At 51.2% G+C, this 287,703-nt stretch overlaps 1 protein-coding gene across 4 annotated transcripts; it reads right to left on the bottom strand.

The window, feature by feature from the left end:
* Positions 1–88,080: 88,080 nt before the first annotated feature.
* Positions 88,081–243,058, bottom strand: NECTIN1 (nectin cell adhesion molecule 1). Of its 4 annotated transcripts, none has more exons than XM_074936761.1 (10): positions 242,149–243,057; positions 179,407–179,757; positions 178,481–178,783; positions 177,881–177,998; positions 170,102–170,253; positions 120,694–120,841; positions 115,676–115,763; positions 115,049–115,159; positions 106,759–106,868; positions 92,051–92,233 (listed from the first exon to the last, which is right to left on the bottom strand). In XM_074936761.1, the coding sequence occupies exons 1-10, from the start codon at positions 242,228–242,230 to the stop codon at positions 92,185–92,187; spliced, it is 1,512 nt and encodes a 503-aa protein (XP_074792862.1). In that variant the 5' UTR covers positions 242,231–243,057; the 3' UTR covers positions 92,051–92,184. The 4 variants fall into 4 exon arrangements, with proteins under 4 accessions (XP_074792859.1, XP_074792862.1, XP_074792863.1 ...); XM_074936762.1 differs by having other exon boundaries at positions 92,098–92,233; positions 106,685–106,868; positions 242,149–243,056; XM_074936758.1 differs by lacking the exon at positions 106,759–106,868 and having other exon boundaries at positions 88,081–92,233; positions 242,149–243,058.
* Between the last annotated feature and the right edge of the window lie 44,645 nt (positions 243,059–287,703).

Genomic DNA, 287,703 nt, shown 5'->3' with positions numbered 1-287,703 from the left:
TCCCACCTCTTGTCTGTCTAGACTGTGAGCCCTTTGGAGCAGGGACTGTACCCTTACTCTTTGCCTGTACAGTGTCTGTCACAGTGGGTCCCTGATCTTGACTGGGGCATGTATGCACTATTGTAATACAAACAACTAGTAATAATGTACAAAGATAACAGCATCATCCTCTTCTGCCTCCCGGGGAAGCGGTAAGGATGAACTAGTTAATATCTGCACCATTCTTTGACTGCACAATAGTGCTATATAAATGCTAAAGACCCTGGGTCCCCTTAGACTCTATTAGATATCAGCTCTAAGACACTTGATGAGACATCGGTTGCTTTTTGTGCTGCAATATGCTGTCATTTTATTTGTAAATACATTTAATTTCCTGGTTACTAATTGTTGATAATCAGTTATGAATTATTATATCTGTATTGTTCTTTGTCAGGTTTTCATCCTTATGAATACTGTTTTCTATTTATACATGAGCATGTTTTATCAGGGTTTTTTGTATTTAAGAAAATAAATACAAATAGTTAGCAATAATAAAAATCAATAAATGAGCTTTCCCTTGTAGCAGCCGGCAGATAAGGGCCACTTTCCCCTCTATTAGCCTGTCTGCTAGAGAATAGCAATCTACTACTGCAGGAAGCTGATGGAGTTACTGCTTTGGGTCACGTGGCAGCGGTTTGTGCTGGCAACTCATACAGGGGGGTTGTTACCAGAACTATTTTTTTTCCAGTGGAAAATTTCTAAAAAAAAAAAAAAAAAAGAATTTGGGACAGCAAGGGAAGATAGAGCCTGCATCTGCACTGCCAGATTCTATCCCCCCCGGTTGCTGTGTATGGGTCTGCCGTTGTCCTCTGTTAGGGTTGTGACCCCATCACTTGTGCCTGGAGAGAAGTGAGTCCTGGATTCTGAGCAGCACCTCCCTGCGGAGGAAGCAGAGACAAGTTCTCGAGATGGGGGTGAAGAACAGGCCAATGAGACGGACTCATGTGGGACTATGTCTAAAAGGGCGAAGACGCTGATAGCCCCTGAGATGCTGGCCGGGGCGGCGGATGGGAGCTGTATGCCCCAAGAAGGAAGCACTGGGTGGGAGCTCCCAGCACAGAACTGTCTTCCTCTGGCATGGTGAGTCCATAAGCCCCCAATCCTGCATACTCCAGGGGAGGATGTTAGGTCCCAGCCTGGGGCTGCGCTACCTGGTGCTTTGGGGAAAATCGATACGGCAGCGGCTCCCACTAAACCTCTTTCCTTCAGGAATGGGAAGAATGTTACAAAAGCAGCTGAAAGTGGCACCAGGCCATGAAATCTCACTGGGATGAGGAGAGAAGATGGAGATGGGGGAAGCTGCGTGTAGAGTTTCTGGGGTTGTATAAAATCCACATTTTATATTTGAGTACTATGAAGGCCTCCTCAGAACCACACAGCCACTGAGCCACCTTTAAGTGGAGGCTGGGGGAGAGATGCTAGATAACCCTTAGGGAACCTGGCCCTGATGATACCCCTTTGCACACACTCAGTCAGAAGGCTAGGGCACAGATGCCTTGGGATTACTGTTGTACCCTAAGCACTGATCATGTGGACTTTGCTGCTCAAGACACCAATAAAAAGCTAGTCCATGCCCCTGGGGGCTTACCATCTAAAGGAGAGACACAGAGAAGGAATGATGGACCAGGACTGGGCTACCTACAACAGGCACCCTGCTAAGCTAGCTGAATGATGCCCATCAGTGTGGTTGAACCCCTGTTGAAATTCCGGCCTGTTGCTCCTTGCCCTGCTCCCTTGTTCATGCATGTTCAGGCAAGTGGGTTTTTCGAAGTGGCCACTGATGTGTGAGACGGGGGCCTCTGTTTGCAGAGGCACCTACGAGCAGGGACACACATATCCAAATAGCGAAGAGTTCGTGAGCATCCCACAGGCTGGGACACGTGCAGCCCACGCCACCCTGCCAGTCATTCCTGAATGACACAAACTCCTGGGACTCGGGCTTACTCCCCAGAAAACCACAAGCAGAGCAACGGCAAGAAATGCTAATTCATTTGCTGTAAATAATTCAGCCAACTCCAGTGCAGACGCTGACACTTTTTGTTGTTGTCCCTAGGGAACATCCAGGTAGTACACACGCAGTCACCGCTGTACGCTCGTTTCAGTGGGAAACTGGGGCTGGGGGGGAGATTCCTCTAGGAGATCATGGGGGGATACAGAGACCTCATCAGCCCCAGTTCTTCTCTTTAAATCTATCTAGCCATCTTTCTTTCTTACACACTCCTTTCTGTTTGGTCCTCATCACCCTAGTATTCCAGGGTTTCAGATTGACGTCGACCCTTTATGAACTCTCTCTTTAAATGGGAAACAGAGACTGGGAATTTTGCTTTAATAAGCCTCATTCTGAAATGTAAAGCGTATTTACGTTGTTTGCATCCTATGGAGGGGAAACACATGGCTCTGATTTGTGAGTGGCTCCCAACGTGCTGCCCATTTTCCCAGGGCGGTGCATAAATAACAGGATTTATTCAAAGGAACCCTTTCTCCTATTTACATTTATATTGAATAATTTAAAACACCTTCCCCATTTCCATAAATTATTCCCCCTAGGATGGGGAACTTGCCTGTGTCGAAGGGATCTGCTTCTGGGGGGAATGTCTAATTACCTTAACACATGCAACTACATTAAAGTGAGGGCTGACCCCAGGGAGGGGGCAGCTGTGCTGACAGGGGGAGAGGGGGATGCAGGGTTTGGGGATGCTGCGTGGCAGCTGTGAGTGGTGGGACCTGGCAGGTGTGGCAGGTGGAGCCCGAGTGTAAGGTGAAAAAAAGGGCAGAGCAGGATGGGATGTGCGGGGGGCTCAGTCCTGCATCAAAGGGAGACCACGGGGGACCTGATCCTGCATTGCGAGGAGGATGCGAGAGCCTGATCCTGCACCAAGAGAGCACAAAGCACGTTAATGAGAGCGCCGCTGCACAGCTGCCCCAGTGCTCATGTCCAGGGTGAGGCCGGAGAAGGGAACGCAGAGGTGAGCATCTCCCTAAAGTGAAGAGGAACCTGTATAAGACCACGTCTCCTCAGCCCTGCTCCTGGTCCCTCTTTTACCCAGGGCTCTTGTCAGCAAGGGACTGGGTGCACAAGGGGTTTGGGACTTGCTCCCGCTCAGTGCACCGCTCAGTCCACTCATGCTCACGCTGAGACTCAACTCACATTGCCGCTGCAGTGTCTCAACCTGTGCTTCCTGCTGGGCCCCCGGCCAGGGCATCCCGGTTCCAGGGCTAAGAGGGTTGCCCACGGCCAGGCAGTGAGCTAGGGACAGAACTGGGTGGTACCGCAGAGCTCACTCCCTATGCCCGGGGAGCTCCATTGCTCCTGAACTTGAAAAGGGCCTTGGCAAGTGGGCATTCCTGCTCTGAGTGTCAAGGGAAGGCGCCAAGCACATTTTCAACCCCAGCAGGAAGAGAAGAAAATAATCAGCCCATCTTGGGGCTTTCCATCAGGAACTGAACTCCTCCTCCATCCCTTCCTCTGCTCTAGGCTCCATCCGCAGGACACATCACAAACACACTGGAGTAGCCTGGACGTCTCCCGCTGGGTGGCTCCATCCCTTACTGGAGGTTGCAGCAGTTTGGAGTAATTAGCAAAGGGGAATAACAGCCCTTTGTAAACAGATGTCTGCCACCGTGGCTTCCCCTGACATCAGCAGCTTCTTGCTTGGAGAGTCATTCTGGGATGGTGGCCTGGATTTTAATTTTCTTAGAAGCTCACTTACTGAAAGAAGGCAGGAGGGCTGTGGGTCCATCCCCACAGACAGCAGAGGATGCGAACCAACTGTGAAGGGAAGGAGGAAAACTGCAGCGTTGTGGTTCTTGGGAGTTGAGTTATGACCTGATGGGGGCCCGGACCCTCCAGCACTGAAAGCAGCTGACTTATGGGTCACTGTCTGCAGGGAGAAATTTAGCAGAAGGGAAAAAGAATCACAGGGAATTTGCAAGCTAGTGCCCCTCCTCCTCTCAATGATTTTCTCTTCTATTTTCATACTTTCCCACATAGGTCTGAGTGACTCCTGATGGCTCTCACAGAGGTGGTTCCCTAGGGAATGGCAAAGACATGGGGGAAGTATAAGAGGCAAAGAGGATACAGAAGTGATGGGGCCTGGGTGGAAGGTGATGGGTTGATAGCACTTGAGACTGAAGCCCTCTGTTCATCTACAGAGTAGGTAAAGCACCAGCTGATTACGCCCATGTATCACTCCATTGTGCCATGTCCTTGACCCTTATGGAAGTTTAGTCACCATGGCCCACTGAGTCCTTGACTGCTCTGGTGAGACTGCCAAGGAAGTTGCCAGTTCATGCCAGCTGTCATGGAGGGTTCTGAGCTGTGGATCCTAGTCCACTAGGAACTGCATGAGACCCACCACACTCATTTCACACAGGACCCCAAATAGCCACCAGCTGGTTACAACCCTCAGTTGCTACCAGCCTGAGTTAGGTTTGGAACACTGACATGGCAGTGAAAGACTTTTTCTGCCTCATTACTTATCCCTGGAGTCACCCAATCCCCAGATCTCAGGAACGTTAACCTCTCGCTGGCTTTTAAGGGGTACCCAATGGACGCTTCAGCCCAAACCCTCTGTTTCAGCACATGTAGCCCCTGGAATACAGAGAACAATGCACCAGCAGAGAGATCTCATGCATTTGGGACTACCGGCCAGGGCAATGATTAACTGATCAGCTAAGGGATAGCAGCACAGACTCTTCTTGATCACATGGCCTTCTTTAAGTCCACTGAAGTCCAAGTTGCTCTCCGAGGGCCCGATTCAGGCTGCCTGGTTGCTCCTGGCCACCACCCAGGAAAACTTGAGGGCAAAAGTGGAGAAGAAATTATTTCCTCTGATTCTGGATCCCCACTCCCCACAAACCTTCAGATGCTACTTGGCAGGCAGAGGAGCATCATGCAGTGGGGCATCCCAGCCCAGCCACTTGCATGCTGTATGCTAGTGACAGCAATGTGTGACTCCTCCTCTGGGATGGGTGATCTGCATGGGGAGGAGGTGTGGGCCCCGGGAGGCCAGAATAGAGGGGCGCCCAGTCACTCTGCTTTGACAGCATTGTTATTTGTTATTGGCAGTAGCGGAGTGCCTAGGAGCCACGGTCATGGCCCAGGACCCCATTGTGCTGGGTGCCATACAACCCAGAACAAAAAAGACAGTCCCTGCCCCAGAGACCTCACAACCTAGGTAGGAGACAAGAGACAGCATATGGCTACAGACAGACGGATGTGGGAGCAAAAGGAATCATGATAGGCAGTGGTCACAACACACCAGTGGCCTAACCATGGTCAAGTCTTTTGTTGGCATCTTGGCAAAAGAGAGGATAAGGACTCAAGGAATGGCAGCTAGGGGGTGGATGAGGCCCTATAAGTGTTATCTTGGTGTTATAGACACTTATGCTTGGGGGCATTTTCCCTGCAGAGATCCCGTACATAAACATACATGTCCAGCTCTTCAGCTGATGTAAATTGGTTTTGCTGATCGGTATCAACCGAGGATCTGGCCCGCTGGGCTGGTTCTGCTTTCACACTTGTGTAAACTAGGAGTAATTTCAGGTGAAGTCAAAGGGCCTAGCTGACTCCTGAGTAACTCCAGTTTTAAGGCTGTGTAACTCCACTGGGCACTGGAATAGCCCAGCACAAACCTGGAGCAGAACTGGAGTAAGCTCATGGTAATTCAGGCCCAGTGGAATAAGCCTTTAATTGAGAGTGAAATAAAGCCACCTGCATATAATACCTCCCTAGAAAATTCCTCTTTAAAGTAATCTCCCTTTTCCTGGCCACTACTAAAATTTCAGGCTTAGAAATTAATTATCATTTTAATGTTGCCATTTATTTTACTGCTGGCTGTACAGGGAGACTAAATCCAGCTTGAAAATAAATTGTGATTACGGTGTCCACACTTCAAAAGCTTGTGATGTTGCCTCTGTATTCATGAAATATTATTGACTACTTCTATTGAATTTGGCAAAAGCCACCCCCCCTCACTGTGCTGAAGCAGAGCTCTTCGAAATTAAACAGGAGTTCAACTCCTGGCATTTTGCAAATGGCTACATCAGAAAGAGAATGATGAACGTCCTTTCATTACTTACCTAGAATAGCTATTTGCCATTCCCCCAGCTTAGTGTCATTTATTTCTCTGGGATCTAATTCTCAGCAGATGCCTCTGGTAGTGTTTTATGTTTGAGGGTCCAGATACCCATTTAATTAACTCCATAATTGTATGGTAACTGCTGGTCCTCTGATTGCACAGTAAGCATCGGATAGATTAAGACAGTAATTTCTTGGTTATTTCTGTCTTCCCAACTAGTGGTCTCTTAGGGCCAGATCTCGAGGTCCTGTATTCAGTTTCTACTCAGGCAAAGCTCCCACTCAAGTCAATAAGAGCTTGGTGCATAAGGACAGTCAGAAATACCTGAGTAAGGGCCTTAGGATTTGACCCACTGACTTTATTAGTAGTAATAGAGTCCCCATTGTGCTGGGTGCTGTAGAAACACAAAGACAAAGGATGAGAGGGGAAACCGAGGGGAAGTGCCTTGCCCAGGGGCACACAGCAGGTAAGTAGAGAGCTGGGGAGAGAACACAGATCTCCTGAGTGCTCCTCTCTATTGTTGTGTCTCACTTAAACCTTGGGGCTCAACTGACACCTAGATTTTATGCTGTCCCTCTGCACAGGAGTGTAGTTGAACCCTGAGGAGTTTGTGGCGATGCTGAATTCCCCAGGCTGTTACTTCGTACAGGGGTTTGCCATGTCGCTATGGGGCTGTTCTGTGTTGATAGCTATGTCTCCTTAGTCTCCCTTGCACCACGTGGGAGGAGACAGCGTGGAATTTATAGGGAAAAGGGTGGTGGACCAGACAGAGGAAAAGGCGGCTATGTAGCAACATCCCTCCCCCTCACAGCTGCAGCTCCATGGGGACAGCACGTGAGCTCAGTTCCATCTGTCTGAATGGGGCCATGGGGTCAGGAAGCAGCTGCTCAACTCCCCATGTTCCCCTGACTGATCTGCACGATACACAGATCTAGGGGCCTGATGTCCAGGCAGCCCTTCGCTGTCCAATTCCTTATTGAAGGTGGCAGCACCTCTGGAGGATGCAGAGCAGAGTTCAGAGTGCAGCTCCTGCCTTCATCTTTCATGCGCTTGCCCCTTAGTCACTCTCAGTGGTGGAGGTGGGTGTACCGGCCACACTGGGAAAGAGAGATGGATATTGCTTGGAGCTGCCTTAGGGAATTGTGTTAATAGGGCTGGAGGGAGAGAACTTGGCAGAAGTTAGGAGAAAACCCTGCAGCAAAATTAGGATGAGAGAAAGAAACAACTCTCCTGGCCCCAGTTTTACCACTTTATTTGCCTCTCAATCTCTCTCCTGCTCCTGTAACTCAGTGCTCACTAGTATCCTGGATGAGATTAGCTCTCTTTGAAGCCATTCTTCTATCTGTGCAAGCAGCTTTCCCAGGAGCATTTGAAGCACAGGTCCATAGGCAAGATCAGCAGTGAAGGATCTCTGGTTGCAACTGCACCATACAATGGATAAGACCCCATATAGCCATGTAGTGTGATGATTTCAGGTTTATTAACTCAAGCTTTCTTAAACATATTAAAGCTTGTGCACAGATGCAACAGCCATTCCATTACTCAGGGTGGATTCTATAATATTAGCTCTGAAGCAACTTAATAGCATTTTCAGAGGAGCAAGAATTTACAGTGCGTCATGCTCCCCCCTTCATTTGGACTGATGTGTCATGACTTTGTATTCTCCCCTTCCCTGTATGGATGCATATGTGACCTAAACTGCCTACTGTCCCTGCAGAAGGTATGAATCTGAAATTCTCAAAGCCTTAGTGACAATGCAACACAACAAGGCCCATTGAAGTCAATGGGAGTCTTCCCACTGAGTGAATGGGCATTGGATCAGGCCTTAAACAAGAAGACATTCTAAGTGACTTTAAAAAGCCCAAACAAGTAGTAGACAATCAGTGATCTAGAAAGTAGAGTGAATCAGTGACAACTGGTCTTGGCAGGGATCAACTGAACCTAGAACAAACATGCAAGTGTGAAAATGCCTCAGTGCATGACTCAAAGCTGAGATCATCTTGCATCTTTCCATTGGTTCTTCAGCTGCTAGAACATCTGGGGAACATATGGCGCTGAAGGCACTTGTCACGATGCTTCTTGCATTGGAAATTTGATTTGGGTACCCAGAACAAGTCTTCATTCCAGATACATTTTCTGAAGACCCAAATTGTGATATCCCTCAAAGCACTGCATAGGGGCCCATTAGGGAGTTTGTGTTTGAACATTTGAAGCAATTATTCATGTTCATCTAGCTCCAAATAGCTACCAAACACCATGTGTTTTTCCTCAGTGTTAATAAAAGCCTAAATGATTCTTCATTAAGAAGCCTATTAAGAAGCCTGCAGTTTCCTCAAAGCTCATTAGAGGATATTCTCACCATTAAATTATCACACTGGAGTTTTACAGAAGATGGAGGAAAGATGCCCTATTGTGATTAATTCATGATAGATTTTCTCTCCCTTCCATACAGTCTGTTCCCCAGACTCAGTTTTGCTAATTTCCCAACCTCTACATTCCTTTAAGTGCAGCTCTGATCCTTCAACTTCTCTCTGCAGGGAGGGCTTTCCCAGAGCGGTGACACAGTGAGTCTGCAATGTCTTTGCAGTGGTTCCCACCAGTTTTTGACGTGCAGCTGGACCGCCGCACATCTTTCTCGGAGGGAGATCATTGCTCCATTTAAAGTTTCCAAGCCTTCAGTGCAGGGCACATTTCTGATGAGGACAATGAGAAGGCTAACAAATCTGGAACGGAGCCCATTTGATGGCACCCATCTTATGAAGAAGGCGGCCCAGCTTCAGCAGCGCATCCCTTCACTAGAGCTGTCCCTGGTGCTGAATCATGGAGTTGATGCTGAATGGAGGAGCTGCCCTTTGAGATGAATGGTGTCTCTCTCCCAAGACAAGAGAAAGCCCTCAACAATGTTATTTACACTACCCACAAAACAGCAACCTCCTCTAAACCAGTATCCAGGCTCTGCTAGCAAGCCCTGGGGTTTTTTTCTGCTGTAATTCCCTACATACCAAAGGCTTAGGAAAGGGAGCAGCCTCACCAGGCAAAAACCTGAAGCAGAAAGGGCAAAGCAGGCCAGAGGGCAGAATCTCCTAAATGAGGAGGTCATTTTGTGTCATCCTCCTGATCCCAGGAACAAATCACATGATTGGGGGATTACAGTCATGTGGGAAAACTGGCTGTTTTAAAACAACAGAGCTGCTCTAATCTCCCACCAAGTATTAAAATCTCATTTTATGGTACATTATACAATTGGCCTTTTGAACAAAGGCCATAAATGAAGTTTATGGCATCCTGAAGTCAAATCTGGGGAAAGAACGAGAGATAATCTGTTTGGCTGGAGAGGATGGAGCAGGAAGGGCCAGCGCAGCACAATTATTTACATCCATTCAGAGTCACAGGGAAATTAAATGCATTAACTGAGCTGCCAGGCCCTCCTCAGAATGGGGCTTTAAATGATATTGATGCGGTGCTAATAGGTGTGTCGTTTGTCTTGTGCATATTGCCGTTCAGCACTCGGAAGCAGCCCATGGGCAGGAGCTTTAGAAATATTTTGTCTCTTCAGTAAGATCCATTTCTGTGGACTTGGAGCATCAAACCCTGAAAAACAAATTCCAGTCCCATGAGCCACCCAGTTGGGTTAGGGCCCCCAGGGCCCCAAAGTCCATTTAACCAAGGTACCCAGTTCTTGGGAGCCTAGTCAAAAAAACCCCAAAACTTCCCAGGCAGGATTTATTATTATTCTTGTTATTAGGGTAGGATCTAGTGGCTCAAACTGAGATCAGGGCCCCCTCGGTGCTAGCACATAGTAAGAGACAACCCCTGCCATAAAGTGCTTTCAGTCTATATAGACAAGGCAGACAAAGGGCAGGAAGTGAAATGGAGACACAGGGAAAGGAAGTGACTAGCAGCAGGGCAGCAGCAGAACTGGGAATAGAACGCAGATCTCCTGAGTCCAAATCCGGTGCCTTTCGCACTTGATCATGTTGCTTTGTTTTAAACTAAGAAGACACAGAGGCTCCCATTAGCCTGGTTTCATAGCCTTGGGAAAGTCAACTAGCCAGGCCAGATCCCAGCTAGCGTAAATCGATGTAACTCCACTGATACCTGTGAGCTCTCAGGGGCGGTCTAGGCATACTTAATGTAGCCTCAGCATGGGAACTGGGGGGCTGGACTAGCTGACCTCTTGAGGTCTCTTCTAGCCCTAACTTCCCATGATTTCTATAGTAATAGAGTTACCCTGATTTACACCAGCTGAAGATCTGGCTCACCATATCCCCTATGGAGGCCCAAGTTTTTCCTCAGATTTTACTCACAGCCTGGCCCAGCTTTCATGAAATCAGTGGGAGTTTCAGCAGGGTGAGGAGCAAGTGAAATCTGAGGAATGACTACAAGGTCTGGCCCATGGTCAGTTTTTAAACAGAGTCTGAAAATTGCCCTGCTTCAAGTAGGAGAGAAAGAAATTCTCCCCTCCCCCTGAGATGACAGTTCACTCCTTCCAGGTCTCCTCCCACCAAAGGCCTGCCATCTCAGCACTCCAGGGCACCTCCTTGTTGGACCAAGGCTTGAAATCTGTAGAGATAATAGCTGCCTTACTCAGGAAAAACTCCCAGTGGGACAGATCTCAAGATGAGCTGATCCCTTCCAGTCCTATTGACTTTGGTGGGCTTGGAGGTGCTTAAAACCTCTCGGGAATTGGCCCATTGTCTTCAACGAAGGCTTTGCCCAAGTAAGAACTGAGAAAGGATTTGACTCCTAGTGTCCACCCAGGCCCAGTGCTGCTCTCCTGCCAGTCCCTGTGCTGAGGGCACGCGGCTGTGTTCTTCCCGCTGCTCAGAAAGAGGAAGTTCACCCTGCTCTTGCCAATCCCCAGACAGGGTTGAAACACCGAACCTCACACCTTTTACCACGCTGCCTTGTGCTTGCATGCACACCGAGCTGTAGCTAGGGACAGACAGTGGATTGAAACTAACCCACAAAGCATTCAGTGATCAAAGACATGTAACCATATCTCCAAGGATCATGTGTCTCATTTCTAAAGCACAAGCAGGGTCCAGGCCAGCCAAAAAACTTCTGTAAACATTTAGAGAGTTATTATAAGCAAGGCCAGCCTTTGGGTTTCAGGAGCCCCAAAGTGAGGCTGGATTAGCATCCCCTTTGGGGCCAGGTATGAGAGTGTATAGCAGGGATTTGGACTAACCAAATGAGAGCTGTAGGATTTCACTTCAGAAGAAAGAGGCCAACACAAGGGCCTCTCTCCTTACCAGAGGCTTAATTAATTATTGTTTGCAAGGCACATAGAGAACCGCAGAAGAAAAGGGCTACATACTTGCAGAGCATCATCCTCATTGTTATTAGCAAGCCGGGATGTGCAAACACACTTACTTCTGTGAGTGCCCATTGGGGCTGATGTTCCCAGACTCATTGGGGCCACTTGTCTACCTCAAGTGCCCTCAAAGCTGGCTCTGAGCAGGTCCTTTGCCTCCTCGCTTTCTTCTCTTGTTTGCCAAACCTGATTGTCTGAGTTTCTCACAAATAATACTAGCAATAAAAAAAGCTCCTGCCACATATGTGATTGAAGCCCACGTCCCATCCACAAATGAAAATGACATGGGCCCTTATAGATTTCCGATTCTGGGTAGCAGAGTGTGATGCAGCTATATGAAGAGCAGCTGATGCATCATGCCTGAATGCAGAGAATCTAATCTATCATCTAATTTTAGTATCTCCAAGGTGCCTGTCATTTCAGTGTCCATCCACCTCTTCCTTTCTAAAGGCCAGATTCCATTCTCAGTTATAGTGGTACAGTCCCATTGATGGCCAGGGAGTTGTTCTGGTGGAACCCGGCGAAGAATTTACCCTGAAGTGAATGAGTGTCTCTTCCATTTCATTTCCTCCTTCTATATTGAGCTCTAGCCCACAACAATCAGCGGGAGGGCCCCTTTCCTCAGGGAAAGGTGACATGTATGCTGGGACGCGAGGAAATACACCATGAATGGGGAAGTGCCTCCAGGATGCTGATCAAGGGGGAAATGAAGGAGAGAGACCTGCTTTGAGGTTGGGATTCTGAGTCAAAAAAACCCAAACTCCTTCCCCAGCTGCTGTTTCTCAGGGGCTGGAGATAACTTTCAGAGGAAGAACTACTGAGGAGTCCTAGCCAGGGATCACTGCTTTCCAGTCAGACAGAGAGTGCCACCTTTCCAAAATTGGGTGCCTAGCTTTAGACAGTCAAGGCTGAATTTTTTGGCCATAACGTTTAATGTAGAGGGTGTCAGGGGCCCCTGCGCCAGAGACAATGCACCTCTGAGGCTGGATGGATCAGCGAGTGAAGGCATCTCTTAGATGTTGCACCTGGAGACTCAACATCAAGGAGTTTTGGTGCATCTTCTTTGAAGGATGGGCAGGATGTTACTTTGCTGTGACTCGACGAGCACTGGCCCTGTTGGTCTGTGGCAACCTGTCTTTTAATACTGCTGTTGCATTTCTAATGATGCCTGGTCTTGGGAAGGGCTTGATGATGGGTGGATGTGATTGATGGGATCAGATGTCATGAGCAAACTGTTACTGTGATGGATATTTGAATGTTGGGACCCTGCATACGGGGGTTTGTGTAAAGAGGAACTTCAGTGAATCAGCCAGCAACCAGGGTGGATTTGCAGCTTAATTAACTGACTCTGCTCAGCTGGTGCCCTGTTGCCCCCTTGCAGATTTAAAGAGGTGAGTCACCAGCTGAAGCAGAGTTTAGGGTGGCATTGAGTACAGGGACAGACTGCCAGGATGAGCGAGTGAGCTTCAGCTCATCTGTGCACCCCAAGCCTGCTCTGTAAGAGCTCCCTGCTACATTCAAACAAGCACGCATGCACACGTGTGAACACAGGCTCACATGCACACACATGTGCATGCACACATGTATCTCTATACATACGTGTGCACATATGTGTCCCTGCACATTTTGCTCAGAGTCAATCTTCATGATCATTCCTCTCCTCACCAAAGGACCCCATTTATCACTAGAGGGCAAGTGGGGAGTTCGGTCGCTTTGTCCATTCAGTTCTAAAGCCAAGGCAGCCCCTAACCTAGAACCATAGGATCCCCCCTTACTGAGCTGACAGGGGAACCCAGTCTTTCTTCATTCACTTTTAGGCTTCCTCTATGCCAGGGCGCCCCCTGATCTACCTACAATGTATCCCCGTTCATTGGGCGAGAAGATTGTTCCTCTCCGTTCATTCAGTTCTGTACTGTTCCCGGTCTGATGCACCCGAGCCCTGCCCTGAAAAAACCCTTTCACTCATGAATAACAGTTCCCTTTTATGGGCAGTGCATTATGTTTTAATCTCCATCATAATCAGACATTTAAATCAAGAGCGCCTGGGATTATCTGCTGCCATTTTTGGAGGAAAATGTGCCGAGTTTAAAGGCATTAAATGATCTTTATTCATTCCATTCAGGGATGATGATCTTAGCACAGGCTTAGAAGAGGAACACTCCTTCTTATATCTGTTGCCTTGATCTGGCAGGCCATTTTTGGGTCTGGCTCAGAACATTTCCAGAGTTTTGGGGGAGTTTGTATCTGAGGTGTAGCTTGGGGGCCATTTCTACCTGATTTCAAATGGGTGACACCCTGGCAACGTGAATGGAGTTACACCAGGCCTGGATTTGGCCCTACAGAAGCTGAGAACACCCTACCACAGTATTCCTCCCTATTGTTCCCTTTCTCTGTCACTGTTAGCAACCCCCTTCCTCCTGGCCTCGCAGGCCTGTAACGTGGGCATCGCCTTTGACTGCTTCTTCTCTCTAGATCAGTGGTTCTATACCTATTTGCCCTGTGGGCCGCACATGCAGCTTTCTCTGTGTTATGTGGGCCGCATCCACACAATGTATATACAACCTGTAGGGCCTGGTGGCCGCAGCTGTGTGCCAATTGGGCCGCAAGTGACCCCTGAGTTGAGAACCACTGCTCTAGATCCTCACACTCCAGTCACACTCCAGTCTAATCCTACAGCTGCTGCTTCCTCCATAACATTTCCAAGCCCTGGCTTCTTCTCTCTGTCTGCACCACTCACAACTCTCATCCGCACTCTTCTCATTTCCTGCCTTGTCTAACGTGCCCAGCACAATGGAGCTCTGATCCTGATTGGGGTCACTGAGTGCCATTGCCATACAAATGGTAATACATGAAAATAATAATAATTAACCAGGGCTCAAAGGCTCAGGTTTATGCCTGCTCTGAAATATCATCTCCCTCTTAGTCCCTTATTGCATTCCCCCAAAGTAATCTCCTTCCAGAGCCAAGGCTGCAGGGGCAGATTCTCGGTTGATCCAGTTCCACTGAAATCAGTGGGTCACATCCTCAGCTGGTGTCAATCAACATAGCTCCATTGAACTCAGTGGTGTAAATCAGCCCAGACGCCAGCCGACCTAGGCTGATTCGCACCAGCTGAGGATCTGTCCTTGGAGGAACAGCTTTCTCTGGCTGTCTTGGGAAACACTCAAGCAGTTAATACAAGAGGAACGCAGGTCTGGAGAGCAGACAGGAGCCAGCGGAGCGACGTGGGCATGTGCTGTGTGTTTTCTCTCCTTCCCCTTGCCAAGATTACTGTTTTTGTGCTCTGTGGTTTGAAAGCGGACATTGCTGATACCAGCACTGTCTCTTATCATGAAGCTGCTGCAAAAATTGCTTTCAAATTGTTTTACAATTGGGTTTTTCTCGCAAGCCTCCTGATTGAGCAAGACAAACTCAAGATGGGAAACGAGTTTGGGGTGGGAACGGGAGAGGGAGCCTGGAGGACAAGAGACTTGCTGGGGGGGGGAGGTGGAGGGAGAACGTGGGACTGTTCACAACACAAGCCCACGTGAATTGAAATAGAAGAAGTTGGTTCCATAGCCTTATCAGGGGTGAAAATCACCAGGTTGCGGAGGGCTAGCATGTGGCCTGTGCAGCACTTGTGAGCTTTCTGGGGCAGGGAGCATCTTTTTATACAGCGCCTAGCACCATGGGGTCCTGGGCGATGGCTGGGGCTCCTAAGTGCTACTGCAATATAACTAATAAGGAATAATCATTCCTTAAGCCCTCTGGTTGAAATTCTGGCCCCATTGTAGTCAACAGGAGTTCTATCCTTGATTCCACTGGAGCCAGGATTTCTCCCTACGGAATCAAAGGGAGAATTGCCAGACACTGTAAAAGGAGCCATCTTAGACACTAGGGACACTAGGGCTAGTGTGGCTTCCTTCTCAGGGCTTTTTACTTGCAAGGCTACACAAATAAAATAATCCCCACGCCAACAACTCTGACAGCAGCCACTTTGTTGAAGTAACTTTGTAATGAATCCCAGCCCTTCTCCCAACAGCTGCCCTTGCGGTAATATCTTGAAGTAGGAGCAGAATACAATAACTCAGCTTTTAACAAACTCATAAACTCATCTTGGGGGAGGTAAACCAATTTCTGAGCCAGTTGAGGCGCTGAGATTTCGCAGAGTGGCACAAAGCTTGAGTGGATTGCGAGATTGCTCTTGAGCTGGTGAATTAGTCCCCTTTTTCTCTGCTGCTGATAGGGAAAATACTATTAACTCTTTGGCGGCTATGGGCTCTCTCTCTGTCTCTCTCTCTCTCACACACTTTCCGGCTCACACAAACAAGCTGATGCATGCACATGCCCCTCCGCTTCTCCCCCGACACGGCAGTCGGTCTGAATACCCAGGTGCCCTGGGACTGTAGGTTTGAATCCCAGTAGCTTTAGCTCGGCCTCCCTTCCACCTGAGGTAGGGCAACGCCCTGAGGCCAGACTGCAGCCGCACCGCTACAATGCTGTAGCGATGCCAGCATAAACCCATGGAGTAGAGGCAGCCTACAGAGACGGACGGATTTTTTTCCATAGCTGCAGGAACTCCACCTCCCCGAGCAATGGTAGCTAGGTTGATGGAAGCATTCCTCCACCAGCCTCGCTGTGTTTACACCAGGGGGGTTGGTCAGCTAGCTACGGTGCTCACAGCTGTGGATTTTTCACACCTCTAAGTGCCATCGAGTAGAACCTCAGAGCTATGAACACCTCGGGAATGGAGTTTGTTCATTACTCAGAATAAAACATTATGGTTCTTTCAAAAGTTTACCATTGAACAGTGACTTAATACAGCTTTGAAACTTTGCTATGCAGAAGAAAAATGCTGCTATCCCTTTATTTTTTTAGTAGTTGATGTTTAACACAGCACTGTACTGTATTTGCTTTTTGGGTTTTTTTCTGGTCTCTGCTGCTGCCTGGTTGCATACTTCTGGTTCCACATGAAGTGCGTGGTTGACTGGTCAGTTTGTGACTCTGGTGTTCATAACTCTAGGGTTCTACTGTAGCTCTGTCAACCTAGGTTTTAAATGTGGACCAAGCCTGAGTCCCACGTACGTCATTTACTTTACATGTGGCTTTTTTTGGAAAGGCCTTAAAACACAAGGTCCTGTCTGCTTTGTGAAAATAGTAAAGAACCCAAGGCATGGTTTATGAGTCAGGGCCAAATTCAACCTGGACTTATGCCCCCTGCAACCACATTGCTTTCAACTGATTAGCAGTAGAATATGGCCCTGAATATTTGTGCTTAGCCAAAATTTCCCCATCCCTCCTGTTGCACTGTCTGCTGTATGCATGGCTGCTGCCTTCCACCCCAGAGGTTGCTGCATTTCCATGAGGCTGTACATGTACAAAGTGTAAAGTACTTTGCCAGATAAATACCAGCTGTTGTTATGCTCACATACCTCCTCGGCATTCACTCACAGGCAGCCTGGGAAATACCAGCCTCAGGAAGCAATTCATTTCCTTTAGCTTGTTATTTTTGGGAAGCTCACTCTGAAAACCTTTAGTGCAGCATTTAATGAGAGCAGTAAGGTGGGGCAAGCCAATGGGGTGAGAGGCTGACCACTTGTTGTGGTGTATCGAAGACAGTGTTGGAATTGCAAGCTGTCACTTTAAAAGCAAGGGGATCTGTAGCAAAGCACGGGGTTGGAGTCTGTCTGAAAAGAGCCATAAGGCAAGGTGGGGTGAGTTCTGCCTCCCTGCCTTTGGGAACAGCCTGTTTTGCTTGTCTCTTGTGTGTTTCGACTTCCAAGAAATAAAGTCATGTTATTTTGCAACCTTCCAGCACGAGTATTTCTGGTTTTCTCTAATTTCTCCATGGCTATGCTCTGAAATGTAAAACTTGCAACTCCACAGAGTTCTGATGCTAAGCAGCCCACAGGAAGGAGAAAGGCCCTTGTTGTGTCAGAGGGTTGGGTATGGCTACGAAGACCTAAGGCCACCTTCACCTGTAGCGAAGAGGGGATCTGAGGACTGCTTCCTATATGTCTGTCTGCGGGAAGGTAGTTTAATTGTTAAATACAAGCTCTCTGGGCCTGAACAAGGAGAACCCAGAAAGGAAACAAGTCAGGGCTCTCCAGGGGATTGGGGCCATCTCTTGCATTGCTCCAGGACAGACACCTATCTGCTACCTGGAAATGAAGAGAACGGGCAGCTTTGGTCACTTTTAGTTTCGTGCTGCCACGGCCTGGGAGGAAAATAGCTTCCTAGTTTATCAAGCCCAAACCTGAGCTATAAGTAAAGGTTTTGATGCCCAGAGGTAGGTGCCAAGCTTTCCTACATATGCTGAAACGTGGGTTAGCCAGCTGGGACATCCAGGTACAGGGCCAGATGCTCAGCTGACATGAACTGCAGTCTCTTCGCTGACTTCACTAGAGCTCAGCTGACCTAACCAGCTGAGGCTGCATCCGTCAGCAGCCCCCATCCCTTAGAGGATTCCAGAGGCTGCCTCTGAGGAGCTGAAAGAGGATTTTCATGCACAGATTATTATCCATGTGTCTTCTCAAACAGGAAAAAGCCACGCTTCCACCCCCCTTGCTGTCAGACAGGTGATCACTGTAACCATTCCCTATCACCCCGATGGGAAAAAACTGCCCAAGCAAGTCACATAGGCACCGCAACCCCTCCCCCTTCCCCCCCCCCCGGAGCCAGCTGAGTGGGGACTAGGTTGCTATAGCAACATCATAGTATAAGTGACCCCCCCCGCTTCTGCAACTACACACCACCGCAGAAAAGAAACATGTGGCGTCTTCACAACGGTGCTGGGCTCACTCGGTTTATCCAGTTGTCAAAGATAACAGGAAACAGGAGACACAGCGCTGAATGCTAAAGTGCTACGAGGGGCAGGCTGGCTGCTAACTCTCCAAACTGCCTGTGATGCCAGCAGGGATCTGACTCAGGGGAACACGTCGCGGGTTGCAGCCAGGTCTAGAGCTCCACGGACCACACAGCTCCTGCCCCTCCAGACAGAATCCCCTTTGGAGCTCCAAGGCAGGACTGGTGGGGTGGCCCTGATGCTGGCCCAGGCATGATGGCCACGTTCAGCACATGCCATCCCAGGGGGCACCAGCAGTGTTCCTTGCTCCCATCGCTGAGGGTTACCCAGGTCCTGCCCACCGTGGGGGGCTGTGAGACCAAAGGCTGGCTCATTCACAGAGAAGAGTCTCTCCTGAGGGTGGCACAGCAGCAGCATGCCCTGCCCACTGACTGGGGAGCTGGCACCCGGTGTAGTGCATTCAACATGACCAGGGCCCTGAATGGGATTGTGATCCCGAGCAGAATTGTGCACCAGCAACCACCAGGCCATCGATCTTCAGGCCCAGCCAACAGTATGAAGGAGATTAGCAGAGAGTGCCCTTTTCTCTCCCTTATCTAATCTGTCCTGCCCTGCAGCTGGGGATGGGACAGAGCTATCCTGCTGTAGCTTCTTGTCTTCCTGTAGCATCGCTCCATTCACTGCAATGGCAATAGCTTGACCAAGATCACTCAGCTAACAGGGCAAGGACTACAATGCGGCGACTGCGTTTGGCTCCTTGGCTGCAGTTTGGGAGCAACAAGATGCTCGGACCTTTCTTATTTATTGTTCGTAGTATGACACCAACTCGGTGCCCCAGCTGAGGTCAGGGCGCCACTGCACAAGGTGTTGTGCGGAGACATAGCAAGAGACGATCCTTGTCCCAGAGAGCTCACAAATAGACAAGCTCAGTAAAGGGCAGGAGGGGAAACAGAGGCACAGAGAGATACAGTCAAGCAGCTGGTTAGTGGCAGAGCTGGGATCAGTACCCAGGTCTCCTGACTCCCAGTCCAGTGCCATGCCCTATCTATCTGCACGGACTTAACGAAAACCTGACGCCATTGATGCTTTATGCCCACTCTAAAATCATATTGCAGACATAGAGGAATCTCTCATTTTGAATGACACATGGTCAATGGTTTTCTTTATTAACAGCCTAGCAGGAGCCCAGGGCTGACCTTTCACACTGACAATAATACCTAAATTATACATCCAATTACATTACTCGCTTTCATCCAAGGACCTCAAAACATGTTACAAAAGTGAGTCAAGTTTTATTATCATCATTCAATGGATGGGGAAAAATAAGGCACCAAGAAGTGAAATGATTTTGCCCAAGGTCACCCAGTGAATCAGAGACAGAGCCTAGACCAGAGGGGCAGGACAAAGTTGATAGGAAACCAGAACTCTGTCTAGGGTTGGCTACCTCCGGGATGGACGTTGTATTAAACGCTGATAGATAGATTGGATTAGACCTCCCAGGTCCCTTTGACAGCAGCTTCTCCAAAACAGCTGAGCCGCATTCCATCTCCCAAATTGTGCATGATTCCCTTAAAAAAGAAAAGGGCCCGCATCCCCCCACAGGCAAGAGCTATTCTAGCTGCTTCTGCTACTTCCTCAAGTACTGCAGAGACTGCTGGGTACACCCAGCCACATTCTCACTGGCAGTTTGTCTTTACAGAAACAAATGCCCATCCACTGTGTAATTAACCCAGTTAACTGAGACACTGATCCATGCTAACTCCGTGAAACCATCTTATTATCTGCGGCGCTAATTAGCCAGGGAAAAACAGACGCTGGTTTTGCAGACTATCCGTGTAAAGGGGGAGTGAGAGGAAACCCTTCAAAGCTGATTGCTTTTTTTTTGCCTTTTTTCCCTTTTCACTCTAAAATGAGAGATGAAAAAAGTGAGATGTGGATGCAAAAAAATAAAAGCTCTTTTTGAAGGACTCAGTCAGAGCGGGGCAGGTCTGGAAGCAGACGCAATGCACAGCCATGGGAGACTGTTGCAGAAGCAGGTTGCCCCTCTTAAATTGTCTTTAGAGTGCAATTGAAATACTGCACATCAGAGGGGAAGGAATGCTGGATTTGCACTGGAAATAAGGAGAGGAAAAGCTTACCAAAGAATGACAAGTGACTCTGTGTGTGTGTCTGTGTGTCGAAAGTAAAGCCTGTTACTACTGGAGGAAACTCAATCTGTAGTTTTACTGTGGCATTTAGTATTCGGAGCGAAGTCCAATTTGCTCATTGTGCTGATGGCATATGAAAGGCAGGATGGAGTTTTACTGCAGAGCAGTTGACCTAGCTCCCGAGATATTACTGATACACAGCTGTTTTTCAGCGTTTCAAAACACTGGAGTCATTATGTGGAGCTGTCTGCTAAGAGAAGCAATTAGGCTTCAGAGCGTTATGAATGCCGGTTCCAAAACGTAGACACAGGGGACAGATCCATCTCAGTCCCAGCCAGAAGGGAGCGCTACAGGGAATATAAATTACTTAGGACACACTAGTTCCCATCCCAGCCAGCAAGGAGCACAGCCGGGAATGTAATGGGGACCATAATATGTCCCAACCAGAAGGGGTCCTGGTGACCAACTGAACCCAAAGGGACGTACACAGGAATGAGGAATAGCAGGAGGAATACAAAAAAACATCTTCTATCCATCACTAGGTCACTGCAGAGAATGGGACAGAGGTGGAGTGAAGAGGATTGAGAGCAGTCGCTGCCCCAGCCCATGGGGTGCAATTGAAGAAGGTTGCACAGGGAAGGGGATATCCAGGGAATCTTTTTTTTTATTCCAGCCAGAAGGAGGCACTGCAGAACTCGCCCCAGTGGGAACAAACAGGAGACAGGCGAGCCTCTGTCCTGGATGGTAGGGATTGGAGACAAGGAAGAGGGGCAGGACAATCTGAGGCTACGTCTACACTATGAGTTGGGATGTGATGCTCAGCCTGCATAGAGCACCTCAAAAAAGGGGGGTTTGGGCTTCAGAGCCCAAGCGCAAGCCTGAGCCCGAACAGCTCCGCAGCTCTTTGTAGCACCATAGCCTGAGCCCTGTGAGCCTGCGGACTCAGGCTCGGAGACTTGCTGCCGCTGGATCCTCCTTGCCGTGTAGACGCACCCCTTCGCTCTCATCCGAGCTAGCGCACGAAAACCTGTAGCGTAGCCAGAGTAGCGTGGGCAGCCGCGAGGCACCCGGCGCAGCTAGCCCCCGCCGCCACCCACTGCTCCCTGCACTACTGTGACCACATTGCTGGTTTTAGCGTGCTGTCTCGACGAGAGCTAGTGTGAGTCTGTCTACACAAGCTGGGAACCACTTCCCTAGCTCACAGGGTAGACATAGCCTGAGTGGGAGAGCAGCTTTCCACTGGAAGAATGGAAGAAGAGACAGATGATGGTGTGGCTGGCTGGATCTTGGTAAAAGCAGGGACAGCATGGGGCATCAGCAGTGCAGATATGCCCCGTGAGTGCCCACTGCTGACAGTGAGAGAGGAAGTCAGTCTCCATGACCCCATTCAGTCCTCAGCCTCTCTGCAGCTGAGATCAGGGAATCAAAAGCGGTGGAAGCTTTTGTGATCCTGCCTAGCGGGATCGAGAGTGGAGCAGCCGTGCTTATTTTATGTGACTTACTCAACAGCCATCAGATGGTAACAACTCTTTGGACATGGGCTTGATCTACAGGTGAAAGGCACCCGGCCAAGTACTGACCACAGCTGACCATCAGGGGTGCTGGAACAATTTGTAGCGTGGGGGTGCTGATTGTGCTCTCATCCAGGTGGGCAGACGGAGGAAACATGTGGACGATTTGACTCTGACGTGGTATCAAAGACTCACACAGTGCAGCAAAGGATGAGATTCACCTCTGTGCAAAGGCTTATGCACCCCTTAAGCCCTCAAAGTAGCACGTAAGTGGTGAATCCACCTCGTGGTGGCTCTTTTGCACTTAGGGCATTTCACCCCACATGTCTTCTTGCTTTGTGAGTACTGGCCTTGTCACACTCCAGAGAGATAAATGCCATGGAGGAATTTCTCTCCGGTCGGGACTGTCTTAAAGTAACTGGAACTTCTTCTGCAACAGCAGACGCCAGGGAAGGGGGGATGCCTCTGTGCTGGCAGCTGTACTGTAATTATGCGGAGAGTCCATATCACCGATTACGTGTGTTCTGCTTGTATGGCACAAGGCTGGTGGCTTGTTTAACAATTCACATAGCATTGTTCTCACAGCAGCCAGAACACCACAAAATTGATATTGTTCTTACATGGGCGGCAGAGATAAGATGCGTGTTTAGTACAATGTCAGGGCCATGATACCATCACTGCATGGGGAAATTAAAAAACCTTGATGTGGAAGCAAAGTCCCGACCCTCCCCAACACAGCATGGATGTTCCCCATGGGGCCAGCGAGGAGGACAGCAATTGATGAGGTTGCACGCTTCGCTTCTAGCAAGCCAGACCCTTGGGACTCAGCTGGGAGGTGATAGCTTTTAGAACAGAGGTGGCACTGAATGAAAACACTGGCATGGAATCCCTCCAAACTTTGTGGAAGTTTAGGTCTGTATCTAGGCCTGTCTCTGGTCTATTATCAGTTCAGCCCCAATGCACCCAGAGCCCCAGACCATTCCCTTTCTTCAAGGTGAGAAGAAAATCCTTTCTGGCTCTTTGCATCCCAGATCCTTGAGATACACCATCTTGGGGATGGTGGGGGAAAACATGAATGGCTTAAGCTGGGAACTGCATGGTGTGTGTGTGTGTGTGTGTGTGTATGTGTGAGAGAGAGAGAGAGAGAGAGAGAAATGGAGTGTGTGGGAAGCGTGTATGTGAGTATATATTGTGTGATGTGTCTATAACAGCTGTCTATGGAGGTCACAGTTGTGTGTCTCTCTATGGGGGATGGCTGGTGTGTCCCTCACTGGGGGTGTGTAATCTGTATCATGCTCTCCCTATACACTTGACCACTAACTCCCTTTCTGATGGCTGGGGCTGCTTTTCCTTTCCAGCAGAGAGAGGGGGTCCATTTTGTGCATCAGCATCTCATTGTCAGGAGGAACAGAAGGGCTGCCACTTTATACACATGTATCCATCAGAGACAGATGGTCCCAAGAGACCCATAGGCTCAATGTGGGAAGTATTAATGCAGATTTAATTAAACTTACTTTCCTGGCTATGTGGGCCTTGGGGAGACAGAATGTTGAGAAGCAAAACAACATTTTCGGAACCTGTATTTTCCCCTTTTCTTTTTTTTTTTTTTTACTTTTATGGCTGTGGCTGTGGGTAGAGCTGGGTGGTAGAGATTTTTACATCCTAGGAACATTTCTGAGATTTCAAAAATAAAAACTCTCCATCCCAAGTCAGGACAAAAAGTCCAAATCTCAAATTTTTTTGCAAACTGAAAATTGTAAAAACCAAAAAATCCGGTTTAGGTCAATCTAAATGTTTTGCTTCAATTATTTTCGAATGTTTTGGTTTTGTCTTTTTTATTAGTCGTCGTATTACTATAATTAGCTTTCATTTCTAAACATAAATGTATTTCAAACCAGAAAACGGGAATTTTTCATTTTGAAAATGTTGCAAGGACATCTTTCAATAATTCCTAAATTCCCCCTCGCCAAAAAAAAGTGTGTGGTGAGTTGAGGAATTCGTCAAAGGCAGGGACTGAGAGACGTGAGAGCAGGAGCCACGTGAGCCAAGGACCATGGGAGGTGGGAATGGGACCATGTAAGGAAGGAGCCGGAGCCACATGTGGTGGGAGCCTTGAGGGGCAGGGGCCACTTGAGGTGGGGGCGGAAGCTGCATGAGATAGGAGGGGGAACCACACGAGGCAGGGATTGTGTGAGGTAGGAGTGGGAGCCACGTGAGGCAGGGACCATGTAAGGTGAGAGTGGGAACCACGTGAGGCAGTGAGCGGAAGCCAGGTCAGGTGTGAGCAGAAGCTGCATGACGTGGGACCTGGAGCTGCGCAAGGCAGGGACTGCATAAGGTGGGGACAGGAGCTATGTGAGTCTGCATGAGGTCAGAGTGGGGGCCATGTGAGATGGAGCAGAAGCCCCTAGTGTGGGCCAGGAGCCGTGGGACATTTAAGTGACTTCATTCTCCTCCCTAGGATTCTATCTGATTTTCTTCCCAATAAAAACACTCTTAAAGGACTCCCTGACCATCAGAAAGAAGGAGCCAAACTCATTTCTGGGGAGTTCCATTGGCAATCAGCCAACCAGCGACAGGATTGGTGCTGCTTTTGCAAAACCGCTTTGGTTGGGTTTTGTTTTCCTACAAGCCCAAACGAGGCATGTCTGTGACGCAACTCCTCTTTCCCCAGGGAGAAAGCACAGCCAGGACTGGGCGGCAGGAGATCTGCTTTTTCTTCCCAGCTCTGACGTTGATTATATTGCCCTAATGTGCGGGAGGATTGCGAGGCTAAATTCATGGTTGTAACACACTTTGGGATCCTTGCAAGGAAAGTGCTGCAGAAGGATCAAGGATCGTTCATTTGAACTCCACAAAGACCAGGTCAGTGCCTCAGTTGTGACTCATCTCTCTGAGATGCTCAGGCCCCTCACTCCTAGGGTACCCCCAGCCCTCCCTTAATGAACGCTGATAATGAGCAAAGCAAACCCGTAACCCTGGACTATGAGCAATTAATCAGGCAACCAGAGAAGCCTGCACTGCATCCATCTTATCCGAGTCAGGGCGCAATCTGCCGCAGAGGTAGAAATGTGCCAAGAAACAAAACAACAAGAAAAGAAGGCAAAGGTCAGGCAACAAAGTTATACAGGAGCCTGGGAGTGCGGGAGGAAAGGTCTCTGAGGCCTGTCTGGATTCCTGCTGATTGATGATGGAATAACGAGAAAGAGATGGGACAGAGAGACAAGGAATGTGCAATTAACTTTCCTGACAGCACCCCCTGATTATTGGGGACATGTGTCGGATAAGACTCCTGATAAGCACTCCAAGGGGGAGAAGAAGAGAGGCCCAGAGACTGCAACAGTTTTGTGGGGGAGAAAAGGGGCTGCCAGTCATGGGGCTGATAAAGAGAGAGCTGCACCTGGCAGCAGATGATTGCAGCTGCTGCGAGTCATGAGGCCTGTGTGGGACCCCCCGGGGGCTGAAGACCAGGCTGTGGAGCTTGCAGATTCACTCACCCAGCCATCAGTCTAAGGAGGCAGAGGGAACCGAGGCCAGCCAGCCAGCCAGTCCCATGCCAGCCGGACCTGGACATGAAGAGAGGGGAGGGCCCACAGAGGGATGCTCCCTCTCCAGGCTGGGACAGTTGAGGTTCAGTGCCCCAGGCTGCAGGAGGTCTGTTTCGGTGAAAGGCCAGCAGGTGGGCAGGTAGCTGCCCCAGACTGCAGCAGGTGAGGGAGAGAAGGTTGAGACAGCCCTTGCAGATTGCAGTGAAGCAGGGAGAATGTGACATCACTCACGGATGATCTCCCCAGGGGTAGCCCTGGTAGGCCCCACAAGCAGCAGTGGTTGTCTCTACGTGGCCAGGAGGACATGGGGCACCTGAGGACTTCCTCCCCCCACTTTGTATCTAGGACCCTGGACCTCCTCTGCAGTCACTGTGTAAACGCACAAACAGGGCTCAGCTCAACCCTGCGTGGGTTTGAGGTGCTGCACTCTGCAGTGCACACCCCTCACCAGGAGGTCCCAGCTGGGTTACAGCCCACAGCTTCTCCTGGCTTAGCGACAGGCCTGGGTCACAATGGTCAGACCTAGAGCCAGGCTGCCCCACAGTCCTGTCCTGGGTGGTTCCATTTCAGGCCTGTCTCTGGCACTGCTCCTGGGCAACTCTCAGGAGAGCGTTTTAGCTCTGACCCTACCCCACTCACTTTCCCCACATCCCAGGAGGAACCACTCCCTGGAGTATTTTCATTGCCAACGATTGAATGGGATAACGCTTAGCTAGAATGATAAAAGCACGTTAATTATCCAGTAAGAAAACTGCCCCCGCCCCTCTTTGCCTGCCAGTGGCTATATATTCATCTTTTGTTAGTTTGTTTTATTTGGAGCTGAATAAATTGGAAAAGCCAGAGTGATTCATGTACTGTGGATTGTGCATTGATCCAGCACACTTCCCTCCTTAAAGTCCCAATCAGTCACGCCGATCAATTGTGCATTCTGGCCTTGCCCACTGCTCTTGCTGTTTGCAGAAGAGGAGACGCAGCCTGGAAGCACGTCTGCACAGATCTCAGCTAGTCCCCATCTCCAGGGTGTTTTGCATCCCACATCCCCGGGAGCCAGCTGTTCATACACTGACTCAGAGCCTGCAGCTTTACCAATGGCAGTTGCTCTGATTGGATAGCTATATACTCCCTACAAAGTCCTGTCCGAAGCATAAGTAAAATACAGGGATGCTTCCTCCACTTTGGCTGTTCTAAAGTCCTGGCTGGGAAGGTGGAAGGGGTCAGCTTCCTGGACTGGAAATGCTGCCGGCACTTGTGACTTGAAGCCCCACAGGGCTTGATGCTCAACTGAGGTCATCTCAGATGGCCCAGAAGACATCATCCAACGGGCATGATGGCTCAGTATCTGGGTCCTTTATAGGGAATCTCTGGCTCATGATCTGTCCATTCTCGGGCGTCTATGGCAGCCATCATGGAGGTATCTGAGTGCCTCCCAAATTTTATTGATGAATTTATCCTCACAACCCCTCTGGGCGTATGAACTTCATTTTATAGATTATTTGTATGATGGTAGTGTCTAGAAACCCCAACTCAGAGTGGGGCCCCATTGTGTGGACAGAGTGAGAGGCAGTCCCTGCCCCAAAGAGCTTACAATCTAAATAGACAAGGCAGATCAAAAAAGTACTGCTGTCCCCATTTTACAGATGGGTCTCCGAGACACACAGAGATTAAGTGACTCGCCCAAGGTCACACAGGGAATCTGTGGCAGAGCCAGGAATTGGACCCAGGTCTCCTGAGTCCCAAGCCAGTGCCTTAACCACAACCAAGAGGGGTAAAGGAAGATCCCAGCAGCACTGTGAGTTTGTGTTGATGTGGGATAGGTGGGGAGCAATGAAGGCAAAGTGATGCACGGTGAAGGGGGGTGGGTTAGTGCTGGACCTGGCAGGTTGGATGGAGCTCACCAGCTGCCCCGTGCCTGTTGGAAAGCTCTCTAAGAATAGCTGAGCAGCCAAACACAGGGGTAATTTGCAGCTCTAATAGCTTCTCGGGCGCACTGCAGCATGGTAATGGGGGCTAGGGCTCAGGCTGGTTGGATGCAATCTGACTTCCATCGAGAGACTCCAGACTTGCCCACTGGGAGCCGGAATTAAAGTATGAAGATTTGCAAATGGGAAGCGATGAGAACCTGACAGCAGAGGGGAGGGAGGCAGGTGGGCAGCACAGATATAGCTCACCCGGAGCCCTAGGGGGTGAGATGGGTTCAGATCGAAGCCCATCAGGGTCTGGGACTTGTGCAGCCAGCACTGTAACACGGATCCCTACAACAACTCTAGTGGAGGAGCCTGGCACTGGTAGCACTGGGAATTCCCCACAGCCAGCCCACCTGCGTCATTCTTTACAGTGCCCCCTGCTGGGAGAGGCTGGGACTGAACAGCTAGTGCTCCTGCCCCATTCCCTGTAAAATCCCTGGCTGGATGAAGTAGTGCTCTAAGCACCTGTGCTGTCTCTCACAGCTAGCACTCTGCCACTATCCCCGCAGAAATCCTGGCCCCACTCCTGTCTTGTTTAGCAGCGAGGGGCATCCAGGGCTCATGTGAGATCTGGCAGGAGCCATCTGAGCAGAGTAAAATGGAGCCTGTCTGGAGGATGGCAGCGAATCCTGGGGCAGCTCAGAACACAGTCAGTGCTGATTGCATCCCGCTGTCCTGCCATCTTCATACCATCTCGGACAGGCATGAACGCTCCGGGGGTGGTAGAATGGAATGTGACATGGGCTGCTGCAGAAATATTTCCTCCTACCTGGGAAAAGAAGGGCTTTCCCCATCACTGCTGGACATAGTCATCACAATAACACTGTGCCATAGAATAGCGCCTTATAGCAGAGCTCCCAAAGCACTTTAACAAGGTGGGCCAGCACGTTGTCCTTATGGGGGAAACAGACACTGAATTAACAAAAGGGGGAATTAATTCACCCCAGGCCAACAATTAGTTATTGACAGAGCCGAGAATATCCAGGTATCCCCATGCCCACTTCCCTGCTCTAACCACTAGACTCCAGTGTTTCCCAGGGCAGGGTAACAGAACACAGGAGCCCTGATATCTCGTCTCCTACTCTAACCACACCACATGACTACCCACCCCTCCCACAACCCTGCATTAAATCCAGGAGTCCTGACTCCCAGTGCCTTTCTTGAACCATAACTATCATTGCATCCTTTTGTATGTTGGGTACCAAGGTGACAGACAGGTTTAACACAAACATGGTGTGGATATTAACTTTATACATGCAGACACAAGTATCATACAGACATCCTTTTTTATTCCTTTACGTTTTGTGCTGGCCGCGATGCCCTCAAGAGAGGCATGCCTTGTTTCCCGGCAATGATACTTAGACATGCTTCAGCTTCATACAAAGTATATGATTTCTGGACACTCCATGGAAAATAGCAGGCTGCAGTGGGCCATCACAATTCCAGCTCACTTTACATATGAGAGCTCCTTGAGAGAAGGGATTACAAGTCTCTTCAAGCCAATCCATTTGCCAGGTACCTATTGCAGCTGAAGAGATAGCTTATTCCAGCTCCTTGGGGCTGCAGCTAGTTAATGCAGTAAGTTCAGTTCACATGGGCTTGGGGAAGCGTCTTCTGCCACTAGCTCACTGTATGGCCTTGGGCGAATCCCCTTGCATCTCAGTGCCTCAGTTTCCCCATGGGCCAGGGCCCAGTCCTAGTCCCAGTGGGAGCATTGTCAATTATTCCAAGGGGAGCCCTATAGTGGCGATGATACAACTGTTACCGAACCCAAGGTTGCATGGTATCCACATTCCACAATTTATTACAAACTCCAACCCCAGGCCCGGATTTAGCAACGGGCTCTCCCAAGATCACAAATCTTCTGGCCTGCGATTTGGCACCTTGGAGTGTCATGCGGCTCTGAGCATGTGTCTTCCAGAGGTGGGTCGTTCTTTTTATTGGCCATGTTAGCTACACAGTCACAAAGGGGGACTGGTACACTTTCCCTGTCAGGCTGATAACATCCTCGTGCAGCCGCAGAAGTGCTAACACATTCTGCCTGCCAACTTCAAGGCGATCGGAGCATCTGACAGACAGCAGCTTCCCTATGTGTTAAACATTAATAGCTTTCCAGCTTTGCCTCTACATTTCCTGTTACTGGGGACCTGAGCTGCCTCTCTGGAGATGTCAGTCCAGGACGGAACAATTACTTCACGGGCTCAGTGCTTCTGAAGAAGGCTGATGGCTTCAGTCCGGAAAAGGAATGGATTGCCTGAGAGTGGTAAAGGAAATAGCAGGGCATCAAGGGATTTCAGCAAGATGTTGTCACAAGGATGGGAGCAGAGTGTGGCACCAACTGCGCAGCTGGGATGTGGAATGAGTTTCTGCAGAAGAATGTCATTAACTCAAAGTCCTGACCAGTCAGGGTCACTGATGATCCTATGGCATTTGGTGCAAAAGTTGAGGTCTTAACCCTGGTGTCACTGTCAGATTCCAACTCCAATAATTCCATTCGGCCACCTCTGAAGTGGCTACAAAATTCTTCTTTGCTTTCTCACTTGTTATATAGTGTTACTGTGTACAGCCAAGTCCTTGCTGCGTTCCACTCCAGAGGTGGATGCTTATCATTGGTGGATGAATGATGGGTGTAAATACAGCAGCACGCTGCAAAGCTGCAACATTTTTGGGAGAAGGGGGCAAAACGTTTCACAATTTTGGCTTGTGGAAACTTGTGCTTGCAAAATGTGGCTGTGTCATGGGATTTAGCCAACAGGTTTGGGGTTGTTGTTGGTTTTTTGCATCAAAAAATACAAAACAGCAAATGTTCATTTTTGCATTTGCAACTTCTCCCACACCTGAATATGAGCCAAATGTGACTTGTAAGCTCACCTAGGCTTGAATGACATTTCACCATTCTAGGTTTGAAAACAGACTCATTTTCTAGCTGTGATGCCAATAAAGTATGAATCTTTTCATGAAAACGTGCCAAGACCCAGTTTCATATCAAACTGTGAAACCAAATCTGGGGTGCTCCTTGTGAAAATGTCACTCACCTTTAATAAATATATAGACCAGAAGCTCAGCAGGTGTCAAGTGATGGAGCTTCATTGAAATCAGTGGGGATATGGTGATTGACATCAGTTTAGGACCTGCCCCATAGCAGGTGAAGGACTTTATTATCACTTTGAGAGAAAGCTGTCATGACTTTCTCACACCTTGAAGGTTCCCAGCATAATAGGCCCCAGGAATAATTCAGCAGAAGTTCAGTATTACCTACTGAAAAAAGGATTCCTTTCCAAACATCATTTGCCTGTGTGTGCAGTTGTGCATCTCTCTTTCTCTGTTTCTGCAGACTACAAAACTGAACACACTTGTCCCATAGAGAGATGGATCTAAGATTGAGTCCTGGTGTGGAGCCATTTTTGAGAACCCCAAATTTCATGGAGGGTTGTCTGGCCTGTTTTCTTTGGCCTTTCTTTAGTCCCACCAGACTCATTATGTGGAAGCTCCACTCCTCTGCCTGAGGTTCAGATATGTCAGGACCGGGGGTGAGGTGGGAATTGCTGGAGAGCTCATAGAACAAGACAAGGACCAGACCAAAGGCCACAGTGGAGTGAGACATGAGACTTGTCTGTCTGAACTGCTAGCTCCTTGGTTTGTGGGCATCCCTGATGCTGGCAAAGGGACCACCACTTGATGGGAATTGCATTTAGAGTCACTTGGATGAGTTTTGCATCTCTCAGTGCAGCCTGGCTCTGAATGCCCCATCCCCAAACTCCCAAATCCCCCAATGCAACACCCACAGAAGGATTTTAGCAGAACATTTTACAGCTCACTGTAATTCTGCTCATGATGCCATGACATCCAGGCTCCCCAGTAGAGGTTATTAGATGTTGAATGTGTAAGTAACCGAGGCTGCCAGCTCCCTGACTGATTCAGCCTCGGGCTATTCGGGGAGACGTGAAAGACACGTCTCCTATTGGAACAATTTCTGCTGCTCCGTCACACAAGTGAAGTGAAGTGGTGCAGATGGGCATAATCAGAGCCTCCTGCTCCCAGAAGGCAGCGTCAGGAGCGGCCTGGTGCAGAGAGCACTGCGCACCTCAAACAGATCTTTGGGTTTTCAACGTGATTTTAGCACCGGTGAAAAGTGCCAGACTGACAGACCAAGATTCTGTCTATCCACAGCCCAGGCAGCAGCTGAGCAAACTTCCCTCACACTGATTCACCCATGGGCCCTGCTCACACTGCCTACAAAGGGGCCAGTTCATGCTAACTGGGATGTGGACACTTGTCCGTTGAGGCACTGAATGGAGACCTACTCATCAGGATTGGGGCCCTGCTGTGCCAGGCGCTGCACAAACGGATGTGGGGCATCACCCCAGCTCCCAAAAGCTTCCAGATTTAGTGGAAGTCCAGGGAGTTGTTCAATTCCCAGCAGCTTTCACAGCCAAGGGGATTACAATTCTCATTCACCCCCTGCCGAGCGGTCACATCACAAACCACTCACCTGAAGGCAGGGCACAGTAATAGAAACCAGGCCTGTGAAAATGTGTATTGTGCCTGGCTGTACCAGTGATCTTCCTGCACATACTAGGTCGAGCCATCATCTCAGTAGGTTGCAATTTACCCAGAGATACCTGGAGCGCTAAGCCGCCCTGCTAGTGCATTTTATCTGGTTGTACCTGGATCATTCAATAACGCAGCAGGTGGCATCTAATTGGGACCATCAGCAGCACAGTAGCTGCATTGTGCCTGCAACATTCAGCGGCAAGACGGGTGCCTCCCACCTGAATACATCTGGAGCATTCCGCATTAGCGGGGCCTTGGAGAAACAGACCGACACTCTTTTCACAGGGCACGCCAGCCCTTCTCCCCACTGCTTGGAGAGGAGCACTCGCTGGCCGCTCATCTGTCCCCGAGCCCCATCGCTCCTTCACAGGCATCTGCACTTTCTGTCTTCGCTTGAAGGCTGCGTCCATAAATACTTGTGCATCGTGGCTCTAAGCTCCACTGAGGCTCTCGGGGATTATGTGACCTAATGGCTACATCAATTTGCTTTCTAATAGTCATGTTATTAATACTGCGAGTGCTCAGAGTTGCAGATAAATCCTAGTGCTATAAACCCACTTTTATATTTCACACCACATAGTCCTTTTCACTTGGCACACTCCACTGGCACAAAGCACCCGCCTAGCTAGGGGCATGTATTATTATCAACTCAGCCCCTAATTGAATTCATTAGAAACGAGCCCTGTTGCTTTAATCTTTAGATGAAGTTTTCCCTCTTGTTACAGTGCACATGAAAGTCCTTATTAATTCCTCACTAGGTTGTTTATCTGGCCAGACGATCAGGGAGATGGACAGTCTGGGTTAATAATGCAAAAAATCCCTTGGGTTGTTTTTCTGTCGCTAACAGTGACAGATTTGAGGCAGCTGCTTTGGGCTCTGTCAGTGGGGGAAAGAGGGCTGGATGGCGTGGGTTACTCTGGGCTATGGACCTCCTCTCAGCAGAATGGCAGCTAGAAGCCATGGGGAGGCTGGCGGTGGAGGCCGTTCTGGGATGTGGCTGGCTGAAGGGCCAAAGATGTGACCACCACTGTCACAGCTGCAAAGAGACTGACCTTGGAGATTTTGGGGACATCTCAGTTTGACTTTGGGGGCCTGGGTACGTACTGCAAGAGAGGGGGTTCTGGGTCCCGTGTGTGAGAGGTCGTGTGATCGAGCATCTCGAGAGCTCGGCGGTGAGCTGAGAGGTTCAATTCCTAGCTCTGGCATTACCTCCCTGTGTGACCTAGGGCAAGTGGCTTCTCATCTGGGCCTTGGTTTCCCTGTTTGTGCGGTGGGCACAATGATGCTGTTGCAAGGTGCTTAAATCAGCCAATGAACAGCACCACGGTAGGCAGCGCTGATTCTGACGTGGCTGCCCCAAGTCCAGGCAGGGACCCAGATCATTTAAACACGAACAAGCCCCTTTCGTGACTGCACACAAGGGTCTCATTACTTCACTTGTTAGACCCATTCCTCCTCCCCAATTAACCCAGCATATACTACCACTGCTAACAACATCCCCACCGTACTCCAACCCGATAGAAAGTAACTCAACAAGAGATGGGAGCAGAGGGGGAAGGAAATATGGTTACATATTCATCAGCTCATTAATATTCATGTGGACTGTAAACCAGATTAATTTCCATGCACCATTTCTCCTGCGATTCCTTCCTCCCATATTTTATGTAACAAGAAAAAAGAACCCAAATACTTTTTGTCGTTATCTTTAGCTTCATTTAAATGGAACACAAGCCATTTGTCATTTAAATAGGAATTCTTCCTTCTGTGCAGAAAGTATCTTTTCCCTGCATCATGACTATCACGGACCCCTGCCTGTTGGCAGACCTCAGAAGGCACCATCACTGCCATTTGCAAATCCAGTCTGCTTTCCCTTCCAGCTTTCCACAGCAATGTTGTGGGTGAATCAGAATGGTTCATCTGTGTTTCATAGGCCCTGTACTGCTAAAATGGAGATTCTCCTTTAGCTTAAGTGGCAGGGGTATGGGCTTTGGGAGCAGGAGGATGAGTGTTCTGGAGTGGAGTTACTGTGCTGACTGGGTGAGGGGGTGTTTCTTGGAAAGCCCAATAGCAGTCTGCACAAGATGTGGCTCCTCCCAGATGGGAGTAGCTCAGAGAGAAAGAGCGTGTGGTCGCATGCGTAAGTGCGTCTGGGCTTCCTTCCTGTTTTGTACTGGAGAAGCCAGGGGGCTTTCTCTGTGCTCTCTTCCAAGAGCATCTTGGTCTCCCCTGTTCTCTGCTCAGGACACAGAGCAGCCTAGCTTCCTGAGGACTAAAATGCACTGGTCTAACCCTAAAGGCATTGGGCTCAATATCGGGGTGGCTTGTGCTAACCCACTAGGGCCTGTGCTGTGAGCAGAGCGGTACTCAGCATTATTATGGGCATTACTGTAGTGTCCAGAGGTCCTGATTAAGATTGGCCCCCCCCACGGTGCTAGGTGCTATACAGACACATCCCGAGAGACAATTGCTGCCCCAAAGAGCTTCCACTGTGCATGAACAAGACAAAGGGTGGGAAAGCACAACTGAAGTGGCTGCCCAAGGTCACTAGCAGAGCCAGCAAGAGAAACTGTCTCCTGACTCCCCTTCCAGTGCCTTATCCATTAGGTCACAGATTTGCTATTCTGGAGACACAACCTCTTGTGTTTGGGACACACTTTGGCCAGCTCCTTGAGCAAATCTTCCACTGTCACTATGAGAGACAGTCAAATTCATTTTGGAAACTAGTTGTCACTGTAAATTAACATTTTAAAAACTCTGTAGTTTACATTTCCACTTATAAAACCTCCTGTTAGGATTATTTGATAATGCAAATTTTCATCTATTGCCTTAATAGGCCTTTCAGATTTGGGGTGGGTATGAATTTCAATTTTTTTTCTTCTGGTAATAGGATCTACTGAATATATGACAGATTTGTCAGTGGAATTTCAACAAATAATATTAAATGAACTTTAAATGCCATTTATGTTGTCAATTTTTAATTTCAAAAGTGTCACCCTGTTGCATTTTGGGATATGTAAATTAAACAGTTCACCTACTAAATTTTATGGCAGCCTAACGTGTCTAGAATGCTTTCGTCTGATATTTCTGCTTATTTAATTCCTGCAATATAAGGCAAAAATTAGCTGTTCATATTTGTTATATTTGCTTGATAATGGATAGATTCCTTTCGTTAATGGAATGATTTAGAATTATGCAAAGCAAGGTACAAACTGTATTGGCCGGTGACGCTGAAGTACCCAGATTGGAAAAAACAACTGAGCAAGAGAAATGGAAAGATGCTACTGTGCCAAAGCATGTGAAAAGAGACTTTAAACACCTGCATTTTTCAGTCTCTTCAATGAGACGTGAAAGAGCGTCTCTGGCCACTCACGGCCTTTCTGCATCGATGGTAGTGGAGGGTTGTTAATGTTCACGTGGGTGTGTAGGCTAAATTACAACTCAGTGATTTACACTCCTCTGACTTATACTTTCCAATAGTAATAATACTTTGCATTTGTTTAACAGCTTCCAGTCTTGTTTGCGGTGCTTAAGGGCCCCGTTGTGCTAGGTGCTGCACACGCACAGTCTGAGACCATCCCTGTCCCCAAGAGCTTGCAGTTGTCATAGGCAAGACTAAAAAAAGAGGATTGTTATCCTCCTTTGACAGATGGGGAGGTGATGCCCAGGGGGGTTAAGTGATGTGCCCAAGGTCACACAAAATGTCTGTGGTAGAGTCAAGAATTAAACCCAGATCCTCCTGACTCTCAGTCCAGTGCCTTAAATTCATTTGTGCTCTTTCCCCGTCTGAAGATCTCATAAGAATGGCCAGACTGGGTCAGACCAATGGTCCAGGTAGCTCAGTATCCTGTTTGCCAAGAGTGGCTGGTGCCAGATGCTTCAGAGGGAATGAACAGAACAGGGCAACTATTGAGTGAGCCATCCCCTGTTGTCTAGTCACAGCTTCTGGCCGTCAGATTTTTAGGGACACCCGGAGCACGGGGTTGTGTCTGTGACCACCTTGGCTAAGAGCCATTGATGGACTTACCCTCCTGGAATTTACCTAGTTCTATATTGAACCCAGTTATAATTTTGGCCTTCACAACATCCCCTGGCAATGAGTTCCACAGGCTGACTGTGTGCTGTGTGAAGAATTATTTCCTTATGTTCGTTGTAAACCCACTGCCTATGAATTTCATTGGATGACCCCTGGTTCTTGTGTTATGTGAAGGGGTAAATAACACTTCTCTAGTCACTTTCTCCACACCAGTCATGATTTCCTAGACTGCTATCATATCTGTTTGGCTTCCCAGATGTACAGGATAGCTTAGTGGCAATTGTGGTAGGGGTTCAGAACAGTGGTTCAACGAAAGCATCAGGTCTGCAGTGTCTAGGAAATCAGCACTGCAATAAAAATGTAGTTTTTGGTGGCTGCAGCTTTTATTTGAGGGACCTAAGAGCTGCCTCAAATTCCCCTGCCTCCCACATAGGGAGGACATCTGTCCTGTGAACCTCTGCCCCACACGGTCAGAGGTCTATTCTCCCAGAATTCTCCTCTAGCTCGCTCCAAGAGGAAGCTGCTGCCTGGAGTCCCCCTACCGCACTGTAGAAGTGTCTGCCCCAGAGTTCCCGCTGTCCCGGGGAGCGCATCAGTGGGGATGGAAGGACGCCATTCCTCCGCCTGGGTGCACCCCTGGCTCCTGTTGCTTGCGTACAGTCAAGACAAGGATCAGAGGATACGCTTTCCCTGCCTGGGCATACCCTGTGCTTCCATCCAGGCCGCGCTCTGAGCCACATGCCTCTAATGAAAGAATCCTCATGATAAAGTGCTTATCACTTCATCAGAGAAAATTAATCTCCACCAAGGAGAGCTGCATCTTTCATGAAGCCATTCAAGTGAGAGACCCTCTCTCGCAGCCCCTCGCTTCTCCCTTCCTCCTCCTCTGCCGCAGTGGGATCCCCGGGGATCTGCCAAGCAAAGCTTCAGGTGCATCTCCATTAATTACCATAAGCTGGTTAACCACAGGGTAATGATAAATTCCTCTCATTTGTTACTGGCCAGTGATTACGGCAGCGAAAGGAGTGGGGGTCAGGGGGTCATCAATTTCCTATCGCAAGGAGATGGCAGATCATCCGACTGAGCCTGTCTGCCTGGTGCTTGCTTCTTCTCCCCCATGCCAGTCCCCCCAGGGCCCTTTCTCTCCCAGATAATGACCTGTGCTAGAGTCGATTTGTTCAGGCAGGGGCCTGAGTGGCTCTTGCAGGCTTTGGTTGTAGAAGTCACTATTGGTCTTTTTCAGGGGATGTCACTGCAGCTGGAGCTGCCACCTGAGACATTTGGGGCTTCCTAGATTCAGGGCCTGCACTTTGGAGTTGGACAATGTCATTGCCGCAGTGGGGCGGGAGGTATATCACAGGATCTTGCTCCCTCTAGAGGATAAGAGACCAGCTTCTAGTTCATCTTCAGGGAGCTCGTCTGTGGGTCATGTAACCTAGGCCTATAATATTGGAGATGAAGGAGCGAAGCTTGATACTGGGGATGAGGCACGCTGCAGTTCCCAAAGCTACAGCAGCCTCCCTTGCACACTAATACATATGCAAAGTTCAGCTGTTACACATGCACAACATGCCCGCAGGTTACATCCTTTATGTGCCGACAAGCTGACATGCATGTGACATGCAGCACTCTCAAGCACCAATGCTCTGAAGCATGCAGGGTGCTAGCTATGGATGCGTGTGTGCACGCACACGTAGGGTTTATGTGCATGACCCTGCCTGGTGTGCACACATTTATGTGTATACACACAGCTCTAGCATTGCATGTATGCCCCCACTCACGAGGTTTACATGCCTGTACACATACATGTGATGTGCATACATGTCACACCCATCACATGCATGCAAACACAGAGTATATGACACCCACATTTGCCCACACATATGCAGCGCCCCATACAGAGGCACGGTCTGAGTCCAGGCTGCAGCCTTCCACTGGAGTTCTTGTTTCGCCATGAACATAGCCCTGTTGCCACTGGGTAAATAACTCCCACCGGATTGTTTTGCTAAACTGGCTTCATGACCCATGCCAAAGTGCTCAAACACAAGAAATTATCATCGTGTTAATTGCAATTCTCTTGTTATGCAAAGTCATCAGCGGACTAATGTCCCATGTTATTACCAGATATTGCAAACAGCTCAGTTCAAACAGAAAGCAGGATGTGTGCAGTTACCCGCAAGACCGACTTAGCTAGGAGTGATGGCGACATATTTCTAGGGCTTACTGGCAAGAGGGGTCAATTTTACGGGCTACATTGGAGGGCAGGCAACTCAATCTTTAGTGCTTCAGTTAAAGAGATGGCTGCTGCAACAGGCTGACATATCGAGTGCTTGGAGCAGATCAAGATGCATTTCTGGCTCTTCCACTTGCTGTGTGTGACTTTGAGGCAGTCCGTGCCTCAGTTTCCTGCTTTCGAAGGTGCTCTGAAAGTGCAAAGCAGGATTATTAATGATTGTTCTTGGGAATAAGTGTTGGTTTCTGGTTAACCTTCCTTGAGCATGGAATGCCATTTGGGGGGTGAGGGCATTTGCACAGGATGCATTCAGGAACAATTGATAGAGGGTGTTCAAAAATACATGCTTTGGGGTTTGGGTTTTGACTCCTGTAAACTGCTTTTGCTGTTCTGCTACGCTGCTCTCTGATGCCCATGGCTGGGAGAAGGAAGCGGGAGCCAAACAGGTTTCCATGACCTCCCGAAGATCACATTCTAGGTGTTTGCTCCCATTCATTCTAAGTGAATTTTGAGCTTTTGAAAGGAACCAACACAAAGGAACCAAGTTTAGTTGACCCATAGACCATCTACGCTCCTGGTTAGAGGCAGAGCAAGCATCCCTCTCATGCCTAATCTAAAGCATCCAGAGCATTTGGACCTGGGTGTCGCTGCTGAGATTGTGAAGAAGCAGGCCAACTATTACCAGGGTCATTGGGGGGAGGGGATTAAAGACACAGTTGCTTCTTCACTGGCATCATCAACTCTATTCACAGAAGCAACCAAGCAACGGGTCCTGATTTCTCATCTGAAGCAGAAACTCTGGAACCCACTGTCCATGTGCACTGCTCTGTTCCTTTTCTGTGACCCAGAGCCACAGGGCCTGGTGCCGTTTGCCAGGATGGCTCGTTGCCAAGCCATTTGGTGGCAGTGACGTGTTGCCCTGTATTTCTGGAGCAAGTTGAGCGGTTTTGCTCCTTCACCAGCACTTGCTGCCTGGTGTCTTTCTCCTTGGTAGATCCCTTGTCCGCTGAAACTGAGTTTGGATTTGAAAATTGTTCTTGGGTATCAGAGTCTATGGCTTTCCTGAGCCTTCCAAGACCTTTGCAAGAAGGTTGGGGGCAATTAGAGCAATGACTGAGCTATCCCGTTTCCACCTTGCATTGGTGCAGCCATGGGGCCAATTAGTGTTCATTGGGTTTCTGAAGTCAATACGAATTGTATGAGCTGAGAATCTGCCCCATCTGCTCCATGCTCCCTTGTTAAGTTTTCACAGTCTTGTTGCTTCAGGTTACACCCCTTGAGTCACCAGCCTGGTCAGGCACCCTCCAATGGCTTTGCTATCTCACATTGAGCTGACCATGGGGATTTCACTGCTTTCCCCCCAAGCTGTTCCTCTTGGCATTGCTGGTCGGCTGGCCACTTGGGGTCACCTGCTTTTTCCCCAGCAGCAAACTAATCCATCACCTGGATACTTTTTGGCAAGAGCCACAAATGAAAAAAAAACCCAGCTTGGGCAGAGGAAGAGCAGGATGTGCTGTGAGCATGATCAATTCACAGGATCCAGGGCGAATGAGCAGAGGGCGGGAATGTGCTTTGAGTGCAGGAAACCAAATATTGGAATGCTCTGCCCTGCAGGCCCCAGGTCTCACTCCATCATACACAACACAAGCTCGATTGGCCTTGCAACATTTACACTCACAGCTGCTTTCTGAACACCAGGAAAGAGATTCACTCTTTGAAAGGGCTTGGCTTGCATTAGGGCAAAGAAACTTGGGGGCATGCAATGGGCCTCATCTGAAACTGGACATGCCCAAACGATGGATGGGATTGAGTCTGAATTGGGATCCAGAGCTGAATTTTGCAGCTGGTCTCTGTTTCTGCAGTGGGCTGAACCAAGACCCTCAGCATGGAACGCTTCCAAACTTTGGTAGATCCAGAGTCTAGACCTGACTGTCTTGGGGATCAGGGCCCCAAGCAGAGCTCCTCCTAATCACTGTGGACTACCAGTCACCCCACAGATGTGTACAGTAGATTGGCAGCATTGCTATGAAAGCCTTCCCTCGGACGCTAAGCAGCGGGGAGGTGGGGGGTGAGCACAGAGGAGAAACTGGCCCGTTTACCCTCCTAGAGCTCTGGTTGGAAATCCCACCCCAGCCTTGATAACCTGTGCCAAGCGCTCCTGGGAACGAGGGGTGGTTGGGAGTGGATGTACTGTGTGCACTTTGTGTCCTGGGGGGGGGTGCAGGACAGTGAGAGAGAGCTGGACAGCCACTGAGAGTCAGAGCTCTGAGCTGGGGAGCAGACCCAGGGAGTAGCCAGAACATGTGCCCTGGGAGCCTGCATCAGGCAGCATGTGAGGATTGGTCGGAGGCCACAGGAAAGAGATGCCTCGATCTGTGACGGAGGGACTGATGCTGGCACTGGGACTGTTTGCTGCTGATAAAGCTAAGGGTCCCTTACTGATTACGGTGTTGGAGTGATTTCTGGGTAAGCTTGTGTCTCCCTAAGGGCGGGAGGAGGGGGCTGCACCCCAAGGCAAGGCGGGGAGTCTGGCACCCCCCTATCCCATCCCCCTTTTCCTCATGTAGGGTTTAGTGATCAGGAGAGCACAGGGGCTTGGCAGAGGACTGGAGGCATGTCACGTGACCTGCCAGCTGACTTCCTGGGTTTGCATTCCAAAGGCACGGAGGCCCCCTGTGCTCACTACTTACTCTCGGGACCCTCCATCCAGTCCTGTAAGGTGCCGAGTGTCTGAGCCACTCCAGACGAAGGGGACTCCAGGGGTCCTCAGCATTTCACGGGACTGGGCCCAACCTGAGGACACCCGGTGTCCAGGGCTGTCTGCCCTGCACCAGCTCACTCTCACACAGTGAGATCCAAAGGGAGATAAAAGAGCCAGAGAGCACTAATCCCGTGTATGCAATCAGTGAGAAGAGACACCAGCCATGGCCAGGAGCTGCAGACTGCAGGATGTATTTTGATGTATAGTATTGCTCGTTGTGATGTCTCTGCAGTTCACTGGCAGCCCAGGTTGTTAGCGAGATACCTAAATGCTTGACAAAGATACCCTTCCTCTACCCAGGTTTCCTTCAGGGTGCAATAGCACGAGCGAAAAGGTTCAGGCCTCCCGGTTTATCAATCATCCCTTAATTAAACAGCCTGCTCTGATCTCCCACTTTGCTGTTGACTCTGACTCAGGGCTTTGTTCTCTTTATGGACAGCAGATTTTTCTATTTCTTTTTAATAGCACCAGAGAAATCCCTTTCTTCTTTCCCTGCCCCCTCCACAGAGCTGCTGGGTTTCTTTGAAGCTGCTGGCAAAGGTTTCCAATTTCTCAGGCTTGCATTTCCCTTCCTGAGCAATCAAGGCACAGAGAGGCTAATGGCACTGGGAACCCATTGTGTCTCAATGGCTATGGAGTTCTCCAGGCTGCATTTGTCACTCACGGGCAATGGGCAAATCAGGAGTGGCTCAAGGATGTGACACCAGGCAAAGTCAGAGGGTAAACTGTCCTGAGAATCCCGGATCCAATTCATCATTGTCCTGCAGCAGCTTTCCATCAGCTCAGCTGGCATAGGGCAGGTGTAAACACCCCCTGGAAGATCCTACCAGCACAGGGGGCCTTTGCAATGACCTGTGGCTCAGGCCAGGGTCACTGTTTTCAGGGGGTAGCATAACCTCCTTCGCTGCAGATGCATTTGTTAATTAAGGGCACTTTTGCAAACCCCCTGAGATCCAACTACTGGGCTTGAAATGAAGGTGCAATGACACTCCTGGCTGTGCCTGTCCGTGGGGATTGAACTCAGGGCCTGTGGATCTAATATGTGACCCAGCCACCAGCCAGGGATGAAACCCCACGCTGGGTTAGTGTAGGTTACACTGGCAACTCTTGCTACAGAGCTGCTTGTATCTGGTACCCCATATTGGAGACTGGTCTATAGTCTAGGTCACGGGTAAAGCTGACTTGTCATGGTTGGGAATATGGAAGACCTCGGCTGTTCAATTCACAGCAGGGGATGAGCCCTGCCATAAAGCATAGGGGTGCCCAGCCCTGGAGGCTAAAGTTTACTTGTCTCTGATGGTTTGTTCCAGGCAAGTCTTTCGTTGAGGGACCCAAGCTGTTGAGCGGGCACTGGATCCCTAGGCCCAGGCAGAGCAGGAGGCCGATATAAGCAGGTAATGCCCAAGGGAGCAGTGTGACACAGCCCATTAGGCTGTGGAAAAGGAATGAGGAGAGCTGGGCTCTGTTTCTGCATTGGCCACTGGCACTCTCTGCACCCCCCGGCGTGAGATCTTTGGACGAGAAGGGCAAGGCACCATTGTTACCCTCTTGCTACTGGAGAGGTGGGATTGAGCCAAACCCTCTTCTTCGCTCCCTATTACCTGCAATCGATGGGGGCTGGGAACTTTTACCAACCCCCCTCCAAGCCCCATCCCCACTTCTCTGTTGAATAAAACATCCTCTTGGTCAAGTCATCTCCCATGGGTGAATGGCGGGGGTGGGAAGGCTCTAGACATCTGCGGGGCCTGCTCCAATCCGTCATGAAAGATTGCTGCTGGAAGCACTACGGCAAACCATATTTCACATTTGTTATATTTATAAACATCCCCCTCCCTTTTCTCTTCTCTCTTCTCAGACAGGCAGGCACTCAGAAAGCCTTTAGCGCCTCAGCGATAAGTATTGGATAAAATATCACTTGGGATACAGTGTCAAATGCATCACGCAGTAATCGCCAACAAAGTGGACGGGCCAACCCAATGAGATCCATTTTTCTATCAATCTTCCGGAGCAGGGAAGCTCACCTTGACTCGTAGCTCTTCTCTGCAGCCTGAAAGGCGGCGGAAGAAAGATGATTACCTTCCCTTCTCTGCACCGCCCGCCACCTGACCACACTTCCACCTTCAGCTTTTCCCTCTCCCCTCCCGCCCCATTTGTTCTGAAGCTGCCGCAGAGGCAGCCTGTTTGTGGGAGCCGTCGATTTTCTATTCAAAACGTTGTGGCACTGTCATTTTCTGCACTTCCATAATTAGGGGACTTTTAAGCAAACTACCCTGTGGATGATTACAGCCGGATTCAATTTCTGTTACTTTGATCACCAAAGGATGAGGACGCTGCTGGAATATTTGCTGATGTGCTGTGCTTCAAGAAAAGCTCCTCCAGCTGCCTCCTCTCTCTTCCCCCCACCTCGCTGCTTTCTGGCTCCACTCCGCAGGGCTGCACCCTCAGCTCAGGGGGCACCAAATGAACCCCAAAGACACTTTTCTGTGCTAGGAGGCAGCATTGTCTAATGGTTAGCTAGAAACTGGGAGATAGGATTTATGGGGTTTGTTCCCAACTCTGTGACTCAGGGCCAGTCTGTGTGTCATATTCCCCATCCATAACATGGGGGAATAATAGCTGCTCATATTTGTCAAGTGTGAGAAGGAGCTATCAATGCAGAGGATTAGCCGGATTTCTTGGTGCTGCAAAACTGGTTTGGAAACCTTGAGAACTAGGTTTCTTGGGTGTTATCAGTTCTTCCTACTGCTGGGTGGGTTAGAAACACCTACCCCTATTGCCAATGTTAAAACTCCCATTAAGTTTAATGCGGCCAGGATTTCATCCCAAGAGAACAGCCCAATTACAGCCGATATTTCTAGCCAGGCTGGGCTCTCTCCAAATGCAGGGGCAGCAGAGGAAAAGGCAAAGGATGGGCTGGGGGCAACGTGAAGCACATGGTTCTGAACCTCAGAAAGTGCCCGGTGCAGCTTTGGGGCAAAGGTTTGGTTCTGATTCTAGCCACACAAATTCACATCTCCCTACTTGAATCCAGATCAGCTCCTCTTTCCTCCTCCCACCCGGTCTGCGGACTCTAGAGACACAAGGACCCAAAGCCCAGTTTGGGTTTCATGGTGTTTTGTGGATTCTTTCTATGCCCTGGGGGATATTTGAACGGGTTCACATCAAAGCTGGGAGGGGGAAAACTTCTTCTAATCAAAACCAACTAGCAAGTGAAATTTGCCAGGTTTTAGGGTTGTTTGCTGCCTGAAACTTTGACCTTGGGGACCAGCTTCACTGTGGAGTTTGTGGGTCTCAGATCTGGAGTGGGGACTGGGGCTGAGAGATGGTTTGGATAGAAACCCTAGGATATTGGATGATTTGAGGGCTTTCTTTCCCATGAACTCTGCAAACCAAATCAAGGAAGTATAATAAACAGGCGACTTGGAAACCTCAGACCTGAACACATTGTCCTACAAGCGTGGGAATCCTGATCAAGGTCAGGCCACCAGCAGAGGACTTTGTGGGGACTTCCATCCAGGCTCCAAGTAGATATGACTTTGTTAATATAAACCTGTCACACATTCAGGACTGACTGGCAATCTGCACTCAGAAGAGACCCAGGACTCAACAAGTAGATTAGGGGGCTGTAAGTCAGGACTTAGGTGTGTTGGCAAATCTCCAGGGCTGGGCGGGGGGATCGGTACTGGAACAACTGAGGTGCTACAGCTCAAAATGGCTGTGGGGGAAATGCATTTGGGGGCTACCGTACTATACCTGGCTCTATCCGGAGCCAGCAGAGAGAAGCTCAGTTCTTTTTTTGTACAGGTATAGCTGTTCTCAGTAGGAAATCATACTTAAGGAGGTTCTGTCTTGGTGTTCCCAAATGTGTGCATGACAGGCTGTCAGTTCCAGTATATTAATAGACTATTAATGCATCCAACTTTCCTGAGCAGCATGTATGGGTTTCCCATAGATTAATTAGGCCATATTTCAGGATAATTACAGCTGTATATTTCTGCACTAATTAAGTGGCTTTAAGACAAACCCACAATGTGGCTCACTGAATCATAATTAAACTTCCTCTGCCTCCTGCTATACACCATGGAACTAATACCCATAAAAGACCCCGGCACTGCTCCTCACCGGCAACAAATTAAAGCTCATGGAGGAATCTGATGGAAAGTATCATTTTTATAGAATCGTGTGTACAAATTATTCAAAATGAATATTACATGAGTCATCAAAATGATTCAACTTTCGCTTCTTTATTTATATATATCTTCTCCAATGAACTTTCACCTGATGGGAGGGGGAATGACTCGTCCATGGAATATTCACATACAACAGTGCACTTGATGCTTTCCTTCCCTAAAGCCAGCACGAGAACTAGGGACCACTTCAATCCTGCACGAGCACTGAGGGCAAAATTTACCGCTAGCTTCATGGTTCCTTCAAAGTCTACACAGATTGTAAGCTCTTTGGAGCAATGATCATCTTTCTGTTCTGTATTTGTGCAGCACCTGGCCCAGTGGGGTCCTGGTTCATGCCTGGGGCTCCTAAGCACTACCTCTATCCAAATAATAAACAATAATATCAGTCTCCCTTACGTCTTATTTTGAGGTGCCTCTGCATGAGAGTAAATTTCGCTCTGGATGCATTTTGCTGATCTGATGGCCTTGCCAGGTGATATCGCCACTGTTTAATGTGAAACGACCAACCTGGAAATAAATATTTTGACGAGTATTGGTTTGCATTTGCAAACCAACTGGCTTTGGTTGCATTTGCACCCATTTGGAGTTAGCTTTCAGCAAATACTCGAGTGGATGAATTAGTGGTAGGTGCCCCAGTGATGGGCACTCTAGAAATAAAAGACAGATAGATAGATTTTACTGGGAATAATGAATTTGACTGCAGAACATTCACGGAAAGCAAATATCCGGGTCAAGTTCTAAGAGTTAGGCTCATCCAATCAGGGAACAGAAACAATACCATGTGACCTACATGTCCAATCAGACAGCTCTAATTCTGAGCATTGGCATTTCACAACTAATCGCTTGTGAACAAGCTGCAAACCAAGGTAAAATCCTCATCTCATTAAAATCAATAGCAAAGCTCCCGTTGACTTCCGTGGGGCCGGGATTGTACTGAGAGAGTCATTCTGCCACTTTTCAAATAATGAATAGATTTCAAAAAACCTCATCTTTTAGTGGGGAATTCGTGGACTGAAGTGGAGGCGAATGGCTCTACGGTCTGCACATTGGATACTGTGGTGTGGATTTACAATCTATGTCCTGTGCAAATGCCCCCACTTGTGCCAGTTACCTTCACCGGGGTTCAGCACTTATTTGCAAGCACAGTCTGCCCTGTAGTTAGGACAGCATTTGGGTTTTTTCAGAAGGGCGTGTCACAAGGTGACTTGGTCCCTTTAAAGGGGGGACCTGGTCTACCTCCAGGATAATTGATCAGGGAAATTTGGCCTGCAAAAAGGGTTTTAATGAACAGCTGGCACACTCGGAGAAAGGCGCGGTCAGCTGGGAAGGAGAGGAACTTCAAAGGGAGACGATAGGACAGTAAGAGGGGAGACACAGGAAAGAGGTAGTCTGGAGTTTCCTCCCTCAGGGAAAGAACTCATGAGGAGCTACTGGAGGGAGCTTGTACCATGGGACTGGCTCAGTGAAGGGAGAGGGCAGGGGTGAAGGATACTCCTGAAGCTGGCCTGGGAGAAGGCCAACCCTCCCTCCCAAGACAGGCCTGGGGACGGACCAGGGCTAAGGACCTAGGCCTGGAGAGAATCAGCCTGGGGAAGAGACACCAGGGAAGAAGCCCTGAAGCTTGGCAGCTCAGCAGGAGCTGGGTCTCCAATGAGAAAGCCCTGCAGAGCCCTGGAGCGGGAGGAGAGTCTGCCCAGGACTGAACCCAGGAAGGGTGGAAGAGTTAGGGTTCCTTTGTCTTTAGAATGGACTTTGGATACCCCAGAAGGGGTGAGGCTGTCATGTGACCTGCCAGCGGTTGAGCCCCCACCCCAGACCCTGGAAGTCCCAAGGCAGAGAGTGAAGCAGAGTGGCTGCAATGGTGGGTCTCACCACGAGGGATGCTCCAAGACAGAAAGTCTTGCACAGGGCGAGGTTCATTTGTGCTCTGCATTGCCCCCGGAGATGGGGTCAGAAACACGGCGTGAACATGAGGGGTTAGAGAGCTGCCAATTCCTTGGCTTTTTTTACTTTTCCCAAGGAGAAAGAAAGCACGAACAGTATTTCAGTCTAGGATCTGCTGAGCCAGGCCTTCGTTCTGATGAAGACATTGCAGATGCATCAGTGTGTGTGGGAGGCTTCTAGCCATGAGAACATGAAGACTCCTCAGGAGAGATTAAACCTGCCTGGATTAGGCAGCATGGAAACCTCGTCCTGCTGTAGTCACCGGAGTTGAAGGCAGCCCTAGAACAGCAAGCAGGGAGAAGACGAAGGAGTGCGTCAATCTTGGAAGAGTTCCATCTACTTCTCCCTTCTCTGTTTGCCTCTCTCTCTGGCTGAGGCTTTTTTGCACTTCTTAATTTGTGAGCCATCAGTAAATGCGCCCACTGTCAAAAGCAGCAACTGGGACTAGCAGGAGACTCCAGATAGATGGTTTGTTGCTGCTCTGGGATGGCTTTTGTACTATGTTAACATTTTAAATGACGCAGCTCTGGGGAAGTGTGCTGGATCGACAGCCCTGCAGATGCAAGACCTGGACCCCTCCCCAGCCTGGGGACAGCCTGGCCATCTTGCACCTGCCCTAAGGCAGAGGAAGCATCTCTGCAGAGAGGGTCAATTCGGTCCTTGGCCTGCTGAGATGGCTGAGCGAGGATGGCTAGTTCGTATCGATTGTGGTGGGTGGATTTCTTTCTTTGATGCAGTCACCCAACTGGGCCAAGAATCGCCAAATGCATTGCACACACTAGCCTGCGAGCAGCGTGAATTGTCCAAAGGTAATCACACAATATCCTACCTGAGACACGAGGTAATAAATCAGGGAGGGGGAAGAATCACACTCAGGGCTGCTGCCCCTCATGCTAAGAGCCACAGGCTCTCTCCACCCTTAAGCCCAGCAGGAGCAGAGGGGAAAGACAGCTCTGGAGCTACACTCTGTTAAACAGAACCAGGACAGGGGCTGCAGTGTCAGGAACCTGGTGCCCAGTGCTGTAATTCTGGCAATTGCTGCTTAGCTGAGCTTTTAACACCCACAGGTTTCTTTGGAGCTTTGTTCTGCTGTTCATTTCTGTCATCTGCCTGTGGGAACCTTCCTGACCTCAGCCAGCGAGGGAGCCCTGAATGCTAGATCCACTCATTTGACTTGCTCCCTTCTCGCCATTCTGGAGGCAGCGCTGAGCAGATACTGGAGATCGCTAACGGATGTCTGCAGCTGGAGGCTTTCTTGGCTGGAAGAGCCGCCAGAAAATGGGCTCTTCTGGTAGGAGAGGGTGTGAGTGCGAGTGCGTGCCTATGTTTGTAGGGTTTTTTGCGAGTGTCTATGTTTCATGGCTGGAAATGCAATGCCAAGAGCCCTTTGACAGTTCTGATTTCCCGTCCGTGTGGAATTCAGAAGCAGCAAGATTTTTAGAAATGTGAGGCTGTAAAATTGGGTGAAAGGTTGGGGAAATTTCCAGCTGGCTCACCCAGCCCTCATTACCACCCAGCTGTTTGGCACTGCATGTCTCTTACCAGCTTGACAGGAGAAAGCTCTTGGCTGGGGGTAGGTGGTGGAGGGTGGGGTGGATCTAGCATGACTCTGAGAGTGGGCAGAAGGCAGGATAAGGCTTGGCTCACCACCATGTCCCATGACTGCCACTTATTTGGTTCCACTCAGAGGAATAAAATTAGGGTGCATTCAAGCAATCCAGACTGGGCCACTACAAGACATTCAGGCGGAGTCTTTTAATGCTGCCTAGGAGATTTGGGTGCCCAGTTCCCATTAAAATGCATGGACGCGGCCTCCCTCTCTACTTCCCTACCTGGAATCTTGGGTAGGGTTGCTACATGCTGTTAACATGGCATCAGGTGGGGTTGAAACTCCAGGGCTGGATGAAACGTGTGGTTGTGTCCCTACGTGGTTTGCAAACTGCCCTGGACTGGAAGGCACTGTATAAAATGTCAGCCATCATCATTGATCGCTTCTTGATGTTGCCACTGACTGTTATGTGGCAGACACTGCAGTCTATAACAAGCTTCTGTCACTGTAAAGGTGTTCCTGTCCATTTGTAGTGGAGCTGGAGAGATGCTAGTTTTTAAGGTGCTAGTTATTCCAACTGCTGGGGTTTTGCAGATGCAGCCAGAGATACCCGTGAGTTTGGGGCAGGGCAGATGCAAAGGGGCTGTGATTTTAAATACAGGGAGTTTTGTGGGTATATGGAAGGAGCTGGGATCTGGGGTTGTGAGAAGGGTGTATAAGGGGAGGAACCTCAGAACTTTGTGTGTAGCGGGAGGGGCCATTTAAAGGGTCAGGGGATCTTGTTCTAAAGTCATCTCTTAGTGCTTTGTGGTGTGTGTGTGTGAAGAGAAAATCTGCTATTTACATTTGTGCTCCTGGTTGGAGCGGCAGTCCATGACTAGAGCAGTACAATTAACTGATTTTTCAGTTCACTGCCAAACCTCCAAAATCAGAAAAATAAAATTCAGTTTGGACCCAAAACAAAAAAAATTATTTGAATATTTTGTTGAAGGGAAAAAAAAAGTTCATTTCAGTTTGAACAAAATGTTTTGTTTGACCTGAAAAAAAAACATTTAATTTTGATTTCAAATTATGTAATAGTTGAACAAAAATTGAAGGAAAATTTGAAACAAAGTTGGGTCAGCAAAAACATTGAGCTTTTTTCAGAATTTTTTTTTTTTTGGACCAAAGCAATTCAGCGGAAATTCATGATACATTTCAGAAGACCCAAATCTGCATTTTTTGACAAACAAAAGTTTCAGTTTAAAAATGTCACCCCTTTCCCCCCAGGACCCTTTTGCCAGGCGTGGTCAGGGAGGGTATGACTCAGCTTCAGACTGTTTTTCGGGGAGAAGCGGTTAATTCTTCCAGCAGCCTCCTCAGACTTGTATCAGCCAAGGGAGAAGAGGTGAAAGGTCAAGGATAATCAACGCCCCATGTAGTCCCAGATTCATGAGGAAGGGGGAGCCTTTCCTGGGGCTGCTGTCTGTGTCCAGGAGGGGCGATTGGTAGAGAAAGCCGTGAAGGTAAATTAGGTAGGAGTCATAGCTGGAACAGTTGGGGGAGGTGAAGACAGTGTCCACAGAGAACTTATTCCCCTCTCACTCCAGAAGGAGATGTTACCCTAAGGAAGGGTTGGAATAACACGAGGATTCCCAAATCCATGGGCACTGAAACATCTCCTGTTCCAGGATAGGAAAGGAAACCTCCAGGTCAAGGATGGGCCCCATGAATTGAAGTCAAACACTGAAGAACTTGGGGACCATGACTTCCCTCCAGGACTGGGGATCTGTAAGGTGCTGCTTTGCACCCAGCCCACGACAGACCCACCACCACATCCAGAGTCACTTTTCAGGTAAGTTAATTTTCCAAAACACTGTCTATGTATTTCTGTGTGAGAGAGATTGTACCAATTCTCCAGCACACCTATGGCTACAGCTACCAGGGACGACCCCTTTTAGGGTGACCATACGTCCCGTTTTGGCCGGGACAGTCCCTTTGTTAAGCCCTGTCCCAGTTGTCCCGACTTTTTTGACAGAAGTGGGCATGTGCCCCTTTTGCTCCATTAGTCGGCAAGAGCAAACAGGACACATGCCCACTTTTGTCAAAAAAGTTGGGTACGGTGTGGAGGAACGTGGCTGGGGGGGGGGCGGGAGAGCTACAATGCCAGCCCCTTGGAGGGGGGAGACAGGGCTTGTGCGGGGAACCTGTAGGGTTCCAGTGACCCCAGCCTCATGTGGGCGGCAGGCAGGGGGCTCGGGCCAGCCCCATGTGGGGGAAAAGCTCAGGCCAGCCCTGCGCGGTGTCCCATTTTCCTTTGGGAAATATGGTTACCCTACCCCTTTTGCCTTTCAGGCCTGCTGCAGGGTTCTTCCTTGGTTCTTCTAGCTGAGCACTGCTTCCTAGGCTTTCTCCCTGGGCGCCATGTTCCCTCCAGCAGGTTCCCCTCTCCCTGGGGACCTCTGGCAGCTTTTCCCAGGGGAATGTCCTGAGGCTGCTGCTCCCGGAACATTCCATCCTTAATGACAAGCTGGCTCTTTGTAGCCACACCCTCTTAATTGGCCCAACTGGGAACACCTGCTCTAGTACAGGGGAGCTGATCCTGCCTCCCTTCAAGGGTCCAGCCACCCTGTGACAAGGTCCCTACTCACTGGAAACTGCTCTGTTCCAGAGGCATGGGGATAAGCTGCGGGGCTGTCCATGCCGAGGCCTCGCTGGGCTATTCCTCCTTCGGGGAGAGACATCAGATGGCGACAGCAAGTAGGAGCCACTTGGTTTTCTCTGGCAATAAATTGGGCTGGTAATAGATTAAACGCAGGAGCCGAGGATTTGTTCTAGCAGAAATGCTATCGCCCGGGGTGGTTTTAATAAAATGATAATCAAATAAAGAGCGAACTACAATAAATTAATGTCTTTCACCGGGGAGGCGGGCACAACTGTCCTTTTAAAGCTGCCACCGATGTTGTAATCAGTGAAGAGAGAGGGTGAAGGAAAAAGAAAAGGAAGGGGGGAGAAAAAGCATTTAACCCTGCTTGTTAGACATGTGAATCCCGCGTCTAATTTCCGACGGACTTACACCATGTGCGAGCACTGATAAGGCCCTGTGTGAAATTGACAGCTCGGTCTGAGCCGTCTATCTGCCATAAACCATTTCTTTATTGTGCAGATAAAGAGCTAGCCTGGCTGAGCATGACTGTATGATTAAACTGTTCATCTGAGGGAGGATAGGTGAAGAAAGAGACACATTCCTATTAAAGCCGCTATTAACTAATGAGGGAGAAGGGAATACACTATGTGTTTTTATATATACACAGACTTAATAACCTGTTTTCAGGCTGCTTTGAGAGAGAGGAGCAGGGGCAGGGGTGGGAAGGATATGGTGCATGATTTGGTTTGGGGTGTTGCTGGAGGAGACCTGTCCTGGCCAGGTCGGAGCAGCAATTGTTGTGTGAGAGCTTGGTTAACTGTTTGAGAGGTGGCATATGTGTAAGAGAGAGTCCAAGTGTGTGCCTGTGTCAAAGCCTTGGGTGTGTACACATGTGCGAGGAAGGTGTGTGTGGATTTGGCTATGTATGAGTTGTGTTTTTGTGTCATCGCAGGGATATGTATATGTGCATATAGGAGTGTGTCTGTGTGTGGGGAAGATGTATGGGCAGTGGATAACAGCCTACGACAGCTACCAGCCGGTGGAGTTGGTCCTTTAGCTCAGGTGTTAAAGACCCAGGTTTTTAGTGTTGAAAGGTGTTGATGACCTTTGCAGGTTGCCTTTATACTTGCATGAGTGTTTATCCCCATCTATGTATTTCTGTGTGTGAGAGAGTGTGCCTGTGTATACATTTGGATGGTTGGACACAGTTTTGCAAGGGTGGTCATGTGCGGCTGTACATGTGTTTGCATGTAGGTAGGTATGGGTGTATTTTTGAGAGTGTGAGTGCCCACAGGGACTGGGTGCCTTTTTCTGTTCAGGTTTCAGAGTAACAGCCGTGTTAGTCTGTATTCGCAAAAAGAAAAGGAGGACTTGTGGCACCTTAGAGACAAACCAATTTATTTGAGCATAAGCTTTCGTGAGCTACAGCATCCAATGAAGTGAGCTGTAGCTCACGAAAGCTTGTGCTCAAATAAATTGGTTCATCTCTAAGGTGCCACAAGTCCTCTTTTTCTTTTTCTGTTCAGTTTCCCTTGCCAAGGTCTAACCAGGGTCATTTGGTGAGCGCTAGAATCCAGGAATAAGCTTGAGGCTTGAGTTCTTCCTACCCTAAGTTGTAATGTAGGGAGGTCTGAGAAATGCCCTCAGCTTCAAACTCCTGCCACTGGTGGGGGGCTGGATGAAGTGACCGCCTGAGGTCCCTGCCAACCCTACAATTCTATGCTTCTGTTCTGACTTGAATCTATACAAGGTCCCCATAATCACTGTGCTCCTGCAAATTGCCCACCTCTCCAGGATATCACCCCTGATACCCCCCCACCCCCACACACACAGCTGAAGCAGAGCTTCTCCAGACTCAGCATTCGCTCCAGATTCCCTGAAACCCACTGTTGGGTCTAGATGAGCGCCCCAGGAATTCATCCTCCCATTCACCAGGCCTTCCTGGGAGCTATGGAATGTCCTCTCCATGCCTGTCTGCAGAGGTTTAACAGGTTGGTATTTCCTCCAGGAGGGTTGCTTCTCAGTGTGTGGGATAATGGGCTCCATGCAGGGATTGTCAGACAGAGGTATTCTTCTCCTCACCGCTAATGGAAGCTGATGAGTTGGGTAGAGCATGAGCAGCCTGGAGGATTTTTAAAGCGTTAGAGTGGAGTAGCCCTGTTAAATCAGGCCAGATGGTCACATTAGCTCTGTACGGGAGCTATGAGGCTCCCTGTCCATCACCCGCTCGCCGGCCTGGCCCAGTCTCCCAGTTTTTCTCTGCAAGCCTTTGACAGCTGCTCTTGGGGAAATAGAGAAACGCAGCCCGCCCCTCCTTTTCATTATCAATAAACGCGCGCTCATTGTCTTCTAAAGCAATTTCATAGCCGGTGCACAAACACGGAGCCATCAAAGGAGCCTTTCACCGGGCTGCTGCGAGAGACAATGGGAAGCAGATACACCTTCATCCACAAAGAGCCGCATTTCCATTTCGATAACAAATGTCTCTGCCCCCGCGTCGTACACCCTGTGCCTTGTTGTGTGTGTGTGTGTTTCTTTCCCCCTCCCCTGCCGAGGAGAGGAACCCACCAAGCAGAATGGTGCACACAATAGCATTTACCCTTCCCTCTTCCTGCCAGGCGCCGCGCTGACAGATCTGATAGGCCCGGGCACTGCCGCTTACTTTTCATCCTAAATAGGGGAGAAAAACAGGCTTTATTTCCCTCCCTATCCGTTATCTCCTTCTTGCTTGTTCTCATTACAATGCACCCTCCAGGACAGAGATGTGGGAGCTGCCAAAGGACCCGCTGTGCCTTTTGTCTTTCCCCCAGGCACTTGCAGCTCCCACTGACTTCAGCTTCTCTTGGCTTCTGCCGGCGCTGAACTTTGGCCCAGCGAGCTTGTTCTTTCAAAGAAGAAACAGGTGCTCAGATACTGCAGCGATGATAGCTATATAAGTGCCTTGACAGACAGACAGAGAGGTATGTAGGGCAGTTATTAGATGGAGCTGCCTTTTCTAAATCTCTTTTGTGTGTTTCCTTTCTGGTAATATCCTACTAACCCTGGGCGCTCCACATCAGTAGATCTCAAAGCAGATTGTAAAGGTGAGGGAGACCTTATGATCCTCATTTCACAGAAGGGGAAACTGAGGCACGGAGATGTGAAGATGGCCTGATTTTCAGAGGGGCTACACGTCGGTCAATGGGAGTTGTGCAAGCTCAGCACCTCTAAACATCAGGCCCCACAAATGTCACCTTGTTAGGAATGTAGGGAATGGCAGACTGCATCAGACCAGGAAGCTATCTAGGCCAGTGTCCTGTCACTGGAAGTGGCCACTAGCAGGTGCATCAGAGGAAGGACAAGGTCTCTGCAATAGGCAGATAAGGGATAACTTTCCTCCTCCCCCATTAGTTAGAGTTTGGCTTGGGCCGTGTAGCAGGAGGATTTATATCCCTTCCAAAAGTTCTTGTTTAATGTATTTGTTTAATATCTACTGTGATAACTCTGCATGGGTTCATTAGCTATATTAATGTCTGATCCTTTTGGGATCTCGTTAAGCTCTTGGCCTCAGTGATAGCTTGTGGCAGTGAGTTCCACAGGCCAACCACACACTGGTTAGCACACTGAGCCCATTTGATCTGGAGTCCGAGAGACACAATGGGAATGGGGCTGTTTTGCACAGCGTCACTTTCCGGAGAGCCACTGCAAGCTCCAAAAGGAAAAAATCACATGGAAGAACCTCCCTGGTTGGTTGGCAGCTTCTCTGGCTGTCAGAACGGCAACAGGGGCCGCAGAACAATGTGCTGACGTTCCATTGTGAGCTGTTCCCAGCTGAGCCCTTCTGAAAGGAAAATGCACTGGAGCATGAGTCCAAGGGGTGTGGGGGGCCCAGTTTGCAACTGTCAGGTTTGCTCGCATGCCCCTTGCATCACAGAGACTGGCTATGATAGCCGTCGCCTCAGCCCCTCTGGCTGGGGTCACAGAGTGGGAGGTGGAAATGGAGAGCCCCCCCCATCCTGTCCCTCTGGTCCCCTCTCTCCCTCTCCTTAGATGGAGGCCTGATGGCACCTGTGCTCTCACAGCCGATGGTTTGTGACAACAGCAGCGAGAAAGGAAAGTACGATCGGCCCATTCTTGTAGCTGCAGAGGGATCATGGGGAACTCAGCTTCGCCTGTCACTGAATGACCTACTGCCCAGTAAAGTGTCAAAGGAATACTTTAACCCCCATCAGCCTTTCTTCATGAGGGGAACCCATGGGAGCTTGGGAGCCAGGGATGCTGACCCCCCAGTATCAGAGTCATCACAGGAGCTGTACAGCAGAAAGACAGAAGGAAGGAAGCAGAGAGTCAGACAAGCAAGCTGAGCTTTCGATGCCATTTTAACACAAGCTGGTCATGGCAGCGCTAGGTTATCTCCTGCAGGCCCCGTACTGGGAGGGAACCCTGCATCCAGAGTTCAACCAATGTCCTCAGCTCCCCAGGCTGGGAGAGGGGATAAACCGAGCAAGATCTTTTATTTCCTCATGGCTGGTGAATATCTGGGGGGAAGGGAGTCGGGAGTTATGGCCCTATGAGCAGTTACCCCGCTCCATGCAGAATGTTCCCAAGAGCACATCACCTTGGGCTCACCTCGCCGGTAACACAATTGTGCCCTCCTGAGACCTCCTTGACACAGGGGCAGGACATCCCCCCCACTTCTCCAAGAAGTAATGGAGAGGACCACACACATGTCCCCACTGCTGGTCCCCAAGAGACTGATGGGCTCTGCCCCACGCAGCTTGTTTACAACCATTATCTCTGCTGCTGACACCTCTCTTTCTGTCAAAGTTTCCAGCCTCAGCAGAGGTGCCATTCCCTTATCCGTTTCAGCTGGAGAGGATCAACAGATGGCTCCTTTCACTGCAGCACCCCTCAGTGACACAACGTAGTTCAGAGAGAGAATCGGGGAGGATAGTGGAGGGGAAGATGAAAGAAAGCAAGCAAGAAAGCATAGGATGGAAGGAATGAGAGATACAGGATTAGGAGCGTTTGGAGGAGAAAAGGGAACATTCAGAAGGAAAGGGATGGGGGTTAGAAGGCAGAAGGGAATGAAGGAATAAAGTAGGATGAAGGAGTAGAGGAGACTTGAGAGAGGGGAAGGATGAAGGGGCTTGGCACATGACAGACTGTGCATCAGGAATCCAAGATCAAAATGCCAACTAAATTAGGGTGTTGTAGGTCACTGAACAGAAATTTCACAATGACTGAGTCACTAACAAAGGTTAAAATGTGGAACAAAGGCAAATAACAACAAAATCCGGAGTCAGTGACCATAAACTCGGTGCAGAAAAGAGGGTGACGCAGAGAAGTCTGGAAAGCAGAAGAAATCATTGTCTGCAATCAGTGTTCAGTGGGCCAGATTGAAAACGAAATGTACTTTCCTGCGCCGGCGTCCCAAATGCAAAGACAGAAGAGAAGTTGTTTTGACAATGTCTTCCGATAAAATTAATACACTGAAAGCAGTCAATGGAAAGGAGAAAGCAACATCAGGCCAGGAACAGATACAAACCAAGATGGGATATGCAATGCTGGTGCTAAGGAGAATCGGACACAAATTTTTCAGGGAAACATTTTTTTCATTGGAAAATGCTGATTTCTCAAAACCAGACCTGTGGGGAAGGTCACTTTCGAGCAAATTTCTGTTTGGAAACATTGTTCGGAAGAAACGGTTTGAAATTGTCAGCGTGCCCCCTTTTGGCCCTGTCTAAGCAGAAAATTCAAGTTTGTTTCATGGTGAAACAAATTTTCATTTTGAAGTTTAGGGTCATATAGTAAAAAAAAATTAAAAATTAAAAATGGTCAAAATTAAAAATAAAAATAAAATCTATATGACCTGAAATTAAAAAGAAACAAATGCCAACACAAACCATCTCAATGGACCCCAACTGAATTCTTCTTCAGCTTGTTGGCTTGTGGGCAATTTTGAAATTTTGACTTTTCATCTTGATTCGGGGCAGGAAAAATGTCCAAAATTTCTAAAATCACTCTCCTTACAGTGTGTATGATAACACCCATTTTTTCATGTTCTGTGTGTATATAAATCTCCTCACTGTATTTTCCACTGAATGCATCCGATGAAGTGAGCTATAGCTCACGAAAGCTTATGCTCAAATAAATTGGTTAGTCTCTAAGGTGCCACAAGTCCTCCTTTTCTTTTTGTAAAATTTTCCTGGGATTGGAAAACCATTTCTCCCTTGTCCTTCCCTTTGCTCTGGTGCTGAGCACCATCTGTTCCCATTGAAATCAGCAGCAGCCTGGGACATTCAGCATCTCTCAAGAACACACAGGATCAGACTCTATGGGCTTGAGCCTTTCTTACTGTTATCATTGAGTCTGGTGCAAAGTACATGCAGAGCATTATCATTCTGACCAGACAGTATTTTACACCCATTCGGTGTTCCAGATAATGACAACATCAGATGCAGGTAAGGGAAAGCAGGGACTGGTTCTCCATCATTTATTTGGCTTCTTAGATGGGATCTGAGATTTCAGACACCTGCAAAATCCAGGGGTGTTTTGTCCATTTGGTTCAGGCCCCATCTCCTATGAGACCTGACACCATAGCAGGGAATTCAGCCAATAGAGAAACTTAGTTGGAAGGATGAGAGTTGGGAGAAGAGCTTCCAAGCCTGGGTTTGCTGTGCAGGCTGCCGATGAAGGTAAAGCTGTTTATTCATAAGCCAGGTGGAGCTCAGGCTGCCGCAGAACAAATATAATCTCCCCTGTCTCCATTTGGGGTCTCTGCCCAACTTCCAAACACCCCCCTTAGTGTAAATGAAGCTCTGGTGTCAGTCTAGGTACATGCTCGGTCCCCATTACATGGTGATTCTGGGTCCTTCTAGGGTCACATCTTCTAAAGGCCAGTTAAGGATGGATCTGACCTGAGCCCCCAGTAACATGGGGGCCATTACAGTACTTTAATTCCACTTAAGCCCTTCAGAACAGCCCTGCAGCAGGACTAGGATCCTGCAGGTCCCACAGGACTCACAGCCATAATAGCTCCTTTGATGGAGCTCAAAATAATCTGCACTTTTAATTCATTAAATCGGGTGTTTCTATTCCCAGTTTATAGAGTGGGAAACTGAGGCACGGGACAGTGACAAGACTAGCCCAAACTCACATGGCAGAGCTAAGAACAGAGCCCAGGTGTCAGTCTTAGGCTTCAGGCACCCTTTTTTGCCACAGTGAACATCCTCTAGATGCCCTTTTGGTAGCTATGGCAGCAAATTTGATACCTCCAGTCTACATGGCCAGTTCAATGCCACTCACGCTGAGGAGGTCAGCAACATCCATCCTGGCTATGCCCCTTCGCGCTGGAGAATGGGGTCAGCATTTCTGCATTAGCTGGATTCCTCAGTCGCTTACCAGCTCTTTGGACCTGATTTTTGTCTCCCTGCTGCTGCTGTGACTCAGGTATGACACCTCTGAGAGGCAGGATGGCTCAGTGGTTACAGCATTAGTTTAGCATTTGGGAGACCTGGGATAAATGCCCAGCTCTGCCACCAATATCCTTTGTGGCCATGGGCCAGTCACTTAATCTCTCTCAGTTCAGTCTCCAAGCTCATTTGTTTTCCTTGAACCCTCTGCAGTGGTGGCCAACAAATGAGAAAATTAGTCTCCCAAGTTTGGGAGCATCTGCCATCGTGGTTCAGATCAGCCCAGGAATACAAAGTGCATGTCTGGATTGAGGTCTGAATTGCTCCCGGGTTCAATGGGCCAGTTGGCCCAGATATGCAGGTTTCAAGCTCATCTCTAGATCTAATAGGTCGTGCTTCCATCAGATGAAAGGCTGGTCTTGAGGTTAAGGGCCTAGGACTCAGGAGATCTAGGCCCAATTCCTGCCTGTGCCCTAGGCTCCCTGGGGCAAGTCACCTAATTTCTCTGGCCTCAATGCCCATCTCTGAACTGGTGAGGGTGATACCGCTCCCTTTGTCTTGTCTAGTCAGGCTCTGAGGTCATCAGGACAGGGCCTGTGTGTAGGCAGCACCCAGCACAATGGGGTCTCCAGTGCTACCATCATACAGAGAATATATTGTTCCTAAGAAGAAGTCATTTGTCAAAGGAGCTTAACTTTTTCTCTCCTGGCCTGGCAGAAGGATGGGGATTGCCCAGGAGAGGCAGTGAGTTCAACACTGAGCGTCCGTGTCTGGAAAAGTGCAGTTTTTCCAGGTAATCCAGGGGGCCTGGCATTCCAGCCCCCTACCTTCACACGAGCTAAACCAGCACTCAGGCAGGCGGTATTGGGCTCACTCTAGTGCCGTGGGGACCGGGGTTGAGCGATTGCAGCCCAGGAGCCCAACCCGGCCTCCTCCCCAAACTACCAATCCTATCCATATGAATTATTATTATGAACTATCCATTATTAACAAGGGAGCCTGGGGGTTCATAGAGGCTTTTATAGAGCTGCAAATCCTGGCTGCTCCAGCAGAGAGAGAGATTTACCTAGCACATGTCCTGTGGAGTTGTTTGCAGAGGTTTCCATGGGATTACCATCAAAGGAAGATGGAGGAGTCTGCAGGTACGAGTTCCTCAGGAAGAACACAAGAGCCCACCTTTAATCTCTAAGACCCTCTGTGCTTCCATTTGGCTTGTCAGTGGTTTCTTTTCTCCCTAGTGGAGACAGGTGGCAGGGTGAGGAGAGAGGCAGCTTTGAGAGCATTAACAGCTTTGTTTTGTCCTGGCTCTTTCTACTCATAAAGGAGAGGAAGGAACTGACAGGGTGAAATACCCTACAGCCATCAAGGCCCAGTTCCGGAACAGATGTGCTGGAACACTGGCTTTTGCCTCCTACTTCTGTACAGAGGAGCCACGGGGGTCAATAACCAGCGATTGAGGCTGCGGAGACTCTTTTCTTATTCGGGAGCATATTGGGTCCCACCATTACGCAAGAGTTCAGGGAGTGCTGCATACAAACGCACACACACACACGCATGCCCACACACATACAGTGGCATGGCCACATGCTCACTGTTGCAAACACACTGACCTTGAGGAAGGATGGTCTGGTGGCTAGAGCAATGGACTAGAAGTGAGGGATCTTGAGAATCTCCTCCCACCTCAGACGGAGAGCAATATCTAGTGGCTAGTGCTCTATTCTCTGTCACTGATCTATGTGGCCTTGGGCAAATTGCTTTACTTTCCCATGCCTCAGTTTCCCTATGTGGCAGGTGTGGGGTGCACTGCTGGCCAGGTAGGTTGGGCAGCTGAGCTATACGGTGGCAGGTTGCCTTTGCTGACTCTGTAGGATGGGCAGGTGAGATATTGGCCAGTAGGTTATCTGGGTGAGCAAGCACTTGCTCTAGGCTGGCAGGCAGGAGTGGCTAGGCCAGGCAGATTTCACTGGTCAATATGCATGATGAGAGAATGGGGGCAGGGAAGGAAGGAAGGAAGAAAGGAAAGACACAGCACACTATATACTTGTGATAAACAGACCCTCACCCTCAGGCGTGAGATGAAGCCTGCTCTGTCTAATGCAACAGTTATTATTCCAAACCACACATGAAAGGTAATTTTGAAATTGCACTTTCCATTGCCACCTCGGCTGCCGCAATCAAAGCTGCAGAAATCGACAAGGCGGATAGCTACAAGAGGTGTCTAAAAATAAGGCAGGTCAAATGGGAAAGCAAACGAGCAGAGATGACAAGGGACAGACAGCCCCAGTACACACACCATGCTGAGGAGACAGTGTTCTGACACTGTGAGGGAAGCAGGGGGATGTATATTTGCTTGGTCTCCCGGGCCTCGAGTCTGGGGAGCTACTTGAGGACTATTTCCCACATGTCTTTATCGTCTCATCATCTGAGGGATGGATAGGTATATTCAAATCCTAAATAAGAGGCAGGAGCAAATTAGTCTTTCTTCTTCAGTGAGAGAACCGTTTCTGGATCCTGCTAATCCTGCCTTGATCATCTGAGCACCATAAAACACTAGACAGTTCCCTCTGCACAAATGTCAACATTTATTAAATCCTTAGCATGAACAACTGGATTTCTTCTTCTTCTTCTTCCCCACTCCTCCCCTTAACCCTATTTTACAGTGACCTGATGAGAAGAGACAGTTTAAAAGCCACGGCTCGATTATTATTAGATGGAGAACCTGGAAATTCTTTGGGCAGAGGCAGAGACCTGGAATAGACCAACCCCACCAGCGCATGCTAAAATCACAGGCTTTTCTATTCAGGGTGTGCTTCTGAGCCTATCCATGGGTCTGTTCCTTTTCTTTACAATGTGTATCACTGCCAGGCACAGTTATACCACTGCGAGCCCTGGCCTTTGCAACAATAACTCTCCTGCCCCATGCTATTTATCTGTCTATCCTCCTAGATCTTAATTTACTGATCTATGTATCTATCTATCTATCCATCTATCTATCCATCCCCATTCACACCCTCTATCCATCCACCTCTTTCTGCATATCATCTCTCTCCCCATACATTCTCTCGATCACAAGGCATGCTATGTGTCTGTGTGTGTTTCTCTCTTATGCCTGCTGCCGGCAGCACTGCCTTTGTACCCTGCTGTACAGTGCAAATACAGTACAACTCCCACAGTGTAGCTCTGACTCAGCAAGCAGTTCTGTGGTAAATATGTATTTTTTAAAATGCTGCCTATGTGCCTGGGTTCTCCCCAGACGGGACAGGGAAAGTCAGGAGATTAGGTTCCTCGGCCAGTTGTTTCCATACGGAGCACATCTGGATTTTCCTCTGAAAGCCATTCCGCCTAGCAGGCACACAACTGAGCAGATAGTCCAATATCTGAACATCTTGAAATGGGTGAGCAGGGAAGGGTTTAACCAAGATCCTATCAAAGCCAGAGTCAGAGAAACACTCAGGCCTGCATCTCATGAACTGGAGTTAGGTGAGTGTGAAGATGAGTTAAGGGCGACTGGATATTTGCTCTGTACTGAAGGAGATAGACTGAAGCTAAACTTTAAGCAGGGAAGGGGAGGGGAAAAAAGTGTTTTTATGTGGAGCTGGGAATAAAAGCGAACATGGACGAAAGGAAGGCTAGCTCTATTGATGGACCCACAGGCACTCTTCTTCCCATCTTGATAGGAGGCTTGAGCTGGCCCGGTCTATACAAGTCGGAAAGGTGCTGCAGAGGCTGTTGGCTAGACCACCTTGATCATGTGAAGCCAGTACAACGACTTGTTGGTACCAGACAAATGGGGCCCTACAAACCCAAGACTCTCCCTAGCGTTTTACCAGTGCTGGGTGGTTAGACTCAAGTGCATCTCAACTGGTGCCATTGTCACCTGCGTTCTCTCCCAGTTTGCACTGGGAGCCACAAGCATTGCAGTTGTCCAGGTTCAGCTTGTCCTCCTGACCCCACGCCACGATGCAGAGCCACCCATTTAAAAATTACCCAAGAGTCACAGCTCTCAGAAACCTGAGCACTGTGGGAAAGATACTTAAAGAAGTCCCAGAATGCACCAGTCCAGCCACGTTTGTAAGGTGCACTGGGTGCTGATGAGAAACAGCACTGCTGTGTGGCTGTGCAGAACGATTACAAGCAAAGGAGACAGCTCCAGCCATTGGCTGGAATCCAGGCTCCATGGCACTAGGTAATGTATAGACTCAGTAAGGGATAGTCCCTGCCCCGAAGAGCGCACAGTCTGAATAGACGAGTCAGCTATTATCTCCATGTAACAGATGGAGAATCAAGGCACAGGGAGACTAAGTGACATGTCCAAGGTCACACAGGAAATCTGTGGCAGAGCGTGAATAGAACTCCTGGGTCCTTAGCTTTAACCACAAAACCCTCCTTCCTCATCTCCTGCAGCACCTGTCCCTGCAACAGACACTCTGCTGTGTGCGGATGCAGTCGCTGTGACCCCAGGCCAAGCATCTTGTAGACACAGTGCTGGGTGTGTGAAAGGGAGCCGGCTGGCGAGAGATTTGGCCAGATGGCATGCGAGATTAGAGGAATTTGGTTTTCTGAATGCAACAGAAACCTGGATGATCTAATATTGCTCCAGATGTGTGATCCACAGGGTGGGTTGGTTTGTTTGTTTTTTGCCAGGGACAGAGCCACGGTTGACTCCTTCCTGGAAAGAATTCTCTTTGCTTGGGGGCGGGGGGGGGGTACGTGAGGAGGCATAGCATGCAGCTGGTTTGCCACTCGTCACTGGGCTTGTGCTACAACTCACTGGAGAAACTTCCCACAGAGCTCTCCCGCCCCTGCAGCATGGCCCCATTTGGGCTGCGAAGATTAAATCAATGCCTCGATTACAGGGATTATTATTGTAAGTAGGTTAAACCACCATTAACAATGCCAGCTACCCGAAGCAAAAATGCTTCTGCTGGGAGACTGGCAATGAAAGCCAGATATTCCCCCTGCCCTCCGCACTGTGACAAACTCTGTGACCTTAGGCAGATGTCCCTTGGCTCATTTCTCAAACAGACTAAAGAGCCTTATAAATAACTACTATTATTCAAAGACTTCCTATCTCTCGCTCACTCTGGGCCAGGTTCTGATGCCTCTGCTCATGGTGACCAGCAGCATACTGTGTGAGTGTTAAATCCATGGAAATATTCACAGAGTAAGGGTGACACAATCTGGTCCTCCCTCTACAGCAGAGGTGGGCAAACTACGGCCCGCGGGACCGTCCTGCCCGGCCCCTGAGCTCCGGGCTGGGGAGGCTAGCCCCCGGCCCCTCCCCTGCTGTCCTCCCTCCCCTGCAGCTACACCGTCAAGCGCCCACCCACCTCCCAGGCTTTCCAATAAGCCTGTCCTGCCTCTCTGAGTGGCATGGTAAGGGTGCGGGGGGGGGGGGAGAGGGGTTGGATAAGGGGCAGGAGGTACCAGGGGCAGTCAGGGGACAGGGGGCTGTTGGATGGGGTGGAGGTTCACAGACAGGGAGCGGGAGGGAGGTCCCGGGGGGTCCCAGGAAGGAGGGGACAGGGAGTAGGGGGGATTGGATGGGGGTGGGGTCCTGGGGGGGGCAGTTAGGGAAGGGGGTCCGGGGAGGGGGTGGTCAGGGGACAAGGAGTGGGGGGAGGTTGGATGGGTCGGGGGGCCTGTCAGGGGGCGGGGGTGTGGATAGGGGTCGGGGCAGTCAGAGGACAGGGAGAAGGGGGGGTTGGATAGGGGGTGGGGTCCCAGGGGGGCGGTTAGGAGCGGGGGGTCCCAGGATGGGGCGGTCAGGGGACAAGGAGCAGGGGGGGTTGGATGGGTCTGGGATTCTGAGGGAGGCAGTCAGGGGCAGGAAGAGGGAGGGGGCGGATAGGGGATGGGGGCCAGGCTGTTTGTGGAGGCACAGCCTTCCCTACCTGGTCCTCCATACCCTTTTGCAACCCCAATGTGGCCCTCAGGCCAAAAAGTTTGCCCACCCTTGATCTACAGAGAGTAAGACATCTGCAGTCAGGCAGGTTTATAATGCGTCACAACATAGCTAATTGGAACTTTATGGTGACAGCTGGGACAGAACTGCTTCCAAAGCCCTGAGCTAACCTGCCACTAGACCTGAAGGAGAATCACCATTAGGGAGTATCAGTATAGGTCCTATGACACCCTGATGAGCAGTTCTGACTCCATCCAGTAGAGCGGATAGCTCACTGTAATACAGTTACATATAATAAGATGGCCCACAGAGATTAGGCCCCCAGATGCAGATTAGGTTTGTGCTGGGTGCAAACTGGAGGCTGGATCAAAATGTGGAGGCAGGTTCATATTCAATGGAGCTGAAATCTCATGAGCAGTTCTCATGTGATCTTGTCCCATCCCAGGGCAGACATTTTGTGAGATCAGCTGTTCCTGAAAGACTGTCCATCACCTCATGCAGAAATCTCTTGGCTTCTCTGCTGAGATTTGGGCCACATCAGAACGAGAGCCAGAAACAGCCCATTTTTGGTTTGGGGTCCAACCCCAAAACAAGACGACAGAGATGGTTTTAGGTCCGGGGAACTAACTCTAAACAATGCCCAAAATTGCAGTGGGTTCTGATTTTGGCCTCCCTCTCTGATAACATCCCCCGAGGATAGACCGACCCTGCCCACTGCAGGAGCAGAGGACTGGGGGTGTACACGTGAACTGTATAAGCAGGAGAGAGACGTGGCGTGCAAGGGAGCCCAATTATCCACTAATGAGATACTACTGTGTGGCTGTGAGATACTGCAGCCACATGCAGTATCTTTGGGGGAACATATTGTGTTAAGTCAGTGTGTGTATCGCTGTGGACCAGGGGGTTGGAAGAATGACTGTGTTCAGCTCCATGGGAGAGGGTTGTCACAGCTCTGGATTAAGGTGAGTCACTCAGGTTGTAAACACCTCTGGAGAGGTACCAGCCTCAGGGGAGGCTTGCAGGTACCAGTTCAGTAGGGCTGTGGGGGCTCAGCACTTGTGAAATCCGGGGCTCTAGCTCTTTCTCTTTTTCACTCCCAGGACCTGCCTGTGCTCACCCCTGTGCAGGAGTGTACCAGTGAGTGTCCCAGTGTACTTGCACTCCCTTGCTGAGCACGGGCAGAGTCTTTCAGGATCAAGGGCTCTGTGCGTTCATGCGTGCATGCGTGTGTGTTCAGGAAACTGAAGCAAAAAAAACCAGAATCAGTGGAGTGTTGTCAACAGTGATTGAGCACAAAAATCTATATCCGAGCGGGACTGCAGCCAGACCTGTTAGCTACTTACATAGAAACATAGAATGTCAGGGTTGGAAGGGACCTCAGGAGGTCATCTAGTCCAACCCCCTGCTCAAAGCAGGACCAATCCCCAATATTTGCCCCGATCACTAAATGGCCCCCTCAGGGATTGAACTCACAACCCTGGGTTTAGCAGTCCAATGCTCAAACCACTGAGCTATCCCTCCCCCCATTGGGTGAGACAATCCAAATCATGGTCCGGAACGCTTGCTGTGATCCGTCCTGACAGGTATTGTTCAGCGGATGTTGTTGAGTGATGCTACTGGGATCGGCACGGGGTTGGGTCCGGTTTCTGTCCCTGCCATCTCAAAATGGCCATTGTTCTCAGGGCCTGCACGCCTTCCAGAGAGGAAGCCTCTGGACAATAGGATGCTTTGGAGGTGGCTAATTAAAAAAGGCAGCTCAAAAGGAGAAGCTTGTTTCATTCATCCTCTTCCAAGACTGTCTTGATTAAGAGGGCTCAAAATAATCCACTGCTGCAGAGGCTGCTAGAGAAAGGGGACCCACCCCTTAGAGGGACCCTACACCCATCTATTGCAGCCCCGACAGGCCTAACACAGGTGGAAATGGGTTTCTCTTTTTGCAATGCACCCCTTTCGGCCCCAGCATGCAGCTGGCTGCTTGCCGGCTTCGTTCTGGCCCGGCCGCTGGAGTCAGAGCGCCTGGATATCCCCATCAAAGCCCTTCTGACATGAAACAGAATCTGTGCATGCAGCAAGGTACCTGGGCGAGCCGCTGCCCGCGCTGTACCACAGCTCAGGCTAAGCTGGGAGAATTAGCTGTGGTTCGATAAGACCTGTTCTGTGTTAATACGTTACTGAGCTGGAAGGCTAATTATGCCCATCTACATCCTTGCACGTTAATGCTGACATGCAGCTCCAGCGAGCCTCATCTGCCATTGCCCCCCCCCCCTTCGGAGCAGAGGCCCTATGTAGCGTTTGAATCAGAGCTGCAGTGCTGAGGCACCTCGCGCTCAAGTGGGGGGGAAGGGGATGGGTTCTTGGTGGGAAGATTTATCCCGGAAAGGTGTTAAGGGTCTGGTGTCCTGGGCAGGGGCAAAAGGCGGTGGGAGGATGTTGAGCTTGAGGCTACGTCTCTGCGGCTGGTTTATGGTGGGTTTCACCCTAACTAGCTGTTTGCACATGAAAATGTTTCATGTGATTAGGCAGGTAACGGCCCCGTAGAGCTGCACGTCTATATTTTACGCAGTAAATGGAAGCCCTGAAGCCAATCTCCCTGACACACACTTCTGATTTACACCCTGAGCCAGGCAGATAATTACATTTCAGTTTGATATATAAAAGGCAGCATGGGAAGCTTATGAAGAATTAGCACAGCTTTCTGCAATACCTGCTAAGTCAGAAGCGTCTGGTTAATCATTATTTTGCAGCAATCAAACAAACATTGACATAAAGAGGGACTAACCAGCCTGATCTCTGGAGGAAACACGGCTTGGCAGGAGAGCTCATGCCAATCTGAGGAGTTCAGGGGAGGACACTCGCTACTTGATCTCGGTTTCCATTTCCTAAGAAGCCTGCGTCACTCGTTTAAAAAAAAATCTGCTAAACTTCTGAGACACGTAGGTGGCCAAGAAATTTGGAGGTGGGTCAGAGGGGCTGGCGAGTTACTGGGAGAGGATCAGGGGCCTGGACAAGTGGATTCACTTGGGAGGAAGATCTAGATGCAGTCAGAAGGTGAGGAAGGGCCAGAATCCCCCTGGGGAAATTCAACAAGTGAGACTATGTTGATGGGGGATTTTGTGCTGGGAGGAAGACTATGCTGATGGGTCTTGGCCCTGTTCCCCCGTTAAGCCCCCCACTAGGAGGACCACTGCTTTCTTGAGTTCAGTCATTGGTGCCTGCCCCCTCCTTTGCCATCCCTACTGTTATCTGGGATGAAGGAGGATTTCTGTACCAGTCAGTCATAACAGAGGCACATTTTGGAGAAGGCCAAGGTGAAAGAGTCATGGAGCCCGTAAACCCTGCCTGAGCCCAGGGGCCTGGGTAGATCTCCACATCAGAGAGCAGGTCCATGGCTGGAGAGAGGTGAGAACATTCAAAGTCAAAGCTGGATTCTCCTTGTTCTCCTGCCCAACGGGTAGCTGTGGGGGCAGGCTAGAATTCATTGGTGGAGCGAATCCAAGCGAGGAGTGAATTTAAGTACAGAGGAGAGTGGTCTGCCCAGCTAGGTCTGGGTCCATTAGCAAAGCTGGGAAATCCCAAGGACTGAACAAGCACCTGAGCAAAATCAGGCCCTGTGAGCCTAGGAGCTCCAGGTCCATCCAAGCAGAGAAGAGAATCAGGGAGGCGCAGTGCATTACATTGACCATTGCTGACTGTCTCGGGCTAGGGGGAGGATACAGAGCACTTCATCTCCTAGTGGTTCGTAGCCCTTCAGCCTTGGCAGCCGCTGCAATTCATCACTTAAAGCAAAGGAATATGTATTAGAAACGACAGGCAGATTACACTCCGGGTACAGCCGGGCCTTCTTCAATTGGGTCTGGAATTGGTTTGAGGCTGCAGGGGACCTTGACAGTGATAGATAGTTGGTGCAGCGGACATTGCTGCCTTGCACTCTTGTCCTGGCAAGCGGAGGGGGCTTTTCATTATCATCATTTTATTAACCTCTCGGTGACAAGAGACCTCCGCTGTCATGTTGCATTTTGAGTCCCGGAAACCTGGATTGAGTGGCCAGCATGAGCAGATGGCTCCTCTAGGCTGTTTCCCCTTTCGGGGGAGCCTCCAGGGCGGCAGGGGAAACTGGTGGGAAATAAGAGATGTAGGAAGAGACAGCAGCCCCCAGGGAGATGGTGGGAGAGGTTGAATAAGGAAAGCACCAGTTGATAGTAGAAGCTGAACTGCTGCTGGGCCTGCTGCTGAATTGAGTTCACCTCCTCCAGCGCCCTCTAAGAAGAATGCCACATCAGCTCCCACAAGCCACAGGAGTGCGTCCCATCTGGCCCTGTGCCCCAGGGATGGTGTATCAAGGCATGGGCGGGGCTTATGCACAAGGGGGAGGGGCCTACACATAAGGAGGTGTGGTGACTGGATGAGCGTGTGTCTCAGGGGACAGCGGTGCTGAGAGAGAGGTGTGGGGGGGGAAAAGCTGAGTGCGTGTTGGGGGGTTGAGTGGGGTGAGGGTGGGAGTGAAGAGGACGTGGCAGCGTATATCTGAGATATAGGGAAAGAGATGTGGAGGTGGAGAGAAGCTGGGTGTTGGGGGGAAGCGTGGAAGGTGTGTGTATGTTAGAGTGAGTAAATGAAGGCAAGATGCCAGTGTGGCCATGAGACTACAAGTGTTTTAGGGGCACTCACACAGAGTGCATGCACTGGAGTGTGGATGTTATAAGTACACACACACACACACACACACACACACACTTAGCTTGTTTTTCTATCTTTCTGAAACAGGCTTTAAGGGCTTAGTGTTGCAATAGCTGACTGGAGTTGCAGCTGAGTTTTGGTCACCATTGAACGAGTGTTAAAGTCTCAGCGCGGTTATTTTAAAATAAAGTAAGAATAATAATGATTTATTTGCGTATACTGACCACGCGCTTTGGTCTAATGCATCTCCATCAGAATTGTTAGCCTGATCAACCAGACACCTCTGTGTGGAACATCAGGGCAAATAACATGTCAGGTCTGCGGGGCACCGACAGAAACGCACAAAGGGTTGGGACTGGAGCAGCAGGGCCTGCTCCAGGTCTTGACTGAGGTTCGCCCTCAGAGCTGTGCATGGGAGCCGAAGGTGAGAAGCTAGGACTGGAGCTGCCTGGAAGCGGCAGTTCTGAATTGCAGACTATTGGCACAGGGAAGGGAAGCTTACCCATCAGCCGCCTGTGCTCTGCCTGCCTCTCCCAACATTGACTGGCCTCTTACGTTCCTGAGAAATGGCAAAATAATCAGCATGATTTTAAAAAAAAAATTAATTACTTTTCACAAACTTTTCTGGGCATCGCTTGGACTTTGCCTCTTTAAAAGTCTCTGAGCCCCGTGAAAGTCAGCTCCGCACAATGCACTTTACATACTAATGGCATCTAATTCCCTGTCCGATAAAAGCAGAAGGGAAGATAAAACGGCCTGCAGGCAAATAGGATTAATCGGGTGTCAGAGGTGCCTAATTAGAAAGAATGATGGACTGGAATGCAATGCACAGGAGGCAGGAGGCAGGCCAAGCTGTTCCTAACAGTATCTTCTGTGTATTTAGATGCTTCCACTGTACCCAATGCAAATGCCTGAACATCAACAAGTCACCTCTCTCCTGCTCTGTCCCTTCACCTGGAGAGTTCTGAAGCTTGGTGTGCCTAGCACCATTTGTCATGGTGACAGGGAGAAGATGTAATCCATCCAGCTGCTGGTTGCATCCTGAAAAATCAATGCATCAAAGATCTGCCTTTCTTTCCTTCTCTATTTTCTTCCATTCTTTCTAACCTCTTATTCTTATTCAGGGAAACCTGACTGCCACCTCTGAACACCTGGGACTGAGCCTGCCAACGTTCCCCATCTTTCCTTATCTCCGAGTCCCCATGGCAGCCTATGCAGAGACATCACGTTGAACTAACTCTCTGGTCTCCTTCAGGGGCTGAGAGTTGGCATCACCATTAGACTTTCTCCATTATTGATTGGCCTCATATTTAAGGAAGGCTCCTTGGGTGGCAGGGGGAGGGGAGAGACAGCTTGCCTTGGTGGACTAGTGATAGGAGGAAGAAGCACTCACATATAGGTTACTAGTCCCAGTCTGGACCAGCTCAGTCATGGCTGAAAGTCACAATGGATGATGGCTACTTTGGTGGCTTCTACTGAAATAGGTCTGGGACCCTCAGCTAAGGAGAGGTGTGTACTTGACACAAACCAGTGCCTCCTTTTTGACACTCTTAGTCAAGAGGCAAATGACTGAGTGGGTCTAGGGAACTAGCTCCTGGTCGATATTGAGACATATTGGTTGGGGACAGCTTGGGGGTAGCTTGTGCTGTGGATTAAGAGGATTCCCGGTGATCCATCCAGCACCTTTCACCAGTGTCTACTTCTCTTAAGTATACCTGGTCCCTTTTTAACACCTGTAGAATATATGTGTGACTTTTGTGCAAGCCCTGTGTGACGCAGGACAACACAGGTGCCACATGTGAAATACCGGCGCCCCAAATGAGCACACAGCCCACTTCTCTGTGTGGGTGTGTGGTGTGTGTTGCATTGGAGGTTTCCATGAAGTAAGGGGCTGGAGAGGATTTTGTTATTATAAGGTGGGGTTTCCAATCTCCTGCCCTACTTGGGACCTACGAGCACAAGAATGGGACTAATTTCATTTCACCGAAAGCATTCAGTGAATCCCTTTCACCATGCAAAATCCATTGCATCCTTCTCATTAATCCCCCCAAGTACAGATACTTACTCCAGGCCTAATCCTCCTCTGCTATTGTGTCTCTCCACTGCAGCCTCTCTTCATCAGCTTAACAAATTCCTGCCATTTCAACAGAGGATCCAAAGCTGAACACGCTGGGCATTAGAGTGAACCCAAATCTCAGGGGCTGCTATGCCTTCTTCCCAGGCAGCCTCAGTCCCAGGGCCAGGCAGGGCCGAGGTCTGTGGCAGGATGGGAGGACGAGGTCTGTGACATGAAAAAATTGCTTCCCCGTGAGCATGTGTCAGGTAAGACAAAACACATTGCGCTGAGGCCAAATTAAAATTGATCTTGGCTTTGTTTGGTTTTTAGCCTGGGGTGGACTCTAGTTCAGGTTGGGAGACTATCTCCGGCTTTGAAGGTGGCAATAATGTCCTTGAATCCAATTAAGGACCTTGCCAAAGGGTTTTGTTTGTGAGGCTCTGCCTGTCGCTGCTGGCGGAACCCCATACGCCAATTTGAAACAGGCCCTCTCTGCCCATGGTTACTGAAGACCAAAGTAAGCACTGGGCTGACAACGTACCGCCCTCTGCAGCTTTCTCTGAGCCCTTTTCAATTCTTTAGAATGACAACAGTTGCAAGAAGAAAAGGAGTACTTGTGGCACCTTAGAGACTAACCAATTTATTTGAGCATAAGTTTTCATGAGCTACAGCTCACTTAAATTGGTTAGTCTCTAAGGTGCCACAAGTACTCCTTTTCTTTTTGCGAATACAGACTAACGCGGCTGTTACTCTGAAACCTAACAATTGCAAGGGAGAGTTGCACTTCCTCCAAAGACTTTGTTTCAAATTCTGATACTTTCCCCCCAGTTAGTTTCTCTTTCCTTCTCGTTAGAGCAGCTGGGTCTGGGAGTTAGGACTTCTGGTTTCTATTCCTGAGTCTAGGAGACGGTGCCGTCAAGTGCTTAGAGCAGGTGAGTGGAAGTCAGGACTCCTGGGTTCTAATTCCCATTTCTGCCACTGACTCAAGGTGAGAATTCAGCATCAAATCCCTGAACCTTTCTGTCCATCCATCTGTAAAATGGGGAAATAATATTTGCTTTGTGATCTCCAAACGAAAGGCTGAAGGACTGGTATATTGATATTCCTCTCTCCAACAAATTGCATGGTGTTTTGTTTTCACCCATGTATTTGAAAAAAAAAGAGTCTGACAACTATTTCCTAAATTTACCCCATGAAATAATTTTGGGTCCATACTGGACCCGACCATTGCTCTCCACATCCAGTGTCCTATTTGCAGAGGCAAATATCTGGTGCGTTAGGGGATCAATAAGTTCATACCCTGAAGCTTGAAATTTGATGACCATTCTCTCAACATGAACACTCCCAATATTAGCAGTGCTTGTATAATGTACCTAGCCCCTACAAGATTTAATTTGATGACTTGTAAATTCCAGGGGCTCATATTGATCAGAGGGTTTCCATTTTTAAGTCACATTTCCCATGTAAATGTTTCATTTGCTCCTGAAATGACTTTGATCTACACTGAATTTTTTTTAATCTCGTTTTATTGTATTAGGCGCTCGTAATCCTGTTTTATGTCCTGGTGTCTCTTCAATAGGCCAAACCCCTTGTACACATTTGTTTTGCAGCATGGCATTTACACAGTGCTATGGCTCCACAAGGGTTCTTCTGAAAGACAGATTCGCAGTGGAAATTAAACACAAAAGATTAAATGCTCTTGGGGAGCTACGAGTGGCTGCATGGCTTTATTTAATTTTTAAGACTATTTGGATGAACACAGCATTTTCCCCCCTTTGATTCTGTCTTTAGAAAACTCCTCAGAGCGGCCTCCAGGCAGATGCAAATATATTTATCTTTATTATAAAAGGGAGGAGGGGAAAAAAAAAAAGCAAAACCAAACCAACAACAAATCCCCTGATGTTAGCACCAGCGCAAATGTCAGAGACAAGAGGACTGTTTCTCATTCACAAAAATGTAATCGAAGTGTGCTGGCACATCAAATACGCCAGGAAGCTGCGTTCTCGGCAGAAGCTGGAAGTGCTCACCCTCCCGTAAGCACCCAGCCTGGAGCAATGTCCTTTTCAGAATGCAGCGGCATATGTATAACTGGTGATGCCCATAAAATATTGTGGAGCTGACTTGAAATGGATGGCAGACATGCATGGCTGTGCGTGAGGGGTGTGTTTCTAGGGACTGATTGCATAAGCAGGAAGAGATGTGTGTGTGTGTGTGGAAAGGCATACAGTAGATTAGGAGAATATGTGTTGGAGGAGATGTGTATAGTGGGCAAGGTGTGTGTGCATGTGTTTGTGTGTATAGCAGTGTGCTGTAAACAAACAGTTCCCGTCTTAATCCGCAATAGAACACGTAGGCCCTGAGACCATATCCAAACTAATCCTTCCTGGGATCTGGCTTTACCGGTGCCTCCAGAACAATAACACATTACAAAAGCCTGGCCTACCATCCCTCCCTTGGCTGTGCCTAGGGCTTTCCTGCAGGACTCCTTCTGTCCTAGCCCCCTAATTCCCTCTCAGGAGAGGGCCACTCACACCTCCCTTGTATCCAGGCTGGATTTAATGAAGCACAACTCATCAGCCAGACTGCCACAGCTCTAACCCCTGCTGACTGGGTGGTCAACAGACGATCCCCCTCTCCCTGTTACATATGCATGTAAAGGTGTATGCGTGGATGCTGGGAAGGGGGGAAGGTGTGTTTTAAACCCCCCCCCCCACAATCCAATGCTTCTGAGCACTTTATTAAAATGCAAACCACAAAGCTGGTTTAGGAGACATAAGACACAGGCTCAGCATGATCAAACCTGCCTCAGTGTAACACTTCAATCTTTCCTTCCTACAGATCTTTCAAAACAAGGTGCAGCTAACAAGACAATCATGTCCTGAGACAGCTAAAGCAGCCACCAGCGCAGTCTGTGAATAAAGCGTTTGACACTGACTGTAACATTTAAAGAGAAATCTCTCTCCAATCCACTAGCACTAGCCACTGGCAGTGAAATCTTAATGGAAGTCTCCTGGTTCATTCCTGTCATTACAACTTGCTTGTTTCCACTGTGTATGTGTCTACGGCTTCCAGAGTTATGGATGTTATTAAGTTTGGATATTTTTATGGACTCACCCACTTACAGTGTACAAGCAAAATAACCCTTTGTTCTAATTTAGTTTTTTTCTTTCCCTACATCCCATCAAGCAATTGCTAATAAAGGACCAAATAAATGCATTCAGATTGAGCCATAATGGAGAGAAATGCAGTGTCCAATGAACGGATCATTTGCACCCCAAGACTGTAAAGATGAATTACGGTGACACCCCTTAAAAGTCCTTTTAGTTTAAAATATTTCTCCTCGGGAAGAAACAAAAAAAAAAAAGCGCAGCATATGGATTTCACCAGGAAGGATCTGAACATGCACGAAACAGAACTGTCACAGCCAAAATTGCTTCATATATCATAGACCAACACCAGGCAGATAATGGCAAACCAGTTCTGATCAGGGAGTGATTATTATTGCTGATTCCAAGTGTGATGCACAGAGCAGACAGGCTTACAGCTTGATTTTCTTAAATTGGGCTGACCTTGCAGCGTTGAGATTCACAATGGGTTTGCGTTGACCGGTAAAATAAGGTGCCAACATGATGGAGAAGTTATAAAAGAAGTCAATCATCTCTCTTCTCTCTCTTGCTTTTCTTTTTCAAATGAGAGTGTCTCTTTTCATGTCTTTGTTGAAGGTGTGCATGGTAGCAACCTGTCTTCCTGTCTGCTACTGTCGGCTTTCAAATCACCCCAAAATTACCCTGCCCCAATGGAAATGTGTGGTCAGATGAGTTATCAGAACTCAGGCATTGGCAGAAATGGGAAGTGGAGTGGGGGAATTATGACTGGATCATTTATTTTAATGCCAGTCTGTTCTTCCCTGGATAATCTGATGTGATATTCAAACGTCAGCAGTTTTCTGTAATGTGCCTTTTTTTTAATTTGTTTCGCTAATGCAGGAAGAAAAGTTATTAATACAGAATCCAAAAGCAGCCTGATGCAAATGACTCAGGAGCGGCATGAGCCGGGGGGTGGAGGGGATGAATTACTGAATGCTGCGCCAGGCTGGTTAGTGCTGTCTGCACTGGGCGGGAGCCCGTCACGTGTGAGAATCTGATGACGATTTCCATACTGACACAGGAAAGAAAGAGCAATGTAATCAAATAAGAGAGCACCTGGTCTTGGGGAAACAACCACTCAGCAGGGACTCAGAAGATCTGGATTGAAGTCCTGGCTTTGGCATAAACTCCCTGTGTGACCTGGCCGGGATGCTGGGACAATTTGAATAATGGGGGTGCTGAGAGCCATTGAACCAAACTGTAAACTCTGCATATGATGGAAACCACTTCAAGTCAGGGGATGCCGCAGCACCCCTAGTTCCAGCACCCATGTCTTGGGCAAGTTATTTAATGCGTCTGTCTCAATATCCTGTCTGTACAGTGGGGTAATAATTCTTCCTTTCTTCCAACTTTTGTCGCTTGTAAACTCTTTAAGGTGGGACGGCCTCCCACTATGTACAGTACCTGCCACTAGGAGGCCACTAGATGTTATTTTAATACAAATTAACAACAAATGCTATGGCTGGAGATTGCCAAACTCTGAACATTACAACAACATGTTGACATTTCAAACTGGTGGTGCCGGCAGAGACAGGATACTGAGCTAGATGGACCACTGGTCTGATCTCGTCTGGAGATTACTATGTGCCTATGACAAGCATCTCATTCTTAAAGAACAAGGTCCTGTCCTGGAAGAGCTGACATCCCAAAGGTAAAGTAAGTTTCAAGGCAGCGCAGCCTGATGGAACGTGATTCCACTCTACCCACCGACACACCCAACGTTTATCTTTGGGATGCTTTGCAAAGAGCAAAAATCAGATTTCAACCTTCTTTGGGAGTTCATGTGCAAGCAGCACGTGATACTGATGGGCTGCCACTGTATCTCTTTGCATCCCTGTGGAATATAGCTGCATTCAGGACCTGATCCTCCACCCACCTCAGGGTAAATCCAGAGTTGCTCAGTTGAAGTCCATGCATGGGTGTAAATGAGGGGGGAACAAGGCCCAGTGTGATCTGTGGTGGTGGCTTGGATTCTAGCCAGTAGTTCATGGATGCGCTCTAATTCGGTATCTCTGCCGAAGATGCAAAGTGAGGCAATCTTACACATGCAGTGTAGTGATATCACAGGGCCGAAAAACAGCAGCTCCCTGCGGGGAGGGATGGCCAGTGTAAGCACCTCAGGCCCGATCCCCGCTCTGTCTCCAAGCAGGAATGAAAGGTTGTAGAGATAATTATATTTTGTCCCTGGTGCTGATGGACAACTCCTTCCCAGACTATGCTTTATCCTGGGCAACAAATGGTGCTGATGGACAGCTCTCAGCCTGCTAGGCAGTCGGCTACAGCAACAGTGCTCTCTGCATCCTCTTCTTGGGGGTGGAGAGGTGAGGTCCTAAGCTGAGCTGGCCTGGACAGTTCTTCATAGCAGCACTGTGGTCCCCAGAGTGCATTGTGTAGGAAGTCTGGCAGTGGGGTAGATATTCCCATGGAGGTATGAATGCAGCATGTATCCGGACAGTGCCTAGGAGCTGAAACTTTTAGGAACAAGAGCTAAGGACTTGCATTAAGAGCTAAGGTGGCCTGGCTGTTGGACGGGCCATGGAATTCTCTTCCATGAGAAATTCGAGGGTTTCCAGAGAGAGAGAGAGTCGGGTGTATTTGACCCATCACAGTCTAAGAAGAAGACATTTAACTTTAATCATGGCTATTAAAAGTTTAGCTAATTGCTGGAAAGGGCAGGAAGGAGAAATTCTGACAGATACTGTGGACTCTGAGGCCAGGAAAGTGCCATTGACACACAGGATAGACAAAGGAGACATTACTAAGGAAGAGTGAGCAGTGGAAAGGTTTATTTTGCCTTTAAAAGCAAACCCCGGTAACTCCACACACACTCTTCTCCATCAGTCTGGGTTCAGCCAGTGTATCCTGTCTCTACTTCTTAGCCATGGGTCAGTGAGCCTTGCATATTGAAATCAATACAATCTTTCTTTTTAAGTTTCACAGTGCTAACGTAAAACCAGTAGGTTCCTGTTTTCCTGCATTCTTAGAGCAAGGAGATATTATGTCAAGAAGTTCAGGAACACTACCTTCTATCAAAATCCTCTCAGGGAAGGAATTGGATCTGTAATTATCTTCCCAAACACTGGATATCATCACTGCCAATGAATCAAGACTTCCTTCATTTTTGGTGGAGGGACAAACTGGTTTCACATCAGCGGCCTGCTTCCATCCCTGCTTACACATGTTCTGTTGCAGTTTAACAACACTACCTTCAATGGCAGGATCTCAGACTTACCCCAGTGTGAGCAAGAGGAAAATGAGACCCCTTAGACCAGGCTTTCACATGATCACAAGGCCATATTTTCCAGGACTCAGCACCCTCAAGGGGGTCAATGTTCTCAAAAGGTCTCCGATCCCATTGAAATGGCCAGATTTTCTAACATGCTCAGCACACACCAGATCTGGTCAGATTTTCCAAAACTGGTCTCAGTGGGAGCTGAGCCATTCTGAAAATCCGGCAGGTGCTGAGCACCATTGTAAATCTTGGCCTATGTGTCAGCCTTGCTCTTGTTCATCTCACCTGCCGATCAGCCACGCGGATGATTTGGAAGAAGGCTCGCTCGTTTCAACCCTGTGTGCTGCAGAACAGAGGGATCACAGGGTAATGGGGTTTTGAACTTTTCAGCACTTGTGTGGATCTAGCCTGCAGTCAGAAGTGAATGACCAGAAAGTCGTTAGCAGATGCAATATAATTTGATGACATCCATTAAATAAGTTGATGGACTCAGCCTGGTTGCGAGCGGGCAAGTATCCATGTTAGGAAAACACCGGCACAACCAGTGCTAACAGGAAGTCTCCTCAGAGAAGTTAAGGGCTGAATGGACTAAGACGGTTGAACTAAGGAAGGTCCCTTAAGCTCAGGGTCATGTTACACGGTACGCTATCATTCCCCTTGCTAATTTTGTACTCATATACGGAGAACTTCAGTCTCCACTGCTTTTAATCTGACATTCCTTTCGCACACATTAAAAAAAAAGGCAACAAAATGGAATCAACTCTTTATAATGGTTCAAGGTTTTTTGAGACACCAGTTCGCTGGGGCCGAGCAAGCAACTCACCGAGACTCTTGAGGGGGAAGTGCAAGCGAGTGAGCAAAATAATCCTGGGCACATGCATTCTTTGTCGCAGAGACAAGTCAAATTGTACTTCCCAAGCCTTCAAGCACTGAAGAGAATTCATGTTCCTCTGTGATTGTTCATGTGAATCCCGGCTCCTCATGAAGACGTTCTGTGTCATTCATATAAATTTGTTTCGCGTATGCTTTTTCCTTGTGAAGCACAAAAAGAGACACAACCACCAAGATCTGTCACAATTTGTTATTGAGTTTGTAATAAGTAATTGTGGGAATGATTATAATATTGCCAACTGGATTTCAGTTGTCCCCACACACGCAGATAGGCAAGCTAAAATAAGCAGTGACAGGGAAATGTTCTTGTTTGCACACAGATACTTTAATAACTAGCAATTTCAGGATGGGAAAAGTAGGAGAAAAAATCAGTTGAAGGACAAAAAAGCCACACATATTAAACTCAGTGGGGAAGTTAACTCTAATGATGGCAGTACTGTGGATTTGGAGTGGGACCTGGTGAATTACAAAAGGGATCCAATGTGTTAAAAAGAGTACATCTGCTCTAGCCCCATTACCCCCCCCACACACACACTTTGCATGTCTTTTAACACAACCATGAAATCACATTAATTTCTCTAATGTGTGCAGTGCCATAAGTTACTTTTTAATCACTGTGATCAAAATATTGCTTAAAATTGAAGGCAGCTGCATTTGTTTCTGTCGGATATCATAATTGCAATTGTAAATTGGGAAATGTAATGTTTCCTGGTGCTGCAGTGAGTAATAGCTCTGAAATCATTATCGATAGGTAGATATAAATAAACCAGGAGATCTATAAAAATAAGCAAAAGCAAGTTAAAAGGGTAATTTGCAGATCAAACAGGAATAGTGGAATGGGAATGCAGAAAAATATTTCACTGCACAGTCAAAGTGTTCTTTAAATGTATTTGCACCATTACACAAAAAGGTAGGTAACAGAAAATTGCTCTACTAGAAAAATCGGAGTGGGGAATTAATGGGCAGGATGTATTTGCTGAGAATGTTGTTTTGTTTCTGTATTCACAGAAGAGAATGCAGTACCTCCCAACAAGAAGTTCAAGGGCTCAAACTGCTGCCCAACAGCCAAATAAGGCCACCAGAATCCTCCTGAGAACATTTGCCCTTTGGCTTGCCCTCTCCATGGATCTGATCTTGCAAAGTGTTTCTGGACACCTCAATCTCCCACTGCTCAGCACCTTGTCAGGTGGGATCTGCAGAGGGTGATAAGGAGAAAGCTGATCAGCCTCAGGTTTCTTTTGTTGGGGGGCAAAAACAAGCAGCAAGGTTTTTATTTAAAATACCAGGGAAGGTTTGAGTGAAAGGTGAGATGGTAGGATGAATGTGTGTGCCAGATTTCTGGTCCCCACTCCCAGTCCTTTGGGCTGAATCTCCAGCTGGCATAGAACTGGAATAGCCATCTCTATTCTACCTCTTCCTGGCACTGCTTGGGTACATTGCATGTTCAGATCACCTTGCACGCTGGCAGTCCCTGGGTGCATAGAGGGATGGCATAAGTGAGACAGTCTAGCCCTTTGATCGAACAAAATTTCCTCCCAAATGTAGCATGAAATTCTGAACTCAGGTACGCTGGTATCAATCCAGAGTAACTCCACATAAAACAATGTAGTTGTTCCAGATTTGCACTAGTAGATGCGTATTCTGGCTCTTAGTTCGAGGATAACTACAGAAATAATTTAAAAAAGCCCTGATTGTACCAATCCTAGATACCACCCATTCATGTGTCCTGTAAAGGAAATGGGGGGGGGGGCGGGAATTAATGATGATTTACATGACAGTTTTGTAGGTGTTTTCTGTTTTTCAAGACCCAGGAACTGGAAAATGACGAACATCATGCCAGCATTTATCAGTAGACCATGAGATACAGCAGGAAATTACAGTCCAGCCCATTTAACATCAATACGTGGGGAAGGGTATTAGAAACAATTTTGTGGGATTTAGAAAGTGAACACTGTGAAAGGAATCATTTAATTGGGGATGCCAACATGGACTTATCAGGACGTGATCATCTGCTCAGCTACCTCATTCTGGAGCTTCAATGCTGCTGCCACATTATTATTTCTTGAGTTCCACAGTGGAGATTGTTAACTAAGGCCATAAGGCCTGGGGCTGAGAGTGACAGAGGTGGATGGGTAGATAGATACCTGCCTGGGAAACAGGAAAGTGGCCAGCATTTTGACAATATACTGGAACATCTCCTGGTGGGAAGAAGCTACCAACGGAGCAGGTGACCCGGTGGCTTGTATTCATAATGTGAGCAAAAGGTTAGGATGCAGAGATCACACATGACATTGAAGTTAGCTGCTGGGGATAAAGTCAGAGTCCCAAAGAAACAGTGAGGAACAACTGAGGCCGAGATCCTCCAAGCCATCTACAGAAATGGGCACCCTGAATTAATGGGCCATAGACCTTCAAACCCACTGGGTAGCTTTGGAAACCCCAGTTTAAATATGTGGAACTGCTTTAAACGACTAGTTCGGATGATGGGGGAAAAGGGAAGACAAGCTCAGAAAATGAACAGCTGTGAATATTTCAAATGCTAAAACTGCCAAGAGGGAGGAGAAATATATAGATTCATGAGGGGGAAGGCTATAAGGAAGGATAATGGGATGAAATTAAATAGTAAATTCCATCTGAAGATTGTATACACCCTCTCCCCCAACTGAACTATCTTCCACCTTCTCTCCCCAGGCAGAGGGTCCCTGTTTTAAACTCTGGGGTCACTAATCCTCAGCTGGCGTAAAGTGGAGTCAATGGAGTTACATGGATTGATACCAGCTGAGGATCTTTCCCTAGGACAGCATACAATCCATTAACCACACATGTCAAGCTGTGGAGTGTTCTCCCAAGGGAAGCAACACAAGTCCAGTCATTGAGAGCATTCAGAATTAACCCAGGTAAAGGACCAGTGACTGTACTTCAGGGAGTGATCCTGCATTGGCCCCCAAGGGATACACTAGACAGGACTTACCAGTCTCTAATTTCTGTGATTCTATGGTCTGATTCACGGGGGAGGGTGTGAGAGAAGATGTGGCCTCCATAAGAGAGGGCAGCATCAAACGAAGAGACCCAGGTCTCTGTGAGGGCCAGGAGCTGGAGGGAGCGAGATAGAAAGAGGTCAAGGGGTAGCTGTGATCATTTTGGTGATGCCATGTGCATTCCAGAGACAGCAGGAGAAAGGGATGGGGATAGGCGTGAGGTTAGGGATGGTGGCACAAGGGATGGTGTGGGAGGTGAAGAGGATCGGGCCAGCCTCATCATGCTAATGAAATGCTTAGCTTACGCACTCCCTCTGGCCTCCTTCTGCTAAGCCAGGGTAGCTTGGTGGGTGCAGAACAGCATCTCATTTATGCAGGATCAGGGTCTCCTGTGCTGCTGGCCCTTTGTACCTTGCATGCAGCACTGCATTTTGGGGCTGGGCAGGACGTAATTCTGTGTGGCAGCTAAATACATCCCCATTTTCCCAGCACCAGGGAACATAAGACACACTGACCCTTCCCTCCCACCCATTCAGAGTGCTCCTCTGCCTCTTGGACAGGCAGAGATGCAGAGCTCTTGGAAGATGGAGAGACCTCTGGCACCCGATCCCGCCCTGCTCTGGCCTAGCAGGCCCCATGACTGTCTCCATGACAGGGCCTATGTGTGGAAGTCATGACAGGTGATGTGACCCCATGCTGCAGAGCCTTTGCGCCGATCTCCACAATCCACAGCCCGAGACAGCTTAGACAAGAACGCCTACATCTATTAATTCTTCCATCGGACTCTAATGGCCCTGCTTCTCCTGTCCAACATCACTCAGCGTGACTCCCTAATTACTGTAATTAGGGAGCGCAAGGGAAACCTGTGTGGTGCTCAGGAGGCGCCACGCTCAGGAAATGGATTCTCGCCATGGGCCACATCCATTAACAGGTCAGCACGCCTGTCTCTTCCATCTCCTGGTACAGACAGCGCTCTGACACCCCCAAACCCGGGAGGCGTGGCTGAGAGGCCTCAGACAGGCATATCGGCTGTGATGGACAGTTGCTGCCTCTCAGCTTCCAGCCATCACTTGCTTTCAAAACAAAGTTCTGCCCCCAATGAAGGCCACTCTCTGTAACTGTAGTGGGGTGGACAACGTTGGCACGGCATGTAAAGGGAGCTCTCTGTATGCAAGGCAGCTCAGTGGGACCATGGAGGAGCAGAAGCTCCAGGAGTCCATGCTATCCAGTGACCTGCTTGGCCTCGGTCCCCTCACCCAAATACCCATCACAACTCTTCCACTGAATAACAGGATTGGGACAGTGCCCATGCAGGAGACAATTAGACTCAGTGGTCAATGGATCCACCACACTTAGAGAAGGGGCTTATTACCCCAGTTCCACACATGGAGGGACAGAGAGATGGAGTGAATTGCCCCAGGTCATGCAGGGAGTCTGAGGCAGAGCCAGATCCTCTGAGTGCCAGTCTCATGCCTAAACCTCAAGTCCATGTTTCCACTATTATATTTTTATGGCCTGTCCAATTCAGGCAAACCCATCCTAGCCAGAAGCCCATCTGCACACACTTCCCTCATGGGATTAACATGACAATCACCTACAATCTTCCCTGCAACATAACACATCTCACTACAAGCCTGTAGCAGCATCCATCTCCCTCACCCTTTGGAGGTTCACAGCAGCAGATCCTTCCAGGCACAGCATCTGCCAGGAGCCTTGCAAAGACAAGAATCGACTTGGTTTGCACTTCAGTAGGTGCATGGCCCTGGGAACGTTCACATGAGCACTATACCTGACCCATCCCATTGCACCAGCGAAGTAGCTAATGCTCTGGCTCTGAGTTAATGAACCATAAATTCCAGCTTAATGAGTTTTATACTGAGGAGAATCATTAATGTAATTAGTACTGATGTGAAAATGATGTTGCTCGAGCCTGAATGAGGAGGGAGTATTTTTGGGGTGGGGGGGCTGGAGGAAGCGTTGTCTTCTCCGGCAGCATTTCAGGGATTCTATTCACCACGAGGAAGATGGCTCTGTATGTTCGTCGCAGATTTAACCTTGGCTCCCATCCTCCAAAAAGAATATAGAGAGTGGGAACACAATGATAGAAAAGCAAAAGAGATCAGCCACCTCTGTTTGCCAGCTGAGATGTGGAATCTTTAATGTAGCACACTTTACCACTCTGTCCTTTAATTTGGAGCCCTTTTTTCTGATCCCTACACATAGCATGGTATCGTCTGGGCTCCTCTGTGCCTATTTTTTGCTCCTGCATGAAAAGCTTTCTCTAAAGGCAGCTGTTTCAGAGAGAAAATAACAGATCTTTGGCTTAAAAAAAATCTATCTATATATGAAATAAAGGGACCAGCAGGATATGCTCTGTGCTAGGATAAGGCTAATCAGAGCTTGGTAAGTGTTTGAGATGGAGGTTTGGAAAGGCACTCTAAGTGCTGACCCTGCTTGCAGATCTGATGGCAGAAAAGAAATAAGATGAACTGGAATGAATGGGGCTCCCATCACCTTTGTACAAGCAGCCGTCTTTACCCGCCCCCACTCGCCCCCAGTTGCCACAAGGCTCAGGGTCTGCAAAGTGTCTCTGCTGAACCTTGGTGTTCCTGGGGGTTTTAAACTCAGACGGTGTTTAAGGGACGGTGCCAAGGGTATTCTGTGTTATAGTGTTACACAGCAGCTGTTTTCAGTGGCTCTTCTCCTTCATTTAAAGTGAATGCATCTAGTGATAGGTGCCGGACTGGAGCTCTGCAGGAGGAGCTATCAGTCAGCTCTCTCCGTCCTGCCCTGGAGTCACTCACTACCTGTAGGGGTGAGAGGGTTATTCATATTCCAGGTCCATCCCATCCTTGGTCTCTCTGCTGAGACACTCATCAAGGGAAACTCCTTGGGCCCATGCCGTTCTCTGCCATGTCCTGCTAGCCGCTGGGCTGAGGCCCTAGCAACTCATCTCATGCAATCCAACAGACGGCCACATGACGGCAGCCTAGGGTGAATTTTCACCAGTGGCCTAGAAGTGACGGGCTCTTTTGTATCATCCCCACCTCAAGCCTTTTGCTGTCTCCATCCCTGGGTGAATTGTTTCAAAGGACCAAGGTCTTTTTATTTATTTTTTTTAAGAGACTCTCTAACCCCGGGCAATGTAGCTGTCCCATTAAAATAGGCCCTGGAGAGTTTTCATTTGCAGAGCTAGTGACTTGTGCTAAGAATTCCCTAGCTGCGTGTTGGTCAGACCCATTTGGTAGTGCACATTCTAACAGTGTGCTAATTCCACGGTTAGCTGGGCCGGTCTAGTTCAGGCACCGTAACATGTGGACAGATGCTTAGACCCTTCCTTGAGATGCAGGGCTACCCTACTGAGCCATCTGGCTGTCAGGATCTTCACACCTTGCCTGCAGATTCAGGGTAATTGCTGCTAAGTTGCAATGGTAGGTATTTCTTGTTAACGCCAACCAGATATTTGAGAGAGGTTGGACAGTCTAACTCATAGGAAGAGGGAACTCAGGCTTGGCCTGGAGGAGGTCCTGCTGAGAAATCCTAGCTGAAGCCAAGCTCGGGGAGAAAGCTTAGGCTGAAGTATGTTTGGTTGCTGTTATTACTATAACTATTGACATTACACTAGTGCCCAGGGGCCCCCAGTTAAAGATCAGACCTCTGTTGTGCCAGGTAGCTGGGGAAGTCCTATGGCCTGTGTCATATGGGGGGTCAAACTAGATGATTGCAATGGTCCCTTCTGGCCTGGGAATCTGTGAATCTGGGAGTCACTACACAAACAAGCAAAACACGGGCAGCTCCTGTACCTCAGTGCTCACAATCTAGGGATATGGTGGGATGTAGCAGGAGGATGAAGGGAAGGGGGTGGAGGAAGTGGGAACACCATGCACAAAGTTGCAATCTCAGCTGTTATTTGAATGAGTGATAAAGCCAATCCCCAGGCAGGGGGAAGTTTATACATGCTGGACAGAGTCCAGACTCTATTAAGAACATAGGAATGTCCCTACTGGGTCAGACCAAAGGTCCATCTCGCCCAGTATCCTGTCTTCCGACAGTGGCCAATGCCAGGTGCCCCAGAGGGAATGAACAGAACAGGGAATCATCAAGTGATCCATCCCCTGTTGCCCATTCCCAGCTTCTGGCAAACAGAGGCTAGGAATACCATCCCTGCCCATCCTGGCTAATAGCCATTGATGGCCCTGTTCAGAGCAGGGCTGAGTCTCTGCTGCTCACAGGCATGGTACACCTTTACACACTCCCAGAAAGACTCCAAGCAGAAGAGCAGAGCATGCAGTCCCATTTGGTCACAGCCACCCACCCTGCGACAATGAAGAGAGGGTTTGGCTGAACTGCCATTCAACTTGCTCTGCATTTCCACTCCTGGATTCATAGGTTATAAGGTCCAAAAAGACCAGTGTGGTCATCTGCTTCGTCCTCCGGCATAACCCCAGCCACAGGGCTTCCCTGAGTTCATTCCTGTTTGTACGAGAGCAGAGCTGTTACTCTGGCTTTGCCCGCAGTACATGCCATACCACCCTAACTCATGCTGGTTCCCAAGGAGCGGGAACACAGGGGATGAGACTTGGCTACGTGCCCTGGAAAGGAACTGGACAACCTGTGGTGTTGCAAGTCTGCAAAGAGACCGGTTACTGGCAGGAGTTATTGTAATGTCCCTGAAGGCTGCCCGTCAGAGGAATTTAATCTGACTGCGGACAATGGGCCCACCACATTCAGGAGCCCATTTCATCCCATCCACAGGGTTATTGTAACCAGATATTGGACTTCAAAGGAAAATATCTAGAACCGTGTCTTCTCTGCACCTCTGTCCTCCCTCCAATGCATTCTTTCTTGCTTGCTTTCTTTTTAATGGGGAATTCTACTGTGATGCCAGTTCCCCACACACATCAGGCACTTGCTGGTTTCATATTAATCAGGGAAAGTCCCCCCACCAGTTGGTGTAGGTCATGTGCTCATGGCAGGGCCAGGGGATGTTCGGAGTGATCGTATCACTGGTAAGGGAATGGATCCTGGAAATCAGTGCTTTTCTGCTCGCTTCGCCATGATGCATGGGTGCATGTAATGACACAGAAGCAGAGATGGAACAGTCCCCCCCCCCTTTCCCAGCCTCCTGGATGGGGGCTCCAGCTTTCTCCCGATGTTCTCCAGGCAGCATGTCAGAACCAGACAGGGGCAGCCACGCAGAGCCCGGTGTGCTACATTCATCATCCCAAATAGCCCTGCTTCAGTGAACAAAGCCGCACAGCCACTCATTCACCCAGTGCACCTATTTGGTCCCTGGGGCAAGCGATACAAGTCCTCCTGCCTCAGAGACTCACAAAAAAGCTGGGGCTACAATGTGGCCAACTTGGTGGACCTTTCAGTTGGCCCTTCGGTGAGCAGGCTCCAGCTCAGAGGAGGGCAAGGAGACCTTGAGGGAGGCTCCCACAAAGAAAGAGAAACAGGGAAGACAAATGGGACAGAGGTGGCACCTTCTCACCACACCTTCCTCCTAGAAGGGACTTGAACATAATAGCTCCCAGTCCTGTACAGAGATCTGTGCGGTGGTGTGATAAATAAAGGGGCAGGGAGCATCTCCCTTTGATGGACACCCAGCCAGCCAGTTAGCTGTAAAATCCCTGTTGGTATCTGTTCTCTGCTTGCTTTACCTGTAAAGGGTTAAAAAAGTCCCCCAGGTAAAGAAAAGGACACCTGACCGAAAGAGCCAATGGGAAGGCTAGAACTTTTTAAAATTGGGAAGGAAGCTTTCCCTTTGTGTCTGTGGTTGCTCTTTCTGGGGTGAAGAGATGGGGCAGCAGGAACGTAAGAAAATTAGAAATATTTAGAAAGATGTGATTAGGTTTATTTCTGTTTATTTTTTAAGGCTTTTGGACTCCTCTGTGCTAACCCCAGCTGCTTTTGTTTGCTTGTAACCTTTAAGCTGAACCCCCAAGAGGCTATTCTGGGTGTTTAATTTTTGGAATTGCTCTTTTAAAATCTAGCAAAAGCCTACGTTCCAGATGTATTTTCTTCCTTTTTGTTTTTAGTAAAATTTACCTTTTTTAAGAGCAGGATTTGGATTGGTTTCAGAGTAGCAGTGTCCTAAGAGGTTTGTGCATATGCTGTTTGATTAGCTGGTGGCAACAGCTAATTTCCTTTGTTTTCTTCTCAGCTCTTCCCCAGAAGATACCCCACAGGGAGGAATTCCCAAGTGCTCCTTCCTGGGTTCAAGGGGGTTTTTGCATTTGGGTGGGGGCAGCGTTTACCAAGCCAAGGTCAGAGAAAAGCTGTAACCATGGGAGTTTAATACAAGCCTGGAGTGGCCAGTATTGATTTTTAGAATCCTTGCGGGCCATGCCCCCTTCTGCACTCGAAGTGCCAGAGTGGGGAATCAGCCCTGACAACGGGGGTGTGTGTGTAGAGGTGGGGAAGGGCTAAAGTGTAAAGCTTTAATTGTGCAGTGAATGAGGTGTGGTCAGAGGGCTGAGACCAAACACCCAACACCAGTTTCACAGTAAAGAGACCAGGGAAGCTGCTTGAACTCTTACATCACTTTTATTTAAGCTCTGTGGTCAGTCTGGTCCTCCAGAACAGCTCCATCAACCATCAGCCATCCCCGCAGCAGGTCTGGCATTTCACCCCCCCGGACAGGAGACACGGCTTCACGTCTCGCATGAGGTAAGACACAGAAATAAAACACCGAAATCATCCACCCACCCGCCTGCCACTGGGACATGGGGGCTGCTGCCTCCCTCTCTCTCTCTCTGTATTCGCATTCAGCCACCTTTCCTGTTCAATCCAAGCAACCTCCCTTTACCTTCCCCACTAAGGATGGCACTGCTGCAGGAACAGGTCCTTTGTCTAAGCAGCCTATGCCAAGGTGTGGGCTTATCCTAGCTGGAGAGAGACACCACTGTCTGACATTGCTGAAGCTGGACCACTGCCTCTGAAAGGTCAAGACTTGGGCACGGGAGGAAAAGAAGTATGATCCCTTTGCTTTGGGGCCAGGGAAGATAGAAGATCTATGGGACAATTTATTTGAACCCATGAATACAGAGGAGCAAAATGAGGGCCTGGATCAGAACCATCCATGGATTTGGCTTTGTGGAGCCAAAATCCAATCAAGCCAACCTCCCCCTCCATCTCCCGATAGGTTTTTACGCATCTCCACATGGGGGTCGTGAAGGAATCTGGCAATACCACCAGACCTTCTGCTGCAGCACAGACAGAAGGGCCTCCTTTGTTTAGTGTGTTAAGAATAGGGGAGAAGGTAGAAAAGGCAGAGAGAGATCAAATGTTCCTACGTTTAAAACATTCACTGGATAAATCAGGCAGCTGGTTTCAGAGGCTGAATTTCTGTCTCGCTCTTTCTTTCTGGGGAGCTTAGAAATCCTTTCGCTTTGCTGAAAAGCAAAGATCTCTGTGTCTCCTCTTTATGGACAGCTCGAGTTCAAATTTGTCCAAGGCAACTGGACTTTCTTTGAGCTGCCATGCGACACTACAGTCTGCCTACACGTTGTCCCCTCACCCATCATAGTACCGTCCTCCCCCAAAGACTGCAGGAGAAATCTCTAGCTACAGAGATGTCCGCTGCCCCCCTCCCCTCCCACATACAGTCCTTTCATGTAATATAATTCTTATGCACCTCAAGAGTTGACCATGTTGCTTTTGTTCTGCCTCTCATCTATGTGCCCAGATCTGGGGTGAACGTGGAAACAGGCTTCCCACTTTAATTCCTGCTAGCCTGGAGATGCCCCCTTTCTTTAGGAAGGGAGTCGGAGGGAATGTCCCTTGCCCATGTGTTCTTGTAGCTCAGCGGTGTGAGGTTGCATCTCTCTCCAGGACGCAAAGACCCCAGGGGTTTTCTGCCACCACATCTCCTTCTCTAATGGGTGGACTAAAGGCAGATTGGTAGAGGAGGCCAAAGTACATTCCCATTGCCAGCATGGGCAGCAGGGAACTGGACAGTGATGGCAGTAGGTCTTAGTTCAGAGCAAACCCAGCTCCGTGGCTGCCAAACATTACCACATGGCACGTTAAGAGGAAAGAGCGAGCGAGAGAGAGAGAGAGAGAGAGAGGTCTAGCATTTGAGTGGAGGCAAGTGGCACTTTGAGCTCGTTCGTGAAGGGAAGTGAATTGGCCAGCTCTCTGGGCAGAGGAGGCCGATCAAGGAAGTGTGAACCCAAACAGGGCCAAAGGATCCAAACCAGCAAAGATGGAAGGGAAGGGATTTCAAAGGCCCTGTGTCTATAATTAGGGGGCCCATTGGCCCTTCTGACAATGGGAGAGTTCCATGCGCTAGGTGCTACCATGTGCTGCCCCGCCTGCTCCGTGGGCCAGCTAGAGGGGCTGCATGCTTTGGGATGGTGGTAGGCCTGGAAGAGCTGGTGCCCTCTTCCCTGATCTCTAGAGGCAGCCAACCTGGTCAGCACAAAGCAACAAAGCCATTCAGTCCAACAGAACCCACCCCAACCCCAACCGGCTCTTCCATTTCCCTCTGCAGGGGGGAATGATGTCATCGCTACAGGCGGCCATGCTGTTTTCCCAAAACAGGATGTGGCGATGTGCACAGGCAAAGGGCGGAGCTAGGTTTTATGGGGCAGTCCCAGGAGGCGTGGGCAGAGCCTGGTTCCCTCATGGCACATTATTTCCTAATGGAAGCAATCTCTCTCTCTCTCTCTCTATCTACATATTGTAGCCTGCAGGAAATATATGAGGTAGTGCGGACACAGACGTGCTTCTGTGTGAGTCAGGGAGTTGGGGGACAAGCAGGATGAGCTCAGAGACAAACCTCTGGGGTGGGAGCAAAGAAAGTACATAGAGCGACCTTTGCCTTTAGAATCAAATATACAAAAATAAAAGTGACCCAGTCTATTTGCGAAGGCAGGAGCTGGGCTGACAGTGTCTGATGTGTTATTCCCCCAATGGGGCATCTTTAATACTGTGGTGGTTTCCTTTGCATTTGTGCAAGGAGCATTGGATACTGGTTTGGTGTTGGAGAACCAGGCAGATAGCTGGGGGTGCCTGACTCACATGTCCTTGTGGATCAGCAGTGCGAGGTTGTGTATGTCTCCAGGATGCAAAAGATCCATCCCAAAATTAAGAAAAATAAGAGTCTGTTAACTGAAGACACGTCCCCTTGTGCATAACTGTCCATTCTGTGTCTCTCCCATGCTGTACCTGGGTGGAAAAGGTTAGAAATATCCCTGAAGCCAACTATTCTCCAAGACTTTATTCCTCTTGTTCCTCTTCTTCTTCTTTTCTTTTTTTCTAATACAAGTGAACAAGGAGGTGACGTGGAGATGAATTCTCTTATCTAAAACACTTGGTGGTTGCAGGAACTTACACTTTCATGTACACACACACACACGCACACACTCCAAATATCAAAAAATTCACAGTCCAAAACTAAGACGATTTAAAAAAAGTTAAAAGGCCAGATTCTGTGTTGGCTTTTATCCTTCATTAAGAGCAAGAAGATTACCTGAAATTCTGATTTGTTTTCTATATTCTGCCTGAGTTCACTTTAAGATTCCAATCAACAGGTGTACAGACGGACCTGGGGTGAGCTTTAGACTTTTGGAAAAGAAAATTATGGCGTGTATATCTACGTATTTTTCCTAATTAGAGATTTTTTTTCTTTTGGTTTCAGGTTACATGATAGAAAGTTCTAGGAAGATGTTCTAGAATCCATTGTCTTTCCTGTGCCCAAATTCTGTTCCTACACCCTCTGGGTTGGGAAGAGTCAATGCAAGAAGTTGGGAGTGGGGAAAAATACAACATCTCTTCTGCTCTGGGGCTGGTTCTGAGCCTTTTTCATTCCAAACGTCCCATCGTTACATTTGGTTCAGAAATCTTTACCCTTTGCTCTTTGAACAGGGCTCCCGGTCCCAAACGGTATTTTCAAACGAGAGAGTTGCAGACTCAGACCCGGGCCCTGGCTGGGAAGTTTCAATGTAGTACAGAGATCATTTTGTTTGGAAGTAAAAGTAGAGTTGGGAATTTTAGACACAGTGTAACAAGGTTTGTGAAGGAATCCGCTCCAGGATCCTCTTGTGTAAATGGTGTAAAAATTGACACTACGGAACACAGACACTTGAGTGGGTCTGGGACATTCCATCCAACAGAGGGCAGTGGTACACCCACCCAGCCACCCACTGACACACACACGCATGCACATAGCCAGCTTGCTACTGGAGGGTGGTGGGGCCAAAATTAGAAAAAAGATGCAGTCAGTGTATGACACACAGATGAAGGTAGAGAGTTCCCTTGAGCGCTAATGAGCAGGTGGATACTTAACCGAATCGTGTCAATTACAATTGCACCAAAATTTAAAAACAGAAAAACCCAAACAAAATTCTCAATGGCTAGGGAGAAATCAAAGGCCTTGGTTAATACGTGAAAGGTCGGGAGATGTGAAGAACTGGCTTCTTTGCTTTTGCTTGACTGTGTGCTGTTGTTTTAAACATACTGTTCCTTAGGACAGATGTATGGCGCCCGGGAACCTGGTGGTGGGCAGCAAAAGGAGATATCGGCACGGTGAGGATACAGATCTTCTGGGAGATACGATAAGGGGTTATAGACACGGGGTATTTTCTCCAGATATTGATCTTCAGGTGAGCAACAGCAGGTCAGGTGATCACTCGCATCCGGTATCTCTGAGTGACACTTTCCAAAGTTCTGGGAGAAGAGACAAAGTCAGTGAATAGAATCTTGGAGCCAGACTGCAGTAACAGGCACAGGTACCTAACTCCCTGTGAGATACCCTCAATTAATTAATAGCGGCAGGGAAAATAATGGAGCTCTGTTGGCTCCCCCCCCCCCCCCCCCCAAAAAAAAAACAACAAGCTATTCACATTTCATCCTGGGCCATTTTGGCAATGAGAAATGTCTGCCTCACCCACATATATGCCCATTTTCCCCATGAAAATTTACATACTTTGTTCCCAGTCCTGCAAATCGTTTCCCAAGGGCTTAATTTTACACAGGTGAGTTTCAATGGGATGATTCACATGTGTAATATTTACCTTTGGAAGGAAATGCATAAGAAGGGGCATGATAAAAGCAGATAATAAAGACTGGTGTAGAGAAGGGAGATGGAGAGCTTCTGTTCTCCCTGTCTCATAACACAAAAACCAGGGATGGTCAATGAAATTAAAAGGTGGCAAAATTCAAACCTGATCAAAGGAAATCTTTTTTTCATGCAGTGCATAATCAGACTGACACACCCTACCACAGGATGTCATTGAGGTCTAGAGCTTAGTAACACTGAAAAAAGGAGTGTACATTTGTGCAGACAACAAAAATAGCCGGAATTAAAACAGTTAATGCTAACAAAAATTTTGGGACCAATATTAGATCTCATGCTCCAGGGCTTAAACCAATCTACTCCTATAAGGATTTAGGAGAAGACCTAGTGTGCGGCACAGATTGTCTCAGATCTACCTAATGCAGGGTTCTTATACACCTTCCTCTGGTGCATCTAGTGCTAGTTATTGTCAGAGGCTGGATACTGGGCTAGATGGGCTTGGAATCTAATCCAGTCTGGTTATGCCTATGTTCCTTTGTAAAGTGTGTTTGCAGGATCAGGCCTTGGAGGGTGAAATGGTTTATTGTCCAAACAAACCTGCATACCCTTATGCACGTGCTTAACTTTATGCACTGGAGCAGTTCCATTGAAATCACCGGGACTACTCACGTGAGTAACACTAATTGTGTATGTCGGGGTTTGCAGGATTGGGGCTACAGTGTTGAGAACTGAAATGTCCAATTTGGAAAAATATCGTGGATTTGGCTCGGACACAAGACCATTTCCTTCAAGATGGGAAAACAGACACAATCTTTCCTCCATAAAATGATCCATTTCTTCCGGGGGTGGAGGGAGGGAGAAGAATGCAGTGCTGCTCAGATATTTTGCAAAATCTGGTTCTTTTCTGCAAGCCCTGAACAAAATGCAAATGCCTTGAATTCCAAGGAGCTTGAGCTATTGTTGTGATTGCTTTGCCCAGTTGTTAATAACAAATGATAATCAAATGTCACTTGTTCTAGTGCAAAATCGCCAAGATCTTTCTTTGGTGGGTTTTCTGCAAAACAAAAGGGATGATTGGAAAGAACATCCACTGATGCTCAGCTCCCTCCCTTCTGTTCATGTGTGTGTGTCAGGGGGACGGACAGACCCAGCTTGCTCAGTGCCCCAGGGAAATGCAAAGTCTTCACTTGCCCTCCCTCGGTACTGGCAGTGGATTGTATCCCTTCCTGCTCACACATTTCTCTATTATTTTGAAACCCTGCAAGCTGATCTTGGTGAAGGACCTAGTCGGGACATCTCTCTACATTCCAGGCATCATTACAACAACCTGGGCACGTCATAAGCAACTGCTTTCAGCTCCCGCTTCCTGTTGTTTGGCCTCAGCACATTTAAAAGGTTACTTGACAGCTCTTTTTCCTATTAGGCAAAGACTGGCTTATCTGCTACATTTGGGGCTCAAGAGGCCCTACTCCTGCTTTGGTCTTCCCTCCAAGGGTTAGCTCCCTGGGGATAGTGTTCTTCCTGGCTAAGTGATTTGCTGAAAGGCACTCAAGAGAGTGGATGTGCCAGTTTTGATGTGTCACACACCAAAAACCGAGGGCTTTCTTTCTCTCGAACACACCACCATGCATTGAAAAACAACATGGTCAAATCTTGAACTATCCAATCTCTGTTGTTCCATAGCCTCATTTAGTTAGTAGATTGTCAATGGGGGGCAGGGGTTGTCTAAGGGGTCCTGCTCCCTGATTGGGGCCCCCACTGCTACTACAACACAAATTAGATATAGAGTTAAGCCCTTTACTTGTCTGAAGCCTCTTTTATCCAAATTCATTGTTCCCTGTTCTATTGAGGTTTGGAGTACAACAGAGCATTATCAGCTGGGGGAGGGTCCCTGTGTGGTTCTGATCCTAGGAAGGCAGATCAAATATTGAGCACCCTGGCCCGTGTTCTCTTAAAGCTGTTGCAAAATGGATGCACTTATCTGTAGCACCAGACAGGGAGCCATTCACTGGTAGGCACACCTGTATCCACGAAGCATGCATATCACACACCCATTCATGCAAAGGCTGGCTCATCCTCCTCCCTTTTCCCCAATCCCATTTCAGTTTAGGCAGGGGAAATCAGGACAAGGTAATGAGAGGGGAAGAGAGATCAATGTTGCTTACACTATTGGCAGATTATCTCCAAGGGGTTTTCCACCTTGTTTTAGGCTGAGCTGCTAAGGGCGGGAGCGGGTCAAGGAAGCAGCCCAGGCCAGCCTACCAATTATGATCCTTTGGGTTTTCAAGCATCCTCAATTATCTTTTTGACAGTCCTCTGCCTGTCTGGTGAACCAGTAGGATCTATAACCCATAGCAACCAGAACACAACACTCCCATGAAATAATGCAGCATCGTAGATTAAAGGAACATTCTCCTCTCCAGGAAGAAAACAGCCTGCGATCATTTTTTATGCATGGGCTTTGCTTTTGGCCTGACTGAAATGCAACTTTTTCCTGGCCCCCTCCCTTGCCACAGGTTGGAAGTCCCCCAAATGGTTCCATTTGGTGCTAGGATTTGGGTCCTCAAGAGGAAAAGCCTGAAGGAACAGAAAGAGCCCCTCAGCCCTCTCTCTGCCAGCTCCCGGATAAATATTTCACCAGGCTGCTTTAAAAAAATAATATATATATCCAGAAAACAAAATGTCGCTAATGATTTATTGATGGCTCTACAAAGCTGAACTAATGCACGAGGCAGCAAATAATCTGGAGAGCTGCATGTTCTCCAGGCAATTTCAGGGGCCAGGGAGTGGCAGGAAAGGGGGTGGGTGCTGGTGGGGAGCTTCTGGGAGTAATGGGCTGTAATTAAGGGATGGAAGATTATGCTGAACATCAGGAAAACCAGTCAGCCTGTGCAATAGCCTCCCCTGCAGAAGGAGAGGAATCCTGTTGCTTGAGACATTTAAAGCACTAGGGAATGCGCTGTAGGGAACGATCCTGTTTTTGTCAGGAGATGGCTAGGATCATATAATCAAGCCTTAATTGCTACAAGTCCATTCAGGTTTGCTACACAAAGTGCCCCTGAGCTTCAGTGGACCCCCTGTAGCCCCACACGGTCTGGCAGTCAGCCCCACGGAAGTTGTGGTGCCCTTTCTGTGGCGGTGTCAGTCACTATTGAAAGACTAGAACCCCAGGCCTACAGGACAGGGACATTCACACCCAGCCCAGGGCTCAGCATCTGTACCACCAAGGCAAACAGGGGTGCAGCAGGTCTCTACACAAAGGTGGTTGTTCTCACACAGATCTCAAGCATTCACACAGCAGGGACTGAGAGCAGCTGCCAGGGGAGAACTATTGCTAATCAAATAAGCAATTCTTCAGCTTATACAGAACATGTTCCTATCTCAAGCTAGCTTCCTCACCTACCTATAACTGCTCAGGACTCAGAACCCAACCTATCCATCTCCCACTACATAAAGGAAGAGCAGGCCTTGTCTCCTCCCTCTTTATAGCCAGGGTCATTAATCAGTCTTTGCACTTGCTGCTGAGCACCCTTGATCAGCCTTACCTGGAAGGCACTTGCTTCCATGCCTGCCAGCTGACCCAATATGTTTTTTTGAAGCAGAACTCCCTCTCTGAGCAAGGATATTAACCCCTTCCCAGCCAAGAAGCGGTCAGGGTTTGCCCACCTTACCAGAATGTGGATGTTTGTAGCAAGGGAGTCCACCTCCCAGTGCGTGGGCAGGTGTGCAGTGGCAGACCCAACCCTGGAACTATGGGCAAGGAGGTCTATAATATTAATCCTATCCGGAGTTGTGCATCATGTGTGCCCCAGGGGTTTGTGCTGGAGTAGGGTGCAAGGCTCCGTGCAAATGAGTATGTCAGAACTGGGCATACAAAGGGATTCATTAGCATGCTGGGTGACAGGCATAGTGCAAAGGAGTGGCTTACCCTAGCACAGCAGAGACATTAGAAACCTGCTTCCTTAACTGGGTCTTATGTGGATGGAGCTGAGCTAGAGCCAGTTTGGGAGATGCAGGAAGACACTGGAACACAACACAGCTGAGCATTGCGCCCGGAGAAACACAGGGGAGCTGATGGGGATACACCCCAAAATGCTAATAACCTGGGGAAGGATCCCAAGGACCAATGAGGGTCTGATTTAGGGAACCTGAACCATGCTGAAAGGCCAGGGCTGTGGCCTCAGTAATTGGCTAGTACAAGGCCACCAAAACTATTGTGATGGAGCCCAGAGCAGGGATCCTGAGACGTAGCCCATGGCTAGGGCCCTGAGTTATAGTGGGAAATCTTTATGGATCTGCTGCAAAGACCCTTGGAAAACCATGGAGGTGGGCCTAAATCAACCCCATGAAAACTGGGGGCTTCCTACTGCAGATTGAAATGTGCTGGCTATTGCCCATCACTAGAAATACCAATACTTAATAGGGCTGCAAGAGATGACCAGGTTACAGGGCTTGTTCCTCCACTACCGGGCTCATTGGGCCCAATTCGCCATTGCCCTGCAGCTTGCAATGTCATTTATCCTGGTGTGAGATGCTCCCAGGCTGAGCTGTGCATTGCACGTGGTGCCGTGGGCACTCAGGCAGCATTGTGTGCTGTTGCACCAGGGCATTGTGCACAGGTGTAGGTGATCACCCAAGGCCCAGGGCAAGAGAAGATCAGCCACTTTGTGGCAGCCTCTCCACCTGAGCAAGGTGGGTGCAAGAACACTGCCACCCTGCCTTGGTAGCACCGTGCACTGGTACTGAATGACCACAGCAGGGCAGACGAGATTTTGGAGCTTAGGGAGGAAAAGCATTCCCTGTGCCCTCGCACCTTCCTTAAGCCTGTGAGTGCAGAAGCCAAGCCTGCTCCCCACTTTGCTCACTTTCAAGTAGCAGGAAGGAAGGGGATTGCACACACCCTGTGTTTATTAACAGCTCTGACAGCCAGTGCCCTTTGAATCTCTCCCTTGTCCCTCTGTGACTTTTCTGCAACCTTATTTACCTCCAACAAAGTTTGAAATGAAATTATGGCTAATTAAATTTAGCTACTACATGAATTTCCCCTCCCCCCACCTCTTGTGTCTGCTCTCCCTGCCTTCACCTCTGATGCAATTCCATATAACACTCATGTTAGCTGGGATATTTGTTTTAAATCATTTTAAAGAAACTGATTAAGTAGGGTGTCAAAAAGCCATCCATTTCAAACAGCCCGGTGGATTATTATTAAACTGTCTTTGTTTGATTAACATGCTCTAATTCAGTTTCTCAGTGACTCTAGTTCAACCATCTCCCCCCCCCCCCGCCCCACTTTGGAGCGCTTCTTGCTTCTGAAAGTCACTCCTTAAGCATAGTTATTAGTGCTGTGAATTGTTTTCCCCTTGTGACCTGGTAATCACCAATAAATCTGCTCATCCATAGGCAGGAATGAATTCTAACCAGGGTGAGGGAGGGGATGGGAGAGGAAAAGATATTGGCCAAGATCTTGATGTTTTGTTAACTTCATTTCCGTGAAAATCAGAAGCAGGAAAGACAGAATTACAAGGGGGGAATATCTGGAAAGGGCTCCATGCCATCTGGCCTTACCCAAAACATTATCACTAACTGCCTTGGAACACTCCCCGGCAGTAGGATTTGAACACAGGACCTTCTGCACTATTAACTACTATTGGAGCTAATGGACTAGCTGCATTAGCCCGAGGCTGTTATCCTCTATGGGGCCAACCATGACTAGACAAAGGGACAGATGCAATAAATATCCTTTGCGAGAATGTTAGCGGCTTCCCCTTTGCTGGCAGCTACTCTAGACCATCTGAGGTTGACGAGAGTTCAGGTCTACTTTTCTAACAATCTCCTCATAAGGTATGAGCAGGATTTGAACCCCAGGATCTGCAGACAATTGAAACTGAAGCAGCCGCTCCACTAACCCATAGCAGGAGAGGACTGTTGCCCTGTAGTGGACAAGCCACTAGCAAGGGCTGCTACACACACTGTGTTGTATCCTTACCCATAAGAATTACTGAAAGCACTGGGAAACTCAAAGTACTGGTGTCTAGTATCAGTTTCCCCACTGAGTTTATAAACTGACTCCTCAGCACTTTTATAGCCCTTTTCATCTTCAAAGTGCTGCACAGACTTTAGCTAATTCTCACAGCGCTGCTGCTCATTTGACGCCTTATCTATCACAGAGCAACTTGATTGCTCACCACACCGGGTATATCGTGAGTAATAGCTGTAAGGATCAGGGAGAGGGGCTGGGATCGAGGGAACTGGGCTCTCATGAGCAATTGATTCTCTCCAGGCAGAGACTTTGGGCTCTTGGCTCCAGACCCAGAGGGTGGATCTGAGGTTTGGTTAGGAGGGGCCAAGACCCACAAGGAGAAGCACACACAAATTATTCATGCAGGAAGCTTAACGCTGCAGGATTCCTTGCCGAGGCTTGGTCTACACTTAAAATCCTACAGCCAGCAGTTCTGCTGCCGGAGCGCTGCGGCGTAGCCCCTCGTTACAGAGATGGGAGGGGTTCTCCCACCCGCGTAGGTAATCCACCCCCCCGGGGGTGGTAGCTAGGTGGATAGAAGAATTCTTCCCTTCACTGAGCACGGTGTACATGGGGAGCTGGTCAGCATAGCTATGTCTCTTGGGATGTGTGTTTGGATTTGTCACACCCCTGAATGATGAAGCTAGGCCAATGTCAGTTTTCAGCCTAGACCAGCCCTAACTCTCGCACAGGTATTCATCACCCATTGCTGCAGTACCTGACTGCCTCCCGTGCCCTAATGGATTGGGCGTCAGGGCAGGGCTATTAACCCCACTCAAAAGGTGGTGAACGAGGCCCAGATTTCAGCAGGAGTTAGGCAACTAATTACCTTAAAAAACCGGGGCCTAAGTCACTTGCCCAAGGTCACTGTTGCTGCTGAGAGTCTGGATTTCTGGTGTACAACATTTCTGAACGTAAAGGCAAGGGGGACCCCAAAAGGGTGCAGAGCGCAGGTAATTCTGGGAAACGAAAGGCCTGTGCTGAATAGGGGCAGGGGTTTGGGGTTTGATGGTGCTGAAGTATCATGATCCATTTGAATGCATCCAAACAGCAGGAGTGGCTAGTGCACTGGTTGGGGACTCAGGAGACCAGGATTCCTAACTCTGCCACTGGCCTGCTGGGTGACCTTGGGCAAGTTACTGTGCAGCTCCGTGCCTCAGTTTCCGCACCTGTAGAATAGGACTAGTGGTAATTGGTAAAGCACTTTGAGATCTACTGGTGAAAAGCACCATCAAAGCTAGATATTATTATTAAAACAGAACTGGAAAACTGGCTTCTACTGTTCTTGGATGCAGCCTGGCTCTGTGGATTCAAATCCAACCCCTTTAACCATGAAGGGGTTCACATGTGAGGTTCTGGTTCTGGCACATCTCTGGGCCTGCTGGTACTTGGACAGCAGGGCTGGGAGTCTGCCTCCTGGTTTAATTTCCTCCAGACACATCGGGGTCTTGGAATCTGTCTCATGATCTGAACCATCCACACAACAGAGACGGGACGGGAAATTCTCAACGTGCAGGAGAATTTTTTTTTTTAATAAAAGCATCAAAAGTGAACCCTCCAGCCTATGCTGTGTCTGAGTGGGGAGATTTTGCTGCAGTGAGATTACACTTTCAAAGCACCATATGACCGGCTTTATTTTTGCTTCAGAGAAACCAGGAGGCTTTCCAAATTTGGATTTGGCGGATTACTGTCCTTGCGCTGGCAATAAAATCCCCCACCCCGGGAAGAAAAGGCAAGACCTCCCAAGATGGATTAGGGAATGCTTGCCTTGTTTATAGCTCTGAGAACAGCCTCCTGTTGCAGTGCAAGAATCCTCTGGGAAAGGGTGGGTAGATCTCTGCTTTCAAACCTCTCACCTTTTCCTGGGCTCCCTGCAGAGTGTAACTATAACACGCCAGGCCTTGCAAGCGTGGGGGTCAGAGTTAGGAGCACAGTTCAGCAGAGGGGAAGAAGGGCAGGGGTCTGCAGTGGAATCTCTCACTAGTTTGCCCTCTGCCTGCCAGCCCCTCATGAAGGGGAAATTATGCTTAGCCTGCAGCTGCCTTTCGGAAGCTGCAAAGGGTGGATAGTATCAGAGGGTGAAAATTCAGCTCTGCTCATTTCACCGGGGATGGGTTTGGCCCCCTGAACTATGCAGCATGGATCTCGCCTGCCCCTCCAATAGGGCTCTCGAGCCTGTAGGAAGAACAGGTTTGGATCAGGTGCTGTAGGAATGGCTGACAAAGGGCATGCTGGAATGAGATGCCATGTCCAGCATGGCATGCTAGTGTGGGAGCTAGGAGCCAGCAGGGAGGAATACACTGAGGCCAGCCACCCGGCACGGAGACATGGCTCTGCCTGGAGGTGAGCTGAAGGGGCTGAGGCTCATGTCCCCATGGGGGTCTGTGTCAAAGTGCAAACTCCAGCCTGGTGAGGAGCACGTCAGAGATGTGAAGCCCAGCAGGTCACAGGGATCCTGGTGAGCCCACACGACGCGCAGTGTGCCAGTGACTGTCGGAGGGAAGCAGGGTCTGGTGTGGAGCACCACACAGGAGGGAACGCAGGACCCAGTGTGGGCCATGTGGGAGTGGGATACGGGGTGGAGGCACCTCAGAGGGAGAGAGACATGCAATATTACTGGGCCAGCCTAGAGCATATCACGCCCAGATCTCTGCCACTGTGAGACCAACGGCCCAGCAGGGAACGTGCCACAGCAAGGGAGGCTGGTTCTGATTAAAGGCAACTTCTCTGTTGCCTGTTGGTGCCAGCCCCTAAGAAATCCCAGGCAGTGGAGCCCTCTGCATGTTAGCCTGGGTGGTTGCTGTATAACCTGCTGGGACCCAGTCTATCCCTACAGCACCAGGGCAGGGCTGGATTCAGGAGGCCCAGCCCACCTTCCATCCCAGTAATGGTAGCTGAGGGGCCTGGGGTGGGACACGGAGCCTTCCGGCTGGCCGTCGAGAACTCAGCCTGGGTTGGTAGGGAAGGCTGTCTGGTGCCCTGCGTGGGATGAGTTGGCTTGCCTCAGCCCAGAGGGTGGGTGGTCCAAGCCCATCACTCCAGTGGCACTAATCAGCCTCCTTCTCCATCTCAGCGGGGAAGCCGAGGTGACTGGACCATGGAGTCGGCACTCCACCCTGCCCCGAGGGGAGGGCTGGGTTGGCGTGGTGTGTGTGGGGTGGCTGGTTGGGCTGTGACCTGTGCTCTCCTTGTCTGTTGGATAGAGGCACCCGGTGTCTGTGGCTGATGACCCAGCACCGCCCGCCTGCGCCAAACTGACAGCGGAACCAAAAGGATAAAAAAAAAACCACCCAGAAACTTACTGTCCGCTTTCGCTCGTTACGTCTACGAAGACCTTGATCCTCATTCTGCGCGCAGGACACGGGCGAGACACCGCAAGAGAGAGAGGTTACCGTCCACTCTGGGCAAGGCCAGCGGCAGGCACTTACCTACCGGCTACAGTGGGCTCTACAGGGCTCCTTCCAGCACAGGGAAACAAGGGGGGTCTATGGGAGGGTGGCAGGCGGACCAGACCCATCCAACTCACTCACACAGTCACTCCGGCCGCTGCAGAGACCCTCACCCCAGAGTGTCCCCTCTCCATGGTGACTCTGACCCCAGGGGCTCCTGTCCCTGGGACGCCCTCACCCCAGACTGTCCTCTCCCCACAGGGACTCACCCCACAGAATCTCCTGCCTCTGCGGGGACCCAGACTGTCGTGTTCTGCAGTGACCGGAGCAGGGGACCAGCCTGGTGGCTGAGACGTACCAGGGCTGGAATGAATCCGAATCCTTGTGGCATTTTCCAGCAGACCTTTGTAAAGCTACTTCCCTTCCTTAACGTCCCTCACCCTACACCAGCTTCTTCCCCTTCCCTGGGTGCATCCCCTCCCTTCCCCCCCGCCCCCCTGCTCCTGCCACCTCTGCCTGGAGGGTGGGAAGGCATGTCCCCACTCCAGTCCCAAAGCCTGAGGGTGCCCCCTGCCCCACGGGCTGTGCTCCATCCACCAATACCGGGTGTCTGAGTTCAATGCATTCCCTCGCTGCAACAGGAGCTGTCACTTTGCTTCCCTCAGGCAGACCCTGCCTCATCCCTGCCTGCGCCCTTCAGTTGCTCAGCCCAGCAGCCCCCTCCCTTCCCTGGCTGCCTTGGGCCTCAGAGACCTGGTCCTTCTGCTTGGAGGCTGGGGCTTTCCATCTCCTCTGGGAGCCTGAGCTTGCCCCCTTTGAGTGATGCCACAATGTGTGAAGTGCAGGGGGAGGCTGCAGTCACCTGAGACACACACGTAGGCCGGGCACAGGGACCTCACAGCTTGGGAGAGAGCTGCCAACATCCTTCCCCTGACAAACAGTCCTCGAGCTGCTCGGCCAGGCTGAAAGGCTCCGTCAGCCAAGACTGAGTGCCAAGGGGTGCCCGCCACAGAGCATAGCTGCCGTGCTATGATGACAGGGCCACGCCGGCCACTGTAGGGACTAAGTCAGGAGAATGGGAGATGGTCGCACCTCCCTGGGGCTCGCTGTGGCTCATGCAAAGAGGATGGTTGTGAGGGGGCCCCTCCGACCCCACACAGCAGGGAGGGAGTGGGCTGGCGAGTGGAGGCTGCACAAGAGGGAGGTGTTACCCGAGGCACACAAGGTTACCACGCTCTAAGCCAGGCTCCCATCCCTCCTGCTGAAGGCGGAGAGCCGCGGCTGGGCCTCGGGCACAGGAATCCGAAGGTGGGCAGTTGCAGGGGGGTTACGTTCACTCCGTTCCCAAGACCCCTGGTGGGACATGGACAGTCGCTTGGCCACTCACAGCCGCTCCCTCCCCCTGTGATAAAGGGTCCTGATAATGGGGCCTGCAGTTCTTAGCTGTTCTCCTCCCCAAAGCGCCGTGCAGCCAGTTTCCCTGCCCCTCGATGCCAGCTGTCCAGGCTGTCCCACCTCTGTGCTGCTCCAGCCCCTTTGCCCCTTTCCGGTGAGCTGCCCTCACTGCCCTATTGTCTGCCTTAAGAGGACCCTGTGGACACCTTGTTACCTTCCCTAGCTGCCCTACCCCTCAATGCTGGCTGTCCTGGCTGCTTTGCCTTGGACACCAAGTATTCCAGGCTATCTCAATCCTCCCTGCCAGCAGCTCCCCATCTCTTCCCCATCACTCAGGGGCATTTGCATATTGAAGAGTTATCTGTGCCATACACAGCCCTGAACGAGCCACATGGATAATAGCTCATTATTACACAGGTCCAATTAGCTAATTTATCAGCTGCCTCCCAGCTCTTCCTATGGCTCCAGCTCCTACACGGCCAAGCTGACTCTGCCCACACCACCCACTAACCACGCTGCTCCAGGCTGAAGTGTGTGGTGATTTTTTGGGGTGGGGTTGGAAGCAGAAGTGGAGGGCGGGGTTCAGGTTCTGAGCCCCCTGGCCAGCAAGGTTCAGTCCCCCAGTGGTTGCGGGGAGGAAAGGAAGAGGTAGTGCCCCCTTTTGCTCTTGATCTGATTGTCCAGCCATGGAGTTGATGGCCTCCAGATTTCTCTGCTGTCTGGAAAGATGGAGTGACCCACCGCAGATGGGGATAAAGATGAAGGGGACCTGAGAGATCCTGGGGACTCTTCCTCCCCCACTGCCTGCCTCAAATTGTCACCATCAGCGGGAGATGTCCAGCCCATTTCCTGAACTAAGCTAGATGTAATGGGACCTAGATCCAAGCAACCCTGCTTTGGGGATCTGTAAATCCAAACTGTGGCTTGCCAAGTTCTGCCCCTCTGCTAACGATGAGAGGCTGGGACGAGGGATCTGGACATTGAGGGAGTCCTGATCCAAACTTCCTGTCTCAGGCTCCACTGTCTAATGGCTGAATTGGAACACTGGACCCTCCTGGGCCTTAGTGTCCGTTGGATGGTACTCCGATTCCAGATCAGAACTCAGCATCCAGCCTCACTGTCTGCTGCCCTACAGGGGGTTGAGCCTTCCCAGCAAAGGAAAAGCATTCCCTGTGCAATCCAGCTGCTGAGGGACCATTGGAGCTGGGGCTTTCTAACGGAAACCAGGGCACCTTCCGCACCCACAGAAATTCCCCATGCCTCGTTCCACAAAGAAAACCCCAAAGCACAGCCATAAAGAGCTCTGCAGCCAAGACGTTGGATGAATTGACTCTCAAGTCAAATTTAAGCCCCCGTGTAATTCCATTGCATTGACACAGCTGCACCCAGGATGACCCTGGCCCTAGGTATCGCTCTCTGCAACTCCCCATGCCAGTGTCCGAGCTTCAAACATCCATGCAGCCACTGGAGCCCTTTGGATGGGGTCCCAGGAAGCTCTTTCATTTGATTGGTAGAGGGAAGTTCCTTTGGTATCACAGGATTCTGGAGATGGCCCTGAGCCACCTAATTAGGCTCCATCTTTTAAATCCCCCAAAGCGTGGCGGGTGTTTGGAGCTGGGGTTTTTGGCTGGGGATGCCCACAATCTCCAGAAGGCACCCTCTTCCCTGGGCCCAGACCTGGTCCCTGGCATCAGAGACTGCAGCTGAGGGGAGTTTGTGACGCAGACGAAGCAGAGAAACACAAGAGCAGAGACAGCAGCTTGTGAACTATTGACAAAGGGCTGGAAGGGAGAATGACAGGGTGTCTCGCCCGGGCTGGTTAACGAACAGCAGAGACCTGTTATATTACAGGATAAACCACTCCCTGTGAGCCAGGGCCAGGGGTTATAGAAAATATAAACTCACATGCCTGGGCGAGGTGCAGGAGGAGACTAGAAATGGTGGATTGGCTGCAGTGTGGGGAGGGCATCTCCACGTTATTGCAACCAGAAGAGAGACACACACACACAAAGCCACCCTCACCCTGTTTCTCATACACACACACACTTTCACAAACACACTCCAACTTTCACACATACTCTTGTTCACACACACACACACAAACTCATCTTCTGTCTCTGACACAAACACACACGCTCACTCTGACGGACCAACTTTCTCCGACACACAAACATGGGAGCGATGGGCAGTGGGCGAGCGGCGGTGGCCCTGGTGAGTGGATTTTCTCACCCCCTGGCTGCGGGAGGCCACAGGCGGAGAGGGGAGGGCAGACCATTAAACAAGAACACCACTCTTGCTCTTCCAATCCCCTGCCTGGGGACATTTCCACTTGGCAAATGTCCTGGCTGAGTGTCAGCAGGAGCATCCTACTGACAGGACACATTCCCTCTCATCTCCCATGCTCCGCAGAGCTGAGCATTGCTGCAGAGCGGGGCTGCCTTCCCAGCCACGCGGAGCAGGTGGCCATCATCTGCGTGACCCAGCTGCCTCTGGTGTTCTGTCTTCTCAGATGGGTGCCCCTTGGCAAGAGCACTTCCCTCTCTCAGCCAAACTACCTGCCCTGACCCACTCTCTTTCTCTTTCATCTAGCTTTCTAGCCCAGCATTTCCAGGGCACTGATCCTTCCGGTCCCCAAGCCTCTCCCCCCACCCTGCTTCTCACTTCTCTTGTTTTCTCCAGTCCTTTCTCATTCACTCTTGCTAGTTCCTTCCCCTCTCCCTCTGCACGGTGTAACAAGAGTTCCTCTCACCCACCTTGCCTTGTATTGCACGTTCCTCTACACAGACCCGAGGAGCTGCCCACAAGCATGGGGGAAGCTCTTGAAAAACTTCTCTCAACAGGTCCCGGGGCATTCGGCCTCCTCTTCGGCACATCTCCCCATGGCCACTTCGCTTCTGGCTACCCAGGCGATTCCAACCGAAATCCAAACCAAGAGCCCCACCCCACTCCCATCCGCACCACTCACTTCACACTATGCCACCTTTACAGGGGAAAACCAACCAGAAACAGACATTATCCAACCCGCCCTGCCCCCAACCTCTCCACACAGCACGAAGCAAAAGGACGGGCGCCTCATGCCGCTGCAGGCCGCATGCAGGGGAGGCTACAGCGTTCTGGCTTTCAGGTCACTCTGGCCGGGCCCCGCGGGGACTGGAGGGAGCATGCAGCACCATGGAGACACGGGTGGGGGCGGGAGGTTAATATGCAACGGGAACCATTCCACGAGGGAGGGAAGTGACAGGAGGAGGGGGGAGCACAGATTTCACCAGGAGCACAGAAAGGAGAGTGCGTTTATGTACCTTGAGGCCAGAATCTTAGGGGAAAGGCCTAGAGTGGCATGCGCTAGCGTAAGTTAGGCTGGATGGTTGCATACTCGACTAGGTCTCCGCCAGCTTGGATGGAGCTCCGGGGGCTGGGTGACGAGGCCAGAGCGGATGTGTCCAGCTCTGCATAGTGGACATCACAGTCCTTGGTGCCCGAATTCTGGAGATGAGAGAGCAGTGAGGTGTGAAAACACAGAGGGGACAGCAGAGTGCAGTGACAGGGAGGAGTGAAAAACACGAGGAAGGAGAGAGAGAGAGAGAGAGAGAGAGAGTGTGAGTGTGCAAAGAGGGGGTGGGGGTGGGGGTGTCATGGTAGGGAGGTCATGCCAAGAGGGATGAGAAAGGGCAAAAGAGACAGGGGTGTTAAAAGAAAGGGGGAGAGAAGGAAAGTGCGAGAGGGAAGAGAAGAAAGACAAGAACAGCGAAAGGGGGAGAAAAGATAAGAAAGGGGAAAAATGAACAATCATTACAACTAAAATCACCCGTCAGAGCCAGGATCCGAATGGCATTTCTCCCCATTCATTAGCCGAGCTGGGCAATTAACCTGTCTGAGCGGACACGCCCCCCCGCCCCCCAAGTGTCTTCTCCAACCTGGCTGAACAGGGGCTGCTTTCCCACTTCCAGCAGCTACTCCCCCCTATGGACAGCTCCATCTTTGGGAAATTGGGGCGGACATCCTGGGCCCACTGAAGTCAATGGGAAAGCTCCCCTTGATTTCAATGGGGCCAGACTTTCTCCCCCTGGGAGGGTGAACTGAATTTAACCCCCATATAATGGCAGTGCTGTCCAGTTCCATGCCCCCTCCAGGAGCCAGCAATCTCACTGCAGAGGGCCTGCGCAGGGTGAGGGGGGAACATAACCCAGAATCAGGGATAATGCTTGTATTTTTGGCCCCAGGAGAACAGATGCAGGTGTGGATGGGTGGGAATGGTGGTCAGATCCCTTGTGATATCCACAGGACATTGGCAGGAGGTCCCCTGCGGACTTCTGAGACCCTCTGGTTGAGTTACCCGTCACCAGTAAAATATTGCACATGGAGCTCTCAAGGTCACAGCTTGGTGCCCAAAGGGCAAGAAAACACCCTTTCCATACGGAGGACACTGGGGTTGGGTGCAGGTCCGTCCGTGTGCCTATTCCTCCTCCTTGTGTGTTGCTCTCTCTTGCTAGAGCACTAGCTAGGTGGCTAGTTCTTGGGGCAGGGAACACCTCTGTGATGTGTCTGCCAAGCACCCAGCCCATCTGTAGGTGCTCAGCAATAAGGAATCTTGCATGGACAGCATGATACATACCTGGCCTCCTCTGCAGGCTTCCCTCTGGGGACCTCCAAGTGCCTCTACAAACAGTCATGAGCGAACCTCCTGGGAGGTTTGTTTTAGAGTGGGGAAACTGAGGCACAGAGCCGGGCAGTGACTTGCCCAAGTTCACACACAGAATCAATGCCAGACTGGGAACAGAATGCAGCTCTCCTGACTCCCAGCTCTAAGGAGCACCACAAACATCCTCTGTAGACAGCATTTCAGGGGCAGCCTCTGGTCCCACCCACACAAGGTGCCTGTGTTCACCAAACAGGAAGCATGTTTGCTACGGCTCACCGGAGGGCAGGTGGGATGCTTCCAGACATGGGAGCCTCTTCTCGCTTCCCCTCCCTGAGCTACTGCATCCCATGCAAATTAGGTAAAAGGTGTTTAATTTGAAAACGTTCCCCGCTCTGCTTCTGAACGGTTTTCAGCCATTTACCAGCTGTGGCAGGGCCATTTCCGGAGGTTTATGGCTCTGTGATGAGCTGTTTTAAGCAGCTGTTGCTGCACAGGGTGATTGGTTGAGTCATCATCTCTTGACTGTCTTGCTGTACCATCTGCCTTGCTGTAACTCTGGGGGCAGAGCCCCTCCACCCAACAGCGTGGTGGGAAATGAAAAGCAAACAACGGTGGTTCTTCCGGTATCATATTCCCCATGGGTGCCCAGATAGGCTGGTCTTGTGAGGGGAACCAACAGACTTCAGGGTGCATTCTGTGTTGCACGGCAAGAGAGGGAGAGCGGACGGGCTAGCAACAGAAAACCCAGTGTACAGCCAGGAGTTCACAAATGTTGGGGGCTGGGGGTGGGGGGGTTGTGTGTAAACGCACGCACAGCATATGGAAGTGCAGGGCTTGTGTGTGTGTAGGTGCACAGCGTAGTGGTGTATGTGAGGGCTTGTGAATGTATCTGCGTGACATCAGGGGTTGGTGTACGTGGCAATGGTGGAATCAAGCCCCTCCGTCTGACAGAGACCTGAGTGGTCTGCGTCTTCATTACCTGCTGCAGACAAGTGTGCAACTTGTAGTGCCAATGAAATCTCACTGACCGGGACCGAGAGGGCATGTGGAGAGAGTGTGTAGGGGCCAGGGGGCTGGAATAGAAGAGTTTACTGAACTTCAGTTCAATTCTGAATATTGCTGGTCCCAATCCAAAACCCAGACCCGAAGGACCATGATCTGGTTCCAGCCTTTGCATCTTGGACCCTTTCTCTAGTCCTGGAGAGGGGTGACCCAAGGCCTGAGGGCCCCATCCTTCCATTGTCCACATTGCTGCCCCATAGCCAGCACAATCCCACACTCTGCGGATGGGGTCTGTGTCTTTGCAGAGTCTCGTGAGTCTCTGCCACTCACTGGTTCACGCCTGCTCCCTGCTGCTTGTTTAGAACAAAAATGTATTCTAATATCAATAATGTGACTTGTACACAAGCTCTAATGCCGACACCCTGGTAATTCCCTGTCAGCCAAACGAATGACACGGCTGCCTGGACTAATGAACCTTTTCCCTCTACACCTGCAAACGTGTAACCACTCCCCGCACACATGCCTCACGCCTGAGCTTCCACACACACACACTCACACCCACCGTGCCATTAGCTCACTACACACCCCCATGCAACACAGACACACACAGCACCTACACTCACATGTATGTACCCCTTTGCACACGTATACACACACACACACACGACACCGACGTTTACACACACGTTCTTGTGCATGCATAGGCTCTCTGGCAAGGCCACACACACACACACTGGCAGACCCAGTCACACTCATGCACACATGAGAGAGGGGCCAGCGCTGCAAGCTTTCGAGACAGATCTGGATATTGAAATCTGCAGAGTGGGGGGTGTATTTAGATCCAGGAATTTGGTGCTGGCTCCTCACAGTTATGCGCACAAACATGCTCCCTTCTCCACACATGCACAGACAACACACATGATGATACAGTGAAAACCAGACACAGCACAAGCCTGGCAGGTCTTCCAGACACTGCACCTTTCTCTGGCCTGAGATTCCTGGAAGAGAAAACAGCTGAGCCCATGGGTACTGGCCTAGTGCAAAGGTCAGAGGGGGAACACTTACTGGACGTGCATACCCCCAACTTCTGAGCCCTCATCTCCACTGGGAGGGGCAGGGGGAGCTGGGTCATTTGGTACCTGCCTGCCTGCACGCATAAGGTGCTGTGTTTGTTGGGGGCCCATAGACTTGGCTACATGAGCCTGCCCTAGGCCTGGGCCAAGCCCCAGAGACACCAGCCTCTCACTGCTGTGAACACCACAAATAACCTCCCCCAAAGGAAAAGCGGGGCAGAGGGGAGGGACATTTCACCCATGTGGCTGGGGGGCCCTGGGGCACTGCAGATTTGTGGGGCGGGTGGGACAAGGAGGAGACAGTGTGGCAGAAGCTAAAATGTCCTCCTCTTGGGGTGCAGGAAGCACAGACACCCCCAGGGAAACACCCAGCTAATCAAGAAGCAGCCAAACCTGCCTGTCCCTCTGCACACCTGGCGGGTATGTGAAGGTGGAGGTGTCTGTGTGGCCTGGGGCATCGGCGAGGACGGGACTGCTCCTCTTGCTGGAGTCGAGGAGGAGGAGGAGGGGGCTAGGGTGAGCAGTGAGAAATGATCATGGGAATTTAGGGGTGTCTGCGGTTGTTGTTCGCCACCATGCTGGGCTCAGTTCCCAGGGCTGCTCTTGTTCTCTTCCCCTCCCTCCATCCTACTCTCTTTCCCCTTCTCGCTAGTCTTCTCTTCCTTTTTTCACCCATTCTCTCTCGTCTGCCACCCTTCTCTGGCAGCCCTCTCTTCCCCCAGCCCTCCCCGTCTCTCTAATCCCTATCCGACTCTCTTTCTCTCCAACTGTGCGAAATCATCACCCTGAGGCAGAAGTTTTCATGCATCCCTGCGATGAATCTACTTTATCCCAAATTACGAGCCATCACACAATTCATCGAATGTATGAAGAGCCCGCCCCAGCGAAACGCAGCGTGCCTGGCTCTCTAATCCCTTCCCCCACCCGTCTCTACGCAGACAAAGTGCCAGCAGAATAGGAACATCCTCCGAGGGGTCCCAAAGCCCGTTACAAACTATCTATACGCAGGAAATGCTTCAGCATGCAGCTGCTTCTGGGGTAGAACACCCTGCAAATCAGAGTAAGGCAGGAAGAGACGAAGTGCAACCAACAAGGGAATTTAGGGGGCAGCTGTAATTCGCCACCCTGGAACTGGCCGGGGCACTGACCCGACCACTCTTGATGTGAAAAGGGATCTACCATAGCTTCCCCCCTCATCTCCAGCAGCACGGTTCCCCAAAGCAGCATGCCAGAGCCTTGGTGCCAACACAATCTCCTGCAACCACCACAGCTGCTCCTTAGAGGTCTCCCATCCCAGTCCTGGCTTAATCTGACCTTTCTTACCAGCTGCCTCTCACCCTTATCTAGTTCTAATGCAGCACTCCGCAGCCTTTTCCATGCCAAGGCCTCCCCCTAGCCTGCCACCCTCCTCCCATCTAGCCGGGATGAACTCCGGCTCCTCCTCCCATTTAGCAATATGGGAGGGGCAGAGGGATTGCTAACACCTGTTTGCAACCTCCTCCTGCTCCGAGGCCCCCATTGTCATGAGGGCTGCTCTCCTGCAGCACCCCTCCTCTTCGGATCTCTTTGCCGGCATTAAATCTCAGGCCCAGGCCCCTGCCCCCGGCCCCCCAGCTGATGAGATCACACTGTGCCCAGCTGACCCTGAACAATCTGAGGACGATGCTTCCCTGTAGCCAAACTCTCAGCCACACCCCTCCGGCTGCCCAGTGAGCTGCTCCCACCAGCGGGGGGGGCTGTGGGAGCTAGTGGTGACCAGGCCACAGACTGGACCCCGGGTCTGGAAAGGGTTTGCGAAGGCCGGCAGAGCTTGCAATAGGCTGGGTGCTGTAAGCATGGGCAGGAGGCCGTCTCTGTGGGTTTATGGAGCCCAGAACGATTCCCCCAGCAGGGCCCATGGGAAGGAGCGGGGGGAAGAGCTGGGCCCGGACGTGCAGCGCGATGCACCCCTGTCCCCGTCGCCGCCCCGCAGCCAGCGTGCGCCCTTGGCGGATCCCAGCAGGCCTGGCAGGAAACGTGCAAACTCCTCCTGCTGACCTTCAGCAGCCTCCATAGCCCCTCCGCCTGCTCAAAGGGCCTGGAGATTGGCAGGGGATGGAATGGAGCCGACTGGGAGCAGCACCCCTGCCCACCCCTGGGCAGCCAGCCAAAGGGGTGTTACCAACAGCTGGAAAACGGGCAGCTGGGGGCACCGGAGGCGGGGATGATCTCTAGGGCGTGGGGGAGGCAGGAACAAAGCCAAAACCTTATGAACATTTTCTCTGTGTGTTTGGGGGGCAGAGAGGGGGGTCAGGGCCCTGGGCCAGGCAGTGAGAGACCCAGTCCCTGCTCTGTTTGATTCCAAGCAGAGGTTTTCCTCCAAAATTATTCCGTCCAGCATTACCTATTGATAGTGCTTAGCAAGCAGCCTGTGGGTGAGTCGGCATATGGCAGGGGAGGGGTCCTGTGTGCCTGGGAACGGACGGGGGGCGGAGGCACCTGAACAGAACCGGATTCAGGACTGAAAGGGGCCGGACTGGAACCCCCCCGACCAGAGCCCTATGATTTCTGCAAGGACAGTCCAGCAGGGTCAGGGGATGCTCCCCACACACTGCCCCCTACAGGCCTCCGTCCTGCCCTGGAGGGACCCCCTCTGGGGGAAAAGGGAAGTTTGGTTTTCATGACCCGTCCCAGTCTCAGTGCTCCAAACGGTGGTGAGTTTTTGGGACATGTGTCTGCTCCAAGCTGGACTGAGATTGCCAAACCAGGTTCCCATGGTTACTACATGGCCACCAGCTGGGCCCATCTTCCCATCACTAGCCCGGCCACTGATGGCTTTCTTTAATTAACCAACCTCTTGTTATTTACCAAAGCAAACTAACTCCTTCCCCATAATTATGGGGGAGATTCTGCTCTCAGATCCCATCCTCAGAGCACAGCCTAGCTCTGGGATCCTGCTCTCCCCACAAAACACATCTGGAAATTGGCAACCAATTGGGGAGACCAGGAAATTGGTCATCCCCCTCCCCTCCCCTCCCCCCACCCCCCGCCGGCAGGTCTCAGCAGAGAATATTTCCCTTAGGGATATATGCCCCCTGCAGCTGCAGTGAAGTCCCCGGGATCTCACCAGTGGAACCAAGAGCAGAGTTTGGTCTTTAGGGTTAGCTTTTGCATCACAGCTGCTCTTACTGTCTTGCTGGTTGACATTTCTCCGGATGAAGGTGCTTTGGTCTGATTGTCCTCGCCCTTATTCTGGAGATTCTCACTGGAGACACACTGGTATAAAAGCAACATGAGGGAGAAATCCTGCTCCCTACATCCATGCTAATTATTATAGGTCCTTTACTCTGCACTTTTCATCCCAAAGCACTTCATATAGAGCGAGCACTGGTGAAATGCAGCCACCTCTGGGGTGGACAGCAGCAAGCAGAGCACAATACATTGCTCAAGAAGAAATTTTGGCCAAGGATGCCAGAGCAAAACCCTCTGTTGATGAAAACTGCCTTGTACCCGTTCTGAGCAGTCAGGCCCTTGACTTAAAGTCTCATTGAAGAGATTCCCCTATGCATGGTAACTAATTTATCACCCTCGGAGGAGCAAAGGTCAGTCAACACTGCAGGGATCTAAACCTGCAGTTCCAGGGAGTCTAGCTGTACCAAGGCTGATGCGTAGCCCATGAGTCACCCCCTTGCAGGAAGGCGGACAGCTATCATGCATCGCTATCTAACCTATTCTAGATCTGCATCAGCCTTCCCTACACTCCTGCTACATTCCCTCCCTGTCTCCCTGACCCCTAGTCCCCCTGCTGCTGCTGCCTTGCATTAGCAGCTCCCTGTTTCAAGCTGAACAAATCCACACAAAACACAGGGTTTTAAAGAAGTGTCCTCAATTTAAAGTCAAACTCCAGCAAGCTCTGCCCTGCAGATAATTGATTTCCCAGGCTCCTCCTCTGCGTACATTCTGCTCTCTCAGGGTCACTTCACGGCAGCCTCCCCTCCAGCTTAACAGTCTCTTATGGGACTGGCTGCAGAAGGTGAGGACCCAGCAGGGAGCACCGGCTGGGTCACAGGCCCCAATGACTTGCTGAAAACCCAGAACCCTACTCTAGAATAGATCCCAGCACCTCCTGCCTCCGTCCACCTCCCTTTCCAATGCAGATTCACAACTTGCCTCTTCCACCTTCTGCAAAAAGGCCTGAATCTTTGCTGGGAACAATGCAGAGGTCAATTAGCAGTCAGGTTGCACGCAGTACCCCGAGCCAGTCAGCCCTGAGCCCCAGAATAAATGTGCCTCAAAAAAGAAATGTAGGCCTGCAGCTGCATTCTCTCCCACACGCTGCTAGTAGGCTGTTAAGGACCCCCAAGCCCCCCTGGGGAGATGAGGATCCCAAGAGGCACGCAGCACAGGGCAGGCCCAGTCAGGAGAGGATGGACCAGGATCCACAAGCAGATCCTCACCCCTTCCAGCCACACGATGGTATGATCTCAGGGAAGGGTTTATGAGTAGGGGACCCTGTGACTCTGATTTGGCCAGGGTGAAGCTGTCTTGGGACTGGTGGGTCAGGGAGTGGGGGTGTTTGACTCAGCCACGCCCATTTCAGTCCTAATTCCCACCCCATATGCTGCTGGTTGTGTCTTGGAGAGGAGCCCATGGGATGTCCCATGCACCCACAGTTATGGAAAGCCAGGGGGGTTACACAGTGGAAGAGGAAAGGGCAGAGTCCTGCCAGGTTAGGGTCAGTGGTGGTGGGGCGAGGAGGCCTAGAACTGGATGTACATGGAGACTGTGGTCTCGCATCTCAGTCCAGGAGAGGGCTCTCCTTTCCTCCAACAGCTCGAGAGAGCAGGCTGCCTCGCCCACCCCAGCAGACGGAGGAGTGACCGAATCCCTTATTGGGAGTTCCTGTGCAGAAAATGGGGGGCAAGGGCCAGGTCAGGTCAGAGGCAGTGCGGGCACCACGCCCTCCTTACCAGCTTGTCAGAGTACGGAGAGGGCTCGCTGGCTGCCATGTCGTAGTACGGCGTCTGCAGAGGGAGCTTCTGGATCTCTTCCTCCTGCTTCATGTTGTCTAGGTGGACGACCTGGAATTGGGAAGACAGGTCAAGAGGGCATTCTCACCCTTCCTGCCACCCATCTGGGGAGCAGCACCTGTCCCAGGGGATCGGGCAAGGTGAACAGAGTCACCATGAGACCTCCCTTGCAGGGTCCCTCTCTCCAGCTCTCTCTCTGCCCCGTTCCTTGTCTCACCATGGTTAGGCATTACACTTCAAAGGCTGGGAGTTCACCAAGGCACTGATCCTTCTGAGAAGAACCCTGTCTGACCAGAACCTGTCCATGCCCAACCTAGAACCTGTCCGTGCCCAGAAGGGTGCAGGTTGGGTCCAATCTGCAGTCCCCAAGGCTGCCAAGATCCTGGACAGAGAGGATAATCCCAAACCACTGCCCTCCTCCCACCAAACCTGCTTCATGGGGCATTCCCAAAGGCTGGCTGGAGCTTGCACTCTGTGCCTCCAGAGGCCTGGCACCCTCAATTCTGGCTGAAGGCCTGTCTCCCATGCTGGCAAAGGAAGTGGGTGTGCTAGGTTGGGGGTAGGTACCTGGATGTCTTCTGCCGTCAGGTGGCTTTTCATCTCCTGTTTCCTCTTTGGTGGCGGGACAGGTTTGTGGGACGGAGGCAGATCAATTCTGCAGGGAGAAAAGCAGCCGTTGGTTCGACTGTGGGGTCAGGGAATCTGCTCGATCCCGCATGCACCACTCTCAATGGCAAAACTCCCTTTGGCTTCAGTGGGTGCAGATGCGGATCAAGTAGCTTGGGCATTATTGGGGGGGCGGGGAGGGCTTTCCTTCTGGGTTCCTGGCTTTCATCTCCATGAAGCTCACTTCCCCAAGGGAGCCCGTGTGTCAGGGCTGACCAGCCCCTGGAGGTTGCTTCACCCACTCTGCAATTTAGCCATAGAAATGTTCATAGTCCCAGAATAAGGGATCAGTCAGAGCTCGCAGGTGCAAGGAGCACTCACCTCTCCCTCCTCTCTCAGAGAACTGCATCCCCCTTCTCCCCCCCATGCCTGTTGCCTTTTCACTACAGTTCTGGCCCAGACCTTAAATCCCTTGGGGCAGGGACCCTGGGACAGATTCCACTCTCTTTTCTGCCTGTGTAAATCTGGAGTAACCCCAATGACTCCACACATTCCCTTTGCCCTTCCCCCCCACCCCCAACTTCTTTCCTCTTGGTCACTGGACCCACAGCTGAGTCTTCTCTGAAGTTAGCTCGTGAGCTTTGCAGGGAGGGACAGTCCATGTGTCTGTACAGCACCTAGAACAGGAAGGCCTCGATCCTGACTGGGGCATCTAGGCACTACTGTGAGATGGCTAGATCCAGCGATTCAGCTTTCCACTGAACTGTCAACATAATTAAATGGGCTGCTTCTAATATTTCACCTACCCTCCTTGGATTCTTTTGTCCACACTACATTTCTAATTTCAGGTCAATCTCTGCCTCAGATTGTGGCCCCCAGGCTGGTGCGGGTAAACCCACTTCAGAGCCGGCACCAAATCATCCCAACAGGGACTATTTGACTTGTTGCTTTGGATTCCAGGAAGCAGCTTGTGGTGAGCACTGCCAATCAAGAGGAAGCCAATGGTCTGTCTGGTCTGGTAGCTGGTCTCTGAGTGGCCACTGTTGGATATATCAGGCTTTGGCAAAAAATCTTCATATTGCATACACTGTGCAATTTATTCCTGATCCCAAATGGGGGGGATCAGCTTTTGCCCTGGAGCATGAGGATTGACAGCCTTTGTAATCTCCATCCTAGGGACTGTCTCTGCAGATTCTGCTCATATGCATACACGTGTCTAATCCTTTTACAAATCTTATTAAATTCTGCCACTCTAATTAGTGGGCTGCCCCCTCCCTTTTCTCTCCATACTTGTTTGTTCTCCTTGTAAACTTCAGCAGATGCAGGGGGTAGTTTTCTGCAAACTCCAGTGGATTCCAAGCCCAGAGCAGGGCTCGGGACGGGGATGCAGGGTGGAAAATGGGGGTTGCGGACTGCAGCAAGGATGCCCAGTGACTTCAGTGGGCTTTGGATCAAGCTCCTAGATGGTTCTATGCAAAGTGGGGCACCACACAGTGATGGATGGCATGAAGAGTGGGGAGGAGATGTCTCTATTATCTCGGGCTCCAGGAGAAGGCCTGACCCCAGGGTCAGGGCATTCAGCCTGCTCCATTGTATGACTCTTCTCAACTAAAGTAGCTCTTCTTCTGCCTTTGTGGAGGGCCATTGTGGGAAACCAACTGTCTGAAAATGGCTCTTTTGCAGGCCTGATGCTGTCCACGCAATTGCACCCCACATGGTTATTATTGTCTCAACTCCTGCTTTTCACTCCGCTGTCTCTCTCTGCACACTCCCGTCATCCTCCAGTGCCTTCTCTCAAACAGAATTAAATGGAGCAAAAAATTTTTTCTGGGACGTAACAACAATGTGGTGGGGGCGGTGGGGAGATCCATTTATCCTTCAGCTCTTTGGTGCTTTCCCTTTGCAAATGGGAAGGGGGTGATTTGAGGGTGATAGGCGGGGCATTTGCTCTCTGAAAGGATACAGCAGCAAGGAGGATGCTGTTCCCTGACAGGATGCATGAGAAGAACTTCTCCAAAGGGGGTGGGGGTGGAATTGTTTGTGCGGCACACACTGGAGCAACCACTCTGCTCCAAGACCTCTGCTCTGAGCCTCAGGGGACATAGCTGGGCAATGGACCCTCACTGAGCAGCAGCCGGTGGGATCCAGTGAGTTGTTCCCTTCTCCAGCATCAGAGGGATGCGGGATGCCAGGCTAGCACATTGTGGTAATACCCAGACTGTAATGAACTGCCTGGTATGAATGTATGACCACTGCCCTCTTCAAAATCAGAGCAGCCTGCCTGTGTGTCATAGACCCCATACTGCTGGTAGCTAATGGAGAGTCACATTTAGCTCAAGGAGCTGGGGCCACATCTCTGGTACAGGGGGAGATGAGATGCCCTGTTGGGAATCTGACTGGCCATGTAGTTTAGGGGCAACCACCAATTCCTAGGTGGCTACAGACTTCTTGTGATCAGAGTGTGCTAAGAAGGGGCACAGGGAGAGTAGAATGGGGAACAAAATGGTGTTTGAAAGCAAAGATGAGCCCAAACCCAGACACGCTCCTGCCCCCCCAGATTTTGAAAGTAGTTAGTGGGACCTGAGCCTGGACTCAGACCCGATTCTTGCCAACAACCTGAGCACCCAGGGGAGGATGGGGCCAGGGCTGAATTGCAGGCTGAGGTCCCAGCAATGTGACTTGAAACCATCCCAATAGTCAGGGAGCCAGAGAGAGCTGCCACAGGAGAAGAGCCTGGGGTGGGGGTGAATAGGGGGAGCCTGCACTGAGGAGGCTGAAAGGGGATCCACGCTGGAGGAGCCCAGCTGTGCATCAGGATCATACTTCAAACCCGTGCACACTCTATTGTGAGTCACCTCTTGTTCTGGTGCCTTGTTCACTGGAGCTTGGGGGAATACCACTGCCTCAGTGTCTTGCCCTAATCTGAGTCCTGGGGAGGGGGATCAGGGAGTAAGAAAGGGCAGGAGTAGAAATGGGAGGGGGCCAGGCTAGGAAGCTGCAGGGAGACCACATGCGGGGTGTCCAGAGAAGTGGGGAGATCAGGAGAGCAGGAGGGGAGTGAAGAGGCAGAGAAAGCAGGTTGGCTTGTCTGCTTTTCTACCCCAGAATCTCTCAGTGACACAATCAAAGGAGAAACTTTCCCTCCTCCAAACTTTCTAACAACTGAAAAAGGATCCACAACAAACTCTGCTGTGAGTGGGAGCCAGAAGCTGGGAACCAGGAGCTGTCCCTGCATGTTGCCAGAGCATTGGAGGTGGGGAGGGGAGTCAGGTATTTTTATAAATGGGCCTGAAAGCTCCCACGTGTGAGATGCAGGGGAGAGACACTTGCTAGGATCCACTCTGGGAAAGGACCATGCTTGGGGCTGGTAATGGCTTGGTCCTGTTAGGAGGGGGAGCTACAGCCCTGAGCGATAAGGCAGAGAGGAGCAAAGATGATTTATCATTCAGGGAGAACCAGCCGGCAGGAAGAAGGGAGAGAAACACACACAATGAAAGAGAATAATTCACTCCTCTGCCCAGGAGCCCTGGACCATGCCCAGGGGCTGCCCAGGGTACACTCAGCATGGGGCACTCCCTCCAACCAGGCCAGCCACCACAGGGCTGGGAGCAGGATCCTTTTGGCATGTCCCCTGCCTCCTGCCCACTGTTCCCTCTAAGCTGTGTGCATGTGCGCGTGCACACAGACCCGAAACCCTGCGCACACGGTGAAACACCGCGCCCACAAACATTTGCACGGAAGCACAAAAATTTGCACAGAAGACATTTTTTGCACGCACGGCCTGTCAAAAATTTGCACGGAAGAAAATTAGAGGGAACATTGCTCCTGCCCTGTTTTTGGGATAGTTCAGCACCATGGACAGCGGGCACTCCATCAATTCCCAAGGGCTGTGGCAGAGGAGAGGGGCCAAGCGTCTCCAAACCCAAGGGTGGGGCTGGGTGGTGGATCTCTGAGCTCCTGCTCCATCAACAGGTAGAGGCTAAAGGGGCTGCTCGGCTGAGAAGCAGGCGAGACAATGCCCCCTGCACCCAGGCTGGCACAAGCAAACTGGCATTTGTGCCTTCCAGGCGGGCCTCCCTGTAGCGAAATGGGCAGTGGTGCAGTTTTTGCAGGTTCCCCTGTCGTGCCTCCTCTTTAAACATCTGCCCCCAAATACACACAGCTGGGGTGACAAGGTGGTAGAGAAGCCAGGGGAAGCAATGTGGGACTGTGAGCTCAGTCTCCAGGGAGTAGGGCCCTAGGCAGCACTTGGGAATCCTGGTTCAATCTCTAGTGTGCAAGCCCTGGCGGTCTCTCAACCAGCAGGCACCCCTGATCAGTAGCCAATGGGCCACTGATCCGACCCGCCCGCCCCCATCACCAAAGATTTATTTACCTCATTCTCTGTGGGGTTCAGGCAGCACTTACTGCAACCCCCCACCTTTTGCTTGTGATTTTGGAAAAATCTCAAAACAGGACAATTTGCTTTGGCAAAGCTAAAAAGAGGCCCAGTTTTGTCCAACCCCCGCTGCGGGTGTCCCACCCCTCCATGTGCCTGGTGTCGGTGTGTATGTTTGTGCCAGTCAGGAGCAGCCCTCACCTTTTGCTCTTTGGAGACCGGGATCCCGCACACGGGTTCATACCCTGCTCTCCCTAGTGCGTGCCATCCCGTGTCACCGAACCTCGGACAAAGGCATCATGGCTGGCACTCTCTGCGGAGGAGTGGAAATGTCGTGGCTGTTGCAGGTTCGGATACGGGGGCATTGGCCAAGTGACCTGCTTGAGGGCTCTGGCCAGGAATCCGAGAGGACGTTGCTGTTTAGGATTGAGGGGTCTCAGAAGAGCTCTCAGGGGAGGGATCTAGCAGGGAGAGCCACAGCTCAGGCTTGGGGAGCAGGAGTGGAGCTGCAGGGAAGGAGGTGGGGTGGGGCCAGTCCAGGACTGGAATGCTGGAGCCCAGGGTTGAGGTGTAGCCGGGAGCAAACGCAGAGGCTACTCACAGGTCATTGTCGGTCTCCGTGCGGCTCTTCTGCTGTCGCCTGTAGATGATGAACACAGTGACGGCCACGCCGATGATGAGAGCCGCAGCAATTACGCCCCCCAGGATCCCGATAATGCCCCCTGGGGGTCCCTGCGGCAGCGGCTTATCTGGAACAAACACAGAGACGAAGTGCATTAGCATCTGGAGCCTGGGGAGCAATGGTGCCAGGCGTAGCACTCAGCAGAGCAGAGGCCCAATGTACTGCAGATCCTGTGGCTCCCAGAGAGAGATCAGCCCCCACACTGCACACACTCCTTGATCTCCCTGTCCCATCCCTCCCCCTGCAAGGCAGACCCTTCTACCCCATGATGGACCTTGTCTCTTCCAGGTCTCCAGAGACCTGGTTTTCTATTGACTGACACTGCTCCATCTTGGCCCCTTCTGACCATTTGGGTCCATGGATTCCACGATCATAGGGCCCTGCCTCGAGAAGCGCCAGACGCCTCCTTCGCTGGCCTCCCGTGGAGTGAAAAAGGCTCCTCGCCACTCATCAGCCCCTTGCCGAGTACCGTGATCCTCCCCACCGAGGGCCTCCCTGCTCTCAGCATTGCTGACCCCACTCTCCCATCTCTCCCCGCCCCATGGCCTGGACCTCCACTGGGACCCACCTCCCCATAACCAGGTCTGTCCTAAGGATTGCAGCCAGAACTGACAGCAGGGGGAAACCTATGGGGCACTGGGGGTGGGGGCCTCGTCATCCCAGAGTCCTAGTGCTCAGATACTACAATGCTGAGCAGTAGTGCCAAACCCCAGCATTCCCCGCTCCTAGTGGCTAGAGATCCCCCAAGCACAGGTCCCCCAGGCGCCCACCAAAAACTCCTCGCTGTCCACCAGGGCATTGGCTACGTTCCTGAGGGTTAACCCTTCAGCTGCAGGTACTTTGCCAGCTGGCTGAACTCACAGGAGGACAAGTTTAGTATCAGAGGTTAATCCCAGGGAAGCAGTGACTGACTGGGGGCAGAGCAGGGTGTGTGTGTGTGTCAGGGTCCTGCATCCATGGGGCACAGATATCCTGGCTGTCGGATGGGGCATATACCCCCTGCCCTGGCTCCCATTGGCCCTGGAGCTGAAGAGCTCCATGATTTGGAGTCGACCTCAACGCAACTAACATGGACCTCATTCAAAGGAAACCGATCCCGTGGGCTTGATGGGAAAGAGCTTTGAAATGTACGATAAAAGGATTTAATTTGCTCTACCTTCCAACCTAATTAAACTTGAAAACTAGCTAATTGGTACTTTGTACTTACAGCTCCGGCAGTGATGAAAGTGGAAGATAATTGGAATGGAGGAAGGAAAAAATCCAGGGGAGGGGGAAAAAGGGGCCTGCTGGAGCCTGGTCCCCTGGGGAAGGGATGCAGCTCATAGCAGAGCATATGCCTTCCTTGGAAATGGGGTGGAGACCTGCCCAGTGGTGTGTGCGTCTCATTACAAGGGCAGTGGCCCTGGTGGATGCACCATGTAGTCATCTCCTCCCTGCAGAGGTGCAAAGTGTGATCTGATTTATATCCTCAGCACCTGAGCCTGTCACATGCATGAGACATGGGCCAATAATGCCAGCCCTGTCTATGGGGTGGGACCCAGGGCAATCACCCCAAGGACACACAGAAAGTTTGTGGCAGAACAGAGAACTGAACCCGGATTTTCTAAATCCTAAATGACTGGCCTAACCCCAAGGACAACCTTCCGCTAGCTGGGATGTTAACACTATCAGCTCTGCAGAGCCTTCCAGCCCCAAAGCCCTTGTGGCTTACTCACAGCTTGAGAGCATTCAGATTCTGCCTGTCTCACATAAGGGAAGACGCTCTGTGCTAGTCAGTGGAATTCCCCCAGTAGGGCAGATGGAATAATAATGGTATATTGTATATGCTGTGGGCTCCAGGGGCTCCAGCAGCAGGGAGCCCGGGGCTCTTTAAAGCGCCAGCCTGGGGAAGCCAGTCAGGTCCGGCATGGCGTACTGGCTCTTGCCGGTATGCCATACCAGACCGGCTTACTTTCACCTCTGCCCTCCACTGATGAATAGCAGCTACCTCTGCAGTGGAAGAGACCAGCTACTTAACAGCCCCCGGGAACAATGCAGTTTAGGACAGGAAGTGAAGCAGAATGTTGTGCCCTGTTGAAATTGCAGGGAGAATGTAACTTCTCACATTGGACGATATCTGTATCACTGGAATTAACATACTTAGACTTGGATGGGTTTGATTTTTAGTGGCAAACGTCGATTTCACGGCATATACACAAACTGACAAAAATATTTCCATCAATAACATTTGAAATTGACAGATAGGCAAAGTAAGGAAAATGCTGCTTGAGGAATTTGTTAGAGTTTGATTTGAGGCTATTTACTTTGCTTAGTTTGGCAAGCGATGTTAACAATTTGTGTTTTAGTGGTTATAAAGCTTTAACTTGTTGAAATCAGCATCTACTGACCTTTGCTGCTTTCTGACCCCTGCCCATAATTTAGTCCAACTGTGAAAATTTAAGTGGATAAAACTAAAAAAAAAAATGCTTATAAATAGACATTGCTGTTATCTGTCAAATTCTGCCACACCTAAACACATCCATTCCAGGGGCTCTTCAATGGCCACGTGTAGTCAGCACCTTGGATTCATATCCCCTCCACAAGAAAATCTATCCAACACACTCCCTACATGGAGCACTTGGGTTCAGTGCTGACTCGGATGGAAAAGCCTCCCCATTGATTAGTCACCCCCATGCTCTGGGTACTCCGCCAGCTGCTTAGCTGTGAGGTTGACACCCTGCCATCCCATGCCCAAAGACCCATCCCATTGCTAGCGCAAAGCCAACTCTGACAGATCTCTGAAAGCAACACATCTGCGTGAATCCCACTCCCAGACTGCTGCACTAAGGAGCAAACGGGGTCTGCATGGGATTCACAGAGACGTTCCCTCTCCCCAGTTACTGCCAGCGATCAGTCCCTGTGGCACACGGCAAAGAACCGACACACTTATCACATCAGTGCAAAGGGTTCTGAATGCCAGCACGAGACATCACAGCAAGCACAGAAAAGGCTCAGCAAGCCAACATGCTACCCCACCCTCAATTTCCCTGCTGTTCTTCCATCCCTTTACATGCTTTGATGCTAACCTGGGCCTTTATCCTACCTGGCAAGGCACCCCCGCATCTCCATCAGCTGGCATCTCACCTGGCCTCCCCAGGCCCCTCTTTAAAAACTCTGAGCCAGGCCGCGGGATACTGCAGTCATTACAAGGCAAAGGCCCGGCTCTCATCCTCCTGAGCGGTGTCACTTCAGCTCCTCTCCCACCCTCGCTTTCCCTCTCCATACACCACCTTACCCCATAAATAACATTTCTGCCTTGAGACAGCTCACTTACTGCCATGCTCAAACAGACAGCTGACGCAATGGGATATGATCTCCAGGACTGCATTAGAGATTGTGGCAGGGACAACGATTGTAAAGAATCTTCCAGTCACTTCGGCTGGGGCATATCCATGATGAATTGGCCCCAAATGGCTCTCTTGATGTCAGGTAGCGAGCGGGGAACATCAGCTTCCTGCTACAGCTGTAAATCAGGCTCTTTGTATGGAAAGGGCTTGCGGGGGGTGGGGAATAAATAAATAAATAGAGCCAAGTGAATGTCCTGGAGCCAGCACAGGAGTTCATGACAACGGAGGGGGTCAGGGAGTTTTGGAGAGGGGGCGATGCAGCCCTCAAATTTGCAGGGGAGAGAGAGAGAGGACAATGAGAAAAGAAAGCCAGAGGAAGAGGACAGGGAACGACAGTGGGATGAAGGAAATGCAGGAGCTCCAGGATGAGGGGGATAGTAATGAATAGCTCCACCCCTCAGGCCCTTTCTCCCATAAGGGTGAACCTCGTCCGGGCAGGAGACAGAGCTGCCTTGGGAGCAGGTTCCAGACAGCAGAACGAACTCCCCCAGGATCGTCAGACCTCACCCCCACCCTTCACACCCAGTGCCAGGTGCACTGCTCCCACCCACCTCTTCTGACAAAAGCACAGAACTGCGTGGGCATTTACAAATCTCAGCAGCAACCCTACCAAAACACACCAGTCCACCGCACACGCAGAGGGGTGGATGGCCAAGAACATGCAGCACGTGACAGACATCAGTCTTGTCGCTGAATGCATGGCTGGGAGGGGATTGGATTTGATGGGGGCCGGATCAGAACCAGCACAGACTAGACCAGGAAGGAAAGAACGAAGGGAGTAGGTGAGTGGGAGATGCAGGCTTGGCTAGACAGGCCAAGAGGGGAAAGGACAGGAAAAAGAAGGATAAAGAGAGGGAGGCTGTCTCCTATTTCCCCCTTCCCTGTTTTCTCTTTCATCTGCTTCTCTCTCTCCACATCTTCAGCCTTTCACTTTCCTGCTCTCCCCTTCTCTGCCTCTGAGCGGCCGTGGCTTAGCACAAGGTGGCCCTTCCCGTGTTTGGTCCCTGCCCTTATCAATCTCACTTTGAAGAAGCTGCTCGCTTGGGGGCATCTTAATGAACCCGCTGAGTGTTGTAGTCCATCTGCCTGCCGGACTGTCTGTCTAACTGCATTAGCTGGGCTGAGTGAGGCAGGGATCTCAAAGGCAGCCCAAGCTCCTCCTCTCCCTTGTAAGAACTGGGGTACTGTGGGTTAGGGCTCAGAAGCACAGCATGGTATGGAGGGCCCAGGAGTGGACTTGCAGAGGCCGTGGGTTAATATTGGGGTTCACTGGGAAAGCTGTGGGGGTCCAGGGCTGGTCAGGGTTGCAATGCATGGGCAGGGGAGGGGGGGTGAAAATCAGCCTTGGACCGAGAAGAACTTTTGAAAATTAAGAATGCAAAACCCCTTGCTCCGTGTCACACTAGAATTGCTTAAAACTCCCCCCAAAGTTTGCGTGAAGCATTTGGCAGTGAGGCAAGTAATGGGAAGCCCGATGGGGCTAAACAAACAGCTCAGCCTTATCTGAGTGGCTAAAGGCTGCTGGGAGCTCTTCGTTCCTGCTGGAGACTGAATTAATGTGAACAATTAGAATTAAGGATGAAAGGAAAAGAAAAAAAAAGTTTTTGGTGCCATTTGCCTCCTTTAGTTTATTCTTGTATTCCATTCTTCCCCAGCCCCCTGCTCCCTCCTGGAGCTGGGAACACAGTGAGGAGCCACCTAACCCCCAGCCCTCCTTGCAAGTGGATTAAAATAGCTATGTATTAATAATGAATCCATTGCACTCGCACTGTTGTGTATGTCTGGGGTTCTTAAAGCTCTTCCCCAATACAGGTAAGTATTATTATCCCCATTTCACAGATGGGGAAAGCAACACACTAAAAGATGCAACTTTCCACTCGCTGGCAGATCCAGGAATAGAACCCAGGAGTTCTGGCTCCCATGTGGCTCTTTGGAGCTGTGGACCATGAGGCCTTCAGCTGTAGGTCGTGATTCCACAAATCAAAAAGGAAAGAGATAAAGGACTGAAAGGTTGGAGACCATTGGTTCCCAGTCAGTTCACTCTGGCATCAGGATCCTAATGAACCAAACAAAACACACCGTGAAATTAGGAACCCTAACAGTCCAATCAGAACCCCAAGGCGGATCAGGAATCTGGAATGAACCAATCACAAAATTTGATGAGATGGGGAACTCTAGAGAACCAAACCAAAAACTACATGAGATCAAGACTCTAGTTAACGAATCAGAATACTTGGTGAGAGCAGGACTTCTAACAAACCAATCATAACCCTGAATGCGGTCATGACTCTGTATGGAGCCAATCGGAGCTGTGAGTGAGATGATGATGCAGCACCAAAGCAAACCAAAACACTTAATGAGATCAAGACCTTCTGTAATTAACCAGTCATGATGCTCAATTAGCTCATGTCCACCAATCTTACTCAGTTGACCTTTCACTAAGAATGCGCACAATCTCCAGTGGACAGAGAGAATCCCCTTTAGACGGACAAATTGAAGGGGATGTCATGTGAGGGCTCCTGTCCTCAGCACAGCCCCCCGCCAGCCACGAAACACACCCAAGTACAAAAAAACCATAGGGCTGATGTCTCCATTTACAGCGACAGAGGCCTGGCTCAGATTTATGGCCCTGTCTGTGTGAGCAGCCATGGTATCATTTCCAACCACAAGCTCAAACTGAACAAGCCACCCGCACGTATCGTGCCCCCTGGGTTAAATAATGCAAGTGAGACGTAAATAGTAAATATTAGCAGGGGGAGAGTGAGGGCTTTGGAGGGTGGACAGAGAGGTTCCCAGGTGTGATCTGGAAAGAGGTGAGAAGCTGTAGAGACCCAGACAGTGGCAGATTAGCCAATGGGTCAATGGGCCCGTGCCCAGGGGTCCCAGCCAACTGGGGGGCCCTGGAAAAATGGGCACCCCTACGCCCTGACCCTGCTCCGTGGCAGAAACACCGGGGAGGGGGAAAGCCCCAGTGCCCAGGCCCCTGCTGCGACTCCAGGACTGGAGGAGCTCTAGGTCTCAGGGCTGGAGAAGCTCTCACTCCCTGCTGCAGCCCCTGGGCTGTGGACAGGGGACAGAGCTTCTCCGGTCTTGGGGCTGCAATGTGGGGGAGAGAAAGGAGCAAACGGGTTGCAGGCCGCAGTGGGGTGGTGGTGGTGTGGGGCAGGACTGTGGATGGCCCAGGGGCGGGGCCGCAGGGGGAAGGTGCAAAATTGTAGGGGGTGTAGCAGTGGGTGTAGCAGGGTTGCAGGAGGAAGGAGCGGAACAGGGGCAGGAATGCTGGCGGAGGGGATGGGGAGAGGACCCGCTCACTTGCTCTGGTCCAGGGACCCAGGAAACCTTAATCCACCTCTGGACACACAGGCGGGTGTTCCAGAGCTCAGAAGCTGCAGAGGAGAAGGCTCTCCCACCTACAGTCAGGGGATTGCAGAAGGCTGGTATTAAATGGGCAGAGGGAGGGAGGGAGAAGAAAGGGACAAGATTTATGAAGTTGGCTGGAGCAAGTCTAAGCTGGGGATAAGCCCTGATCTTAGCCACCAGGGCACTGGTTTGAGGAGCCAGGGGTGACATTCTGCGCTATGGCAGCGAGGTAGATCTCTGTTGGTCTCAGCAGGATTGTTTCAGATTTGCAGCAGGGTAAGCCGGGGGGGGGGGCGGGGGGAATTTGCTCCAAGTGGAGCCATTTCGAATGGCACTTGAATTGACCGGGAGCCAGCGGTGGCATTAGGAGGGCAGTGCTGGCGTGCTGTGGAGTTCTGCGGGTGCCGGGCTCTGGAGGGCTGAGACACGGGGAGGCGGTCGGGAAGGGGGCTGCAGTAACTCACCACAAGAGGAGAGGAAGGTGTGAGTGAGGATTCAAAGGCGGCACAGCTAAGGAACTGGCAAGTCCAGGTAAAAATAGGTCTTGAGCTTGCTTTTAAACTCATATGGTGGGACTGGCTAATTTGGGGCTCTTACCTCCATAGCCCAGAAGCACAGCGCCAGCCCAGAGCATGGCAGGGTCTAGCTCTTGTTCGCAAAGGGTTAGCAGAAGGCTATGCCTAAGGAGAGGCGATGGAGACGGGGAGTTTGGCTAAGCAGGCAGGGCCAAGGCTGGGGAAAAGGCTGGGTTGTGAAAATGAATCCGAGGCTATACAGGGATCCAGAGCACCCACGGGAGAAGAGGAAGGATGGAGAATGCTGGAATGATGGACCCTCCTTACCGCCCTGCCCAAGTTAACCAGCAGGGAGGTGAGAGAACTCGCCAGTGGGCAGGGCATCAGGAAGGGACAAGCACCGTCCATCTGCACTGTACACAAGCCAGCAAGAGCTGAGGTTCTACGCTGCATCTGCAAGACGGGCAGTGGGCCAGATGCTCAGCTGGCACAAACCCTAGCTAGCCTAGCTCCACTGATTTGCCCACTGGCACCTTGCTGGGTCAGTGGTTCAGGGCCGAGTCACGCCAGGGTGCCTGCTGCTGAACAACCAATGCCCTTCCTGCAGCCTGTGGGTCTGCCCTCCCCTGCCTTGCACGGTCAGCGTGAGCCACAGTGCTCTCCCGCCCTTTGCACTGGTGTAAATGACGGCGCACGGCGCCGGGCAATGGCGAACGAGACCCAGAGAGCCTCTCCTTAACTGGCTGACCGGGCCCTGTCTTGCTTCGCTCCCAACCAGAGCTCAGGGCTGCTGGCAAGAATGCGTGCGAAGGCATTTCACAGCGCAGAGAATCAGCCACCAGGCTGCCACAAATCAGTGCTCCAGGCCCAGTCCCAAGCCTGCCGCACAGAGTTAACCCCACAGTGCCCAGCACGTGTTCAGAACCCTACAGGGCCGCCCAGCTCTGACGCTTGTGCAAACAGCGGGGGGACGGAACCACGGAGCGAGGGGCAGCTCTGAGAAATCTCTGAATGCAGGAGTGGCTGACGGGATGCTGCAGGGCTTTCTGAGCCAGAGAAGTCTCTGGACCCAATTCTCTGGGGCCTTGCAGCTCAGGTCATCTTGTGTGCAAAGGTGGTGGTGGTGGGTGGGGTGAAATGCTCCAGCCACGGGAATGAGTAGAGATTCCTGATCCCATATCCGTTTATACCCCTTTGGCCCAGGTATAAATGACTCCGCTGGGTGCAGGGTATGGGGACAAGCAGGCCCTATATTTCCTCAAATGAAGAGGGGGAAGGGAGCGAAAGGGTTAATAACCTGCAGAGCTGGGGATACGGCCAGAACAGAGACGAGGCAGAGCTGTTATTCCTGCGACGGGCTCGGAGGAACTATATAAATAAGGAGGAAATTTAAAAGCAAGCCCAGGCTACTCGATGAGGCTGCTTGTTTATGTAACTGTCACTTCCACAGCTGCCAGCCTCACGGAGGGGGTACAGCCATCACTGTGCAGGAGGCCGCTCCCAGCTCGGCCTGTGTTGTTGGTCTGCCGCGCTACGCCCCACCCGAGGCATTCAGCAGAAATCCTCATCTCACCCCGAGCCCAACCACTCTGTGCAACAGAGACGCATGGACACCCCCCCTACATCCAGCCCCGTGAGCATGCTTGGAGTACTGGGACCACGCTGCTCAGGTTCACAACGGACAGGTACAGGGAGCTATTTTCCAGGGTTTGCTGTGGTCACTGCCCCAGCGCGAGCCCCAGCCTGGCCTTATTTGGTGCAATTTGGTCACTGAATCAGAGCAATCCCCTACCAGCCAGCACCCGGGGGCTGATCAAGTCCCAGAGGAAAGCATGGCCTGGCACCCAGCCCACAGGGTACCGATTGCATTTCCCTTCCGCAGCCGCATGCCCTCCCAGCCTGTTTGCCTTGCTCTGTGTTCACTAGCCCCAACCAGCACTGTGAAAACAACTCAAGAGGGCAGTGGAGAGCCGGGAACATGGCGAACGGGGGGCAGACCTCTCCCCTGGGCTCCTGCTTTGAAGAGAAAACCCATCTGCCAATGGATACGCCCAGGTGTTTGATATTAGCTGAGATTTCATGCACATTCTATCCTGGGCAATTGCTTTGCCATCCAGCTCAGGTAATGGCAGGAGGTACCAGTGGAAACTCATCTCTGGCCGTTAATGACCTTCCTCCCCCTCTTCCCCGGCATAGGAGTCATCAGTGGTTAAGTAGCTGCTGGACTGTGAGAGTCTCATCTCCTCTGGAATGCAGTTTGACCCATGGCGACCTCCTATTGCAATTCCTCTTTGAGTCTCCTCCAGCAGCCGCTAATAAGGATGGAGTTTAAGGCTGGGTAATCGCAAGGGGAGCAGAAAGTTAACCCAGCAAGGCCTGGTGGAAACCCCAATTGATCTTTGGAGAACAACTTTGGCAGGGAGAGATCACCAAGCACTTTGCAAAAAAAGCCCCTCCTGTAGGGGTGGCTTTGCCCGTGCTAGAAAAAGCAGCCACTTCTGGTGGGGAGTACAGCAGCTGTTTGACAGCGCAAGTCAACACCAGGCAACAGTCCAGGGTGGGAAACAAAGAGCTCTTTATGCATTTTAAAGTGCAAGGGGGATTTAGCAAGGAAGCCCGGGCTAGATCCTCTGCTGGTGGAAACTGGCATGATTCCATTGCTTTCAGTGCAGCTAGGCCGACCTACCCCAGTGCAGCCCCCTTCAATTAGACTGGATTGCCCTCACTGGACTTGCAGCACGCACTCGCACACACACACACACACACACACACACTCTCACGTACGTCAATCACAACACAATGCAGAGAGGCCTGAATCACAACATTTGGATCTAGCTCCAGATTTCAAACTCTCCATGTTTGTGGGTGTTTGGCTCTGGGGCTTCTGCTTGGGTCCATCTCTCCACACAACCATCCGTCACACAATGCCCCAAGAAAGCCTTGTGGCAACCCAACCACTCCCCTGGAGAACCACATGGCGCCTCTGCAGCCAGACAGTACAAAGGCCAGACCAGAAACGTTTTCATTTGCTCCAGATCCCAGTCCTTGAGGTGGCAGCAGCAGCAGGGTTCGTGCTGGCATGGGGGATGTAGATATTGCTGCCAGGGACAAAGGCTGCAGCTTCACTTGGTCACCGTTGTGTGTAGCTGGCATCCCCAGCCCCCAGAGCTCACAAGCAGGGCATTTCTTTGCCAAGCCAATAAATGCATACCTGCAGGGTCAGCCCAGGTGCAAGGAGCAGACAAGGCCTCCAGGAGACTTCTGCTGCTCCACCGTGGTCCTATTTGTTCAGCAAAGAGAGTGGGCTGGGACCTAGCCAAGGCTTGGCTGTGCCTGGGGAGTGCACAGGTATTTTGGGGTGTGGCTGGGGTCATCCTAGGCTTGGGTGGTGCCTGAGGGGGACCATGCTCAGGTGTGGCCAGGGTAGATAGACTCTGGGGATTAAGCTAGGGGTTTGCAAGGCTACGTTGGAGTGAATCCATGTGTCAGGTTAGGGTCGGCCAGGGAGCTACTCAGTGGGTCCAAGGCTGAGATTAGGGAGCTATGGGAAGTTCGCTAAAATGTACCCCGGTGGTCAGTCCACAGGTCTGGGCCCCCCACTCCCCCATCAGCCTCCTGCACACTGGGACTTGGCCAGACAAACCGCTCCATCCCAGAGAGTGACTTTCCGAGGGGTGAGAGACACGAGATGAAAAATGGAGACAGGCCTGGTATAAACCTGACAGTTAGTACCACAAGCCCCAGTGACGCCCCCAGCCCAGCTCTGGGAAAGAGGGGAGCAGACGTAGCCCCTCTTCTCTCTGCTCCAGTGTATCCATCCACTTCCAGTGCTCACCTCATTGGAGCATTTATACCGGCTCCTGCAATCCCACCTATTGCTCATTGGCCAGAGGCTGCTGCTTCCCAAGCAAGGCCAGCACCACAGAGCGTCCCCAGTGCAGCTCTGGGCAGGATGGGGCCTGGCGATGTCGCATGTTCCCCCCTCCCTCCTACTTCTTAATTTTGGTTCTCCTTCATTTCCTCCCAGCTTAGCAGAGAAATGAACAACCAAATCCCTTTGCTAATTTATTTTTTTCCTTCTGCACATTTTCGAGGAGGCGATGGCACTTGAAATTGCCTCTCCTGGAACTAAGGGGCCAGATCCTGACCTCCATTACACCAGTGTAAATCCAGAGGAACTCTAGGGATTTCAGTGCTCTTACTCCAGATTTATGTCATCGCAAGTGAGAGCAGAACCCAGCCCCCTAATCCGTCTCTAGCCGTTGATACTCTGTGGATCCCCAGGAGAGTGCATTAGGGTCGTGCTATTAGAGGCAGCCACCAAATGAATTTGGAGAGATCGGGGTGCCACTGCTCCTGCTTAAACTCTTATCATTTGTCTTAATAGAGTTAATTTGCTTAACAACCTTCCAGCTGCACTCCTGGGGACATCTCACTCTCCACTCAGCCTGGGCCCAATCCATCCCATCCGCTTCCCCACCGTTCCACGAGGGATGAGTCTGGCTCAGTGTCACTGGGAAGGAGACAGACCCTTGCCTGTGTTTGTCTGAAGACCCCATCCTCCTCTCGCTGGCATCAGTGACCTTCAGAGAGTTAGCCATGATGTAAGGGAGCAGAATCAGGCTCCAGGCAGTGCTTTAGGTTTGTACAGCACCTGACATAATAGGGTCCTGGTCCAGCAGCATTGAAAAACAGGCTTCCAAAGAGACTGGGAGATACTTCGCTTACCAGCCATTGCTGCAGCTGCTCTCTGCTGCATGCTCCTCTCCCGGATAAGCCTCACTGCTTCCCCACCAGTGCTCCATCTCCAGCAGCTTCCCAGACACCCAGGAGACCCTCCAGAGCCCAGACAAAAGAATCACTGGGCTGGAAGGGATCTCGAGAAGTCAATTAGTTCAACCCCCTGTGCTGAGCCAAGGCCAAGTAAACCTAGATCATCCCCGACAGGTGATTGTCTAAGCTGTTCTTAAAAAGCCTCCCATGATGGGGATTCCACAACCTCCTTTGGAAGCCTAGTCCAGAGCTTAACTCCCCTTAGAGTCTGACAGATTTTCCTAATATCTAACGTAAATCTCCCTTGCTGCAGATTAAGCCCATTACTTCTGGTCCTATCTTCAGTGGATACGGAGAAAAATTGATCACTGTCTTCTTTATAGCAGCCCTGAACATATTTGAAGACTGTTATCAGGTTCCACCGCTGTGTCTTCTTTTCTCAAGATGAAACATGCTCATGTTTGTTAAAATCTTGACTCACAGGTCAGGTTTTCTAAACCTTTTCTCCTGTGTGTTGCTCTCCTCTGGACGCTCTCCAGTTTTTTCTGATGTCTGGCACCCAGAACTGGACACAGAACTCCAGCTGAGGGCTCGCGACAACCGAGCAGAGCAAGACAATTACCATCTATGTCTTACATACAACACTCCTATTAATACACCCCAGAATGATATTAGCCTTTTTGCAACTGCATCACAATGTTGACTCATGTTCAATTTGTGATCCACTATAACCCCCAGAGCCTTTTCAGCAGTATTACTGCCTAGCCAGCTATTCCCCATTTTCTAGCTGTGCATTTAATTTTTCCTTCCTAAGTGAAGCACTTTGCACTTGTATTTACTAAATTTCATCTTGTTGAATTGAGACCAATTCTCCAATTTGTCAAGGTTGTTTTGAATTCCAATCCTGTTATCCAAAATGCTTGCCATCCCTCCCAGCTTGGTGTCACTTGCAAAATTTTGTAAGCATTCTCTCCACTCCATTATCCATGTCATTAATGGAAATATTGAATTGTACCAAACCCAGGACTGATGTGTGTGGGACCTCACTAGAAACACCCTCCCAATCTGACAGCAAACCATTGATAACTACTCTTTGAGGACTAACTTACTAAAAATCAAGTTGTATCACATCTATCACTCCCCCCGCCCCCCCATTCACAAGGCTAGTAACCTAAACTCAAAGAAGGAAATGAAGTTGCTTTGGCATTATTTGTTCTTCACAAATCCATGCTGGCTATGCCTTATAAACCTGTTATCCTCTAGGTTCTTATACATTGATAGTTTAATAATTTGATCCAGTACCTTTCCAGGTATCAAACTTAGGCTGTTCAGACTCCTCTCTGTTCCCTTTTTAAAGACAACTATTATGTTTGCCCTTCTCTAGTCTTCTGGGACCTCACCTGTTCTCCATGAGTTCGTGAAGATAATTGCTAATGCATCTGAGGTTGCTTCAGCTACACCTTTAAGTACCCTAGGGTGAACTTCATCAGGTCCTGCTGACTGGAATACAACTAACTTATCTAACTATTCTTTAACTGGTTCTTTCCCTGCATTAGCTTGCATTCCTTCCCCCTTGTTGTTAGTATTAACTGTGTTAAGTATCTGGTCACTATTAACCTTTTTAGTGAAGACTGAAGCAAAAAAGGCATTAGACACCTCAACCTCCTTCCCCACTGGGTAGAGAACCCACACTCTCCTTTGTCTTTTTCTTGCTCCGAATGTATTTAAAGAACCTCTTCTTACTGCCTTTTATGGCCCTGGTGAGATGTAACTCATTTTGGGCCTTAGCCTGTCTGATTTTGTTCCTACTTGCTTGCACTGTTCTTTTGTGTTCCTCCTTAGAACAGCCTTATCACGTCATCCCAGCAATCTCTGGGAGCGGGGCTGGGATCCACCAGCCATCCTGGAAAGGGATTACATTTCTCCTCCCCCCCAGGAGTGTGGGTTGGCATCAGACGCTGCGTGTTGCAGGAAATCTCTAGTAAAGTTACTTCCAGGATCCTAGCGCTCTGGATGCTTCGGAGCGCCTTGGAATAAGAACAAAGCTGTGAGATATCCACATGGCCCTGGCCTAGATTCTGGTGTTACTGCCTTTCTTATTGCTTGTCATGTGCGCTGCTCCTGATCAATGGCTCTGAGGTTAAGAGCCACTTCCTCTAACCTCTGGAAGCATCCGAGCTCATGAACAGCAATGGCAGCTGCAATGTTTTCCTAGGCTTCCCCTGATACGACCCCTTCCAAAGGGGTGCTTTGGTTGGGCTCTAGACCTCCAAACGCTCTGCCCTCCTTGCAAGGAAAAAGAACCATACCATGCACTCCCCTACCTTCCGTCTGAGGATCTTTGCAACACCCTTGGGGAACAGTCATTGCTATTGCCACCAGTGAGTCAATGAACCCTGCTGTAACTTCATATGCCAGAGGTAGATTTGGCCCACTATCACTATTTTACCAATGGGAAACTGAGGCACAGAGAGGCAGAATGATTTGTAGAAGGTCAATGGTAGAACCAGAAATAGAACCCAGGAGTCCTAACGCCTAGGCCACTGACAATTACTACGAGACAACGATTCCCTTCCAGAATGGGGAACAGAACACAGGCATGTGCAAGGTCATGCCGCACAGGGGACGCCATTTTGTAGAGCACGTATTTCTGCATGTGGCCCAAGGAAGTGCTCCGTAACTAGCTTCTGGCCCTCAACACTGGAAAGGTTGGATTGTCTTAAGTGAGAGGTGACTTGAAGGTATAAGTGCCATAATGGGAAGAAAAGACGGGGTCCTACAAGGCTCTTTTATCTTGCAGAGAAAAGCAGAAGAAGAACCAGTGGCCACAAGTTAAGCTAGATAAATTCAAGTTAGAAACTAGGCACACATTTTTAACAGTGAGGGTGATTAATCACAGGAACAAACCACCAAGTTTCTCCCTCTTTTGATGTCTTCTGATCCAAAAGGGCAGATATCCTTCAGCCAAACACAAGTTCTGCTTTAGTCAAACACGTGTCATTGGGCTTAGTACAGGGGTAACTGTAATGGCCTGTGCTTACAGGAGATCAGACTAGATGATCTAATTGTCCCTTCTGGCCTTAAACTCTATGACTCTAGTCCTCTGGGATAACTACCAGGCCAGGGAAGAGAACCCAGGAGTCCTGATTTCCAACCCCTGTGCTCTAACCACTAATCAACATTCCCCTTCCCAGAGCCAAGGCCAGAAACCAGGGGTAATTCCCTCAAAGCTCCGCTCTACCCATTAGACGACTCTCCCCCCACAGTCAATATCATTCCCCTCCCCACTGCATGTGGATGCTAAGGGAAGAAGCCTTGGCATTCTCTGTCTTTGGGAAAGCTGCCAAGTATGCAGCATCCCAGAGACGGGAGAGACCCCAGAAGACTCTATGGAGAGACCAGAAAGCGTAGCATTGCTCGGCGCATGTTCCCTGCAGCTTTGTGAGCCTGGGGAGCGCTTCCTCCCAGGGAGCTGGACTCCACTCACTCTCCCAGCCTCGTCTGCTCTGTTGCTCAGGTAACACTTTAAAGGCAGGTCCTCGGTGCAGTTTTTAGGCCAGATATAATTGGGAAGCTGTCGTGAGGAGCTATAAAACCTCAGTTAATATGCTGGAACTATCTAGTTAAATGCCAATTATAAAACCCTATAAGCTTCTCAACTCAAATATATTAATAACATAATTAAACATTTATTGCTTATGCAAATTAAAAATTAAGTTAATCGGACAGCAAGGAAACCCCAGGAAGTGACCATTTAACGAACTAATTTCTATTTAATTATCATTCCGCCCCGTTACAAAAGCCCCCCATGCCATTATTTTGGTCTGGTTTCTAATGCTGATTTGAGTGATTCAGACTCCGCTCCGCTCCAGCTGTTGGGATCAGTCTGACTGACCTACCTCTCCGGGGCCACTTGCACAGCTGGCAGCATCTGGATGGGACCCACCCACTTCCCGCTTCCCCCCTCAGTGCCCTTCGCTGGGTGTGGCGCTACCAGAATTTAGACCTCACATCCCACCTGTCTCAGTCTAATTATTGTGTAACTAGGCTCTATGGGCCTGCTTCTCTGCTGAGCACCCATGACTCCAGAGGAAGCCTCTGGGACCTGCGGGTTCTCAGCTCCTTTGAGCATCGGCCATGGGTTTATATGCGGAGGAGGCAAAATACGCTCAGACTTTAGGGGGGACTGATGGGAACTTTGCAGCTCAGGCCCATCTGTAGCCAGAACAAGGGCTGCATACAGAGACAGGAAGCAGGTGGGCAGTGAACTCCCCCCCCCCATGCCTTTCAGAGGAAGGTCCCTCCTGTCTGGCTGTCACCCCCATAGGAGGTTGGGGAATCTGTCCCTGCCAGTCTCTAAATGGCCAAGTCCAATCAACCCTCTGCATTTCAAGGGAACGAAAAGTCATTTGGAAAAGGGAGGGGGGACAGGGAGTCCCAGGAAGCACCAGCGGCCAGCTGAGAAGCAATTTGTGCTGCATTCCATCCCCTGAGCCCTAATGGGAACCAGACACTTCAGGGGAAGAGATTTGCGACTGGAACCAAAGGCTGATTTTTACCTCTGGAAGGGCAAGTGGGAGGGGGCTCGAGCTCTCAAGCCAGAGATGGATTCTCTTCACACTGAGGCGGCAGCGTGGCATGTATCCTGTGCCAATCTCCTGCGCCCTGCATGGCAGCCCTGGGTGCTGGATGGCCCCTGGAGCTGGGGTGCTCGCCTTCGCCTCTGGAGATCCAGGTTGAAGGCACTCGGGGCCTGGGAGTGTTGGGTTCAGTCTAGACCTGACTGGGGATTTGTCCATAGAATGCAAACCTCTCACACAGGTCAGAAGAGGTTTGAGGAAGTAGGGGTGCTACTTGCCAGGGCCCAGAGGCATTGGTTGGGGCTCAGGACTGGAACAGCAGGGGGTGCTAGTGGCAGGGTTGAGGGGCATCAGTAGAGTTGCATGGCAGCCCTGGCCTCTAGGCATCCCTCACTTTTTTGAACCCAGGTAGATTGACAAACAGAAGGGAAGAAAGAAAGACCCTTCGGTGAGGAGGCCAGAGAAAGGGATTCAGAGCTAACCCAAGTGACACTATCGGGAGGACAGAAAGGTGGATGGGGTACCAAGAGCATGCCAGGGGTGGAATGCCCATGATCCTCAAAGCGATTTAGGCACCTAACACCCACTGATCTGGGCCAACACTTCTCCGAAGCTCAAATTTCCCCTCTGCAAAGTGAGTGGATGGGCGCTCTCCAAGCTGCCGGGAGCATTCCTAGGCTTAGCTGCTGAATGTTTGTATGGCAGGTTAAGCTCCTGGGGTGAAAGGTGGCATGTCAGAGCAGCGTGCTGCGATTATCATTACTACAGCAAGGTAGCTGAAGATACATTGTAGAAGCCAGCAGCTGGAGAGCGGGACAAAGCCTGGTGGTGGGAAATGAAGTGTTCTAAGTCCCCGGGGATGGAGCAATTCCTCAGGAGAGCAAAGCCTGTGGGGCCAGAGCTGGGTGGAGAGACACCCCTCCTTCCCCTTGACAGGCGATCAGTTAAACCTGACAGGTGTGAAGTTGGCAATTTTCTTTTCAAAACTGCCAGATAAACAGGCTGGCAGGAATCAGAGGAGATGGAGAGGAACAGAGAGATAAGGCGAAATGGAAACATAAAAGATGGGAAAGTCAAGCACATTGCACAGAGAGGCCAGTCATGGTTCAGAGGCGGAGAGGAAAGGAGCGAGAGTATTAACATCATTGCGTGTGCAGTCCCATGCTGCCAGCCAAATGCGCAGCAACAGAGCTAGGAAGGGGCTTGACTCACAGGCAGCTCCCCAGGGGGGTCCCCCGGGCCCTTGTCAATTGCACAGGAGGAGGCAAATTTGGATGCTACAGCTTGACATTTCCTCAGGAGGTTTACCTGGCACTGAACAGTCCCTCCCGGGCTGGTGGGCACAGGTCAGAGCCATGGTTTCATGGGGTGTGTGGGAGATGCCTATTTTGCACCCATGACATTGACAGGCTCTTGTTTTTCACCCCCAAATTCTGCACTGAGTAGATGCGATAAAAGCCTGATCCAAAGCCCATGAAATCAGGGAAGAGTCACCCACTGATTTCAGTGGGATTTGGATCAGGCCCTGCGATTGCAAACTCTCTGGGGCACAGAACATGCCTCACTCTGCATTTGCATAGCTTGTCAGTGCTATGTGGAAGTGGAATCCAAACTTAGCACATTCTGCACAGCCGCATCAGCTAAATGTCTTGAGCTAAAGGTGCAACCACATTAGTTGGTAGCAGTAGTAAGTTATTACCCTTTAGTAGACAGGTCACTAGAGAGTGGTGTGACATGCTGCACATTGGTGTATTACACTTGCAAAGCATCACGGATAATTATGGTGCTGTGTATGTGATTTTTCATACCTAATAAGTATTGCTCATCTGATTTGTGCACACTGATACACGTACAAATGCTTGGTTTGTGAGTGCAATGTGTGCAAAGTTTGCCAGAGACCTTTGGATGCCTGGCTTGTGAACATTTGGGCCCATGTGCTGTCTGTAATGTGACAGCATGGGTTCTGATGGGGTTTGTTTTTTCTTGTAGTGGGTCATTAAATGCTTCACGGCAATGAGAGCCGCTGCATGCTGGGACCGTGTGCTAGCTTCCCCTCTCCCCCCAACAAATACACACACTTTCTCCTGGCTCATCATAAACGTCACTAACGAAGGGAATTCCAGCCTGTGCAGGCCTCCTCAAGGAGCCACACTACCTCACAGTCTCAGTGCAGGGGCCCCTAGGCTGGATGGCATTTGCATAAAGCAATTTCCTATAACAAATACTTTCATACAAATCAAACTCTGCTTTGCAGATAATCTGAGAACGGAAAAAAAGTTAAATTCATCAAATCCATTTTTCACTACAAATAATTCACCCATTTCTGTTCTAGACTGATATTGGTCTCCCTTGACTCTGGATTAGCACTACAAGACTGATTGACCTGGTCTGACTGCATTTTCCCTGTTCTGATTTGACTCTGGACTAATTCTGGATTGTCTCTTCTCCTGACACGGGCCTACCTCTAGGGTGACCCTATTCTGGATTGATTAGATTACCACTGGATTCACTTTAGTCTGGATTGATTCTGGATGAGCTCTGGATCAACCCTGTTCTGGACAAGCTCTGGACTTGATGCTGGGCTAGCTCTTCCTGAAAATTTTAAACCTACATAGTGGTATTTTCGCTGGAAAAAATCCCAAAGCCTTTCACAAATGCACATGCAGACAAGATGCCCAAAGAATCACTTTTCTCCCCTCTGACAGGGGACTGCTAAGAAGGAACACAGCAGCTGTTCAGCAGCACAGAACAGAATGGGAAAACAAGGGGAATCCTGCATTGGGTGGAAACTGCCCCGGGAATGTAGGGAGGCAAAACTCAATCACCCACCCAGGAATTTGTAGCTCAACATCTGACTCTTTCCAGCTTCACCACAGGATCTTTAACCATAGCAAGGGTCAAGCTGACATGGCCGTGGAGTACCTCTGCATTGATCCTGTCTAAATCTGAGCTGACTGTGATCTTTTTAGAGCATCCCTCACCATAAGATCTAAGCATCAGTCTAGCCCTGGGTTTACGCTGATCTAGATGGACTCTCTGCCAGTGGAATCAATCTCCAGCCTTTACTTTGCCTGAGTGCACTCTCCTATAGGCATGGCTAAAGTCCTGGTAACTCTTCCAACCCTAGCTTTGCTGAGGCTGCAGCACCCATGGATCCTGGGGGATCTACTTGATACTGAGGGTCGTCCAAGAGGTGAGGGTTAGGAACATCATGGAGGAGAACTCCCTCCCCAGAGCTCCGATGCGTCAAAACGGCAGGCAGGTTCTCTGCTTGCACTGAGCAGAATTCCACACTTGCTAGGCAGCCCATCCGGGCCAAATTCAACGTGGGGGAAAAGGCAGGCAATGCCATCAAAGCCAACAGGGCTGGACGTGCTTACACCAGCTGTGAGTCTGTCTCATTCCCTTCAACGGGGTCGTGCGCTGAAGCTGGCCAGGCAAAGCTAAAGCAGAGGCAACTTTGACAGGGCCAGATTCTCCCCTCCCTGACCCCACTGTGACAGGGCTGTAAATCTACTGACTTCAGTGGGGTGACGCCTGATTTACTCCGACGGGAGGCTCATACCGCAGACAGGCCCCATCCACAGGGCTGTCCTGGTCGTGCTGGGGATACCATCCACCTAGACCTTCAGGGCTGTTGCTCCAGGCCTAAAATTAGAGCAGAGATAAACATGCAAGCTCCCAGCCACAGCAGCTCCCACACTCAGGCCAGCCTCTCCCAGCTGCTCCAGCACTCGCTTCGCTCCGTGGAGCAGTTCCAGGCCGCCTGCCTTCGCCCGGCTGCTGCAGAAGACAGAGACCTCTTAAGGAAGCACTGATGAAAGGAAACAGAACTTTGCTAGTGCTGGGCTTGGCAGCGCTGGCAGGAGGACAGGCTGTGCCTGGCAATGGCTAGGGAAGCTGAGCTGAGCAGAGAGCGGGGAGTGGCAAGGAGCCCTCTGCAGGTGCAGTGAGCTCTGCAAGGCCTTTGCACGCAGCACTGAGTGCTTTTGATGGGCTGATGCCAGGGAAGCTTCTTTAATGGGCAGGGACTATACACGCAGCACAAGGCACGCAGTACAGGAACGAGAGGCAGGCTTAGCTTCCTCCCCGGCCATCTGCTGCTGCACTGATGGATTCGCTACCTCGACCCGGTGGGATCACTCTTTCCAGATGGGGGAATTCACGCTGCATGGCCATCCAGCTCTGGGCTCCCCAACCACGGGGCCATCAGTGCCACCCTGACCTTGCCCTGCAGGGATCACCCTGTCCCAGATGGCAGGGAGCACTCAGCCTGCGTGGACATTTGGCTCCCAGCAGCACAGAACTCATGCAGCTTGGCCTAGAGCAGGGGTAGGCAACCTATGGCACGCATGCCAAAGGCGGCACGGAGCTGATTTTCAGTGGCACTCACACTGCCCGGGTCCTGGCCACCAGCCCAGGGGGGCTCTGCATTTTAATTTAATTTTAAATGATGCTTCTTAAACATTTTAAAAACCTTATTTACTTTACATACAACAACAGTTTAGTTATCTATTATAGACTTATAGAAAGCGACCTTCTAAAAACGTTAAAATGTATCACTGGCACGCGAAGCCTGAAATTAGAGTGAATAAATGAAGGCTTGACAGACCACTTCTGAAAGGTTGCCGACCCCTGGCCTAGAGGAACCATCCCAGGGGAGGGAGAATTGATCGTTCATTCCAATTCCTCTCTCAGCTCCACTGAGGTAAATCTGGAGTGACTCTATGGCCTCCAGATTTACACCAAGATCAGAATCCGTCCCTTGGCTTCTGCAGCCAGATCTAGCCTCCTTCACATCAGCTTGTTCGCTGGCTCCTCGCCCACACTCTTGCCCACCAGCCGGGCTCTGAATGTAGCCCTCGCCACCAGCTGTGCCAGCCTATAGGTTGCAAAGATGTAGCTTTAGAAATAGAGCCAAGCTGCCCCACCTGCCTGCCATCTTTCCCCAGGCTGTGCGCACACACAGACACACAAAACCGGGATTCCACTCACCACCGTGTTTTTATTTTGTTCCAGAGAAACAAAACACTTAGGGCACCAGGAGGGAGCTCCGGCTTCTATCATGCTCAGTTCCCTGGAACCCAAGCGGAGAAGCAGCCCCGCGTTATGGGCTTTATCCATCATCGCTCAACTGTAAGCCATGGCCTGGGAAATGAGGGCAGCAGTTCCCTAGCGCGGTCGCTGCAGGACCATGCAAAAGAGCAGCAGGCCCACACCCTCTATCCCTGCCTTCTTTCCTGCTCACAGCCCACTGTGTGCTCCCTTATCTCCCACTGAACTTAGCTGGCTTTGCTGAACCAGCTGTTAGGAATCCACTTATATATGCCAATGCCCCTGTACATCAGTGTATTGGTTTCTGTTGGTGCTGTTGACTTGCATGATTGCAACTGAAGTGATGCTGCTTTGCAGACATCTGCTGTTCCCAGGTGAGGGAAGGTCAGAGGAGAAGAGCTGCCAGACAATGGAATAAAGATATGGGCACTCGATTTGGGTGCTGGCACTGCCCCATGGCCTGCCTGCAGCCCTTGGGCCGCTTGCTGACCTTTTCCTTCCCATGCACTTTTGCAAGATCACCGTAGGCCAAATCAGTCCAGACAGACAGATTTCCCTAGCTGCCCCCAACTCGCTTGGAGGTGATCTGAACCAACAGGACCCCGACTGGCATTCAGAAGCACACATCGCTGCTCCTGCCACTGGGAGGGGAACCTATCAGTGCATGGGCAGCTGGGAGATTATAGTTATTCTTTAACCCTCTCTGGAGCTGGCCTCTGATGCTGGAGGGCCCCTTTCTCCTGTGCCAGCCCCAGTGGGGTGCCTTGGATGGTCACTGGCAGCACAATACATGCTGGCCCTTCCCAGCCCTGATCCGGAGGGGTCGCTGTCACCCTTACATGTGAGCCATCAATCAGAATTTAATTGCCACCGAAACCCTGATTAGTCTCAAGCCACTAAGATTCCCCGCTCCCAGGGGCATTCATATCCCAGCTGAGCCAGTGGCTCACCCAACTAGGGGCTCAGGGACTGCCTTCTGGATATTAACGCCTGGTCCCCGAGAAGCAGCCAGGGAAGGGGAGGGTGGGGCAGGACTGAATTTGCTGCACAAATACTGCTTGGGATTCTTTTGGCTCATCCCTCCCCTAAGGCCTCCCAGATTAACATCTCCCTCCAAATTCCTGCAGGTCCTAAAGGAGAGCATCTTTCCAACCTCCACCCCCCGACCCGAAAGATCCCCCCAGGGTTTTACTCTGAGCCCCATGCAGAGGGGAAGGGCTCAGTCCCTGCACTGTCCCTGGGCCATAAAGCTGCAGCTGCCGATGATACACATACCTTCATACTGAGTCCCAGCCCCTGGGTTCAGGGGGCTCCTGGGAGTGTGGGATGCCCCACGCTCAGCAAGCTACAGAGCATGCTAGAGACCAGCGACGGGCCAAGGTGAGTTCCCAGTCTGTGTGAGAGACTGATCCTGCAGGACAAAATTAATCCCTGGGTTATGTTGACCATCTTGACGAAGTCAATGGAATGGCCTGTGCTTGTTCTGGGGCCGGTCCCCATATCTATACACCATCACCCAGGACTTCTCAGCCTTTGCCGTACTGCAACCCTCTCTTCCATATAACCCTCCCGCCCCTGCTGACCCCCCGTCCCATATGCAATATGAGAAGGGCAGGGTGGTCACAACCCTCTGACTTGTGTGTGTGACCTCCAGGTTGAGAGCCCCTGGGCTAGACTAGAGCTGAGGCTAAAGAGAGGCAGCTATCTTGGAGTACGAAGGGTTAAATCCAACACTGCCCATTGCTTTAAGGGAAACCCCAGCTCTAGGTCAAGCCGTCTGGGGAAGAAACGAGACAACCCCCCAGTCAGGCCAGTGCTTTGCAAACTGCATTCCTAGTTCTGATGTAACCTCCCCATAGGCCCTGTTACACTGAGACCAGACGGGTGCCAGCTGCCAGCGTGCTTCATTGAAGATGGGTAACGAACTGTGTGAGCTGAGCTGTGTGATGCAGACTAACTCTTTCAGCCACCCACCCACCCAACCACCCAACCCAGCTTGTCTGTAGAACAATTCCGTACTACAACGCTAATCGGCTGAGTTGAGATCTGGATCCGGCTGAGTTCAGATTTGGATCAGGATCCCACTCCCAGTCTCTCTGGGGTGCTGGGACCCCGAGTTTTGGTTCAAGTTCATCTCTCGTTAAGCAACGCTATGCAGTCAGAAAAGAAAGCAAACGCCGCCTTCCACCCATGGAGGAACCTGTGCTGGGACTCTGCTCCTGAGAACCAGTAGCCAGAACAGTGTGTTCCTTGTCCCACTGTGGTCAGGGCTTTTGAGCAAAGCTGTCCAGTGCAATATAGGGAGATCACTATGAGCCAGGCACTACATGCACTAGAATCAATTGCGAGACTCCCATTGGTTTCCCCACACGCTTACTGAGCTCTCTAATAGGGTTCCGCTCTATGGGTATCAACGGTAAAACTCCCATTGACTTCAGTGGACGTAAGAACAAATCTGCTCTATTTGATCTATTATCTATTGTATCTCGCTCTCTAGCTAAATCTCTCTCTCTCTCCAAAGACAGGAGGCTCTGCGTGAGCAGAGGAACAAGGACTCCCTGGCAAGCTGTTTGTAGGCGGACAGACAGACAATGGATGGCAAAGATTGGGTTTTTCCCTATGTAGAGATCAATCAATAGGCCTGTAGAGATGTAGCCTCCAGGGTCTTCTCTAGCAAGGCACCCTTTCCTGCCTGCAGTGCATTGATCTCTCCAAGCTTGTCCTGTGACAGTCATGGGTTCTGGGCTGGCTTCTTCCCCTTTGGATTGCAAGCAGTCCCGTTTGAAAGCACCGCATATCACGGAAAAGATCATGGCAAGTGGAAAGGCGCCGCTTCCCCTGATTTTGTTGCACCCGGCCACACGTTGCAGCGAGACACCTTCGCAGTCGAAAAGGAAATGCGCTGCTTCTTTTAAAATTCTTTATTTATAAAAAAGTACATTTCTTTCCACAGCTGACCCACTACTTTATTTTATACAAGTAAAAGGGAGGGTGAAGCAACACCCCCCCCCAATCAGAACCATGAAAACGCCCCCCCCACCAAAAATTATTACAAAGGATGGAAAACAAAACAAAAAATCATAAAAGCAAATTCAGTCCATTACATTATTATTATTTTTTTACAAAAGCACTGACAACACAGATTACAAAAAAATGCAAGGTTTTTTTTTTTTTTTTAGGGTTGTTTTTTAATTCCACAATGATAATTACAGCAAGGAAAAAAAAAAGTCACTGGAGTCTGGAAAGAAAAGAAAGAGCGAGCCAGATCAGCTGCAGCAGCTCTCCATGGACGCCCATTTACACCAGCTGAGAATCTGGCCCCCTCTATTCATTACATTTACATTCACCCTCACGTAGGTCACATATGGAATGCCGCGCTGTGCGAATGTATATGGAACAAGCCCCTTCTGCAGGGCCTGGTCTTGCCACCTTTGCTCATGAATGGAATTCAGCCCCATGCCGAGGACCAGCCCAAAGCATTGCAGCCCAGATCCTCAGCCCAATGGCAGTTCGGTGCCTAAATACCATTGAGGATCTGGGCCGCCTCCTCTTACTTCCTACTTAAACCCTGTTTTAAGGGATAACATGGCACCGGGACTGGTGCTGGCTCTTTGGCACGGTGGTGAATCTCAGACTGTGCCATCGCCTTCAACGGGGCTCGTTCAGGTGAGTAACGGCTGCAAGGTTGGCCCTTTGTAGAGTGGTGGGCGAGTTCCAGGAATGACGGTCAGAGGCAGGATTTGGATCGGAGCAAGTTGACAGCCTCATCCTCTCCTGCCCCACCCACCCCCGTGCCCCTCCCCCTCACATTCCCTGCCTCTCCTGGTGGAAGGGGGTGCTCTGCAGGGAAACGCATTCGTACGCAAAGCGAGTCACTCTAATTCGCTACGGATCATGTCAAAACAGAAAAAGAAAGTCACAAACTGGGGGAGGGGTAAAGTGCTATCGTAAGCCACGTAGGATACGGAGAGGCTTCAGTGCACACAGTGCTGACAGCGTTCCCCAGAGCGCCTCCTGCTGGGAGAGGCTGGGACTGGGATAGCCACGAGAGCCGCACAGTCAATGTTCCTGGAGCATTCCCCACCGCCCCTCCTGCTGGTCTACTCTTCCAAACACCCACCATTTCGCCAGCATTTCCAACAGCTGTCGGTTTGGGCTGGGATTGCAGAAACTCTCCATTTCTCTACCGGCCAGTGTTTCCGCAGCATTTCCTGCTGCTTGGCCTGGAGAAGCTCTAAGCATCTCTCCAGTCAGCACTTCCACAACACGCCCTGCACTGCCTCCTCTTGGGGAAAAAAAACTGGGACCGGAGTAGGTCCCAGCCCCCACTTCTTCACAACAAACTCCTAGTAGAGCTTTGTTTGGGTAGCCCTGCTGGCATGCTACAAACGTGTCCACCTACACAACTCAGTGGAGACCGCACCCCCTTTCTCTCAGCCCTCCTCCTCCAGCAGATCGACTGGCAAGCTGAGACTGTGAGACTCACTGCATGTGTGTGAGAGAATGAAGGAGCCAGTGGCTCCCATCTCTATTTGCTATACTGACTCTCTCTCTCCCCCTCAGCGATCTGTGCTGAACAGTCGTTGAGTTTCTTTCGACGATGAGCCAGGAAAGGCTCCTCTGTCCCTGCCGTCTCTGCAATCAATTCAGCTCTAACATTTGGATTTTTGTTTGTGTTTGTTTGTTTCCTAAAGAAAACTTCAGATGGAGTTTTGTTTTTTTGTTTTTTCTGACTTGAATAAAAATGATTTACACAAACACAGGAACAAACCACCAAACAATCTTGTAATTAAATCAGGGAAAATAACATCACTGGGGTGAATTGTGATGGATAATCCCAGACATAGACCCCAGCAGGAAAACAGCTGGGGTGTTTTCATACAAATAATACAGACTCAACTTAGTTTGCAGGAGGAGACATGTCTGCCTGTGCACAGCTCCCTGTGGGAGGGAAAGAGAAGCTGGCATATAGCTCAGACCAAATTCACCTTAATTTCCCCAATGGGCCATCTCTGGACCGGGGAGTAGGACCCTGTAGCCATATAATGAGGCCTTTCTTTACCAGGCAGGTCACCCTTCCATCCTGCTGTCCTCACCTTCTCATTGTGATACTGGGTCCTAGAGGCTTTGTTTCTCCCCACTTGCCTCTTTCCCTATGGCAACTGCATGGAGAATAATTCCTGGGCTACCATGTCAGGGTCGGGCTGCTTGTCTGCAACCTCCGTGCCCATATCCTTGCCTGGCACTAACAATCCCTTCTCCCCGTGGACCTTCCAGGGACTACTGCTTACACAGGGCTGGCTAGGGCTGCACAGATATCTTCAGCAAGCTCTAGGATTTCCCTGTGGGCACAGATGTGCGCAATATGACTTGCAAGGATCTGGGTTCTATGCACATACCCAAAAGGTCCCTTCCAGTATACTTCTTCCCCTGTGCTCCCTAGGCGGGCTTCTTCTCTGTGCTCTGCTCTTAGGGGCAGGGTGGCTCTGACTCATGGAGCTACCTGTGCCAGCAGCCAATGCCATGGAGAAGTGGCTCCAGCGGATGGGAAACCATACAAAATCAGTGCCACATGCAAACTCCTGAGCAAGGCCTCCTGTTCCCCCTTTTGGTTAATGGGCTCCCCCTCCCTCTGCGCTAGTGCATAACAGTCTGCCCTGGGGGTAAGCCAAAGAGGTTGTGGATGGAAGGGGAAGGAGGAGCACACATGAAGGCAAGCTGTAGGGAAGGGGCAGAGCGGAGCTACCCGTCTCCTGCCTCCAAGGAAATCTGTGCTCTTTTGCCTGGTTAACAGAGAGGAAGGCTAGAAAGGGGACTGTATCGGAGAATTAAACCCTAGCTCTGCAAACGGCCCCCTAGGAACTCATTCCCCACGGCCACAAGGGCAGCTAGCCCTGGATCTCCCACTGGAAATTAGACCCCCTCCCTTAGTAATACTCCGCGGTGGAGGCCACCCCAATGTATCTTCCTAGCCTTCCCCAGGGGTAGAAAGCCTGGGTTCACAGCATGAAAGTGCCACGTCTCAGGAAGGTGAGAGGCCTTGGCCGGGATCAGCAAAGCTGTCTAGGGGATTTGGACACTCAGCTCCCATTAAAAGGAATGGGAGTTGGGCAACTGAATCTCACTGGCACTTTGAAAAGTTCACAGACTGATCGACTTTAAGGACCATCGTGATCATCTAACCAGACCTCCTGCATATCACAGGCCACAGAACCTCGCCCACCCACTGCTGTAATAGACCCCTAATCTCTGGCTGAGTCACTGAAGTCTTCAAATCGTGATTTAAAGACTTCAAGTTACAGAGACTCCACCCTAGCTGACTCTAGTTCAAACCTGCAAGTGACCCATGCCTCCCCCCCCCCCCACACACACACTGCAGAGGAAGGCGAAACCTGTCCCCCCTCCCCCAGGGTCTCTGCCAATCTTCCCTGGCTCAGCCTCTGTGTGCCACAAGGGGCAGATCTCCAAGAGCAAAGCATGGAAGCAAGGGGCGGCGTGTCTGTCCAAACCAAAAGCCAGACCTGGGACCACCAGCATGGGCCTGAGCCATGTGATTTGTGCACTTGCAGCTCTCCGGCCTAAACTAGTGCAAGGCCATTGACTTCAGCACCTGGCTCACGGGGCAAGTGACAGACTGAGGGTCAGAACGACAGAGGGCTGACTGTCCCACCAGCCCTCGTTCCTTGGAGTGAGGCGTACCCGCGCCATGACCACCATCACCCCTCAGGGAATGGGGACCGCTCACTGCCATTGCCCAGCAGCTGGGCCTGGTGCCAATGGGGGCACGCGCTGTCGAACAGGAGTCACAAGCCAACAGCCCGACACTTCTTTTACAGCAGCGCGACAGTGATCAGAATCTGGGCCCTTATTGAAGACAGCGAGGCCCAAAGTGGTTAAGTGACTTCCCGGTGGCAGAGCTATGCAGGGATTCCCCATCCCTTGACTCAGGGCCCTGAACACCAGGGCAGGCTTCCTCTCTAATTGCACCTGCTGGTTAGCGCAGGTCACAGAATTGAAGGCCAGAAGGGACCATCGTGATCATCTAGTCTGGCCTCCTGCACATGGCAGGTCACAGAACCTCACCCAGCCACTCCTGTAACAGACCCCTAAGCTCTGGTGTGTCTCGCGGGCAGGCCAACCTCGCTGGGCTGTGAGGCTCGAGTCGCTGGGGTGGGGAAGGAGTACCAGTTCTAAACCATTAGCTCCCATGCAGCCCTGGGACACAGAACGAACAGCGTCCTCAGTTTAGCCCTCTACACATCTCCCCTTCACAACCTTCCTGCCGCGACAGCCCCTTCGACCTAATTAGGTGGGACACTGTCCGCCCCGCCCCCTGCGAGCAGAAGGGCTGGACTCCCAGGGACGGGACTCCCAGGGTCAAGCAGCAGCAGAAGGGCTGGACTCCCAGGGTCTCGTTATTGTATCTCAGCGGCTCTCAGACAAATTGTCAATCCATAATTTTTCATGAGGCATCTTATTCCTCGCTATAGATTAACGGCGAATCGTTTAGGCTCACTAATTAAGGCCCCATGAGGGACGCTTGTCCAATTAACTGACCCCATAAATGGTCACCCTTCCAGTAACGAGAGCCAGAAGCATCCTTCTTCTGAGAAGAAGGGGGACGGAGCTAGGCGCCCTTGGTTTTTCCATGGCCGTAGGGCCCAGGCCTGCCCCTGGTGATGCGCTGTGGGGACAGAGGAAGCCAGCGGGGTGCCTGGGACCACCTCACGCTGTGGAATGAGCAGCTTTGAGGTGTAGCTCCCAAACCAGATGTGCTGGTGGCAAGGGGAGGTGGGCCCCGCTTGGTTCAGAGGTGAGGAGTGCAGCTAGCCAAGCAGACAGGGCCCTGTTTGGGGGTGGCATTGGATATATTTTTCCCCCTCGTCTTTTCTACTGGCCCTGGTGTAGTCAGAGAGACAGCAGATCTAACACAACCCAATGGCTGGAAGTTGAAGCTAGACAAATTCAGACTGGGTGTAAGGCATAGACATTGAATAGTGAGAGTAATTAGCCATGGAAACAATTTACCCAGGTTCACAGTGGAGTCTCCATCACTGGCCATGTTTTTCGAAAAGATCTGCTCTGGGAATTCTTTAGGGGCAGGTCTCTGGCCTGTGTTACACAGGAGGTCAGACTCGATCCCAGTGGTCCCTGCTGGTCTTGGGATCTAGGAATCACACCCTGCGGGGGGCGTGTGGGTGAATGAGCCATTAACCCCTGGGGAGGTGATGTTACCAATGACGATGGTGTCTCCCCTCAGCCCTCGCTCCCCCATGGTCACCTGCCTGTCTATGATCTATCACATTTACTTCCCGATCCGCGCCCTGAGCCAGCCTGCTGTGTCTGCCCAAGGCTGTAAGCTTGCTCCTCGTTACACTGGATTGCTATGTGTCTGTCTCCCTAGCTCTAAAGAGCCCTTGATTTGCCTACAGATGCGAGAGTCTCACACAAACACACACTCTGGATCATTAACGAGAGGGCAGGATTCCCATCTAAGTGTGCAAATGGGAGCTCCCTGCTTCACACCACACCTTACCTCACCTCCCGCCTGCGAGTGTGCAAACAAGACACCCTCTTACATCTGGTCAGTTCACATTTACACACAAGTCTAAAAAAGGGTGCATGCGCTGGTGTGGTGACTTAATTTGCTTTCACACATGAGTGTGCAAATGGAAATTTGGGCACATCTCCTCACTTCACATTTGCACGCCACGCGCAAAGGGAACATGCCATCCCATCACCTAGTCATTTGGAAACAGGGGATGTATCACTTTCAAATACAGGCAAACAAACCATCACAAAGAGGAATCAAATCCTGCTTCCCTGGCTCTGGCTCCATGCACCCTACTGAACCTCCTGCTGAGAATCTGTATCCATGTTCCCCCTGGCGATAAACATCGATCTCCTCAGCTGGACAAGGAGATCTAGATAGCCAGGAAAACTGATCAGGAAGGGAGGGAGGGATGGAAACAGGATGACTGGGGATTCACTGCATCAGAGATTCTGCAAACAGCGTGTATTGCTGATAAGCAACACATGAGAATGAGCTGGGATTACCCTGAGGCAACTCTGCGGGATTCAGCAGTAAGAGAATTTGCCAGACCTTGGATTGGGGGCGCCTGCTGGTTTGGGTTGTTAATCCAGGACACAAGGGCTGCTCAACTGGGCCTGGGGATTTTGCATGAAGTTCTGGCTCACCCATGTGGGCGGGTACATTCAGAGGTGGGCCCGAACTGCCAAATTCACACCTGGAGCTGGAGTTTGGATGTCCCAGAGTTTGAGGTTAGCATGGGCCTGGGATTTTGGTTTGGCCCTTTTTGGAGTCAGATCTGGCTCCAGAAGCCCCTATGTTTGGGATTGGGAACTTGGCTAGGGCCCATCTCTACTGTACGATGCACCGTACAGTACGGAACCACCAGACCACCCGAGGTGACAGCAAGGTTGCAGGAGGGTAAGTGACTGACTGAGATTCACCAGGAGTATAAAGTTACTTCCTCTGCTCTGTCTTTATCCCGGGCCCCCTAAGTGTCCGCCATGTGCTGGGAGTCTCATATCACGGTGGTGCGCCTTCATCCAATATGTGCTGCTATCCCTAGGCAGGACCGGGTGAGGCCTTGACTCCCTTTGGGTTTGCAGGTTTACAACAGCCCCTTTAATCGGTACCTAATCAGAGGGATGCTGGGGATTTCATTTCCTTCAATGGGGCATTTGCTCAGTAGTACGAAAAAAGAAATCCGAGATCCCCAAATCCCTATGTTGAAGTGAGGGTAGAATTCAGTCTCCCTGGGTATGGATTCACCTGTCAGCGATGGATGGGCACCCTAAAGTTTAGTGGCTTCTCTGAACCCCTGGATCTGTGGAGACAGTCTCTCCTGAGATCTCTAGGACATCCTGCTTTCGATGGGGACAGAAGCACCCCAAGAACAGCCACTCTTGTGGTGTTTCCCCCAAGAAGCCCAGAAACCACCAGGAAAAGCTGGAACAATTACAATAGAGTTCTCTGATTTCCCATCTCCCATAGCAGTAATGAAATATATCAGTTGAGGGAATGGTCTGGGTCAAGTCCGACTGTACCTGACTCAAGCCAGAAACCGTGGAGCTGGTTTTGGAACAGAGTCTGGCTGAAGCTGGATGTGGGATTTTGGTCTGGATTATTATAAAGGGTCCAAGTCTGCTGCCCAGTTGTATGGCAGGGCCACCGTCAACGTCTATGGCATGAAACCCGTATATGGCACTGGGAGAGAATTAAACCCATTATAATATGCCTCTGAAACCGGTGATTTCTTTTTCAAAAGAAGATTCATTTAGCCATTTGATAAAGGAACAAAAAAACCAAACACCTAGTGAATCCTGCCTTGGTGGAAAGTCCGTGTCAGACCGACAGCCCTGGAGACTGAAATCTTAGCCACAGAACAGCAGGGGTAGCAGCAATCCAAGCTTCCCTCCAACTTCCCCATAGCATCTCAACGTGGGGGAGAGGAGATCAGCACACACGGCTCAATCAGCCTCCCAAGGGGCAATTTGGTGCAGGCTATCAGTGGCCATAAGGGCAGGGATCATTATGACGGAGACGTGGCTGGCAATGCTCTCACAAAGGGGAAGGATGTAAACTGATGACTGCTAAGAGCTAGCAGTCTAAATACAAAGAGCCTGGCCTGATGCCCATTGAAGACAACACAAAGGCCCCCCATTGATTCTGAATGGCGCTGGAGTTCCCCTAAAGAAACCGTCCACTTGGCTGGGTGGCACCATCCCCATCGGCAGCACAGGGCACAGAGGCACAGGGGTGTTTCATGGAACCCTCCCCATCACTGTGGCATGGAGGAATGTGCAGAGGACAGGCGCGTATCGGAAACAGGGTGAAATTAACTCCTCCTTGGCTAAAACTAAAAATCCCTCACGTCTTTAAACAGGACACCCCAGCAGTGACCAGCAGCATCACCACGGCCAGGGTTCCCCCCCGCCCCTTTCTCTTTTCCTTTTCTTTTTGTTGGTTTGTTTTTAAATACTGTAAAGGGATAATAAATGGGAGGCAGAAAATGGCAGCTCCATTTCCCTGGGCCAATAACAGCCCCGTGCGCCTTGGATTTTGCTTAGTTTCCTTTGATTCTAATTTGTTTATGACATGCTTAACACTGAGACTCGCTTGTCACAGGCGCATTGTGGGTAATGGAAACACCACAAAAACAAACAAACAAAAAAAATTCATCTGATATGGCATCTAGGTCTTCATTGCTTTGTGCTTTTCCCCTCCTTGGTCCTCCTGTTTTTTTGCCCTCCCATGGACTCCCCCCACCCCCAAATAAGACAACATACAAACATATTCCAGTGTTTCAGGGGGCATGGAGTGGGAGGGATCTTTGGGGAAGGGCGATTAGAGACACTAAGACACAAACAGGGCATATTATACAAGGATGGGCAGTAGTAGTTAAAGCAAATAGTAACACCTAAGCCACTGATCAGTACAAACACCACAGAAGGGGACAAAGTCATTGGGAGAAATTAAAAAAACAAACCAACCAACCAAAACAACCTCCCCCCAAAAAACGATCCAAAAGCAAAGCTACCAGCCCCTCCCTCCCCTCCCCCGTTGCCTCCGAGTGAGTGGCAGGCGTCTCAAGTCTCTGTCGAGCTCCCTTGGGCCGGGCAGCAGTGGACGTGCATGGATGTGAGTGTGCGCGTGCGATGCATGTGCGAACAGCCCTCGGCCGGGGTCTGGAGGGCAGGGGGGGAGCGCGTGAGTGGGGGTCTGGGGAGGGGGTGAGCTACACGTACCACTCTTTTTTGGAAATAAAAGATCCGTCGTTCTGGGAGACCATGTTCTCAGCCAGGTCCAGCTGCTCGGGGTCGTACTGGAAGCCGAGTGTCCTTTCGCCGTAGGGCTCCGTGTGGGCCCCGGTTTCGTCCACCGTGAAGTAAGGCCGCTTGGCGTCGTCCTCATACTTGTTGGCGAGGCCCAACTTGCGCTCGCCTCCGGCGTCGTCCTCTTCGTCCTCGTAGCTGCTGCCCCCGAGCGGGCCCGGCTTCTTCTCGTCGTCCGAGTCGTCGGGGTACTGCAGGTTCTGGGCCATGGGGGGGTGGTGCTGCGGGACGCCGGCCTTGCTGTACCCGTTGCCGTACACGTGCTTCTTGGTGCTGTAGTCGCCCTTGAAGGTGTGACGCCGGCGCCGGAGCACCACAAAGAGCACCACGGCCACCACCAGGACCAGCGAGACTCCGCCCACCACGCCCCCAATCACGGCCGTGGGGATGTTCGGCTGCGTCACTGATTTGCGGTCATCGTTGGGAGGCGGGGTGGAGGGGAATTCTGGGTAGGAAAAGACAGATGGAAGGGGGAACAGTGTCAATCCATGTGCAATCGCACCCTCGCTCCGGGCTTGCATTTCAATCGGTTATTGTTTGGAAGATGAGGGTAAGGAACAAGGAAGGGAAAAATCGGGGAAGGGGAGGAGCTTACGTATGGCGGCCACGACACGGGGTTAGCGCTCAGGTTCTAGGTGTTAGTGACAGGCGGACCGCGCACCATTGCAAGCTTTCCAGGTCAAGCCACCACCACCAGCAGCATGCAGGAGCCCCGCACGCGACAGACCTCAGCCCACTTCACCGGCGGCGTCTAAACCCAGCTTTCCAAAAGCGGGGCCCGGATTCAGGCTGCCTCTGTGCTTCGACTGCCCACCTGGAGACGCCTTGAGCATGATTTTCGGGATGGGCTGAGCACCCACGGCTCCTGGTGACTGAAACTCCGGGTGCTCAGTGCTCCTCAAGAATCAAGCCTGAGGTGTGTCCAGTCAGGCAACTGAAAACAGACGCAGACAAACCAGGGAGGCTGCTTTGCAAAAGTTTGGCCATAGAAATTCGCACTGCACTGGAACAGACCAGTGGGCCATCTACTGGTTTTGGATCAGACCAATGACCCATCCAACCTGATATCCCTCCTCCCTGCTGTATCAAATGCAGCCCATCCAGCCCTCTGTCTCAGACACCTCTCAACATTGTCTGATGCTTCAGAGGAAGATGGAAAACCCGATGATGCATCTGTGTAATTCAACTCCATCCAATGGAGCCATCTCCTGCCTGACCCCAGCTGCTGATCGGTTTACACCCTGAAGCATGAGGATAGATAACCTCTATTGTTTTATTCTGGCCGGTACAGCGGCACTGCAGTTGCTAATCCTGTTCACACAGAGATCCTGGCCTAGTTCAAGAAAAAGAAAATTGAAACAAAGTTATTTTCCTTTTCACCTTGTTTATTTTATATATTTTATGTTACCACAGACAGCGGTTTGGGGCCAAGAGAGCAAGACGAGCTGCTAGGCCCCTAGGCTCAATAAAAGCCCCTAACAAAAAGCTAGCCCTCCTCCTCAGTGGAATGCCAGTTCCATGGGTGCCTGCATGGTAGTGCCATAGTAAAGCTGGGTCTGCATCCTTCCTTCCCCAACCTCTGTCACTGGGCCAGCAGCCATCTGCCTGGAACGTGCCTGTGTCCTCGGCAGAGGGTCTGGAATGCCCTCGGTGTGGGTGGTGCACTGGCAGGGTTAATGCTCACCTGGAAATTCTGGGCACTTTGCCAAGGGCAGCCCCTTAGGCCCAATCCTGCAAGGGGCTGGTCATGCTCCACCTCTTGTGGAGCCAATGGGAGTCGGAGGTACTTAGCATCATGCAGGATTGGGCCCTCAATGCGAAGGGGAATGCCGGGCTGGGCCAGCTTTCCCCAACGGTCCTGGCTGCGCCTTGGCAGTGATGCTGCATCAGAGCGGCCTGTCCTCCTGTGGACTCGGTACTGTGTGCCTACTCTCTGCTCCAGGGCTCACAAGAGCGGGAGGGAGGGAGGGAGGGTCATCTGATGCCCTTTTATAGAGCCTCCAATCCAAGGAACTCGTTAATCAAATGAATTACTAACTAGAGCTAATTACTAACAAGACTTCCAAACCTGCTGCTTCACTGCAGGTCAGTATCATTATCCCCAGCCCCGTCTGAGAGATGGGGAAACTGAGGCACACAGCGGCGGACTGGACTTGCCCAAGAAGGGCAGTAGCAAAGCAGCGAATAGAACCCAGGTGTCCTGACTCCCAGCTCCCTGCTCTAGCCATTGTCTAGTAGTGCCTTCAAAACAACACTACCCTAGGGGCCGCTCCAGATAGAGGAGAGAAAGAGAGTGAGCGTGCAGGGGAGTAGCCCCTCGTCTCTCCTGGCACTGCCAGGCTCAGAACACATCCAGGAATGTCGCATCAGGAAAGGACACGCATGCACCAGCCAGCCGTCTGGAAACACGTCAAGATACATTCCTTCCATGCGAACACTCACAACACGGGGCCAGATCTTGCTCTTGGGGAGCTGGGGAAAATCCAGAGCAACTTTATGGACTTCAGCGGCATTGTTCTGGATTTACACCAGCCATGCCGAGAGCTGAATCCAGCCCCACTGACCTTCCGAGGAAAGAAGCAAAACATTATACCACTGTTCCCGCAGCAGAGCATTGCTGGTGCACGCTCCCAAGGCTGCTGCTCCCCCTCCCAGCACTGCATCGTTCCCCTCCACACTCAGCAGCATTGCCCTTGCTCTCAGGCCCGCTGGCTTCCACGCTCTCTCCTCGCCAGCCTGTCTGACCCCTCCAGTTCTAAGCATCTCCCACTATGAGGCGACCAGGCCATACATTGGAGCAGCCCCCTCCCCTCAAGGGGGGCCTTGCCTTGCCTCCCCAGCATGGAGATTTGACTCCACCAGGCCCTGGGGCTGCTCCTCACTGCTGAATAGCTCTGCAGCTGCCTCCCCATCTTCTGCTGCATGCAGCTGCCAATCAAACACCAAACTCCCCTCTGGAATAGAAGCCAGGACTACGGGCAGACAGACAACCAGCAGAAAGATGGGCGATTTCCACCACTGAATGGTTGCAAAGCAAAAACAAATAAAAGGCAATGCCTCCCCCCGCCCCCGACACCAATCACGATGAGCTTGTGGATCTCATGGCCACAAGAGGCCAAGCGCTAAGCAGGAGTGCAAAGGAGGATTAGACATTTATGAGTGATTGTAGGAAACATCAAACAAACTAGAGTTTGGGAAGAGACAGGAATCCTGATGCTTCAGGGCTTAACCCAACCTCAAGCTCAGAAGGAAACTTTCCCCGGGGACAGGTTATCCTAGAAGTGTAGCATTTTTTCCTCTGAAGCAGCTGGTGACAGGAGACTGGGCTGGACGGAGCACCAGTCTGATCCAGTGCAGCTATTCCATGTACCATGGTTGCCTAGTCCCTCATTTCAAACCCTCCCCATCCTCGGATATAGAGGTTTTGTTTGTGCTGTTGAACAAGAGACATTTAAAATCTCCATCCTTCCCTCAAAAATTGCTCCTCTTTTGCATTGTCCTGGATCGACAGTGCCGACTCCTTTGCATTAGGAGTGTTATTAGTGGAAGGCAATGAAACTGATCGTAGCAGAGGGTTTTGCAGCGAGACGTGCCAGCCAGAATGGGACAGGTGCACGCAGCTGGGGGCGATTTGCTCCTTCCAGTGCAAGACAGAGGAAAAACGGACAAGCTACATTAAAAGGCGGCCAGTTTAGAAGGCCTCTGTGTGTGTGTGTGTGTGTGTGTGTGTGTGTGTCCAGAAAAGCCAGTCAGACGAAACTAAAAACCTCTCTTGTCTCAACTGCTAAAAATGTGACATCTATCCCTAATGGAAACTGGATAATGCTAGCTGCTGATGGCTCAGCCTCTCTCTCTCACACGCACACACGCTCAGCCGTCCCACTTCTAGCCTCTGCCGTGGCCCCATTGAGCTGGGGGGGCCAGTCCCTGGGAGTAAGCCCAACACTGGTGAATCTTGAGGGGGTACAAAGCTGGTGTGATTCTCTACACCAGCCTTTTCTCCCCTCACAGCTTCTGGCACATGGGTGTAGCTGGAATGCTGCTGATCTCGGACCGTTCCCAGAGGCAGGGATGGCTCCTTAGGGGGCTACTATAGCTGAGTATAAGACCCAGCTGCTCTAGCTGATGCTAGTTGACCAGACTGGTTGCCAGCCAATGCCAGAACCTGGGGGCTTGATCTTTCCCCCCAAGCCCTAAACTCAGCTTGGCTGCAGTTCAGAATTGGTGCCTCTCTCCTGCTCAGAGATGTCATAAGGTCTTTTCAGGCCCAAGCAGTTCGTGGAAAACGGGAGCTCAGTTCTCCCCCTGGAGCTGCCCATGGAAGTCAGCTGGGGACTGGTACGACATGAGGAGGTAGGGAAGTCTCTGGGGTTGTACAGATTCCTCCCTCCTCTTGGCTCCAGGGGGTAAATCCAAAGGGAGAGGCCGTGGTTCTGTGTCGAGCAGGGAAGGGGAGTTTGGCTCCTGTCTCCTCGCCAACGGTCTTGTTAGCCCCATGATTCAAAGGCAGGAAATGGGATGATTCTCCTTAAACCCCCCACCCCAAGCCGCAAGATCTCCTGATGTTCGGTTCCTCTTCTCCCATCCCCAGATGTCACGTTTCATCAACCCCCCTCCCCACCCCAATGCTTTGGACAGGAAAACTAACTTGTCAAAGTGTCGAATTTCACACCTTGCGTATGGAGGAAATGATTTCACTCAAACTGAAGCCCTGTCCCCCGCCCCCCAAAGCCAGTTCTAATGCAAAACCAGGAACGACTGCAAATCAGCAGGGAAAGGGGGCTCCTGCACCCTGGGCAGCACTGAAATTTCACCTGCCGCTTGTCAGCCAGGGAGAGCGAGAGAGATGGGGAGGATATGGAGAAGGGAAGGGACAGAGAGAAAGAGAGGAGAGAAGGGGGATTGCAGAATGGCAGGGCGATCAAGAGAAGGAAACACAGAGACACAGCAGAGAGGGGGCCAGGGCTCATTGGGAAGCCAAGAATGAGGCCGTTCCCGGCACTGCCACTGGGTGGCGGAAGAGACCACTTCTGTCCTCCAGCGGATTGGAGGGGAGCAGGGCTAGTGACCTGTTCCCTGCAATCATTGCAGCATCTCTCTCTCTCTCTCTCTCTCATTTGCACCCCTCCCACCATGGTTCGCTGCACAAGAGAGAAGTGAATCCCCACGGATCCCAGGAGCGACCCAGCAGCCCCTACTCTTGCCAAGCAGGGCGACTGGGGGTTCCCAGGGACAGCTGCCCCAAACATGGCCTCTTGCACCCCTTAGTGCCTTCGCTCAGCAGAGACCTGCAAACTCACGGCTGTCCCCAGCTGGTGGTAGCAGCATGGTGGCGCCGTAGCAGGCGGTACCCCACACTGCCCATCACCACCACCCTCTGGGTGCGCCCCCACGTGCCCGGCAGGGTGAGACCAAGGGGAGAGTAAGGCTGGCAGGGCCCTGGCCCTGGCCCAGCAGATGAAGGAGAGATGTGGCAGGGTGAGATGAAAGGCCTGGTCTTTATTTCCACATCAGGGCTGTGCCTTGCGGGCAGATCTAGAGCACAGAGATCCCTTGGATCACCCATTCCCTGTCAGGGGCTTGGAGCACTTTTCAAAAGGCTGGGAAAGGGGATTATCCCCACTGACAGACGGGGAAACTGAGGCACAGAGCAGGGATGTGGCAAGCCGACAGGCAGAGTCAGGAACAGAACTGCCAAGTGCCGACTCTCAGGCCCTGCCATGACCCTAGACCTTGCTCCTCGCTGCCCGCTTTCCTCCTACCAGTTCCTGCCTTGCCAAACGGGCTCAGGACTGAAGGGAGGGGGCTGGGCAGGGCAGCTTGGCCGCAGACTTCTTTAGACCTACTCCATTTGCACTCCCAGCACCAAGTCTCTTCCAACAGCAGCGGGGTTAAGGCGTCAGCCAGCCCACCTCAGCCTTCATTCCTACCCAGAGCAGGGCTCTTTCCTGGTAAGCCAACTCCTCTCCCTCTCCTCTCCAAGAGCCACGCTGCCCAGCCACACCCTGCTTTATCACCAAGCGCTCAGTGCAAACAATCCCCTGCCCCCTCATCCCACCGGGGCTGCTGCACCTGCCTGCTGTCAGCGTTGCCTGTAATCATGTGGGAGCTGGGCTCACACAGTGGCGGTTACCTGGGCGTTTCTTGGGCACGCCTGGCAGCAGCTGGGAGAGCGAGGCTGGGAGTTAGGCATCAGCCCCAGCATCTCGTCTCCCTCCTCTGCCCCACCGTTCAACTCTGAAGCTAACTAATGACTTAGGATGGGCCGGATCCTCTGCGGGAGTTACTTGGCGTGGATCCGTTGCCGTTGATAGATCTGTTGCGGGTAATGGAGCGACGCTGATTCACACCAGCTGAGGATCTGGCTCTGAGTACTGGCTGTTGAACAATCCTGAGTTCCACAGGCAGGATGAAACGGACCAAATGACAGCCCTGGGTGCTTGTGGAATCCTATGGCCTGTCTCTCCCCCCCGGTGCCCATGAGGGTCCTGGAAACTGACACAATCCCACTGCCCGGAGCTGAGCATGCTGGGCCCCATGTGAAAAATCCATTAGGAAGCGTCTGGAGAGCATTAAAGCTACTGTGGAAAGGGGAGCAGCGGAGAAATGGGAGATGGGGGGAGGGATAGGTTGAGCTTTTACTACAGTGTAACACATTCTTCCTCCCCCTTCCTCCCCCCAGCCCCAGTAAAACAGAGAGCGCTGTATGCGTAGGAATTAAAGGAGCAATACTATCTCCCCACTCTCCCCCTCCTGCGCTCTGCCAGCTGTTGCATTGAGCCAGGGCTTCCTGTCCCCATGCCAAGAGCCAGGCCTCTTGGGGCAGCAGCTGGGAGCAGAGAGAGAGAGAGAGAGAGAGATGAGGGGTCGCTCTGGGTTTCGCCCTGGAACGAAGCCAAGCCCACAGCTTCCCTTTGATCCCTCCAGAGAAAAGGACAATCCGGCCTCATCTGCAGGGAGCTCTGGCCTTTGGGGCACTTTCTTCCCCTCTTGGAAAGGCTTGGCTGGGTAGTCAGACTGGAGCACGTTTCCTCTGATCCAGGGTGGGGGGAGCCAGACATCTCCTGGTGGGTTTCACCTGTTGCTGACTCACAGCTGGAAAGTGCATGGGAATGAATGGCTCTGAGGGCTGCCACCCTGGGGGAGATCAGGAGTAACCCCACTGAGGCCTTAACAGCATTCCCAGTCCCAGGCTTCCCCATATCAGGAGCAAGGCGCCTGCCAATCAGGATCTTTTTCAAGCCAATCATGAGATTTAAAACAAAACACAACTCTCCGGGCTCTGTTTTTTCCTCCTTCTGGTCTTTCAGACTTTAGGATTCACCTGTCCAAGCCTTTCTCTGCAACCACACAGACTAGAAACTTGCTCCATTTCTAAAACAAAAGTCAAGATTCTCAAGCAATCACCCGACTCCAGGTTCTGGGGCTTTAAGAAAAAAACCCACCAGAAAGCACCAGAAAGGAGAAGCAGATCCTGAGTGAAGTCTCTGGCCAAGCTGATCCCCGAGGAAACGGACGGAGATAAATCTAGCCACCCCTGCTTCCCACTGCCTGGCACGTTGCATTGTCATTTAGACCTATGCAAAACGGGAGTGAAAGGAGTTGGTAGAGCACTCCAGTTTGGGAGCATTTCACACCCACTGTGCATTAGCTTTGCACAGGAGGAGTAAATAATGACACCAGATGCCAGGCAAGGGGTTGGAGATCAGTGAATGTTTTCCTAGCAACTGGCAGGTCTTCAATATCCTGGTCGTTCTGTTTGGATGAAGTTCAGCTGTTAAGCCTAACAAACCACTGGGGTCTGCAAAACCAGGCTAGGAAACTGGCAGGGTCAATGAAACTCATGAGATTCCTGCTACCCCCGGCTCCTGCTGAAGGCTGAGAATACTGCAAGAGCTGGCTGCCTTCTGGGGGTTGGCAGCTTCCAGCGGGACTCCGCAAGCACAGAGACAATCATGCTTTAAAAAGGAAAAAAAAAAGTTAGACCCAGTGGAAAAAAGTGACCTATTTTCATGAAAAAATTTAGTCCAAATTTCCAAAAGTGTTGGCTGGCTGTACTGAAAGTGTGTGTGTGTCAGGAGCGGGGGGGAAAGGATTTTTTATAACAAAAATTTTTTGGTTAGAGTTTGGATGAGTTTTCCTGCGGTTGAGTTTGGTTCTTATTTGCTCCAGGCACGTCCCAAGGAGAGTCCCATTTGGCCTGGGCTCTGGATTGGGTTTCAGCTGAGGTTTGGGGATTTGAGCTCAGTCAGGTTTAGGGTTGGATAGAGCCCAGATCTGGTGAGCTGTGCCCATGAGATTTCTGTCCCTGAGTGGCAAACCAAAACAAAAACCACTCAGATGATATGTCATCCTGGGCCAGAATCCCCTGAGATTTCACTGTGTGCACTGGGAAATTCTGAGCTTGGACCCCAATCTAGGATACCCCCATCGGGTCCGGGTGGATCAGTGCATTCTAGTCCAGACCCTCTGTAAAGGGCTTTGATTTTAGAAATTCTTATTCTCTCCAGAACACTGGGCCTGCCCCTGCCCATTCACAGTGGAACATCCACCCACATACCCTGTGGCTGCTGACAATAGGATCTCAGCAGAGCAGCACAGAGCTGGAAAGGGAGATGAAGCCAGTCGTGGTAGCTATTTAGAAAATACACGGCAGATCCTCAGCTGGTGTAAATCAGTGAGGACCCACAGCCTTTAATGCCGCTTTACCCCAGTGGAAGATCTGGCCCCCCTTTTCCATCATTCCTTGCTCTTTGTGCTGGAGGGGAGTGCAGGGGTGGGAAGGGAAACCACTGGAAGCTAATCCAGGAGTCCAGCAGCTGCTGCTGGCATTTCAGATTGTGACGGCTTTTAGGACAGATGCCAAACGTCTCTTCGGTTCTGATCTCAGTGTCAGGTCACCTACTGCTTGTCGGTCAAAGACTACCCCCCCAGCAGGTCTCTGGCAGAGAATCCAGCGGCCAGGTTACACCACAAAGTCCCCCAGTTCTGAGCCCCCTTTAACCCGCTGCCCTGGGTTCGGAACCCCCAGGGGTTTGCACGGATGAGCGTGATACACCATGCAGCCCACAAGCTCCGGGTGCAGCTACTGGCAGCCCCCAAGCTCCTTAGCGGCAGTGAAATGCTTGCCGGAAAGGCCTCTCTCAGCTGCACACAGGGCCTGGGCTCGGTTGGTGCGGAGCTTAGCCACGTCCCACAGGCTGTTTGCAGTGACCTTGCTGGGATGAGATCACGGCGGGTGAGTAAATAACTCTCCACGCAGCAGAGCAAACAAGGCACCCCTCTCCTCTCCTCTCCACTTGCTCCCCTCCCGCCTGTCTTGCTGAGCCACGGCCCCTCTCACCGCAGAGGAGAGGCCAGGAGCCAATGGCAGAACGGCACGTTTATCAAATGCCACCGGCCGCTTACAAATCGATAGGGGCTGGGGGTACGTCTCAGGGATGCACAGGAGTGCCGATGTACCGGGGGCATGAATCCGCTGGGCAGCAGGGCAGGGCGAAATTCAATCAGTGATAGGAAAGAAGAGGAAAACCCCCAACATGCTGGGGTAGCCACTGGGAGATGGCCTGAGACCCCCGTAGGCAGGGGTGTGGAGTTAACACCGGGCACGCGAGCTTCACCTGTCTGGAGCACATCCCTTCCTCTGGCACTCACAGAGCCCCTCACGGAGGTGCCCATTTCCCCCCACCCCATGGAGAAGGACGAGGTAGACGTTCTCCAGAGGGGCCACTGGTTTTGGAGGCCTCCAACTTGAGACACCAGGGGGTTGGGTTTTCAGAGATGCTGAGCACCCACAACCTCCTTTGCAACCAGCGGGATTGGCGGGTGTGCCACATCTCGGGAAGTCAGGCCTGAGGCAGTTTTGGAAGATGTTCAAGGAATCCATTTGCTGAGGGTCACATAGGGAGGGGGTGGTGGAGCAGGGGACACTTCCTTTATCCATCCACCTGCCCATTTTATCCTGCTGCCCCTCACTCTGGCATCTGAGCTCCTTCCACAGAAAGTCAAGAGCGATAGCGACGTCCCCATGCTCTCCTGGCTCCCTGCCTCGCACTGCTTCCCGCCGGGCAGCTGGCTCTGACCTCTAGGGAGGGGCCCTCACATACAGACCCCGAGGGAGCTGCTAGGGGAACCTGTCCCCCCTTCCCAGGCCTCTTCCTTCCTGCAGAGAGCAGCATTGCCCTGCCGGGTCCTCCTGTGGTGGAGCAGCTGGACTGACCCAGCACAGGGGCACCAGGGCAGGTTTTAAATCTGCCCTGGCCATAGCTGAGGACCCCTCTGGAGCTTGGCCCCGTCTCTTGCCTTTCCCCCTCTTCCCCTCAGCGTCCCCATCCTCTTTCATCCCTGTCCCCTCTCAGCATCACCACCTCCCGCCCCATCCTCTTTAACCTTCGCGGGCCATGCACGTGCTGAGTACATGGCCTGGCCATGCTTCCTTAGGGCCACTTCACGAGCTCCTCCGTAGGGAACCACAGCAGCCAGGGCCGGAGCTGGGCCAAGGAGGGATCCTCCAGGGAGAGCAGCATGGGGAGCGCAGGAGAAAGAGACAGGGGGAGAGGGTGGCCAGGCTCTCCCAGTGCTCTGCTAATCTCCACTAGCTCTGCTTAAGTGTGCCCAGAGCTCACAGGCCTGCGCAAGGTTTGTTTTAATGAGGTCTCTCACCCTGTGCCTGCGCTGAACGAGGCCAATACACATGGTCTCCAGCCCCCCTGCTTCCCCTCCGCCCACCCCTCTCCTGCAGCAGCGTTGCTCCAGCCCCAGCCCCGTAGGGGGCAGTGCGACGCACCGCTACAGATATCTGGACCAAGCGACGAGCCGAGCCTGAACGACCACCGCTTCTCCTTTGAGCATCTGCGAAACGCAGCCGCCAGTAAGCTGGGTTCAGAGAGGATTTTAGGCCTCCTTCTCCACCACATCTCTTCAGGTCCCTCCCTGCCATTTCCAACAGGAGTGTGCACGCCCTCTGCATGAGTGTGCAGGTGGGTGGGCGCAGGGAGTTGTCACACCGTGTGCATGCACTAGCCCCAGGATCCATGTGCACAGGCTGCGTGTGTCTGAAGATGGGCACACAGGGACGACAGCGTCTCCACGTGCATAGGCACGTTTGTGCACTTCTGCACGCAGGGATGTTTGTGGACACAGGTTGGTGCATTTGTGTACACATGCCGGTTATTATGTATGAGCGTGTCCGAGCGTGTGCGTGTGTATGCATGTGTGGCCAAATGGGTGGGCACACGTGTGACTCTACATGGATGTGCAATTGTGCCTGGCTGCGTCTGAAGGTACAATCATACAGAGACGCATGTGCACCACTGCTCATGAATCTGCAATTGTACCCGAATCTGCATCTGCCTGACTGTACACAAACGTGCCTTTGAGCCCCGGTGCACGTGAGCGTGTGCACACAGCCAGGCCTGCACGTGCATGCATGACGGAGCATGCTCCCCTGCAGGGAGGCTTGCTTGCCCTAGAGCCCACTTAGACATGCAGGGACACATGTGCAGACAGTGAGTCTATAATAAGAGTCCCTTATTATTTCCCACAACCAGCTGTAATAAATAGTTACATGCCTCACTACATGGGTTTGCCTCAACCGACAAACGTCCTGCACGGCAGGAGAAGCTATTACGTGAACAGATTGCAGGAATAAAATATTAAATTTCCACTTATCCATCTTTTTAATGTGCTATAACTCTAATAGCAGCTTTCAGCCTTTCCCTGGAACAAATCACCGGTTCGCTCAGGAGGCAGACCAAACTAGCCAGGCGATTCCCCTCCTTGTTCACGTCTGGAGTGGCAAATAGTAGGTGGGCGTGATGGCAGGAGAGGGGGACAGGCACGTGTGGGAGTGAGGCGAGAGCTGGGGTGGGTTGGCTCCACACTGGACTCCTCTCTATTTTACCCAAGGCTAGCTGCTCACTCGACTGAGCACCATTTATTGCGCACGGCTCTTGAAAGAGGCTTTGTGGTCCGCTGACGATCCCTAAATTGCCTGCAAGCCCCAAACAAATGTACCTGTAATAGCCGAGCGAGGCCGGCTGAGCCCTCTCCAGCGCTGACCTAATCAGCCCTTGAGGAGAGCTGGATAAACATATTCAGATCCCATGAATTATTAAAAGGGTATTACTTTGCGTATCCTGGGCCTAATGAGTCAGCTGCTAATCGGCTCAAACGCAGCCTCCTCCAGTGCATGCGCTTCCCCCGCCCATCGCTGCCACAGCTGGTCACCTCACCATGGATGCTGTTCTACCCCATGCTGCCCTATCCCAACACCCTCCAAAGACTGATTTTAATGATGGCTTTCCCCTGCCCTCGGTGCTAATCGTCCCCTGGGCCCCATCTGCCTGGTAAACAGCAATTCCCCGAAGCTTTTCCTGCTATGCCCATTTCTGCTTCCCCTTGCTCGACACATGCCCCCTCCCCTCCCGTGCTCTGTTCTCCATTCCCTCCGGGTGGCTCACTCCATGGGCTGAGGGCCCATCCACCAAGGCACAAAGAGCACTTAGGCACCCAACTCCCACGGGTTTGTGGTTCCCCCTGAGTGTGAGGCCTTAGAAGAACCACACTCACAACCCTGCCACCATCTGCCCAATGAACCCCACGCCCTAGCCAACTCTGAAACGGGAGATGTGCCAGAGACACCAGGAAATCCACAAGAGACTTCACTATTGCTGGGGATTTCATGTGGAAGGGTACCTGGGTACGGTGTGATGATGGGCGGCAGCGTAAGCCCCTTTGATAGGCAGATGTGGGTGTGTCATTGTATATGGCTCTGCAATTGTGCATGGCCAGCTGAGAGACATGGGAGCAGAAACAGGGCCTTGCTATTACAGGCCTCACAGTAACGGACGTCTTGGGGCATATTCTGACTGCGACACAGTAATGGTTGAGAGACAGAGAAATCTGAGATTAGAATGAAACACTATGAAGAAACCCTGTCTCCCCCAAACCCTTCCCTTGCGTGCGCTGTGAATCTACTCTCCTGCGCTGGGAACAGGGAGCTTTCCGCCTTCCGGTCTAGCCCAGAGCACTGGTCATTACCATTTGATGGCTTTCGGGCCTACATGAAATAAGCTGTGGTTTCTAGAGGGCAGCTGCCCACGTTGCCAAAGGAACACAGTGGCTGGCATTGATCAGCCCTCTTGTTGGTACTCCTGCAACAAGGCCAGTGGCTGAATGGATCTCGGAGATGCTCATCTCTCCAGCCCCTAGACACTATCCCGCGTCAATGTTGAGTCAGGGCTACTTGCCCCACTGCTGCAGGCTGTATCTAGTCTGTAGGCAGAGGTCCCCAGTTGCTCAGTCTGCCATGCCAACTCCTTTCACCAGCAAAGTATTCCACGAAGGAAAACAGAAACCAGTCCCGGCTCAATTGATAAGGACGCAAGGTAAACGGTTTGGACCACAGGTTCACCCCAACAGCAATTAACGAATGATACGTAGCATCTCAACAGCTTGTTTCATCCACAGACCTCCACACGCTTCACAAGGGAAAGTAAACGTGATTGTCCCCACGTGCTAGGCGGGGGAAGCTGAGGCACCGGGGATGCCCAGACCAACATTATCACTGATTTCTGTTTGAGGCACCCTGGGACCAATTCTCAGAGCTGCTGAGCACCCACAAGCTGCAATGGGCATCTATGGAAGCCAGGGGTGCTCAGCACCTCTGAGAATCAGGCCTGAGATGTCTCAAGTCGGGCACCTCCCCGAAGAATGAGGGATCTGGAAAGAGTGGCCCGCTTTTGAGAATGATTTGAGCCACCTCGCCAGAGGCTGGCAGGGTGGGAACCAGAACCCTGCGCCGTGGGGACTCCCAGCTCTGCGCTCGGACAGTGGCACCTGCTGACAATCTGCCCATAAGTGCCCGTGGTCACACAAGAAGTCTGTGGCAGCTCTGAGAATGGGATCCCAGTGTCTTGACTCCACTCAGCCCCTTGTCTGGCCCAGCAAGTGCAGGAGGCCCCGTCCCTGCTCTCCACTTGTGCTCTGAACATCCCATGCCCTGGAAGCCCCCACAGTCTGCGGAGCGTCTCATTAGCCGTGTGCCTTGGAGGGAACAGTATGGGAGTGCTTGGGCCTTTGGTCAGATTTAGAGAAAGGAAACAGCGCGATGATTCCCCAACCCGCCTGACAGCAGCCGCCTTGGCCCCAGGAGCTTGTCTCCCCTCCCACCCCCACCAGGGACCCATGCGTGCCTCAGGGACTGGACACAAGTTTCCCATGCCCCCTGTCATAGGGCAGCCTGAGAAGTAGCCCTCTGCAGATCAGTCCTCTGCCTCATTCTGCATGGCCAGTTGGCAGCAGTTCCTCGGATAGGGTTTTATGCTGCCTGGAAATTCCCCAGTGGAGATCGGAACCAGGCAAGCCAGGAGACCGAACAGCTGGGCAGCTATGGCACATGGTGGCAGAACCAGTGCCCTGCTAAGCCCAGGGCTTAGAGTGCTGGGCATCTTGGGTTGGTTGTAGCATGGTATGGTATACTCTCCCAGTTCTCTCTATCCCAGCAGCGTTGCAGCCTAGCCAATGCATGGGGAAAACGTCAGAGCTCCCCTGGATGGTGGAAAAGGTCATCCCCAGGGCAAGAGGCCTCCAGCCATTGTATTAAGCCAGCTGAGTGAGATCAGGCTTGGCTCTGCCTATCTAGATGTTCATACCATGCTTCTCATCCTGGTAGCTAAGCAGGTTTGTCTCCAGGGCACCGGGTGGCACATGGTCTCCTCACAGATGCTGGGAACAACACTGGGTCATTTGTCTTTTTATAACCACCATGGACTGAGTTGATCCGAGAGGGAGATCGCCCACCAGAGGAACACACGTCACAAGCACAACCACACACCGTCAGCAGCGCAATGTACCCCAGGCCCTCAGGGCTGCTTCGTCAGCCAGCCACTCCTTGCCATCTCCACCAAGACCCGAGAGCAAGCAGATGCTCTGCCTACCGCACAGGCCCTTAGCTCAGTGCTGTATGATGACACTTCCTTTCTCTGCCATTCGCCTGTCACTGCCAGAGGTTACTTCTCCCTGATGTCAGACCAACAACTTCTGATGTCATTTCTCCTCCCTCATTAATCTACTGCCACATGATGCCATTCCCTCCCTTTGACGTCATCAGGACGCCTCCTGATGTCACCTCCTCTCTGGATGTTAACCCAACACCTCCAGATGCCACTTCCTCTCTCAGTGGCTAGCCTGATTTCTCATATGGCACCCTACGACATCACCATCTTCACTCCTGGCCCTCTGATGTCACTCCCTCCTGGAGCCAGGCGAAAGTGGCCCATCTCCCTACAGCTTGTCTCCTCAGCCTTGTGCGCGATGGTAAGGTTAACGGCTGTACAGAGCAGCAGCGCTGGAAGGGAAGGAGCACAACTGGAAAAACTGCTGAGTCACTTCAAACTGACAAGCACGGGACACAAAGAGTCGCCCACAGATGTCGGACCACTGCCTTGTTGGGAGCCGCTCCTCCTTCCCCCCCCCCGCACCCCGGAAGCCTCTCCTTCAGTACTTCTCGCCACACATCCCAGCTTTAACTCTCGCTTTGAATCAGAAGCCGAAAGGAAAACAGAGAGAGGTGAGATCAAACAAGCCACAGCGTATAAAAGGAAGCGAGACCGAGAAAACATGAAATGAAATCCAAGCCCACATCACACAGAAAACAAACCCCATGAGGGCAGGGGCAGAGCAGAGATCCTGTTTGCTTTATCGGTTCTACCCCGAGAGAGAGTCCAGCTCTAGGAGAATTGACAGAAGAGACTCCCCAATCTGCCCCTTCCTGGATAGGCTGAGTTTTTCCTACCTGTGACATTGACTTCCACGAGCCCCGACCGCGTGCCGATGGTGTTGGTGGCCTCACAGATGTATGTCCCTGCCAGGCTGTAGGAGACGGGCCCTTTGAAGAAGAGGGTGTTGTTCTGGACTTCTACGTTCTCGGGCAGTGAGCCGTTCAGCCTACAGGGGGGGGAAGAGCATTGGGGTTGGTTCCCAGAGATGGTTCTTTTGGGGTCTCGTGGTGTGGCAATGGGCAATGCTCAGGCAAGGCTGGTGCACTCACGAATGCCTAGATAACTCCACTGACTTCAACAGAGCCACTCGTGTGAGCAGGAGGGGGATCAGGTCCTTGTTTCACCAACTCCCTTCCAACACCTTCAGGTGTCTACCTCTCTTCATCTGCAAATGGGCTTGAGTTACCCTTCTCTGTCACTAACACCTGACCCCTGACCTGCTTGGAGCATGGATTCCCATCTCACCTAGGGCTCCATCCCAAGCTCAAGGGAGTTAGCTGGATGACTCGCATTGACTTCAATGGGCTTTGGATCAGACTGGCAGAAATCAGGAGTCAATGGAGCTACACCTGGGTATGTTATTGCTGGATCTGACCACCTGGTTGCTGAGCTGTCAGAGACAAACCTCTTGGCTCTGCAAATCTTTCTAGAACATCCTTATTTGGGGCACTCCCAGTTCCAGCCAGGCACCAGAAAGGGGGGGGGGGGAATCAGCAAAATATTTCAGAGCCTTAAAACGGATCAGTTTCCAGTGTGGTTCTGGAAATAGGTGCAGATTTGGGGGTGGGGGAATGGTTAGGTTTGAGGGTGGGTGTGGTTAGGTTTATCATTTTATCTCAGACTCCTCTCTACATTACAGGAATACCCAAATGCCCCAATCTTTAATACATGTATCCTCATGGGTGACCAGCCCCTTTAAGAGGGAGCCGGGCCCAGTGCACCTGAGACTGCTTTCTTGCTGCCCAGCTGGGCCTCAGGGAGAGGGGAATAGAAGCCAGGCAGGTAATACATCCCTGGTGCACTGGATCCCCCTCCCTCTTAAAGGGGCCAGTCACCCTGGCACCCCTCACAAGCCCAGGAGGCAGGGAAGTGCTATTATCCCCATGGAACAGATAGAGAACTACTCCATGGTGTCACCTGATTCCCGCGGAGCTTGGCAGGACAGACGTTTGCATCTCCTCCAGCCCCATAATGTGGAGCACTGCACAACTGACCAGGCCCACAATGCAGGGTTCCCACCTTCTACTTAAGCATCCCCCCGGGTCATTGCTGGAGGGAGGCTGCTGATTGGTGCAATAGTCAGCTGTAGTGTAACACAGAATCCCCCCATGAATATGGGCAAAGAGAAGGGTGGGGCATTAGGAAGAATCTGTATAAAGGGCTAGGTATTGTCATCAGGGGGCCACCTCTCCCTCAGGCCAGCCCTGCAAGCAGCCCCCTGCCTCCGTTTCCTCCTGCAAGGGGCTTCTTCAATCACTCACACCCCCTTTAGCCCATTCACAGACTTTCTCAAATTCTGGTTTATTCAATTAGCAGCATCCAAAATAAAGTTCTCAAATCCATCCATTTAGCCTCTTATCAGCTCACTCCCAGGCCTTGCCTGCCTGTACCTTGCTCCCCAAGTCCCAGCAGCCTCCATACTTCTGCTAGAGCTCTCTGAGAATCCTCTTTCTGCAGCTTCCTGTGGCTTTTTATAGGGGAATCAGCTGATCTCTGATTAGGTATGCTTACTTAGTAACTTCTTTTTTTGTTGCCTATTCCCAGTCTTTCAAGCCTAGCATTCTCAAGTACTATCTGGGGGTTCTGCTAAAGCAGTTCAAAGAGAGGCTTGTGCCCTGGCTCCCAAAGTCTGAGTCCTAATGCAGACCTTCTGGCAGGATGTTACCATTTCGATGCCTCAGTTTTCCACATCTGTTAAAACCAGGGCTAGGCTAATTCAGTGTGGTCTAATTCCAAACCTAGCTGTGGGGCTGAGACCCAATGAGACTGGGTTTGCAATACAACAGCAAAGATCCCAATTAAGAAATAAACACATCTGCCAGCATAGCTGGTGGGTGTGAGGCTGGCAAACCAGGTGCCAGCTCATGCCAAGGTCCCTGTGTCTCATCGGAACACTGACAAACACATGGGTGGAATCGGTCTGGCCCCTCTGTGTGTTAGTCTTGTTAACATGGGTATTAGAGTTATAAGAATATGTTTAGAGTTTAGACTTTACTGAATGCTTGTGAGCTGCTGCATGCATTAGTCTCACTTACACATTCTGTATCCCATACTGTAAGGTAGTATTTGAGTGCTTGTATGGTGAGCCTCTGTGACTGTGTAAATTGCCAGAGAGGAGAGAGATTAACTAGTGTGAAGTGCTGATCCCCAACAGAAAGCATTATGTCCTGCCCGACAGGAAAAGTCCATCGTCACGAGACGGACTAGTGTGCAACATTAAAGAGGACAAAAGGCAATGGTTGTTCTGCCCTCCCCTCCCCATGAAGAGGAGCCATGCAAGTGGATTCTCCCATCAGCTGAGTTTGCAGCTCAGAGCATAAGGCAGGAGGTGAATAAAAAAAACCCTAACAAGAAGATACTGTATCTCTGTGCTGCTTAGACTCGGGGGGACAAGAGTTTCTAGGGATAAGCAAGAGATCCCCAGCTGCATAGCCTGGGTTAACCCTAAAGGACATGAAGAGCTTGCTTATTATAAAAGCTTCCATTGCCTTTTAAAACTTAAGATTGTAACTCATTTGTGTGGGTATGTTCACCTGCTTTAACCTTGTATATAACTCCTTTTTCCTATTTTATAAATCTGTAAAGGTTTTATTATAGGATTGGCTACAAGCTTTGTCTTTGGTGTGGGTTCTAAGGTGCAACTGACTTGGGGGTAAGTGACTGGTCCTTTGGGACTGGGAGTCACCTGAATGTTACTCATGGTGAATGGGACCAGCTATCATAAAGGTAGGCTCACCTGGGTGGCGAGATAGATCAGAGTACCCCAGGGGACCGTCTGTGACTCTGTGTTCAGGCTGTAATCGTGCCTGAGGAATTTACACTTGATCCTTGGTTGGTGAAATCCAAGTGTTCACAGCCAGTTTGGGGTTTGTGTGCTGGTTTTGGACAGGCTGTTCTGAGCCTGGTACTCACGCTCTCGAGTCACTGCATGCAGCATTACAGTGGGGGGAGGCTTTTCTATCCCTAATACAAGGCACGGGCTGCCTTCGAGCTGGCGGTATTTCCGCTCCAATTTAATCAAGTTGGATAGGAAGAAAAGGGTGGGAATGATAGGGGGATACTGATGGAGAACGTAATTCAGATTTGCAAAGTGTCCCAGAAATGGTCAGCCAGATTCCCCGAGACCTGGCATCCATGCGGCCAGCTCTGTCTGGTAAAACAGGGATCAGAACGGCTCAGAGGGCTCTCGGGAAGATTTCTGGCTCAGTGTTCGTGCACTGCTTGGGAGGTGACATACGGCAGGTGTTGCTGTTAGGGTGATGGTCCCAACGGCAGTTCTGGGAGGGTAAGAGCCAGTAAGCAGTGCTAGCCCTATGGAGGACAGCTTGCTATGAAAGGAAAGACTTGGCTTCTTGAACCTGGTGGGGCCAAGTCTAAGCACCTCCTGGTCTCCAGGCAAGGGGCCCCCTCAGATGATGGCTCCCCCGCAGGGTCAGGTGCGGGAATGGGAAGCCTGTGCTGATTACTGTAACGAGCGAGTGAGGGAAGCACCTCCTGGTCTCCAGGCAAGGGGCCCCCTGAGATGACGGCTCCCCCGCAGGGTCAGGTGCGGGAATGGGAAGCCTGTGCTGATTACTGTAACGAGCGAGTGAGGGAATCAGCAGTCGCTCTCCGCTGCACAAAAGCGAGGGAAGGGGAGGAGGTGATTGCCATTCCAGGCAGGGCTACGGTGTCACCGTAATTTGCGGCCTCTCCTTCAGGAGCAAAAGCAGGCAAATGCGACTCGCACGTTAACGAAAAGCACGGGGAGCGATCTCTCTGCCTGTCCGGCTGGGCTCTGACATGGGAGCAGGGAATCAGTTCTACGTTAATCAGCAGCAGAGGGGGACACGTCAGAGTGAATTTCTCTCCAGCGCTGCTGCTCCGCTCGCGAGGTGGCCCTGTCCCCATCACTCACCATCCCCATCCCTCCTGCCGTGCACACACAGCTCCCAGGGCCTGGCTGCTGGGGATCAGCTGAGTTAGTTAGCGAGCTCCAAACCCAGCCTTTGGCCTGCGTCTCTCCCAGGGGAACAAGCTAATAGACAGCCCTGAGCTGACAGGGAAGCAGAGTCTATGGCAAGGAGGAAGAAAGAGAGAGAGCAAACAGCTGCTTCTGCCCCTCTCTTCCCCTCCCATCCCTCTCTTCTCCTTTCTATCCCTCTTCCTCTTTCTTTACTACATCTCTCTTCTCCTTTCCCTTCCTTTCCTCCCCCTGCAGCGCTCCCTCTCTGTTTAACCTATACACAGTCCTCACTGACCAGTAGGTCCTCTGGGAAGGGAGTGGTGAGGACAGAAACGAAGGGGTATTTGTCGCAGTAGCCTCCTCTCTCTGTCTCTCCCTTCTCCGCTCCCCAGCTCCTTCTGCAGCCATCGAGTCTGTGCCCCTAGTGGCTGAGTCGTGAGCCATGGTCCCCTCGGGACCAGCGGGCCATAGATACACACACACACACACTGACAATAGAATACTTACTCTTTCTAGATTTTAAAACTGTAACAAAAGGCATGGCCACGGAGGGCTAACTCCAGGCCTGGCCTAAGGGGATACAATTCTCCAGGGCCCTGCCTCGTGCTGGGAGTTGGGAGCGCTTATGCCAGTTGCCAACCAATACGCCCCCTCGTCCAGATGTACACCTGAAGTGGTCCTGCGGAGGGACACGCAGCAGGCACAGTGTGTGGAGCCCTGCATCCCCTGCTGACTGTAACTGCCCCTCCCACCTGGCCTGGGCTAGCAAATCTCACCGGGCTCAGAAAAAATGGCCCCGTCTTACTCACATCGTGGCTGTCTGCCTCCCTCTAGTGTTACAGCAGCAGCTGGAAGCCCCACGTTGAGATCAGGGCCTCACTGTGCAAGGTGCTGTATGCATGCATAGTAAGGGACAGCCCAGCCCTGAAGAGCTTATAATTTAAACAGACCAAGGTAGTATTATTGTCTCCATCTTACACAGGGGGAACTGAGGCAATGGGAGATCACATGACTTGCCCAAAGTGACAGACAAAGCCTGGGACAGAGGCAGGAATTGACCCCTGGTCTCCTATGTTCTTGGCCAGCCCCAGTCCCACAGGGCCACCTTTAACACCTGGAAACTGGCCTTACTGCCCAAAGGATGTGAGCCACCAGGAGCCAACGCCACTCTGCAGGGGCACTGGAGCTTCCTGTATCACGTGTGAAACCCTCTCTCTATGCTGCCCTGGGTGCTGGTGCAAGAGGTGCCAAGAGCCCACACGGAGTTTACAGGGGAAGACTTGGCAGCAGTGACAGAAGAATCCTCTTCAGGCTTGTGAGCCAAGCAGCCTGATGCGGGTAGCGACATGAAAGAGAATAACTCTGGCTCCCTGCAAAGACATTTTGAGAGCCGCTTTCCCGATGACAAGCACCAGCCAAACAGAAAAGAATCCGTTTGATCGGTTTTTAAGCTCCGTGAATGCAAAAAGAAATAACCATTCCAGGTTCCGTCAATGTTCATCTAAGCCCCCAGTGGCTCCGGTTCACTTCTCCTTCCCTTTAGGGCATTCAGCCCAAAGCTGACAACCTGGAGGAGGCTGAATTGCTTCCATTTAATGACTGAAATGTGGGGAGGGGTGCGCCAAAGGGAGGTTGGTTAGGGTTGCAAAGGGTTCATTGCAGGGAGAGATTTTCAAAGGTGCATAAACTCAACAGAACATGTGCTCTTTAATCCTTATAGGCACATATGACAATCCCCCACACCACCACCGAACTCCGGGGTTCTTTTTCCGGCTCTGCTACTGACTTGCTGAGTGAGCTTGGGCAAATCACTATACCGCTCGGTGCCTCAGTTTCCCCACTTGCAGCACAGGGAGAATAATACTCATCCTCCTTATAGGAGGGTTGGGAGGATTATTGGATGTCTGTCCAGCTCACACTCAGAAGTTATGGAGTGACAGCTGGGTTACCCTGTCAGGTCCAGTGATGGAGCTAGAGCCTACAAGATTGAGGGGAAGCAATGGAGTTACGTGTGTCCCACCACCTGCTCGACCTCCACGCAACAAAGGGCATCTCTTCTCTTAGGGCCCTGGAGAGCATGTCTGTGTGCATCTGGACACGTCACAGCTATGCTCCGTCTCCGAGGCAAGGCCGCACTGGAAAGGGGCTGGCAGATGGAGTCTTCATGCCCCAGCGGAGCCTGCAGCTGGCACCATGCACCCGGGTTTGCTGGGGGAGCGTGTTCACCTGCAGCCCTTCACTACTGGGTGCAGCTTGCATGGCTCATTGTGCTGAGGTCAATCCCCCAGCCACCATGAACACAGCAGGGGCAGGGCAGCCGCATTTTCTGCTCTTCTCCCGTGCATCAAGGGATCCTCCTGCCGCCGCAGCTCAAAGGCCCTCACAGCCCAGCTCTCCCCCCGCTCTCGGGTCCTTGTCAGATCGACCTGCAATGCTGCCTAATTAATGCAAACCAGGGCCAAGAGAGGGAGGAGGGAGCTGCTAGTTCCTTGCCTGCTGCCTGTTCCCCTCCATCGGAGATGGCAGGGCCCCCTGGGTCTGAAAGCTCTTTCCCTTGGCAAGTGCTGGGCCTGGAGGAGGCCGTGGGCAGGAGAATAACCCGAGAAAGCAGGGAGGGGATGCAATCCTGAGGGAAGGGGATCATGGTCCCCTAAGGAGAGGACCGTGACTGTTTCAGCTCCCCATCCCGCCCCATCCCCCACAGAGCCTGTTAGCAGAGCTGTGAGCAGAGCTGGAAACCTTTGCCCATGCCAGGCAGACATGCTGGGGCTCAGACCAAAGCCCAGCCCCATCTGCGTCACCCCAGCCGACAGGCCCCGTGAGTCCATCCGCCCGGAAAGGCACTGCTGTCCCCCGTCACCTGGAACGCGCCGGTGCCTTCCCCGCCAGCACGGTCTGCAGCCGCACCCCCGCAGACTGTCCTGTAGGCACGGCTGGCAGAGGAAGCAGGCTGCTCTGCGTCTGACAGGCCAGGCTCCACATGGGGCTTGGGCGGAGGGGGGAGCTGAAAAGGTCAGGGTCCCCGACAGCAGCGACTCCAGACCCCCTGAATTGGCAGCAAGACACCTCCCCCGCCCCCAGAAAGCTGATTTCAGTCCCGACGGATAGACTCTTCTATATGTGTCCCAGAGTACTACGTAGAGGCATTCCATAGAGAGGCAGGATTTATAGACCTGCTCCTCAGCTGGTGTATGGTTTACACCAGGGGAGGAGCTGCCCCATACAGGTGCAGGCCTGAGTTCCCTATAGAAAGCTAGTTTCAATCCTGGCAGAGTCAGGATTTCTATACACAGCCCATTTTGCCCCCAAAGAACTAGAGATATCGCTCTGCCGCCTTGAGCTCCCTGTGGAAAGATGGTTTCGGTCTCTAGTGACCCTGAGGCCCCATTTCTCTCCTCAAGGGCACAGGTTCTACTCCAGTGCAACCCCACTGATGGCAATGGAGTGACTCCGGATTCACAGTGAAAGCAGAGCCAGGCCCTGTGTCTCTATACACAGCTCCGCAACCAGGCCCTACTGAGTCCAAGTACCAGTTGGTAGGAGGCCTCTAGCTCTCCAAGGGGGCTCCCTGGCTCTTGTGGGAAGTGGTGTGCGCTGCTACAGGGCCGGATGCCTTGGGGGTACTTACAGCCTCCATTGGTAGGTGGTAGCGGGGGGGTTGGCATCGGATTTGCACGTCAGTTTCACATCCTTCCGGTTCAAAAACCAGTTGCCGTCAAAGCCCTCGATGGTGACTTCTGGCTCATCTGTCAGGGAAGAGAGGGATGGCAAGAAACAGGGCCCGGGGTGGGGGGGGAGAAGAAAGAGAGATGGAGAAAGGAGGGGGGAAGGAAATGGGAGAGGAAGGGAAAAGGAGGAATAAGGAAACAGAGATGGGGAGTGAAAAGAGAAAAGAAGGATGGAGGAACAGTGGGAATGGAGGAAGATCAGAGATGGGGACAGAGAACATTAGAGAGGAGTAGAGAAGGCAGAGAGGAAGTCAGGAAGAAGGGAGAGGTGGAAAGGGAGAGAAAGAACAGGCAAAAGGAAGGAGTGGGTGAGAGAGGGAGGGAGAGCGAGTGGTTATTCCAAGAGATCACTGTTCTCTTCTACCCCAGGGAGGATGTGGCACTGGACTCCACCCCTGCAGCAAGCTCGTGACCCTCCCCTCCCTGCACCAGCCCTGGGGATAGTCAGTCAAGACACCAGGCCTTGGCAGCTGGCCTGGCCCCATTGCTCTCTCACTTACACTGCACATTGAGGGTCATGCTGTCGGTGAAACGGTCCAGCTGGTAATTGACCACGCACATGAGCTGCTGCCGGTGGGCCTCCCGGCTCGGCACGAGGCGGTACCGGCTGATCACCGTGATGGTGCCGTTGCTGTTCTTGATCTCCTGGAACTCCGCCTCCCCTTTGAGCTTGGTGTCCCAGGTGACGGTGCTGGGCGGCTTCCCATTGGAGGACATGCAGGTGGCTACCAAGATCTTTTCCGTCTTGCCGGATCTGGCTACGAGGGGCCGGGTGGTGCTCTCCATCCGGTTGGTGGGCTTGGCTACAAAGACACAGCAGAGCAGGGAGAGGAAGAGGTTTTAAAATCACCACCAATCCCCACGGCTCCCAACCCCCGGGACACCCAGTGGTACAGCCCCACGGCTGGGTTCTTCCTGGCCTGATCCAGAGCTCGAGCAAATTTCCTGCAGTCTCAGAAGAGCTACTCTGAACCTCACCCACTGGGGATCCAGCCCTCCAGGCTGCAGGTCATGAAGAAGGGTGGCAATACACTGGATGGGCAGTTGAATTCTCTCCTTCCCTGGAAAGCCCAAGTTAGAGAGAGCCTTGTGGGGGAATCCTAGGCCAAGGTCTCTCTATCCACAAACCCAGGCTAAGACAGCTCCAAGGAGGAACCCTACTAATGCTTTGTATTGCTCTAGTGTCTTTCATCTGGGACTCTCAAGCCACTTAGCAAATTAGTTCAGCCTCCCCATGAGCCTGGCAATGTCAGATTATGGAGAACTAGCTCTGTGGGTGCAATTTAAACCAAGGGATTCCCCCCACCAGAGCCTCAGGGAGTCCTAGGTCGCTGGTCCCAGGTTCCAGAGGGCGTTCAGTGGGGACTCTGACCCAGGGCAGTGATACGGGCTGAGCATCTGGCCCAAGGCAATGGCTATATCTTACCCAGCACGGTGAGGTTCAGCTGGCTTTCTCGGTTGCCGGTTGGGAAGGTGGCAAATTCGCAGATGTACACGCCCTCATCCTCCAGCTCCAGCCGGGACAGCTGGATGGTACCATCCTTAAAGGAGGGGTTACGGAAGGTCACGCGCTCCTTGTAGGGGGAGAGGATGGAGACTCCCATGGCAGGGTTGTAGATGGCCACATTCTGCTTGGAGCCATTGGTGGCCTTCTGCCACGTGACCTGCGTGATCTTCACACTGGGGAGCGGGTTGGTGAAGCTGCAGTGAAGGACCACATCCGTCCCGATGAACCCCGAGACTGTGTCATTGACCAGGACGGTCTGAGCCCGGAGCCCTGCAACGACAGAGCAGGGAAGACGTGGATGAGATTGAGAAAGAGAGAGAGAGGGACGAAGGGATCCTGGTCTCTGGAACCCCCGCCCCACAGCTGCATCTGGTGCGTAGCAGGCAAGGGGCTGACATTCCAGGACCAACCCCTGAATTTCAGCTGCCCCAGGAATTTGTCAGGCAGTCACTACACCGGGCCAATTCCTACAGCATTTGATTGCAGAGCGCACCACCCTGTGGACGCTGGGGGCTTATGGTCCCTGCCGCCTGCCTTCCAGTTAGCCAAGAGCTATTGGACCCCAGAGGTCCGTCCCCAGCCCAGGTCATAGCGTCACATAACAAAACTCTCCGGGCCAAATCCACCCTGATGTAATGCCACGGAGCCCCCAGCAGCCAGGGCTGGCTGGGACCCACGTCAGCATCTGGGGGAGCCAGCTCCACTACTGTTGTGTAACAAACTGCAACCCCACCTACAACATCCGTTCGATAAGGGCTGATATCCCCCAGCCATGCCGGCCAGTGAGGTCTGCTGCTCCCTTCCCCCCCGTAGCCACCCAGTAAGGTCTAGTGCCCAATGACCAATGTGGTGCCCTGTGAGCATCCCCTGATGGCCTGGGGATGGACAAACAAGGTGATGCTTTTACACTTGGGAAACATGTCACATGCTACTAAAGTAATTCCTGCAAATATTCCCCACACATGTGGCTATCGGAGCATACCTATGCACGCATCCACACACCACACACACCGCGCCATCACACACACGCACAGACACTTCGACTGTTCTAGGCAGGCAGGGAACCACATCCCCAGGCACCCGCTGTACACACATGAACTTACATGTGCGCACACAGCTACACGCTTGGCCAAACTCAGCTCTCAGGACATTGCAGGTGGCTCACTGAAAGCAAGGGGAGTTACTCAGGAAGATTTGTTGGCAGCATTGGATGCACCCCAAGGGTGCAAAAAACACTCACAAACTGACACATGCATGCACATGTGTGTGTGCACAGACACACAGACACACACACAGAGGAAAACAAGCCCATGCAGATTAATGGCTTGCTCCAACGCCCATTAAGGTCATTGGAGATACTCCCACTGAGCTGCCGAAGCCTAGAATGTGATTTTCAGAGGAAATCTGACGAACAGGGTTCTGAGACCACCCAGGAACACAGGCTGCTCTATTTTTCACTTCCCGCCCTTTCCTTTCCTGTTGTGCATTGTTGCTGTCAGATGGCAAACAGCTGCCTTGTTCCACCCCAGAGGTGGCTGCATTTTAGAGGCAGATGAAGCCATTCCTACACACAGGCTCTGTAACACAGAGATGAAAGGCGCTCAGCAGAAGTGTAGCATATTCTTAATGGTTATTCTTCTGTCCCAGATGATCCCTCCCTCTACAGAGGGGGAAATAAAGTCTCTCACAAGATCAACATTTAAATTCATCTTTGGCTGCTGCCACATCTTCCTCTAATCTGTGTGTTTAGAGATAATGCTCCAATAACTATACAGCTGGTATGGATATTAAAAATGTATTGAAAGAGCAAGGCGCTGAGAACTGGAAAAGCTGGTTCTGCTCACTCCCTTACGGGGGAGGCTGAAATGCATGTGTGCAGAGCGTGAGAGAGGGAGCCCAAAGAAAGAGAGAAAGGGTAGGAGGCGGGAAAGGGGTATAAAGAAAGAAAGAAGGACAGGAAAGGGTGATGGAGAGGAAGGGAGGGTCAGGAGACAGAGAGGGAGGGATGTAGGAGAAATGGAAATGGAGTGTCTTCATGGTCAGTGCATACAGCCGTTCAAAGTCATCGCTGCTAAATGCAAGCGCATCAATACTGCTGCTGTCAGAGCCAAGGCTAGAAACAGTCTGGCCTCTGCGCTCCCGCTCTTCCAATGGCCAACTAGGTCCCAGTGAGTGCAAAACCGAATGAGCTCTTCGTGGGCCCACACCCCATGTACACACAGTGTCCTCTCACACCCGCACGTGCACATCCTTACACGCGTTCATGCACAGACACGGGCAAACATATTCTCACTCATGTCCTCAGACACACATCTATGCCTACATGTGCAATCCCTCATGGACACGTCCTGTCACACACATGTGCACTCATACATTTCCAATCTCTCACACACACTTCTCCTTTCTCACACTCATGCACACACACACACAGCCTCATAGGTGGGTGCACACGCATTCCCCCTCTCTAACATACATCCACACACATGTCCTCATGGAGGCACATGCTCACTGCCAGCATTTTGTTGAAAGCCGGCTGCACTTGCTCCCCTCCGGCGGTCGGCAGCCATCCCTGCCAGCATCCCTCGCCGCGGCCCAGCTGAGCCCAGAAGGGATCCTAACAAAACCTGCGCAGAACTGACACTTCACCCGTAGACCACAGCAAGGCAACAGTGAAGCCTGAATACCCTTCCTCTGGGCTGAGTACGGGCTCCCTCCTTGAGCTAGGCTTCGTGCCCCTGCGAGTCACTCAGCATTGCCAGGGAACAGGGGCTTGCCCTAATGTTCAGCTAGGAGTCACTGAAAGGCACTGGGTGTGTGCAGCTGGGGAGCACCACATGCCTCTTGGCCTTTAGATCCAGCTAATGAGCCCGCAGAGCAGCACTGCAAATGTCACTTTAGTTTCGGAGCAGCACAGCAGTCCTTTGGTGTGGGAGGAGATGGAGCCAGCTGATGTCGAGCAGAGCACCCCAGCAGCACTGCACCTCCTGATGCCACGCTGGGGCCATGACAGATAGGACCAGCCAGAGTCAGGAAGGGAACAGCAGCAGGACTGAGATGGATGAAGAATGTCTGGGCAATGAAGCTCTCAGCACAGCACCCCTAACGGGGGCAGAGGGCTGGGACCGGTTATGAACAGCGGCCCCCCTAACAGCACAAGGCGCACTGCGTGATGGAGCACGCGAAGAGGGGAAAGAGCAGCACTGTGCTGCCTAATACCAGGCCAGGATTCGAGGAAGGGGGGAAATGCAGCGCATCCAACCCGTCATGCAGCATGCTATGATCCTTCTGCCTTCGGGTGAGGAAGCCTCTTGCAGAACTGGCTGCACCTGCAGAGGTGAGCAAGAGCCTTGCCAGGCATCCCAGCTCTGAAGTGTTTACAGCCCCGGAGAGCGTGTGGGAGCTTGCCGGCTAGCAGAGAGAGTCACGTAGCAAAGGTCCTGGGAACAGACTCCTGCACGGCTCACTGCTGCCTGCATGTAGGTAGGCACTCCCTCTTTCTCCCAAGGCCTGGGGAGGATGGATTCATCAGCCCCAGCCCCACCTTCTTCTGAAGGGCTGCCAGCACAGGCAGGTAGGCTCAGCCGCCAGTGAGAAACCTCCCTCAACAAGCCCTGGTTCTCAAAGTGAGCTGTTGGCTCCAGGGCTTGGGCAATGGTGCAGCTGGCTCCGGTTCCACATAAGCTCTGTGACCCTACAGCTGTTCCTCAGGAGCGTGGCTTTCCAAAGACCAATAGAAGAGGAAGAGGCCATGTTAGCTTTCAGTTCAGCGAATGGACAGCAGAAAACCACACTCCTTGCCGAGGCTGGACTCCTTACCATGAGGGCCAGAAAAGCGAGTGATTGGCCAGAGAATCATGGAAGTCAAAGACAGAAGAACCCTCCGGGGTTCTCTGGGGCATCTCCCTGCCAATGCAGCTACAGGGAGAGGAGCAATGTCCCAGTGGCAAGGGGATGGGTGGCCTAAAGAAACAGAGTTTCCATCACAGCCCAAGGGATGCTATTCCACAGGCCAGATGCTAAGGTGACAGGCACCTTAGAAATATCATTGGGATGATGATACTGATGAGGAATAGGATAGACAGACAGACAGATGCCTTCAGGAAGTTTTTCTTTATATTCAGTTTCAATTTTCCCTGTGTTAATTCCATTCCATTACCCCAAGCTCTGTTCCCAGCAATGCCCAAGGAAACTAATTAAGGATCATTACAAAACTGGTCAGATTCTGCAAAGAGCTGGAACTGCAGCGCACTTCCCACTTTTACCCCAGGCCGGGGCATTCAGCCTGGCTTGCTATTCTGCCACAGAAAATAGACTTCTCTCCCCTGCTCGGATCTTTCCAAGCCCCTATCAAAACCAAAAGAGGATTTCCTCAGTAAAGCCTGGGGTCATGGAGAGGGAGCAGCAGGGTCCCGGGCACATGGTGGTGGAACAGACACAGGGACATGCAAACAGAGCAGAAGGTGCGCTGGGATAAAGGGAAATAGCACTGGGCAGCGTGCCAGGGCTGGGACACATGGAAACGGAGCTGGAGTGGCTGGGAAATAGGGTCATGGAGCGTAAGTCCTAGAATACAGGGATATGGTGTAGCTGGCCACACAGAACTAGGGGTTAGGGCAGAGGGACATGGAACATGATGGCTGCACACATGCCCAGCAAGATGGCAGAGACCTGGATTACGTTAAATTTGATCCTGATCTCCAACATGTCTAAAACAAGAAGCAGCCGGCAGATCCCCCATGACAGGGGGGGCCCTCACCTCCCAGACACAGAGGGCTGGATCCATGGCCGGCCAAAAGCAGTGTGGCCATGCCGAAGGAGCCACTCTGACTGATGCCAGCTGAGGATCCGGCCAGGCACCATGCCCGACTGGAAGTCAGGCTTCTACATGCAGCTGCTTCCAAAAAACCACATTCCTAACTGTTAGAGGCTGCAGGGGGAAAAAATATACCAAGAAAACAACCAGCACGTGGAAATCATGTTTCCTCCCAAGGTGTCTGAATGCTGGTGTCTGCTCTGGGAGAGGGGACAAACCTCTGCTGCCCCCTCCCAGCTTGCAGTCCCCTGAATCCCGTCTGGGGAAACAACCCCACCCCCACTTCCAAGAGACGACACCAAATCCCGGCTCGCATCACCGAGAACGAGGTCAGACGGAGCCAAGGCTTTTTGCAAGTTACCAGCGAACACGAGTGACCTCCCTCTGCTCCCCAACCTAAACCTGCAGCCAAAGCGTAGATTGGCTGTCGCGGAGCGGCCAGCTGCCCTCGAGGGCGTTTGCTCGCAAGGTGACTGAGACTCGATGGCTTCTCTCCCCTTGGCCCAATGCACACTCAATAATTCATCAGGGCCAATGCATAAATTATTGATGGGAATCAGAGAGTGCGCGCACGCAGGAGAGAAGATAAAGCCCCCAGTCAGCCTCTGGAGAGGCCTGGAAGAGCCCAGGGTGTGTGTGATGCAGGAGCCAGAGGGGTGGACCCACGTCCAGCTCTGCTGCTCCCGTGCCAAATCGCCAAGAGCCTGTTGACCTGTCCCTGCCTGTGTCCGGGAGGCAGCCAGCTAGCAAGGCAGAGCACTGAGCAACATTAGCTCTGTACATCAGAGCGTGCTCAATTGAGGCCTCCTTCCTAGTTCTCAGGCCAAAAAGCCCCAGCTGAGTGCTGGAGACGTACCGGTGCCCTGACTTCATTAGCAGAGACCTCGGCCCCACTTCTCCGCCCTGGCTTCCGAAGTGCTTTGTGTGGAGTCTTTTCTCCAGGATCCTCATTCCAGACACTCACTGGGCCACGTGAGGCTTCAGCGCTCTGGCAGCTGTGCTCAGCACAGAGCTGGCTGCACCCTCCGGCATCGGCAGGGAGCTTGGAGGGGCGTGGGGGGAGGAGGATGTGTGCAGGGGTCCCCTAGCTCATACTTCCCCTGCATCCCGGATTGGGACACCAAGCCCAGGCATTGGCTGGATCTGACCTCGTGAGGCCCCCGAGTGTTGGCCTAAGATAGAAGAACAGGCTCTAAGAGACCCACTGAACTAGCCCCCTCCGTCCTGCTGCACCAACACCTCCACCCTCTAACCAAGGGACTCCTTCGTCCCCCAGCCCCTCCCACGAGACATCCCTCTTAGCAGCCCCCAGCACTGCTCTCTGGCCTCTGCCAAGCCCTGCACGGTCACCTGGAACCTGGGCTCTTCCATGCTAAGAACAAGAGCATCTCCCACTTGAACAAAAGGGATAGCATGGTGCTTTGCAGACACGGCTGCTAATGTCCTGCCCCTCAAGAGTCTCGCCTCTCACTCAGAGAGCTCTGTTGACGCTCTGCTACACCATCGTGCACCCAATCCATCGCTCTTCGTTAGTAAGAACCATGTGAACTCCATGCAGCTTTGCACAACTTCACATTGGCCCAACCCACCATGGATTTCTCCCTCCCGTTCCCAGATACCCGTCCTGCCCCTAAGGCATTGAAACAGCCCTTGGCATCAGTCTGGTGAGACTCCCTGCTGGTGTGGCAATATCGCTGTGTACCTTGCTGACACAAATGCTATGGGGGGGGGGGTCAGAGATGCAAAGGCCCTTGTGTCTCAGGCCATGTCTACACTACAGCCTAGGGTTATTTATAATGCATTAATGTTTTACTTTTCTCTAGTACCCAGTCCTGAGAGGCTCTGTACACCCACAGTTCCCATTGACTTCAGTAGGTGTTGTCCTATATATATACAAAGATCAAATCACTTGGCACTGAAATGCAGCCACCTCTGGAGCAGACGCAGCAGGCATTTAACAGCCCACAGCAACACTGCACATGGTCTAGCGAGGATGGGAAATAATAAAGAATCTTGAATCCAGCTGAAACCACATGGAGAATTTTGAGAGGCAGGATGTAATTACCTGAGCTGGGACATTGCCAAGACTCTGGCGTTAACACCCTTCCTCTTGCAAAAAAAGTACCAAAAAAATGCCCAGGAGATTTTAACTGATCACTAGGCATTAGAAACTTCATTCTACACCTCTTCTGACAGGCACCGCTTTCACCACGCCATGCTTAGTCACTAGCTGAGAAAGGAGAGTGCTCCCTAATGAATCACCAATACACCACTTCCTGCAGCACACTAGCCGTTCACTGGAGGTCTCTTATTCAAATACTGATCCACCTCAACCCTGCTTAGCTTGTGAGCTCAGATACCAGAGGGATTAGACAGTAGGGCTTAGACACCCATGCAAGAGGAGCATTAGTAATAAGACAGAGAGATAGCTAGTGAGATAGTGTGGCAAGATTGCCACTGAAGGTCACACAGTGGCATACAAATGCAAAATGTCCAGACTGCGTTGAAATAACATTAAGATCATGGCAGGGACAAGTCAAGAAAATTGCAAGCTAAGGCATCCCCTCCCACCGCTATGTGACATCAAGACACTGGGGATTCAGTGGCATGGCTTACAATGCTGCCTTTGGCTTCAGTTCAAATCCATCTCAGAAAAGAAAGACCAATCTTGGCTTGGGATTGCTAATGGGATACACAGCCCCTTTCACTCGAGGTCACCGGTTCACAGCCAGAGTAGGTCAGTAGTGACGACAGAGACGTCACTGGCCTGTAGTAAGTGAATTTTTTTTTGGTAGTTCTCTGTCTAGTTCCAAGGAGTGTCTACATCACAAAACCACCCCACATCTGGCCCCTTTGTTGGCAGTCTAAAGGTACCGGATAATGGAAACAGACCCAAGCGGAGATTCGATGGAGAGGAAGCTTGCCCATGCTGGTCCAGCCTGGTGGCTAAACTTCAATCTCTGCCCGGATGCCATCAGTCAACACTGAATCCAGAAAGAAAGATCTGTCCTAGACCTTTTTGGATTTTCTACTAACTCCCCTCAAAGTTTTATTATAACATTCCTGGCACTATTATGATGACTGGTCTGATGGTAGCCCCTACAGATCCCGCTCGAGATCAGTGCTCTGTTGTCCTGGGTGCTGCAGATACACAGTAAGAAACAGCCCCTGTCCCCAAGAGCTTACAGGCTAAATATACAAGACAGAAACAGACACACGGAGCGGGGAAGTGATTTTCCCAAGGCCACACAGCAGGTCAGTGGCAGAGTTAGAAAGAGGCCCGAGGTCTCCTTAGAACCAGCCCTATCCACTAGGCAACACAGCCTCTCAAGTTTCATATTTCTGTGAATGGCAAATGGCACCGCTCTAGAAAATGAGTTGCAGACTAGACTCACTATGGTGATTCTCTGCCCACTCCCATGGCTTTTCCACGGCTCTGGGTCCACTGACTTCAGAGCAGCCGCTTCGCCCAGTGTGAATGGGAGACGAATGCTCCCTGGGGCGGAAGCAGGAAGGCTGGCAGAGCAGGGCTCCAGGTGAAAGTGCTGACACAGCACTGGGACGGGCCTTCCTGCAATAAAGCTACGAAAGCCAAAGCTCAGCAGCAAAGCACAAAGGCTCCTCAGTCTGCGATCCTGCTCCCAGCGCTGGCCCCGCCCCACGAGCATGCCCGCTAATCCCTCAGCTAGTTCTGCCAGTTCCCACCCCAGGATGGGTAGCAGCACTGCCCCTTGCCTCTGCCTGACCTGGGCTGAGCGTCACTGCTCGACCCAACACTGCTGCCCGAGCCTGCCCGGGGCTTCCTGTGCCCGACATTTCCGCAGTTCCCACTCAGACTCTTCGGCTCACTCCACTTCTGCACCCCTTCGCTCCACATGAACGTCACCCCTCAGCGCCGATGCGCTGCCAGCCTGCCTCTGCGCTCCCCTGACTCCATATCCCGCATTTTTACCCAACCCTTCTGTCTCCCCTAGCTCCCCACAGCAGCCCCATGCTTCCTCTGAAAGATGCCCCTCAGACTGACTCTGTAACATTTGCCTTCCACTGACCTGTATCCCTCCCCAGCAAACCCTCAACCCTCGATTGTCCTCCAGCCCTGTACCCCTCACCCCCCTCCCATTCTCCTCTGGTGTATTCCCGTCTCTAGCTCCACACCTTGCCCCCTCAGTTTCCCCTGACCCATCTCCAGCGGGTCATTTCCTCTGAGGCATAATTATTACCAAGGAGCGTGGCTGAGTAGCGGGATCCCAGCGGTGCAGAGGAGCCAGAACTCTATTTGAGGAGCTGTCTTTGCTAAGGAAACCAGGTCACATGTGGGCAAAGGCCGGGGAAGAGGTAGCACCTGGGCTTAGCGTCCCCTGGGCCTACCGATGAGCTGCTCACAGGGATCACTCTCTTGCCAGCCCTCCTCTGAACTGCACGCAGGAGGGAATGGCGGAGTTTGGACAGGTGAGCTGAAGTGAGATGCCCTCCATTCGGATTCCTTCGGCCAGAGGGAGGGAAGCGGGCCAGAAGATGATGCAGGGAAGGCAATGCAGCTGAGCAAACACGGGGCCCAGCAAGAGCACCCCCTACTGGATGGAATATTACCCTTGACATGCCCCCTGCTATCACCTCTGTGGGAACATCCCTCCTGGAGGCGGAGAGCAGGGGCCAGATTCAGAGCAGACATTGGTGTGGGTGCAGGAGAGTGTTGGGTGGAAGAGAGCAGTCCAGCTGAAAGATAAAGGGCGCTGGGAGCGATGGTAGCTTCTTTTGCGGGCACCCGCGGAATGTATGGAAGCCTCCCTCCTACCCACCTTCTTCAAGGTCACCTCTGGAGGTGGCTTGAGGAGTTCTGTGCAGGAGGGGGTCAGCGAGGCGTTCGGGGGGAATCAATCCGTGAGACCATCTCGTTTCCGAAACAAAGGAATCCGAGACCTAACAGCTTAAATGAAAACACAAATAAACTCTATGGAAAAAATATCCCCCCTGAGCTGTCGGATTAGAGTGGGAGCAGGAAGCAGAGAGCGTGGAGCGCCCAGCCTGGGGAGATGACTCACCCTTCACCACAATGGGAACATGACAAAAGCCGAAACTGTGCTGACTCAGCCCTGAGTTCAGCGCCAGCGGGCGGGGTTAATGGCTGCCATCTCCATGTCCCCACCCCTCCTGATCCCATTGGGGAGGTTAAACCTGGCCTCTCCGAGACACACTGTCACCACAGGGGCAGCTTGCCAGGCATATGGAATCACAAGGGATTAGAGAGTCACCTGGTGTTATGTCCTGGCTGGGAAGCTAGACGAGTGCCAAACAAACCAATCAATGCCAGCCCCAATGGACAGCTCATCAACCAGAGCTGATATCTTTGTGCCATTAGATCACTCAGGACCCCTACTTTGCTGTGCCTTATAGTAATCTGGTCAGATCGCAAGATAGCAGATCGTAACCTCATGCCATTCTGATAACAGTCTTGCTTCCACCCTGTCCTACACCTGCTGTGGTCCTCGAATGAATTTACCAACTAATCTCTCACCATCTCCTGCAGTTAGAGAGGGATGCTCCATGCCTTTTGAGAGCTGGGATTCTGAACTCTCCAAAGATATAAGGCATCAGTTGCTAATCCTTCCCAAAATACCAACAGCTAAAATTATTTCAGTCAAAGCCAGGAGAAGAAGGAGAATGCACGATTGCAATCAGAATGATGTGGCTTTAAGGTTTGATAGCTCACGACATACCAAGGCTGGAAACTCTCGGAGGAACCTGTAAGCATCTGCAAACTCCCCTGGTCAGAAAGAAAGAGGGCACATGAACATGGATGGGGGAGTGGGCCAAGTGACTAAGGAAGATATTCTTCACGGGCATCTCCCCCTCTCCAAAAGTAACTCACCTTCTCTAGCCGGAGGGATAGTCACTCCAGGAAGGGTGACATATATCTTTGTATCTCCACAACCCTGGAGCCACCAGGGCTGTTTATAAGATTCCTGCCCATGGAAAAACAGGCTGCAAAGGGCAGCGTGTGCCATGGCATGAGTGTGTGGACCTGAAACAAGTCAGCTACCCCCTGCCTGGTTCCCAGCCTTCTGCTGCTCAGCCTTCATCTAATCTAGACTCAGAGCTTCACAAACTCCTCCTCTTCCTCCGGGCACAGACTGGCCATGTCTAAGGCACCAAGTGACACGACCTATCCCTCCTACCTCGGCCCCACCTGTAAGAATAATACTTCATGTTTAGACAGAGCTTTACATCTTCAAAGGGCTTTACACTAATTCTGCCTCTCAACAGCCTGTGAGTATTGTTATCCCTATTTCACAGATGGGGAACTCTGAGACACACAGAGGTGAAGTAAGTTGCCCATGGTCACCCAGGGAGTCAGCGGGAGAACAACATCTGTGTCCCCCAGCAGCCTTCCTGAGGCTGAGGTTTGACATGTTGACTGAACCCAAGCTCAGGGCTCAGACACGATACTGGCACTTTGCGTCCAAGGAAGCACTTACAGACATTGATGGACTAAGCCCAACAGTCTCCCCTCCCCTTCGTCATCCCCATTTGACCGATGGGGAAAACGAGGCACTGAGAGGGGACATGACTTGTGCAAGGTCACACTAGGAAGAGAACCCCAGGTCTCCCGACTCCCAGCTCTAAGCGCTAGACCCTGCTCTCGAGGTTACTAGAGACGGACACAAATGGAGCTATAGCTCTGCCAGGGGGTTCTGACAAATGGTTCTGCCAATCCCTGGTTGTTAAGGCCTGATCAACTGACTCCAAACCAGCTACCGGTTGGGAGGGCGGAGAACTGTGAACAGGCCCTCTGACTCCCATAAGCCTCTCCCCCTCACCAGCGTGAGCCATTGTCTCGCCGCTGAGTGGCTCTGGAGAGGTCGGCCAGAAGAATCCCACTGACATGGACAATCTGTGGGCTCCTGAGGGAAACTGAGTCCAGAGGGCGGTTCCCCAGAGAGTAACCTGGGAATGAGGGGGTCCCCCAGGGAGGTTAAAGATCAGGGTCCCAGTTCAGCTCTGGTCCAAGCAATTGAAACTCCATGGAACTTAAGAGCTGAGATCCGAGCTGGATTTGTCCCAAGCTCTGAGCAGGGAGAGGATCCCCTAGTTCCATGCATGCTGCCTGACCCCTCTTCTCTTGTGTCTGATCAGCTCCCAGCCTCCACCAGGGCCAGGCCATGGCTGGAATGAAAGCTGGGCTCGGAGGCAGCTGCACAGATGGGGGCTTAAGGGAGCCTGCTGTGCTCCTAAGACTCAGGACTGTAAACAAGCCAAGGGACCACCCACTAAAGGCTCCTTGCAATGGCCCTAATCACACAGTGAGTCTGGCAGGAGGAGACGAGTGAGGGTCTCAGCCTGGCCAAGGGGCCTCCCAAGCAGGACCATGCATCCTGCCTTGTCCTGTCTGGTACAGACACAGCCCGGGGCTCGAGGGGAACGCGGCCCTGCCATTGGGAGTCACTATGGGAGTCAGAACAAGAGTCACTATGATCCATTCAGCTCAACCCCCATGTCTACTGGACCTGAAGGGCAGGGAGGGAGGTGGGCGGTCTGTCTGCTTCATCCCTCCCAGCTGATTGCTTGAAAAGGACCGAAAAGGCAAAGATGTCCCAACCCAGAAACACTCCTCCGAGACACACGCTGCAGGGCACGAGGCGGTCTTTCTCGCCAGCAAAGAGAAAGATGATTTGCCCCTGGGGAGGGGGGTACATTCCAGGGGTCAGATTGCTTAGCGCCCAGCCAGGCATGTATATGAAGTGCCCAGCAGCTCCCATTCTTCTCAATGGGGTGTGGGGAGGGGGGAGGGAGGGATTCTCCACTGGTCTTAACGGGCACTCCTGGGTGTTGAACATTCTGGTTCTGCTTGTCCCTGGGGTGTCAAGAGGGACCAGAACCAACTCCCCAGATCCAAACAGTTCCCGATGTGGTCAGGGGGGAGGGAATCTAGATCTAGATGTGGATCCAAAACTTTGGAGCTGGGGCCCATGCCTGGAGGTCGAACCCCCACCACTCACATGTGCTTTTGTACGAACAGGGCAGGGTGGAAGAGCAAACAGAAGAGGGGGAAGGAGAGAGAGAGAGAAGAAGAGAAAGGAGGGATGAACCTCCTCCTCTCTAGGTGCTGAAGAAAAGAAATCAAAAACCACTTTCTCCGGCCTGCTAGGTTCTCCCCATAAGCCCCACATCAGGGCCCTTGGCCTAAAGGGACACTGAGGCACTCAGCTGGCTGAATGGGAGGGAGAGAGCAGAGCAGCTCTGCTGAGACAAGGTGCAATAAAGGGTCTTCTGTTCCAAGCAGGGATTTGCGGCAGGGTCTTTGCAGGAGCCCAGGCCAGGCAGCTAATTGTGCCCACTCCCCCTTCGAGACGCCTGCAGTGGGCACAAGCTCTCATTTTGAGGTGAAGAAAATTGGCAAATGCAGATAATTTGGGGTTAGGCTAATGGGATTTGCATGCCTAGAGTTTAAGAGGCTGTGGGCAGCCAGGGAAAGCCATGTGGGGAGACGGGAACCTCCCTGTGACCCATGATCCCTTCACCAGACAGGCATCTTCACACTCCCAGGCAGCCTGGAGCCCAGAGGGAGATGGCAGGTGAGACACAGCAAACAAAACACAAGGGGGATCTGATGCTAAACATCACCCAGACCAGCACTTAGAGCTAGAATTACAGGTTGTACAGTGTGACTCAACAGGCACATTGTTGCCCAGGTAAGGCGCCAGCTCGGGTTTTGTGCAACAACACACAATAGGGGAGATGCCTGCCAGGCGCGCACAGACAGGAGAATCTGCAGTGCACCAAGGCATTGGTTCTCCATGGGAACAACCATCCATCATCTACATTGTCATGCAGCCACTGATTCCCAGGGTCTGTTGGGAGAGTCCAATGTTGCCTCCCAAGGTTAGGTACCAGCAGTGGAGAAATCCAGTACTGAATAGACACGGGGGCTCAGATCCTTGAAGGTGTTTTGGCACCTAACTCCCATTGAAAGCAATAGGAGTCAGATGCCTAATACCTTTGAGCATCTGGACCAAGGAGCCCAATTTTCAACCATGGGAGACACACCATAGCCTCCAGATCCCATCTCAGGATGCTTGAGTGGGTAGATAGGGTCAAAAATACCTACCTCGTAGCTGAAGCCCTGACCAGACCATGCAGCGACAGGCCCTGGATGTTCCAGGGAGGCAGACCCGAGTCGCCAGGTTTGGATCTGGAATCTGACCATCGCCAAAGGCCAGTTGCGTTTGGATCCATGAAGCTCGGATCTGGATCCAGATCCAAAGGTCCCCAACACCAGGAGGCCATTGGCTACTGGTGGCCCAGTCTGAGTCATGATATGGTAAGCAAAGTAACAAAGGTCAGATCTGGAATTGGCTCCAAACCCCAGCTGCCCAGAAGCAGGCAAGGTTTGGAGGCCAGGCACCTTAGAGAGGCTGGGAAGGTTTTAAAAAATTAACATTTTAGCCAAAAGAAAGTTGTCATTAAATATTTGTGATCTTCCCTTCTATTTTCCAACCATTTTGCAGTACGTAGATGGGCGATAGTCAGAACATTCAGATCTCAACTTCCTTAATGATCAGCTAATGGAATAGAGTCAAATCCGCTGTCCCAGTTCAGCGCCCACATTGGAGAAATGGGCCCATAGATATCAGGTCAGATGCTCAGCTAGTGCAAATTGGTGTATCTCTTTGACTTCAATGAAACAATGCTGATTTACATCAACTCAGGATCTGGCTCCATATTTCCCTTTTGCACAGCAATGAGCGATGCTGGGAAGGTTTGGAGTTGGGATGGGAAAAGCAAACTCCTTGGCCAGGCTCTGAAACTTTGGGCAAACTGCAAAGCTGGGCGAGGAATCCCAGAACAGGCTGTCTGGAGAGATGTTGGAGTGATTCCTCCCAACGTCAAAACACCATGACCTCAGCCATTCTCCTGGGATCTCTGCACGGTCAGTCCCCACTGAAACTGGGAAATGAAGAGGCTGCCACAAAAATGGAAGGTGTGTTAAAAATAGATATTAACCTTTTCTATTTAATTTATATAACACACAGAGAGAGAGAACATCTTCTGTGTACCTCTCCATCTATTGAAACTGACACACATCTTCTATCTATCTATCCATCCCTGCTAGAATTTTCCATCACTGTAAAATGTAACTACAGAATTCCTGGGTTCAATTCTTATCTGTGCTCCTTTCATTTGCACCAGCTGGCCCATCCCCGTACGCGCCCCTTAGATCAAGCCTACCCATTCTGGATGGGTGCGGGTCAAGTAGAATAGCCACAGGAGCTAGCCCATGGCATTCCTGTGCAGCTGCAAAGCAGATTAGATCCTGGCTCTGAAATGTTCTCAACCTCCAGCTGTCTGTCCCTCCAGAAGGATCCCTGTCTTTCCCTCTTTCTGTACAGAAGGTTCTGCTCTTCCCACCCACCTGGTTAGCAAGCCCCCACTCCCCTCCGTCTGTTGTTTGCTTCTTTCTGAGCAGTAACTGGTACACGGAGGTTGTTTAAAAGAACTCATGTTCCTTGCTGATTAAAAAAAGAACAAACCAAATGGTTACATCTTTTAGCAGAAACTGCAATATGGACTCAATTCCTGAAGCAATTCTGCATTTTTAATGATCAACTTTACCCAAGAAAATTTCAGCCAGCTCCCACAGTGGTGGGGAAATGAGGAAGGGAAAGGGTTCTTCACATTTCCAGAACTTTTTTAAAAGCTGCGTGCGGCTGGATGAAATCTCTCAGCACCTGGCTGTGTAGTCTAGCGGCTGTGTGTTTGGCCACAACACACAGCATCTGCTCTTAGGCAGGCAGCTGTGAGTTTCCAGCTAGCCAAGATTACGGCACTGAGAGCTTCCTCACAGCAGTGCCCCCGGTGTCAGCCAGGATTCCAGTACTGTGAGCTGCCTCACAGCAGTGCCCTGTTACAAAAGCAAGCTACAGATACTGTCGCATCCCTCCACGCCAATGCCAGGACAGCCGGCCCCACGCATCATAGCACAGCCGTGCAATGAGTTCTCAGCTCTCAAGAGGAAGCCCAACAAAGAACCCTCAGCATGATAGAAAGGGAAGTCCGATCCCGAGAGCAGGGATGCTACTGTGACAGCTGCCATCTGGGGCAACCCACTGGGGACTGAAGTGGGGATCTCCAGAGCTAAAAACACAAGCTACTCCAGCTTGAGCTGAAGAGACACAGCTCCCTGGCGGGTGCTATAACAAACCCATCTCCTCTGTAGATCAGACACAGCAGGGGATCTATATCGCACTCTCACCAGTGGGCTCTAGAAGTGCCTGGACAGAGAGTGAGGCAGCTGATTTCCAAGGGAGGATAGTGGGGGTAAAGCGGATAAGTATCTAATACAGAGGGTTTGTGATACAGCCTGATGCTCACACAGCACTGTGAATTCAGCCAGATTTGCTCCTCACTTGTCTCCTGCTTAAGTGGAATCCGCCCCATGTGTTTGATGCATTAGCAAAGTGTTTGTGCTTAATTAGTGGCACTTTCTTCCCTGTTAAAGTTAAAAGTGATGCAGGTCTCCCCGTCTTTCTCCTGGCTCAGATGCGGCTCCTACTCTAATAAAAAGGAATCCCTAGCAGCTCCCTTGAGGTGTCGTCTCACCACAGCCACCCAGCGATTGCTTCCCTCCTCGGATGGCATTTGAAAGCACACAGCTAGCGGGCACGGCTGAAGGTGAGCCCTGTCATACCTTGGCCTACCACTCGCTGCCCCTGGAACTCCAGTACCACAGTGCCCCTCCCCATGGCATCTCTCCACTTTACTCTGGAAACCTCATCGCCCACTATGCCCAGGACACCCTCATCACCCAGCATTTCCTACCCGTGTCACTCCAACCCCATGTGCAATGCGGTCCCCTTACTCCAATCCCCTTTCTCCACATCACCCTCTTCCCACATGCTCCCAATCCGTGGCATCCTCCCTGCCTGCTGATGTCTCCATCCCTCTGAAGTCTCATCTTATGCCCAGGGACAACCTCTTGTCTTGATGATTCCATCCCATGGATCTCCCATGCACATGGCACTTCCCTTTCCCTATATCATGCCCAGTGCCTTCTACGTATATTAATGGCCCCATCCCGTGCCACCCAACTAGTGAACGCCCCTTCCCTGGCACTCCCTTGCCAATGGCATGGCCAAAACCCACAGGACTCCCTGCCCAGTGCACCACCACTGTGCTTAATACATTTCACTCAGGCAGTCACCACAGAACTCCCAGCAAGGCAGGCACTCCTGCCACCTACCTGGCAGCTGCTCGCTCCCAGTAGGTGTGACCCAGGTTGTTCTCTGCCCCGCACCTGGCAGGGGGCTGGGCATGAGGCTGGCTAATTATTCTCTACATTCCACGCAGCAGTGTCTAATTATGACAAAAACATTTTATCAGGCAATAAATATTTATTTTTGGAAAAAATATTTACACATGTTGATTTACCAACCAAGCTAATCAGCCCCGAGAGGGAAAAGCTTTGCCTGCATTAATTCCACCGCTCAGGATTCAGAGGAGCAAAAGCAGGTCACCCGGCCTCCCTGGCTTGGCATCGGGCGTGTTATCAAGGTCACTGAAGTGAGCTGGAGATTTGCCCCATGGCCATGCGGTGTGTCACAGTCATTTCCCTCTAAACAGAAGCGATTAGAGGCGCTAATAAAAACAACCCTTTCCCTAGCACCTTTCTCCAAAGGGACACTGCAACAGTAGCACTCCACAGATTATGCATCCTCGACAGCCTTTACCTTCCACTGAAGTGCAGCTACCTCTGGGGTGGAATGCAGCCACTGTACATAGTAATGCTGCTCAACAGTTTAGAAGCTTCCCTACTCATTGCTGAGATACCAAGGTGACAGGCTCCTGAGAAATACCATAGGTAGATGGCCGAGCACCTCAGAGATTAGATCTAGAGGTAGATGTATCTGAAAAGCAGACATACTGAATTATCTTTAAGATGTTCAGGACATTGACTATAGATCTCATCTGCAGGACCTCCAACCCTGGTGCAGCAGTGTTTGGTTTAGTGCTGACTTGGAAAGAAAAGCTCCACCTACAGACAAGGAAATCATTTAACCTCTGTGTGGCTAAATTCCGCATCTGTAAAATGGGGATAATGCTTCCCTGCCTGGTTGCAAGATGCTCAGACACTGGTGATGGGGGCCGGATGTGTAATACATCGACAGGATTCACTGCTATCATTGAGTGAACTGGAGAGTCAAAGGGTCACCTTTCACCAAGCAATTCAGGGCTGGCTGATCAGAACAGAGAGCTGCCTGCGGCTGCTTGGAACAGGCTCTGGTTTGCATGCTCTTAGGTGGATGCAAAGTGGAGAAGAGAAACAAGCTCTCCATGCATTAACAAGAAGAACAGCACAATCTGGGGGTCAAACCTTGGGGGAAAATATTTCTTTGAAATGTCAAGAGAAATTTCTTGCTCTCTCTGGACAGGCTCAGAGCGAGTTTCGTGGTTTTGGTTTTGTTTCAGCACAACACTTGTGATAACTGGTGCAGTAACAGGTCTCCCCTGAACAAACATCACGACCCCATAAGCCATGCAAGGGTTTAACAAAATTCACTGGCTTTGTTATGGGGTTTGCATTCATCCGACTGGATTAGCATCAGCCCAAACCTTAAACCAACAACATTCCAGGAATGCAAAGCCAGTGTGGCACTGAATGTGACATCAGCCCAAAGCCTACGTCTAGTAAAATATATCAGACATACCAAACACTCAGCCATGTGAGGAAAATCCTGCACTGATGAGAATGACACAGCCAGTGGGAAAGTGAAAGTGCCTCACGCAGGGGAGTGACACTCCCTCTCAGGGAAACATCTGACCAGCAAGACACAACCACCCTGAGAGGGACAATACTTCCCTCTCCTCTGTTAGGTGAAACCCAGTCTCAAAGGGTAAGGATCTTCTCCCCCAGCCGTTTCAAAGCTGGGGGTAGGGAGTGTCTTGCTCAGGGCAGTTTTGGCTCCGACCTTCAGAGCTCTTCAGGCAAAGGAAACAGGTGGGAAACCAATAGGAAGCCCAAGAGGGAAGTGGAGTTTCCAGTTGCCACCAGAAGCGTGAAGGCAGCCTTTCCTCTCATTGCTGCCATGAGTGTTAGGAGACAGGGATGGGTTATATACAGCCCCTAGGGGGGACTTTGGGAATTCTGCACCTTACACCTGAAAACCAACACCTGATTCACTTACTCCAGTGTAAACCCAGAGTAACTCCACTGACTTCAGCAGGGTTACTCCAGATTTACCTCCATGTAGCTGAGATCTGGATCTTGATCTCTTCCTCCCACCCCCGCCATTCTAAGATCTCAAAATCATATTCTCTCCTTCCCCTTTTCTAGGAGTTGGCTAGCCTCTTCGGCTCTCTAGCCTATCCCCTTTCTTTTCACCACTCTAAAAACTGGGTGTTTGAATCTCTCTCACACACAAACAAACCCTGTCTCTCACCATTTCACACAAACCCTTGCATTCCCCAACTAACTGCCAACCCATATCCCTTGACATTTCAAAGAAATATCCCCCCCAAGCTTTGACCCCCCAGATTGTGCTGTTCTTCTTGTTAATTATGGGGATCTCCAGACAGGGCCATGAGCTAAAGGTCCCCCACAAGCAGATATGTTATCCGGAGGCAGCTGTTTGGGTTATGTGGCTATTAAGACCTTTTAATCACCTGGAAGCAGAGAGCCCATGGAATAATGGTCAGTGTTTAAAGCAACCCCAGCTGCCTCGGTGGGGCTGGGATATCTCACTAAGAGCTGCCTGCTGATTTTCTGTTTGATTAAATTCTTACGTGAGCGAAAGGGAGTCTCTGACCTGCAGCAAGAGGGCAATGAGGGGAACTTATCTCAGACCCTTAGAGCCCATCGCTGGGCCCACAGCAGAGCCTGTTTACCAGTGAGGGTTCTGAGCTGCAATGTTCAGGTCTGGATTTCAAATCCCTCTGCAAAACCGGGGGGACTGAGAATGGGACGGGGATTTTGGCTTCAACCGTGACAGAACTAGATTCAGATCCAAACTCCCCGAGTTTCAGGAGATGAGATCTGGGCTTTGAGGTCTGGCCTACCTCTACAGTATACCCAGATGAGAACAATGACTGGCAGGGGACAGTACAGAGGCCGGGGTGAACCAGCTATTCAGCATGTCTATGGAGCTTTCTGGTTCTGAAAGGCTGCACAGACACAAAGTCACCAGCCAGAACCAGAGATGTAGGTTGAAACCTCCCCACCCCACCCCGACAATTTTTTTTTTTAACTTTAAAAACATCCTGTTTACTTTTTCCTCCTTTATTTCTCCTTGCTGCCTCTCCGGCTCCAGGTTTGGGCGGGCACTAGGAGTGGAGGTGCCATGATACCATCATATAAATAGCTGTTGTCATACAGACTGGGCCCACGCTAAATTCTCTTTAGTCCAGCCTCCCAGACACAGGTGTTGCTCAAGATTTGAATGCAAATTCAGAGGCGGTTTTTGCAAACGGCTCCTGTTTTCTCAAGCAAAGCCCCCACATCTGAACACCCCTACACTTGAGAGCCTTTGAAACCTGCATCTGAATAAGAATTCCCTAGTTTGAACCTATCTCTAGATCACACAAGCCCCTGGGATCCAGCCCTACCCAGCTTCGCACAGCACCGACTGTCTGGGTAAGCAGCCCTTGCGGACAGATCCATCCCAGCAAGACTGTCTCATTCCCTCATCTCCAGTCGCTGCTTCGAGGGAATCCCGTATGCAAGGGGCCTCGTGTCATGGCGAGAGTGTGTCTAGGATCTCCCCCGGGACATAGAAGCCAGTTTGCTGCTCATCCCTCCTAAGCCCCCGGCCCTGCAGAGAGCACTCACCGGAAGGGAGATGCGCCCAAGGAGCTAGGCCAGGGCTTGCTACATCCCTGCAAGACACGGGCTCTGCCAAAGGCTTCTCTGTCATCACTCCATGGAGCAGACTAACTAACAGGCTTCCAATTACCATGGACAATTGGACAAATGAGGGGACAGTTCCAGCCCCATCAAGCTTTCACTGTGCCCACCCACACCCTGCCCCGCCCTGAACCCCCTAGATCACCCAGCTCACAAGACACTGTCATTCACTCCCCTTTTCCTCTCCCACGTGTGCTCTCCCGGTGAGAGAGAACGATGGGGGGCCACATCTCCCAAGAGCCTGAGATCTGAGCCAGTGCTAAGGTGACCCAGTAGTATTGGCAATTCCCTGCAGCGCTGGTGGTCAGGGTCCCCTTATCGGATTATGGCAGCTCCCCAAGTCTCACTGGCAGAGCCCTGGGGCCCGCAGAAGGCAGTCAAAGGGTCAGTGGGAGGCTGGACGTGCCACCCAATTCTCCCACCTTGCTCCATGGCCGTGTGCTCAGATCTCAGCCATTCCCTAAGGCGACGTCTGCGCTTCAAGTTGGGGTTTGACGCCTAGCACGAGGAGACAGACCCGTTGGCGCTCCTAGCCAGCTAGGGCCCTAAAATAAGAGCGGAGCTTGCCGCAGGAGGGGCTAACGGCTCCCCTGAGAATGATCCTGTCTGAGGTGCTAAGTACACACTTGGGGCAGCTGCCATGGCAACACTAGACTAGTAGGGTGGGGACGTCCCCTCCAGCTGGGAATGAGCCCCCCACCCCAGCTCCAAGTGCAGATGGACCCTAAGTCCCAGCACACTCAGCGTCGTCGCAGCCAGTGGTGACCCCACGACTAACCCCTCCTCCCTATGGTCACCTTCCCTAGTCCGGCTAGAACAGGCCATGTTGGGTGGGCCCCATGTGGGGCTACCTTTCCGAGAGCAGCCTGCCCCCGGGTTCACTCTCCTCCCCCAGCCTGGCTCTTCCTCCCTCCCTTCCCCCAGGCACCAGGAGAGTCACAGTTTTGGTCCCACGGGACCTGGGGTCTCTACCACGCTCCCCACCCCCTCCACCGTTCCTGGATCCTGTGGTGGGAAGCCACACCCTGCCCCTTCCAGCTCTGACTTGCACGCTTTCTGATCCTGGCTGGGCTGGGGCAGAACAAGCTGGGGCCTGCCGCCTCTTCCTCACCTTCCCTTTGAACAGAGACACGTATCTGGTGAGGTATGTCAAGCGCAGATGCACACACAGGAGCCAGCCCTTGGACCACTGTGCACCGAATCCTCCCCACTCCCCACAACCCATGAGTCACCTTGAGCCTTGGGCCCGGAATAGCCGCGTCTTTGGAACTAGGGCCCGGCATAGCCATGTCCTCCTCTGCCCCACACCTCCTCTCTACAGCCAGGGTCCCAGGGCACAGGCTTTTCTGGGTTACCCCATGGAATGGTTCCCCGTGGTTCCTCCCCCGCTGACATCTCTGGGAGAACTGGACTCCGGGGGGCCATAATTGGGCTCCTGTGGGGCAGCCACTGGTTTTTGCCGTGCTCTGGGGATGGGACTGTGGAGCAGAGGGCAAAGAGTGGCTGAGAGTGGCTGCTAGCGACTGGGCAGGGGGCAGCACCAAAGGGCTCTGGATATTCCAGCAATGGTTGCGGTGCCGTCTGTGTGCACACGGCCATGGAGCAAGGGAGGCAGGGTGCTGGGGAGCAGGGATAGCCTCACGAGCAGATGACTAGATCCAGGGAGCAATAATGGCTCTTTGCACAGACACGATCCAAGCCTATGGGACCGGATGGAACCGGCTTTCATCAGACTTCCCCTTCAAGCCCCAGCTCGGGAACAGACAAAGGTGATGGCCGTCATGGTCGTATTCACCGGCTGGGGAAGGGCTTCCTTCCGATCCCCCTGCTCATCCCTCAGCCTTGTCTCCCCTCTGCTCTACATCCTCTCCAGGTGCTGCTCCTCCCCCAACCCCATTTGCCCCCTCCCCAAAGCTCTTCCCCACTCATGATCTCTGTCTTCAGTCTCTCCCCTTTTACCCTTTCTCCAGGTATTTATTACTTAGCTCCTCCAGTTTTGGCCCCAAACCCCTCCCTATTTATCACGTGCATCAGCTGACTGAGGGCCCCTCCCTGAATGGAGAGAGTGCCCTGCCATTTCTGTGGGGAAGCCAGTAGCATCCTGCCCTGCTTCTACCCAGCGACAGGCAATAGCCACTCTCTGCTCTTACCCCAGCAGGGTGGGTGTGAGGAAGGGGGCTCATGCAGGTTTCGCAGCATGCACAAGTGATCATCAGTGCAGCCGCTGGGGGGATCGAAGGAGACATCCCTCCCCACCCCACCACCACTATTCACTGTCTTGTCTTGATCCCCCTCAATAGGCTCCTGGAGCTGACAGCTAGGAAGGAAATTTACCCTTCAAACCCAAAGACATGAAACCGGAAAATACCTGCCCCCTTCCAGCACTGACCAGTGTGTGGGTAACTCGTCAGCCCCCACCACCTCTCTCGACTGGAGCAGAGGCTGTAATTAGGTTAATGAGCTAAACCTGTATTGTAATTGGGATTCCCTGATTTACCGGTCCATCTCCAGCTTTTGTTTTACTGCCAGTGAAGGTCCCAAAAGCCATCCTGGCTAATGGCTCTGATATCAGAAAGGTCTCCCGGATCTTTAATTGTATTTAATGGCCAAGGTAATTAATGATCATCGAGCAAAATGGAGACGCTTGAAACAGGGCTCTGGGCATGCTCCCCTGTGCCTGTCGTGTCTCTAGCGTGGGCAAAGACATCCTGCAGACACAGAAAAAGAGGGATGAAAGAGAGAGAGAGAGAAAACAGATGAAAGAGTAAATGGAAGTGAGAATGGTGGAAAAAACGAAGGATGAGAGAGAAAGAGATGAAAGAAACATGGTTGAAAAAGGGAATGGAAGAGAGAAAAGGAGTGTGAAAGAGGAATTGGAGAAGGAGAGAGAAAGAGCAAAGGAAGGAGGCAGAGAGACAGCCATCCCGTCCCGTCCTGATCCTGGGATGCATAAACCGGGGAATCTCGCGTGGGAGTAGAGATGTTATTTTACATCTTTATTTGGCACTGGTGCGACTGCTGCTGGAATACGGTATCCAGGCCTGGTGCCCACAGTTCAAAAAGGACATTGATAAATTGGAGAAGGTTCCAAGAAGAGCCATGAGAATGATTAAAGGATTAGAAAATCTGCCTTATCATAACAGATTGAAAGAGCTCAATCTAAGTAGCTTAACAGAGAGCAGGATAAGGGGTGACTTGATTATAGTCTAAAAATATCTACTCGGGGAACAGATATTTTATAACAGGCTCTCCAATCTAGCAGAGAAAGTAGAACACGATCCAACGGCTGGAAGTTGAAGTGAGACAAATTCAGACTGGAAATAAGGTGTAAATTTTAACAGTGAGGGTAACTAACTACTGGAACAATTTGCCAAGGGTCAGGGTGGATTCTCCATCACTGGCCATATTTAAATCCAGATGGGATGTTTTTCTAAAAGTTCTGCTCTGGGAATTATTTGGGGCAGTCCTCTGGCCTGTGCTATACCGGAGGTCAAACTTGCTGATCACAATGGTCCCTTCTGGCCTTGGAATCTATGAATCTATTCTCAGTCCATCCCATCCTAGGCTCATCTGCACAGGGCAGGAAAGGTTCAGTGGAATGGGAAGTTAAATGGCCTCTTAGCAGCGCTTCTACTGGAAGACCCCTAATCCCTCGGAGACCATCATGTAAATGCTCATTGGCAGCTCGGCCCACTGGGAATCGATCCAGATTTTGTTTTTTCATCCCATTCTCCAGTGACCAGCCCAGTCTCCCAGCAGAGCTTTCCAGGGGAAGGTGCTGCGTCCTTCCATCATCCCTCCTGTCCCCGCAAGCCCTCCGCCTGGCTCTCTCCCCAGTCCTGTTACAGGAAGGCCAGCGGGTGGCCTCAGCACCGCTGTTTGATGTGTACAGCTCTGGCTGAGAGCGCCTGGCAGGGTGCACAGAGCTGTCAGCGGATAAAGTAGCAGATAACACGGCCAGGGGTGTGGAGTCAATCCCCAGAGCCGAGAGACAAGACAGGAGAGCCCGGGATCCAATCCCCACTTATTATAGCCAGGTGGCAGAGACACCGATAGCCCTAAGTTTGGTTGAGACTTGGTACAGACCCTGCTCTTTAGAAAACCTGGCCCAGGATTTGTGGCTTCCATGCCCAACCCATACAGGCTCTGGAGAGTAAATGGGGAAGGGGCATTTACAGACATTGCTTGGACCTTGGTCAGCAGGCTAGTATTGCACAGAGAAGCAGGGTAAGATCTCCCAAGTATCTCTCCTCCTACCTCCTCCTTCCCAAGGGGAAACCTATGGCCAACAGACCCTTTCTAGCCTCCCTAAGCTCCGGGAGCATTTACCTCTTCCTTCTCTGGCTCTTTCCAAAGTTCAAGCCCCAGGGATGGGGGAAGCAGGTTGCAACACATCCCCTCTCTCCCCGGCTACACGGATGCGGCTCCCCTCCCAGCCAAGATCTACAGCCAGCATCTCTCTGTGTCTCTCTCCCCGGAGCAGGAACAAAGCTTGTCCAACCAGTAATTGGCTTTCCTGCTCCGACTTGCCCCAGAAACACAGCTGCAATCAGAAATGTCAGCATGAGAGCAGGCACTGGGAAACATGAATCAGGCCCTGGTGCTTTGAGGCCTTCCAGATAAGGTCCTTGAAAAACAAGGGGGATGCCTGTCAGGCGGGAGGAGGGTCTGTTCTGGCTTGCTGAGGAATGTGCTCCAGCTCCTAGCCCAGATGACGAGGGTTGGTTTAACGTTCACCAGCTGGTAGAGAACCACTGTGCCCTCTGCCTCTCACCAACACTGGACACGCTCAACACAATGGCAGCTTTGGTGCCAGCTGCCCCTGACTCAGCCCCTGACTCATATGGAGGGAGCACCATAGCATGGGAACTCACCCAAGTTCAAGGCAAGTTAGAGAGGGGCCTGAGCTGGGCTTGGTGGGGAAGGGGATTGGATTAGGGGATCCCAGTCAGCCCACCGTAGAGGTAAAAGCCAGCCGTGAAATTGGGAGCTGGACATCACCCAGGTTCCAGGGGCTCGTTTGGGTTTCTCTGTCGAGGGAACTTTCCCTCCAGTTTCCATGCTGCTGGGTTCTCATCCCCTCCCCTCCCAAGCTTTGGTTGATGTTTTGCATTTGTGCAAACCCCCAAATGCTGCTGAGACCACCGGATGGCTCCCAATTTTATGCTCGCACCATAGATCAGTCCCTGCTTCATTTCAAACTGAGCCCAGCTGAGCTTGACGGTCTTGCAAGCCGCAGAGACACCTCTGCCGAGCTGGGGCTGAGTTTCGAGTTTGCAAGTAGAACTGGGCCTGCACCATGAAGTTCAGATCCAATCTTTCCCCAAGTCCTGGGTAGTCCTGAACCGGGTTTTTGCTTCCATCGACTGCAGAGCTAAGGGCGGGGTGTAAAGTTCACCGTCTGATCCTGGATCAGCTTGGACCTGCCTTTTCCCCGCATCCTCAGCATTTAGTCTGATCCATGATAGCGACAGCGGCCTGGTGCCAAATTCAGTTCCGGCTCCTCACTTTCCCAGGGTCTGGGAGTCTGGAGATCATCCCCATCCCCCTTTGAGACAAGCTGTTCAACCAGGCAAGTTTTACCTTGTTGCGGCCGTCATAACTCCTTTACTAACCTAGGTGCCCGCCCTAGGGCTTTGGGAAAAGATTCTGACAGTACAAGCGAATATTGCCAGCTCTCGCCCACCCCCGCCCAATACAATGCAGCTTTGCTCCATACAGGGCCTTTGGTATGTATGCTCTCACCCTATTGGCTTTGTTTGCACAGAGCTAAGTTATAGTTATGGAACTGGAGCCAGATTTTTCAATGTACTTAGGTCCTTACAGATTCAGATAGCCGCCTAGTGATGCGGTAGCGCCTGACTCCAACCCCATGGGAGTTGGGCACCTAAGAGCTTCTGAAAATCCCACTAGGCGCCTATCTGCATCTTTAGGAGCCTAAACACCTTTGCAAATCTGACCCTTAAATAATACTCAATGGCCAGCAGAGAGAGAAACGAAGAGGCACAAACCAGGGAGCAGAGAGAGATCCTCAGCTGGGATTTGAAAAGAGCTGGAGCGGCGGCTCCCTATGCTGGGGAGCTGCACAGGAAGAGGCTCTTGCACCGAATGGGCTGAGACGAGGCAGCAGGGCGTGGAGGAAGGGCGTGGAGGATGAGCAGCGGGACGGTGGAGACCGATATAGGTCAGGGAAGCTGCCTCAAGTAAGGCAGGAGAGAGCAGTTTACAACTCGATCCTTAAGTGAATGGGAAGGCAGGAGAGGGGCACGTGTACGTGCCTGGGGTGCTAGGTGGTGGGATGTGGGGTGAAGCTGCCACTTGGGATCTGTCTACCACGATATATTCAGCTGTAACAGATCACATACGAAGGACACGGCCTAACCCTGAACCCATTGCAATCAATGGTGAAACTGCTCCTCCTAACTTCGACAGCATCAGGATCTGGCGCCGCATCCCCTCCTCTGAGGGACTGATCCTGAGAACTAGGGAGCTGATCTTAGCAGGAGCAATAGATGCTCGGAGCCCCGCAGGATCGGGCCCACCTCCTAGATCAGGGCTCTTTGTTTATGTCATTGTTCCCTCGTTGAAACCAATAAAAAAAAGTAAATCAAAGAAATCCCTGCGACATTCCTCCCCATGCATGTGCCAGACAGGCAGAGGAGCGCCGGGCTGGTTTATTGCAGCAATTACAGCAGGGTCTAAATCTTCCTCAGGGCCATGTGCTGGTGATGGAGCAGAGATCTGCTCTTTAAGGACAGCATCAGAGGCAAGACAGGTGCTGGGAGCCTGACAGGTATCGCCTGCCCAAACACTAAGGGACATTTCAAAAACAGCATCATTTGTTGCCTCTTATCCTGAAGGCTACAAATCCCTTCGCAGACAGTTCAAGGGCCAGAACCCCTTATCCCACTGCTGAAACGCAGCCACCTCTTGGGAGGAGAGCAACAACAGGGCTCAACAAATAGGGAAATTTCTCTAGAGAGGAGAAGGTTTTCCCCAAGAGGCATACTGCCAGCATTGTAATTTATTGTTGATACTGCTGTTTGGGTCGAGGAGCCGCAATCATGGCCAGAACCCCACTGTGTTAGGCGCTGTACAAACAAAAGACAGTGCTTGTCTCAAGGGGCATATGCACCACTGGAAACACACTCCCATCTCCCCTCACCCGTGACTGAATCCTTTCCTGCACCACTGGACACTGCAAAGCCAGTACTGCCCCTTCCCAGAGGACACCCAGGAGGTGACATGATCTGGAGGCAGCTTGGTCATTGAGCATCGCAGGACCCTGGCTTTAAGCACAAACTCCCTGGGGGCCTGCACAGAGTGCTGCTCCCCAGCCAGCACTTGGTTCGTGCTGGTCCCACCATCCAGCTCCAGAGCGAGATCTCTGTGCACGTACACACTGCCCTCTACCTCCCTGCTTTGCAGCCCAAAGGAAGACGAAGGGACAAGCTTTGGGGAGGAATTATCCACCCTATGGCCGGTTACTGTTTCCAGTTACCCCCTCCCATTTCTCCCATGCCTGGGGGAATGGGGGGACAGCTTGGCTCAGATGGGGGTAGAGTTTCAAATCCTCTGACTGCTGCTGACTGATCCCCAGAGACCGACATCCGCCATCAGCAGGGCATCGCTCAGCTGAGATCTTCCATCCACAGCCACACTAGCTGGGATGAACACGTGTCAGGGATCTCAACCCTCATGCATCCGGGCATGAGCCAATCATGAACTGATGGGTCAGGAAGAAACTGCTACTGCTGGGCATGTTGAGGAATAAGTGTCATCCTCTGATGCAGCTAATACCACCCATGGCTGGATACGTGATGCTGGACTTGATGGAACAGTGGTCCAATGATATGGTTATTTCTGTTATTGCTTGTTTGTTTCCATCAACAGCTGGACTGAGGGGCAGCCAACTGGATCCACGTCAAATGAAAATGGAGTCAAACCTGCACCTAAAGCTAGAGATGGGCCCAAGCCTAATAACTGGATTTCAAACACCCAGAAATTCAAGGCTGCTCACTGGGACCTGGGCAGGGACTCCAGGGAGTTCATAGTACTGCCACAGTCGGGGAAGGGCGGTGGGTCAGTGCACGGTGCTGGGGTGAGCCAAAGCTACCATCTGCTACTGAGGCCAAAAAGGGACTTTTCCACTGTCCAGTGGAGGCAGATCATTTTCTGCAGGAAGCAGGAGGGACAGACAATAGACTGAGGAACATCCAGCCAAGTGCAGCATTCACATTGCTGTGAGGTCTTGATGCGATGTGAAGAGCAGCTGGATTCAGCTACCTGCTAAGCTGGGGGGATCTTCCTTATACTCCCAGCCTAGCTCTGATGCCATCCCCATCGCAGCCGGCCATGCACCCCCCGCAGCCGGCCATGCCCCCCCCACAGCTGGCCATGCACCCCCCCGCCCTCCAGCTGCTGGTGGGAGCCAGAGCCTGTGTGCTCGTGTCAGGGCTCCAGGAAGCAGGGGTTGTGCCGCATTGGAAAACCCAGGGTCTCTTTTCAGACCAGCTAAACATAGCTGCAGTGCACACATGTGCCTGCAGCATCTGTGCAGCCTCGTGTGGGCCAGCTGCTGGGTAACAGGTTGCATCTAAATTGCTCAGCTTCAGGTTGCAGTGTCTATGAAACTCCCCTGATACCACGCAGTTCCGGATTCCCAGCAAGCCCTCCTGTAGGGGCGGGAGAAGGGGCAGGCTCAGAAACACAGGCAGCCTATACAAAGATGCTGAAGGGGTGTCAGCAGAACCCCCCAGCCCCCGCCTTCAGTGCCAAGCACCGCACTGAGTTCATGTTCACAACTGCAAGCGCCTGCACCATTGCTGCAGCCACGCAATCGGCAACACCAGTCTGGATTCTGTTACCCACTGATTAAAGGGCTGGAGACACCCGTTTGCGCCTCTGTTCAGTTCTCCCCTATTCCTCCTCCTCCTTCGCCGTTCCGGTCTCTCATTCTTTCCATCACCCTCTTGTTTCCACTCTTGCTTTCCTTCTCCCCTCCCGCCATCTCTGCGGCAGCACGCAGCCACCTGGGCTGATTGCTGCAGCTTTCCCATCGCTGCTGAGAGACCCGATGCGCTCCGGCCTGCCAGCCTCGGAAAGCAGGAGCAGGGGCGGGGGGAAGATTGCCTGACCCCACTCGCTGCAGGAACTTTTCCTGCCCACCCCACCTTGAAACGTCTGTACTTCATAAAATCAGACTTCAAGCCCAGTGATTTCCAACAGCTGAAAGCACCATGTGAGCAATTTCCATCTGCAGCACAGCAAGGACACCACAGCTCTCGCTCCTCTTCTCTGCTACTGATGCTTGGACTGGGCACCAAGTCAGACTCTGATCCAGACTTCCCCATAGTTTGCTGGGAGGAAGATTTTAGATCTGATGTTCTAGTCGCAGCTCATGGTTTCTAATAAAGGGGCAGAAAGTGAGGACAGTCCTGTCCCCGCCCCCCCTACCCCCCCAGCTACATAGAGTGCAGAAAGCCACTGCATATTCTCCTCATTGAGGCTGGATGTGCTGAAGAGCCACATAGTTAGCCTTTGGAACTCACCACCACAAGATATGCTCAAGACCAAGTGCTCGGATGGGTGAAAAACAGAGGAGCGGACTTTTATATAGATAGCAAGACTATCCAGAGTTATAAAAATAAGGAGGAAAAGAAAACAGGAGCTTTAAAAGGGACTGAAACCTCCTGCTTCCTGCCGCTATCTTTAACTGTTAGGGGTCAGGACATTTCCCCGCGTAGCAGGTTTTTTTACATAACCACGTACTACAGTTGTTTTTTTGCATCTTCCTCTGAAGCAGCTGGTGCTGGCTCATGTCAGAGATAGACTGGACTTTATAGAGCACTGCTCTGATCCAGTCTGGCAGTTTCTATGTACCATGAGCCATTTCCTGCAAGCCTGGATCACCCATATTCCTTCCTGGGCTCCTCTACCCTCCACAGCATTGGCAGGGTAACCTATGGGCTCTGTGCCAAGCTTGACCTGACTCCTGTAGCAAGAGCCCTGCATTCCCCAGCCTTCCAGTGCAGCAGGTTGGTGATCCCATGGCAGATACATCAAAACCGTGGAGATGTGTATAGTTTCACGTACACAGGTGAGTTAACCAATCATGACAGTGACCCCTCAGTTATTTAACTGGATGTTCAAAACCATTCACTGGATGCTGCCCTTCCATTTTTAACTTTCTGAGAACTACAGAATTTTTCAGTGAAAATGCATGACTGTTGTCAGAGGGTGAAGCTGGAGGGTTCAGCCACTGGATTGAGGACAGCTGGGACTTTTGGCATCTGGTAGGGTGAGGGAGGCAGGCTGGGATTATGGGATAACTGCAGCAGCTGGATGGGGCTTCTGGGCACTTCTACCATACAAATATTAAATAATCAATGTTATCAAAATCAGCAGTGAAAGTTAACAATGCTGACATTTGTAATTCCATCATTAAGTTTCAGAGTTAACACGCAATTGAGGGGAAGGGGGCAGCTCACACCTCTCGGAGCTATTGTCTCAGGCTGTCTGCAGATTCAGGCATCCATTTGTAGCCAGTTCCCAAGTTTAATGCTTTCTTTGCAAGCTTAGATTCTTGATCATAATTCTGTAGCCAGTGCCACCCTGATGGCCGTATGCCTTCTGTGGTGCTGCTCTTTGGGCTCCCTTCTTGCAGGGCACTCGCGTCACTCTGAAATTCACTCCTCCGCAAAGGCCCAAAGCTGGACTAGCTAGCACTTATATCCCACTTACAGGCCTCATGCAGTAGATTTCATCCGGTGAGCAGAAGCTGCCGGGGGTAGAGGGCGATCATTGCATGGATCTAATTCACTGTGTCCTTCTTCTATCTACCTTAAGCCTTTTTACGGCGGTCAACACCACAGCACCAGGTTTTATGTTCACCTTGAGCCAGCTCCATCTCATTCCCAGCTCCCAGCTCTGTCCCTTTCCCCAGAAAGCCATCGTCAGCCTCTCTGAGTCACAAAGTAATGGAGCTCCTGGGGGCGATGTCAGTGAATCATGGGGGACCAAGGAAAGAGACAAATCTTGGCAAGACCTTAATTAGTTCTGACAAATTAATAACATTGGGGGAGGGGAAGCCCTAATTTATCCTCCAGATCTAATTTCCTTCCCTTGTGTTTTATTTCCCTGTCACAGCACATGCTGTCAGGAATGTTGGAGGGGACAAAGGATTGAGGGCGGGAAGGGGACTGTCAAGCAAGCCGTCATCCCCTGCCCCGCACACCCCGTTAGCATTTCCAGAAAATGGAACTTCAGATGCAAAGCCATCAAAAGCACTCCTAATTATCTCCCTCGGCGCCTGAGGGTAGAATGGGTGACAGGCACTAGACTGGCACCACAACCACCCTTCACAGAGAGATTCTGATGGAAAAGTATAGGGCCAACATGAACTCCAGGTTAGAGAAATCGAGACACCTGCCTCCATCATCATGGAATTACAGACAGAATTACGCCCAGATATGGGCCTTCTACCAGACAAAAAGCCCTCATCAGTCATGGAACATGGGCCCACGTTCTGCTATGGTATAGACACAGATGACTTTCTACAAGAGAAGACACATTCAGCAACTTGGGCATAAAGCATGCCAGGCCATGGGGATAGATGGCCTTCTGCCAGGCAATCTGTCTTCAGAAGCCATAGAACCAGGAATTGAAGTCTATCCAGACAAGGATGGTTGTAGTTGTCTGCCAGACAAGAAGCCTCAACCACTCACTGGACCAGTGAAAGGAGGAACACAGCAAAGTCCAGGCAGGAATCCTGGCTAGCTTGGCCAGCATTTCCGAGTGGTTCTGGGTGCTGCTGAACCTGAGACACCTCCAAGAAGAGCTGAGCACCTGCTTTCTGAAAAGCACCCTCTTTTAAGAGGCCTCAAATTGGGCACCTAGAATCACGGGTCACTTATGGAAATGTAGGGCCTTGGACTCTCCCACAAGCAAAGCCAGCACCAGATGAATGGCAAAGCTCTCTTCTCCAGAGCCCTGTTGGAGGATATTTATTCACAATGCACCTTTCCTAGCTACGTCTTTGCCTTGGATTCTCCCCACCTCTCCTCTCCCCATGAAAGCTGATGCTGCCCGAGGATCCAGTTTCTGACTCAACCCTGAAAGACGAGGCACTTCAGCCCAGCACTCAATCCAGTACTTGTAAAGCGATGCGTGGCCCGGGTGAGCGCTGAGAGACAGAAGGACGTGTGCCACGGCGTCTCAGCTGCAGCTGTATTTATGGTAGGATGGGAATTAGTGCTGCTCGGATACCAGCAGGAGCTCTCGAAGCACTGGGGATGGGTACCCTGCTGGCAGACAAAACAGCTCAAGCGGACCATCTATTTAATTGGGGAGCTTGATCGTTCCCCTTGGACTCACCACTCCAGCAGATCTTTTCCAATCTGATTGATATTACAATCGCATTCCAGCTGAGATGAGGATCGCATGGTGCTAGGCGCTGTACAGACCTAGAGTCAGAGACAGCCCCTGCTCCGAATTGCTTATAACCTAAATAGACAACATAGATGGGTAACAAAGGCGGGGGAGGGGTCAGTGGCAGAGCCAGGAAGAGAACCCAGGTCTGAATGTCCACTCCCGTGCCCTACCAGCACACCACTCTGCCTCGCCTTCCCTCACTTCCGGCTATGGTCAAAGGGCAGGTGTGCAACCCTACGTCTTCTCTTGCTGTTTGAACCCTTGCCATCCTGGTGAAGCTCAGGCTCGCAAAAAACGCCCAACAGCCACATTCAGTGGAAAAGCCGAATAACCCAAACACGGCCTCCCCGTCCCTCCCCCCATGCATGCTGTCCATTGTATAATCCACACAGGTGGCCATCGCTAATGCCTCGTTGCCCTGGTCACCGGGAGTGCTGAACTGCAGGAGGATAAAGGGATCCTCCTCCCCAGCCCCACCCGCCCACTGCATATTCCTGCTCCCGGCTCAGCTCAAGGCGCACAATGAGCCCCAGGAAAAAGATGAATGACCCAGGGAGCCATTCTCTGCACAGCTGTTCACTGCCAGCCTGGGATTGGAGGGCAGGAGAAAGGGAAGGGGGAAGGTTTGATTACTGCTTGTCCAGCAGGGTAAAACAAAGCTATGGATCTCAGCACTCTGGAGTGTAGCTAGAGACATTTCTAGCCAAATAAATACTAGATCCTGCCCCTGTGGCACCCCCTGCAATCCCACAGCAAGTCAGAGTGGAAACTCTAGGCTGAGAAGGAGGCAACCTTTCCGCCTGCAGAATGGGGCTGGATCCCAGTGTTGATATTGAGCCCCGAGGTTTATTTTGAATCAACTTATGTTCCTGCGGGAGCCAGCTCCCACTGCCATCCCTTCCAATGGCGCAGCTGTCGCGTTTCTGAAGCGGCACCCAGAAAAGTGCAATCGTAATATTTCCCAATATTCCCAGTCCTTCCTACTCTGTTTCTGAACATCAGCAGCCATCAGAGAAGAAAGAATTCCTTGGGAGAGCCATGAAAATGCACTGAGCCAGACGATCCGCCGGTATTGTGCAGTCCTTCACACCTGTGCATATGCCATGCTACCATTCTGACCAGGTCACGCTTTGTACCCATGTTGCCCAAGTTTAAATGACAATACAATGGGCCACGCGAGAGAATCAGCCCCACAAGCACTTAATAGCCCACAAGAAATATGTTCTAGCCTTCTTTTGTTATCTCTGTAGATCCTGATTCTTATTACATTGGACACGTCTTTCCACTAGTTTTCAGACAGGACAGAGGGTCGCTAACGTTTACGAATGAAGATCACACCCTTCCAAATCTATCCACAACGCCCACATTTTGCCCAACCCGAAGGCCACGGTGGCAATTTGCCAGGGCATCGGAGCCATATCTGCCAGAAACGGAGAAGGTTGCAAACATCTTCCTCACCTGCTGCCTCTACAAACACATGTTCCCTGTGTGCAATGCTCTGTCTTGATCCCTCACTTAAATCAAGATGGAGCATTGTGGTCTCTCTGGGCTGAGACTCCCTATAGAAGGCCAGGGTGGCTACGGGACAAACTTTGGACCCCCTTGCTATAAGGCCTCTTGCATGCTTTTCCCCTGACTTCTCCCCTCCACACCAAAGACGCCTAGGCTGGTATTTTCAATGGGAGTTAAGCACTCATTGAAAGTCAAACTGGACTAACACCCCTAGGCCTATTTGAAAACCCCCTTCTCTAGCCTGAGGTCCCTCTTTGGACAGTCCTGGCCTCACAGCTCCTTTGCAGTTCCAGTCTGGCTCATTATAAATGCTTTCTGCTTGCACAGCACTTTTCGCCCACGGGTCTCAAAGCAATTTCCAAAGGGTTATTTACACACATTGTCAGCCCCATTGTAGAGACGGGGAACTGAGGAAACCGCAAGGCGGAGGGACTGTTATGCAGTGAGTCTATGACACAGTTGGAACTAGAATCCAGGTCTCCTGATGCCTCGATCAGTCAACTAGACCACAATCATCCTCCAGCAGGGCAGCATGTTAACTCTTGTCCCTTGTAAAACAAGACTGGCCAAGACACCAGCCCATGGGGTAGTGGACTCGACCCTCTAATACAGGAGCTGATTTCAAGCTGGCGTGAATTTCTAATCACTTGGAAATGGAATTGACATGCTGCTGCTTGGTCCATCTTGCAAATAAACCGCCCCCTTTCTACACCCATACTCACAACGCCAGCTGGCCATGCCACTGCTTGTTCTCTTGGGATACTAGTCCAGAGACCTTGCATTGCACAGACAACAGGAAGACCTGACAACCACTATGCCCCCGGTGTGCTGATACCACTGCTTCTAGACCAATATTGTCTCATTGTTCCGTTGTACTCCCCCGTCTGCCTGTATACACCTGTTGTCTCCTGTAGGACCATATTTTTGCTCTCTGTACAGCGTCTAGCACAATAAGGCTCAAGTCCATGACAGGGGGTCCTAGGTGCTAGGGTAAGACAAATTATTAGAAAATAATAATAATAAAATCCTTTGTGCAGTACAGACTTAAAAAACTTAAAAAACTTCCAGCCTTGTCATTGGAGAAACATGAAACAATTGTCCTGAGGGTCAGGGCTTGGCCACACTGGGGACAGGGCAGACAAGCGAAGCTGCTCCAAGACACTATTTGCATTGGGGCAGCTTATCCCTGCTTGACACTGGGCTAAACTGCATTGAGGAAAGCTGAAGCTTCGCCTTGGAGTTTGCATTGGGGTAACTACATCAGGGCAAATCCCCACTGTGGAGAAAGCCGCAGGTGGGGCCATCCCCAGAAGTTTGGCAGATTCTGCAGGATGGGATATCAAATTTGCCTCTTGCAAGCCTTGGAGCTTAGTAAAACCCGAATGCATGAACATTTGTGGAAGGAGAACCCAACAGGGGAGCTGAACGAGCTGGGGCCAGTCGCATCAAACATTTCTAATGCACCCTGATGGAAAACATTCACAACACGCACGGCATTTTCTAAAGAGCTCTGTATGCTGGACGCCCGTTGGGAGCGGAGCACTTTTGAGAGCCTGGCCCTGATGTAGGTGCCTCAGTGGGAGCTGAGCTCTTTGGAAAACCTGGCCCCAAATGTGGGTGCTGAAACCTTGAAAATGTGACCCTGAGCTCTTTGGGAAATCAGGCCCCACTTGGCCAGCTCGTAAAATAGGAAGACAAATATTTACCAACCAAAATAAATCCACTGCAGGCCCCTGATTAACTATTACTTCCTTTGTACGGACCACAGGCAAGCTCTGCTACTATTTATTGCTCAAAGTGCAATTACGGCAGAAAAATAATCACAGATACACGGTGCCAACTTATTCATCAAGTCTATTTCCTCAGTGAGTCAGAACTGTTCTGGGAGACACTTACAGAGTGCACTTCACAGGTCTCCCTGCAGTCAGAGCAGTGCTGTCTGTATACCTCTGCTGTCAACACATGTGCTTCTCTGCGGCACTTGCTCCTGCCTGCAGAACATGACAAGATCTGCTCACGTAACTGGCCAAGGGTCTGCCCCACAGCCCATCAAGTCAATATGGTCCTGACTTCAATGGCTTTGAGGTCAGGTTCCAATTCACCTGTGATGCCTGCAGAGCCAGTATACCTATGGGATGGTGGACTGGTCCCAAATTTGCCTCATGCCTCACCTGCTAAGCCCCGAATGCAGAACCCTTTCCCATCCCTCTTTGGATCAACAGGGCTGCAGCACAAATCACTTGGTGATGTGCAAACAGGGCTGAACAGATCCAGAGAGAGCCCCACGACCTCCCCAGTTATCTGAACATAAATGACGCTTTAACATTCAGTCACCGATAAATTAAAGCTCGCTCGGGTGATGCTGTGACAGGGCAGGCTGTACAAGCCCACCTGGGACCCTGGGTAATGACTCCGGTGGCTTAGCTCTTGTTTTAAAGCCAGCTGTGATGGGGTGGATTCCCCATCCTGGCTTTAAAAGGTTTACTGTGGGCCTGAGAGGCCAATTAACCCATCTGGCTGCACCTGGAGGGTGGACCAACCCCAATTAAAGATGAGTCCCAGCTGGGAGAGGAGCTGGTTGGCTTCTGAAAAGGCAGGGGATATGGAGTAGAAAGGGGCTGTAGGGAGAGAGGAACTTTGCCATTGCTTTCTGGGACTAGAGAGTGGAGAGACTGCCCAAGGGACAGTCGGCCCTGGGATCCTCCTGAGTAGCAAAGTCTGGCAAGGAGAGACATGGAGCAGCCACTGGGGGTGCACCAAACTCTGGTGATGAGCCCTGATTGTAAGGCAGGATCTGGCCTTTTAGAGAGAGAGCCCTGGGAAGCGTTCAACTGAGGACCAGAGAGGGATGAACAGTCAAGCTTGAGAATGGCAGGAGTTGGGTTAAATTTATACTTTTGGTTGGGGACTTATTGGGAAATTCCAGGGAGGAGCTCTGTGGCCTGCAAGAAGGATGAACTTAGGCAGGCGGTGGGAAAGGCCTGCCGACAGGCATGGGTAGGAAGAAGTCCCAGGGAGGTGGCAGCACAGAGTCTGGCGGGGTGAACCTTGACCGCCTGTGCTAGGCTCCCTGAGCTGGAACCTGGGGTAGAGGGCAGGGAAGGTGACAGGTAGCCCTTGAGAAGGGGATGTGGACTCCTGGGAGCCCTGAGAAAAAGGGGCATTGAGGATGGAAGACTGGACGGAGGGATTGGACATGTTTCTCCATGTTGGACTTTCTCTTGCCCCAGAAGGAATGGGACTAGACGTGAGCTGGCCAGGTCATGAGAAGGGGCAGACCAACACCGGCCAGCAGCGGCTGCCGGCAGGGCCACTAGACAAGGAGAGCCTTCCCAGCCACAAGGGAGTCAACTCTTCTGCAGGGATTAACATGTCGCAGCACTGGCACTGAGACAAATCACCCTTTGGTGTGTAAATGGGCCTGAATGGATCCAGAGAGCCCTGCGGTGCCACCAGTTAGCTTAATACAACGGATGCTTTAATGTCCAGTGCCAGTGTAACAAATCTCTGGCCACCTAAGGGGATGTCTGCTCTGCAATCAGAGGTGTGACTGCAGCATGTGTAGACATACCTGGGCTAGCTTTAATTTGCCGGCAGCGCTTTAACGTGGCTTGTGTAGTCGTGGCACAGCGCTGGGAGAGCTCTCTAAGAAAACCACCTCCACGAGGGGCGTGGCTGCTGGTGCACTGTCTATGCTGGCACGTTACAGAGCTGAAACTTTCAGCCTTCGGGGGGTGTTCTTTCACACCCCTGAGTGAGAAAGTTGCAGCGCTGTAAAGCGCCAGTGTAGACAAGCCCTTAGAGACGGTCTCTGCCCCAAGAGCTTACAATCTAACCAGTCAAGGTAGATAAAGGAAATGTGGTTATTCCTGTTCTGATCAAGGTGGAACTGAGGCATAGAGAGACTAAGGGCTAGATTTTTCCAAGATTATCAAAGATCAGCCTGCAACATTCTGAGCTCTCTTGAAAACTCTGGCCTAAGTGACTTGCTCAAGATGACACAGGATTGAGGGAGGTTCTGTGGCAGTGTGGGAAACTAAACTCAGGACTTCTCGCCCCCAGCACAAAGGTCCACACAACCAGCCTCTTTAATATAAGGATTAAATTCCATCCAGAAGACGCACCAGTTTAACTCCAGGTGCGGCATTACACTGAGTTGGTACAACCGGCGCAAATTTGTGCATGGCTCCATTGTTCTAAACCGGGCTTCGGGGCAAGCTAAGCTAATAGCAGCCATGTTTAAATTAATGTAAAAGTGTCCACACTCAAAGTTGCATCAGTTTAGCTAAATTAGTTGAAGCTCATTGCTTTATTTAACCTAGTTCAACTTTGTGCTAATGCTCCCATTCAGTAAAACACATATGCAGGTGTTTTAACCTTAAGCCATGTGTAGTCCCCTTGCCTTCAATCACATGGTTCACATTAAGCATCTGCTTACGTGCTTTGCTGAACAGGGATGAGCGTATTCATATGCTTCAAGTTAAACACATACTTAGGTGATTTGCCAAACTGTGGCCTAACTACATTCATACTTCAGCACAGCAGCCTGGAGTATTGGTACCGGTTTGTCATGTTAACTGGATACAAAATGTTAACATCCTTGTACACTAGATGCCATCTCTGAAGGCTTTTCCTGAGGATTGTAGAGTCACAGGACAGCCCAGAGCACAGAGACAAAAGACACTTGTTCCTCATTTTATTTCTAATTATTATTGGGAATAAGAAAGTAGCTGTGCTCCTGTTTGGCCTGAGAGACAGTGCCAATCCCTCCCTCCCCAACTCTCAGGCACGTATGCTCAGGTTTGCTGACATGCAGAGATCAAATAACCTATCACTGAAAGGAAAGATATTATCCCCTAGCACCATTCAATGCAAACACCAAAACAGCACTTGGCTTCCCGGATTAAAAGCCAATTAAAGAACTTGGCTTTTCAAGAGGAACAAGGATCTGACATAAATGTTTGGGTCGCTTTTGTTGTTGCTATTGGTTTTGGCAAGGAGGAATTGTTCCATTTAAGTGCTATGGATGAGCTACGTTAAAATCAAATCAATCTTTCTCAAAACATTTTGGCCTTCCTGTTTTGGCAAAAAACACATCTGCAAAAAAAAAAAAAAAATTTTTTCTGGATGATATTTTTTTGTTTTTTTGTTTACCTCATCAATGCCATTTTGGGTTCGGTTTGCTGTTCTTGTGCCAGGCTCTGACACAAGCAGAGCTAAAGCAGGCGTTTAAAATCTACATCAGAACAGACGGGCCCTGGTCCCAAGAAAAGTGAGCTGGGTAGTCTGGGGGAAGCCTCAAAGTGAAACAGACCAGTGATGGCAATTCAGTGGGGCTGGGATTTAGGGTCATTACAAAAATAACATTTTCTTTGCAAGCAGGAACCGAGATAAGGGCTCCAGATCAAGACTTGTACATCTCTGAACACGAGCTGTCTGATTGCATTTACTCCCTTCCTGTACTTAGTGGTGTGACAGAGGCAAAGGGATAGAGGCAGCTTTAAGCCATCTTTGTGCTCCCATGGGCCACTCAGAGGGCCTACGCAGCCCCCAGTGTAAGTCAGAGCAGTCTCAGCGTTGCTCTAATTTTCACTTTGCTTCCACGGCCCAGTTTGGGTCTTAAGCAGCAGAGAATAGCTGTAGGGCAGTCCACTCACCCCCACCCTGGTACGCCTCTGATTCGCTCTGCACCAGGGCACGAATACAGAGTCAGCAATGTCCAAGGCAGGAGCAGGGCATGAGATTGTAAACTCTTGCGACAGGGATCGTGTCTAGCACAGTGTCTAGCTAACGCAGTACACAGAAATAAATACAATAATAAATCAACAGGTGTGTGGCAATGACAGACTGATAGATTTTTTGAAACAAGCCATTTTCTGGCTGGTTTCAGTTTCTGATTCTCATGCACTAGCACAAAGCTGCAATGTAGAGGTTGCAAAGACTGCAGGCACACAGTTATTTGTTTCTCTCTCCTATGTTTGTTTGTTTTTTCAACTGCTTCCACTGGAAATAGAAAATATAAATAGCAGGGAACCATTTCTACTGGCCTGAGTATTCATTACAGGCTTGTTTTGAATAGAAATAGGATCGTGGGCCTAGATTTGCCTGACAAGTGACTCTTTAAATAAAAACAAACAGAGAGAAGAACAAACAAACTGGCCTGGATTCTGCTTTAGGTTATGCACCGGCAGGTCACTGAGATTGCTCCAGTTTCTCTTGTGCTGTCTGGGCTCTCTGCTGCGGGCAAGAGGGTGAGGATTTCAGTCCATACTCTGTATGTACAGGACCACAGGACGGGGCAGTGGGTACAAGTCACAACGCCCACCCCTTGGGAACCTAGCTGGGGGGACACCCAGAATCCTGCTCCTCATGACCCTTTCAGGCAAGACGTGGGGGAGCTTTAGCACGGCTGGAGTTGGTGCTCAGAGCGGGTGCAGGTGGGTGGGGACGAGGTTGTTGCTAGTGACACCTCCATAAAAGAAGTATTGTAGCCATGCCTTCCAGCACTACCCCCACCCGCCTCAGTGCTGGGACGGCAGGATGCCTCTGAGCATGGTCCGTGGGGAGCAGGGGGCGAATCCCCGCTGCACCCCATTGCACTCTGAGTGCAGGTCAGGGTTTCCAAGCCGTGACCCAGCGGAGGGTAGGTGGGTGTGAGCGAGAGAATGAAACCAACAGGAGACAGAGCCAGAGAGCGGGAGAGACAGAAGGGAAAGCAGGAGGGGAAGGGCAGAAGCAAGGCTGGGCAGGGCGGAATGAGACGGGGCGGGAAGGTCCCACCCCACACAGGATCCCTCCCTCTCCCATGCCTTTCCGCCCGGGGAAGGAGGAGACCTTTGGTGGTGTATTTTTCTTTTCCCAGCATTCCCCAGGCCACCACTCGCTAAACCTCTGTCTCAAGCCACTCCATCGCCATGACAACGGGGCGAAAAGGAACAGATGGTCTCAATGAGCCAAATTCCAGTTAAAGAGGGAGGAGGGGAGCGGGGCGGCGCTGGCTGGAGAGACACCCCGTCCCGGCCGTCGCCCCACGCCCAGCCGAGCTCCGGGCATGCAGCGTCACCCCAGCAGGGCCAGCAGCGAAGGAGGAGACTCAATAGACGTAGCGTGACCCCGGGGCTCTGGGGAAGGCCCAAAGGGTCTGACGGCGAGGAGGGCACAAAAACAGGGGAGAGAGACAGACGCACGAGCCGACTGGAAAGGGGCCCACACAGACGCGGAGACGCTCCTGGACACACCGGCTCACACATCCAGAGCTAACACACGCACACACCCAGAGACACCTCCGTGTGCACACAGACACACAGCCATGGGCAGCAACACAGACACCCAGAGAGACAGACACACTTGTATACACACTGACATCACACACACACACACACACACAGACATGGGCAGAGCCCCGCTTCCCCGCCCCCCCCCCGCCCCCCGCCCCACAGGTGGTTACACTCCCATTGATACCCATGGAGCCCACCCCACAGCTGTGGGGCCTTCAATGCATCCCTGGGAGCAGGGACGCCAAATGGACCAGGCCTTGGCTGTTCAGGGGAATGGAGGTTTTCAGCTGGGATTGCCAACTTTCTGACTGCAGAAAATGAACACCCCTGGCCCTTCCCCGAGGCCCCGCCCCTTCTCCAAGGCTCCGCCCCTGGTCACTCCATTCATCCCTCCCTCGCTCCGCCCCCCCCCCGGCTCATTTTCACCAGGCTGGGGCAAGGGGTTGAGGTGTGGAAGGGGGTGAGGGCTCCAGCTGGGGGTGCAGACTCTGGGGTGGGGTTGGGGATGAGGTCTGTGGGGTGCAGGAGGGGGCTGGGGGTGGGGCCGAGGGGTTCGGAGGGTGGGAGGGGGCTCTGGGCTGGGGCACGGGGTTGGGGTAAGGGAGGGGGTGAGGGCTCTGAGTGGGGATGCGGGCTCTGGGGTGGGGCCGGAGATGAGGGGTTTGGGGTACAGGAGGGAGCTCCAGGCTGGGACAGGGAGCTGGGGTGTGGGCAGGGGTGTGGGATGCAGGCTCTGGGAGGGAGTTTGGATGTGGGAGGGGGCTTGAGGCCGGAGGCTGGGGTGCGGGAGAGGATTCGGCATGCAGGCTCCAGGCAGCGCTTACCTCAGGCAGCTCCCAGAAGCGGCAGCATGTCCCTCCGGCCCCTAGGCGGAGGTGCAGCCAGGTGGCTCAGGCACTACCCACACAGCTCCCATTGGCCGTGGATCCCAGCCAATGGGAGCTACAGAGCCGGCGCTCAGGGCACGGGCAGCACGTGGAGCCTCCCTGGCCGCCCCTTCGCCTAGAGGCTGCAGGGACATGCTGCCTCTTCCAGGAGCCACGTGGAGCCAGAGGAGGCAGGGAGCCTGCTTTAGCCGGACTTTTAACTGCCTGGTCAGCGGTGCTGACTGGAGCCACCAGCAGGGTCCCTTTTTGATCAGGCGTTCTGGCTGAAAACAGGATGCTTGGCAACCCTATTGTGAACTTCCCCCATCTCCTTAACCCAGTGGGGACTCTGCCTGGGGAATAAGGGCTCAGGAAGGATGCCAGGGGGGTATCTTGAATTTATCTGATCTCCCTAATCTGGCAGGGAGCTGCCCAGGCCTGGGTGAGGTGTGTTGGGCAGGCCAAGAATTCCTTCAATGTGCAGACAATTCTCATGTCTCCCTGAACCAAAGCTCACTCCCTCCAGCTTCTGGGGTGACTGCATACTAGTGCAGCTGGGTCTTCCTCATGCTGTGGGGCTGAGGACCAGACAGCCCCAGCCCACAGGCAATCCTCGAGACCCACATCGGCAGTGCAGCGATCATCACTTGTCAGCAGGGGACACAGGCGCCTGTCTCAGATGGATTCATCAGAGCAGACGGGGGGCCGGAGGGGGGAGGAAAACCAGGTCATTAATCGCCTCATGGATTAGCTGCAATCCTGTCCATTGGGGGCCCCGGTGTAGTGTTTAGGATCAGAGAAGAGAAGGGGAAGCAGCATCAAAAAGTCTCTGAGACTCACGTAAACCACAGCAAGTATTCAGGGCTGGGACCGATATTGCAAGCCCTGCCACATTTCCTTCAGAGAGTGCAGTGTCAGTCAGACATGGGATTCTTCCTCACATCCGGGCCTAATCGGATTTGAAACAGTGGCTGCGCGGCTGTTAACAGCTGTTACATTCCAGAAATGGCTGCATTTCAGGGGTGAACGAAAGTGGTGCTCATGTATATTTACAGCACGTAATCAGTTTCCTAAAGTTGATAAAGCCTCCCAGGCTCCTGTGCAATGCAAAGCACCATACGTATAAATGCAAATGATCAACCCTGATTATAGAGCCTCACAGAGCCATTGTTTCAGGAAAGAAAGAAAAAAAATGCTCATTTTTCATTATCCACCTTAATTTCAAACCCTGGACAATGGGGATCCCTTGGACATGCAGATCCATTTTCTCCAAAACAACTGGGGCAACAATCTCTTTCCAGAGCCAACTCCAGGGGCACGTCTACACTACAGTCAGGAAGCGTGGCTGCAGCGTGTGCAGATGTACAAGGTAGCTTTGATCTAGCTGCTGCTCCGCTGCTAAGGTCACTCAAGCTAGCCTTGATCTAGTTAGTTCAAAGCTAGCTCATGTATATCTGCACACGCGGCAATCGCACCTCCTGATAGCAGTGTAGCCATACCCTGGAGCGGCTCTTGCATCATCACCATCCAACAGCATCCAGCTCATCTCCAGAGTGCAGCCAGTCTCTACAGCCAGTCTCCTCCTCTGCACCAAGCACACAGCTGCACTTGCAAAGTCCTGGGAGCATTTAACCCTCATCGGGAGCAAGCACTGCACAGGATGCCATAGGGCCCAATGGCGAGAATGGGGACTGGGAGCTAATGGGACTTGACCCATCTCCATCTTCTCATCTTTCGCCTCCGCTGGAGCTGCTCCCTCATCTCTGGCCCAGTGAACACAAAGATTATGCCCTCAAGGGACCAGGTGGCCCTGCCATTTCACGCCCCACGTGACCAGCAAAAGCAGGTCCCAGCGTCTCTTCCCTGCAGGCTCCCGTCAAGGGGGATTTGAAAGCCAGCTTGGAGCCAACGACCTTCACGTTCAGGAGGAGCAAACCAGGAGCTGTACAATGAATGACACGTGCCACAGGGGCTGTCTGCCCCATGGGAGTCCAGGAGGAGCCTTCCAAGAATTGCCACCTCTGGCTTTTGATTATGGGTTATTATTAGCAGTTCCGCCTCCCCCTCTCCCCTCATTTGTTTGCTAGGAGGAGGTTGTCTCGTGTCATTTTCCACTATGCTCGGCTTCCAGTCGGGGTCTCTGACAGCTCTGTTATCAGCACCTGGGCGCGTGGAGGCTGAGGAGTGAACAGTTCATTCATTTCATCCCCTGTGTGAATGGGAGACTCTGACCTTGGAGCCTCCCGGCGAGGATCCGTCCAGAACAGGCCTGCTGCCTCCTGTCAGATTCAGGCTCAGATGTGTCCTTCTGCCGCTTGCTCCCATCCACCGCTCTGACCCAGGCTGCTGCAGGCAGCTCAGACAGGCTTCGCCAAACTCCCTCCGTGCTGCTGGAAGCCAGGAGAGCAACGAAGCAAGATGCTCTCAGGCTGCAGCAACTGACAACTTGCATCCTCCTCGACCAGAGCAGCTGCTTAATAAGGGAGCCATGGAAAACGGATCCAACCCAATTCAAACCCTTGGCAGATGGGGCTGCTCCTGCTCACCTCCCCTACTGCCCTCTCCCCGTGCCTGCACCTCCCTCACCTACGCAGGATTGAACCTCTCCAGCCTCTCTCTATGCTCAGCTGTTTTAGGAAGTGTTTCTACAGGGCCTGATCCTACTTAGATCAATACCAATAGGAAAGCTCTCACATAATGATGCAGGTTCACACTTGTCACACCTCACTGGCACATGGCGAAGCAACACAAGGTTGTTAGCAGACTTCCAGAGTCCCAGTCCGTAGCCTTCACCAGCCCTCCGCTGGTGGGGAAAGGCCTCTGCCATTTTACACATGGGGAGCTGAGAGGCAGAGAGATGATGGGCTGAGTGCTCCGAATGTCTATTCAAACCAATCGACATTTGGAGCCTAACTCCTCTGGAGCATCCAGCCCGAAGTTATGCATGGGTTTGTAGCAGAGCTGAGTTCCTGCGTCCCACTGCAGTGCCTTAACCACAAGACCGTCCCGGCTAATGAACGTTGACTCTACTTCTGGCTCCCTGTGAAGATAAAGTTACATCCTAGCGTCCCCTGGGCTTTGTCTAGATGAGGGAAATTTGCACGGATGTAGAGCAAGCTCCAAACGTAGACGCACTGCGCTAGTGCACAGCCAGGCTGGCACGAGCGTCTTTTCCCCCATAACTCACCAATGGAGTGACCCCAGTGCAAATTTCCCTTCTTGGGGAAAGGGACCGGCCCTGGAGACTAACGCCCTCCAACCACAGGAACAGCCTGGACAGCAGCAGTGCAGACTTCCCACGCAGAAAATTAACCCAGTTTGACCCACCCCCTCCCTCCTTCCTTCATTATCCCATTCATGTTCCTCTTTTCCTTTCATGTCTGTGCTAACTCTCCCCTCCATTGCTCCTCCCAGATCAAAGCTGCCTCTGCTCCCTGTATTGCAAACATAATTCAGCTGGAAGATAAGAAACTCTCCAGCAGGTCTTTATTAATCCCACGGAAGGCTGAAACGAGAGGAGAATGCAAGGTCTGAACAGCTCAGCAAGGCCAGGACAGGGGCTAATATGCTGTGAAACCAGTTCACAAAGGAAACAACCCTTCAAAAAAGTCCCTTTCTTAATGCACCTTAAATCTCCTCCACTCCTACTCCACACCAGGGTTTCACAAGAACCAGCTCAGAGTCAGCTCCTGAATAATCCCATCCCAGATTTCCCAGGAGACACCCAGCATGCTCAGGCTGGACATTTAAGGAGCGCAGGCAGTTCTGTGAAGACCTCCAGCCAGGCAGGATGCATTCAATAAAGCAGCATCTTCTTTACTCCAATACTGAGCCTCAGCATATTAATTCCAGCTTCCCAGGGAGCTAGGACACAAATCTCCTTTCCGTGCATCCCGACAACAATTTGCGACTCCCTCTGGCAGAAAGCAAATAGCGCCAACCCCAGCTTTGCAAAGCACAGCTTCCGCATATCCTCCCTTCTCCTGGAAGGCTGCAAAGACCCGGGAGCTCTACACTGGCAATGGGATATCAAGCCCTTCCTCCACCACCAGGCTGTGAGCTCAATTCCAGCCTACAGCAGCAGAGACCACAGTTGTTACCAGCTAAGCGCCTGCATATGCATTGAGCATAAGGTTCTCAGACAGGCGCCTACAGTGCTACTTGCTCCCCTTATGTAACGAGCTGGCCCCCATTACCAGCTGGGCACCGCACGAGATTTGACGTATTTACCCTCAGAACCCTCCTGGGAGGTCAGGCAGGGCTATTATCCCCATTTTACAGATGGGCAACTGAGGCTGGGAAAGGCTAAGTGACTTGCCCAAGGTCTGACAGGAAGTCTGTGGCAGAGGAGGAATTTGAACCCAGGTCTCCAGCTAGCAACCTAACCACTAGGCCATCCTTCCTGCCTTGGTATTCTCAACAGAGAGACCCAGGACTGAGTTGGGCTTGGGACATGACCTCCCTCTTCAGTCCTACAAGTGGTTTCTCCAGTTGAGGGTCAGTGGGGAGCAGAAGCTGGCCCTGCTGCTGCCTGTTCCTTGGCTAAACGACTGGTACTTTTCGCCAGCCCTAAAAATTCCCATCAAATATTTATTTTAAACCACAAATGAGCTGGCTGCAAAGCAATTGAGTGTAAAATCAACAGACCCTTTGCAATGAAACAAAGGAGAAATATAATGGACCAAGTTCATCCCTGGCATAACCCCAGCAAAGACAGCAGAGTTAGACCAGAAAGAAATATTTGCTCTGTTTGAGAACATTTGCAAATGTACCTGCACTAAACAGCTTCCTGCACTAAACTGGGAATTCCCTCTGCAGTGAGCTGGCTGATCTTTGCTGGTCTCAAAAGAGAAACTATTTTGGCAGCTTATTTGTGGTACCAAAAAGAGACACCTGTCTCTGTGCTTTGCAAATTTCCTCCCACTTGTATTATACTAGCACCCACTGAGATCAAGGTCCTCTTGTGCTAGGTACCATACAAACTCATTGCAAGAGTTCCTGCCCCAACAAGCTTATAACAAGAAGAGGGAGGGGGAGGATTCTTATCAGCAACCCATTCCCAGATGAGGCATAGACAGAGTAAGTAATTTGTCCAATTTCACACAGGGAGTCAAGTAGAGCAGGGATTAAACCCAAATCTCCTGTGTCCGAAGGCACTGCTTTAACCACAAGGCTAGCTTTCCACTCTGAATAGAAGTTGATTCAAGCATGATGCCAGCTGGTGTGGAGCAGAAGGCGCTGCAAATATATTGAGCGCTTAGGATGCCAGGCAATCATTTTGCAGGGAGGGCAGCAGCTGGATGTCAAAAGCACGAAAAATATACTTAAAAATAAGGCATTTAGCTTCATACTTCCAGAGTGGATTTAGTGCTGGGGAAAGGGCCCAGATCGATAGCACAGCAAACTACAAATTGGAGTCCTCTCCTTAGCCACTGAGCGGGTACGGCTGAGACAGCATCTGTGCAAACAACCTCCCAATAGAGTCCCTTGCCTGCACGCCTCCACTGGGGGGCTGCCACCAAGTGTGAGGGGAAGCTGTCCCCGTCATGGTCCCTTCTGTCCTTGGCCTCTGGGCCCTGAACACGGGAGGCAATTGTGGCTTGGGCCCTGTATGCAGACTGACTGAAAAGCGAACTGCGGCCTGACACACACTCGATTCACATAAGCCACCAAAAAGGCTGTCTACAGTGACAGCTGGAGATGGGTCTGAGCCACAAACTCTGACCTGGATCCAAATGCCACCGAAGTTCAGGGGTGGCGTTTGGACAGAACTCAATCAGGATGCCCTGGTCGGGAACTGAACCGGGAGGGTGACTTCTACATACATGGGGGCAGCATCCCTCTCTGTGGGTTGCAGATATAAACAAGCCCTTCTTCCGCTCTCCAGCTCCTCAACTGTCCGCGTTCTCAGCCCCACGCTCCAGGGAGCTCTGGGTATGGTATTACTGGATCTCCCATATAAAAATGGGATCAATGCAGCTGTCAGGCTATGGTTGCACTGCCCCTGCTAATTGGTATTTCAACAGGCAGACTGCAGCTCTCACTCCAACTCTCTGTTGCTTGTCATAATGTAATCAAATCTCTCTTGCTCTCTCTTTATCATGGAGCGTGACGGGAACAGAGGCTATGGCAACTGTGCGGCTTCCAGAGCACACGGATCCTTCCTTATCACAGAATCACACAAATGTCGGGCTGGAAGGGACCTTGAGAGGTCACCAAGTCCAGCCTCTGGCGCTGAGGCAGGACCAAGTAAACATAGACCATCCCCGACAGGTGTGTGTCCAACCTGTTCTTAAAAACCTCCAAGGACAGCGTTCCACGGCATCCCTTGGAAGCCCATTGCAGAGCACAACAGTTCCCGAATATCTAACCTAAATCTCCCTTGCTGCCAATTAAGCCCATTACTTCTTGTCCTACCTTCAGTGGAGATGGAGAAGAATTCTCTTTCTAGCAGCCCTTCACATATTTGTAGACTGTTCTCAGGTCCCCGTTCTCTCTTCTTTCCAAACACACCCAGTTTTTTTAACCTTTCCTCGTAAGTCAGATTCTCTAAACCTTTTACCATTTTTGTTGCTCTCCTCTGCACTCTCTCCAAATTGTTCACATCTTTCCTCCAGTGCAGCACCTGGAATCGGACACAGTACTCCAGGTGAGATCTCACCAGTGCCAAGCAGAGCGGGACAATTACCTCCCACGTCTTGCAAACCTCCAGCTCCTTTTCAGCAGTGCTCCCACCTACCCAGTTATTCCTCATTTTGTAGTTGTGCATTTGATTTTGCCTTCCTTTTTTTCCCTTATGGGTCCAGGGATTGTAGCTTTACCAGCCGTTCACCTCCAAAGCCCCGGGCTCCATCTCACAAGTGAAATGACTTTGTTGGTCTTAACTTTGTGCTAGCAGAACATTGCCCGTATCACAAGATTGTGCCGCCGCCAGGCACAGCTATGGTCTCTGCTCAGGAAAGGTCCTGAAGATTGGCATTACGGGGGGGGATGCAAGTCAGGACTGAGGTGCATTGACAGAGCTTCGGGGTGTGTATGCCCAGGACTAGAACTGTCGTTGAGAATGTGATCAGAACTGACGAGCACCATCAGAGCTGGGCATGGATAATCTAGGACTGGCGTAGCAGGGGCGGCCTGTGGGTCAGGCTTGAGGAGCATCAACAGAGTTGGTCACGGAGGAATCTAGGACTGGCATGGCAGGGAGGAGTGTGGGTCAGGCTTGAGGAGCAGTGGCAGAGCTGTGCAGGAGTCCAGAGTGCGATAGCAGGGCGAGCTGCAGGTAGGAATCAAGTATTGTACACTGGCAGAGCGGCACATTGCCCTCCCTGGGAACAGTAGGACATTCCAAAGAGCGGCACTGAGTTATAGCAACTAAGCTGGGTGGGATCCCAGGGCTGGCCCAGCAAATGATGCTGCAGAGTGGATCTGGGGCGCAGTGACAGTGTTGGGGCGGGGGAAGGCAAGGGCTTGAAGAGCAGGGGCTGCAGCGGGTCAGGGAGGAGGCTAAGCTCTGAGCATGTCTGCATTGAAGCTGCTTTCCCCATGCATGGCGCTATTATTATTAGTGTCACGATAGCACCTACAAGCCTCAATTAGGTCAGAGCCCCATTGTGCTAGGTGCTGTACAAACACAGAGTAAACGACCCCAGCGAGCTCCCCACTAAGCTGACTAATGAGCTCCTTTCCAGCATTCTCCTTCCTCCCTGCCCACAAGCAGCAGCCTGTTCTTTTCCATCTCCTGTCCTGAAACACTGGCTCCAGGAGGCTCAGCCGATTTACGTTGGTTGGGTGATACCTGGCAGGTGATAGACACAGAGCCCAGGATTTGCTGATTGTTACCAAATGGCAGTTACGCAGGCCTGAGTTTCCAAGACAAGTGAAGGATCAGCAGCCCTGGACCACTCAGCTCTCCGGAGACTGGCCATAAACAAAGCTTAAATAATTGGACTGCTTAGGCCAAGATGCAGCTTCTAATTATTCCTAGGCTCCCACAAATAAAGGGAATAAATCCGTGGATGGTGCCAGGCTGGAGGGTGCAGAGGGAAGCTTATTTTCCACATCACTTGAAAGCAACTATTATAAATTGCACTGAAAGATGCACCTCCCTGGGCTAGCCATATTTTTAAACTCCAGGAAAGAAGGGAAGGAAAAGCACATTTCAGTATTTATACCACAGGCAAAAATTGTATTTAAAAATTGTACATTCCTGCTGTGCTGAGTGAGAAAGAAAGAAAGAAAGAAAGAAAGAAAGAAAGAAAGAAAGAAAGAAAGAAAGAAAGAAAGAAAGAAAGAAAGAAAGATATTTCAGCTTCTACAGTTAGATGTCTGGAAATGTTATACTCATGAAATCCACTCCTACCAGCCTCCGTCTGGAATAGAGTGAGAAAATGGGGACCTTGTCAGGCCAGGTTGAGGGAACTTTCACTGAGATCGCTGATTCAACTCCAGTCTGGGTCAGTAGCAAATGCAAGTTGTTAACATCTGACTGTGGGTGGCTAGCCTACATATTACCATTGTTTTTAGTAGTTCTATGCACTGAACGCCCAAATGAAACTGAGGCCCATTGCGCTAGGTGCTGTACATACCCGTAATGCGTGACAGTCTCTGCCCTGAGAGGCTTACAATCAAAATAGGCAAGACAGACAAAAGGTGGGAGGCAAAACAGAGCAGAATTAAGTTGCCCACAATCAGCGGTAGAGCCAAGAATGGAAGCCAGGTCTCGGAGCTGCTAGTCGGGAGCTCTATTCACTAGACCACACTGAGTATAATGAAGGGGTGGGTCTCAGCCCAGCTCCCAGCAGACAGAGGAGCATACATGTAGCACCAGGCTCAGCACCCTGGTTGGCTGTCTCGCCAAACAGGCCAAGGACTTCTAGAGGCTTCTCCCAAGTATAATGTGCAACCCATCATGAGAGAGATAAGCCAGACATAACCAGAGCACTGCTCTCCCCAGAGATCCCAAAGATTTTTCTCCTCCTGAGCTTGGTCCCATTTCTAATTTCCCCTCCAGCCTCATGAACCATGAACCACACACCCCCACCCTCACCCCCTTTGCAAGTGGGACGATGTGTGCTGCCGTGTGATCCCTCTGCCTCCCTCCCGTGCTCACCACTGCAGTGTCTCATCCACTGTGAATCGAAGGAACTCGCCAGACATTGCAGCACCGATCAACCCCCCAAACAATATGTCTCTAACAATCAGAGTGTCTGTGATCCCTCCCTCTGGAAGGAGATGCTGATAAGCCTTCCCTGTGCCTTTAATTCACATCTCTGGAGTCAAGTGCGAGTTACACATGTTGGGCAAGCTCTGCTTAATTACCAGTGGACAGTAAAATCATCGCTAGGAAATTCACACTCAGGGATCTTGCAGTCTCCCTCTCTCTCTCTCTCCCGTTCTCAGTAAGCAGAAGATGCTCAGAAGCTGCCTTAGTCAGTGCTTGCTACAAAGACTACGTTGCCTCTGTCCGAAAGGCCATGGTTTTGTTACGTCCCTGCCTGCAGCTGGAGCATGGCAGCTGGCGTGGGAGGGAAGAGGGCTGCTGCAGATGTCACAAGCTCTAATAGCTCATAGCAAAAGCGTGATGACCATGGAGATGAGGAAAACCTTAGGCTTCGCATGTGCAGATAGACATATGTGAACAGCAGTGGCTGCAGAGATGAGCAGCAGTGCACCCACGCAAACACGGAGATGCACGCAATTATGGGGACCAGCACAGATGCATGCAAGGAGTCAGAGCCAAGCACATGGGAAACATGGGTGTACATGCCTGAACAAGTGGTTTGAGCATTGGCCTGCTAAACCCAGGGTTGTGAGTTCAATCCTTGAGGGGGCCATTTGGGATCTGGGGCAAAAATTGGGGATTGGTCCTGCTTTGAGCAGGGGGTCGGACTAGATGACCTCCTGAGGTCCCTTCCAACCCTAGTATTCTATGATTCTATGATACCTGCAGCAGGCCCAAACATGTCTGCACATGTGCAAACAGGGAGACAAAAGTGCTATTTAGAAACATGCATGCTGATATGTCTGTGCGCTGTCTCTCTCAGACACCCACAAAGACTCCCTTTCCCCCAGCAATATCCCAAAGGGTAAAGCCTGGGGCTTTTTTAATGGCTCCCGTAGGGAAGTATGTGCTTTCTTCCCTATGCCACATGGAACCCTGCCCCTGCCTTGGGAGCCATGTCACTAACCATCAGAGATCTCTGGGGTTTGGATTTGTCGAAGGTTTTGCTCCTTCTTTAATGCCTTTTGCCCCAGGATCTCAAGCCCTTTACAATCATGAATTAGTCAACTTTAACAGAGCCCGTGAGGCAGGGAGAAGATCACTCCAACCACAGCTCAATTTCATCCAGCTCTGGGGTGGAGCACATCTGCTGATTAACAGCCCCCAGCAATGCTACCAAACACTGTGGGAGAGGAAGTGATGAAGGATCTTGTATCCCATGGTCACTGCAGGAGAGATTGTGGTAGTTGATATGAGTTAGCATTTGGCAAGTATGCCAAGGCTGCTATGCAAAGCGTCATGGGATCTTTACCACAAGCAGGCAAGTCCTAGCTTCTCTATCTCATCCACTGCCTCCTGCAAACCAGCTCCCCTGCCCCCATCCTGCTGTGGTGGCTGCAGAGAAGAGGGCGCTGGCCTGACAATGAACAGCTTGTTCGGTTGTTTCCATTGCAGTTAAATGGCCAGTGGACTAAATCCTCTTCCAGACCAGCTGCACCATCCAGCATCTTCACCTGTCAAATGGCTGAGCTCCTGTTCTCCTGGATAAGGCCATACAGACTGGGGAAGTGAGATACGGAGAACGCATCCTTAGGCCATACGCTCTGTGGGGACGCCCTTTTCATTTTGTGTACGTACAGCGCCTAGCACTGAACTTGGCTAGGGCCTCTAAGCATGACTGTGATACATTCCTTACTCTTCCTCTGTGGCTGGCACCCCTTGTACATCAGAAAATCCACCCTGCGCGTCTACCTGAGAGTCTGCTGGGACCTGGGGCCATTCTTAGTCTGGGGTGCCTGAATAACAACCTGATCTTTAGTGCCTAGCCCCAATGGAGGGTGAAGTGAAATTTCAGGGCAGGAGATGGCTCTGTTGTTGCTGTTTGTACACAGCAGGTTTGGGTTTGGTGGTCAGTTATGACTCCGCAATGAGCCGATAACTCCCCCGTCCCAGGCCCTGAGCAGCCGGGTGGTTTGTTTTTTGTTGCTCAAGGACAGAGCTAGGATCATTCCTCCCCTTGTTTCTTTCCTCACTGACACTGTTTATCTCGCAGGGAGCTCAGTGCTGGTGAAAGGTGCTGGACTTACTGCTCTGGAGATGGAAAGCCTATGTTTGTTCACAGAACAGCTGGGGAGAGGGTTAAAAATGCCCAGCCTCTTCCCCCTGCTATGTACCCAGAACCTTATAGCCGCATTCCCCATGCCCTTACCCTGTACCCAGGGCTTGCTGGCCCCTTACTATTCCTTGTGCCCTTCTATAGCCTTTCTTTACTCTCTACCCTGTATCCCTTTGTTCTCCGTGCCCTGCGGAGACGGGCCAGTGCTCCCTATCTTGTGGCTCATCACCCCCGGGTCTGTCCTCTGTCCCTCACCTATGTGTCTGCTATAACCTGCACCTTATCTCTGGGATCCTACATTCTATGCCTGATACCCTGGGCTGGTCAGCCTCTGCTTAGACCCGTAAGTCCCACAGCCTCTAATTAGTCTCTTCTACCCTATAGCCCTGCATTGAGTCCCCCGACTGATGTTCTGGCGAGTGCATCTCCTGCCCTGAGCCACATCGACTTGTAACGGATGGTATGTGAATAGATGGCACATCGTAACGGCATCTAGGCCAGAGAGCACCAGCCACATGGGGTCTCACCAGTGGATTTTGCAAAGAATATTAAGGTTGAACCCAGAGATACTGCCGAGCCAGACTCAAGAAGTGCCCCATCCCTGTGGGGAAAGCTGAGGGGTTCAAAGCAGATACACAGAATGTCGAGACAGTAACCGGAGCCCCAGCCTGAATCTGCCCAACACAGCCACAGATTCTCTTTTGCCCCCCTCAGCGGCTGAGATCTGCACTCTGCGTTTTCAGCCTCGATTAGAAAACAAGGCTGTTTATGCATTTGGGTGGCCACATGGCGCTCGGCTCCAGCCCCTTCGCCTCCCAAACAGACATCCCATTGTATCTGGAACCGCTGTCGCCTGTTACCAGAGAAGAAACGCTGGACGCTAGCCACAACCCGCAGGATCCCTGGACCTGTCTGTCACTCCAGGATGTGTCTCCAATCAGCCTGCTCTAAAAGAAAAGGACAACGGAGCCCTCACTGGGGAACAATAGATTCCCTAGGCCCGGAGGGTCAAATATGCACCAGACATATTGAACTACAGAAAGCCACATCCACCTGAGCTAACAACCATGGGAGGGGACCCAAAAGTTCCATCTCCATGGAGCAACTCCCTGTGTTTAACAAATGGGTGAGAGGGTGAGTGGCTGAGCTCCTGGGAAGAAAGAAAGAAAGAAAGAAAGAAAGAAAGAAAGAAAGAAAGAAAGAAAGAAAGAAAGAAAGAAAGAAAGAAAGAAAGAAAGAAAGAAAGAAAGAAAGGTTTGGCTTGCCAGGAAAGAGGACTGTGATAACATGCTTAAGCCCAGGTAAAGAGGGGCTGGGAAGAAAGGGTGGAGAAAGAGGAAGAGATGCAGCCAATCCTCAATACACAGAGGCTTACTGGCACCTGCTGTTGCCTAGATAGGTGGCTTATATGGCACACGCTGCTGCTTCAAAGCAATGATGTGATTCAAGCTCCTTGTGCAACATCCCAGCACAGCAGAGTGGGGTCACCAGCCATTTCCTCTCCTGCGCTGCAGCAGACTCCCCTGCAGTGTATGCCCCAATCAGAGGGAGGAAGGTAACATGGGGCATGGCAAGAGCAGGAATTACTTCTTAAAATGACCCAGATCCTTTATCTCAGCGGGCAATGTTGCCAGGTGGATTGCTCCTCCCCTAGATCTCTCCCACCCACCCGTATGGCTGACGAGAATTCAAAGAGCCACCGAAAACAACCTAGACTGGGACTGACTCTAAGCCACAGGGTGTAGGGTAGGAGCAACGGGAGGGTCTGGAGGAGAGTGGGAGAGCGAGGCAGAGCCTAGCGGACAAGGTGTAGAAAGACCATTGCCCCTGCCCCCTTGCTGAAGCTGTGTCCTGGAGCATCAAGCATGTGGAAGGAAGGGGAGGATGGAATCTCAGTGGGCACCATAGGTCGGGGTGGTAGACCCAAGTTGGAGAGCCCAGGAGTGGAATTTCAAGCCCTGCTGGAGTGTAGGATTGGGGTGCACTTGAGGAGGGATGAGGCTTGTCTGCACTCTGCCTGGATCTAGCTGATAATAAGTGTCCCCCCAAATATTGTCTGGAGGGAGGGGAATATATACCTCACTGAGCGCCAGCATCAGAAGGGACGTCTTGTAAGGGAGAGGTGTCCCTGGTACAGACATTTCCCCTCCCAGTGGGATCTGGAAGGGTAGGAAACTGTGAGCCAGATCCTCATCTGGTGTCAAGCAACCCATTCACAGCAGAGGCTGAGCCCCTGTTCCAAAGCCCACTGCCTCTTGGTGCAGAGAGAGCAGGGAGCTTCAGCCGTGCCAGGGCAGAGCATCGGGAAAGAGGGGAGAAGATAAAGACGGTTGACACCCCTGTCCTACCCTCCGAGTCACTCACTGCTCTCTGCTTAAAAGCAGAGCTGAGCAGTTGCTGCAACCCCTCTGGGACCAGTCTGTGCCAACGGGCTGTCCCAGCCCCTGAGATGAAGAGGAAGAGAAAAGCAATTGTGAAGAAAATATAGGGGTTAAACTGCCGCGCTCCACCCCCCCGATCCCCTGCAGTGCAGCCCCAGATCCAGGCACATGCGCCCATAACGCAGACCGGTGCCCGTAAAATGGGCAGTGCCAGGGTACGTACCCACAGGGCTCGGCATGTGGAAGCACCACTCCCGGCTTCACACGCAGTTTGTGTCTGCGACAAGCGCGCATTTAGTGGCTGCGAGGGTTGGAAGCCGGGCCCTTAAAACACAGGAAGAGTCACTCAGCCACTGGGGAGGCAGGGCAAGGCCAGAGGGAGGTTTGATTAGCCCTTGTGCGCTCTCACCTGCTGACTGAAGGGCCTCACTGCTCCCTCTACGGTACCTAAGGCTGGAGTTTTTTTTCTGCTCCAGAGCTGAGGGGTTCCCTTCATCCCAGCAGCAATGTGAAAGTGAGCAGGGCCCATCCTAATCCGGACTAAAACCTTTGCCAGGACAGGTCAATGGGCATCTTAGCGGGACATCAGGAGAGGGGTCTGGGCTTAAACGCAGCTCAAGGAGGAGTGGGGGATATAGTTATCAATTTGATGGGTTTTCACTTGAAAAGGTAATTTGGGCTACAGAGCTTTCACTGCAGCCGGAGAGACCCTGGGAGGGCAGGGACTGAATTTGTGGTTCTGTGACCAAGCAAAACCTGTTTCTCAGCTGACATTAAGAGGGGACAGGGGGAGACGATGCAAACTGCACGCCGCCTCTTCTGGCTCCCGGCACCAAACCACCAATGAGCCGGGAAGCTGGCTAGAGCTAAGCTGACGCATTTGAATAAGAGAACAGTTCTCACGGCATTATTTGATTAGGAACCATCTGCCCCTCCCTGTATTTCATCTGTGCCATTCATACCAACAAACCCAACTGGCCTGTGCGGAAAGACATATGGACATGTCAGTGCACACACCCTGTACAGACACACCCACACCCACAGGGCATGCAAGTGCACACACACACACATACAGCTGTACGCACACTTGCATAGACATATGTGCATACACACAAGCATGAAAATACACATACACGCACTCTCATGGGGTCACCGCTGCAGGGCTGGTTAAAAGCACTTTGGGATATGAGCCCGGGATAGCTATTGGTGGGTATTTGCAGGATTCCCACCGCCACCTCGTCTGCTTTCATTCCCGGCTTTGGCTCATCTGAGCATCACACTGGCCCAAATATCATCACCCCAGGGAGTTGGCACCCTTTAAGGAATCTCTCCCAAACATCCTCTCCTGATCAGGGCCAAAGGAATTCCCAGTGGAGGGCGGGAACTCAGGACAAGCCCATGCGGGGGCTCCCACCACAGGACAGCAGGAGAGACAGCCACGGCAGGGGCAGCTAACGCCAGAAATCTTCATTGGCCCAACGCAATCAAAGAAGAGCTGCTCTGACCAAAGGGCAACAACTTAGCAAGATGGAAGCGTGCATGGCAGCCATTTGCTTAAGAAAGTCAAGGGGCCTTCTGTGTCCATCTGAGGACTTGCAAACTCATCTCTGCAAAGCTCCATGGACAGCCTTCCTCCTACTGCTCTCTGTCCCAGAGGGCCATCTCTCCCTCTGCTGCATTCTGCACACATCACTATATAGCTGCCCCTTTCCCCCAGGCCTGTCTGCTGCTGGTTGCACTCCTGAAGAAGTTGTGCCTGTTAATGACACAGTGCATTTAGAGATGAGTGAATTTCCCTTGGTTACAGCAAGGACATGTTACTGAGGAGGGGGCAGTCGCTTCTGCTCCTCCCCAGCATCCTCCTCCCTCCTTATCTCATCTCTCTATTGAGGTCCTATCGAGGTTTAGACACCATGCCCATCTGATTGATTATGCACTCACTCCAACAGGAGAGTGAAAGGGAGCCCGCTGAAGGTGTCACCTGCTCATCTGGGGTGGGGAGGAAGTCACTGGAGCTGGCTTGCCCGGTTCCTGCTGTGACTCGACTCAGGAGCGAGAGGTGCCCAAAGGATTGTTCTCAGCTACCCAGTGCTTCCCTGGAAACTAGGCTGGTGCCAGTGGGAACAATCAAGCCTGAGGGAGAGCCAGCCATGAGGAAAAAGGCTGCTGGACCCTGCCAATGTCCACTTACACTATTAACCACTAGTTAGCAATGCCCCTTGCATTGTTCTGAGATGAGCATCCCGTCATGCCCTTGGTAATCCCCCTCTCTTCCTAATCCTGCTTTGCAGCCCCCATGGTGTTTGCCAATGGTTTCCAAATAATTTTAATACCCCTGTGAGGCTGGTGAATATTATAACCCCATTATCCAGATCAGGGAAACTGAGGCAAAAGAAGGCAAAGAGGCTCACCCTACAGTCACGCAGACTCAGAGACAAAGTTTGGAAATAAAACCCTGGAGTCCTGTTCCCTGGTCCCCCCTGCTCTAACCAGTCGTCAAAAGTGGTTCCCACCATGCAGTAACCGCAGAGTAGCTGGGCAAGTTGAACTCAGGTCAGCTGGGTTGGCTCCAATTCCAGCTGGAACATCCAACCCAAGCTGACACACACACACACGCCCATAAATTCACTCCAGGCCAAAACTCGGTCGGTAAGTTCCAGCGCACTAGCAATATTTAATGAGAAAACAGCCACAAAAACACACACACTCACTTCCCAAAATACTGTAGTCTGATCCAATTGTTGTCATGCTGCAGGAGTGCACAGAAGAAAAAAATCTGACCCGGATCCAACCAATGAATTCAATGTTTGCAAACGTCAGCCTTTTAGCAGATGCTTCATGATATTCTTGCTGCTCTTCGACCATACTATGGACCAGTCCCCTTTGGCATCTAACACAGATATGCAGCTTGGGCATTGTGAATGGTCTGATGACAGATTCTCCTGAAGGCTGTGCAATCTCCTTGGAAAGGAAATTTCCCCTTGAATTGCAGTGAAGTCTCACATCTGACCTAGGGCCTCCAGGCCACTATAACTTGGGTGTGACTTAGCCAGTGATCATCAAAGTACTTTCAAGTTGCAAATTGCCATCAAGCATGTCTATAGCACCTCCCATCTGTGGATCTCAAAGCACCTTACAAACCAAGCTACGCAGGCCCCACTGTGAACTCAAGAAGTATTACTGTCCCAACTTAAGAGAAGGGTATTGCCCACGTTCCCACAGGAAGTCTGCAGCAGTACTGGGAATAGAAACCAGATCTTCTGGCGCCGAGTCACCCATATCAACCACAAGACCAACTGTGCCTCGAACGGCACCAATTTCCATGGCAGATAAACAGATAGCGCATTAGTACTTCTTAAACATAAATTTAACCACAAGTGTTCCCAGCCTCTGAAAATCAGCTGGTTAGGGTCTTTCTTGTCCAGCTCCCTGTGGTTTTGAATCGTCCGATTCCCATTAACATCTTTGAAGCTCTACACTGCAGCCTGACATGATACCTGGTAATGGCTCCACACGGACAGGAAAGGAGATTTGCATGGTAGACTGCAGGAGCCCGGAATTGAATCCGTTATGGGCGACTGAGCAGATTGCATTAAAGACAATTTGTGAAACAGATTTTTATAGGGGACTTCTTATGCCTTTTTATGGCAAGGAACTTTTATCTCCTTATAAGACAAAACTAACATTATAAGAAGAGAGGGAAGGGGAGGGAAACGCACACAGGAGAGGAACAAAAAAAATCTGCATTGAACAGATGAACATTAAAGGTCTGACAGAAGCAGAGGAATGCAGGGAGAAGATTAAAATTGCCTCCTGACTTAATTGCATCCTTCCTGGGTCCCATACCATTCCCTTCAGCAAAGTAGGGGATTTTTTTTAAATTTTTTTTTGACCAGCAGAGTGAAAAAGAGCTTCATTCTGTGTTCTCCACCTCTCCCTGCCTTTTCCCTGACACCTCTGCCTCTCTGGCTCTCAGTGGCTATATATGGATAGCTACATGCACGAGCTCTCCAGCTTTTAAATGTAACATCTCACTCCCTTGCAGAACTCACTGTGAATGGATGTTGCTGAGGTGAGCCATTTAGTAAGATTCATAAGCTCTTTGGGGCTCAGGGACCATCTTTTTGTTCTGTTTTTGTACAGCATCTAGCACACTTGAGCCCTGATCTCTGGCTGGGACTCCTGCCCGCTACCAGAGCTGAAAATATCAACCACCCATGCTTCAGGGCACAAAGCGGTCACCAGCAGGGGTCAGGAAGGAATATATCACCAAAGCGTTGCAGAGTTGACTGTACGTTTCTCTGCAAATCAGAGCCAGGCTACCAGACAAGATGGGCCATTGGTAGGCTCCAGGAGAGCTGGAGGAGGGATAGGAGAGTAGACAGAGCACTGATCTATTGCAATCTGGCAGGAGATGGGACTTCCAATGGACCCTTAAGTATAGCAGGAAGCAGGATACTGATTAGATGGAGCACTAATCTCTTCTAGCATAGGAGTGGCAGGATAGGAACTGAAGCAATGAATAGACAGAGCAACTGTGTTTTGCTAAGGCAATTCCTATGCTTCAATGGTGATATGAGGGATAAATTATTAATCACAGTGGCTGCAAAAGCAAACCACTCATTCCTCTGCTCCTGCAGACTCATTCTATCTCCAGTACCTCTTGGCTGTGTGTGGGGAGCGTGACCTAGCCAATGCCCCGAACGGAAAATCTCCAAGGGCATCCATGGCAAATGATTTCCTGCAAAGTTTGAGCTTGTTTCCTGCAAGAAGCCACAGCTCAGAGCAGCTTTTAAAACAGCCAATCCACCTGGCTGGAGGAAAGTGACCTGTATAAGAGGCCGGGGCTGTTTTCACCCATCACATTATTACTCTGCAATGCACAACCAGCTCCTTTTCCTCCCAGGCAGGGACACATCCAGCTCTGGCTTCCCTTTCTCCTGGACTCCCCGCCCTTGGCAGATCCTCTCTGGACTCCTGACTTTCAGCACCAGGCCTTCACCCTCTCCCACATCCCTTGAGCTGGCCAGTCTCCGGGTTTGCCCATCCCTGATGCTCCCCAGTGGCGACAGGTCCCAGGGTACTTGCAGCCAGCTGCTGATCCAGCCCTCTACCTTTCCCCCCTTTTAAAACACCCACCTCTGATCCAGCTCCTCCCGCCTCCCCAGCTGTAAGGCTCCCTCCCTCTGCAGCCCGCCCCCCTGCCAAAGGGCAGGCACTGGGGCGCTGGCTCCTGCACTCACAGGCTTAGGCAGAAGGAGTTAAGCCCTGAAAGGGGGAATCTGTTGGAGTCGCCTCCCAAACGCATTTTCCAGCACAATGCCCCCGGACTGTCCCTGCCCCTCGGCCCCCCATCTGAGTGCTAAGCCGACAGCCACCTTTTGTTTTCTTTGCAGGACCCCGGATTTACGTTAACCCGCTCGGTGCTGCAGCAGGCGGCAGCAGAAACAGAGCCAGCCCAGCCAGGGCAATTTGAAAAGTGGGTTAGACTATGAATTGCCCCACTGCCGAGGCCGGGGGAGAAGGGGGCAGAGCCGAGCCACGCCTGGCAAACGGCTGCCCACGGCTCGGTTCTCCTCCCACTTGCACCAGCGGGTACGGCAGGGCGAGTCTTCAGCGGAGTCGCTCTGGCTTGACACAGCGGGCAGCGGGATCCGAATCAGGCCCCAGGAGCGGATCGGCACCGTGACCCGTGCAGCTGGGGGGGAGGGGGGGACGACGACACGCGCACCCCAAAACATCTGTGCGCCTCCCCCAGCCCTTTTCTGGGCAGCCTGGCAGCGCCCGACGCTGCCACCGCCAACACGCACACACCGCCCCAGCGCCCGGGACTCCGGAGCCCGGCTGCCGCCAAAACGAATCATCCGGTTGCTGTTTTACAGGCGAAGATGATCTCGGCCCGTTCTGCCAGTCCCCCCCCCCCCCAGCCCATGCGGCACCCCAGTCCCGTCCCCCCCCCCCCCCCCGATGCCTTCACGTCTGCTGCAAAGCTAGGCAGAAAAGAAGCCGGGTTCTCACCCCCCCACCCTATTCACCTCCAACTTCCCTTCGCCCCCCAGCCCCACCAATCCCCCCGCCCCATCCTTGCAGCCAGGGAGCCGGGCCCTGGGGAGGGCAGGGCTGGGCACCCGCCGATCCCAGTCGCTCACCTGGTAAGAGGGAAGCCACCAGCAAGCAAACTCCAGTAGTCCACCAGCACCCCGGGCGACTCGACCGTCGGTGCGGAGCCATCAGAGTTCCTTACTCAGGGGGACCGGGCGCGACGCGGGGGTTCAGGCGAGCTGCTGGCTTGGGCTTGCACCCCACCCCCCTTCCAAAAAAAAATGGCAAAGGAAAATACAAACACGACCCAGGCAGGGGCAATAAATATCGGGCGCACCAAGCAAATCTGGCGGGGCAGGCTGTGCAGGGGCCCCTTAAAAATCCACCGATTGTCGCGGGCAGCCTCCCTTCTGGGGCTGCAAAAATTGCTCCAAGAGGGAGCCCGGACCCGGCTTTTTTCCCCCCAGCGGGGAGCTCTCCTTCGTCCTCCGGCGACCACGTCCTCAGGGGCAGAGCTCTCTCCCTTAGCACCGCCGATCCCTGAAACCAGGCGGAGGACAGGTCATGCTCCCCTTCACCGCCTCCCCCTCCGGACCCTGGGGGCAGGTCGGAGCCCTTCACCGGGGAACAAATCCCAAGGCAACCACGCAGGAGGCTGGATCTCTTCCCCCGCCGCCCGGCCGGGCTGTGCAAAGAGGGGAAAGGGCTTGTTAATTTCCAGTCCACGTTGCTGCGATCAGATGGTCCCAGCTTGGTGCAAGTTGCAAAGCTCCATGTCTTTGCTTCTCTCCGCCAGGAGCAAGGGGGAGGCACTCCCCGGGCACCGAGAGCGGGAGCGAGCGGGCTGGCGGCGGCCGGGGGGGCTCTTTGGCACCGAGATTTTGCTGCGACTGGGGGGAAGAACTGGAGTCTCCTTGGAGCATCAGCACGGGAAAAGCGGGTCCCTCCCTTCTGGTCTCTGATCTGTAACAATGGAACGCGCAGACACACACTGGCGTGGCTCCGGATCCGTAACCCCGCTCCTCCGCTGTGATGTCAGCCCATGTAAAGCAGGAGGAGGGCTCAGCCTTAACCCTTTCCACGGGGAGGCGCGGGCGGCAGCCGCCCAGCCGTGGCCTGCAGCCGACCCCCACTCGCAGACCGGGCTGTGGCTCGTTTTTTTAGGGCTCCCCCCTAAGCCCCCTAAAAATTAGCACCGAGTTCGAGTGGCTGCGCCCGCCGGGGAAAGCAGGTTTAACATGATCCCGTCCCAACCCAGAATTCAGCCAGTCTGGGCCCGATCCTGCTAAAGCAGCATTAGCCCTTGAAGTGAGCTGTAGCTCAGGAAAGCTTATGCTCAAATAAATTGGTTAGTCTCTAAGGCGCCACAAGGCCTCCTTTTCTTTTTGCGAATACAGACTAACACGGCTGTTACTCTGAAACCTGTCATTAGCCCACTAGTTTCAACTGGATAACTCCCCCTCAGACATACAGAGAGAGAGAGAGAGAGAGGGACCAGGAAGATCTGCAGCCCGGACCCACTATTTGTTTGGTTTTCTATATTTAATCCCTGAAGTCACCCCATGGGACCAGGGTTCTGTGGCTTCCAGTGCTCTTGAGTAGTGGGACCAGGGGCCTGGGAGTCAGGACTCCTAGGTTCACCCACACATGCCCGCCTTCACCTCAAGCATTTCCCTTGTATATTGTTTCCCTCTTCCAGCATCCATAGTCGGTCCCCGTCCATTTAGATTGCAAGCTCTTCTGGGAGCGCCTAGTCAACTGGAGTGATGGATGAGTAACACTCAATGATCCGGTTTTTCTGGCTTAGAGCCCCTGGGCCCCACTTTATCTACCTGTACAAAGGGGATATTGATGATAGGGACTTGCTTTACAAAGGGGCTGGATCAAGGCTGCAGGCCGAGGTTCCCAGCTCTTGGAGTCACTGGATTAAATCAGAATCAGAATATTATGGTTTTAGCCCTCATGGATACAGAAGAAAGTCTGAACATGTGAACCAAGTATAATATGCCTGCCTGAGCTTGAAAAAATAGCCCCTGCCACCATAGTGGAGGGTGGGGGTGAGGGACTGGGAAATATCTAAACCTCTGGCTTTCTTTCATTTGACCCAGTGTGAGACTTCGTTAAGGTCTGCAAAGCACTTGGATGATAAAGGCGAACTCTTACTATTGGTAACAAGTAGAAGTCTGCCCCCAGCCAGAGATAGCTCATCAAAGGGATAAGGAGTACTTGTGGCACCTTAGAGACGAACCAATTTATTTGAGCATAAGCTTTCATGAGCTACAGCTCACTTCATCGGATGCTGTAGCTCACGAAAGCTTATGCTCAAATAAATTGGTTCGTCTCTAAGGTGCCACAAGTCCTCCTTTTCCTTTTTGCGAATACAGACTAACGCGGCTGTTACTCTGAAACCTGTCATCAAAGGGATGCAGTTTAAGGTGCAGCCATTTCCATATCCAATGGTATACAAGGAGTGGCATAGCTGGCATCACATCTGGCCGATTTTGACTTCCCTAACCCAAGGATCAGGTGCCCATTTTGCAGCTGGGTGAACTGGAGGTGAGATTTAATGTGGGAGTAAGCAAAACTCAAACCCACAGCCTCTGAGATTGCAGTCAAGCCATTGGCCACCACACCTCATAATAGGTTTATATATATATATACACACACACACATACATACTTTTATAAATGGCCCGTGTTTATGTAGGACCTAGACAATGTGTAATGTAAACAAAGGCCATGTTTTGAACATATTTTGTGTGTATATCGATATGTAGTCATGCTGATTCAGAATTAGCATTTTTTGCATGTATGTACTTTTTAAAAATGACCCTTGAAAAACAGGACCTAGAGAAAAGCAATGTTTTCTGCTTTTAAAGGTCCCTTTGCAAACTCAGTATTTAACCAACAAGCCCTAGACCTCAAGCTGCACTGGCATCAACAAGGATGCTGAGTCTCAAACAAAGATGTGACGAACAACAATAACAAAGTCATGTTGATCTCAAGCTCCATTAGAAACAACACAGGAACAAATCAATGCTTGGCAAACAGAAAAGGACAGATTCAGTGGGGAAGGATATTGCATACAACGGTGAGTGGAAAGGCGGAAGCCATAAAAAGATACCTCCAAGGACTCTTTCAACACCTCTTTCCTTTTTTTTTCCCTGGAGAAGCTAATTGCCATTCAAGGGAAGGCTGGACAGCCCTGTAACCAAGCGGATTAGCCAAATACAAGGTTTGTTTGAAAATAATGAAGGTTATTACGTAGTAATGAGGTTTAGCTAATGGATTCATGGATTTCAAGGCCTGAAGGGACCATTAGGATCATCTCGTCTGACCTTCTCTTTAGCACCAGCTAGAAAACGTCATCCAGTAATTTCTGCGCCAAGCCTAGGTCTTCTGCCTGATCTACACCATACGTTTTAGAAAGATAACCAGCCTTGTTTTAAAGACAAGTGGTGGTGGATGGACAGGCGACAGTAAGTTGTTCCAATGTTTAACTACCTCACTTTTTAAAATGTGTAGCTTAATTTTAGTTTGAATTTTGTCTAGCCTCATCTTTTAGCCATCGGGTCTCATTTTGCATTTTTCTGTTAGATTAAAGAGCAGTCTACTGTCAAGTTCATGGAGGATAGGTCTATCATTGGCTATTAGGTAAGATGATCACGGTTGAACCTCGTGCTCCAGGTGTCCTTAAACCGCTGACTGCCAGAAGCTGGGACTGGACAGCAGGGGATGGATCACTTGAAAATGCCCTCTTCTGTTCATTCCCTCTGAAGCATCTGGCATTGGCCACTGTCGGAAGACAGGATACTGGGCTAGATGAACCATTGGTCTAAGCCAGTATGGCCGTTCTTATGCTCTAAACTTGCTTGCCCATATAGGTACCTGTAGAGATCGTCACCTCACATTTCACAGCATCATGGCTTAGATCTTCATAACATGACCCTTCCTCTCCTTTTTCACTTGGCTGGATGAGTAATAAAATGTTGATACTTGAAGTATTGTCCCTAGCTTCTGAGTTAGCCTCCATTTAGATGAATGGAGCAGTCTAAACCTCAGAGCTATTGTTTCAGGCTTTCTGCAAACTCAGGCAAGATATCTCTGTGCTGGTGAAATGCGCTTCATGTTTTAAACACTTTATTTGCAGCCCTAGCAGCTAGAAGTTTACTTTTAAAAACTAAATGAGGGCCGAAATTCTGCCAAACAATGGAAAGGGCTAGCCTGGCCTTCATGCTCCCAAAGGGAACATGCCACCCACTTTGTGAAACCATTACTAATAGCATAGTCTCTTGGCCCACTCTTATATAAGTTGTCATGCCACTAATGTTCTTGAAATTGCAATTAAAGCATGCAACATTTGGCTGGCTCCCCGTAATGCAGTGACGAATCGCCAGCCACACGTCAGCTGAGGGTGCATCAAACTAATCCAGGACTTTTTCATGGACGCTGACTCTACAGGCAGCCGTTTGCAACCAGATCCTGTCTGGTGCACCCCCCAGAATCCCTGGCGACAGTTACTAGGGTGTGAGCTGAAGCAGTGGCTTCGATGGTTCGCTCTGAGGAGGACACATCTGGAAGTGGCTAAGGTCTGCTCTAGCAAGAGACCAGACACAGAGAAAGAGAGGGATTCAAAGTGCCTGAAGACTGGTCATTTGGGGCCTTCCCTACACCATAGGCTGAAAACAGCTGGTGAGGATGTTAGCCAGTGACAAAGTTTATCGTAACAATCGGGACAGACCCCAGCTGCATCAGATCCTACAGGTATGACAGATCATCAATCCCTTAGCCAATCAGCAACACAGAGGGCTGCTGCATGGGCAGAGAGCCGGGTCTCAGTGGAGACAGCTCTGCTCTGGGCCTCCATCACATGCAGGGGCACTTTCAGTGACGCAGCTTCATAGGAACACACGTTGGAATCCTCACCGGTTAGACTAAGCTGTTTGTCCCTCTGAAGCAGAGAAATGTGGGTCCGTGCAGTTATGGGAGGGGGAAAGGGAGAATCACCCAGCTACGCCTTTGTAGACACTAAGCCCTTTTCTGCTCTGGGCGGACATTACAAAGTTTGTGGAACTATGGGCTTGAATTGACCATAGGCCAAAAAGGACCATTTAGGATCATCTACTCTGGCCTCCTGCCTAACACAGGCCAGAGAATTTCACCCAGTAATTCCCACATCCTGGCACCTTTGGGCATAACTTGCATTGGATGATGCTTTGCCACTGTCCACCCTTGAGGTGACAGCTTTCCAGCAGTTCCCTATGCGTGTAGTTTGCAGGGCACTGGGACATGAATGGCACTATAGAACTAGATGATATCATATTGTGCTGATGATTATGGCCAGAGGGACTGAAAGAGGAAAAGAAATAGCTCTTTAAAGCATTTCTCTTTACTGGGCTTTTGCAGCTGCTTTTGTTCTGTGAACGGCCCACAGCAGAGCCCTGTGACTCTGCATAGGGAGCGCATTTGACACTTGTCACCGCCCCGTACCTGGGGTGTATTTGCTGCAGCAGTTGATTACATTACCTTCCGTGTTTATAAACATTTTGAATCAGTGTGGCGTGCAGTGCTGCACAGAATGTTTAAGATGGCATTGGCTTTATTTTTGCTTTTTCATCTGTAAACACACATAATGTATCTGCAATGCACTCAACAGTGAAGGATCAGAACTGCAAATGCTTCTGCGCTTGGCTTCAGTCCTGAGCTAGCCTATTGCAACCTCTCTCTCTCATACACACACACACACTGCTCCAGCAACAGAGCCAGAGCCAATCTCCTGTACCACCTCTCCTGTAGGGAGAGGGCATTTCAATCTCCATATTCCTTCTCAGCCTGTGGTTCTCTAGATGGCTTCATTTAATGCAACCCTGAATTAGAGGAGACATTTTCCCCCAGCTAACAGCACTCACACAACTTCTAAGCCCTCTGCAAACATGAGCTGGGTCTAGGTGTTTATGCGATTCTCTCAGAGCACCTTAGCCCCCTGAAAAGCTCACAGCACCCCTCGTGAGGCAGGAATTTTAGTATAATCCCCCTTGTCCATGGGAGAAAAGAGGCCCAGGGAGATTAAAGCCCTTAGGTGCAATCTTGGCCCTACTGAAGTCAATGGGAGTTTTGCCATTGGTTTCAAAGAGATCAGGATTTCACCCCATATTTTCAAGGTCTGTTGAATTGGGGTGCTTGGTGCTTGGGGGCTCAGCAAGAGACACGTGCCTGGGGCTGATTTTCAGAGGTGCTGAGCACCCACCACTCCAATCAACATCCCTGGGAGCTGCAGACACTCACCACCTCAGAAAATCAGGCCCCCACAGGTGTCTGGAGAACTGCGTCCAAAATCAGGGAATGATTTTGGCTGGAGTCACTCTGCCCCGGTCTCAGAGCAGATTCAGGGGTCCCCGATCGCCTGCTCTGCCAACCTGCCTTCCAGTCCCAGGCTTTCTCCTGGGCTGGTTGTATTGATGCACCCGTCCCTGACCTGAATGGACCCTCCCTGCCCTTGCTGCAGGGAGAGGGAAAGAATTCCTGCCACATGGTCTTTCAGTTCTCAGGACTCCTCCCACTGCTCCGAGCCAGGTCCAGAAAGGGTTGGAGGATCTGCCCTTGCCAGCACACAGCCAGCTCAGGAGAGGGAAGGCAGACTGTGTCCTGATCACAGCTCCTCTTCAGGGTACCTCTACCCCAGGCCAGGGCTGGCACCTCCCCCTCGTAGTGCCCAGGGAGTGAATGGATGTGTGCCCCACCCTGCTTCTCCTGGGGCCAGGGCTTAATTTGTAAGAGGTGCCAGAGCTAGACGCAATTTTTTTTTTTACTTTCATAACTGACGTGGCAAGCCCAAGCTGCCGGGGCTGTGAACTGCCAAGCCCAGAGGTGCCGGGGCTCAGCCCTGGCGAGGCCTGGCACAAATTAAGCCCTGACCAGGGCACACGTAGCTGGAGGCCGGAATCCCCAGTGGAGCCTAATTTGGATGGTACCCAGCTATAAGCTGGAGAGTGGTGGGTAGATTCTGAAGGATATGTCTCCATCGCGGGGGACGGGATGGTTTCTGATGGAGCAGTGGGGGCCCTCGGGAAGCCAGCAGTTGGCTAGAAAAAGCGTGGGCAGAGCCGGGGTTTCCCTCTCCCTAAAATCCCCCCACATTCTTAGGGAGAGAAGGCAGAGCTGCAAGAAGCACAACTGTCTGACGCCATCTAGTGACTGAAGGGCAGCATCTGTGCTGCTGGATTCACCCAGCTAGGCAAGGATTTCAGGGCTAGGGAGTCATTTATCACAGCAGGGTGTGAGTGGCTGTTCACAGGGACAGCCAGAGAGAAAGAGAATAGAGAGGCAGGTAATGGAGATGTCCAGAATATCACGGAGCCATGCTGATTTCCACCAGCTGAGGATCTGGCCCGTCGTCCCTAGGAGTTTTCTCACTGCTTAGCCCCAAGTGAGTTGCTTTTGGAGGAGCCAAGGTGCGTGTGTTCCCTGTGAGGATGTCAGCTCTGTCTGTCCAAGTGTGCATTCGAACATGGCAAAAGAATAATTTTACTCAGGGAAAGTTGTTTAAACACCTGATGCAAAGAGCTATTGTTGCTGTTGACGGAGCTGGCACCCCAGGAAACATGTGTACGTACACACACACACACACACACACACACACACACGGCCTCATGTTAGACAGAGAACACGATCGGCTTCCAAGTGAGACACAGGGGACAGACAGAGAAAATACAGAGTGAGGAAATCAAATAAAAGCAGCACTCCCCTCATTTCAAAGGGCATCTATTCCCAGGGTAGCTAACAAGGAAGCTGCAAAGAAAACACAGCCTTCTTCCCTGCAAGGATATAGCTCTCAGACACGACGCTGTGAGTCCCACATGCGCTGAAAAGCCTACGCTTCTCATCTGGAGAGTGCGCAAGACTTAGTGGTGGTTGTACTAGAAAGTATCACACATTATTTAAGAGCCACTGTATCGCTGCCTTCCCGGGAGATGCGGCACACCCTGTGAGGTTTTAAGGACAGGACATAGAGTCCCTAAGTGATACCCTGAATAGCCTGCAGGGTGAGAGTTTTGGAAACTCATGGGTGCTCACTCCTGTGAGAAAACCAATGGAGGGCTTGTCTACACTTGGAAATTTACTGGAATACCTATTCCAGAATCATTATTAGCCTTGTGTTTGCCTCGGACGTGAAAACAGTCTTGTTCCCTCACAGGGGCTCTGTGGGCTGTGGAAAACTGTGGTCGAGTGGCTGGATCATGGGACCAGACAGTGGGAGTTGTATTCCCGGCTCATCGGCTGATTCACTGAACTCAGTGGAATCACTGGTATGAATCTAGAATAACCCCACTGCAGCCAGTGAGGTAAATGTGGAGTAACTCCACTGCAGTCCGTGGTTTAAATCTAGTGTAACTCCAATGGAGTCAGTGGTGTAAATCCAGAGTAATTCCACTGAAGTTATTGGAGTGACTGGGATGATTCTGGAGTAACTCCAGTGGATTCACTGTTCGGACTCTGGAGTAACTCCAGGGCAGCCAGTGGAATCACTGCTGTGAATTGGGAGTAGCTCCAATGGAATCATTGCTGAATCTAGAGTAACTCCGGGCAGGGGGGCAGTCAGTGGAGTCGCTGCTGTGAATCGGGAGTAGCTCCAATGGAATCATTGCTGAATCTGGAGTAACTCCGGGCCGGGGGGCAGTCAGTGGAGTCGCTGCTGTGAATCGGGAGTAGCTCCAATGGAATCATTGCTGAATCTGGAGTAACTCTGGGCCGGGGGGCAGTCAGTGGAGTCGCTGCTGTGAATTGGGAGTAGCTCCAATGGAATCATTGCTGAATCTGGAGTAACTCCGGGCAGGGGGGCAGTCAGTGGAGTCGCTGCTGTGAATCGGGAGTAGCTCCAATGGAATCATTGCTGAATCTGGAGTAACTCCGGGCAGGGGGGCAGTCAGTGGAGTCGCTGCTGTGAATTGGGAGTAGCTCCAAGGGAATCATTGCTGAATCTGGAGTAACTCCGGGCCGGGGGGCAGTCAGTGGAGTCACTGCTGTGGATCTCAGGTAACTCCAGTGTGGTCAGTGCCTTTCCTCCAGATCTGGGGTAAGTGAGAGAAGAATCCTCACCTGTGCTGTGCATTGAAATCACCACCCTTACTGTATAGGCAGCCTACTGTAATCTGCCTGCCACTTGCTGCTGAGCCACCTCCAGCAAGCTCCCTCCTTTCGCTCGCTCCTTCCCACACCCACCTCTTTCAAACAGATAATTAGTTTCTATTTGTCACAAACCAGCTGCCGCTCTGAAGCCAGCTCTGGAGACCCAGTTCCCTCTGAGAGCCAGGTGTCATCCTCCTCGTCACAAACTCCTTGATCGACCAGAGGAGGCCCAGCCCTTCCCAGTGAGGCTGATTTATCATCCCCTAGGCTGTTAGCATAAATACTTGATAAATACAGATATTAATAAGCCGGCCTGAGTTTTCCTCCCCGGAGTTAATGAGTCTCCCTGTGCTGACACACGTGGGCATTGCCAGGCTGAATTGACAGCAGAGAGCACATTGGTGTACTGTTCCGCTGAGTCTGGGGGAGGAAGGACCAAGGGGGCGAGCCTCAGGTGTGTGCGGGCTTTGACCCCACAGGTCTCAAGGGCCTACAAAGGCTGAGCTGGCCCTAAATTAAAGGCCTCCCACCGGCCGTCTCCCTTCCCATCTCTGAGGCCCTAGAGAAAGTGGGGATCTCCCTTCTCCATCCATGCTTCTCTCACCCTCCCTGAGATGCTGGTAGGTGGGCCGACCTTCCTTCTCCGCCTCTGACAAGTAGTAAATGAGCTCCTCTTCTCACCTCTAAGACACTGGCAGGACTGGGGACTATCCTCCTCTGGCGCACATGTGGGACAGTTGCTGTCCTCAGCCAGTGGTTCTGTTCCTATCTGATCTACTTGGGCTTCCAAAGACAATTCAACTAGCCAATTATCCAGATTCTGCCCTCTTTGCACCCCATGCAACCTTCCCAAGTGACTTCCATGGGCTTGTGCAGGTGTAGCCAGGAGCAGAATTTGGCCCAGTCCCCTCAGAGAGGATAATTTCCCAGGGCTGTGTCTGCAGGGGGCGCACCCCTTGTGGCTTGGCTATAATTAATGAAGATGTTTTACTGTCAGAGGGTTGGGAACGATATACTCGTTTTTTCATCTAATCAACCTGTAGTGCACCAAATTCACCGCAGTGGAGAGAGCAGCGCTTGCAAAAGGGCAGAGTTGTGATGACAGAATAGAGAAGGATTTTGTGGGCAGTGAAGGCGAAATGGTGGCAGTTTGCATGATGGTAAAACCCATTGGACTGGATCTTCTGCTGGAGGAAAGTCTCAGATTTGCAGACTTCCGACCTCCAGCAGGGGTGGTTAGTGACTGTACATGAGAAGGGAGGATAGTCCAATGATTAGGGTGCTAGCCTGGGATTGGAAAACTCCAGGTTTAGTTCCTTGCTCTGCCACAGACTTCCTGTGTGACCTTGGGCAAGTCACTCAGATCCTCAGATGTATGTAGGCACCTAAGTCCCATGGAAATCAATAGCACCTAAATACCTTTGAGGATCTGGGCCTTAGTGTCTCTGTGCCTCAGTTCCCCATCTGTAGAATTTAGCTAATATAATTATTATTATTTATTTGTAGCAGTGAGGAGCCCCATCATGGACAAGGACCCCACGGTGCTAGGCGCTGCACAAACACAGAACTAAAAGACAGTGCCTCCAAGGAGTTTACAATGTAGAACTGCCCTACCTCTCAGGGAGGCTGTGGGAAATACATACCTTAAAGACGTGAGGTGTCGAGATACTTCAGTCATGAGGGCCAGTCATGGGAGCCTTAGATCGACTGACTTCATGAATCACCTCTTGACAAGCAGGGAGAAAAACAACATATTAAATTTTCCTTTGCAAATTTTTGAACGTGAAATTTGATTCCCAACTCAAATGAGCTCAGATCAAAAATCGTTTGAAAGCCTAAGATTTCAACTGGAGTGTTTTTGGTGGAGTTTGGGTGACAGGTGACATTTCTGGGTTGCAAAACATCCTGATCTGGAGGGACAGAAACACCCACCATTGGTGTGGAATTTTGCTGGGATGTTTTGGCTTTCACAGAGCTAGGAGCAAGGAAGAAGTTCTTCTGAGAAGTTCTGCGCATCTTCCACTCCCATAGGGAAGCAGGGATGGCCAGTCCATCGGGCTCTGGACTACGATCCCGGAGACTTGGATACTATTGGCTCTGCCGCTGACCTGTGGTGTGACCTTGGGCCCTTCCTTTTGCCCTCTGCCTGTGTTATCAGGGAGCTAGACGCAGGGGTTTAGATTGTAAGCTTCTTGGGACTAGGAGCTAAGTTACTGTCTGTTAGTCCAGCACCTGCCTCAACGGGGCCCTGATCTCAGTTGGGGCTGCGAGGTGCTTGATATAAATAACCCTCACTGAAGTGGTGGGTGCATCCCACCTTTTAGGATTTTCATTGACTTCAGCAAGGAGTTTTCCTGAGTAAGAAGCGACTTAAGGCTTCAGGGCTTGTCCTAGGGAAGTTAGAGAGGGAAAAGCCCTGGTAGGTCATTGTGGCAAGGCATAGAGCCCCCAGGGAACAAAGGGTTAACCTTAGTTCTCTTTTGCAAAGGTGCTCTGGGGAAAGGTTTTAAGAGTGGCCGGTTGGCAGTGCTTGCTCTGGGGGAAGGCTCCATGCACAGGGGGCTGAGTCATGCCACAGCCCTTTGGCAGTGCACAAGCCCTCCCTGCTGTATAGTTCTCAGTGATTTTTGGAGCACACAGAAAAGATTGCTCCAGGGCTCCCGCTCCCCACTCCTGCTGCCGAGGGCGAGCGGTGAAGGAGGACTGGGACTTGCATGGAGCTTGCCTGTCAGTCACCCAAGGCCTGAGCCAGTGAAGTCAAGGAGACACGGGGCACTGCTTTCAGTGGACATGAGATCAAGCCCTGGAACAGGAAGAATGACTGTCAGCTGGAGTTACCTACTCTGCTAACCTCAGCAGGAGCCCAGATGGAGGTGATGTCTTCCCCTGCTGACCGTAAAACAAGCAGGGCCTTCAGGAACTCCCCGCCACCGACAAGCGCTTCCCCTTCTGCATGGAGCTGCATGTCCCCCTCAGCCACCAAGAAATACTGGCACTGGCTGAAAACAGGTCTGGGTGGGGTGGACAGCTGTGAGCATGCACAGCCCTTCCTCTCCCCCAAACCAGACAGTACAGGGCAGCAGGATGGATGGGCAGTTATTGTGTCCAGCTGGGTTCAAATCGCGGCTCTGCTGCAGATTTCCTGTGTGACCTTGAGCATGAGCATATTGTTCAAGGCCAGATCTTGCCTGTCCCACAAGGACACCCTTGCCTCTGCAGAAGGATGCTTGATCTTTGCCCAAAGCTCAGGGGGTCACTGGGGCTTGGAATTCTAACGGGAGCGATGGCACGGCTATTGTCCCCTGCCTACCAGCCAGCTGGCTGAGGGTGGAGGAGCACCCAGGGATCCTTTTCAGAGTCTCCCCCGGGGCACCTGAGAGCTCCCACTAGGGAAGTGCTGTGCCCTGCTGACAACTATGGCTCAAAATCATAATTTACTTCTTTCTGCCTCAGTTTCCTTCTCTGCAAAACAGGGATGAGAACACTACTTCCTTTCCCCCAAAGGTTCAACTCATTGCTGGCTTGGGGGGAGGGGAGGGCTGTTGCTGAGCTTTAGATGGAGGGTGCTAGGGAAGTGGGTGGAGTAGTGTGAGCCTCCAGAAAAGCTAGTGGATAGGGCATCAGAATGGGAAGCAGGAGACCTGGATTCTCTTCCTGGCTTTGCTGCATGACCTTGGGCAAGCCTCTTTCCCTCCCTCTGCCTCTGTTTCCCCTTCTGCCTTGTCTCTTTTAGTCTGTGAGCTTTCAGAGGCAGGATGGACTCTCCCTCTGTTCCTGTGCGGCGCCAGGCCCAGTGGGGCTCTGATCTCCACTGAGATCTCTCTGCGCCACCGTAATCATCATGAGCCCACAGCTGCACTCACAAGGCAAGAGTGGCTGACACCATTCACTCTGAAGACCTGTGAAGACACTGGGCTGGAGGCAAAGAGAAAATAAACCCAAGAAGAATGGAGCCTGAATGGCCCATATGCTCTGAAACCCTCGGCTCTGTGGGGAGCAGCCGATAAAATTCATCACTGCGCTTAAAGGCAGTAAAAAGAAAGGAAGTAAACAGAGTAATTGAGAGGCATAAACAGAGGGCAAGTCAAAGGTACGGCTAAGCACAGGGCTGTGGCACATTATAACTTCCCCAGCAGTCCGCGGGCAGGGAATTGTTCAGTCTAACAGAAAGGAAGGGGGTTGCCGAGCTGTCTTATGGAGGGCTAGCCTGGGATATGTGTGCAGACACACACAGTTCTGATCCACTTCCAGCCAGCCCCTCCTGCATTTTTCACTGTCGACACACTGATCCTCTGCGCTTTCCTCCCAAACCCTCTCCGTTCCCCACCTTCTCTGCCACTTTTGACAGCACCACCATCTTCCCTGTCACTCAGGCCCCTAGCCAAAGGGTCCCTTTTGATTCCTCCTTTTGTCCCTCCTTTTGTCCCCCCTCCCTTCACATCCAAATCCTGCTGCTGCTTCCTGCACAGCGTCACTAAAGTCTGCCCTTTCCCCCCGCTTCTGGTGGCAAAAAGCTCTCCTCCCCGCCCATCTGGATTGCTGCAACATGCCCTTCTCCAGCTCTCGTCCAACACTCCTTCCCTCTGCAGCGTGCAAAAGGCTGCTAATACCACATCTTCCTCGCTTGCTGCTCCCTGCACATCACCTCCTTGAATGAACTCCTCCACTTGCTCTTCCACCATATCCAGTGCAAGTGCAATGTACAGGGGAGTGGGTGTAACAAATCCCACCTTAGTGCCTGATCTGCGCAGGATATGGGTCTGTTAAAGGACCACCTGGGGCAGCTTGGTTCTTTAGCTCAAGCTGTGGTACCTCATGCTTTTAGTGCTGACGGTCCCCAGGTCACTCCCCAGTTCATTGGCCAACATGGCAGTTCTCACATGAGCTTCTTGTCCTCACCTTCAATGCACTTCTCAGTTCTTATCACCCTAATATTGGCCTTGATTCCCTCTTTGCTTCCTCGGAAGCCATCTTCCCATTTGCTTCCATGCCATTCCTGCATATAGAACTAGACCCTGAACAAATCCATCAGGCTCTAACCCTCTTTTCCCGCAAATCTCTCCTCAAGACCCAGTTCACCAGCAAGGCCTATGACTAATAAGAGCTTGCTAGAGGGGCAGTTGGGGCTAATTGTGATTTCTGATTTTTAACAGGGGGATTTTGGGGGCAGATCCTCAACTGGTGGAAATTGGTGCAAGTAGCCATGGAAATTCTCAGTGAAGTTGCAAAATTCAGAAAACTTGGCCAGCTGTAACTTGAAAGCAGTGTACTGCCAAGCTTGGGAGGAAACCCGCAGCTGCAGTTGATGTTATGGCAGTGGTATTATTTAAGTTACCAAACCTTGGGAAATGGGTAAGTTTGGAGTTTATTCAATGCCTGTAAGATAGGAAGGTTGGTCTAGTGGGAGACAGCGTGGCTTAGCAGACTCAGGAGTGAGACTAAGGAAACCTAAGTTCTATTCCTAACTTTGCCACTGGCCTGCTGGATGATTGTGGGCAAGTCACATCATTTCTCCATGCCTCAGTTTCCCCACCTGTGAAACAGGTAAAATGATGGCAAAGTGCTTTGAGATCAACTGATGGAAAGAGCTGGGTAATGTTATAATGGAGGGCGCACAGGACTAGAGCTGGTTCAATTCCTGGCTCTGCCACAGACTCTGTGCCTCAGTTTACATCTGTAAAAGGGGGATAATACTTCCCTGCTTAACAGGGGTGCTGCGAGGCTAACATCCATTAGGTGCTCAGATACTCTGATGATGGGGGCCAGAGTAGTAGTCAGAGGGTTTTTGCCCTAGAGCACTGTGGGAACTCCACCCTCCTTTACAGGTGAGGCTCTATGAATCACATAATGGCAGGGGCAAACCGTAAGGGCTTTCCTCTTCTTCTGTGTGTCTCTGGCATACCGAAGAGCATACAGGAGAAGGCACGATGGACTCACTCAGCTGTCTTGTCATGTTGAAAAAAACATTATTTAGATACTTTTACAGGGTCTGTTAATGAAACTTCAGTGACCCTGCCACTTCTAGGAGAATCCATCTGCATCTAAGTGATGGAAATGAACTCCTTAATGGCCGGGGGCCTGTTCGGTCACTATTGGAAATCGATTCAGAGTGACGAAGGGCCGTGTGAGGAGGGGCACATGTCCCAGGCAATAGCTAAATGGATGTCGTGGTGATGAATGGGGTGGGTGGAGGGGCTGTAATTACTGAAGGGAGGTTGTAGAGCAGCTGGGAACATCCCTTGGCTTTTTCTGTTCTCTCTCCCGCCTATCCCTCCCTTCCCTGCAGCTCAGCACAGAAGCTAAAGGATGTGCTAAAATGCAGGTTCCCACCCAGTGGTCCAGATGTCCCAGGGGATCTGTAGGGAAGACTGTAAACTCTATAAGACTAGATTGTGAGCTCAGTCTGGGGGAGGGACCGTCTTTGTGTTCTGTTTTTGCACAGCGCCTAGCACAATGGGGCTTGAAACCTGACAGGGACTTGTAGATGATGTGATAATACAAATAGCCACAACGGAAAAGGCCAGGTGTGGATCCAGTGCTAGAGGAAATCTGGCTGGCACCCAATACAGCAGGCAGAGGGATGGCTGGGGGATGAATTTCCTGTCCTAAGTTTTAGAACTCTTTGGAAAATTCCTCCTGCGACAAATGGAAATTATTGTCTGATAATCAGGCCCAAAAGCATCTTTGGTTGGGTTAACCAGCAACTTCTTCACACCATTCTGTCCTCCACAGTAACCTGCTTCTGGCCCCCTGGTTATATGCACTCACCTCCCCATGAGCACCTTGTTAAGCTACTCGCCTGCAGAGATTCGCTACATGGATTGATGCCAGCTGAGGATCTGGTCACAGCTCAGCCTGGAGGGCCCTGCTCCAGCTTGGCATCGGGAAGGGGAGCACTGGAGCCATGGGACGTTGGGTTAGCCAGTAAATGAAGCAAGGGGGCAATCCTTGGGCAGCTCCCTCTGTGTGCTGCACGACGGCTCTGGCATTCCCACGGAGGCCTCAGAATCTTAGGGAAGGGACTAGTTACATTGCAGACCCTTGTTCTGAGTCACTGCCTGCCTGCTGCTGCAGCGTTCATTACAGGAGGAAATTAGGGGTGATCAACAAAGGAGCAGTAGGTAGGGAAGCCGGCCGCATCCTCCCCTGGTGTACAGCAGTGACACCTTGCCAATTTACACCAGCTGAAGTCTTGGCCCCACAGGCCCACACTGCATGATTTGATGAAGCCTCTGCTCTTTCTCTCCATTTGCCCCATGTCACTGAAATCTGCTTCATTAATAAGGCTTCGCCAATCACTGCTCCGGAGCAGCTGAGCCTCTTGCCCCCGAGGTACGGCATGACGCATCTTCCTGCAGATTGTTTCGGCCAGCACAGCGCACTCGGTGGGGCTCTTTAATGAGTTCTCTCGTCAGCCAGTTGTCAGGGGAATATGGAGCCGCGATTCTGCAGGGCTCGCTGAGCTGAGCGTCTCGCATCGTGGGCCGGACACTGTTGGCGAATGCAGCTGACAAACACAGAAAGCAGGGAAAAGGGCCTTGGGTGAAAGGACGTTTTGCAAAGAGCAAGAGTCAGGAGGCTTAGACGAGGGCTGGAGGCCTCATGGAGGGGACGATGGAGGATTAGAGACTGTCCAAGCAACGTTGGCTTTGCAGCAAAGAGCAGGGGCATCTCTCATCTCTCCAAACCTCTGGAGGTTTTTGCAACAGCTTCCTGGAAATGGTTTCCTGACCCGGAACCTGTGCTGTTTGGGACACGTGACATGGCGGAGTTCCACCATAGGGGATCCTGGCTTTTGGTCAGAGAAGGCTGTAAAGTCTCACCCGGAGGGATTTGGAAGTGTCTGAGAGCAGAGTCCTGGTGTGATGATATATCACCTCAGCTGGCAGCGTTCTGCCCTGGGGGCTGGAGTGTTTGGTCCAATCCATGGTAGAATTCTGCCTTGGGTTATGTGAGGTGGGATTTTCGAAGGGGCTGGAAGGCCTAATGACTTCAATGGGAGACAGTTAGGACAGCGGGGAGGGCTCTTACAGGTCCCACCCATGGGATTCTGATCTGGGTTACAGGACGGCCAAGCCACGGAGGGTATGTCTACACAGCAAGTCTCAGAGCCCAATCAACTGACTGGGGGCTTGCACCACCACAGGGCTAAACACAGCAGTGTAGACATTCCTGCTCTGAAACCCCCTGAGGGGGGGAAGGCCTCAGAGCCCAGGCTCCAGCCCGAGTGAGAATGTCTGCACTGCTATTTTTAGCCCCCTAGCGCAAGCCTGAGCCCGTTGACCTGTGCTTTGAGACTTGCTGCCGTGGGTTGGTTTATTTTTTACAGTATAGCTGTACCCAGTGAGTCTGCTGAAGCCAGTGGAGTTAATATGTACTGACATCAACACACAATCTATTGGCTGGGGCCCTGGATCAGCATTCACTCCCTGAGCCCCTTCTGGGTCTGCCTTCCCACTTCTTCTGTGGCCAGTGTAATCCAGGGTGGGTCCTCTCCGCTCCATTCATATCTTTCCTTGCTGCTGCCAGGAGTCCCAGCGGCAGGATGCAGATAGGGGGTGGTCCTCCTGCAGGCTACCCATCTCCTGGAATCTCTGCAGCTCAGACACCTGCTCGGTTGATCGCTATTCTTCATCATCATTTCATTAGTGTCTGTATTACCGGGGTGGCTGAACTGAGAACAGACACATAGTACTAGCCAGTCCCTGCCTTAAAGAGCTTACAGTCTAAATAGACATGACAGACAAATGGTAGGAGAGGAAACTGAGTCACAGAGAAGGAGATGGGGATAGAACCCCAAACTCCTGAGTCCCAGTCCTGTTCCTAGAGGAAGAATGATCAGCTGGGGGAGTGGAGGGGGGATGGGAGAGAATATTTTTCTCCCTGAAGCCACCTACCCTCATATTTCACTATCCAGGAATCCATTTAAGGAGCGACTGGACTTTCAATCACCATTAATCTGTAGCGCTTCCTTTCCACACATCCTCTTCGAGCCTAGATGCAAATCTATGTGCCAAGATTAATCCCAGCACTTAACTTTGTCTTGGAGGAAGCAAAGTCAAAATGAAATGTACGAGGTAGATGAGGGAGGGAGGGAACTATACTGGGGATGAGGAGAGACAAAATGAGAGAAGCCCAAGCAGCTGGGAGAAAGAGAGAGCGAGAGGAAGCTAATGAAGGAAGAGGCTCGATTGGCAAGGGGTGGGGGTGGGGGGTAGGAGTAGAAGACAGAGAGATGATGCTGGAGAGTTTGACAGCAGGAAAGCGCGGGACGCAGGATTCTCCATTGTTAGTTATCATTGTGCTGAAGGCAGTTAGAGGAACAGGAATGAAATGTATAGGTGAGAGGTTAGGGACAGAAATGTTAATTATGGGGAGCTGCCGCCTTAGCAGAGAGAACACAAACGCACTGCATATCAGCTGAGAATGATTCCCCTTGCAACGCACAAAGCAGCAAGCACCAGCCCTGAGGGGTCCTGGGCTTGCTCACCAGCTGCGAGAGGTGCTGCCAGGGTCATGTGTTGCATCCTGGGCAGAACACTGCCCCAGGGAATGTGGCTTCTCTCTACACTGCACCCTATCACTGACATCCCCCCTGAGAGGGATGCATCCCCTGGGCCATATTCATCCAGTGAAGCCATATGAATTAGGCCTTCTAGAATCATTCAGCTACCAGCTTCCTGCCATGTGCCTCCACCAGTGACCCTCCAAAGCCACCTGCTGTTAAAGATGTGCTTCTCCCTTGGGGGGCCCATGCTGACCTGGTGGAACCAATTTTTGCTGGGCTGAGAGGGGAATTCAATCCCCTGGTTTAAAAATGGCAAATCCACCCCCACCCAACATTTGACTGCTCATACCCCCAGGACAGTGGGCTTGGTGCATGGGGATCCCACAGCCAGGGCACAGAACAGCATTGGGGCTGCTCCATCCTTGCGCCTGCAGCCTCAGGCATGTGGTAGCATCTGCAGAATATGCACCATGCCCCCCAATCCCCAGATGCACAGGAGCTAGTGGTTGCTGGCTCCATATGGCTGCGGGTCATACAGGCGCTGCCCTTGTCTTGGCTAGGTTTCCCGACCCCACTCCTTCAGCTGTGTGTGTGGCAAGCCCCATGGAGAACGGGCGATGCAGGATTAGCCCCACTGTGCCGCATGGAGACTGCAGTTCAAGCCATTCTATTCCAAGCCTGGCATTGTGTCATTTGTTCTAGATCTAGGACTCCTCCTGCTCCCATGCCCCGCAAGCAGCAGTTTGTGTTCGGGTAGCAGAGCTCTTCACCCAGGTGCAGAAGGCTCAGCGGAGCTCTGAGGAGCAGCCCAGCCTGGGCATTTCCCGTGGGTGGCTTGTTTTCCCCCACCCCTCCCAACAATTTTTCTTACATGTGCAGAAATAGCTCACATTTGTCATATATCACCCTCAGTCCAGATGGTGAGTCACCCGGTTGATCAAAGGCAAGACTGTGTCCCAGGTCTGCAGGGAAGAGCTGATACCTCAGTAAATCATTCAGAATCATTGGCAGAGAAAGAGAGAGTTTCCTATGGATTTAAACAGAAAATCTCCCCTCTCCCCCATTCAGCCTGTCTGGTATAAATTACAAAATCTAGTGATATTTGATGGCGGGAGGGGATGCCAGATTTAGGGTTTTCTCAGAGGTTCTAGTTCTTGGACTGTACACACAAGCTTCCCAAACAGCAGCAACGGAAGAGGTGGAAGCCAAGTGGTTGTCTCAGTTCAACTCCGTGGGATACACATGTGTGTCTTTTTCAGTGATGGTGCTTTCTGGGACCCGGCGGTTGGGTAACATGGGGTTGTGAGTGTGTGATGGGTAAAGATGTGAGTGTATAGGAGGCTATGATTGTGTGGGTTTGTAAAATGAGAATGTGAGGGAGTCGAGAAATAACATTGTGGCTTCCTTTGCGGTTTTATATTGTACCTCTGGACGTGGATAATAGGAGGGGGATCAATTGTTCTCCAGGTCCACTGAAGGTAGGACAAGAAATAATGGGCTTAATTGGCAGCAAGGGAGATTTTGGTTAGATATAAGGGTAGTTAAGCTCTGAAATAGGCTTCCAAGGGAGGTTGTGGAATCCCCGTCATTGGAGGATTTTTAGACGAGGTTGGATAAATACCTGCGAAGGTTGATCTAGGTTTACTTGGCCCTGCCTCAGGGAAGAGGGTGGACTTGATGACCTCTCAAGGTCCCTTTCAGCAAGACATTTCTATGGTTCTGTGCGTTCAGTGAATTTTGTGCTTCCCTTTCAAACATATGGAATAGGCAGCGGATGGAGATGGGATCTGAAAGACCATCAGTCTATTCTGGCATAGTAAGACTAGGGTGATGGGGTTAGATCTTGGACCTGGGGTCTGTTCTGGTGGGACAGGAGGACCTGGGATACAGGACTAGTCAGACCACAGCTGTGTGGAGATCTGGCATGAGCTGGGATTTAGGACTAGGTGCGCCATTGGTCAGTTACAATGTGGCAGGAGCAAGGATGATTACAAGGACTGTTCATCTGCTCCATTGTGGTCAGAACTGGGCTCTGGATTGAACAGATCATTGGTCCATTCTGATGTGGCAAGAGGCAGAATATTACACGAGCCCAACCACCAGAGAGAGGATGAGAGAAAGAACCAACCACACGCGACCAGTGTTAGTCACGTTGCTTAAGGCATAACTGGAAGCTGCTCAGATACGATGGTGATGCACAAGGGATAAGAACCTTTATAAAATACAATAGAACTGCTCAATGCTAGGATGCCAGCACCTCTAACCTTGCCTCTCTGGGGAGCAGGTATCAATGGCTCTTGAGACCCAGTTGAAAGCAGAACAGATGAAGGATTTACCATCTGAGAACAAGTGCTTGGATTGAATTAAGGAGCATTTAACATTTACCGATCATTAGAAACAGCTGCCCATTACAAAGCAAGCAAGGGAGAGCAGGGCAGAAGGAGCCTTTTGAAAGGAGATCTGAACTCCTTGACATGCCAGCCAGGGGAGCTTTTCAAAGGGGAGTTCTGAGCGTCCTCAAAGGCTTTATGTTCATTACATCCCAGGATCTCAGCCACCAAGTACCTATGTCAGGTTTCAGAGTAGCAGCCGTGTTAGTCTGTATTCGCAAAAAGAAAAGGAGTACTTGTGGCACCTTAGAGACTAATCAATTCGTTTGAGCATAAGCTTTCGTGAGCTACAGCATCCGATGAAGTGAGCTGTAGCTCACGAAAGCTTATGCTCAAATAAATTGGTTAGTCTCTCAGGTGCCACAATTACTCCTTTTCTTTTTGCAAATACCTATGTGTGTCTCTTGCTTCTCCACCCCCCGCTGCTATTATTCTCAGCTGCTCTCACATTCTAGTCCCAGCAAAAGCTCATAGAGACTTTGGCTGGGTATCCTTTGTTCCGTGGCCAGGTATCCAGACGTGGTGCAGTGGGTGGGTGGGGTGGGGGGGGGGAAGAAATGATCTTCTCAGCAGTCAGCAGCTTGCCGCCTCTTTAACGCTGATCCGGTGCATGCATCGTTTATGATGCTCGAGTAGCCAGCCACATTAAGGGACAGGGTGTTTGCCATATCTACCCTGACTCGGGTTCTTGGGCTAATTGAAGTCTGCTGGCTCACACCTCCTGGTATAAGATGTCTTTGCGCTCATGTCTGGGTCGCTGGATAGCAACACAATATCTTCTGAGCTCTGTGGCATTTTGAAATTTGTCTCTGTGCACGTTGAGCTTAACATGCTGTCTAGAGATTGTGTGTTCTGAATGTTAATTCGGGCCCAGATGCCCCTTTCGCTTCTCCACTCCCAGCCGTGGAGCCGGGAGGGGCTGCTATAAAGACACACCAGAAGGGAGAGAAGGGGAGCTGGTTCAGTGTCAGACCCAGTGCTAAATCTCCCCTTCTTTGCAGGGTTCTCCGGCAGAAGGAGCACTGTGGTTTTATGGCACAAGGATGGAGCAGGATTAAAGGTGGGGCTGCAGGCCTCTGGGACCTTTCTCCGTGAGATGATGCCCTCAAGCCTGATTCCTTCCAGTCCCACACCTTGTGTGGGTCTCTTACACTGGTGAAAAGTGGGTGTGAGGAACGTGGGTGGGTGTGTGTGTCATCACTAATGAACACTCCTGCCATTCAGTGGAGCCTGCCCCATCCCCAGAGTGCTCTCCAGAGTCAATTCTCATGTCACCCAAGCAACCTCATGACCATCTTGGCCCCGATCCTCCAAAGGAGCTATACTGATTTATACCTGTCGAGCGTCGGCTCTTCATCTTCACCTTTGTCCTACCCCTGTGTTTGCCCCCTTCTTCTGCTGAAGTCCCCAGTGGCAGGGAATCCATCTTCACTTGTGTCCCTCTGTCACAGGGTGACTGCCCCTTTAAGGGGGAGGCGATGGGGCCAGTCGCACCTGTGCCATAATTAATTAGCTGCTTCCCAGCCTGAGGGGGAAGGGCTAAGAAGATCAGGTGATAGATTCATGAGCACCTGGATCTTATAAAAGGACTGAGTGTGAGGTCACTCTGTGTTGGAACTACTGGGAGCTACTCATGTAGAGGGCCCTGAGCAAGGATCTGCTGGGGAACCAGCCTGGGGCCAGTACTCAAGTCCAAAATGGAGAAAAGAGACTCTCAAAGGTAGCCCAGGAAGGAGTTAGGAACAGGGCCCAGAGAACGGGCTGAAGAGAAGCCCCAGAAGGATCTTTTTAGTTTGTTTGGACTTTGCTAGTTTTTTTGCTGTTCCAGATGGGGTTAGGTTTGTTTGTGACTTGGCCGAATAGCTCTGCCATATCTCCAATTACAGACTGGTGAGGGGAGAGATGAGAGCCACCTCAGGGAAGGAAACTGAGGCAGGGAATGCCCTGCTGTGCCATGCTTGACCAACGATGGCTGCTATCGGGTGGGCACACCCACCTACAGCCTCTCTCTAGTGCATCCCACACATACGTTGTGCTAAGTAATAAGTGACAGTCGCCTGTTCCTCACAGGGAAGGGTTGATTCCTATACAGAAACCTTTTTTCTGTAGGGTGCCATAATATTAACAAGGGGCTTCCCATGTGCTTACAGACAGCCCCCCAACCTGAAGCAAATACTCAACAGCAACCACACAACAAAGCCACTAACCCAGGAACCTATTCTTGCAACAGAGCCCGTTGCCAACTGTGTCCACATATCTATTCAGGGGACACTATCATAGAGCCTAATCACATCAGCCACACTATCAGAGGCTCGTTCACCTGCACATTTACCAATGTGATCTATGCCATCATGTGCCAGCAATGCCCCTCTGCCATGTACATTGGTCAAACTGGACAGTCTCTACATAAAAGAATAAATGGACACAAATCAGATGTCAAGAATTATAACATTCAAAAACCAGTCGGAGAACACTTCAACCTCTCTGGTCACTCGATTACAGACCTAAAAGTTACAATTCTTCAGCAAAAAAAACTTCAGAAACAGACTCCAACGAGAGACTGCTGAATTGGAATTAATTTGCAAACTGGACACCATTAAATTAGGCTTGAATAAAGACTGGGAGTGGATGTGTCATTACACAAAGTAAAACTATTTCCCCATGTTTATTTCCCCTCCCCCCCCACTGTTCCTCACACGTTCTTGTCAACTGCTGGAAATGGCCCACCTTGATTATCCCTACAAAAGGTTTCTTTTCTCTCCTGCTGGTAATAGCTCACCTTACCTGATCACTCTCATTACAGTGTGTATGGTAACACCCATTGTTTCATGTTCTCTGTGTATATAAATCTCCCCAGTGTGTTTTCCACTGTATGCGTCCGATGAAGCGAGCTGTAGCTCACGAAAGCTTATGCTCAAATAAATTTGTTAGTCTCTAAGGTGCCACAAGTCCTCCTTTTCTTTCTACCAGCACTTCACTGTCACTGGAGCACTCCTCCCTTTCCCCACCATGTCTGGCTTTCCCATCGACATCCTGGCTATGCTGACCCCAACTTGCATCTGTGGGGTTTTTTTGACCCTGGTCCTTGGTCTCCCTCGGACTGAGTGGAGCAGATTCTCCCCTGGCTGGATATTCAGCTCATCCTCTTCAAGTGCCACTTAAAAGTGCGCATTGTGACAGAGTGAGATGCTTTCCTCAAAGGACTGCCAAGCATTACTGGCACTGCTGTGCTCCCAGTCCGCCAGGCAGCTGGTGGGTATGAGAGGGTAGATGTGTCGGGGCGGCCATATGTGAACTTATGTCCCCAGATTAATTCTGGCACCAGCACACTGGGTCAAACCCATTTGACATTCAGGGGTGAGGACCCACTGTGTACAGCTTTGGCATAGTTAGAAGCTTTTGGCTGTGGTGGGGATGATTTGAATTCTTTTGTGAGTCAGAGGGAGCAGAGAAAAGATGGTGGGAGATGGAGAGTGGGAGGGCTTCACATAGAGCCCCCTTGTCTGGAGAGCGTGCCTGATTCTGGATCACGAGGGTACCATCGGAGCTGTCAGTGGGATGGGGATCGTTATCCTGAGTTCCCTGTGCAGTATGGTTACAGAAGTGAGAGCAGGGGTTCTCTGCTCTAGAGAGGAAGGACAGTCGTGCTGCTGAAACACTGCCCTGCGACTCAGGAAATCTAAGGTCAATTCTCAGCTCTGCCATGGACTCTGTGTGTGATCCTGGGCAAGTCCCTTAATCTCTCTGGATTGCAGCTCCCCACCTTTAAAAGGAGGATAACAATCCTTTAGCTCGTCGAAGTAGACTGCGAGCTCTCTAGAGTAGGGACCGTGTGTACATCACCTAGCCGAATGCGTCTCCAGCCTCAGCTGAGCCTCTAGCTGCTGTCCTAAGAAATAGTAAGCGTCTGCCCCTGCTGTAGCTGTCTATACTTGCGTAAATTGCTGCACCTCTGTTTCTGCCAGCAGTGCAGTGTGGGTAATGATACTGACCTAGGGACCAGCTGACCCTGGGTGACCTTTCAGGAGTAGGAAGAGAGGGGTGAGTCTGTATCAGTGAGTGTTCATGAGCTGTTCCGGATTGGGGGGCAGAGGGGGTGAAAGGTGCTAGAGAAACGCTAATGGGTCACTTGACAAAGTGCTGAGAGAGCGCGTGAGCCAGGGCTCTGGTCATTATTAGCACCAGTGAGATTCGCCTGAGAAGGCCTAATTGGTCCGGGGTGTGCCTGATTACTAGGCCAGACTGCGGCTAGGAAGTTATTGAGCTAATTGGCCCATTAAGGGGCAAGTGGTTTAAAAAGAACACAGAAAGGACGCACTCAAGGAGGAAGTGGGGGAGAGAGAGAAAAGACGAGGCGAGCCTGACAGGAGGAGGATGGGCCAGAAATCTGGAAAACAGCACCACGGTGTGGAAGCACTCACATGTATTGGTGGAGGGGCGAGATGCTATAAATGGGGTTAAGGTGACCAGACAGCAAATGTGAAAAATCGGGACGGGGGTGGGGGGTAATAGGACCCAATATAAGAAAAAGACCCAGAAATCAGGACTGTCCCTATAAAATCAGGACATCTGGTCACCCTAAATGGGGTACACGCTGGTGTTCTCAAGTGAGAAGATCCTCAGAGCCATCTGTGATGGTGGAAGGAGCATGGTAGGCATGTCCTATCACAGGTCATTACTGGGGCAGGCCAAAAAGTTTCTGCTGAAATGATTTTTGACAGAAAATCATATTTTCAAATCAATGTGGTTTCTGGTGGAAAGTGTCTGAACTTTCAATGGAGTTCGTGCTCCTCATTCCCTTGGATGCTTTTGACTCCTCCCTCCCCCTTTAACCCTGCCCCATGTTAGGTGACCGATGGTAGGAAAGAAAGTCCTGTCCCTTGCATGCACTCCTGTTTGTCACAACTTTGTTGTAATCCTTGCCTACCTCTCAGGCCTGCTGTGAGGCTAAATGCATTATTGTGATTTGCTCCATAAATTCCACCCGATTGCTAGTTTCCAATAGGGAGAAGCACAGAAGTGGAAAACTAGTAGCATGTTGCTCACTGGGTGAGAGCCATTTATCTGGAATACATTTCCTGCCTTCCTCCCCCTCAAACTTTGGGGGTTTGGATAAAGTGGGGCATGGATCTGAGAGTTTTGATTCACTCCGAGTGCATTTGTTACTATTCTGGTCCACAAGGGCTCTTCTCCTTCATGTGACTTTGACCCCAGAAGTGACACAGTGGAAGGGAAATAAACAGAGTGTAGGTGTTAGCAGTGGTTTAAGTGTGATCTCTACTCATCATTCCAATGCAGCAAGGCTCTGCTATTTGTGGAAGGACCATGGAAGCAAGAAGTATATGTAGAGAAAGCTTGTTCCGTATTGTCTGCTTCCATTAAAGAGCTAATCCTGCACCATTCAAACCACTGGGAATCTTTCCATTGACTTAAACAAGAGCAGGATCAAGCCCTAAATCTGGGGCAAATTAGCTTTTTACTCTAAGCACTAGAATGAATTACCACATTGTACTTTCCCCTTCACTTCCTGTCCTAAACTGTTTTGCAGCATTGCTGTGTGGCTATATAACAGCTGCCCTGTTCCACCCCACAGGTGGTTGCCTTTCGTTGTTGGGAGAAGACTATTCTTTTTATAGTTTATACCCTCTTTGGGATGAGAAGTGCTGTGCAAATATCACACTGGTTGAAACTTTTGAAATCATAAACTTTTCTGATTAAAAATGGCTTTTTGAACAAAGTGAAAATTTTTACAGAAAAATTTCACTTTGGTTCAACTTTCCCCCCAAAAGTAGAAACAGGATTTTTTTTTCCACTTTTGGTTTTAAAATAATCAGGTTCGGGTTAAATTTTTGTTTGTTTGTTTGACATTTTGGGTTAAAAAATGGATATTTTAGGAATAAAATTTGGGGGGGGGAGGTTGGGGGTTTTTTGAGTTAAAAAAAAAAGATGTTGGAAAATTTAAAAAACTTTTTCCCCCTCAAAATTTCCCTGAAAAATAACTTGCATGCGGTGTTGTAATCATCTTGGTCCTAGGATATTAGAGAGATAAGGTGGGTGAGATAATATCTTTTATTGGACCAACTTTGGTTGGTGAGAGAGACAAGCTTTTGAGCTGAAGAGCTCTGTGTCTCTCTCTCACCAACCGAAGTTGGTCCAATAAAAGAGATTACCTCACCCACCTTGTCTCGTGAACAATAACTGGCATTTTGACCAGCTCTAACAGTAATTGCATTACATCAGTGGTAAATATTTACCAAGAGGTGAAATCATAAAGCTGCAGCTCTCGTTATGGGGGAAGAGCTGAGCCCTGAGACTTGGGAGAGTGAACTTGACTCACCAACCTGACCTCCACCCCCAGGCTCCAGGATGAGTCGGCAAAGATGGATCAGTGAGGTTCTAGCCCCACCCAACCCCCACAGCTCTGCAGTGTGGCACTGAACCCCTCGGCCTCACTGCAGCCAGAGCATCTGCTGCTCCTCTGCCAGGTTATCCTCCCTCAGGCTGAATGGAGAAGCCTACCAGGGAGGGGAGCATGTCTGTGGGAACATTGCTGCCCCCTCTTCCTTAGGGGACGGTCACCCTATGGAGTTGCCATCCCCTCCAGGGAATTGAGGGCATTTGAGCAGCAGGGGTTAGGTTTATGATAAATGGCAAAGGAACCACTGAGGGCTCCTGTCACTGTGATTTATGCTGGGAAGCATCATGAGCACCGTGAGGCCAGATTCATCTCTCCTGCTGAGACCAGGGGACGCAGCTCCTAGCAGCAGCGGGGCCTCTGCAGGGTCAAGGAGAAAGGGAACCTGGTGGAGGGGAATGGAAAGCAGTCTCCAGCTGCTCGAAGAATTGCACAGAGAGATGGAGTTGAGAGGAGGCCACAAGAGACGGGACTGTACAGTCCTGGGAACTGACTCTCACATTTGGCAGCTCCAGGACGCTAGCTCAGTCCCAAGGCTCTGGGGGATGAGTTCAGCTATGACAGGTGGGTGGTGAAAGTGTGAGGTAAACTGAGTTTAGCATCCTCAGCTCTTATGGGTCCAAGCTGCAAAAAGCACTTCTGCCCCCTCAGAATCTGAATTTTCATCCCTTGCTCTGTGGTGGGGAATCGCGGGGCTGGATGAAGGTTTCAAACGAAATTCCTTCCTCAGCGTGGGAGCCAGTGGCCTTCCAGACCAGAGCTGAGACTGGCCGGTGAAGGGGTGTGTGTTGTTTGGAAAAAGTTAACATATGGGGCTTGACTGGTCCTAACAGAGGTGTCTATCCTCGCTCCTAGGGGTATTGAGAGAAGAAACACATTGAAGATTGTGAGATGCTCAAATACCACAGTAATGGGAGCTAAATAAAAACCATACATGGATAGATGCCATACAGCTTCCTCATAATTCACAAGCAGAAATAAACAGAGCTGAAGTTTAAAAAAAATTCCAATTGGAATATGTGGTTTAATTGAAAGTTTCCACAAGGAAAACATTAACTTAGTGAAATTCTTAGATTTTTCCAGTGGGGAGAATGGAAATGAAAAATCTCATTTCCTATTGATATTTGAATCAGACAATGTTTTGGTTAGACATGTGAAGGGGAAAATTTCCTTTTAACGTATCAAAACATTCCAATTTGATTGGAAATGCTGACATTTTCCATTTTGATGTTTCCAAGTCAAAGCTTCTTGACATTTTTTATTTCAAGAATTCTTTTCTTTGATACTTTGCCTTTTTGTGCCAATTCAGAATGGAAAAAAATATTAAAACATCAACATTTCCCCTGAAAGGAACGTTCCATTATTTTTCTAAGAGCTCTAGAAATAAATAACAGCTGATCTGAATTTTTTTTCTGCTGAAAATTTTATCTTTTCATAAAAAAATGAGAAGTTTTGGCCAAAATATTTTGCTTTTTGGGTTTTCCATATGCTGACAAACGATCCAAATTTCTCCAGGAAAGCAGACAATTTCCATGAACACTTTTGCTGAGACAAAAACCCAACTTCCCATTTAAAAAAAAAAAAGTTTTGACAGAAAAATTTTGAGCAGCCCCAATAAATAACCCAAAATCAGATTGAACAGCCTTCCTATTTCTTTGGAAAGCACCTATCACATTGTGATACCATAAAATAATAATTAAAAATGAGAGGGAAATAGAAATTGCCTGGGCTATAAACCTCTAGTCTCTATCCCAGAATAGAATGCTAGAATCTGAAAGAATTCACCATCAGGTATCTTCCTCTGAGAAACAGATTTAGGGGAAGAGTTTCACTGTGACTACACCTAAAATCACCACTCCGCTGGGCATTAATTGGGCCCCTTGATGACAATCTTAGCATATAAGGCCTGTAAGTGGACTATGCAGATTGAATTCCCCTGTTGTGCTTGGAGGCTGCCACGCTATATGGAATTACACTCCTTAACCAAAAGGCATTTATTAAAGGTAAGCACAATTACAAACTCAGGTTTCCTCCCAGCCCATGTTCCAGCTTTGTGTCTCTTGTTTACCAAGGCCACACCCTGTCAATCACTCTATATGACACCCAGAGACACCTGGTGGCAGATTAATCTAACTACAAGCACATGTTGCAAAGATGGGTCCCTCCAGATTAAGTAGTGAAGCAGGTTTAGTGGAGAGATGGGGTGAGGAATGGTCCCTGTTCTGTGACTAAATAGAGGACTTTTGTTGCCAGGGAGCATTGATCCTGGACTCTTCATCGGGGCTGAAGTGACATGCAGGAAGGAAGAAAGGAAACCTTTCTGTGACCCAGCAATGTTGTTTCTTGGAGAATGAGATTGAATGGGAATGCCTACACCTCTTTGCGGCTAACCTGTCTCCATTCAGGGGGCACTACCAGCTGCCCCACTCCACCGGAGTAGGAGCTTACCAGCAGTGGGCGGCACGTGCCCAGATCTCCACGGGAAACGTGAGTAAATGCCTCGGAGGGAGTGTCAGACACAGTTACGGTGACGCATGATATTTATAACAGAGTGTGGGGGAAGGTGTCACATCACATTACACTGATGCTCCAGCACAGAAGACTCAGCGATACACTGCAGGGTGTGTGTTGTGGGGGGAAGCCTGCTCCAAAAATATTGATTATTCTCTGGAGCCCTGGCAGCATTCCAGGAGAGACCCGGCTTCCCTTGGGGAAATGCCCTTTTTGAGCCCATCCGTGCTCCAGCACAGAATGTGGCCCGGCTGTTGGCATCAGCCAATGCAGGACAATTGGCTCGCTCCACCTGGGACTGCTCCCCCACCATTGAGCTTCTGCTCTGTTTCACAGAGGTCTGCCCCAAAGGTGGCACAGTCTAGTGGTTAGAGGAGGTGAGAGGGTCAGGGTTGGTGAAGCCAAATTCAGCCTTAGCATAAGCAACTCTCCACACCAAATTCAGGGCGGATGTAACCGGTGAGTAAATTGGCTATCAGGGGAACTTAATTGAGATCTCTTGGGTCCTTAACCATAGGACCATCCTTTCTCTCCAGTGGAGATCAGGAGAGTTTGCTGGACTTTAAATCTCTCTCATTCCTTCCAGGTAGATACAAAGAGGAAAAATCCACCCACATCACACAGTCCATGTCTGTCTAGGATGCCAGTCCCCCTGTCCTTCCCTTCTCTTTGAGACAGTCAATGCTGCTGTGAGCTCTGATATCTGCCGTTGCAGCAGGATTGCTCCTGAGCTCCCACCAATAGAGTCAGTGACCCCTCAGGGGAGATGAAGCACCTCCAGAAACAAGGCAGCAGTGAAGGGAGTAGTCTGGATAGGACATCTCCTGCCTGGTCTCTTGGAGGTGGGGAAATGACTGACTGCCACAACTCATGGACATGTCTTAATAGTGAATAATGAGCAGCGGTGGGAGTGGCTGTGACAGGGAGATCTCCAACCTCAGCTCTAATGCCCTCTGGACCTGCACTGATTCCCTCATTATCTAATTATTACACCTGCAACCCTCACAGCCTACTGCACAGGGAATGGGCTTCTCTCCCACCTTCCTTGTCCTTTCATCTGATCAGCTTCTGAAGCATTAGAGTGCTTGTTCCCTATTGTTTGTCTTCAGGAACATGAAGGCACAGATCCTCTCTCCAACCCAGCTGAAACTTTTAATGGAATTGCCACTATTTGGCCATCTCAGCTGAAACATTCCCACAATCCAGCACTAAACTGTGGACTGAGAAATGGACACACATTAATCCCAGCCACACACTTGCCATATGCAGCCGTGATGCTCCCAATCGTGCCACAAGAGCGTGAGTGCCAACCAAGGGCAGACTGATAAAAACCAGGGCACAAAACCCCAAAGTAACTGTGAGTTCTAAACTTAGATTTCACCAACCAACTGCACCAAGCGCAAACTCCTCAGGCACTATAACTGCCTAAGCATGGAGTTGCAGACATTCCCCTTGGGTACCCCAGTCTGTCTTGCCACCCAAGTGAGCATATCTCTGTGATAGATCATTCCTTACACCAAGAATCACAGTTATATTCAGGTTACTCCCGTCCCAACAGATCAGTCACTTTCACTTACCCCAGGTCAATTGCACTTTAGGTCTCACACCAAAGACAATCCTATAGTAAATGATATGAAGATTTATTAAATAGGAAAAGAAAATTGGGGAGTTATTTACAAGGTTAAAGAAAGCAAACAGACACACGAATGAGTTACAGTCATAGGTTTCAAAAGGTAATATTGGCTTCTGTAATCAGCAAGCTCTATTTGTCCTTTAGGGCTAACCCAGGCTAAGCAGCTGGGTAATCTCTTGCTTATGCCTAGGAAGGTCTTTGCTCTGCTTCCCCACTACACCACGAGAGGGAAAGCAACATAGAGATACCTAGTGGTTAGTTCCTTTGGTGTGGACTTTTTATCCCCCTCCTGCCATGTGCAAACGCAGCTGATGGGAGGAGTTTGCTTGCATGACTCAACTTCACAGGGCAGAGAGCAGAACAACAATAATTGTCTTTGGTCCTTTTGTTGATGGTTTCTCAATCCAGATGTGGGGAGTTTCCAGTTGTACAATCCAACCAGAGTCTATCTGGTATTGATGGGTCCCCCTTTCATGTACGACTGCTCAAATATTACATTTCTGTGTGGAATACGGGTATTACAAGTGAGATTAATGCAGGCAGCAACTCACAAGCATTCAACTGAGTCTGAACATTAAACAGTTTCTTATAATACCTATTTTATCAATATTAACCCACAAGTGAGCCTGGCAGATTCCAGCCATGTATCTGTCAGTGTCCAGTTCAGACATGGGGACCATGGCATGAGCTGGTACCTGGCCTGCCAGCATCACAGCAGCCATGCAAACTCACCTGTAGCAGAGACACAAACATGCATGACACAAACACACACATTGATGCCTGTCATGCATTGATAGGCAAGAGGTAGTGTTCACACACACACTCACACACATTCATGCTCATTCACTGGTAGATATGGGAAGGGTATATCTCTATACAAACATATGTATGCATTGATAGACATGGGAGTAGTGTTTATACACACATGAATAGACATGGGAGTAGTGTACATACATATTGTGGTAGATATGGGAGTAGTGTTGTGGAGAGCATGAGAAATTTCTGTTGTATTTTTATGAGAAGTATGCCTGCCTCAGTTTCTCCACTCGCTTTTGTATTGTTACCCACCGGGTGTGAAGGGGTTAACTTCTTTTCTGGGGCAGAGGATAACCAAGGTGGTGATGTGGTGCCATGTTGGGAATGGGGGTGGGTGGGTTACGAATGGTCTATCGGGAACTGCCCACAGGTGAACGGAGCTACCCTGAAATACAGTGGAGACCAGTGACCAGCAACTAACCTTTAACGACCGTCGGCCCCGGGGGGACAGACAAGTGACTGGAACTGGAGACAAAGAACAGAGGTGTGAGGAATCTGCAATAAGATCCTGCTGTACCAGGGGTTAATGCTGGGCATTTGGGGCAAGATGGGCAGGTTGTGCTGCAAGCATACACATGCACGTAGGCTTTGTGCTACCTGTCTAACCTAATGACCCTAAACACTGTATTCCAGCTGGCTTATAAATGAGGCCTGGTTCTGAAAAGTCTGTCCTGTGTCGCTGCAAACATCTGCTGGTTGCATTGCTCCCAAGAGGGGTAGTCTCCAACAGGGGCCCTTTAGACCTGCTGCAGGAACGCTGGTGAGAAACAGAGGTGCAGAAGCCAGGGACCCAGGCTTGGAGCAGTGCAGCTGCGAGGCTTCCCCTTTCAAGAGGGGCAGCCCAGGGCCTAGCCTGAAGAAGAGTGCACTCCCAGGGAGACTGAAATGGGAGTAGCGTGGATATTTGTATATATACACATACACAAATAGCTATGGGAGTAGAGTATATACACACACACACGGATAGACATGGGAGTTGTGTGTATATATACACACACCCACAGATAGAGATGGGAGTTACACACACAGACACTCTGTAACACTATAATCTCCTGCTCTTTCTCATTGTGGAATCTCAGCACAATGCTATGTACTCATTAACCAGGCTCCTGTGGCTAATTGCTCAGGACTAACTTTTGACAGGAGACATTCAGCCGTTATTGCCAGTGTAAAATCATCTCCTAGGAGGGGTGTGGACACATGAGCTGATGCTGTGAGCTACAGGCACTGCTCACTGCCCTGCAGAGCTGTTCAATGGTATTCCTGCTGCAGGTGGAATTGGAAGGCTCCATGGACTATACATCTCCTCCCAGGCCAGATGTCCATGGTGGTGAATGGAGCCCGCTATGCTCTGGCTCTGTGCGCACAGGTTGTGTCCTTGCTTTGTGTAGGCAGCTGTGGCCTGTGGTTCTGTGCATGTTAGTGCCCTTCTTTCTCTCATCCCAGGGATGTTTTGCCATCCCTCTGCCGCCTCCTCTGTGATGTGACAAATACAGAACATGTCTCTGCCCGTTTGGTGCCCTGCAGCCCTTCCTGGGCTGTGCCAGCACTTCTTGCCGTCTCTACCCCTCTTCCTCCTTGGCCTGTCTCTTTCTCCCCCCCGCAGAGATTCCTGCTGCTCCCCTTGTTCAACTTTCAGCTGCCCAGGGTCTGAAGGGACTGATGTCCTTTCCTAGAGCAATTCCAGGCAGGATCTAAAGTCACAGCTTCATCCAGCAGCCGTGAGTGACTGGCTGTTATTCTCAGCACTAGCTTTCTCAGCGCCAGCTTTTTATTCTCCCAGGATCTCAGTGCTGCCACCTCTTGTTTGCATGCAGCCTTGGGTACGTGAGACCTTGCACCCGTGGCTTGCCCCTTACAAGGCAGCTCCCAAAACGCCCTAGAATTAAAGCATCAGAGCATGGAGCGGCACTAGCCACAGCAGCTGCGGATGGACAGGCTGCAGCTGTTTTGGGGAAGGATTCCCTGGAAGGGCGTAAAATCCTGTCCCTTTCCAGGGCTGCAACGTGAATTTGCACATGTCCGTTGCTGAGTGAAGAGACCATTAATTTTCATAGGGAAATACATGCTGTTCATCTCAACTCTAGCCCCCGCTGCCTCCCATGGGGCTCACGTGCCAGCCACCCTGCCCAGAGATAATCTGCAAGCAATCTTGTACAATACCCTCCTTTAGGACAGCGATTTCCACCTTTTTGTCACTGGTGGACCCCCTAAAACATTTCAAATGGAGGTGCAGACCCCTTTGGAAATCTTAGACATAATCTGCAGATCCTCCAGGGGTCTGCCGACCACAGGTTGCAAGCCACTGCTTTAGGATATTGCTAAGACCTGAGCTCACAAACTTATGGCATGAAACTTGCAGTGCTTGGAAGGAACAGAGGGGGGCAGAGGGATGAGGGAACAGGTTGTTGAGCAGCCCCTCCATAGCTGGGCTCTACAGCATTCTGGAAAGGTGCAGTCCCTTGTTAGCCCACCAGTAATTGCTGCTGAATCTCATGGCTGCTTTCTGAAGCAAAGGGGGGTATCAGGAAAGCTTGAAGCCTTGGCAAGGCAGGTCCCATTCATCCCAGCATAGGCAACAGACAAGCATTTTGCTAAGCAGCAGCCATTGAGTGGTAGCTACATGCTTCTAGCCCAATAGGTAGATATGTAACAGTGAGTGTGCATTCACGTGATAGCTGTGTGTGCCTGCCGGGGTTGGGGTCTCTCTAGATTGTGTATGTGATGTTTATGCACATGTGTAATGTGTGCATGCCCAGGTGTGATTTGATTTCAATGCATTTGTGTTGCTATCTGTGTGTGCGCTGTGTGCGCACACATCACTCATGGCAGTGAGTGAGGGGACTGCAGGATTCCGATGCATGTGTTTGTAATGTGGAGGCCTACTTGAGTAGGGCTATAACATGTTTAGGCATGTGCATGGCTGGGCATTGGTGTGATGATCGTGTAGGTGGCTTGTGTGTGGGAGCGACAAACGTGTGTGTGTGTGTGTGTGTGTGTGTGTGTGTGCGCACACGTGCAGGATGTGATTCTTGCCCTGTGTACTATTAGCCAGGATGGGCAGGGATGGTGTCATTAGCCTTTGTTTGCCAGAAGCTGGGAATGGGTGGCAGGGGATGGATCACCTGATAATCACTTGGTCCTTTCGTTCCCTCTGGGACACCGGCATTGGCCGCTGTCAGAAGACAGCATACTGGGCTAGATGGACCATTGGTCTGACCCAGTACGACCGTTCTTCTGTTCCTACTGTGTCTATACACATGTGCAAAGTGTAGCTGTCTGCCTGCAATATGTTTACGGATGTGTGTGACTATGTGTTTGTGTCACCTGTATGGAGATGTGAGCTGTACACGAGACATGACCATGCATGAATATGTGTGCATATTTGCATGACATAAATATGCCCCTGTATATTCTATATGTGTGAGGGGGAGGTCGCATGCATTCCTGTGTTTTCTCCCAGGTGTTCATGTGTGGACGTGATTGAGTTTGCGTTATATATGTGCAGGTGTATAATGTGTGTTGTGCATATGTTGTCCTGTAAGTGTCTGTAAATGTGTATGTGCTATTTGTGCATTTATAATATATTCATGGATGTGTTAGTGTAACGTGTGATATGTATGTGTGCCTGCATGTATGAAGTGCATTTATGTAGTATGTATGTCTGGTTATGAAGGTTTGCTCATTCTAAGCTCTCTCTGTCATCTGCGAGTTTGTCTGTTTACATGCTGTTTCGTTAAATGCCACTTATCTTGTCTGTAATGTGGGCACCGTTCCCCTGAATATGCCGACAATTGAACGAGGGCCTCCTTGCCCCATTTCAGCCTGTGACTCGGGCAGCGTGGCGCTTTCCCAGGATTCATTTGGGCATGTTGGAGCCAGGCAAGCAATTTTTTTCATTTGACTTCCTACCCTTTTTGATTGCTCGGCTCCTAGGTGTACAGCGGAGAAGGGACCAATTCTTACTCGTTCTGGGGGAGGGAGGGATCAGACAGAGGGCAAAGGAAGAAACCTGGTGACTTTCCCTAGCAATACATGAAATTCCTAGGAAATGAAGTCTCCTTTTAATGATTTCCTTTGGCTCTTCACAGAGAGGTTTATCTGTTTGCTCCCCACTGGGGTCGGGGTTCCAGGGTTCCGCTGGGATTGGAACAGTCCAGATTAGCTCTGCATCTTCAGCCTCTCATTAGCTCTATTTGCTGCGTTGTTATTGACCTGCGCAGGATAGAAAGTAGGTCAAGCCACGCTGATGAGGCTGGATCTGGCACTGTGATATAAATCAGTATGAATGAGGGCGTCCGTTTACCGAGCCATCAGTGCTTGCTTTGGGGCGGGTCGTGCCTAATGTGTCCAGGGGACCTAATTAGTCAGGCGCTTTCCCTGGAGCTGTCAATCAGAAGCACACGGTGACTGGGAGATGTTCTGTGTTCTGTTCCATAGAGGTTCTTTGTCCGTGTGCTTGTCCCTGGAGGTGCAGGGAAGGTGGACTTTTGGTGGGAGAATCTAGCGTCTATAGGGAGGGGCACTTTAGGAGCACGCACCTAGAGCTTGGCATCTGGGCGGGTGCTGGTTAGAAATGGCTCCCCATCTGTCAGCAACTTCTGTACAAAGCAGAGGACAGATCAGCCCCACTCTGGGGGATCAACAGCAGGATTCCACTGGCTCGCAGCATCGCGGCGGCTTTCACATTCATTCGTTGTTGCCAAACCTTGTTGATGTGGGAGTGATTTTCGCTGTGCCTGTCTGAGGTCCCATGCAGCTGCCAGGATCTGCCTTAGCCACCAACAGAGCAAGTGGCCGTTTGGGATCTCTTGCAAACTTTGCAGCTCATGGTTCAGTGGGACTAGAGCAGGAGGCAACCTGTGACGTGACCCACTGCTGGCAGCGCAGGGGCCCTGCTTTGGGGTGAAAGGAGGAGGGAGAGGCCCAGAGGTGAAAGTAAGCCGGTATGCCCTGGTACGGCGTACTGGCAAGAGCCAGTGCTACGTACTGGGGCAGCCCGGCTTCCCCAGGGGACAGTTTAAAGGGCGTGGGGCTCTCAGCAGTGGCTGGAGCCCCAGGCTCTTTAAATTGCCTCCAGAGCCCCGCTGCTGGAGCCCTGGGGTAGCAGCTGCAGGGCTCCGGGGGGCTATTTAAATGGCCCGCGGCTCCTCTGCTTCTACCTGGGGAAGCGGCGGGGCTCCAGCGGCTATTTAAAGGACCGGGCTGCAGAGGCAGCTGGAGCCCCCGCTACCCCAGGGCTCCGGGGGCTATTTAAAGGGCCAGGGCAGTAGAAGAGGGGACCCCCGGGCCCTTTAAATAGCCCCCAGAGCTCCGGGCGGCGGCGGCGGCTGCTGCTGCTACCTAGGTGGAGGGGGGGCACTTACATTTCAGGGTGGGCTGGGGCTGGCTCTGATCCCCTCAACCCCTCCCCTTCCGGGGGCCAGAGCTGGCCCCAGCGTACCGGGAAGTCACTCGACTTACTTTCACCCCTGGAGAGGCCTGCAAACTCAAGCCCCCTCTCCCCCCCTCCAGTGGCACTATGAAAGCCACCACCACAATCGAAAGGCTCCTTGAAGAGACTTCAGTGTCTGGTGAGAAAAGTTTCCAGGATGAGAAGCAGGGAGCAGCCTCAGCTGGTCTTGGTCCTCAGCGTGTCACACGCTCGGAGTGAGATGTCACATTGCATTAGCCTTACTTTCCAGCGTGGCAGACGCGGCTGGCATGCTCGGCGTGGCAGCTGAAGGGGCTCCCAGCGCCATCCCCAGGAAGAAGAGGAGGAGGAAAAACAACATAGAAATGAAAGCAGGGCTGATTCCCAACCGCAGCGGGAGGACGGGCGTGCGCAGGGCTGCAGGGAGATGGGACTGGAGCCATGAAGACACGGAGCGTGGCACTGCCTACAGGGCAGGCTTGGCTGTCCATGCTAATCAGAGTTACCCTAGGACTCATTTGCATGCCACTGTCGGGTTGGTAGCCAGGCTGGCCAGAGCCACCTCTCTGCTGCATGGAGCCTGAGTCTCTGCAGAAGGGAGTCTAGGGCCAGCGTCACATTGAGCTTCACGCACATGCGTGTGGCATTGGAGGAAGGGTGGAAGGGCTGGCTCTTGCCCCACTGTGGAAAAGCTCCATGGATCCAGCTGGGGCCACTTTCCAGGGGCACAGTAGCTAGGTGGCTATTTAGGGTAAAAGCAGCAAGACCATGTGGCCATAAGGTGGATTGGATGTTTTAAATGAGCGTCCATCCTCACAGAGGGGAGAGAGAGCCCAATCCTGCACCACCTGCAAAGTGCGGAGAGCTCTTGGTGCCTGCCAAAGTCACTGCGAGCTGGAGGATGCTCAGCATCTGCCCGGCCGTGCTAGGGTCAGACCCACATTGCACCGCTCCCTGCCCCCACCCCTGGCAAATTATCCCCAAAATGTCCACGATTCCTCCCAACCCAAAGGATCCCAGAGCTGCAGACCCAGCGTAACTCTCTGAAGGGCAGGCTCATCTGCCACTCACTTTGAGGATCGCTCAGCGCGCCAGACACTGATATGCATTCAGCTTGCGGGGTGGAGGGTAGCAAAGGAGTGGAGCACATGAACACTGCCTGCCAGGGAGACGCTTTGGTCAAGGACACAAAGGAAACATCAGCAGTTATGGGGAATGACAGAGCGCACAGAGCCTGGCTCTGAAGGCTAACGGGAAATCACAAGGCAAACTGTATTGAACCCAAATGGACATGCGGCTGAGTCAGCCGGGCTGAGCTGCATGCCTGCCACCCCACAGAGTTCCCTGTACTCTCAGCAAGGTCAATGGGAGTAGAGGACGCTTAGCCCCTTGCACGACAGAACTCCATGATGCACACACCTGACCCCTCCCGTGTCAACTCTGAATTGGGAGTCCTAGAAATGCCACTGCTTAGCCCAGTGCAAAACTGCATCTGCCAGCCAGGAGGCTGTGCTCAGCAGCAGCTCGTTATGAGTGATGGCCCTGACTTCCCAGCCTCATTTGCATTCCTCTTGCACACAGCCGCCACCATGCCTCTGTATGATTGTGATTTACTGACATCACAGACGCTGCATCACGGAATTGAATTTATGGGAGGCTGAATTTATGATTAGAGAAATGAACCCTTCACCACTTCACGCTTCCCCCTTCCGCCGCACTCCCCACTCTGCTTCGGGATGACTCTGCCGTGCAGGGTCTCACATACTTTCCAGGATCATGGTCAATATTTTGCCTTGTCATGTTGGAAAGTTATGATGCATGGGACTGCAGGGGGGAAAAAAGTTCCCTGGGGAGAGGGTGCTATGTCACGGTTAGAGCTGAGGCCTAGGAGCCAGGATTCCTGAATTCTGTTTGCATAGCTGCCAAGTAGTGTGGTCTTGGGGTTAAAACAGCAGTGCAGTAGGTTGGATGCCTAGCTTCTAATCCTATCACTGGGAAGAAGCAGTGGTGAGAACAGCATTCAGGACTGCTGAGTTCTAGTCCCACCTTGAGAGACCAACAGCATGATCTTGTGGATCGGGCGTGGGAGCCAGGACCCCTGGGTTGTGTATTTATGTTTGTGATGCTTGGATAAAAGATGCCATGAAAATGCAAAATACTCTTGTCGTATTTTTCACACACAAGAAAGCTAAGCAGACCTTTTCAGTAACAAGCAGACAGAAAGAAAAACAACAGATCTAGCTAGCAAGAACCAATAGAATTCCCCAACGCGGGGAAAGAGAGAGCACACAGTGGTCACTCAAGGTATATCTACCCTTATGGTGGCATGTAGAGTACAGATGTCGCATGCCCACCGAGCACAGGTATAAACAGCAGTTTAAATGGCGAGGCATGACTTAGGGGAGTAGAGTGGAGTGCCCCACGTGCCTGAAGCCCCAAGGTATGTACCCTGCACAGCTCTCTACCTCCCCGAGCCATGCCTTGCATGTCTACACTGCTATTTTTAGCATAGTGTCCCGCTGCCTCCCTGCTGCTGGAGCCTCTTCCCGCTGCAGTTAAAGGCTCTAGCAGAGGGGCAGCAGTGGAGACAGGTTCCAGCCACAGGAATGCAGCGGGGAAAGGCTCTGGCAGCTCCCCACCGCCAGAGCCTTTCCCCACTGCCGGAGCCTTTCAGTGCTGCATGTAGCTACACACTGCAGTGACAAGCATGGAGGCAGCCTGCCTTTCACGGTGGTGTGTAGACAAGGTCTCAGCTCCTTCTCCCTTGAACTGACCAACCGCACTGCTTCCCAACAGACAAGCCGGGAGATTAATTTGCCCTGAGTCTTCTCCAGCTGTCCTTGATTTGTCCCTGGTGTAAGCTGATTGACTTCTGTGGAGTTACTCCTGACTTATACTGGTGCAGGGGAGAGCAGAATCAGGCCCATCTCTTTCTCTAGCTGAAGAATACCATTCGAGAGCAGGGGCACAGCCCTGCCTGGCTGCAGACAGGGCATTGGTTGCAAGTCACCTGGTGGGCTCTCAACCAACTGGCTGGCATTGAGATGGTGCTGGGAGAAAACTGAGGACGTGGGCAGAGAGCACACATTGCTGCCGGAAGGAGTGGACCCAAACACCAGCACAAGGCCCAGGAGGTGCCTGTTTGGGGACTCAGGCTGGGGCAGCAGGATGGTAAGATGATGTATATTTAACACTGGGGACTCGGTCCATTGTGGGCAGGGTGTTGTGATTCCTGTAGGGCCCCTCTGAATGGCCCCTTCTCCTAATTGAAGTTTTGGTGATTTATATCTGAGCGCAGAGGTTGGCGTGGGGGTTAATTCCTGCCTCCCTGAAGGATGTGGAAGGGAAACAAGAGGCTGGGGCCTAGTGGGAGGTAGGTGGGGAATCTGCGGACCTGGCTGCCCCCACTGCAGAAGTCAGGGTTCAAGCTGGGAAAAGGGGAAGTTTCCCCTCGTGCCCAAGACCTTCTGTGCTTTGGGGTGATGCTTTGCCTCTCGGCTGGTTACTTCACCCAGGTGTGTTCCCATGTTGCAGTGATGCCCTTAGCATTTCCTGCAGATTCTCAGCTCTGCAGCCTGGGAATCTTCCATCGATATGCAAGCCTGCAACATTTCCCCATCTCTCCACTTTCTTTGAACTCTCCTGACCTGTTCTCTTTCCCCAAAGGATGTGGGGAGCTGACTGCCTTCCCTCTGCCTGCCAGGAGCATGCACTACCGTGAGCCAGATTAATATCCCCTTAGGAGTTCAATGCGCCATTGATCCAGTATAATCCCCATCCAAAGGGAAATGCATACATACGGCCCACAGACAACGGACCCCCCCCCCTTTATAGCATTTAGGCTCTGAAGCTTGTGAAATGTGGATCCACTTGTGCATCAGGAATGGATTTTACAGGCTCGTTTTCTTCCACATCTCGATGAGCCCTGAGGAAGGCCCTTTGGGTGGCCTCCCCCCTCTCCCCCAACCCAGAGGCATTGCTTCGGGGACATTCTGGTTCCTCTTGTACTCTTCGGCATCATTAGGTGTTCCCCTGGAGCCATGGAACAGGCCAGAGTGCAGGGAAGGAGCAAAGTCCCTTTCAAAGGGCTTCAGGAGTAAAACATTGAGCCCAATATGGAATTAGCTACTGACGTGGGCCCAAGGGAGGAGCAGGGGGACATGGCCTGCTCCTCATGAACACAGGCTTTTGGGATCACTGTCTAGTCAATATCCCTGCTCCGCCCCCTCTCCTCCCCAGGGGAGACCTGTCCTGTGACACACTAGCCTTTCTGCCCCAATTTTTTGCTGCTGTCCATTCCTGTGCAGAAATCCTGCTGTTTGGGACCTTGCATAGGTAACCACAGGATTCTGCCCTATTCCTGTTCCTTCACAAGCGGTTCCCCTCTGATCTCAGGCCACAAGTGAAACGAGAGCAGCCGTCCCCAGGTGACTAGCCAGGTGTGATTACAGTGTAGGGCGAGGTCTGCCTGGAGACCTCAGGCAGCAAAAATAAAAATCCCACACAATCAACAATTTTGCATTTGCGGTTTTGCTGCCGGCATCTGAAAGCTGGTAAATATTACAAATACCTCCTGACTTTAAAATAAAAAAACTCTCGTCCATTAAGCACTTCATCCACCCACCCTGCTTCCTCCTCCGAGACTGCGCTTCCAGACAAACTGGAGTACTAATCATAACAAAAAGGGAGGAAAGCATTTATAGAAGATATCTGGGGCCAACTTGGCATTTTAAAGCCACTGGACCAAATTCATCCCTGGTGTAAGAAGGCCATAATGTTGCAATGGAGCTGTGCCAGTTCACACCAGGGGTGAGTTTGGCCCTGGGAGTATTGAAATGTCCCCATCCTCCGGAGCTAATTTGGAATTTCCTCTGCCTGTCTGCCTGATTGCCCTGGAGTGGATCAAAACTAGCGAGGAAGCGGTGCCTGTATAGGACACGTCTGGCCATGTCAGATCTCCTGTAAACAGCGTGATGGCTTAATGACTGACAACTCAAAGACATCTTTATCAAAATCCCTAAGGGAAGGCTGTAGGCCTGGCTTCTGTCAGCAGAGAGCTGCAGGCCCAGCTTGACTGAGAACCCAAGTTGCTTCTAACAGGGATTTGAAACCAGGGCTAGTGGACAGGTTTAGTAAATCAGCATGCCACGAGCAAACAGGAGGGCTGTGCTCAAATGGCGTTGCAGCGCAAATCAAGCCTATCTGAGCTGAAGAGCTTTGCAGAGGGGTTCCTGCTAATGCTGTGGGTGCATGATAAATAATGGAGGACTGTAGCAGTTTCGGAGCTGTGGGCTAAGATTAAAGGTGCTGCAAATGTGCATCTGAAATGGGGTGCTGGGCAGTGGGTTCTGGTGAATAGGGAGACGTGTTAAAGGGGGAGCAACAAGGTGCAAACTGGGCTTTGCAACCCCAAATGAATTGACTTATCTGTGCGCCAGTCTTCAGGCCTGATCTCTGCCCTTGGGATTAGCACTCTCCAAATCAGACCTTTATTTATTTATTGATATTTATATATTTTTTTGCAATGGGAACATTAGGGGAGAGCGAGCGTTGGAGGACATCAGTGCTTCACCAGGGTTGTGCTCATTTCTCTCCTCAGATGAATCCAGCCTGTGGGGGACAATGTTCTTATTTCCATCCATCCTCCGGAATACAGTATATCCCAGGCTCAGCTCCTCAGAAGAATTTTGGCTCCTACCTCCCATTGGTTTCAATACCTTTGAGGATCTGGCCCCCAGTCCTTCCCAGTCCCCTCTGGCTGAGTGATGTAGACTGGACTCACAAGGAAATGCATCTGGTGGACTGGTCCTAAAGCTAAGGAGCCCTTACAGCAAGCATTCTACTTATTGACATTTTATTTTGCTGCTTAGCAGAGCCACGGTACCTGTAATAAAGACTGACGGAAGTGTAGCAGCATGTTCTCGTTGATCCCATTCGTGTGACACCGGTAGGAGGGCCAACGACGGAGAAAGGGAACCAGTCTTTTTTCCCCCCTCTCTCCCTTGGGCTGATTTGCTGGCAGCAAAGGGCTGTGGGTAAGTGGCAACATGGCCTCAGATAGAACTGCCACATTGCAACTGGCAGAGAGGGAAAGCCATGCCGGGAGGGGCCCGTCCAGTCTAGTATCCAAGGTGATAATGGAAGTGATGCTGGTTGGTCATGAGGAGCAGCCAGGGAACAGGGTGGACCTGGTGTCTCTCCAGAGTGTTTGCTTCTTAGTGTTACTCCTGGGGGCCCAACTGTTCATGGATTACCAGGTGGACTGAGGGTCAGGACATTTGGGAACCCTCCTCTCTGATGTGCCCCTCACCTCAGTTATTCATGTTGGTGACGTGTCCCTGGGTTAGTCTGCATCGTGGTGCTGGCCGGGGGGACCTGTTACACCGGACTCCTCCGCTGCCTGTTCAGGATAAGAATTAGACTTTGATTCTTAAAGCCCGACTTGTCCGTCTCCTACCTCTACTCGGGATGAATCAAAGGCCTCACAGAGTCCTGTGCAAGCTGTGAGGGGAGAGAGAAGCCAGGGTTGCTATTATTAGTAGGCTGGGTGCTGTACATACACAGGCTGAGACCGCCCCCACCTCAGAGAGCTTACATGTTAAATAGACAAATGGTATGAGAAGAAACAGAGACGTGAAGTGACTTGGCCAAGGTTACACAGCAGGTCAGTGTCAGAGCCAGAAATAGATCCTGAATCTGCTGACACTCAAGCCAGCACCCTCGCCACTAGACCACACTGCCTCCCATGTCTAATCTCAGTAGAGATCAGCCAGAGAGACCTGAAATCATCTTGCCTGGCTAAATAAATAGTACCTGTTGTTTCTTTGTCCTCACAGCAAGCCCTGGTTCTTCCATTTTATTTCAGCAATGAAGCCCCAAGCTGAATTTAGTTTTGCTGACAGCAAGGCTGCCTGGCTATCTAATTCAGGACTGCAGGCAGCTCCATCTCAGCAACGCCAGCAAGATGGGAAAGGGTGCTCATTCCATTGATGTATCGTCTCATACAGCTCCTTCGAATGCTTCAGAAGTCTGCCCTGGGGGGACTGTAGTTAGGTATAAAACTTGGGGAGCGTTGGATTAAGTATTGTGTATACAATTTGCGTTGAGCTATGGTGATCGCCTTCTTCTGGGCTGCTTGCCACTGCCTGGGCTTTCAGACACCAGAGGGTTTTTATTCTTTTTTTTTTTAATTATTCTTTTATTTTTTTTAACACTTCTCATTGCTGTTCACAAGTGCAGTTCTTTGAGAAGAGTGAATTGTAGCTTTTGCGCTATGAGAGTTCTCCATCTGCCCATCCACAGTCCCCGGAGGGAGAACTCTCCATTTGTGCACTCGGGATTCAAATGTGCAAACATCACATTAGCCAAATGGCCCTTGTGGAAGGAGGACGGAGCTGGGAGAGGGTGTTTGGGGAGAGAGAGAGAGAGATGATTTAGCTCTATTATTCACGTGCAGAAGAAAACCACAAATTCAGCTACCACACTGGAGGAAGCTTTGCTAAATATTTACATAGAGGCACGGCAGCCCGACATGGGACCTGGGCCATGTCGTCAGCTGGTTGTTGTGTCCCTATTGAAAGCAATAGGCCTAATATTTAATGGAGCTGCGGTGTTTCACACCAGCTGAGGATCTGGCTCATAGACTCCTGAAGTCTAATCCAGGCTCTGTCACTTAATCTGTTGTGGCCTCGGGCCAGTCATGTCATCTTTCTATGCCTCAGTTTCCCCACCTGTAAAGCTCGGAAGATAATAAGAATGGGCTTGATTATCTTACCCATGTTGGTGTAAATCAGGACTAAGTTCATTGACCTCTCAGAGAGCCTGGGTCTCTCCGTGTCTTACATCTTGTGG

The sequence above is a fragment of the Natator depressus genome, chromosome 22, assembly GCF_965152275.1.
Source record: "Natator depressus isolate rNatDep1 chromosome 22, rNatDep2.hap1, whole genome shotgun sequence".
NCBI lineage: Eukaryota > Metazoa > Chordata > Testudines > Cheloniidae > Natator > Natator depressus.
This window is presented reverse-complemented; position numbering and strand designations above follow the sequence as displayed.

Coding starts and splice junctions, on each gene's coding strand:
- NECTIN1 (XM_074936758.1), bottom strand. CDS start 242,230: ATGGCTCCGCACCGACGGTCGAGTCGCCCGGGGTGCTGGTGGACTACT. Junction 177,999..178,480: donor CATGACCCTCAATGTGCAGT/GTAAGTGAGAGA, acceptor CTTCCCTGACAG/ATGAGCCAGAAGTCACCATC. Junction 170,254..177,880: donor ACCACCTACCAATGGAGGCT/GTAAGTACCCCC, acceptor CCCCCCCTGTAG/GCTGAACGGCTCACTGCCCG.